This window comes from Triplophysa dalaica, chromosome 2 (assembly GCF_015846415.1).
Source record: "Triplophysa dalaica isolate WHDGS20190420 chromosome 2, ASM1584641v1, whole genome shotgun sequence".
Taxonomy (NCBI): Eukaryota; Metazoa; Chordata; class Actinopteri; order Cypriniformes; family Nemacheilidae; genus Triplophysa; species Triplophysa dalaica.
In genome coordinates this window covers 27,958,372-28,214,220 of record NC_079543.1, presented here as the reverse complement: position 1 = coordinate 28,214,220, position 255,849 = coordinate 27,958,372, and the positions used below count along the sequence as shown (strand labels likewise).

General features: G+C 38.3%; 28 protein-coding genes across 52 annotated transcripts; 8 read left to right on the top strand and 20 right to left on the bottom strand.

Annotated features, from left to right (window-relative positions):
* Positions 1–5,652: 5,652 nt before the first annotated feature.
* On the bottom strand, positions 5,653–9,030 carry LOC130409612 (cell surface A33 antigen-like). The gene is made up of 7 exons (XM_056733663.1): positions 8,910–9,030; positions 7,800–7,963; positions 7,392–7,617; positions 7,024–7,188; positions 6,824–6,940; positions 6,613–6,736; positions 5,653–6,254 (listed from the first exon to the last, which is right to left on the bottom strand). Exons 1-6 carry the CDS (start codon positions 8,956–8,958, stop codon positions 6,627–6,629), a joined length of 831 nt encoding a protein of 276 aa, XP_056589641.1. The 5' UTR covers positions 8,959–9,030; the 3' UTR covers positions 5,653–6,254; positions 6,613–6,626.
* A 3,543-nt stretch (positions 9,031–12,573) lies between these two features.
* Positions 12,574–14,341, top strand: LOC130409605 (2-oxoglutarate receptor 1-like). Its single transcript, XM_056733649.1, has 2 exons — positions 12,574–12,736; positions 12,822–14,341. Exon 2 carries the CDS (start codon positions 12,830–12,832, stop codon positions 13,817–13,819), a length of 990 nt encoding a protein of 329 aa, XP_056589627.1. The 5' UTR covers positions 12,574–12,736; positions 12,822–12,829; the 3' UTR covers positions 13,820–14,341.
* A 13,382-nt stretch (positions 14,342–27,723) lies between these two features.
* Positions 27,724–49,272, bottom strand: ptgfrnb (prostaglandin F2 receptor inhibitor b). The gene is made up of 9 exons (XM_056734294.1): positions 48,972–49,272; positions 47,244–47,609; positions 44,459–44,866; positions 42,550–42,915; positions 36,747–37,160; positions 35,285–35,692; positions 34,125–34,232; positions 30,331–30,636; positions 27,724–29,380 (listed from the first exon to the last, which is right to left on the bottom strand). The coding sequence occupies exons 1-9, from the start codon at positions 49,012–49,014 to the stop codon at positions 29,217–29,219; spliced, it is 2,583 nt and encodes an 860-aa protein (XP_056590272.1). The 5' UTR covers positions 49,015–49,272; the 3' UTR covers positions 27,724–29,216.
* An 8,541-nt stretch (positions 49,273–57,813) lies between these two features.
* Positions 57,814–62,139, bottom strand: si:ch211-132g1.1 (T-cell surface antigen CD2). 2 transcript variants are annotated; one of them, XM_056732596.1, is made up of 6 exons: positions 62,041–62,139; positions 60,704–60,851; positions 60,008–60,310; positions 59,658–59,903; positions 59,072–59,218; positions 57,814–58,515 (listed from the first exon to the last, which is right to left on the bottom strand). In XM_056732596.1, exons 2-6 carry the CDS (start codon positions 60,759–60,761, stop codon positions 58,238–58,240), a joined length of 1,032 nt encoding a protein of 343 aa, XP_056588574.1. In that variant the 5' UTR covers positions 60,762–60,851; positions 62,041–62,139; the 3' UTR covers positions 57,814–58,237. The 2 variants fall into 2 exon arrangements, with proteins under 2 accessions (XP_056588574.1, XP_056588585.1); XM_056732607.1 differs by lacking the exon at positions 62,041–62,139 and having other exon boundaries at positions 60,008–60,299; positions 60,704–60,790.
* Positions 62,140–63,550: 1,411 nt separating this feature from the next.
* LOC130407859 (uncharacterized) lies at positions 63,551–74,747 on the top strand. Of its 4 annotated transcripts, none has more exons than XM_056731173.1 (11): positions 63,551–63,719; positions 64,308–64,610; positions 66,027–66,293; positions 66,459–66,563; positions 68,631–68,672; positions 68,792–68,830; positions 68,911–68,949; positions 71,214–71,252; positions 71,373–71,408; positions 72,571–72,608; positions 72,710–74,747. In XM_056731173.1, exons 1-10 carry the CDS (start codon positions 63,653–63,655, stop codon positions 72,603–72,605), a joined length of 972 nt encoding a protein of 323 aa, XP_056587151.1. In that variant the 5' UTR covers positions 63,551–63,652; the 3' UTR covers positions 72,606–72,608; positions 72,710–74,747. The 4 variants fall into 4 exon arrangements, with proteins under 4 accessions (XP_056587151.1, XP_056587143.1, XP_056587169.1 ...); XM_056731165.1 differs by having other exon boundaries at positions 72,568–72,608; XM_056731191.1 differs by lacking the exon at positions 71,214–71,252.
* A 430-nt stretch (positions 74,748–75,177) lies between these two features.
* adprhl1 (ADP-ribosylhydrolase like 1) lies at positions 75,178–83,324 on the top strand. 2 transcript variants are annotated; one of them, XM_056764457.1, is made up of 8 exons: positions 75,178–75,614; positions 77,620–77,784; positions 77,850–77,975; positions 78,062–78,202; positions 78,281–78,405; positions 78,503–78,635; positions 79,616–79,769; positions 80,401–83,324. In XM_056764457.1, exons 1-8 carry the CDS (start codon positions 75,401–75,403, stop codon positions 81,746–81,748), a joined length of 2,406 nt encoding a protein of 801 aa, XP_056620435.1. In that variant the 5' UTR covers positions 75,178–75,400; the 3' UTR covers positions 81,749–83,324. The 2 variants fall into 2 exon arrangements, with proteins under 2 accessions (XP_056620435.1, XP_056620443.1); XM_056764465.1 differs by lacking the exon at positions 80,401–83,324 and having other exon boundaries at positions 75,251–75,614; positions 79,616–80,068.
* A 720-nt stretch (positions 83,325–84,044) lies between these two features.
* Positions 84,045–93,368, top strand: grtp1a (growth hormone regulated TBC protein 1a). Of its 2 annotated transcripts, none has more exons than XM_056762448.1 (8): positions 84,045–84,515; positions 89,641–89,792; positions 89,873–90,031; positions 90,102–90,226; positions 90,937–91,033; positions 92,452–92,624; positions 92,703–92,888; positions 92,978–93,368. In XM_056762448.1, exons 1-8 carry the CDS (start codon positions 84,430–84,432, stop codon positions 93,068–93,070), a joined length of 1,071 nt encoding a protein of 356 aa, XP_056618426.1. In that variant the 5' UTR covers positions 84,045–84,429; the 3' UTR covers positions 93,071–93,368. The 2 variants fall into 2 exon arrangements, with proteins under 2 accessions (XP_056618426.1, XP_056618418.1); XM_056762440.1 differs by lacking the exon at positions 84,045–84,515 and adding an exon at positions 89,099–89,538.
* Positions 93,369–94,147: 779 nt separating this feature from the next.
* lamp1a (lysosomal associated membrane protein 1a) lies at positions 94,148–100,965 on the bottom strand. The gene is made up of 9 exons (XM_056736975.1): positions 100,766–100,965; positions 96,993–97,108; positions 96,633–96,840; positions 96,391–96,555; positions 96,125–96,318; positions 95,923–96,045; positions 95,776–95,842; positions 95,456–95,623; positions 94,148–95,374 (listed from the first exon to the last, which is right to left on the bottom strand). The coding sequence occupies exons 1-9, from the start codon at positions 100,815–100,817 to the stop codon at positions 95,235–95,237; spliced, it is 1,233 nt and encodes a 410-aa protein (XP_056592953.1). The 5' UTR covers positions 100,818–100,965; the 3' UTR covers positions 94,148–95,234.
* Positions 100,966–102,437: 1,472 nt separating this feature from the next.
* cul4a (cullin 4A) lies at positions 102,438–108,601 on the bottom strand. Its single transcript, XM_056735644.1, is given in 21 exon segments — positions 102,438–102,950; positions 103,318–103,400; positions 103,403–103,469; positions 103,670–103,842; positions 104,016–104,121; positions 104,729–104,842; positions 104,914–105,021; positions 105,194–105,279; positions 105,466–105,576; positions 105,787–105,891; positions 105,979–106,171; positions 106,373–106,491; positions 106,566–106,633; positions 106,751–106,833; positions 106,917–107,006; positions 107,092–107,254; positions 107,323–107,396; positions 107,486–107,555; positions 107,677–107,780; positions 107,854–107,969; positions 108,300–108,601. Coding segments are annotated over 21 exon segments (2,358 nt in total). The 5' UTR covers positions 108,529–108,601; the 3' UTR covers positions 102,438–102,854.
* A 577-nt stretch (positions 108,602–109,178) lies between these two features.
* On the top strand, positions 109,179–112,390 carry pcid2 (PCI domain containing 2). The gene is made up of 15 exons (XM_056770550.1): positions 109,179–109,230; positions 109,585–109,641; positions 109,724–109,813; positions 109,978–110,051; positions 110,123–110,188; positions 110,323–110,364; positions 110,445–110,499; positions 110,581–110,684; positions 110,895–110,970; positions 111,072–111,213; positions 111,307–111,407; positions 111,498–111,571; positions 111,657–111,782; positions 111,919–112,042; positions 112,167–112,390. Exons 2-15 carry the CDS (start codon positions 109,606–109,608, stop codon positions 112,254–112,256), a joined length of 1,200 nt encoding a protein of 399 aa, XP_056626528.1. The 5' UTR covers positions 109,179–109,230; positions 109,585–109,605; the 3' UTR covers positions 112,257–112,390.
* Positions 112,391–112,468: 78 nt separating this feature from the next.
* On the bottom strand, positions 112,469–117,721 carry prozb (protein Z, vitamin K-dependent plasma glycoprotein b). Its single transcript, XM_056770535.1, has 8 exons — positions 117,378–117,721; positions 117,084–117,247; positions 116,087–116,111; positions 115,884–115,997; positions 114,379–114,510; positions 114,162–114,244; positions 113,942–114,059; positions 112,469–113,386 (listed from the first exon to the last, which is right to left on the bottom strand). The coding sequence occupies exons 1-8, from the start codon at positions 117,460–117,462 to the stop codon at positions 112,869–112,871; spliced, it is 1,239 nt and encodes a 412-aa protein (XP_056626513.1). The 5' UTR covers positions 117,463–117,721; the 3' UTR covers positions 112,469–112,868.
* A 151-nt stretch (positions 117,722–117,872) lies between these two features.
* On the bottom strand, positions 117,873–122,904 carry f10 (coagulation factor X). The gene is made up of 8 exons (XM_056770522.1): positions 122,746–122,904; positions 121,342–121,502; positions 120,832–120,856; positions 120,641–120,754; positions 120,412–120,543; positions 120,070–120,332; positions 119,881–119,998; positions 117,873–118,732 (listed from the first exon to the last, which is right to left on the bottom strand). Exons 1-8 carry the CDS (start codon positions 122,804–122,806, stop codon positions 118,110–118,112), a joined length of 1,497 nt encoding a protein of 498 aa, XP_056626500.1. The 5' UTR covers positions 122,807–122,904; the 3' UTR covers positions 117,873–118,109.
* Positions 122,905–125,476: 2,572 nt separating this feature from the next.
* LOC130408360 (coagulation factor VII-like) lies at positions 125,477–128,388 on the bottom strand. Its single transcript, XM_056731855.1, has 8 exons — positions 128,280–128,388; positions 128,037–128,200; positions 127,786–127,810; positions 127,575–127,691; positions 127,079–127,219; positions 126,665–126,789; positions 126,442–126,562; positions 125,477–126,234 (listed from the first exon to the last, which is right to left on the bottom strand). Exons 1-8 carry the CDS (start codon positions 128,338–128,340, stop codon positions 125,651–125,653), a joined length of 1,338 nt encoding a protein of 445 aa, XP_056587833.1. The 5' UTR covers positions 128,341–128,388; the 3' UTR covers positions 125,477–125,650.
* A 336-nt stretch (positions 128,389–128,724) lies between these two features.
* f7l (coagulation factor VII, like) lies at positions 128,725–135,436 on the bottom strand. The gene is made up of 8 exons (XM_056773092.1): positions 135,290–135,436; positions 135,045–135,208; positions 134,807–134,831; positions 134,429–134,542; positions 134,205–134,351; positions 129,927–130,018; positions 129,733–129,853; positions 128,725–129,345 (listed from the first exon to the last, which is right to left on the bottom strand). Exons 1-8 carry the CDS (start codon positions 135,420–135,422, stop codon positions 128,798–128,800), a joined length of 1,344 nt encoding a protein of 447 aa, XP_056629070.1. The 5' UTR covers positions 135,423–135,436; the 3' UTR covers positions 128,725–128,797.
* A 502-nt stretch (positions 135,437–135,938) lies between these two features.
* On the bottom strand, positions 135,939–141,829 carry LOC130440165 (uncharacterized). Of its 2 annotated transcripts, XM_056773103.1 has the most exons (10): positions 141,758–141,829; positions 141,405–141,563; positions 140,869–141,059; positions 140,416–140,535; positions 140,084–140,316; positions 139,877–140,008; positions 139,586–139,779; positions 139,149–139,228; positions 138,274–138,357; positions 135,939–136,550 (listed from the first exon to the last, which is right to left on the bottom strand). In XM_056773103.1, exons 3-10 carry the CDS (start codon positions 141,053–141,055, stop codon positions 136,405–136,407), a joined length of 1,176 nt encoding a protein of 391 aa, XP_056629081.1. In that variant the 5' UTR covers positions 141,056–141,059; positions 141,405–141,563; positions 141,758–141,829; the 3' UTR covers positions 135,939–136,404. The 2 variants fall into 2 exon arrangements, 1 of the variants encoding a protein (XP_056629081.1); XR_008909524.1 differs by having other exon boundaries at positions 136,497–136,550; positions 139,548–139,779; positions 141,405–141,767.
* setdb2 (SET domain bifurcated histone lysine methyltransferase 2) lies at positions 141,110–145,602 on the top strand. 6 transcript variants are annotated; one of them, XM_056773062.1, is made up of 12 exons: positions 141,110–141,215; positions 142,288–142,368; positions 142,455–142,568; positions 142,639–142,725; positions 142,828–142,963; positions 143,092–143,856; positions 143,944–144,113; positions 144,201–144,406; positions 144,484–144,517; positions 144,597–144,733; positions 144,863–144,951; positions 145,267–145,602. In XM_056773062.1, exons 2-12 carry the CDS (start codon positions 142,341–142,343, stop codon positions 145,382–145,384), a joined length of 1,884 nt encoding a protein of 627 aa, XP_056629040.1. In that variant the 5' UTR covers positions 141,110–141,215; positions 142,288–142,340; the 3' UTR covers positions 145,385–145,602. The 6 variants fall into 6 exon arrangements, with proteins under 6 accessions (XP_056629040.1, XP_056629031.1, XP_056629020.1 ...); XM_056773053.1 differs by having other exon boundaries at positions 141,119–141,221; XM_056773042.1 differs by lacking the exon at positions 141,110–141,215 and adding an exon at positions 142,046–142,126.
* A 1,052-nt stretch (positions 145,603–146,654) lies between these two features.
* On the bottom strand, positions 146,655–148,083 carry LOC130436557 (histone H2A, sperm). 3 transcript variants are annotated; one of them, XM_056767325.1, is made up of 2 exons: positions 147,468–147,857; positions 146,655–147,161 (listed from the first exon to the last, which is right to left on the bottom strand). In XM_056767325.1, the coding sequence occupies exon 2, from the start codon at positions 147,148–147,150 to the stop codon at positions 146,725–146,727; it is 426 nt and encodes a 141-aa protein (XP_056623303.1). In that variant the 5' UTR covers positions 147,151–147,161; positions 147,468–147,857; the 3' UTR covers positions 146,655–146,724. The 3 variants fall into 3 exon arrangements, with proteins under 3 accessions (XP_056623303.1, XP_056623310.1, XP_056623294.1); XM_056767332.1 differs by lacking the exon at positions 147,468–147,857 and adding an exon at positions 147,947–148,083 and having other exon boundaries at positions 146,656–147,161; XM_056767316.1 differs by having other exon boundaries at positions 146,657–147,161; positions 147,486–147,857.
* Positions 147,995–151,773, top strand: creg1 (cellular repressor of E1A-stimulated genes 1). The gene is made up of 4 exons (XM_056767301.1): positions 147,995–148,399; positions 149,574–149,693; positions 149,871–150,057; positions 150,411–151,773. Coding segments are annotated over exons 1-4 (573 nt in total). The 5' UTR covers positions 147,995–148,135; the 3' UTR covers positions 150,413–151,773.
* Positions 151,774–151,905: 132 nt separating this feature from the next.
* Positions 151,906–161,568, top strand: cd247 (CD247 molecule). Its single transcript, XM_056767344.1, has 8 exons — positions 151,906–152,250; positions 157,628–157,731; positions 158,056–158,097; positions 158,177–158,245; positions 158,871–158,900; positions 159,068–159,121; positions 159,208–159,237; positions 160,704–161,568. Exons 1-8 carry the CDS (start codon positions 152,199–152,201, stop codon positions 160,770–160,772), a joined length of 450 nt encoding a protein of 149 aa, XP_056623322.1. The 5' UTR covers positions 151,906–152,198; the 3' UTR covers positions 160,773–161,568.
* A 63-nt stretch (positions 161,569–161,631) lies between these two features.
* Positions 161,632–170,465, bottom strand: pou2f1a (POU class 2 homeobox 1a). Of its 3 annotated transcripts, none has more exons than XM_056767270.1 (14): positions 170,363–170,465; positions 167,000–167,047; positions 166,829–166,911; positions 166,412–166,555; positions 165,888–165,996; positions 165,705–165,787; positions 165,201–165,368; positions 164,985–165,126; positions 164,771–164,904; positions 164,499–164,678; positions 164,322–164,403; positions 164,000–164,234; positions 163,837–163,922; positions 161,632–163,761 (listed from the first exon to the last, which is right to left on the bottom strand). In XM_056767270.1, the coding sequence occupies exons 1-14, from the start codon at positions 170,406–170,408 to the stop codon at positions 163,496–163,498; spliced, it is 1,806 nt and encodes a 601-aa protein (XP_056623248.1). In that variant the 5' UTR covers positions 170,409–170,465; the 3' UTR covers positions 161,632–163,495. The 3 variants fall into 3 exon arrangements, with proteins under 3 accessions (XP_056623248.1, XP_056623257.1, XP_056623267.1); XM_056767279.1 differs by having other exon boundaries at positions 164,499–164,675; positions 170,363–170,449; XM_056767289.1 differs by having other exon boundaries at positions 167,000–167,044; positions 170,363–170,423.
* A 556-nt stretch (positions 170,466–171,021) lies between these two features.
* On the bottom strand, positions 171,022–177,288 carry dusp27 (dual specificity phosphatase 27). Its single transcript, XM_056763202.1, has 6 exons — positions 177,229–177,288; positions 175,868–175,977; positions 175,666–175,781; positions 175,344–175,578; positions 174,574–174,791; positions 171,022–173,974 (listed from the first exon to the last, which is right to left on the bottom strand). The coding sequence occupies exons 2-6, from the start codon at positions 175,975–175,977 to the stop codon at positions 171,414–171,416; spliced, it is 3,240 nt and encodes a 1,079-aa protein (XP_056619180.1). The 5' UTR covers positions 177,229–177,288; the 3' UTR covers positions 171,022–171,413.
* A 1,201-nt stretch (positions 177,289–178,489) lies between these two features.
* Positions 178,490–199,186, bottom strand: LOC130433355 (growth hormone receptor-like). 2 transcript variants are annotated; one of them, XM_056763180.1, is made up of 9 exons: positions 198,911–199,186; positions 187,497–187,598; positions 183,417–183,534; positions 183,135–183,304; positions 182,543–182,721; positions 182,318–182,471; positions 182,154–182,241; positions 181,986–182,055; positions 178,490–181,622 (listed from the first exon to the last, which is right to left on the bottom strand). In XM_056763180.1, exons 2-9 carry the CDS (start codon positions 187,582–187,584, stop codon positions 180,960–180,962), a joined length of 1,530 nt encoding a protein of 509 aa, XP_056619158.1. In that variant the 5' UTR covers positions 187,585–187,598; positions 198,911–199,186; the 3' UTR covers positions 178,490–180,959. The 2 variants fall into 2 exon arrangements, with proteins under 2 accessions (XP_056619158.1, XP_056619166.1); XM_056763188.1 differs by lacking the exon at positions 198,911–199,186 and adding an exon at positions 192,523–192,624.
* Positions 199,187–208,712: 9,526 nt separating this feature from the next.
* On the bottom strand, positions 208,713–212,606 carry LOC130433884 (uncharacterized). 3 transcript variants are annotated; one of them, XM_056763669.1, is made up of 7 exons: positions 211,857–212,606; positions 211,332–211,667; positions 210,299–210,388; positions 209,900–210,070; positions 209,716–209,811; positions 209,551–209,612; positions 208,713–209,277 (listed from the first exon to the last, which is right to left on the bottom strand). In XM_056763669.1, the coding sequence occupies exons 1-7, from the start codon at positions 211,912–211,914 to the stop codon at positions 209,059–209,061; spliced, it is 1,032 nt and encodes a 343-aa protein (XP_056619647.1). In that variant the 5' UTR covers positions 211,915–212,606; the 3' UTR covers positions 208,713–209,058. The 3 variants fall into 3 exon arrangements, with proteins under 3 accessions (XP_056619647.1, XP_056619654.1, XP_056619663.1); XM_056763676.1 differs by lacking the exons at positions 211,332–211,667; positions 211,857–212,606 and adding an exon at positions 210,596–211,293; XM_056763685.1 differs by lacking the exons at positions 211,332–211,667; positions 211,857–212,606 and adding an exon at positions 210,596–211,293 and having other exon boundaries at positions 210,299–210,385.
* Positions 212,607–213,495: 889 nt separating this feature from the next.
* Positions 213,496–215,106, bottom strand: LOC130433905 (uncharacterized). Its single transcript, XM_056763696.1, has 2 exons — positions 215,008–215,106; positions 213,496–214,443 (listed from the first exon to the last, which is right to left on the bottom strand). Exons 1-2 carry the CDS (start codon positions 215,051–215,053, stop codon positions 213,884–213,886), a joined length of 606 nt encoding a protein of 201 aa, XP_056619674.1. The 5' UTR covers positions 215,054–215,106; the 3' UTR covers positions 213,496–213,883.
* Positions 215,107–217,742: 2,636 nt separating this feature from the next.
* On the bottom strand, positions 217,743–219,136 carry LOC130411288 (uncharacterized). The gene is made up of 2 exons (XM_056735782.1): positions 219,039–219,136; positions 217,743–218,464 (listed from the first exon to the last, which is right to left on the bottom strand). Exons 1-2 carry the CDS (start codon positions 219,082–219,084, stop codon positions 217,905–217,907), a joined length of 606 nt encoding a protein of 201 aa, XP_056591760.1. The 5' UTR covers positions 219,085–219,136; the 3' UTR covers positions 217,743–217,904.
* An 8,054-nt stretch (positions 219,137–227,190) lies between these two features.
* LOC130433589 (polymeric immunoglobulin receptor) lies at positions 227,191–230,161 on the bottom strand. Of its 4 annotated transcripts, none has more exons than XM_056763528.1 (7): positions 229,861–230,161; positions 229,640–229,769; positions 229,238–229,558; positions 228,825–229,160; positions 228,364–228,465; positions 228,215–228,261; positions 227,191–227,996 (listed from the first exon to the last, which is right to left on the bottom strand). In XM_056763528.1, the coding sequence occupies exons 1-7, from the start codon at positions 229,963–229,965 to the stop codon at positions 227,823–227,825; spliced, it is 1,215 nt and encodes a 404-aa protein (XP_056619506.1). In that variant the 5' UTR covers positions 229,966–230,161; the 3' UTR covers positions 227,191–227,822. The 4 variants fall into 4 exon arrangements, with proteins under 4 accessions (XP_056619506.1, XP_056619515.1, XP_056619523.1 ...); XM_056763537.1 differs by having other exon boundaries at positions 229,640–229,758; positions 229,861–229,996; XM_056763545.1 differs by having other exon boundaries at positions 229,640–229,753; positions 229,861–229,995.
* A 2,686-nt stretch (positions 230,162–232,847) lies between these two features.
* On the bottom strand, positions 232,848–239,873 carry LOC130433581 (uncharacterized). Its single transcript, XM_056763516.1, has 12 exons — positions 239,771–239,873; positions 237,765–238,058; positions 237,345–237,674; positions 236,915–237,229; positions 236,528–236,833; positions 236,134–236,415; positions 235,751–236,053; positions 235,397–235,669; positions 235,042–235,317; positions 234,439–234,537; positions 233,978–234,021; positions 232,848–233,153 (listed from the first exon to the last, which is right to left on the bottom strand). The coding sequence occupies exons 1-12, from the start codon at positions 239,808–239,810 to the stop codon at positions 232,857–232,859; spliced, it is 2,859 nt and encodes a 952-aa protein (XP_056619494.1). The 5' UTR covers positions 239,811–239,873; the 3' UTR covers positions 232,848–232,856.
* Positions 239,874–244,048: 4,175 nt separating this feature from the next.
* Positions 244,049–253,920, bottom strand: LOC130433220 (polymeric immunoglobulin receptor-like). Of its 3 annotated transcripts, none has more exons than XM_056762975.1 (8): positions 250,860–253,920; positions 250,465–250,776; positions 250,071–250,352; positions 249,688–249,990; positions 249,325–249,606; positions 248,970–249,245; positions 244,594–244,704; positions 244,049–244,515 (listed from the first exon to the last, which is right to left on the bottom strand). In XM_056762975.1, exons 3-8 carry the CDS (start codon positions 250,219–250,221, stop codon positions 244,349–244,351), a joined length of 1,290 nt encoding a protein of 429 aa, XP_056618953.1. In that variant the 5' UTR covers positions 250,222–250,352; positions 250,465–250,776; positions 250,860–253,920; the 3' UTR covers positions 244,049–244,348. The 3 variants fall into 3 exon arrangements, with proteins under 3 accessions (XP_056618953.1, XP_056618963.1, XP_056618971.1); XM_056762985.1 differs by having other exon boundaries at positions 250,465–250,571; XM_056762993.1 differs by lacking the exons at positions 244,049–244,515; positions 244,594–244,704 and adding an exon at positions 248,356–248,457.
* Positions 253,921–255,849: the final 1,929 nt, after the last annotated feature.

Below are 255,849 nucleotides of genomic sequence, written 5' to 3'. Positions count from 1 at the left end.
TTATCAGAACAAAGACATTTATTCAGATTTGGAACAATTCGAAGGTGAGTAAATGATGACAGAATTTTTGAAATATCCCTTTAAATGTTGACAGTGTGACAAAAATGATGCTGTATTGAAGTAGAGGTAGCTGTCTTGCTTCTAGCCCAAACTATACTTTAGTATTTACATTCAGCTATTGCTAAATACCTTATCAAAGTGAAGGTTAAAGTATAGAGTTTTCTATAATAGTAAACTTAAAAGTATACTTATAGAGTTTACTGTAATAGTAAATGTTAAAGAGTTTACTATAATTCACAGTACAGGATATGCTTTTGAAAACATGGACATGTTAATGATAATTCAACTGTGTGATAATGTCAGTGTTAAAATCTGAGATGTTGATTGTTGTCTCAGCGGGTCTTGTAAAGCATTGTGTAAATGTGAAATATTCTGCTTTGGGAATAATTGCGTGAACTTTCAGATCTTGCTTACGGCATTGTAAACACGAAACATTTCTACAGCACTAAAAGCAGAGCTGGGGCTTAACCCACGCATGCTCGCGGTAAATATTCATCCTTCAGGTCATGTGTTTTGGAAAAAGACAGTTTTAATGAGTTGCATCATTTCCAAACGTGCACAACCTGCAGAGGAGAGGTGAAACTGACCGCTTTGTGCTCTTCTTCATTGACTCTAATTTAACTATCCTCTGACAAACCAATAAAAGTGATTTTTACAGTAATGATCCGCTTCCGTCCAACCTGAATATGGACGTGATATTATTATATGAAACACAATACAGGACAAGATCATGTGACGGTATTGATGTTCACATAGAGTGTCATTACACCTCTAGATCTTCAATGGGAAAACCATACAGAAAATTGATGTCAAGTATATTTTATTAGAATAATACTGTGAATATACATATTTTAAAGAATTATGTAATATGAATATGAACTTCTGTGTTAAATCCCTTCCCTTAAATGGCACTTTTAATAATTCACTTTATATTATTATTATTTGAAAAGCAGATTTGTAAATGTCTGTATTGTATAAAGTGGCATATAAACAAAAGTGACTTGAATCGTATGGGATGCTGTTAAATATATTAACATCATTTATTATAAATACAGGTAAATCAATTGATTCCATTAATAATCAGTCAACTTCAGAGTGTCTGTAAACATTTGTTACTCATCCATAAAGGCTATGATCAAATATTGATGTTGTACATGACGATGACATCGTGTTGACTATTGATGATTGAAGATGAACGTTCGTCTCCCAACAGAAACTAAAGACATGAAGGAATAAATGAGGATTAAAGGAAGAGATGAAGCTTTGAGAGAACCGTCGATTAGATTGATTGAAAATGCTCCACCTGCATATTTAAAAAGCGCTCCTCATTTACTGATGGATGGAGGGATTTCCCATCACAGAACCTGGGGATTAACACTTCACAGACAGTGCAATATTAGTGCAATGCAATATTGATGAGCAGATCATTAGAAACACGCCAGATTATTTCATGCAGTAACACACAAAACACTCACTGTAGCATCCGGAGGTCTGATGGGTTGCAGGTCAGTTCTGATCTTGGACAGTTGGATAATATCGATGCTAAAATGAATATTTATGCTTTAGTGCTGATGAAATGTGCGATGTACTGCAATATATAATGAATACCTATTATCTATTTTATATTCTCGTGAATAATTCCAACCACATCTATTATATATGTCACTATTTCTATGTTCTTGGTTAAACTCATACAGAATATAATTCAATAAGTCCCTATAAAATCACAGCTTTTGTCTTTTGAATGTGTTTGTATTAAAGGGATGTAAATGTCTTTGTTCTGATGAACACAGAGAAAGATATTTGGAAGAATGCGTATAACCGGACAAATTTTGCCCCCATTGACTCCCATAGTAGGAAATATTACCTTATAATTTATTTGTCCTGTAGAATACAAAAGAAGATATTTTGAAGAATGTAGGACAGCAAACAGTTCTGAGGCACTTTTGACTCATTGTATTTTTCCTGCTATGGGAGTCAAAATCTGTCTGGTTATAAGCATTCCTCCAAATAGCTTTCTCTGTGATCATCAGAACAACAACATTTATACAATATTATAATATTTATTGGATATTATTTACTAGAATGATCTTGCTTGTTCTTTAAACACCTTGCACAGTGCTGTGTTTTACATTTTCTGTGTTTTTCTCCTGTAAAGATGCTTTGGAACATCCACATTGTGAAAAATGCTACAAAAATAAAATTGAATTGAATACAGATTTGGAACCACTCCTAGGCAATTAAATGATGACAGAATTTTCATTTTTGGGTGAATTATCCCTTTAAACATATCTATAAATGACAACATTCACAGATAAAAACGTTCAAAATCTGCAGTCTCTCAGTTCAGCCAAAACACATAGACAACATTCTTCACTTCAGCTTCATCGAATTTCAAAAAAAGGGAGGAGTCACTCAGTATGTCCTGCTTTAACTTCCTGTTTCAGTGGAAATGACGTCAACGCCACAAACAAAAGTGTGCGTTTAAAGGTATTGCAGTGGGTCTTTGGTGTCACGAGAAGTGCGTTTTATCTATTGGACACAATGCAAAATCATAACGTGATGGTAAATAATTTCAGTCTGTTTATGTGCCCTGATTGTGACATCTTGATCTTGCTGTGTGTTTATTTGCACACACAGACACACACACACACGAGATCTGAGAATGTGAGTGTGTGACCTCAGTTCAGTGTTTTACAGCACACCATCTGTGTGAAATATTAATGCAGCTTTACTGCAGATCCACTGAAATGAGAGAAGACGACCTGCAGACGTGTGTCCAGTAAATCTGTGAAGATCCGCAGAAATGAAAATCACAACACACACACACAGTAACACACACACAAAAATCATTCCATGTAATGGCTTCATACAGTTGATGATGAATGTCTGTTCTGTTATTGAATCACTTTATCTTTAGTTCATGTTGAGTTGATGTACTAGACTGTTACTATGGGAACATAAATGACTTGGACATTAAACACAGAAGGACATACAGATTTACACATACAAACAAAACACAAACACGATCTAAAAATGATTTTATCATCATTCATTGGATGAACCATACCGTTGCTATGGTAATTGTTTCAAGTGATTAATATTTTAAAGATAAGTTTATTCATTTTCTGTTTGTTTCTTTTAAACACACACACACACCAAGTATATGTACAGTCCGTGTAGTTCTCCGTGTTAATATGTTTTATCCTCAAGAATTCAGCAGCATCATTACACACTTCAGGTGCAGATGTGAGCGCGTGGCTCCTACACATACATGTCGACACATCTGACCCGACACGCAAACATAAAAACTAAAAATGACAAAACACTCAAACACAGTTAAAGGTATAAGAGCAGAGATGGTTAACAGTAGAAAAGGTTTTTCTGTGGTTGGCAACAGCGAGGGCGTTAGAATGATAAAGAGAGAGAGAGACTTACTAAGATGGGGAGAAAAGCCAATGGCAAGCCAACCCACGCAACACCTACATCCCCCGCCAGGCGCACACACACACACAATGAGAGAGATAGTCATACATAAGTGAGCACTTACATTCTCCAAACACTAAAGAGTACAGATATAAGAACACAGACGCTGCAGTGAATTCTTGGTCAGATCATTGCAAATGTGCAAGCATGCAAACATAACATGTGGTGGAATAAACCGCAATATTTAAAGACAAGCCGTGTGTGTGAGGGGTGTTTGGGTACCTGGTAATCCCTACAGTATGGGGACAAATGTCCCCACAAAGATGGCAACATCAAACATCCGTGTCCTTTTGGGGACATTTTTTGGTCCCCAATGAGGAAACAAACTTATAAATCATACAGAATAAACTTTTTTGAAAATCTAAAAGAGCAGAATGTTTTGTGTGATTGTTAGGTTCATGGCTAGGGAATATGATTTACATTTTGCACAGTATAAATACCATTGTGTGTATGGAATGTCCCCATAAAACAATGTGTGTGTGCCTCAAATTAAACTCAATTCAAGCAGTAAACATGTGAAGGCCACAAACTAACTGAGTTCTGCATGACAGCTGTTCACTTGAACGACAAACTCGACTGCATGCACAAAACATCTTTAATACACTCTTTAATAAATAATATCTTTGAAAAATAGGAGGAGCTGGTCCTCTGATCCACTGCTGGTTCAATACGATACTTTGTAGATGATGTTGAGAACCAAAATATATAACAAGATCACGGCCGCATTTACCAGAAAACATTGCTCGTGATTCAGGGCACATAAAAGCCGTTTGGACAGCAGGTATTCACACGTTATTTGTGGGCGTAACTGCACAGCGAGATGATGAAATGATGCCGTGGCAACAGAAGAGCTGTTTACCGCCAGCTTCATCACTCCTTCTGTACACGTGTGAACAAAATCTAAAAATCCGATCCAGCATCAGATGTTACAATAGAGATTCTGATCATACTGATCTGGCCTGATGCGACGACTGTCCTTCAGTCTGACCTGCTTTTCAATCTGCTCTCATTTCACTCCTTTAAATGAGGCCATTGGATCCAATTTTAGTCAAAGCTCAGTCTACCAGACTCTGAGGATTTCTCTCTTATAGTGTCACTGATGAACACAGTTTATGCTGTTGTCTGTGTGTTAGACAGCCGTGAATTCATCAGTCAAAGTGAGCTTTCTAAATAGTTCAATACTCTGTCAGAATTTTTCCAAATGATTTAAATAAAAGTTTGAATGCAATTTAAGACCTGCAGGAGTTGTGTGACATTGTATAGTGTTAAATTGTATTCTATATTTTATGTATGCTATGTTAAAGGGATAATTCACCCAAAAATAACTCACCTTTGAGTTGTTCAAAATCTGTATAAATGTCTTTATTCTGATGAAAACAGAGAAAGATATTTGGAAGAATGCGTATAACAAAACAGATCTTGCCCCCCACTGACTCCCATAGTAGGAAAAAATATGATGGTGGTCAAAAGTGCCCCAGAATTGTTTGCTATCCTACATTCTTCAAAATATCTTCTTTCGCGTTCAACAGAACAAAACATTTTTAAAGTAATTTTTCCTACTATGGGAGTCAATTGGGGGCGAGATCTGTCTGGTTATACATATTTTTCCAAATATCTTTCTCTGTGCTCATCAGAACAAAGACATTTAAACAGATTTGGATCAACTGGAAGTTGAGTAAATGATTTGATGATGACGACATTTGTGGGTGAAGTATTACTTTAATTAGGGTGACACAGGTATATACTGTAGATAGGTACAGTGCTCTGTATCTGTTTGTTTTATTGAATATTACTCCCTCTAGTGGTTAAACAGGAGAACTTTAGCCAACAACACGCTCCAGAATACTTTACAGTTTTTGCATATATGTATAGACTTACATATTATGATACAGTACAATATTTAGTCATAATATTTAGAATGATTTCCTAAACATAATCTATTTAACTTATTGACTGATGTTATCATTCCAGCAGAAGTTGTAAAACTACACTGTACAAAGAAAATTCTGGTTTGTGTTTCTCCATATCTGGCGGTTTAAAAAACAACTCATTAGTTAATTGTGCATTACATAGAAATATTGTTTATTTTAAAATCAATGCATTAACTAATGTTAACAAATACAACCACATTGTAAAGTGTGCTTTTGTATGGGTGTGTGTGTGTGCATGCACTGTAAAATATTTCTGTAAAAATTACAGTATTGCTGCAGTTCGCCAGGAACTTACAGTAGATTTACATTTATGTAATTTACTGGCAAACGTTTGTTCAAAGTCCTCATCCTTACAAAAATAAACGATAAAAAAACAGCCTCATACAAAGCATTCTGGGAACCAAAATTTGGAAAAAAACAGAAAAAGGTTTGTGTGGTTTCTGGTTCCCATAATGCTTTATCGTTTTTCCTGTAAGATAAAGACTGCTTCATTTTGAATATTCATTTATTTCTGAACAAACTGTTAATAAATTTGATAAATATAAATCTACAGTAAGTTACAGCTAACTAGCTGCATAACTACAGCAGAAACGTTTACAGTGTGTGTCGTATGGTATGTTATGTGGTCCAAAATTTAATATTTAATAGTTAAGCAAAAAAACGTCTCTTTGTCCATTTTTCTCGTGAGCTTAATGTTTTTCTGCAATGATTCCGTCAGGTTCCAGCTGAACTAAATCCCTTTGGTGTCTGTCCGTGCTTTCACCACATTCAGGAGTTCTGATAAAGAAAGAAAATGTTAACAGAGAGGTTTACAGCCAGTCACACGCAGAACTTTCCCCCTGACAATAGAGTTTGGTTGGGTTATTTCTTAGGAATCACACGTTGATGTTGCAGGCACCATGGTTAAATTTTATTTTTCCAACCGTAAAATGATGTTCACAGAATGTTGCGGGTTTAGGTTCTTTTAAGATCACTTAAAAAACATATACAGAACATTCCCTAATGGTTATTATTGCAACCATTAAATGACATTGCAGGAAGCCAAATACTAACTATCATGACTAGCCAAAAACAAACTTTAGAAAATAATGTTTTGGGAACAAATGACCAGCTGGGATGCAGTATATCCACATACCCCATTTCGTATTCTTAAGGTTTGTTCTTTTTCCGACAGCAGCAGAAAAAGATGATGATTCCCAAGACAATGACGGCAGCCACCACACCTAGTATCCCAAACGTGGAGGCCATATTCATGGATGCTGTTAGAGACATGAAGAGGAATTGATTTAGTTAACCGTGAGCTGATATTGGTGACAGGAGGGAGATCTCGTGTGGGATTTTCTTACGTAGCATGACGGCCAGGGTGATGTTACACTTTGCTGATCTGATTTCATTGGTGGACGTGCAGATGAAGTAACCAGACGTGTCTTTAGAAATGTTGTAGAGTGATAAAATCCCGTTCTCTAATGACAGATCAAGATGCGCAATGATTGGATTGGTCACAGTAAGGAATATCTTTAACGTTCAAACACACAACAGAACGTACGTTCAGTGGTCTTGGGTGGGTTTGGTCGAGGGATGTTGTTGACATCATGGCTCTGCCATTTGTAGGTTGGTTTTGGCGTGCCCTCTTCAGAGAGACACGTGAGATTGATGTTCTGACCGTATTCTGCCACTCCAGCGATCTTGCAGTCGGGCGTCGATGGAGCCACTGTCACACAGTTGAGAAATCACACAATCAGGTTCATTTCAACTGGACGTTAATGTCAATTATTTCAATGATCTTTTCCACAAGCACACAGAGTGTACTGTACAGTAATCTGCAGCCTGACGTGAGGTTTCAATAACTGGTTTAACATCTTAAAAAAATAACCGGATATAATTGTATAATTCATAAAAGAGAAACATCTTTACCCAAAACCATAAGACTCGCCGTGTCAGACTGACTGCCGTCCTCATTGTCCGTATTCTGGACTTTGCACTCGTACATCCTCGTGTCAGTGCTGGTGACACCTCTGAGCTGTAGGTTTGCTAGTCCTTGTTGGATATCATATTGCGGAGTCGCCTTGCCTTTATATCCCTTGGTTACAGTTGGTAGTTTTAGAGTTCCTTTAGTGTATAAATATGTGGTGATGGTCATCTGTGAAAGGAGAGAAATGTAAATGTTGTAGAAGAATGTTGAGTTGTAGAAAATGTGTAGAACATATTTTTGAGCTTTAGAAGTCTCAGATCTGGGCAGAAAGTTATTAAAAGGACATTCATACCAGGTCTTTAAATAACAACAATGTACTTTGAGGAAGTTGAACTTGTCCGATTTGTTACCTCAGGCTGATCCGGCTGGTCTGAATCTGCAGACCATGTCACAACGATGTTCTCTTCGCCCACTGGAGGTGTGAATTTGCAGGGTATTGTTACATCATCACCCCGGGCGACCTTATATACTTTCTGTGGGATGTCTACAGTCATGGCAGAGCTTACATATTCTCCTGTTAAACACACACAAATATAAATACAAAAGTCTCTATCTTTATCTATTTAATTTTTAATTTCGTTTCGGTTTATAAGGAATACTTAACCCCAAATTTTTTTTTTTCATCATTTACTGACCTTCGAGTTGTTCCAAATCTGTATAAATGTCTTTGTTCTGATGAACATAGAGAAGATATTTGGAAGAATGCTAATGACCGGATAGATTTTGACTCCCATAATAGGAAAAAATACAATGGGAGTCAAAAGTGCCCCAGAATGGTTTCCTGTCTTAGATTCTTCAAAATGTCTTCTTTTGTGTTCAACAGTATTTAAAAAAAAAGTGAAAGTAAAAGTATTTTTCCTACTGTGCTAGTCAATGGTGGGAAAGATATATGTTATATTATGTTACACGCATTCTTCCAAATATCTTTCTCTGTGTACATCAGAACAAAGAAATGTATACATATTTGGAACAACTCGAAGGTGAGTAAATGATGACAGAATTTAAATTTTTGGGTGAAGTATCCCTTTAAGTGTGCTTTATTGGCCAGACAAAAAGTTGTACATTGTATTGGCAAAGCATTTCTCATTTAATTTCAGACCAGTATCTTGGCAAATATGAGCAGACTTTGAGACATTGTTTAGATTTCTGTTTTTTTTAAACATCTGTCTGAAAGGTTTCCAACGATCTTACAAATATTTTTATCTGAATGTGTATGTTTGAAAAAATGGGATCAAAAGGCAACTCAAGATGAGACCTCGAGAAGCTGATGGAGAATGTTTCTATAAGTCCTACACAAAGATAGAAAACGATTAAACACAAGAGTTTTCATCTATTTCGATCAATGAAAGAAATTCCTACATTGTAGTCACAATTGTGCTGTTTATTAAATATTCGCTTTAGGTGTGGCTCTGTTCAATAAAGAAAAACACTCATATATTAATATATTAAAACTCACTCACCACAGAGAAGCAGCAAACACATCCCAAATATTCCCTTTATAGGCGGCATCCCTCTGATCTGCAGTCAGTGTTTGAATGAAACACAAATAAACGTATCACAACTCAACTGCTGGGTTTTTTCTGAAACTAAAAGTTACACAGACTAATTTTATCACACATCAGCGAAAACATGGCGGGTACAGCCCTGCGTGACAAAACACGGCCGGGGGTCAGCCTGTCAGTTTTAGATCACACTGCATCATTGGTCTGCATGGCTGTCGTGTCAAAAAGAGGATGCACAAGAAAACCCACAAACACTTTGCTGAAGACAAGCAGACTGAGGACATTTATTTGAAAACACTTGAACTGTGTTTTGTGGTCTGATGAGACCAAGATTAACTTGTGAGACTTTTCACTTCCTGTTTGCTGAGAGTGCATGGTTTGAGCCAGTGTTCGGTCGAATTGTCATACCATCCATCCATTTTCTACCGCTTATCCGTACTACCTTGGGTCACGGGGAGCCTGTGCCTATCTCAGGAGTCATCGGGCATCAAGGCAGGATACACCCTGGATGGAGTGCCAACCCATCGCAGGGCACACACACTCACTCATTCACTCATTCACTCATTCACTCATTCACTCATTCACTCATTCACTCATTCACTCACGCACTCACACACTCACGCACTCACTCATTCACTCACGCACTCACACACTCACGCACTCACTCACGCACTCACACACTCACACACTCACTCACTCACGCACTCACACACTCACTCACACCCTACGGACAATTTTTCCAGAGATGCCAATCAACCTACCATGCATGTCTTTGGACCAGGGGAGGAAACCGGAGTACCCGGAGGAAACCCCCGAGGCACGGGGAGAACATGCAAACTCCACACACACAAGTCGGAAGCGGGAATCGAACCCCCAACCCTGGAGGTGTGAGGCGAACGTGCTAACCACTAAGCCACCGTGCCCCCCCCGAATTGTCATACCCTGTCAGATATTCCTTCTGCAGGGCAAAACTTAAAATAATCTAAACCACATCGACAAAATAAAATGGTATGATTTTACAATGCAAAATCCAGTTTAAAATAAACACATAAAGACAGCGTATGAGATAGTGTTGGGTAAATTACTCTGAAAAACTAATAATTACTAGTTACAGGTACGTTTAAGGGTTAGTTAGCTGATAACTGCAACTTTTGGTTCCAAAAACAGAGATGACTTTCAGGGTGTGTAACCATATCAACTCACTCTCTGAAGATAATCTGCTCCGGAGCAAGTTATGTTCAAGGGTTAGTTCATTTTAAAGAAATGTTTCTAAACTTTAGGGTTTTTTGTCTGCGCATTCGTGCATTTTTGAAGAGCGTCAAGTGGGCGTGAAAGCACAGATTATGTATCATAGATTATCATTTTACAGCAATATTACAATTACATTTCCAATCTCACCCATCGCAATTCAGCATTCTCAACTATTATTATTATTAACTTTATTAATTAACCTTTGAAAATGAAATAATCTTTAATTAAAATAATGTAAACTGTTATTGTTAAACGTTATGTATTTATAATGAATACTGTATATACTTTGAATTATGTTTATTAGAACATCTCCAAATATCACTGGATGAATTTACACACAATATTTTAACTTCTGAGCAATTGCAGATCATCACTCTTGTCCACTTATTAGGCAATATTTGATGCGTTGGGTCAAAGATAGTTGTGGCCTAATGCTTAGAGAGTTTAGAGAGCCAGATCTAAACTCATGAATCTACAGTTTATGTAACAAAGATAGCCATGATGAGTATATATTTTAAATAATATTGTATAAAAGTAGTGCATATATTTTAAATATTTTTATATTTAATAAAATAATTAATATATAGCGCTTATAGTTTTAAAAAACAGAACTTGAAGAATTACATTTTATGATTTTCAATACCGTACTTTATACACTGATGCAGATTTAAGTCTTCTGTGATGAAAAACTCTGATTTAAAGTTTTAAAGTCAAAAACGTTAAGCTTGCCGGCCGTTTCCATTATGAAATCTGTGATCCATTGACAATGTGTTCATTTTGTATCTGTGAGCGAGCGTTAACACTGGGTATCTTTCCTGAGGTTGATTTAACTTACTCTTCAGACGTGTTCTGGAACCGACATAACCTGAGTAAGTAAGATTTGGGTTTATCAAGACAGAGTTCAGCGTGTAGCTGACGGTAAGATAATACAGCTGTCTGGAATACACCCCGGTGAACTCCGTGCCCAAGAGGATCAAGACAGTGGAGGAGAATAATGGAGGCCACACAAAATATTGACACTTTAGGCCCAATTTTGACATTTGTACTCACTTTTGTTGTCAGCGGTTTGGACATTAATGGCTGTGTGTTGAGTAACTTTGAGGGGACAGCAAATTTACACTGTTATACAAACTGTAACCTCACTTATTAACATTGTATCAAAGTGTCATTTCCTCTGTGTTATCACATGAAAAGATATAATCAAACATTCACTACAATGTGAGGGGTTTATACTCACTTCTGTGAGATACTATATATAGATATATAAACTGTATAGTGTTTGGTCATTTTTCTTTTATCCATGTGAATTTGAATTATTTTGACGTTGTCTTTGCAAAACTTTAAAAAAAATTAGTTAAACACAAAATATATCTTATTTTTGTTTATTTTAAATATTATTTAATTTTAATTTTTTATTGTATAGGTGATTAAATGATTTTAATACATTTCATTGAAATACTGCTCAACTCTGATATTGTAACAATTACAGGCAGAGGGATGATGCCACACAGAAAACTGAAGTTGTTGGTGAAGGTAGTGATGTTACGTTCTGTGTCGAGGCTTCGGAGCGTGTGCATGTTATTTCTAAGCCTTAACTGGTGCAAAATACAGTGCATCAGAGACCACATAAGGCACATCTGTAATGTGTCTGCTTGGTTTACACACTTTGGCCGCCAGGTGGTATTGTGAGCAAATGAAGCTTTGCTAAATGAGTTCTCTGGTGAACCACTTGGCTGAAAAGGTTCAATGCTTCATGGGGCTTCATCTCGCCACCACTAGTGTAAGGTGAACAGATGACAAACTGCAAGACAAAATACAACTAGACTTGACAATGAATACGGCAAAACACATGGTATGAATAGAGTCCAGGGGATGAGGTTCAAGTGTGTGTGAAATCAAAGGATGATCTGGTCCAAGGGATTATGGGCAGTGTAGGTCAAAGTGTTAAATTTCCGGTGAAAGAGAGTGGGTGAAACTGTGAGAATACTGATGCTGGAAGTGTGTGGCTGACAGACGAGAAGGGATGTTTCATATAAAGCATTCATCGTTTTCTTCTCTCTGGTTCCTGGTTCACACGATTTGGGTAATCCTTCAGGTTTCATTGAGCTTTAACTGTTGCATGCTGAGCTCTAAATGATCGACTGAACAGATGTAAACCCAGATTACACCAAAAGCCTCTTTTATTATAAATGATTTCACAAAAATGTCTGTCTGTCTCACGAGTAATATGTCAGAAGTATTTTCATACATAATGAAATGACATCAATGGAATTCCCCGAAGGAGTCTGTGATTGACATCGGCTCATATATATCATGCGGGTGTGTGATTACGGTCAACATCACTCGCTCTTCTCTCTTCGTTTGTTACAGATGTCTGGTATTTAGATGGCATAAAAACAAGGAATGTAAACAATAAAAAAGCAATTTCCAGTAGAAGGAAGTCATTTATAATCGGGTGGGAGGGTTTTAAACTAGAATTAAACCACCAGAATATTTTGATCAGTTGAAGCAGAAGCTGGACGTTAAGCATCACCGTAAGTGCCTGTGTACACTTCTGATCTAAACTTAATGATGAAAACCACTCGATTCATTTCTTCTTCGTTTCTTGTGTTCCTGTAGAGAGAAAGATGTCAAATGTGAGTGTGAATGACAACTGTACGGATGTGGATCATGCCATGAAGCGCTACTATCTGCCCGTCATGTACAGCTTCATCTTTATCTTGGGTGCGCTGGGGAACGTCACGGCTCTGGTGGTCTACCTGCTTAAAGTTCGTCCCTGGACCAACAGCACCATCATCATGGTGAATCTTCTCATCACCGATCTCCTGCTGATGGTCAGTCTTCCCTTCCTAGTGTACTACTACACCCTAGACGACACCTGGACTCTCGGGATCCAAATGTGTCGCTTCATTCGCTTCATCTTTCACTTCAATCTGTACGGCAGCATCCTCTTCCTCACCTGTCTGTCAATCTTCCGTTACGTGGCGGTGGTGCATCCATTAAAGAGAGAGAACATTAAGAGGAAACGCTGGGGTGTTCTGGCCTGCGTGGTGGTCTGGACTCTCGCGGTCGCTTTGATATCGCCCATGTTCAACTTGTTTGAATTGAAAGTGCAAAATAACAAAACCGTCTGCCCGGATTACGCCAGCAGCGAGATAGATTTCGTCTGGAAGTACAGTTGGGTGATGACTGTGCTGGGATACGTAACGCCGCTGATCGTGGTGTGTCTATGTTACTGGCGTATCATGAAGGTGTTAGCCAAGGGTCCTCACACCGGAAGCGCCATACGCGTCAGAGCCAGAAGAGTCATCGTGTTGATATTAACCTGTTTTATTGTGTGTTTCTTACCTTTCCACGTCTTGCGAGCTTTGAGAATCTACACAAGAATCATGACGGACGTCACCTGCATGCTGGACAAGGGTGTGCACGCGGCGTATGTGGTCTCTAGACCCATCGCTGTCCTTAACATTGTTTTTAACATGATGTTGTATACGCTGTCGGGGGATTCCTTTAAACAGGCATTCGTGGAACTCTTCAGATGTAAAAAAATCGCAGAAAAGACTAAATACATCTTAAATGTAGCTGTCATCAGCAAACCCACAACCGATTCACATTAACAGCATTAAAATAAATATTTATTCTTCATGTCAAACACGCACAAGTGTAAACGCAGCCTAACCTCTTAATAATTTCTTTATGTGTAGCAACTGTGTGTTTTTATGCTTTACATACTAATTTAAAGTAATACTTTTGGACGGCAGGGTTGAGAGTTACATTATTACTGTTTAAGGAAATAATGGCATGCATGCACTTTTGGTTAGTATATAAAATTTGAGCTCTGTGATTTTGTTTTAATGTACAATAACATAATGATTTGTGTTATTGCATTCACAGAATATGATCTTACATAAGCTCTGAATGAAGAATGTCTGTCTTGATTGTTTCCTCCATTATTATCGTCATGTGTGGGTCTATTGTTTATTGAAGTTCAACGGTAAAAGCGGAGGAAGGAAAGACAAGATTTAGTTTCAGTTTATTTAATTCCTTGTTTCTATGATATTAGCTTTGTCTGACATCAACTAAAACTATGCCAACTATGCAAGTGAACAAATGAACACTGTTGGTGAACATTAGAGAACTGTTTTGCACTGAAATACATTTGAATAAAGTTTCCAAATGAAATCAGATGAATCAATTCATTTCATCAATCAATGATGTACAATTTTAAAAAAGAATCCACTTGCTCGACAAAAAAATTAAGGTTACAATTTGCAAGTTATTTTAAGTCATTTTTTATTAAATATTGTGAGACTTTTCTAGTTAGCTTAACTCAATTGGTTTAGCAAAACCAACATGATTTGAAATGTCCTCTGAAACTTTATTAAGTTGCCCCAACAAAGATAGTTTTTTTGCGGATTCAATTTTTGGACAAAACTAAACCCATCACACTTTTTTTGTTTAAATGCAAGTTCTGGTTTTGCCTCTCTAGCATTTCCAATGAAATGCCTTTTGATTAATGATAAAGCTGTAGTGTTGTCACCCTAAGGAAATGCTCTAATCTTCATGACATCATGGTAACCTGTTAAAGGAGAAGTTCACTTACAAAATAAATGTTCACGATCATTTACTATCCTCCATGTCATCCACAATGTTTATTTATTTGTTTCTTAAGTGGAAAATAAATAAAGGTTTTTGATGAGAACATTCCAGGATTTTTCTCCATATAATAGACTTCAATGGACTCCAAAAGGTTGAAGGTCAAAATGACAGTTTCAGTGCAGCTTCAAAGGGTTTAAACCATACCAGACCATGAATAAAGATCTTTATAGTGAAGTCCATTATATGGAGAAAAATCCTGGAATGTTTTCAACAGAAATCTTCATTTCTTTTCAACTAAAGAAAAAAATACATAAACATCTTGGAAAAGATGTATATGATCATGAACATTTAAATCCTCATGCAATATAAATCCTCATGCAATCATTCACACAGCCCCAACAATAATAGGTAGCCATTTAATCAAATATTTAAGTTACTATTTAAATATTGTTGTAAACACTTTAACACAGATAAGTAAGTGGAAATACACACAATTATAAGTTGATGTAATTTTAAGATTATTAAAGTAGTATTTCACTTAAAAATAAGCCCCCGTTGACTTTCCATATAGTGGGAATAGAAATTACTATGGAAAGTCAATGGAGGCTTATTTTAAAGTGAACTACTATACGTCAGAACTCATCAAATATTTTTACACCTAAAACGTAAATCAATAAATACCAACAACAATGCATTAAGTAAATATAGTGCCAACAGATACTATGAATTACTTTTTAAAGTCAATTCAAACATCATTTTCTGTTATTTATATTTATGTATTTGGCAACAGTGCGTTATATCTACAGAATGTTTTTGTGTTCAACGGGATGTCACTGATCTAAAGTGATGAGCTACTGAGCTACTGTTGTGTACTACTGAAAGTAAACACAAAGGAAGAAAATACTGTTCATCTGTTCATCTCTTGAATGCCAGAAAATCCCCTAAAGGTTTTGTGTCCTGGGTGACCGGAGGTAAACAACAACAACATCATTTGGTGGGAAGTTATTCTGCGTATGGGGAAATGCATCTGAATTAGTTTCAATATTCTAGCTTCATGTCATACGAATAAAGGTAATGCTGCTGATCCACACACTCATTCTGTCACAACTACAAGAAAACATAGAGATATAAAAACTTGTAGCAGTAATAATCAATATTTTAATTAGTGGAACTCATAGGTATACTGATAGTTTATTAGTTCAATACTTGTAGCACATGTTTATTTATGTACAGACTTAAGTATAAACTCAGTCAACTCGTTCAGATTAAAATACTATAAAAATATGTTTTCTCCAGGTGAACGTACTATCATACACACAATTTACTATTTATATGTTATTTGATATTGCCTTGGTATAGAGCAATTAGTCAGTATAGCTAAAGTATAGAGTTAAAGTAGAATTTAATAGTGGCGGATTAAAAAATGCAAAGCCGATATTGAGGAAATATTTCAAATTTAGAACAAACACACACTAGCGCTCAAAAGTTTACTGTCTTTATGCTTTAGAAATGTTTTCCCATCTTTATGCTAATAATAAATTCATTAAATCACAAATGCATGTGTGGAAATTGTGTTGTCATTAAAATAATCTATAAAATAATAGAAATCTATCAAATTGAAGGAGTTCACATTTACTCTGACCTCTCATTGACTGATTTTTCTTCATCATTCGGTCCAAGTCATCCATTTTAGGAACACATAATACAAATGGAGTTTTCTAATGGTAGAAATTAAGACGTGCAATTACATATTTGTTTTCACATGTCATTTCAGACATTTATGCACATCCCTTTGAATAAATATTCATTTAGGTGAAGTGACCCTAAACATGTCCGTAGAACGGAGAGGGATCACTCTTTGTCTTCCTGAAGTCAGTAACCATCTCTTTAGTTTTGTCAATGTCCAGAAACAGTCCGTAAGCCTGTGCACTTCCTCTCTGTATGGTGACTCTTCAGTCTTACTGATGAGTCCCACCACAGTCGTGTCATTGCAGACTTGATGTGTTTTCGAGCCATGCGTTGCTCAGCAGCGGGAACAGCAGAGGACTGAGCACATAGCCCTGTGGGGCTCCAGAACTCAGTGTGGTGGTGCTGGAGGTGTGGTTTCCGGACTGACTGATGCCTCTCGGTCAGGAGAGGCATCAGTCTGGATCCATCACAGAGGGATGTGTTCAGGCCCAACAAGTTCAACTTCCCAATAAGGTGCTGAGAAATCATGGTGTTGAATACTGAACTAAAATCTCGGACGGTGGGGTTTTTACAGTTAGAAGAGATTAATCTCCTTTTCCTGACACAGGTGTGTGTGTGTGGGGGGGGTTTACAGTAAGAAGAGTTCGATTTCCTTTTCCTGACAAAGGTGTGTGTGTGTGTTATATCACTACTGTATGCAAAAGGGAAGTGTTTCACTCACACACAATCAATGAAACTCTTGCACAATCAAACAATCAACATTTTCCTATTCATGCCACAGGAATCAAGCTTTCGCACACTGTGTTCATTTTACAAAAGAAATGAGGCGTTTGCATGTTTATGCATGCGTGTGTGTGTGTTTTCAACCCATTCTTGTGTAACAACAAACCTGCATAGATTCTTTCATAACCCAGTTCACAACCATGAGACCAACCATAACCAAGACCCAACCATGAGTTAAAAACACACCCATCTTTTTTGAGGTTACCTCAGAGCCTCATGAACATAGCACAATGTTCATAGAAGAATATTGTGAATAAAATACTAAAACTACACACTTAACAATAGCAACACACATTCTGAATACAAATACAGTTCAGTATGAGCTCATCCCTGTAGTCTTCATTCATCACAGATTAATTCATGTTGCTCCTCAGCTTTATGCCTATAATCATTATAAACTTCTCCTGTAAAGTACAAAGACTTTTGGGAAATATATGTGTAAAGGCATGTACAGTAAACAGATGTCTGACTTTTTGGCTTATGTTTGATTCTAAGAAAACTTCAACAGAACATAACCGATCCACCACCACAAGGAAATCAGACAGCGGTCCGGGAAACTCGACGGATTATAACAAACTACACAAAACCAAGAATTTACAAGAAATCGGAAGAGTCTGAAGAGTGTTACTGTAGCTCACTGTGATTAAATTGTGGGTTCAATTTTCAGTGAACAAAGATTTACTGATAAGAAGGAAATTAAATGCACTACAATTGACTTTAAAAGTATCTGTCAGATAAAGAAATGTATCAGAACAGGATGAACAGGTTTATTGAGTACAACTGTAAATGAAATGCAATTCTTCACTTTTCATCTCACACACTCAGATGAGATGATGTTTCCTCATTTAAAACATGCCAACAACTGTGAATCTGGATTGTAAATCTCTTTTTATTTTCATTATCTTTTACCTGACTGCCTGACCACACGTGTGTTGTTTTAAGAAGTTCTGGGAAGATAACGCCTTCTTTCCTCCTCCATCGAAAACAAAAAAATATTTATTCATATTATATCTGTTCCACGTTCACTTAACATACAAATAACTGTCAACTTTCTACAGTCTGAATGTGCTTTTATATAAAGCCCCTCCAATTTGAACACTTTATGCTCTCAGTCTCATATATTGGAAGGACACATGTAAATGTCATGTCAAATCTTATACTGTAAGGTTATTTTAGTTGACTAAAAATAAGACTTTGATGTTCCATTCATTGAAATCAAATGAAACATTGACCTCATTTTCTTTTAATAACTTAACTCAAGGATTTTTTTTAATGTTGGCTAAAAAATAAACTGAAGTGAGTTTAAAGCAGTAAAATTATAATAATAAAATAAAATAAAAATGAATAAATCTTTCAATAAACCATTAAACATAAATCAATAAATTATAAAATGACAAAAGCATTTACCAAAATTACTAGAAATTAAACATCTAAAAATAACTAATTTAAAATATTAATAAAACTAAAATCAAGACTATAATGAACTAAAGATGTTTTAAACTATCTTAAAAATAAAGATGCTTCCCAAAGTAGCATTAAATAGTTCAATAAAGACCCTTTAACATCCGAAAAATTCTTCAGATTATAAAAAGGGAAGAAAGAGATGGTTCTTTATGGAACCAGTAATGGTTATTATCGCTGTCAAGAACCTTTAAAGCACTTTTATTTTTAAAAGTGTCTATATGTGGAATAAGTCACGCTCATAACTAACAGATATCTGCAAACATTAACTTAATCTCTACATCCATTCAGACACGTGTCTGGGGCTGCAGTCACTCACGGGTTAATTTATAATTCAAATATATTTACAGTAAAGTGATTAATACAAAATCTCCGCCGGTATACATTTTCCTACATGATTCACGGGAACTCAGTCACCGAAGCAAAAAATAAACATCTAATTGTATTTATTTTTATAAAGACCCACATGTGTTACTCTATCATGACATCACATCCTATCATCCGATCAATGCTTCCTTCACCAGTTTATATATTTAGATCATTCATGTTTTCTATGGTGTTATTGCTCTGTGTTTTAAATTGTGAATATAAAGTAGATTCTGCACATGTATGTATTTGAAAGACACTTTTATCCAAAACAATTGACAGTTCCTTTAGTTGTGATCATCTTCAGTCTGTGTGTGTGTGCGTGTGTGTGTGTGTGTTTGTTAGTTTACTGCTAACACACATTCACATTTCTCAGAATCTCTTCTATAAACGGATGCCCAATGTAATCTTGAGATATCAAAACTTCAGTTGTGAGGTCAAAGATTGTTTCTGCTCCATTTGACTAGTGAGTGAACTTACTGAACCTTCACTGAGTGTTAATTTGACCTATTTTTAGATGCTTTCAGACTTTAGTCTCAGTGACTTCAGTTTCACGGGTCAAAACCACAGATGTATGAAGGTGATGTTCCACTAAAGGAAATCTACAAGTCTATAGAAAGTGTATCTATTTTACATCTCACACTTTTTTTATACTAAAAGTGAAAGTATCACATTCACCAAGGCATGATAACCCACTACTGGTATAAGTGCAATATGACCTCTGACACACACATAATTCAACAGGCACATTCTCACACAACATCACAGTGTCAGCTGCGGAGGATTTGTATAGACTCTGAGGCATCACAGCTCATTCACTGGTCAGAAAACATTAGAGTAAATAACATTACTGCAATAACAAAACAGTGTAATTCTATTTTTGTCTGCACAGCATACTGAATTTCTGAACAGTGTGAACGAGATGAGCAGTGGTACACTATTAAAAACCTGTAATTCTATGTTAAAAAAAATGCATTTTAACGTTTCTTGACAATTTTTTTATGTCGTTTTGAAATACGGTCAAAACTATACAATTACAGGAAAAAGACAACAAATTTACAAGAAAAACGGGGAAAACTATTTAATATATATGCTTTGGAGCGATTCACATTTCGCGTCTAAAATTGATTTTTATTTTACTGTGCATGTAAAACACTTTGACATTCAGACTGCATGCACAAACACCTTCCACACAACTCTAAAAATCTCTTTAGACCACTTGCTTTTAACAAGCAGAACAAAAAATATTTCTGGACAGGATCACCCACCCAACAAGAGAGCTGATTGAGACACACACTGAAAACCCAGAACACACAAAAGCAATGTTCTTTGTAAATAACTATGAAACATAAGCTCCCCTTCATCTCATGAGGAATAAAACATGTATGCATCTGACAGACGCTTTTATCCAAAGCTACTTAAATTGCATTATCCTATACATTTATACATAGGTATGAGCAATCCGCTGGGATCGAACCCACAACCTTCTTACCACTGAGCTACAGGAAAGGTTCAATTTGTATTTCATCACATTCTGAAGGTAATTTACAGTACTGGACCTGTCATTTACATTCAAGTAAAATAAAATATCATAAAAGAGAAACGACATACAATTAGAGATGAAACGATTCAAAGCGATTATAATGTAGAGACTTAGAATGAATCGCAATACATGTTTTGAACAGCAGGGGCCGCTGGAGAACCTGGATACGCTGATATTTCTTAATTTTAAAGAAAATCCAAGTTTGTTTATATTAAAGAGGCTTTTAAATTATTATTTTTTCTTTGATTTGGAATTTGTTTTAAAATTTCAGTTTAGTTTTGTTATTTTACATAAATATGTTTTTATTTTACAAAGAAATGTGCAGCATTTGAGAAATAATAAAAGGGTATTTGACGACAGCGCCGCCATATTGGAGCGGGCAGATCCCATATACACATAATACACATGATCGGCGGAGATGCGGTGTTCATGAATATAAAGAACAATCATCAACACATTCAACTTGAAGAACATCAACTAAAAACAACAAATATTTGAAGTGAATTATTGTGAATCTGCATCTGATTTGTGTTATTCTCTCGAATAATAATTGTACAACAGTCCCTATTGTAATATATCAAATAATTGTATATACACTTACTAATTGGCTACATTTGTCAATTTAAATTGACAAATGTAGCCTATTAGTTAGTGTATATACTATTATTTTATATATTACAATAGGGACTGTTGTACAGTTATTATTCGAGAGAATAACACAAATCAGATGCAGATTCACAATAATTCACTTTAAATATTTAACCTTCGAGACGAAATGTTGATGTACTTCAAGTTGAATGTGTTGAGGATTGTTCTTTATATTCATGAACACCGCATCTCCGCCGTTCATGTGTATTATGTGTATATGGGATCTGCCCGCTCCAATATGGCGGCGCTGTTGACACGTCACAGCAACAATGCGTTCAATGCGCTTCAACAACACCTGAGGGAACAAACACATGATTTAAAGAGCTCTGTGAGGTTGGGACGACTCATCCTCATTGTCCCTGTAAAATTCTTAAAGACACGTGACGCCAAAACTGGTTTTGAAGAGACAGAACTGCTGTAGATTTTATCATGAAGGATTTATCGTCGTGATGATGATCCTTCACACAGTTAACTGACAGGTTCAGTGTGTAAAAATATTGTTAATATCATCCATCCTCCTGTGTTTATTTTTTAACTTTTGGGTGTTTGTAGCTTGACTACACTAAATATTCATAATTGATTGATATATTTTACATAATTTAAATTCACCTCATTTATATTCGTGTCTGAGGTCATGGCTAGTTGACACAGAATCAGTGTGTACTATACATCATATTAGTGGACTATTGTAGTGAAACGTGTATTTGTGATCTGGAGAAACATCATTCTGTTTTGTCTGGTGATGAAAGTGATTCGTAATCCAAACAGATTATCCATTAAAATAAACTGTTACAGATGACGGTCAAAGAATTCTGTGATCCCTGTGTAAGAGATACAGCTCCAACAGTAGCGACAGAAAGGAAATGGAACCCAACAACAGCGGAAGAATGCAAAGCCCAGCAAACACAGAACGTTCCCCTAACGTTCCCTGCAAGTTAGTTTTTCTAACCAACAGCTAACGTTCCCAGAACGTTCCCTTCAGGTTATTTTTTTTGAGGGGTAACAATAAACCAAAAAATTATGTTCTGTACAGGTTCCCTTTAGGTTTTTTATTAGTAGCATTAAAATATACTTAATTAACATTAAGATTTACCGTGACCCTATATTAAAAATGTTAATTTTTAAAAGCACCATACAGTACAAACACAGATGAAAACGTGACGCTATTTAACTCTTTAACTATGCATAACGTTTTTTAAGTTTCTTACTATTTCCCGAAGTCTGCATTCAGGTCTTCAAGCAAATTACGAATCAAATCAGTGAGATTAGGGAAAGTTTAGAACTGGGACCCATTTACTTTCAAGGAGCAATTACAAGACACAACATCAATATAATATATGTCTAGCATGCCATTTTATTGCAGGAAACAATCCGTTATGCACTGTGATGTCAAAGATCCTTCTTTGATAACTTTTACATTTCGTGATGATGAAATCCTGTGTGTAACAGTTATCTGCTTCATCTTTATGTTGATTTGTGTGTGGAAAAACAGCGTGTTTGTTACAAAACAACACTAAACATCATTATGTGTGGAAAGTTGAGCAGACACTGTAGATAACACAGCACATCGCACAAACATATCGACGGTTTTTACGTCACTAACCCCTTCGCATGTCTGTGACGTCATCGGCACCACACAAACCTGTTGTCGCCCACTCGCGGTGACGTAAAAACCGTCGATATGTTTGTGCGATGTGCTGTGTTATCTACAGTGTCTGCTCAACTTTCCACACATAATGATGTTTAGTGTTGTTTTGTAAAAAACACGCTGTTTTTCCACACACAAATCAACATAAAGATGAAGCAGATAACTGTTACACACAGGATTTCATCATCACGAAATGTAAAAGTTATCAAAGAAGGATCTTTGACATCACAGTGCATAACGGATTGTTTCCTGCAATAAAATGGCATGCTAGACATATATTGTATTGACTGAAGATGCAATTAAAATCACTCCCATATCTGCTAAAATGATTTATTCACAATAATTATTGTGTTTCAATAACATGTGTAACCAAAAGCTTTCGGCTGATCTCCGGAAGCAAGGCTACTGGCAGACTACGCCACTCCAATTTGACAGGAAGGAGAACCTGAATAACCTAAGCACACAGGTTGTTCAATTCAATGAACCAAGAGTCACAGAACACCAACTTGAATCATTTAAATCTTCACAATTTATTATAAATAGAAAAAGGTCTAACATTTGAGAGGCAATAGACTCGACTGTAGTGCACTAGAGGTTACATCGACAGTCAACATGTATAAGGGACCAGAAGTAAAATAAATACATCCAATAACCACAGTACAGAAGAACTAATATAAACACAACAAAACCAAACAAACTTAAATGCACTCAAAATAAATAATCAACCAAATGAGAAACTCAACCACCTAAGAAAGAAAACTTCTGTACGTGGGAAAAGAAATATAAATCAATCAATACTTTGGATAATCCCCGCAATGTGACCAAACGTTGGTCAGTAATATTCTACCTCACAGGACTGATGAAGAAAATAAAGAAACTAACAAAACAAAAACAATAAAAATAAAGTGGGAAAGAAAACAGTGGCTCTCGGATACGACAATCTATCCAGAGTCTCTTGAGAATCTAATTGAATGAACTGTTAGAGCCAGTCACTTCATAGAGAGGAGAAACGTTGTAACAGCCAGAAGACGAGCTGCCTCGTGAAGGGGGGGGGAAGACCCTGTGTTGCTGGGCTATGAAAGCCAACCACCTCACTTAATTTATATAATTAATACCACTGGACTTGTAGAGGCCACGCCTTTAATAAAAGAGATGACCGTCGCACACGGCATCTCCTAGAGACCCCAAATCTCCTCAACGTACAAAGAGTCGTTCTCAAACAGAAGTCACCTACAGCTCTTCCAATCGCCAATCCAGGGGAGAACAACTGACGCGTGCGATCGCAGAAACGAGAACAAACGATAGCCTGTCTACTACCGCGAGACTAAATACACCGGATCATTTACTTCCCCCGCCCCCTTAAAGGAACCGTACGCTGTTCACTACTTCCCGTCACACATGTATAGAATTATAGTATATAATATAATAATATTCGAGTTCAAGCCTTCATGGTCATATGCACAGTTCCCTTAAAAATGCTTTTCACTGTGTGCACGCTGTTAAAAGAATATGAATCAAACACATCAATTACAAATATACAATAGAAGTGCAATAATACAACACAATGTTTAATATCTCGGCAATGTATGTTGTTGTTGTATAAAGTGTTGTGTGTGTTCACAACAGTTAGATTAAATGGATGTGTGTAAAGTACAGGATCAGTCAGAAGGTGGCAGTATCACACAATGAAATCACAGACTGATGGAGAGATAGATGAAGATCACAGCAGGTGTGATTATTATGGTATGTAGGTCAAGACAAAACAACAGTAAAATGTCTATAAATAAATGTCTATATCTACACAAGTTTGACTGTCTGATATCATCATCTGATCATCTGATCATCTCTCTCTCTCTCTCTCTCTCTCTCTCTCTCTCTGAGGTTTTGTGATTGTCAGAGCACATCAAGTGTACACTAGAGGGCAGAAGTTCTCTAATATTGAATATTTATAAATTGAAGTGAAGACCAAAGCAGCTGTCAGAGACTGCATGAAAACTTAAAGGGACAGTTCACCCAAAAATGTAAATTCTGTCATCATTTACTCGCCTTCAAGTTGTTCCAAATCTGTATAAATGTCTTTGTTCTGATGAAAACAGAGAAAGATATTTGGAAGAATGCTTATAACTAAACAGATTTTGACCCCCATTGACTCCTATAGTAGGAAAAAATACAATGATAGTCAAAAGTGCACCAGAACTGTTTGCTGTCCTTCATTCTTCAAAATGTCGTCTTTTGTGTTCAACGGAACAAACAAATTATAAGAGTATTTATTCCTACTATGTGAGTCAATGGGGGGCGAGATCTGTCTGATTATAATCATTCTTCCAAATATCTCTCTGTGTGTTCATCAAAATATTTATACAGATTTGGAACAACTCGTAGGCGAGTTAATGATGACAGAATTTTAATTCTTGGGTGAAGTACCCCTTTAACAATGGCACAAAATAAAGGTTTCGAGAAGGTTCTTTGATGGGGTGTTGGTCGTAACAAAAGAACTGTTTATCTGTAGTGAAAAGGGTGTTTAATTATTGGTTGTACAGTATTTCTACACTGTGAAAACAATGACAAAGCATGTAAAAATGCGCATAACTTCACACAGAGATTTTATCCATCAGACAGAAAGAGTTCTGCAGAGACATCAGAGCACAGCTTCGGGTTATTCGCCATTCAACACAGAAATAGAATGAAGAGAGAAATAGGTTAGTCAAACCTTCGGGTGCTCGTTCTCTATTCTTCTCTCTCTCTCTCTCTCTCTCTCTCTTCTCTCTCTCTCTCTCTCTCTCTCTCTACAGAAGCAGACGTTACACATGTGCAGATTCACAACAGTATCTTATGTTCTCTTATAGATGGCACAATAAGTTCAACAAAAAAAAGAGCAAAACATGTCATGTCATTGTTGCTTGATTAAATAAAATCATTCATTCATCTGTAACATCTGCTCCCACAGTGACTTTCACTCTTTATAGGTCAAGAACAAACACTGGAGCTTCATTTAGATGAAAACCACTGAGATATAAAGAACACGTGTGTGTACTAGAAGAAATGTGTTTATTAGCTGTTGCTGTTTTGAAGGCTCAAAGAATTTAAAGAGTTTATACCTAGAAACAGAGAAGATATTAAACACATCATCTCACACAAAACTCTGTTAATGACTGCAAATAAACTGATGGTTAATGTCCATAATCATGCAAAGACTTTATATACACAGATCGAGAGAATGGAGACACTTACTGTAGAAACTCTTGAATGATATTAGAGTTCAGACTGTTGCCGTAATGATCCGTGTGTGTGTGTGTGTGTGTGTGTAGAGCACTTTATATGAATATAAACTGTATATGTGTATCAGCCCAACACTTTCATTATCTTCTGGAAAGTTTATACAGAGAAAGTGTCCTCAGATAATGTCAACATATCTTAAACTCAACACTCCTTAATACTGACATCACTTGTGTTTAACAAAGTCACTGCAAAATAAATAAATACTTGATGTGTGTTTATTGCTGTAAAAGATGGTTTATAATGTCAAATTTTCCTTTTTTGAGATTCTAATTGTATAGATGCTGCATTTTATTATCCTGCACAAAAAATTTCAATCTTTGACATGCTGCGTATGCAAAGTATGCAAAAAGGCAAGAAATACCCGGATGGTCTACTACTTCTGCAGAGATTCATGAGTTTGGATCGTGAATACATTTTCAAATGCAGTACGTACCGTCACAGTATGTGATTTCGGATGCAGCAATGGTCTTATTTAAAGTCCCCTTTCGTCGATTTGATTGGATGTATAAAACCAGCTGTTTCATTTTGAAATGTTACTGTCAGCAGACTAACAGTTGAAGGGGAGGAGTCAACATATGCTCCGCCCAAGCCGTCAAACATACTTCATGTAAAATGGAAAGCCATTACAGGAAGGAAGTGCATTGAGATTTTAACTAAAGATTTGAGTGCACACGAATTTAAAAAAGATAATCACCCACATTGATCAACTATTTACAATAAATCCTGCAATATTTAAAAAAAAGTAGGCATTGTCATTTATTATTTTACTGGGACTTTAAAGATGTCAAGATTTTTCTTCCACAGAAGGTTTTCTACATGTAGAATGTAGTTTGATGTATAAAACAGTAAATGACACAAAATGGTATCTGGGTTTTCACATGTGTCATCACATACTTTATGTTCAGTCAACAATTCATATTTTCAGATGTGCACAGAATCAAATCTATTTTTAAAAGTGTTAAGTAAAAGGGAAGTTTAAATGTGTGCGTTGAGCATTTCTCATCCTCTCTACGCTTCCGCACGTTTATTTCTCACAGCAGCTGGTTTACATTGTTGCTATGACACGTGTGAGGCGTCGATGAGAAGCCGAAGAAATTAAAAGCCCTTTAACATTTACACTGACGAACACAAACATACCATAATATTCAGACGCTCAAACCCCTGGAGACTCAACAGATCTAATGGAAAAATACATTTCAACTTTAGAGTGGAGTTATCATTCAGTCCTTTGGTTTATAGTGAGTGACAAACTGAGACATTAAAGTGAAATGGAGAAGATGGTCAGACTTCAGCTAAAAAAGAAAGCTGACAAATAAAAGATGCTGTAATGTGTACAAATCACCTGTCACATGTGAGAAACACTTTTCCTATCCCAGACAGCCAATCAGCAGCAATTATACATGACGACATCAAAGATTTCCCATTTACTGTCATCTTGTATGTAGGACACGGAGAGATATAAACATCACATACAATCATACAGAAATGTCATGCGAGACCGACACTTATCTCAAGAAAGTATTTTATTAAAAAAAAGCTATAAAAGAACAATATTAATCTTCTAAAAAAAAAAAACGCACATGACAGAGCAGATCATCTCCGAGTGAACATGCCGCAACTCGATTCTCATCTCCCAAAGCACACTGCAGCGAAAGACAAGTGTTGAAGTTGCGGTCTCGACATCCGCGAGAGTGAAATGCTGCTTTAGAGATGAGTTACTGTCGTCATGACAACCACCAATCAAGACCAGTAATCAGTATTTAAACAGATGAGAGACGGAAGACTGTATTATTCAAAATATAATTGCTGGAGTGTGACATCACTTCCTGTTGCTCTCATTCATTTTGCTGATGCCAAATTATTTCAGTATGCGTGGAATCCAGCGTGACCGGCCCTTCGGCGTAACACCGAAACATCTGCTCATGCCGCTCTCTCCGGATCAAATCCAACGTGACGTTTATCGATAAAAGATCATCAGTGAACCTTGCCGAGCAGCATCTTCTGTGAGGGGGTTGTGGGAGATTCAGAGAGTATACGGAGAGGGGTCTTTTGTGTCCCGGCGCTGTTAGCAGTGAACACAAAGACCCTCAGAAACAGAAATCACAGAAAGTACGAACGCTTCCCTCAGGGCATCAGCAGCGGTCCAGAGAGAAAGAGAGAGAGAGATTGTTCTGACCTGAATTCAGCTTCACTTCATTTGTGATGAGACACAGAGACTCAGCCCAAAGGCACAGTTTCACCTGACCTCTGACCTCATGTCTCAAACACTCAATGAGCAAAAACCCTTCAACCCGAGCGATCACAGCGCACCACACCATCATACTTCTGTTAATTCACAAGTCCTCATTATTCATCATCAAATCATGATAAAGTTGATGCTTGTGCTATTCTCCTTGTAAGTTTGTTGCGCTCCTGGATGAGAAACACTCCTCTTTGTGTTACTCATATAGGATCGGCACGGTTGTCAGGCGGCATTCTTGGTGGTTGCTAGGCTAAATGAAGGAAGTTGTTAGTTAGTTAACTACATAGATAGTCTGTCATGAGTATTTCTCATGTGTTGTTTTTGGGTGACGTGTCCCTCTAAAATCCAGTGTCCTATCAATAAATCAGTTCATTTCGGCCAATCGGTTTCCAGCGAGCTCCGGACGGGCAGGAGAAGGTTACTGCATACAGTACATCACAAAATCACAGATAAAAACAACATTCACGTGTCTTATAAAAGTGAAGTAGCACCATACTGTGATGAAAACCCTGATCTGGATACAGCTGAGCTCTTGATGTGGTGTATTATAATCCTTCAGCTGCAGAATCTCTTCTTCAGACTATAAAACCGCTTCTAAAAGTTTTAAATCCAAGAAAATATTGTCCTGTAGATAAACTATGTTGGTCCTGGCAGTAGTTTTGCTCTGTGATCTCTTCACGGCAGATTCCAACAAGCTTCACGCGTGTGTCAGTCAAACCGACCTGGTGGTGTCCAGCAGTTGGGATTCAGTGTTTGTCAATCCATCTCCAGCTCAAGGAGTTTGGCGCGAGAGCGAGGAGTCGACGATGTGCTTCTGAGGCAACAGTGAACACAAACCAAACCCAGAACAAGAGAAAACACTCCAACAGTCACTGAAGCACACATTCCGTAGAGTAACGGCAACTTCATTGAATCCCACACTGAAAAACAACACAAACATGATAAGAAAAATAGGATATCACTTTTAAGAGGTGGGTTTTTTAATGAAGCTCTTGAAATGTACATTTTGCCCTAGTTAGAGCTACAGGTGACAAGCTGGATGGGAATCAAATGGCGCTGAAGATGACTGTAACAATACGCAAAAATGTGTAAAACACAAGATAAAACAATGAAGTACAGAAAATTTAAATTTTGATAAATGAAAACTAAAATTTAAAGTGACAAAAAAATTCTGATATTCCATGATTTCAAAAAAATATATATAAACGATATAAAATTACATGATTTTCAACGCCTGGAGTAGATCTTCTAAAATTCCATGATATTCCAGAAATTCCATGACCCGTGAGAAGCAAAACGAGCTTTGTTTTCTAAAATCATTTATTATCGAGTTTATGCTATAAAAAATTGCATGTGGTGTAAGAAAAATATTTAGTTTATATATGCAGTTTTTATATAATATAACAAATAGTTTATTGAATTACTTTTATCTTACCACACTGTCAGATATTTTTGTACCTTGTTTCAGCCAAAAATTTGGCGACTAAATATCATTTTGCTTCTCAAGTTAATGTACATTTATTTAAAAAAATCTGTTGCCTGTTAATATTGCTGTATCCTAAACAAAAATTAATGATCAAGTACAATCACTCTTTATATTTGGTTTAATTTATAATAGTGGTTTATAATTTGAGGATGTTTTTTGACCTTCTTGGACAATATATAACAGCATTACGTAAAAAATTCCTCAAGATGTATTCTATGAAGAAAGAAAATCAGTTTTGAAACACACGAGGATGAGAAAATGGTGCCAGAATGATCTTAATATGACACTTACAAGCATCAACATGCATTCACACAGTTTCCTGGGAATGAGAAAGAAAGTTGCGTCAGATGTGGTTTGTGTTTCTCGTTACAGGTGTGTACTCACATGCAAACTTGACATTGAGAAAGATTTTCTTTGAGGTGACTTCATGAAGTTGACTCCAGACGCTGGTGCCGGTGGATTGTATCCAGGGCGTTACGGTACAGTGATATTCCCCGCCGTCACTGTCCTGAGCGCTGTGAATGTTCAGGGTGAACTTTCTGGGTCCAAGTCGCTCCAGACTACAGTCACTGCTGTCATTACGAGGGGTTTTGTGCACGACGCCCCATCGGTCCACACCGGCTAACAGAGACACGCGACTGGAACCCTTCAGACGACTCAGAAACCATTTCAGCTCATACGCTACGTCATCTGATGTGAGACAAATCACAACATCATTCACAACTTTGAACTAAGGTTATTCAAGTTTACTCAAATTAACATTTTTAAAATGGTGCTGTTTCGTTCAACTTCATTAAATATCGACTTACAAATTATTGGAAAATTAACTAAATGATTAAACTAACAATGAATGAAATTAACTAACAGAAATAAATTGAAAGCACTAAAATTATAAAACGAATGAGCAAAAATCTAAAATAACAATAAAATAAACCTTAATTAATCTTATATAGCATCATCAAAAATAAACAAATTATTAATAAAATGACAAAAGCATACACCAAAACGTTTAACAAAAGTTAACATACAAATTAAGAATCTAAAAAAAAGGTAATTTTAAATATTAATTATAATAACTTTACAAATACAACACTGATGTTAACTTAAAACACACATCCATCACTGCATTCTGAAAAATAAACACACCATCTTTATATATATATATATATATATATATATACATACATACATATATATATATATATATATACACACAAATACATGCATGCATACATATACATACATACATATATATGTGTGCGTATATTTGCATAAATATAAATATATTAATATATATATATATATATATATATATATATATATATAATATTTATATGTATTATAAATATAATTTATATATGTGTATAAACAATATATATATGCATATATCAATATTTACTAGTAGGCTAAACTGTTAGTAATACAGTTCCAATATCATATTATATAGGATATAACGTGCACTTAAAGTATGATAGAGAAATGATCCCCTTAATGAAGACAGCAGACGTGACTCATCATTACTACACCCAACAACAGGGAGATAGCTTTATATTTGAGAAAATAAATATAAAAAAAACACATTTCCTTTGAGATGAAAGTACTGTCACCACAGTACTTTCATCTCAATCTCTTGGAACTCCAAATGATTCAGCTCCGTTTCTTTGTCTTTCTAACACACACACACACACACACACTTCTATTAGAGATGTGATATAAAAATAACACTACTGGCCATCAGAGACACACAGATGTGTAAGAGGCTATAAACATGCACTGATCTCAAACCAGCAATTAAACTGGCTGTGAACCAACCCACTGCTGTCAAACCCACGCACAACACAACAACACTACGAGACAACTGCTCAGAGATTGCTCATTTATATCTCACGAGCTCATGAGTTCTGTAACTCCGTCATTTCAAGCATCAACTTATCAAAAAGAAATGAGCCCTGAAAGGGATACTTCACCCAAAAATATTAATTCTGTCATCATTTACTCACATTTGAGTTGTTCAAAATCTTTATAAATGTCTTTGTTCTGATGAACACATAGAAAGATATTTGGAAGAATGTGTCTAACCAGATCGATTCTGACCCCCATTGACTCCCATAGTAGGACAAAATACAAAGGTCGTCAAAAGTGCCCCAGAACTGTTTGCTGTCCTTCATTCTTCAAAATATCTTCTGTTGTGTTCAACAGAACAAAAATAAGATAAAATATGTTTTCTTACTATGGGAGTCAATGGGGGGCAAAATCAGTCTGGTTATAAGCATTCTTTCAAATATCTTTCTCCGTGTTCATCACATTTATACAGATTTGGAACAAGTCGAAGGCGAGAAAACAATGACAGAATTTACATTTTTGGGTGAAGTATACCTGTAAATAAAAGGGGACAGCAGATTTCCGATCTGAGCTTTGACATTTCATTTGGAAATGTTTATCTGTTTTGACAGATCGCATCACATGTTGGATTTTTCTGTTTCATTTGTAATTACAGTTATCATGATGATAATAATTATAAACCACACATCTCATCAGGATACTATTGTGCTATGAATAAAAAAAATCTTGGAAAACAGATGACACTTCTGTATATAGATGTGAATGTGAAGACTAAAATTAGTTTTTAACTTTGCGTAAAACGCAATGTCAATGTCCATTTTTACACAGCCGTCCTATCACAGTGGAAAAGAGGCGGGACAAACACTACATTGACAAACCATCATACACAACAATGAAGCCAATATTAATGGTTAGTGCATTTTCATATCTAGTTATTTTCTTAAAAATAGGCTAAGGCTCGATTCACAATTTGCATTTTTTCCGCGCGGCAGGATTCACATTTCAGCGCACGCAAATAGGGTGCCGTATCGAGATGGAAATAGTTAAACTTTTCGGATCATATGAAGAGATAAAGTGGCGTGCGTCTTCCGCGCAGTTTTAGACGCAAAATATGAATCGTGCCTAACTGTTGCGGATTTTCCAAATCACATCAACCAACGCATCTCTGGAATAACTCGCAGTGCCTCCAAAGCCACCGAGCTGGTCGCCACCGGCTTGTCATTTTCATAAGAGCACCAGGTATTATTTTAGCTGGCTAAAAACGCTTTGGTGGACACTGTTTATTTATTATATTTATTGGTAAGCAAAAGTCTCTTATGCATTTATGCAATATAATGTAGCCGAACCAGAGAATGAAGTCCAGCGGATTCCAGCAATCCTAGATAAGTAATTTGCGTAGCTGTAATTCATAGGAGGGACTATGCGAATTATGAATGAGCATGCATGCGCGCGGTTTACGAATGATTGGAATTCATTAACACACACAAATAGTTATCAAATTTGACGTTTACGAAGTATTTCTGAATTCGGAGGAAATTCGTGAAGATCGGTTATACTCGTAAATTACTCGGTATTTACGCATATATTTATGAATGTTTCATGAATGATGCCCAATGTGTGCATTAAACACAAACTGCTCAGGAAATCTTCATCGCTCAAAGTGAAACCTTAGTGCATGATGAAAAACATTTAACAATGTGACCCAGTTTCTCACCACATCCCTTCTGAAAGTTTCACAAAGTCGTTTGACGAGATGAAATATTCATTTCCACCACTGAACTGCAGAGAAAAGGTGCGAACATGCACGTCTGAACTTGACTAACAGCCAGTTTTTCACTTCATCCATCACATCCATACACACTGAAACATATACCATGCAGAATAACCTCCAGAACACACAAGAGCAAACAAACACACACACACGAAAAGCTCTACACCCAAACATAATGAGCAAAGATTAAACTCACCATCAGAGGGAAATAAATAAACACACACACACACATCTGAGCACATCTGTTGTGTTATTATTGCAGGATTCACACTGTGTGTCGTGGTGTGAACTGGGGTAAAACACTTCAGGGTGATTGAGACTAAATTCATTTCGGTTACAGAAAATATTACTGCTCAGATGATAGACATTTAATATCAGTATTCACTTTGCCTCTCTAAAGTGCTTTAGGTTTTAAGAATATGTGATGAGACATTTGGTCATGTTTGGGATGATTGACAGCTCTATAATACAAACTTTCATTTTAATCAGCAGAGTACTTCACAATAAGTGTTTTAAGAGATCCTTTTGTGAGTTTGTGTGTGTGAGTGTGTGTGTGAGTACTGGCCTGTAGTTGGCGATGTGCCCGTCAACCTCACGTCACACTCCATCTTGACAGTTTCCCAGGGGAAAACACTCAGTGTGTCTGAACTGATGGACACATCGAATGAGGGACCTGATGAAAGACCACTAAAACACTTAAATACTTTTAAAGGAACATTCAGGGCTGTACATATATGTGCTACGAAAAAATCGGCCTGTGTCAAGAACAAATTTAATGGTGTAGCACGCATGCAATATAGTTTTTAATGAGCATTACACAGAGCCGCTCGTTTGTGTGAAGTGCGTTTGTCGTTGTGGTTGTTCATGTGTGACGTTAACTAACGGCGCACCACTTTGTTTTTGTTTATATTTGGTTTTTGCGATAAAAACTTGTTTTCCGGCTGGATTTTGTCCATTGATCTAGAGCCTTATGATCTGCACGATTAATGAAAACATGGAATTATTTAAATATGTCATCTGCTTGTTCTGAGTGTGTACGAGTGAATGAGTTACACACTTAAACATATTACAAAGCGTGACAGTCGCGGATTTGTCTGGATCTTACTATACGAGGACACATGAATTTTTATTTTACACATGTTTCACAGTTTGACTGAAGCTAACGTCAAACACACTGAACCTAAAGTGTCTTTGCGACGACCCGCCAAAATAAAAGTCTGCTTAATTTGATCCCCCAAAAAAATGTACTTGTAGTAAATGTATTAACTGAAGTAAACACTATAATATACTTTAATTTTTATTATTGTAATTATTGTAATTGTTAGACAATACTTTAGTCATTATACTATAGTTTTACTTCAATATAGTGAGATTTTGGGGTAATAAAGTATACTACAATTTTTTTATGGACAATTGTATTTACTATTGTATAGCAAAACATTGAAAAAGCAGAACTAGCAACTTGGGAAAAACAAAAAATGAAATGGTCCTAATTTATGTTACAAATTTTTTTTCTTTAGAACACAACAGAAGATATTTTGAAGAATGTTGATAAACCCCATTGACTTCCTTTGTATGACCATAAAACATAAATTTTTCATAATATCTTCAGACTTGCATGCAGATTTACAAACACACGAGGGAGAATAAATGACTTACGATATTTTTTGTTTTAAAGAGTGCTTGTAGAGTTTTGCTCTAAGAACGGATAAAACATTTCTTTACCTCTGTGCTCAAAAGTGATCTGAACTTTATTGGACACTCCTCTGGCCATCTCTATCCAGTCGTCTCCAGACGGTTTAGACCAAGCTTTCATTTCGCACGAGTAAAATCCTCGATCCGTCACCTGAACCCCTGACATGCGGAACTGAAACTCGGTCTTGCTAGTCTTGATCAGCATCAGACCGTCTCTTCGAGCAGACTCAGTCCAGTCCTCCAGCTTCAGGACCATCTCAGGCCCCAGAGAGGCCAGTTTACGACTGGACGAGCTGACCGATGCCTCTGATAGGACGACGACGGAGAGGGCGGTTCCCGGCGGGAGGTTCTGCGTGTTGGCACGGCAGCTCATCTCAAATGTGGAGCCGCTCGCTGTAGCTTCTCGAAGGCGCTGGGCTACCACACCGAGAACCGGACCTGTGAAAACAATCACACATGATGAGATCTCATCTCAGGTGATGAGCTGCCTAGACGGCAAGTGTGGAACGAATGAAACCTGCCTTTCTTTCTCTAAGGTGCTCAGCAATATCACAAAGCTTCAGACGAGTTCTCAAATACGAGTCTACAATCATCAGCTCAAACATTTCTCCTTCAATTCTACACCACTTGACTTTTATGTTTTACGTTTTCACTAATTATCAATGTGACTTTACAGCTCTATGCTCTTGATTTAGATTTCTCTTCAGACATCTGAGACTTAATGACTCCTTTAGGTCTCATGAGATATAAAAGAGTAGCATCAGGACAAACCGAAATCCTACGTTTTACGGCCAGATCGTTTTTTGACAAGTTGACCATGTTAAGCATGAGAACACCCACTTTAAAGTTTTCCTCTATTTTTATTCGATAACATTTATAAATTTGAATTTGCATCATGGGATGGAGAAGTGTCCGTCTAATGGCCACTCACAAATCACGGTTGAAGCAGTAGACAATCCGGGTATTTCTCGCATTCGGTTTTGTGCATACTGAGGTTTGGATTCGGACATACTACTTTTGACTCGCACTCATTTTCATCTATTATATAGTATGGAAGCGTGTGTTGATTTCATGCAGTGATATGAAGGATATGTTTCTCATGAGATGATGTTACAAGTCTCGTATCTCAAGAGGAAAATGGTGAAATTATGCCACATGCTTCTGAAAGTCATTAGAATTGTGATTGGTGCAGAGATGTGATGTGTCTGCCTGTGGAGAAACACATCAATGTGACCACACGCGTGCACACCAGCATCATCTAATGAAATAGAGGAGTTTAAAGACGAGAATTCATCAGAAAGATTTCTCCATCAGTGTCTCTATTGTCTTCAGCTCATGTCTCCACACATTCATACGCTCGTAATATTTTGTGTTTGACAGACACTCGAGTGGACCGAGTTTGAATGTAAGTCTCATCTAATATCATTAATATATGAGATTAGGAGTATGTAATTTTTTTTATTTATTATCAAGTGAATATCTGTGCACTTACTCTTGTTAGTAAAGCTGACTTTGAGCGCAGGACTCCGGATCTCATTCATCTTTTTCCATTTCTCATGCATAGACTGAACCCAGGCGGTGACGCCGCAGGAGTACTCGCCCACATCCTCATTCGTTGTGTGCAGGAGGCGGAGCTTAAACGTGTACGGTTCAACACGAGTGACTGTGATAAGTCCCGCCTCCACACGACTCGCGTATGACTTCCCCGGCACGAGGGTTCCGTTCTCGTCCAGTGACGCCACGGTGCCCCCGGTTAAAGGGTCATCTCCGTCTTTAAATAACCAGGACACCCCCAGACGCCCGCTGTGAAGATTAGACACGTTTAAAACTTTACACTCCAGATCTGTCGGGTCTCCTGAAAACTTTGCAGTTAAAGTTGAGCTCAGAACGACTGTGAAATCTGGATCTGCAAGAGAAAGAAGAAATATGTAACTAAAACTGACAGAATAAACTTCGGTTTAAGGATTAAAGTAATGAGGAACATATTAAATAATAGGAATACACACAGAAAATAAGTATAAATTCTACAGGAGTAATTGTAACATTTATGTAAATTCATACTTTTAAATTGTATTTTGTCAGCCATTTCTTATTTTTTGTACATTATAGACAACACACACATTTACTTTTTTCTGTATAATTGTGTCTTAATTTTTTATTTTTATAATATTGACACTATCAGGTTGTGATTGTTAGGCTGTATAAGGTGTTATGGGTAAAGTCAGACTTCTACTTCTGTGTAGGACCTACGCTGTAGCCTGACGAGCACCTCTCCAAAAATCTTATAGCGTCAATGTGACGCGGACTGCAAACGCTGTGATTGTGATTAATTAACTCTGCGATTGCATCAGGTTTACGCATTCAGAACAAATTATATAAATAAATTACATGTTTTTCACTATGCAACAAACTAAAGCAAAAGCGACCGTTTACTTGACCGTTTTTGAGTGTTAACGGACCAATATGACGGTATGCTAATGCAGCATTTAGTTATTTAAATCAACGTCATACATAGCGAACCGCTTCTTCGGCTCTTGTCTTTGTTACACAAGCAAAACGCATGTGGACACTGACGCCTAGTGGCCATTGCCTGTCGCCACGGACAACAACGCACAATTATAATCAAAAACCGGCGTATTGGCTACGGCGTCGGTCGGACGAAGAAGTAAAAACCCGGCTTAAGTGTTGACACAGTGATTGTCAGTTGTTGCCATGTTGTTCTGAGCACATTGTCACACATTGGCAGACGGTTGTTAGGGTGTTACGGGTGGATGGAGGATATCCATCATCTCTGTAGAAGAGAACAGTGTAACATAATGTGTGTCGAGCAAATGAAGGAATACTGAAGGATTCTGTGTGTGCGTGTGAGAGAGAAATGTGTTCTTACAGTCAGACACACACAAGCGCTCATTAAAGGCGTACGGAGAGTGACCCTGTTTCTAACTCAACAGTGTCAAGTGTTTCTGGGCTGTGTGCCCGGCAGGGATTTACTTTACGCAAACACCCCCTACATCTCTACTATACACACAGACACCTTCATGCCTCACTGAACATCACCACGACATACACACACAATTATACACCACAGTTTATTACACTACAACTCAGTGTGTTTCCATGAGAATACGGCAGTAATTGTGTAAAGTACTTCTACTAAACTAAACTATATAAACACAATACAACAGATTAAACACTAAAGTTCATTTCTGGGGGGGATTTTTGGCCCACATTTAAGATATCTGGGGCATCCTTCCCGCACAAATCAAATGAAAATTCTGACAAACCAACAAACCTGCTTATGACTAATATAATGAAGACACACACACACACAGTGATGGAGGCACATATGGGCTGGTGGGGTTGTGTTGAGCTTTTGGACGTCACAGTGACTGAATCACAGAGACCATCTGCACACTCTCCCTCCGATCCGCATCACTTCCTGTCATTCATTTAGCTCCTCCCACCTCTACGCTCAATATTAATAGACATAACGAGCCTTACCCCTACTATAAACAACTATAAAAAAGTAGAAATCTTTATTTAAATATTATTATATTTTGTGGTTATAAAATGTACTTTACACAACTGTAGTATGCAGTACTTACTAGGCACACTTGCACATAACTAAACTGCCCACATTAGTATATTATTTATATTTTTATCCTCATATTTATTGTATTTTATATTAATTTCTATTTCTCGTGTTATGCGTGTACAGTGCGTTTAACAGTAAGCCAAACAAATAAGTGAATAAAGCTTATTCTGATTCTTATATGGTTGTGAAAATGCATGTTCCCCTGCGTTTACTCTATAATGTAAAACCTCTGTTTGCAAACTAAAACAAACGTAACGTTATCATCTGTTAATACAGCTCGTGTGAATGAGGCTTTAGGTCCAGAGATGAAGAAAGATAAATGATGAGAGAATGAGTTTCTTTACACACACACACACGTCTGCATGTTTCTCTTCTGCCCGTTGCTATGGACAAGAGCCGAGTATCCTGAGAACGGAACAGAGGGGCGAGAGAGGGGAGAGAGAGTGACTGTCAATCAACTTTAACAACAAGAGCCTCTTCACTCAAGACATTCGGTCTACAACGTCAGACAGAAAACACTCTCTTGCTCTCTCTCTTATCCTGCCGGCTTTATTTCTGTCCTGTACACCTGTCCAAAAAAAACTCTTTAATATCTCCAGAGGTTAAATATGTAAATGTAAACATTCTGTCCTGTTTTATTCACTTAGAGAGAGAGAGAGAGAGAATGGATTCAGATATGTCAAAGGTGCGTCACTGGAGATCAGCATGAAATTAAAAACAAAACTAATCTGCTGAACGACACCCCATAATTTACAGGTTTTCCCCTTCGGTGGAGAAAAACAAACAACAAAACCAACGGAAACCAAAACCTCAGACTTTGACCTAAACAAAGACGAAACTAAAGGAAGCAGATCAAACAAACCCCAACACTAAACGCAACCAAAACTGACTCCAAATAAAACAAACACATGCACAAATGAATGAAAATATATGAGGTTGTGGTTGAATAGAGAACACAACAGAAATACTTCCTTACAAAAAGTGTAGATTTGTGGAGATGTTTGTAACGCTTTTGTCTTCCATGATATTTGACCAAAATCGCGTTTTCTGCTTGGTTTTAGACGCTCAATGTGAATCGCACCTTACTTTGCTAAACTTCTCTCCAATTGTTTGAATTTAAACTGCAATACCAAACTCAACCACTAGATGTAAATTCGGCTTATTTAAATGAGCCAGAACTACAGGACCCATTCAATTAATTGTTTATTTAATAAAATGAACCTTCAACAAATTGCTTATTTAATACAATTTATATACAGTTAAATAATAATACTAATCAATATTAACATAAATTAAATATAAATAGTTATATTGTTAGCCAAACACAAATCAGAAGTTAATTGGGGATCAGGCATGTGCACGTCCTATGAACCGATCTATCCTTTTCTTTGTTCTGTTAAAAACAAAGAAAGATATTTGGAAGAATGTCAGTAACAAAACAGTTTGATGATGACATGAGAATGAAAGAATGATGAGAGAATGTTGTAATGTAGGAATTTATCTCAATCCCAATGTGTCTCAACCCCCACTTTCTTCCCAAAAGACACCATTTGTCATGCTGAAGATCACAGGGGTCGAGATGTTTGTTTTGTGGCATTAGTACAGTGGGGGGTTGGTTAATGGTGGTCTCCTCTCCTGGTCAGTTTGATTGAATCATGTCAGGTTTAGTCACATGACCAAGGAAACAATAGACAGGAAATGAAGGATATTCTCTTGTCTTTCTTTTCTTCTTCTCAGGCTCTTCTCTTTGAGCTCTGCTCTTGGATCGTGTCCCGGCTTTAAGACATCATCTTCAATCTAGTTGTCAGTTTAATCTCATTCACTCAAACACTTCAATGCAATTTAAGTGTAAGAATATTTGTAGCAATGTTTTGCCTTTTTGTTTAAGCAATGAAAACATCACTTTACTTTAATCTTACACATGAAAGCTCTTTTGTTCAAATTTATTCCTCCACATTCTCAACTCAATGTCATTTCTTTAAACTGATAGTTCATCAATAAAAGTTCAATAAAAGTTCTTTCATACTTTACTCACACTCCTCTAGTTTCATACCTGTATAAATGTTTACTCATTGTTCCGATGAACAAAGAAATTTTAGTAATTTAGTAACACTTCAAAATCCCTCTCACCAGATCGGTGCTAACACACACGTGTACTTCCTTGAACGAATGACTGTTCAACAACACTGAGTTCAGTTGTTTTGCTTGTATTAGATCAGGTTATGAAAAGAACACTGGTGTGAAATCTGTGGGATGATGTGCTCAAAAAGTTCCCTCCGGTGACTCAAGATCAGTCTTCAGGCAGTTTTCCAAGACCTTACATGACACATACCTGACAGAAATTTGTGCTTTGAAAGTTTGTGACAAGCACATAAAATTATTATTTCATAATGTTTTGAGGCAGATTTATTAGTTTCAGTGTGTTGTGCTTGGAAAATTGTCAGCTCAACAAAATAAAAAATACAGGTGTAAGCATCGGTACTGGTATCAGGGAGGAACGGAAAAAATATCGGTACTCGTACTCTGAGCATCCCAAATCCTCAGTCATGTCAAACCTGTATGAGTTTCTTTCTTTCTTTAGAACACAAAAGAAGATATTTGGAAGAATGCTGATAATCAAACAACACTTAACACCATTGACTTTCATTGTATGGACATAAAACCACTGTGACATTTCTCAAAATATCTTCTTTCGTCTTCCACTGAAGAAAGACAACCACATGATAGTGAATAAAAGATGACAGAATTATTATTGTGGGTGAGCTATCACTTAGTTGCTCCCTGAACTCTCTGTAAGTCCCTTTGGATAAAAGCGTCCGCTAAACCACTAAATGTAAATCTTTTACTAGCAGTGTTGGGTATTAATAACTAGAACAGATCTTTTTCACACTGGGCTGACAAACATGATTCAATGAGAAAACGTTTCTAACACACCCTATGGGCAGCTGAGCTGACAAACAGGAAACTGTTGTGTAATTCACAAACAAACAAAACAACGTACTGTTAATGTCATTTAAACATCAAATCATCGACATGAATATTTTAAAGAGTGACAATTACAATGTCCTTAAAATGACATTTCATGCCATGTGTTATGTTGCATTGTGTGAATATAAATTGTAACGCAAAAAGTGAACAAATAAACTCGACTCTGAATCATGCGAATGAGTCTTCTGTCTTCGAATTTCAGTTCCGGGTCAGATTTGCGTCACTCTGTGTTATGCCCGCCTACGTTTAATTTGCGACAAGGCCACGCGGTAGACCAATCACAGCAGACTAGACCTTCTGACCAATCAGATCACAGTAAGATGATAGAAAGGAGGGGATTAGACAGATGAAACGCTAAATGAATCATTTGAGAGTCAGTCGAAGTAAGGTAATAATAGTAAGGTAATAATAACTGTCTATTATTAGAAAATGAAAGTGTTTTTACACCATGTAGTTACATAAACTTGTTGTTCGAGACTCCATAAACCAAAGAAGGACACAATATATTTACTCTTTAAGGATGCCTGTAGAAGTTCTGTGTAAGAACGCTTTAACATTTAACTAAAGAACTTCAGATGGCATTTCCACAAATGTCACACATATTTTGTGTGTAATGTTAAGACCTTCCAGGCAACTGCCACCACAACAAACATCAGACAAAACAAATATTGATGCTTCATTCAGCAGTGAGTTTATTAACGAAACTACTTACTGTGGTTGTTGACGCGAACTCGCACCGGAGCAGAAATCTTCTCAGCTGCCTCATACCAGCGTCCACTGCTGTGATGGATCCACACGATCGCTTTACAGGAATAAAATCCAGCATCTGTCGTGTCCACCCGAGGAACCTTAAACTGGAAATCCCATTTCCCCAACCGCCTGACCTCTACAGCATCAGAAGCACCGGACAACACGCCGTCACGACCCGAGCGGGCCAACACACGCGTGTCATTCAGAAGCCACGTCACCTCCAGATCAACTGACGTCAAACCATCGACAGTAACAGAACAGTTGAGTATCAGAGACTCTCCGGATGATAACGTGCTGTCTTTCCGAACCTCCACGCTCAGAGAGTTTGCTGTGGACACATGTAAAGGAATATAAGACACATCAGAAACCACCAATTCCACTATTGCACACACATTACACACAGTTTTTAGTTGAACTACATCAGAATTAACTAATTAAATTACAGAACAAATAAGAGTAATCCCTTACTTTACTTTTTAAAGGGAAAAGTAATTGAATTACAGTAACTAATTACTAAGTAACTAGATACACCCAACACCGCTGTGGACGAACATGATTGATGATATAAAGTATATGAAGTTTAACTTGAGCAAACTCAAACGGTCTCACACAAGCATACACATGAAACGTATCATAAACACTTGAACGTATTCACAAACGATTATTTCTGCAAACGCAGCTTGATCTAGAGCCTGCAGTCACTTTACTTAACCCTAACAAAAAAAAAGTGTTATTAAGAACCAAAACATTTAAAATGTTGTCTCTTTATTCTGAGGTTTAGGTCAAAGCTTTCTTCTGTTTTGTAGCCAATGAGGGATGTGTTCGTTGTGTTGTTATGAGGGCTTTCACAATTATAAAAAAGTCGTCTCATCGCAATTATTTTAGATAATCGCAATATTTGTAAATCCTAAGAAAACAAGGGTGATCTGCACCATTGTACATCCGCCGGCCTTGATCTGTTACGTTCAAATGAACGTTCAAATTTCTTCGTAAATTGAATTGTAACAGATTGTATTTTTTGTGTTTATGATTTTATCAAAGTGATTCCAAATTTGCTGCATCTTACACAGCAAGACGACATCATCCTCATTTCGCATTTTTTTTCGGTTAAGGTCACTCTATAGGGAATGTTACTAGTTATTTAAGGAATTTTCACATTTCTTAACGTATCTATATTTATTTATCACATAAATTAATTGTTATAATTTCGTTATAATTGTCGAAGCCTTTTAACAAGACAATTAATCGCCATAATCGGAATTATTAAATAGACAATTAATCATCAGCCAAATTTCATAATCGTGACATGCAACCTTTCGTACAAATGTTTTTTTGTGAATTCTGCAGTGTTACGACACAACATCATTGTTGAAGCCTTTAAACAGACAATCAATCGCCATAATCGCAATTATTAAATAGACAATTAATCGCCATAATCGCAATTATTAAACAGACAATTAATCGGCAGCCAAATTTCATAATCGTGAAGTGCAATTTTTTCTTACAAATGTTTTTTATGAATTCTGCAGTGTTACGACACAAAATCATTGTTGAAGCCTTTAAACAGACAACCAATCGCCATAATCGCAATTATTAAACAGACAATTAATCGTCAGCCAAATTTCATAATCGTGACATGCAAACTTCACTACAAATGTTTTTTTGAATTCTGCCATGTTACGTCAACATAGTCTTGACTTCTTCATGTGCTGGCTGAATCACATGACATCTTATTTGGATCTGTTTTCATGTTTCCTCGTGGCGGTTACATTAAAGGGCAGGGTCTCTTTATTGTTTTTTTTAATAATCGTATTCATCATTACAGAAAACAGCTCCGCATTGAAGTTGTGTGAAGTTTCTCGCACACTGACCTGCAGGATTAACAGTCACATCTCCCATCTCCACAGTCTTCTCCTGAATTCTCTTCCAGGTCCCCTGCTCTCGAGTCCACAGTCTGGCCGTACACTTGTACATCCCCTGATCGTCCGGCATCGCTCCGGAGAGCACGACACTGTGCGACGCTCCGTTTCCCAGTTCTAACCTCATCGCACCATCTGTGTAACGCTGCGTGACACCGTTTCCAACCGTCACACCTACATCAGGACCGACGGTGAGCAGATCCTGAGACAGAGACGGTCCCTTTATCACAGACCAGGTGAAGGAAAGATGAATTCCCTCCATGAAGTCATAAGAAACATTGCAGACGAGTCTGAAGGATCCACCCTCAGGAATAACACGGTTCAGGGCATCAGGAACCACAACCAGACTGTTAGGAACAACTGCAACAGAGATGAAAAATAACAAGATAAAGATAAGAGATAAACACAAACATCTAATGCATGATCACACATGAACACACACAAGCATGCGCACACACGAACACATTATCACACGAACACATTATCACACACACCTGCACACAGGCACGCACAGACACACACCTGAACAAACGCACACACACCTGAACACACGCACACACCCGCGCACATGGTAAAACACACGCGCGCACACACACACAGGTTATAGCTAAACCTGTACACACACCAAGATTTATGTCAGAAGTTTCCTGCAGTCAATAACAAGAGGACACAAAGAGGTAACACAACACAATATGGAAGAAATAAACAAAATGTTTTAAAATAATAATATGATATCCATAAACTGAAGACAATAAGTATTGTGTTTTCTGTGTTTGTCAAATGATAATGGAACATGTGATGTGAATAACAATGAGATAAAGAAGAATAAAACAGGGCATGTCGGGTAAAGTTGTGTTTACTTTAGCGCACCTCACTGTCAATGAATTACTGCGAGAAATACCCGAGTACGTTCTAAAGTGCCCAACTTTTAAATAAAATAAGAGATTTTTTTAAGTGCGTATTGTGCTCTCATGAACTCAAATTACCTGCGTGACAGAACCAGATCATCCAGTCTAACACGATCTGTTTGATCAGATATGTGATCGTGTAAAAACACAAAGCTCTTATAGAAGATCTTGACAAACACCAGAATCAAAACAAACCATCAACATCATTACCCTGAACAAGAGCTATATTAGAGATGTCAAATGAAAGAATGAGTCGGCTTCAGTGGCTTCTGAAAATCATCTCTCAGTTTCTATTGTGTTGTGCTTTAACTGTTTGTCTTATACTGTAAATGTCATTGTGTTTGTGATCGTGTCCATATAACCCAGATGGTTCTCTGACATACACTGCCGATGTTATCACACAAACAATTGAAAAGGCTTCAGTAACTCAAGGGTTTTTGATCTGAGAAAGTGTCTTGGGGGGGGGAACTGAGAAATATTTAGACTTTTGATGGCATTGTTTCTTGTAAACTCTAAGATGAGTTTGAGACACGTCTGTACGACTCTACAAGAGAAACATCTGACATACACACTTCATTTACTTTTTTATTTTAGGTTTTATGTTCCTTCAATTTTTGGTAATTGCTTTCGTCATATAATTTATGGTTGGTTAATATAAATTAATTTTTATTTTAGTTTTACTATATTTTTAGTGCTTTCAACTTATTTCAATTTATTTATTTACATTTTTCCTTAAGTAAAGGTTTTCTAATAATTTTTAGATCAATATTTAATTTGATTCCAATGAACAGAATGTTTCCAAAGTTTTAATTTTATAATTTTATGAAATAACCTTGTACACAACTGAACGTTCATTTATTATAAAATTCTCAAAATAAAAACCCCATGAACATTAAAGGGATAGTTTACAGAAAAATGAAAATTATTTTATCATTTACTCTGATGAACACAGAGAAAGATATTTGGAAGAATGCTTATAACCATAAAGATCTTGCCCCCTCCCATTGATTTTTTTCCTACTATGGCAGTCAATGGGGGGCAAAATCCGTCCGGTCATAAGCATTCTTCCAAATATCTTTCAGAACAAAGACATTTATACAGATTTAAAACAACTCAAAGGTGAGTAAATGATGACAGAATGTTCATTTTTGGATGAAGTATCACTTTAAACATTGAATGATTGATCTAATGAATGTTTTAACACTTCAGGATTAAAGAAGGATTTACAAGTGTACAGACAGGATCAATAAACGGATATTCAGCTCTCTATATGAATTAGGTCACTGACTTCCTTCTGTTAGAAACTTTCTGTCCAATCACATAACAGCACTGCTGTTCTCAACCACCAACAAGAATGAACACCATGCGATTACACTTAAACATCAATGAGACTCAATGAGAGAAAATGGAAACTTTTGATCAAGTTTCATCTGCGTCTCAGATATTTCTCCTGAGAAAAAGAGTCAGACATCTGACAAATGTGTCTGTCATAAGAGTTTGAGAAGAGATGTCAACAGTGGGACAAACTGAGCTCAGATTCATCCAGTCTCCAATCAAATGGCAATGTTATTCAAGATCTCAATATCAACTCAAACATTTATCATCACATTTACCCAAATCCAGATTATGTGACGTCAGTCTATGACACAATTACACTCTCACTTGATTCTCTCTTAACTTATTTTATGAGAAACATCTGAGAGCAAGTTGAGACTAAAATGAAACACAACTGAGAACTCAAATCACATCTTCTGAGCCGTGAGAGATCAATATCATTTATGTTTATCTAGTGATTCTTGACTTGACCCGAAACAAACACAGACACTTACCCTTCAGTTGAACATCTGCGTCGTAGTTCCCGCTGTAAACTGAATCTGTGCTAGTTGTACTGCATCTGTAAGTGGCGCTGTCTGCGATTCTGGCCTCTTTGATTCTCAGCTCCACTACGTTGTCGCCCAATCGTGACATGCTGATGTCTCCGCTGCTTACACGCTCTTTAATCGAGCGGTCTGAGAACTTGTCGTCAAATGTTGAAACTACATTCATGGATTCTGTTCCTCGGATCACCTTCCATTCAAATTCTTGCTCTCTGGGACCCTGGTAGTCCTCCACATCACAGCGAAGAGACAGCGGCTGACCCTCCACACGAAGCAACGGACCCCGAGGAACCGTCACCAGCCTGCAGCGACATAAACCTTCACAAAACACAACACAGCACGTTCAAGTCACTGTTTACACCCCTAAGAGGTGAGAGAAAAACACAAAAACGATTATTTTATTATAGAGAGTGGTGCTTCTAGATGAAGTGATGATGTAACGTTATGACTCGATGTGAATATGTGTCCTGATTTCTGACTGTAGGCTGATCTGATTCAGTTTCAGCACTTCACAATGACATTATGTGTTCAGCATTCCTTTCAAACCACACGAACACAAGTGAACCACCGCGATAACAACTCTTTAACTCTCACTGGAATTAATAAACAAACAACGTGAACCATTGAAAGTGATAATGATATGCTAAAAAAACATATCTTCCAACACAACGCAGACATCTACCGACAAGAAATGTGCTCTGTATTTATTATTCATTTTTTGCTCAGATCTGTAGATTAAAGGAATAGTTCATCCAATAATGAATATTCTGTCATCGTTTACTCGCCCTCGTGTAATTTCATACCTGTATAGATCGTTCCGATGAACACCAAGAAAGATATTTGGAAGAATGTCTGCAATTTTCAGTTCTGTAACATCTTTGACTACCATAGTAGTTTTTTTATTTTTTGTTCTGTTGAACACATTCTTACAAATATCTTTCTCTGTGTTCATCCACACAAAGTAATTTATACAGGTATGAAATTGAGTGAGAGTAAATGATAACAGATCTTTTTATTTTAGGGTGAACTATCCCTTTAAACCATTCAAGGATAACAGGAGGTCAATAAAGCAGAGAAAGTATTTCGGACATTGAAAACAACACTAATGAATGAAACCCAAACAAACACAGACAATAAAACAAAACCAAATACTTTTAACAAATGACGTGTGTGTTTTAAACATCTCTGTATTCTGTGTTTCTGTATAACGTTACATGTTTTCAAACGCAAATTCACAACTCAACGTAAAGTGATTTAACAAAGACGTGATTGGATTTAACAGACATCTCATTTTACATCTCAAAAGCAGATGTGATTTATGTAAAACAGGCGATTTATCTGTTAAATGACATTTTAGTAACATCCTCAGTCACATTACAGGACAGAACGCGGTCTAAAGGTCACAAGACGTGCAAGTTATCTGAGAGAAAAACACGTTTTACAGGAGAAGAACAAAATCATTTAACACGTTTTTTTAATCATTTCTTAAAAACACGAAACAGGGTTTTGGTACAATTTAACCTTCACTCGTGTGGTGAAACAAACGACAGTGTTACCACAGTTTACTCTAGTAAACGCATGTTTAGTGTTTCTACGGGATGTCATTTAACGTCACGGTTCATTCTCACGCTGCAGTTGATGATATTATTCGATGAATCGACACGTTTGTATGAAACTCACCGAGAGCTGCCCACAGGAGAATGAGCGCGCGAGTCTTTCCCATGTCCGCGTGGATCCGCTGCTGTGTGTTTCGGGACCGAGCCGACAGACACCGTCACCCACTGGGCTGCTGCAGGTTCTCCGACACGCCGGCGATCTCCGGAGACACTTTCGCGTTCGGCGGTGACGTCACGCGTTCGGTTCGAGATGACGGACGCCAGCTGTCGCTTTCACTCAGCCGTGATTCGCGCTCGTGCAGGTTTAATAAATGAAAAACGGAAGTGAAGCGGGATTCCCTCCGTGACCGGAGGAGTGGCGTGAACAGCTGTACAATAGACTACATCGGTCTATTCTTTTGGGGCTGTGATCACGTGTCTGCCTTTTAAGTTTTTTCTATTTAACTAGCTTTTTTACTTTTAGCTACTTATTTTAACTGATAAGAGTCCCGTGCTGTAAAAAAACAATATGTGTTCTAATGCAAATACCATCACGCAACATCAGATGCTTAAACCAGAAGAAGATTCCTTTATTTAGTGTCTTAATTCTTAGGATTTATTGGTTCAGATAACATCTTTAAAGAAGCCAATGCTTAACTTGAATGAAATAATATCCATGAGCCCAAATGCAAATAAGAGATGTAATGAAATGTTAAGTTCAGATACAAACAATAGCATACATTCATTCATAAGAGTTTTTTTAATATAATCTATAGCTATATTGTTTAATGGACAGGATCTGTTGCGTTAATCTGGTTAATGTACTATTTGTGTGGTATCACACAAATGTATTTAGCTAAGCAAACATTCTCTGTTCAGTGGAGTGTGGACGTATCTTGTGCCATCTGGTGTTAAGAAATAAAACTGCGTCAAATCAAAACTATCATTGACACTTTAAAAGTGAAATTAATTTATTAATTTTCAATAAACACAGAGGAACCCTAATGGAACAAATGTGACTTGCAATTTAGTACTAAAGATTATCAAAATATTTCATATCTTAATTTTGGAGATTTTCCTTGATTTTTTTACATTCACAAACATATTGTTGTTATACTGGTTCATGGATATGCAAAGTTGTGCACTTTATAGACTCACTTTAACCTCACTTTACAACATTTACTTACAGACGATACTTGATTATATGATACGAGGATTTGGTCAGTTTCTTTAATATTTGTTTGAGAGAAAAGACTGAGCCTGCACTTTAAAAATAAATACTGCAACTTTTATTTTGAAACTCTGTAATTGAGGCGTTTGGTGCGTGTCAATCATTTCTACGCAAATAAGGTCACGCTCTTCTATAGAAGAGGCTGCTTTTGTGAACTGGTTCGGAGGACTAACTAAAAAGAATACAAAATTGGCCGTTTAGTGCATTAAAAATGATGTATTTAAACTAGTTTTCGCCTGGTCCGCCTCGGTGTCTGAGCGGCGCTTATCTCAAAATGATTGAGGTACAATAATCAAACACAAGAAGGGCGGAGTTTATGAAAAGATCTAATCAACGAAGGTGATGTAGCTGGCCAATCATCTGAGAGAAAGCAAAGTTACTATCGAATCAAAGGAAAGGAGGGCGGGAGTTAGCGTCACATAACCACAGAACAAGAGTCTTGAAATGTTAAGACGGCGATGTGTCTGTTTTGTGCTCAATAAGTTGAAGGGATAGTTAACAAAAAATGATCATAAAACAGACGATAGTGTTTCACTCTTTTCTCAAATTCAGCGTGCGGCCCTGGCGTGCGGTTTTTGTCTCAGTGATGTATGTCAGACAGGTGTAAAGTACTGCCCTAAATAGAGCCATTTTGCTTATATAGTTTCCGTGGTTACCCCAATACCTCAGCCACAATGTTACCTGATTTTCTTCTTAAATAACACGCACTTAAGAATAGAACCTACACCAAGCATGCATAAAGTTGACTTGTGTCTTCTTTGCGTCTTCTCTTGATCGTTTTTTTTTAACCAGCTTCATTCTCAGAGAGATGAGTTTGATGTGTCTCGAAAATGCATGACCGCCATTTTTGCCACTTCCTGTGTGGACAGCCAACAACAGGAAGTGTATAGATGACCGATCTACATCTAACTAATAATAGAAGTACAGAAGTGTGAGATTCATTTACATTTTAGACAAACTTTACATGTGCATAATGTTACACAGACAAAAGTGTAATTTTTACGTTATTTCATTTATTCCCCCAAAAACACAGGTTAACGCATTTGTGCCATGTGTCTGCCTAAAGGGTTCGTATGCAAATGAGATGAAAGCATATGTTATTTTCCATCATGACACATGAATGACCCAAATCGAGAATAATCTGAATACATCAGCGCAGTGGAAAAAATATCTTATGATTAGCTGGAAACGGTGTGTATGACCAGACGCTTTAGCATAAACCATCTGTCAAACTAGATAAGATCACATTCAACACATTACTACAGACTGGAGTACAGACAGGATTTAATTCACTGGCGGTGGTTAATAAACTAATTTGTTTGTTAAATTTATGTATTATTCATAAATATCATTATATCATCTGTCAGAAACTCTTTAAAGGATGTTACGTTTTGAACTGGAGTTAACTTATTCAGTGATCTTTGGCATACTTAATGTTCACAGTATACTTCCACAAACATTAGTTCTCTAATACTAGTAAAGACACACAGTAGTGTGAACTCTCTACAAGTGTGAGTTTTTGTAAATGTTTCTATGTCTATAATTTACAATCTTGCAGTATCTTAGTGAATCTTCAAATGTCATTCTGGAAAGAAATATGTATAAAAGCGTGCAGATGTGGTTTTAAATGTGTCTATGTAGCATGTAAAGTGTTTTAAATCCAGCATCCACTTTTTCATTTTTTATGTATTGGATAACACAATATCATGAATGATGTTTGAAGTGATGTTTCAGCACTATGTCCCATTGTGTGATTTTTTTGTGGATGTCTAAAGTCATGATTTCTCTGTTAAATTCTATCTAAAAGCAATTGCTCACCCAGACCTGCCTGAAACACCTCGTGTAACCACACCCCCACAAATCTACGTCAGTTCGTGGTATGATTTGATTTCACAAGTAAGGTGGTGTACCTGTGAGTACAAATGCGTTGGAACCTGGTGTTCCAAATATGGTAAGAGGCGTTACATTTCCGTCACACGCTTGCAGTATTCCACCAATCAGTAAGCACTGGTTAACTGGCCAATCATAGCACACCTTGCCTTTCAGAGCGATCAGCTTTGTAAAAATTCTGCACGTTTCAGAGAGACGGGGCAAAGAGGAGTTACAAACATGCACAGTATGTAGAAAATACAGCATTTTGAACCTTAAATCGTGTATACACAATGCCTGTTAATGTGATGGAAACAGTTTGTCATAATGATGATGTTGTGAATATTTGTGCATGTAAACAAATAAAACACAGACCTCAACATTTGTATAAAATTCAGAAGTTTAACGTTTAACACCTGGGGGTGTAGGTGGAGGCTGTGGTGTATAACGTTATGCATAATCATTAATCAACTGTTCATCAGTTCTTCTGTGTCTCCTCGCAGCATTTGTCCAACAACATCTCTGTGAAGTGTCCATCATGATAAGCTCCCTTTAATATATAATGCAAAACATGCGACGCGAATAAATATACGTGGAATATTTAACAATTAAGACTAACAAAACGAAAGGGAGAAACCGTTGACAATATGCTGTTGAGTTTGTGAGGCGCTGCGCTCCACAGATGAGATGACAGATCGCATCCTGTATGTTTTCTTTATCTTGAAAAGCACAAGTTCTGTTTTAAGAGCAAGTGTGTTCACAACTAGCTAAAAGTAAGCTAGTTAACTTTGCAGTATTTAATGCTGTACTCAGAATAATGACCACAATATTCCAGCAACTTGACGGCCTGTTCATTATCAAAATTAAATAGTTGCCATTATAATTATTATATGTGCTTTTAATGAAATAAATGGACAACAGGTCAGCACGAACATTTTTTTTTATTACAAATAATAATAATACTAATAATTACTCTGTCACCCACTTTGTATTTTCCTTACAGAAAACATAAAAATGCTTTACGTTTAAAGTGTACAGATTTTAGAGATAAATCGAAAATAACAACCCCCTCACACACACACACATACTGATTGACAAATGAATGCATGATTTAGGTGTTTTAAAAAAATTAAGACAGACATTGGGATCCATAGACTGATTTATCCATGAAGATCACAATAAATGTGCTCTAATGACGATAATCTGAGGGTACAGGCAAATGAACCAGAAGTTGCAATCGTTTTTACTTCCGTATTTTGACGTATTGCAGAAGGAAAGGGAATTTTTAATGCGAAAAATTTTGTGTGTGGCTTTCATCTTTCGCTGCGATTTGATGTATAAAAACAGCAGTTACACTTTGAAATAGTACTGGCAGCAGACTGACAGTTGAAGGGGAGGGGTTAACGAATTGCTCCGCCCAAGTCGTCTAACATACATCATTTAAGATGGATAGTCATTAGAGGAAGGAAGAGAATTTTCAGATTTTACCTGGAGATAATGAGGGAATACGATTTTTAAAAAGATAATGACCCATATTGATATTTACAATGAACGCTGCAATATCTCATAAAAAAATTGTACTTTTCGATCGTGTACTTTTTTAATTCACATGGACTTTAACGATTATTTGTTAAAAGGGTTCATATGACAGCTATAACAAATATTATTGTTGTTTTAGATGTAATGCAATGTGTTTACACAAGGGATATTCAATTGACGGCCCATCAGGCACTCTAACGAGGAGGTTGAAGACGGCAGTATCTAGCGTCTGTCGCTACAGCGTCCTTGAGGTTGGGTGGTGAGGTTTACACACTGCACAGCACTTCACCGGCTGGCATCTTTTGACATATTTTGCAATAGTTGGTTTTCACACAAATACATCAAGAATCTGCATATTAAACTCAACATGGGTGAAAATCAGCTCAATGAAAACTTCACGCTGTTCACGCAATGCGTGCTGGGTAACACCATAGTTCAAAACTCATTCATGACTCACAGCATGCATTGCAGCATGAAGCTTCTCAGTTTATTCGTACTACTGTTAAGGTTCATGTACTGACTCTTGATATATTTGTGTCTTAATTATAAAGTGTTGTAATGTTTATGTTGTAATTAATTTGGAATATCTTTATAATATATGTTTGTCTCACAACAGCTGACTCTCACTCTCTAATAACACACATTTGGCAGCACAACACTGTTCTCATCAACATTTACCCACTATTGTATTATCACCAAAGACTCCTTTAGCACAACAAATGTCATTGAATTAAAAAACTGTCAAACACCCTTTGCAGCGACCCGTCAGAATAAAAGTCCGGTTTACCACACCATCACACCTTAGTAAACTTTAGTAAATAAAAATAACTTTTTTTACTTACATTTAAGTAGATTTAAAAAAAAGGTTTTTTACATATTACCCCTTTCAGTTTGCCCTACATCTCCAAATAAGTCTTGAGCTCTGCAGATACAATACAGTGTATGTGTTTATTTATAATAATATATATAAAGTTAAATGACATGAGCAGGTTGGCTGTTTTGAGGTCACTTGTACTCACTGACAACAGTTCAACAGATGACAGAAAAACATGTGAAAAAAACCCATAATAAAATAATTTGGTCATTGCAGGTCTTAACTTCACAACACCACATGATATTATCATTGTGAAGAAGCTGTCGTGTTTGAGAATCTACAGTAAAGTTCACCTCATGATATTTTATCACATTTTTAGCAGTAATGATTTGATGTAAAGATTTTCTGTCATGTATTTTGTCTCAGTCTGCATCAGTTCAGTGTGGTGTTTGTGGTCATTCATATGCTCAGCTCCACTGAGGTTCAGTCGGGTTGAAGTGCAGATTTGGACTCTTACGCCTGCGGCTGTAAAACAGACACAAATCCACCAGGGCTGACAGATGGGAGGAGGTGTTTGTGTTGTTTTTACTTTACAATGTAACCAAACATCTCCACATTGGTCTCGTTCGTCCTAATGCTACAGAAGTCTTGTGGTTCCTGTAGATATAACTTTGCGAACCTAAGCCGTGCAACATGTTATTTTTATAAAGAAGAGACATCCTCTAGGTATTTCTTCCAAGTCATGAACTTCAACTTGGCCTGTAGAGTTTTAAGCATTTTCTCTGACCTCGGAGTGCGTTTGCTGTCACGTCCAGTGCTTTGAAGATGTTCATCTGTTCAATGTTGTCTACTTGTGAAAATCTTCCACCTCACTGATAGACTACAACGAGCTTCTTTTGTCTAAAGTAAACTCAAATGTTGACAGATACACTTTTGTATTATGTCTCTGTTTGGATGAACAACCAAAATAATGATTGTGTTTCTGCAACCTTTTAAGATGGAAGGAGAGTAAACTCACCCGAGGTAGTTCGGATAAGCGGTAGAAAATGGAATGGAATGGAGAGTAAACTCATTGAGTCGAGAAAAGTCACGCAAACCATCACAAAAAATCATTTGAATTGAATGAGTTTATGGTTTTGCAGAAATGGCGTCAGGGTTGACCGAAGCTATTGCTATTTTTTTGTACCTGTATCGGATAGAATGAGTATAAAGCGAGAATTGAGATGACTAATCGTCACTAAAATTGTTCATTTTCTTCTTTAGGATAAAGAGGCACTGATGTGAACGTATGTGTGAAGAGTTTGGTGCAGATCTCCCACGCACAGGAAAACAGCAGAGACAATGCAGAAAGGGCTGAGTTGTTAAAGAGATGCACAAACCACATCCCTCAGAACCTTCACACATCGGATTCAAAAAACGCTTTGTATGCGTCTGCAGTCATGAACTGTGAACACAATGGTTCATAATTGTCTAAATATGTTTAGCATTTAACTTTGGTTCTCATTGATTCTTCTTTGATTCTATTACAACACAATCTCAATTATTTTATTAAGTGGCTCATTCATATGAAATTGTATAATGTCATTCATACATTTTAATGTTGTCATGAACTGGCCATTTTTGTTGTTTTTTACTGTTGTATGAGGTCTCCTTAGGACGTTAGGTTGGTTTTTAAATTAAAAAAAAACATCAAAATCAATATGTAATTTCTACCCGGGTTTAAATGGGCATTGAACACTTGGAAGTAAATGCCCACTGCCATGATTGGATAGCAGTTTGTGTAGTAAACTTCTGTGAATTTGGTTGGAGACGTAACGTTAGGTTACACATTCGCCCTATTCACGCGGGATTAGTATTATCTGCGGACCTCGTGTGATTTACAAATGACCTCCCCACATTTGTATTTCATGTGGGCCTCTCGCACTGGATAAATGAAGCTTGTGATTTTACTCAAATTTACTGATGTATTTCCCGGATGTGATAGCAAGGCTTTGCGAATAGTTTGTATAGCCAGTTGTCTGGTGTTTAATGATATATGACCGTACCTGTCAGCAGTTGAGAACCGTGATCACGAACCGGACAGAAGATCACTGCTCAGCTGTTACAAGAGTTTCCATGATTAATTATAATCAAACGGGAGACTCCCGACGAAAATGACAGTGTTGGCAGGTATGGATATGACCCAGCACCCGAAATAATAACAAAACACTTCAAAACAGCCAACATTACTTGCAAACGGTGGATAAAACCTTGAAAATTGATATTAGCCCGCCAAATCACAGAGATGCCGATTCGCACGGGACTTATATTATCACAGGACCTCTGTGTTCGTCAAAATATGGTAGGAAATTTGTGGGGGTATTTTTACACTACAAATTACAGACGTGGCCAATTCGCACTGGATTAAGATCATAGATAATCTCTGCAATTATTACAAATGACTAGAGGTCCCCAGGTAACACTTATCCCGTGCGAATAGTGCTCAGGGCACATCAAGCAATCTGGCTCAAAGCAATAGTAACGCATAGTACAAAAATGTTTTACCCACATCAGATTGCATCCTATCGGATCCAATATTGACGGCACAGCACTCCTTTTTAATTTTTGTCTCTACTGCAATCCAGTGTCGACCTGTGCCTTGTTTCACGAAGGAATCCTCAGTGAAATGAGGTGAAAAACGCTCAATGTTTTACCCACGTGAGCTGGAACGTCTTTAAAAATTAACTTCAACCCCGTATAACTAATGTTGGAATCCGAAGGAAGGTTATGCAGCGACTGCACCGTTCTTCCACAACCAGGCACAGCACAATATTTGTTTTTGCACAATAGCACAATAGTAGCATGCTTATTGCTTGTTGCTTTATCTGGTTCCATGCAACTTGTGTTACATCAGTACTGTCATGCATGAAGCAGTGTGCGGGTCTAGAGAAGTAGTTGTTGATATTCATCTGTGGAGGCGGTGTTCAACCTATCAATAGATAGATGGCGTTCGCTGGGCCTGGTGTCAATAACAGGCGGGCAGTTAAGAGGCTAGAATAACTACTGCACCTATCTTCTGCACATTTGTTTCGTTGATCATGCGTCTCCTTGCAACAAGGTGCCTGTTTGTTGTGTTTGGAAACTCTGCTAGTGTATGATACCAGTCGTGTAGTGTATTTTAGCCTTAACAGTTTACAAAGTCGGCAAGCATATGATGATTTTTTTTTATATTCAGATTTTTTTATTCTTGTAATGTATTCCAGCCATTACAGAAGTTCGCTTGAATACAATTCCCTCTTATGTAAAAAAAAGCTTGGGTTAAAATTTGGGTTAAAATTCATGACACCTTTAATGTTTAGTGATGTTACGGTTGGAGCTTCATTCTTGCTTTTTCATAACAAGCTTCATACAAAACTGTCACCTGGTAAAATACTCACGTGTTGCCCGTGAGATCAGCTGATCTGTTTACTACATATGCACAGATACAGACATTGGTACATAATATAACCTTTATTTTCAGTTTTTAAATAAAAGCCTATCATACGAATATATGCCAGAGTTAACTTTGTATCACACTCATTTACATTTACATTTAGTCATAAGGAACTTTGAACCCTTTTTTTATATTATTTTTTCATACAATATAAACAAGTTTTGAGCTACACACAATAACAAAAAATCCTTTATAAAATGAAATGAACTCACATGAGTTGATGCAGATTCATCTGAGAGCTGTTTGTTTTAGATTATGGTTTAAGTGCGATGGTAAAACTCAATACAAAAGGTCTTTAGCTGAATTGTTGAAAGCTTCACGTAGATGTCAATATGAAGTCCAGGGTGTGTTGTTGTATCAGAATGAGTGAATGTTAACATGTGTCCTTATAACATTACTCTTACCATCATCACATCAGTCACCCGATCATTCCATCGGTCGGTACGGTTCTTCAGCTCTCTTCTCACGTTTCTTTCTCGGCCGAGGTAACGGAGGAGGGTTTTCTTCATCTTCATCATTCGGGGGTGGTGGAGGTCGGGCACGGACCGGGCCTTTGGTTTGACTTTGTGTTTGAGGTGGGGTTTGTGTGGCTGGATCGTAATCTTCTTGCGGGATGGGTGGTGCCGGTTGACCTCGTGCAGTTACTTTGGCTCTTTGTTGATTAGTAGGTGTGTCAAAACTCCTCAGTCTGAGCTCCTCTTCATCTGAGGATTTCATGAAAGACAGTGTTTCCATAAACTAGATGTGTTTTACATTGTAAAAAACACACATTATCTCTGTTACCACACAAAGGGCTTGAGAGCACATTCAGAGAACATTGACAAAAACGGATTAAATAAACTTTATTATTCTATCATGGGGTCTGAATTAAAATCAAAAGGCAATCTTTATAAGGGAAGTTCTTAGATTTTGTGTACTTGCTTGCATGTATTTATCCGTTCTAGAATAACAGTAAATATAGATATTCATTATTGTCTGAAGCTCAAATGTAAACAGTTCTGAGTAGAAGTTTATGTAAATCATGCAGTTTTTATATTTACACTGAAAAGGGAAAAATTAGATATGATTCTCAACATTTGGCCGTTCATATAAAAGGATTTAATCTCTTGGTAAGATTTAAGTTCTACATTTAGTTTTGTGTTAAACGCACTGAGATTGTTTTTGTACCTGCTCGTATTCAAAAACAATGACAGAAAAATTGCGCAGTGTACAGATAATGTGCTCATGGCATCACTTTAGCGGTAGTTAACTTCTCTTTACCTTTCTCTTTCTCTCGTTGTTCACAACTACGAAATGCACAGATCACAAGAACACATATGAGCAGCAGAAGAAGAGCTCCTCCACCCGATAGAATGCCCACCATTATCCAGAAATCAAAACCAAAGAGTGTCCAGGGTTTGTCGGCACCTGTAACACAACAACCGACATCACTTTCATGTGAGCGATACAGAACATGTTCAGAATATTTATTTGCATTGTGTTTATGATTTTCTTTAATCTTATTCTAATATTTGTTGATGGATAAAAGTTTCCAGCTGAGAATCAGTTCTACACAAAGGACATCTAAATTTTCTCTTTTTTACTAATATTGTAAAAATAATAAGGTATTAGTGTCCAAGCAATGGACACGTCCTTGTTGTTATGTGAAAAATGTTACATTTTCCATTTGCAAAGACATTTAAAGAAAGCTTGCTAATATTATCAAAAAGTTTAATAAAGATCAGGAGACAATACAAGTAAACATAACATTTATAAAGTAGCAAAGCTGTAGATTATAGTGAGTAAAAATAGTAACATTGTTTAAACACTCAATAATCCAAAGCAATGTGAAAGGAAAGTTACTTACATGATACTTTTAAAACGTCACTTCGTGCATCGCTAGCAGGATTGCCTACACGGCATGAATACTCTGTGTTCTTCTGTAATTGTTGTGATGTCTGGAATAGAACAGCTTTATTTTCACCCTTTATGTCTCCTGGTCCATTATACCATGTTATGGTCAAATCTCTCTGATCGTTCTTCTTAGTGTCACAGGTTAGCGTGAAATTTCCATTCATGCATTTATGTGTCACATTGGGTTTAAGGGCCTTTTCTGAAACATACATGACACAATATAATGCTGGTTGTTTCTGAACTGTAGAATACATGTGATATATAATCTGTATACATGTGTGTTCTAGAGTTCTTGGTTCTTACCGTAAACTGCAATTTCCACGTTATGATTTGCAACCACTTTGTCTTCATTATCATAAGCTTCAAATTTATATGTGCCAGTGTTGCTTACTTTCACATTTTGAAGCTTTAATGACCCATCCGATTCAATTGTTGCATCAGGAAATGTTTTCCCATTTTTCCCTTTTTTCCGCTGAGCTACCAATGAGTTAAAGGTCCATTTTAACTCGCCTTCGTTAGGTTTAATTATTGCTTTAATGTTATCTGGAAATTTCATGATGCAGGAAACTCCCTTTAGAAGTTTCTTGTCACATGTCTGCACAGAAACTAGAAATGAATTCAAATGTTTTTAGTATTTCATAAAACACAACAGGGTGATGAGTGTTGCACTATTAAAAAACATCATTTTTAAATTAAAGTGTTAAGTATCAAGGGAACCAGCCCTGAGGATATTTGCTGAAAAATCACTGGGTTTGAAAGTCACATACAGCTTTAAAAACTACTATTCAGTTTGTATATGTAGTTTATTCATTCTTAAACATTACAGATATGAACGCAAACTGCATACAAATGTTCACATGACTTCTCATTCATCTTTAATCGCATCTCTTATTCACATTTTATACATATTTTAAGTCCCATTATAACATTTCAGTTTTATTACATTGAAAAAAAAAAACTAAAATCTTATAAAAGTTATTTCAATAAAACGCAACGTACCAGTGAGAAGAGCGAAGCCACAGAAGAATAAAACTGCAAGAATGTGTTTGGTGCTCATTGTTCTTCTGAAATAAATCAACTGTTCCAGATCTTTTTCACACACACACTGAGGCGGAGGAAACAAAAAAACAAGAGTTTCCTGTTCGAGCTGCAGACAAGCAGAGACAAGCTGAAAATGCATCACAGCTGTAAAGAAGTTTGTCACTGGAAAACGTTTTTCCATCTAACAGGATATATAACTTCAATCTCATGTTTTAATCATAATGTTTTTACATTGATTTTGTATAAAAGAAGTCATTTGAAAAATGATTTGATGTTACTGAGGTTCAACATTTGTTGTGAAAGAGAACATTCATGTTATCCTATACATCACACTGAATAAGGTTTCTGGGTCGCACAACTAAAATGAGTGGCAGGTCTGTTCTGAATGTGTCACATGGCAAAGAAAAAAAGAAATATTCACAATCCTGAAAAAATAAAACTAACAATTTAATAATATACTGTTATAGTTTACTTTTGTTGTTCAAATCAAAGACCATTCAACTTATCAAAACCATTTTTGTGCAAGTTCATAAAGAGTTCATTGTTATTAGTTTCTGCACCCTGTGCCGTGAAGACATGATGTTTAATATAACATCTGGACATTATAAAAACACTTATGCCTAAGAATAATGACATTAATATAAGCACTGCATAAACAATCGCGAATCGTGTAATATCTAAAACTTTGTGAGTTCAGTGGTTTCATCTGAGCATTATAAATGACATGCAATACTGACATCTTGTGGCCGACTCGTCATTTAAATGCTCTTACACATTATAAATGAATACAAATACTTTACATATATTTACCTAATTCCAATGTATGAGCTTTAATAGTTGTTATTTACGTCTGACAGAAAAATGTAGGCCTACCTGTTATATGGGTGAAAAACATTGTTCTTAATATAAAAGAAAAACACTTAATCGCATCGTTTTGTTTGTTTGTTTTGAAAAAATAGCCTAAACGAGCGGATGTGTTAAATTAATAAAATAAAGAAATGTTTGAGCTTACTACATCAATGATGATTATAACGTCTCGCTTTAGATATCTCTATCACGTGATAAAATAGAGAGACGTGTTTTATGTTACATCAATCACTGTATGCCAATTCTATTCTTTTAAAGTGACGGGTTATTTTAGCTGAACTTACAATATATTCATTTGAGTAAGTTGGCTAGCTGATATCTAACGTTTTAAATAATAATTACTTCATTAAATGTAGAACTTCACAAAATACTAACATTCGTTAAAGTTAGCTAATGCATTTAAATGTAAGTTCATTTTATTAACTTACCTGGTTAGAGTTGGTTTGGAAACACAGAAGTGAAAGTGCTTCAGGTATTAAAATATTAATTGAAACTTTTTTCACATTCTTTGCTATTGAAGTCCTTATGGGGGGCTTCGCACTCTTTCATCGCCACGTGACTGGATCAGTGAGGCTCGCGCTGAATGAATTCCCGCGTCTCGGCACAAGATGGCGCCGTCCGACACGCAGTGTTCGTTTCATTTACTCGTTTTTTAAGTGCACTGTATAGTACAGCGTTGTAATGACATATGACAGGCTATATTTGAAGAGCTCTTTTCCAAAACACTATAAAGTAATTTGAATAGTTTTCATGAAAATTACATATTTTTACCTTGACCCATACATTTTGTTAATATTCAATTTATCCTGGTAAAATGGTCTGTTGGCTCAGTCTGAACATGTTAAACAATGATTGTTAAATGAAACAACAATATTGTCGATAATACATTTTTTCAAAACGCTATAAATCCATCCTTTTTTCAAAAAAAAATTGGTTTATTTCTTTTTAAAAACAGACAAACAAGAGAACATGAAACATATGACATCAGGGACTCATACTATAAATTAATATAAATCAAATAAATGCAAATGCGTGAAATAAATAACAGCCAAATAAAATAAATAGTCACAAACTAAATAGTAAAATAAAATAAATATTTTCAATTTCTTGTTTCAATATTTTCCACCACATACAACCAATAACTTAGAAATAACACATAAAAATACCACTAACAAGCGAATTCTGATTGGTCGAGAGGACATGTCGCATTTAGGCTAAAAACAGGTTCGGGATTTATAGCGTTTTGGAAAGAAACTGGATCTTGCAGAACATTTTAAACAAGGAAATATAGCGATTTGGAATGAAACATTCATGGAGCATTGAATACACTGCAAAATGACATGACAAACTCATTTTTGTTTTATTTGGCGTTTAATGCGTTTTGGAAAAGAGCTCTTCATATATAAACCACAGATGCAGCAAAGCACAGGGAAGTATGACATTTTCGTGGTATTTGCGGGCTGGATAAAAATGACAAAACCTTTACAATCTGAAGTAGAACTCCGGCCCCCTCTGGAATTTACTCTCTTTGCATTTTCTATGTTTTTTTATTTTATTTTGCTAATTTCTTATGTAAAGGTTCAAATAATGTCAAATGCACACTACAGACACTGTAAACTTGTTTAAATATTTGTCCTTAATTGTATGTTCTTTGAGACATGCCATGCATGCATGATTGAATGAATTAATGCGTTCATGAATGGACTGTGAAAAGCACACGCTAAAGTGTATTAAAAATACACACTCATTGCTTGATGAATAAATATTATATCAATGACTGGGCGATCCACATTGACAAGAACTATAATTGAAATTGAAATGTAATAAATTAAATGTGATGAGTGAAGTGACTTGCTCCACTTGTCCACAAGATGCCGCTGCCTCGCAAGAACCTTCTACACGCATCGTGTTTAAGTTTTGCTTTCGTTTTGTCACTTCCTCTTTTGGATGAGGACATACACGGGTAGCTGTGTTTCGATCTCTAACAATTTCGATTTATATTCGATAGGTTATGTAAATATAAACTGAATGACAGTGTAAATGACAGTAGAGATGTTTCTGGGATGTCGCTGCGCGCTGTTCGTCGCGTTGATCTGCGCCGTTTCAGGTTCGCTATGATTCTTCTCTTGTAGCTTTGAAACAAGGCGAGGCTAGTTTGTAACCAACACTTAAGACTTTAACTCTACGTAATATTACTGTTAATGTTACCAATATCTTATTGAGCTAATGTGTTGGTACTTATTTCTGTCTTATGATGTCAATTATTATTTCATTTTTAGCGTGTTTAGAGTTGTTAGCTAAAGGCCCAACCCTTCCGCAAAACATAATCCGCCATTATGGCGGTAACGTTAACATTAGACACTGACGGTATCTGTGGTCTCGATATCGTTGACTGAAGGCAGCACCGGCCACCGTTGCGATACCGTGACAGAGATACTGTAATATCATGATACTTCTGACGTCTGTGGTATCGTGATGATGTCTACCGCGGTATTTTAATGCTACTTCAAAGTTATGGTATGAAGATGTCGTGTTCAGATACTATGATTCAGCGATGCTACCTAAACAAACATGATTGTATCGCGATATAGTGATAACTGTGATATGTTCATTGGGAACCATGTCCATGTGTTTTTTCTTTTACTGTTCGTGAGGTGTTTTTGTTCACGGCTTTATATATTCTTTATGTTTTCAGTTGTCGGTGCTGAGTTTGTGAAGGTTGGCGGTGAAGTTCGTTTTAAACCGAACCCTACACTGTCATCTGGCACCACCATTACCTGGAAGTACATGCGTACTGTTGAGAATGTGATTAGAGTTATTGAATTTGATCACGGTGAATCTTCATCTCCTCAGAATCCTCTCTTTAAAGACAATGCAAAAGCAGACACGAACACTGGAGAACTGACTTTGTTCAATTTAAGAAAGGACCACAATGGAATCTATTATTTTGAGCTCAACGGCAAAGAGCAAGAGCAGAAATTCACATTGAATGTTATGGGTAAGTGAATGAAAATATCATTGGGATTTAAACAAAAATCTCTTCTGAATTTTAACATCACAGAATAGTAGAGACTAACAAGTCTCCTTATCTTTCATTCCGCACGAGAACACAATAACACTTTAACAATTTTGTACCATCTAAATCCAGCCATAAGAACAAAGAATGCTGGGAACTCAATCTACTGTGTAGTTTCAGTTAGTCAACGTAAATGATTCATGTTGCCCCAACATGAAAGGACTAAATTATGTCAAAGAGTTGCCTATTTATGTCACTAATACACGTTGAAATTGTGCTTGAAACAGAAACCAATACAAATGTGTTATATCAAACTATTTTTAGTAAAACAAAATAATTTTTGTTGATTGCTCCTGAACAGAAACTCTAGATACGGCTCCGGAAGAAGTATTGTGGCACAAGTAGTGTGCGTCTCAATTTGCTCCCTTGTTCATTAGTCCGGGCACTGATCAGGGAGTCAGACATTTTAAGGGCTGTCTCTCATTGGCAAAATTCTTACAGTGCACTGATAACCTTCGTTCAGCTCCCCTTTTTTTGCCAAAAGTTTGATATCCTAAGGACAACATCGTGTTGACCCTGGGACAACATTTAAATCAACCGATCAGAATTCAGAAATAAGTTTACAGTTTATTTTAAGTTTAATATTTCAAACATGATTAGGTGCTTCCAAACCATTGTTTTTCACTTATCATTTCACACCTCGGGAGCAGATTGAGATGCACCCCATGGTTTAGATCGAGCAACAATGTGACAAAACAAACGCATTGTGCTTAATGGGTTTGTCGCTCGCATCTGCAGTAGACAGGGTGTAAGGGCCCATTCACAAAGCGCGTCTTTGAATCTAAACCACAGGAATAATTGTCAAAAGCCTAGTGTGGGCGTCGACAAAATAACATGTTCATGGTCGAAGCAATCATAACACACTACTTCGAAAAAAAGAACACGCCCCTTCCTGCATTGCGCTGCCCTCGAACGTGCTGTGCAATGCAGGCATGAAATGCTTAAATTTATCAAAGCTTAGACAACACGGACAATCATGCAAATGAATAAAATAAGTGAAGACGACACAAGGATATACCAGGAGCACACTGGTTCCAGATAAACAATGACCCTCAAAACTGCTCTGTTACACATCTAACATTACGACAACAACATACCTTTGTTCTGACGATCCGCAAAACCAGTGTCACTCAAATACTGATCCAAATCAAAGAAACCTAATCTGTGTGATTTTTCTTTTTTCACAATCTTTCTCCAACATCTCTACTGAAAAGCCTTCATATTGCGTGTCTCCATTACAATACAACAAAGTATTTTTAGGCTTCTGCACTTGTATTAACTTCATTATGATATTGTTTCTGGGGTGTTTTAAACTATTATAATTTTGTTTTTCCTCAGAGGAAGTCCCACAACCAGAGCTGAATAAAGCGGAAACAAGTAATCCAGACAATGCCATATACTTAGAATGCCAATATGACACAGATATCACCTGGCACTGTACTAATAAAGATACCGTAGAACCTATATCAGTAAATGGCCAGAAAATAGGAGAGTCCATATTATTTGAAAGAACTAAGAATCTAGACGTCTGCTGCACATGTACACTGGTGAACCAAGTGAGCAATAAAACCAGCAAACCAATTTGTGAGAGTGAAATCTTTTCTGGTAAGACACTCAATAACTTCAATACTTATTTATTATTTTGTTACCTTGTAAAATAAAGAATGAATGAATATCTCTCATACCTCAAACTTCAGTTCAGTGTTCTGAATGAGATGTTTACTGAAATAGACGTCATTTCTAACAGCTGATGTGTGCTTTCTTCAAAAGGATCAAACAAAGGACTTGTGCTGGGGCTTGTAATACCTGCTGTCGTCATCATCATCACTTTAGTTGTCTTAATTTTCCTATACATGTGCTCGGATTCCTGTCACGGTAGGATTACATCTGTTCTTCATAAAATAATTATTGATACCGGGTTGGGTAGAGTTTATTATACATTTACAGGCAATATTGTATATCTATATGGATTGTTTCCCCTGCCGTTATATTAGGGGTCGCCCCACCCCTTTGAAGTTCAAGTTTTTTTATTTATTTAGGTTACCTTTCCTGTACGATAGGTCTATGTGTTTTTTTATTAAACTAAATCGGCATGTTATTCATCTTATTTACACTACGGCTTGTTTCTGTCTCTACATGGTTGAGTGTTAACAGTCCTTCTTTTGGAGGACATGTTGGCATGTTTATTTATCGCACTATATTAATTATCAAGTAACAAGAATAAAGTATTTTTATTCATGGCCTTTTGACGTTTTGTATTATATCAATGTTTCCACTATGTTTGAGTCTTTTTGGAGGGGCTTGGTATGTGCGGTTTCTATATTTTCTTTGTGGCGGAGGTCCGGACAATACCTTTTCAAACAAATAATATTGAATCAATTGTGCCTAGTCGAACATGTATATAAAAATTGAAAATCTAATGTTTTATCAGGCCATTTATTTTATATTCTGATACCCACAGTTTTTAGGCTCTGGTGCTAAAGCGAAGTCCTAGTGAGCTATTTTAATATTTATTAAAACTACCGACAACAAAATGAAACGACCGAAACTAATTTATCATGAGCAGAAGTACTTACAAAGTACCTATCAAGGATCCTTTCCATGCCATTCATATTAGAACTGATTCTTAATAATCCTGGTCCTCGAGCCGACTTTCATCCGAGCATAATGCTTGCATTTCCTCAACAAGAACATGTAAAATAGTATTAACATCATAATCACATTCGGACTTGAGTGTTTATCTAATGTCGGTTCTATAAATTAGCTTATAGGGGCAGTAGGCTTTATTAGCGGCTATTTCATGTGCTCTGCGTGAGATCAAATGCATTCTGTAATTTTTGTCCATTGCTTTCTATTCGCTATTTTTGTTTACACTCATTGCTTTGCTTTATAAATATTATAAACATGAAATAAGGTAGGCTATCTTGTTTGTTTATAGGCCCTTATTATAATTTTTAGGCTACTTAAATTGCAACATAATTAAAAAGTAATGTTTTTTTCATTCAACATAATTTAAATAAACAAATAATGAAACATTTGTTTTTAAGCTTTTGATTAATTGTTGTTAAATATTTTAAGTTTCATGATTTCATTGTAATAGACACACGTTTCGTTTAATTTAATTTAATTTGATTACTTAAATTGAATTGAACTTTTACAGTCTGAAAACACAGACTTAAAGGAGAAATAAAATGTATTTTGTAAAGGCTACACGTTTTAGGCACAGATTAACTACTTTAAATATTGGATATGAACAGTTTAATTTATAGACTACATTCTTTAAGCCCTATTTAATTTATACTTCTACGTTGTTGTCCGTGTAAACGGGCAATAACCACTAGGGGTCACTGTCCACACACGTGTTGCTTGTGTAACCAAGACAAGAGGCGAAGAATAAGCAGCCCGTTTGAGAAGTAATAGCTGCAAGTAAAAAAGCAGATTTGAGATGTTAAATACAGAAGCACAAATATTTTACTTAGATAATTCAATCTGAAATGCGTTTGAGTGAACATGACTATATCGCAAAGGTTTTTGACCTGAGGGAGGGGTTCAAACAGACCAATCACAGCGCTTGCGGTCGGCGTTGTGTTGACGCATTGTTGTATTTTTGGAGAGGTGAGCGTCGGTCTACGGCGAAGGGTATGCGGCTCCTGTAGGCTACAGCGTAGGTCTGATGCTCAACTATAAATTGAACTTTGGTCTTTAAAATGTATTGCATAGGCCCAACGCAAAATTTTTGGACCCCCATCTGGGACATTCTTAGTTCAAGACTACTCGACTACACGGTTACAAAACTTAAGTTTAAAGAAGACTCAATTTAGTAGTAGTGCACATCCCTAGTTGCCATGTTAGTTTATTTTTAAGCATTTTTATTTTGTTTTTTATGTTGTAAAATCCTGGGGAAGTATTGTGTGTGTATTACATAAGGATTTTTTTGTCCAGATGCTGTTCGTAAGAAATTTGGAAAAACACCATGTCTGGGGGGTAAGTTTATGTTTGTTATAGACAGATATGAGGAATGCTTGTAAAATAGATCTGATACAGATAATTGAATGGACAGAAAGCGTTTTTAACATATTTCTTTAAACATATTGTCTTTTCAGCAATGTTGAATGTACTGGATAGTTGCAGAAATAAGATAAGTATGTCAATCATTTGTATTTAATACTTGGTCTAGACTTCTAGCTTCAGCTTATTTAAGTGTTTTATTTCTTTCTCACAGAACCTAAAGGGGAAAACAAACTACACAATGTGACAACTGGTAAGAATAACATGTTACAGTTTTTTAAATCTCCCGCTCAGGGAATGTGATCTGTTTACTATTTGAAGACAGAACACCTTTATTTGAGAATGATTTTAAAACAAAACACAAAACTGAAAGCTGTGTGTTATAAAGTGAAGGGTGTTATATTTTGTAAAAACACAAACACACTTCCTTTTATTTAATATAGACAGGGTCAAAGCATCAACATAAGCAAACGTTACTGGCATGCACTCTTTTGTGGCCCAAACTCAACTTCCTGTACACGTCCGAAAAAAGTGTCTGCAAAAAGAAGAAATGTAAATGTTGTGTAATGGTAAAGCTGCCTGAAAGTGCCCCATTGACATACTAGTGTGAAGAGAATGACCATTAAAGAGGGTTTGTTTTTCCTAATATGGTCAATTTCATAGGGATTTTGTATTGAACATCACTTTGCGTCCATGTTTCATTGAGATAAAGGGGTAGGCTTATTTTACTCTGGCAACCAAACGTTCTCCCAGAATCTTGCTAAAGCTATTAAACCACGCCCTAGCAACCATTTACAGCAACCTAGCAATATGTTCCACAGACTTTCATTCAAAGAGAAAACTTCAGGGTTAGTCATAGAAACATGAGGACAGGCTTGTTTGAGCAGCATATGAATTAGTTTATGTCATTGCACAGTAACCATGTGACAATTAGCAACCGCCTAACAACACCATTTCAACCACCCAAAACACCCTAGCAACCACCTACAACACCCTAGGCTAACCCTTATACCTTAGCAACTGCATAGCGACACCGAAGCAACCACCCAGAACACACTAGCATACGCCTTGAAACAGCTTTGCAATGACTCAGAATAGGTCTGAGACATTACGATTTGCTAATCGCAAGAAGCCGCAATGTGAATTTTTTTTGCGCGTCTCCATTAAACTCGTCCGGCTCCACACCTTATGTGTCCACAAGCGCATCTAGGAATATGTGAACCTGGATCCCAAAACATGTCTTAAGTAGAACAGGAACATTTTTTGTAAAAGGCAAAAATACATTGCTTGGGTCAAAATTATAGATTTTTCTTTATGCCAGAAATCATTTGGATATTAAGTAAAGATCATGTGTCTATGAAGATATTTTGTAAATTTCCTACCTTAAATGTATAAAAACTGCCATACCTCTGATGGACATCTTTAAAGGCAATTTTCTCAGGGTTTCGATTTTTGGCACCCTTAGAATCCAGAGCTCTAAACGTCTGTATTTCCGCTATATAATGTCCTATCCTTAACAACTCATACATCAATAGAAAGCTTAATTATTCAGCTTTCAGATGATTTAAAAATGAAAAATTGACCCATAAGTCTGGTTTTGTTGTCCAGGGTCACATATGTGGTTGAAACTTGACACACACACCCTGTGTCAACTCCTGGCTGGCTCTTCATTTCAAACAAATGTAAATTATATCTAACTGCTTTACTCATTTCACTTGGATGAAATGAAACATTCAGCAAATTTTCTACTTGTTTTTAAAATCCAAAATATGCAGACTTAAAAATGAACAAATCAAACTGTTACCTATTTATGATTTTAATAATTCACAAATACAATAGAACATTTGATGGATTTAAGGGTTATGATGGCCGTTGTATTTGTTTTAATGAACACTATAATAGTGTACACTGGTAGGCCTATTTGTATTCTATTGGTGTGGCGTAATCTGGCAGTTGTCAAGAACAACAGTAATTCCAATATCAATCATTCCTAAAACTGCAAAAAATATTTTTGAAATGGTTTTAAGGGTTAAATGGTTTTGATTTGTTTTTTTTTTCAAAAGGGTAACTATACCCATACTGTGCCGAACACCATTGACAATATTGAGTTGAAGCTTGATTTAAAAACATTACATCGCAATGTCTGTCAATAAATCCCCAAATCGCACAGCCGTAACTCTGAATATCCAGTTCACACTTTTGCCACAGCAAGCAGCACTCACATTTTCTTCAGTAACTGCAGTAGTATCTTGTTAATATTTGCAAATTCCAACTAAAGTTACTGCCACCGTAAGTTATATATGTCAGATGTGACACATGTGCTATATGTTTAAAGTATTTAAAGTTTAAAAACAGCAGCATAACTTACTGTTATAAACAGTGGCTTAACAACACACAAAAAGCCAGATTTTAAAAATGATTGTTTTCACATTTCATAGTGTGGCAAGTTAAATAAAGCATGACTAATTTGTTATGAAGTATGACTACACGCTGACTTTCTGCTTATTATTCTTGTAGTTTATGATAAAGTAAAAACAACTGAGAAAAACGAAGAAGGTAAAATCATTAAAAAAGTCTTGATTGTTAAAGCTACTAATATTGTCTTTACAAACACAGATATAAGTCATATCTCATATGTCTCATATTTTATGATTTTAAAATGTTGTTATTTTGTAGAGGGTGCTAGTAATGGGCCACACCACGATGATGAAGGTAAGGTGATTCATATACATCATTTATTGATATCGTCCCTTTAAATGTACTCTTGCTGTAAGAAAGTTGTAATTAACATTACTTAAAGGTTTATTTAATGTAAGAAAACTAAACTAAATGTCTCATCCAGCTGTGGATCTGATACTTAACTTGTTGACATCTGCTCATTGCTTAAATTTGAACAACAATAATAACAGTGACATGTTTTTATAATAATGAGACACAAAATATACAGGTCTTCAACCGCAAAGTGTCCTTGTTCTCTTGTAGAGTAAGCACTGCAGTAATAAAATTTGATCAGTTGTTTGTTATAGGTTATATAATTCTCAATAGTCATTATTAATTCTAATTTGCAAGCAGTTCAGTCAAGGAGCAGATTCAGCTGGTTTTTCTGGTTTGCTTCTGTGCAGATTTTACTGTTAGAAAAGCATGAAAAATCTCTTAATTGTTTTTCATTTGTTTCTGTTTGTCATTATAGCAATAAGCCCCATGAATGAGTGGGTTACAGGGCATTTTATAACAGCTAAGAGCGTTGTGGCACGACCCGAAGCAGAGTCATTAAAACCCCCTAACTGTTATAAATTGCACTGTAACACACTGCTTTGCGGTGCTTACTGCTTTTGTGAAATGGTTATTCCATATACGTAGCAAGGTTTCATAAAATAAAGTGATATTTAGGCTATGTAACGGAGTCAGCTGTTATAAATCAGGGTATTTTTTAACGGCTTAGAACTCTGCTCAGCTAATCAGAATCAAGGACCAGAACTGACCGATTTAAAATGCACCACATCAACCCGCTCCAAATAAGTAGATACATTATTATTATTATTATTATTATGAGGAAAAACTTGTAAGATATTGACAGCGTCATAAAACTGATGTGTTATGAATAGATGGACATTTTGAGTTTACAGTTGTTGTTTTCTTTAAAGTGATAGTTCACCCCCCCCCAAAAAAAACACAAGTCAAGGGGGTCCAGTGCTGTTCGGATGTTTTCTTTTGTGTTCTGCGGAAGAAATTCATACAGTTTAAATTGACAAGAGAGTGCTGTGAATGATGACAGAATTTTAATTTTGGGGTGAACTATCACTTTAAGTTGCTTTCATTGTGAAGTAGTCCGAACAGTTCTCATGTGTGTGTTTGTAATGTTGTGTTACAGTAGAAAAGCCTCTTAATGAAAAGGAGAGTCAACAGTAGAAGGTCAGTCCATTCATATTCCATTATATTGACTTTCTCTGTTGTATTTCACTGATTTATTCTTATTGCTGCTAAAATGACTCTGACCCTTTTTCACTTTGTAGAAAGAAGAGCTCTGCTTCTCAGAAGTGTTGTGATGCCATCAGTTTTTTTTTAATCAAAGACTATTTTCATCAGATTACAGACATCTTCCACATAGACAATCCTTTGTTGTTCCCCTCATTCATAGATTTTCAAAGTTATTTTTGTGTTTTAATATTTGCATTCATATCAGAGTTCAATGGCTGTGTTCACGCTGCACAGAATCCTTTCCTTAAATCAGACTGTTTTAAAGAATATTTAGCTCACAATATACTAGGGGTGTGAAGAGATCTCGAAGTGTGCGAGAACACAATTTCATTACGCAATTGGCATGATGGCGTTCTGGGCTCGAGCACAATGCAAAAGCATATAGAGAAAACAACCACAGGTCTTTACTAAAAGCTACGAATGTTAAGAAAACAAAGTATACATTTTGTGCAATTGGCTGTCAGTTTGTGACAAAACATTTTGCAGTTTTTACGTATTGTTTAGTACTGCATAATATAATTCATTTAAATAGAAGTTTAAATATGTTTCATAAGTGCAAGTTGATTTTATTAGCTTTGCATTTTGTGTTAAAAAAGACTTCCCTGTATATTTCATCATTGAGAATTTCTTGAAAAATTCTAAAAATCTCGTTCTCGATAGCCCAGTTTTGAGAGATAAGTATCTTGTCAGACCCCTATGATATACCAATATATATTTGCATTGCCCTATTGACTATCTTAATGTACTTGTTGATCTGGAGTTTTTTTTTCAGGGAGTGTGTGAGTCCATTGAATACATTGTGTTCTGTGTACAGTTATTTTCATGGTAATCTTATTTAAATCACACTCATGAAAAATAAGTTTCTCTGTGTCGTTCACGGCCTTGCCTTCTCTGTGCTGTCTGTGTGTAACTTCCTCTTTCAAACATTTCTTTAATTCACCCTGGAGTGTTTGGGTGGGGTTTTTATGACTCACTCATGGCTTTCCTTTTTTCTTTTGGTTTTGAAAGAGTCTGTTACACTTCTGTTAAGAAGAAACCCTATAACACTTCAGTTAAAGTTTGCATCTTTTAGGCATTTGGCAGACACTTTTATCCAAAGCATCTTTTAAATAAATATTTCATTGTGTATTCTCTCTCTTGATACCTTTGTGTCTCTTTCTTCAGTGAAACACAAAATAAGATATTTCGAGAAATGTCTCGGTCGCTTTGCGCTCATACAATAGAAGTCTGTGTTGTTCTTCGAAACATCTTCTTTTGTGTCTTGCATAAGAAAGAAACTCAAACAGGTTTGACATGACATGAGATGTTTATGTACATATTCTGGCATGGGAATGTTTCCCTCTATATTTCTGTCTGTGTTGTGACACTAACACCATAGGATAGTTTGAAAAGAGATGAAAGAAGTTTCTTGAGTTTTTCCTTGTGTGTAGTATGAGGCTCATAGCATTTATTAACTTAACTTCAAGTCACTTGACATCAAACTGTCATGCCAAAGACATTATAGAGTGTTGCGTTGTTTCTATCCGCCGATCAGAAACAGACAAGCAATCTTATTTATGTTTATGCATTTGGCAAACGCTTTTATTCAAAGGAAATGACAGTCACGTTTGATCAGTATGTCTGTTCTTGAGATCAAACCTATGACATGTGCTGGCAACACAATAATATGCTGTTTGAGCTGTAGAAGCTATAACTCTGATTTAGTGATTGATTTACTGAAGCTGTTATTAAAAAATATAATTGTAAAAGCAAACATGGAACAATGTTGTATTATGGGGACATCCCGAATTTTAACTTGTTTTAATACCTTTTCTAGATTAGAGGATTTCCCCTTTTTTTCCTAAGTGCAACCCTGTATGTGAAGACCAGACTTGAGTGTCAAATTCAAAATATGAGTTACTTCTGTATGACCTTCAGAAAGTGTACAAGGATGCATCCATGACTGGCTTTAATCTGTTATCAAATGTAACTGTTCGTTTGTATTTAATGTTTTTATATTTAGAGTAATTTTTTAGCTATCCACTATTAGTCATTGTTTATGTACCAATACTAATAACATGCTTTAAACCCTAACTTCGTGCTCTGTGTGATTCTTTTTAAACTAAAAGGGAAAAGAAATTTGATATATCAAAAGTTCTCCCACTGAAATCTAGAGTTATCCATCAAGATATTCAATTCTAGCAATCGCATGCAAATCAAGTTATTAGATTATGTATTATATCATAAACTGTTTTGATAAAATAATCATTATGAAAACATCAAATAAGTTGTCGGTATTATAATTTTCTTGTTTTTTCTTATGCTTCATGTTGTCAGATTCTTGATTCTATCTTATATGATTTGGTCATGCCCTGATGAATGAATGACATAAGATCAGGAGTGTGTGTTAAAGTAAATCAGATTCAGTTTGATGAATCGTATCAGTAGATGAGAAATGATTTTCTGTTTCTCTGTGATCGTAATATAAAACCACAGAGAGTCTTTCGCTGTATTCTGATGATTCTACGCCATATAGTGCTCTTCATGAGTAAAGCCCCCTCGTCCGTCCCCCCGCTACCATGAGCTTTGCCTTTTTAGGAGACACCTGATCACCGCTCAGTCTCGCCAACAAAGACTTTGTGCAGATAACGTCTGGAGTGAGTTTCGATGCAGAAGCCCAGAGAAATAAACTGAGAGACAGCTGACACCGCTCCACAGAACGCTTCAGTGAGTGATTGAGTGTCTACATGGAGAAGTTTCAGGCAGCGATGATTCTGGCAGGAGTGGGAGATGCTCTGGGATACGGAAAAGGTCGATGGCAGAACTGCATCTCAGGAACTCGGATTCAGAAAGAGCTCGCTGATCTCGGGGGTCTCGCCGCTTTAAAACTGGACACAGATAAATGGCCTCTGAGTGACGGAGCTCTAATGCTCATGACCACTGCTCAAGCGCTCGTCGCAGGTGAGAAATACATGACAAACGTGTCTGTGTGTGTATAAGAAATTTAAATCATCTCATGAAATAACAATTAACATTCACTCTCACGTGTTCTGTATGTGAATCTTTCTTCAGGGGAACACAAAATAAGATAATTTGAGAAATGTCTGAGTGGTTTTGTGTTCATACAATGAAGTCAATGGAGTTCAGTGTTGTTCGGTTATCGACATTCTTCTAAATATCTTCTTTTGTGTTCTGAAGAAGAAACTCATACAGGCTTGACACGACACAACAGAATTTTCTTGTTTTGTCTGACAGTCTCTTTAAATCCTCTATATGAGCAGCACACCTATCTCAAATCTTTAATTTTGTTGATTTGCTGGGATGTAGCAGAGGAATCTTCCCTTTCTCTTGTCAAGTCTCATTAACAGATTGTAAAAGTGTACAGATGATAATAAAGTGATCTTTCCTCACATAAACAACATGAATGTTCACCATCCACAAATGCGGATTTCACGTCCAACATTCCATGGTTGGTCTGAGAATAGAGGCGTGAGTCGTGTGTGTTTCTGTCATAAATAACACGGGCTGTGCTTTAACTGTAATCCTCTCGGATCATCTCGCATCTCAAACACAAACGCAGCTACCGCACTTCTCCAGCGGGACTCAAAATAGAGCCGCCTTCATCTCCAATGGCACACAATAGTAGGTGTTTGGCTTCTGGACAGTGTGGCTTTTCTCCGGATTGTGTTGACAGCTGCTCTTCTTATCCAAATACCAACACAACTGACAAACCATCAGAAAATAAACCAAATGCACGGACACAAACTCTGTCATAACTGGAGTGAACCACGGTAACACTTCCTATCATCTGATACTTCATCTAATCCATGTGGCCTTCGTCTGTTTTGGCATCAGACAGATGAGATGTTGGATGATGTGATTGTGGTCCCAGAGGACCATTAATGTCCACAAAATACCTTCCACGGACCTCACACGAACACTCTAATCAGAACAGACACGTGACCGAATGCCACACATGCCAATGAAACACACATACACGCGTTAGAGTCTGGAGAAAATTCAGCAGCACAAGCACATTTCCTTAGAAATTATTATTGTGTTTTATTTTGTTGAACATTAAAGTGACAGTTCGGACAACCTTTTATGAGTTTCTACCTTATTCAGAACACAAAAGAAGATATTCTCAAGAATGTTGATCATCAAACAACACTGAACCTCATTGACTTACATTGTATGAACAAAAAAACAATCATTTCTCAAAATAATATAGCATTATATCTAATATAGTATATATATAATGTTTTTGGCTGAACAGTCCCTTTAAGACCAGCTGAACTGTGTCGTGTTGTTGTGTTGATTTGTGTTGTGAGTATGATTTCATGTGTTGTGTTTTGATTTGTGTTGGGTATATGATTTCACGTGGTGTGAAGCTTGATGATTTGTCTTGTGTGTTTGATTTCATGTGTTATGTTGATATGTGTTGATTTGTATTGTGTGTCTTATTTCATGTGATGTGATCTGTGTTGAATTGTGTTGTGTGTCTGATTTCATGGGTTGTGTGTGTTGATCTATGTTGAATTGTTTTGTGTGTATGATTTCATGTGTTGTGTTGATCTGTGTCGATTTGTGTTGTGTGTCTGATTTCATGTTTTAGGATGTGTGTTGATCTATGTAGAATTGTGTTGTGTGTCTCATTTCATGTGTTGTATTGTGTGTCTGATTTCATGCATTGTGTGTTGATGTGTGATTTGTGTTGAGAATACGATTTCTTGTGTTGTGATATGTGTTGATGTCATGTGTTGTATTGTTATGTTGTGATGTCTGATTTCAAGTGTTGTGTTGTGATGTCTGATTTCAAGTGTTGTGTTGTGTGTCTGATTTCAAGTGTTGTGTTGTTGTGTTGTGTGTCTGATTTCAAGTGTTGTGTTGTTGTGTTGTGTGTCTGATTTCAAGTGTTGTGTTGTGTGTTTGATATCATGTGTGATGTGTTGTGTGTGTTGTTCAGATTACTGGTGTCTGGAGGATCTGTACAGAGATTTGGTTCGTCTCTATGTGGAGGCGATGATCTGTCTGCAGGGTCGAGCTCCTGATCCCAGTACAGTTGAAGGATGTGTCAACCTCAAACCAAACAACTTCCTGTTAGCCTGGCACACACCCTACAATGAGAAAGGTACAATTCAATTCAATTCAAGTTATTCATTATTTCCTGTGACATGAGTCTGTGTGTCTGTGTAGGTTCAGGTCATGGAGCCGCGTCTAAAGCCATGTGTGTGGGGATGAGATACTGGCAGCCCGAGCGGCTGGAGAATCTGGTGGAAGTGAGCATTGAAACCGGCCGAATGACCCACAATCACCCTATAGGTATAACATCATGACATCATCTGCTGTCAATCATCTCTGATGTCTATTCATGACACCTGTGTGTGTGTGTGTGTGTGTGTGTGTAGGGTTTCTGGGTTCTCTGTGTACGGCTCTCTTCGCCTCATACGCTGTTCAAGGTAAACCGCTGGTGAACTGGGCTCGAGATCTCATGACTGTCATACCTAAAGCAGAAGAACACTGCAGGAAAACCATCCGACACATGGCAGGTGAATACACACATCTGTCTGTCTGTCTGTCTGTCTGATGTTTAGAGATGAGGTAATGTTTGTTCTTCTGCTGTGTAGAATATCACGAGACGTGGTTTTATTTTGAGGCGAAGTGGCAGTTTTATCTGGAGGAGCGAGGTCTAGAAGATCCTCAGAGTAAACCTGTGTTTCCTGACCGCTATGATGCTGAGGAGACAGACAAGGTCAAACACGTCATCATCACCATCATGTGTTCATTCAGTGGTCAAACACGCCTGCTGTGTTGTCTGATTGTTGTGATACACACATTTTTGTGTTCAGATGTATAAGCGCTGGAGCTCAGAAGGCTGTCCGGGTCGCAGAGGTCACGACGCACCGATGATCGCGTACGACGCTTTACTGGCTGCAGGATCAGACTGGGAGGAGTTGTGTAAACGTGCCATGTTTCACGGAGGTCAGAAATCAATCATTTGCATTTATTTACTCTTTACATGACACAACCTCTCTTACATGTACTGTAGGCGTTTGTTCATTAAAATGTAAGCAAAAGTAAAATGTGGCAATTAATGCTTTTTTAAAACTAAGGAAAAAACTCATATTGTGAGAGCCAGTTTTGTGGATATTGAATATAGACAGTTTCCTCTTAACAACATAAACGTTACTGCGCATGCGCACTTTTGTGACCCCCAGCTTAACTCCCGGTACACGTTCACAAACAATAAAGTGCCTGTGGATTATTTCTGATAACGATAAAAAGAACCCGAGAAGAAGGTTTCTTGGCTAAACTCGTTTCTCCAATATTTTGAGTTTAGACTGCGATACCAAAATCAACCGCTAGATGTCAATGTAACATACGGTTTGTTTAAATGAGACCGAACTTGAGGAACGTTCAACAATTGTTTTTGTAATAAAATTAACATACAACAAAATTAATCAAATCGTTTATTCAACATAATTATCATACAGTAAAAAATCATATAAATTGATATTAACATGTATTAAATTAAATATAAATACACTAACCAAACACAAACCGGAAGTTATTTAACAGGGTCTGGTTGTGGCTAGAAGGGATACAGCTACCTCCACTGGGCATGCGCACTTCAATACCTCAAGCTCACAACAGTTAATTACTGTTTATTTACTATCGTAAGGTAAGGTTTAGGGTTATCGTTGGTGTTAGCTTATGTAATTTATAGTAATTTTTTGGCGATATTTTGCATCCCTTCCAGCCGTAGCGTTATCCATTCTAGCCACAACCGTATATACTGAAAAAGCATTCCCACCATATGATCTACAAAAGATCACAGCTACACATAGATATACAGTATATAGATGCCGCATCAGTTATACACATGTATGAATCATCTGTTGTGTGATGTTGTGTAGACACAAACATTATAACACAAAACTCTGATGTGATGACGTGTACAGGTGAGAGCAGTGCGACAGGTCTGATCGCCGGCTGTCTGTACGGTCTGATGTATGGACTCAGTCAAGTTTCTGCAGGACTCTATCAGAATCTGGACAAAAGAGACAAACTAGAAGATCTGGGAGCTCAGTTATACAGATCCTCATCTACAGAGAAGTAAAGCTGGAGAACACACACACGAGATCCTCCCATCTCTCTCTCTCTCTCTCTCTCTCTCTCTCTCTCTCTCTGTGTTAACACGACCTTATCACACAAAATGTGCTTTAAGAACATGAGATCAAATAATAAAACTGATTTTGTAAAGATCTCATGTGAGTTTTAACATTGACTCTAGATGGCGCTGTAAGTCAACTAGTGTTCAGTAGTCTGGATTTGAATTGTTCTGTATGTGCTTCACTTCAAGTGTGAATGTGGTCAAAGAGTGAAATAAAAACATTTCTCTTTTTATTAACGATAAGAAACGTTTCAAAGTCTTTCTGTTTAAACAAACTAAAGATACACTGGTGTGTTCTTCCCGTTTCATCTGTAAACTAAAGATGAAATAGCAAAATGGTATTCATAATTTTCACGTCTCTTAACTGATGACAGCTTCTGTAAACGTAAAAGACATTTAACTGACATTTATTTAGAAGTATTCTGCTTTCACCACTGATCTTAATCTCTCACGCTCAAATCCAAACCCTGACACACACCTGCTTTCCTCTGAACTAATAAAACACTGAGGATAATTTATAAAGGTGTTGATTATGTCATTGTAAGAACACAGAGAAAAACTTTCATTTCGCAGAGCACAGAGAGATGAACATCAGCATCGGCCCGACAACAGAGCATTAAAACATCTGATCCTGAATCGGTCGACGCATCCGGACATCCGGAGAGTTCTGGAGAACCTTCAGCTGTATCAAACCCACGAGAGACCTTCACGTCCGCCATCAGACCGCCGACCTTCACGTCTCACCACCTTCAATCTTCTCAGATCAAAGTTTGTGAAGGAACGTTCGACGGGCCTGTTCAGCATCAGACGAGAGGTGAGATCTCTGAACTTCCCGACACCACACACCAAAGACACAAAACGAGTAGAATCACGGCCAGCGACTTTCAGAAACACCGCCAGAGTTCAGGAGTTGGTGAAGAAATTTACTGAAGCGCAGAAGAAGAGAAACACTCCAGATGAGACGGGGACTCGGAAGCGGCGTGCACGCGAGCGACCCGTCATCTCTGAGATCATGAAGAAGTTTGAGAATCGGCTGAAGGGACAAAACAAAAATGAGATTCAAAAACAAAGCAGATCAGATCGTTCACACGCAGCAGAACAAACACATCTAACAAAGGCCGGAGTTTTTCGTTGTGATCCGAGAACAGATGAGAAATGTTCATGTCGTGTTGATGGAACCGTTGAGAATCAGACTCTCAATATGAGTCAAGGTGAAGTGAAGGTTGCTTCTTCTTGTGGGGTTGTGGAATGGTCACAAAATGAGATGAGGAATGGATGTGTCATGACAGAAGCACATCGTGATATCAACACAGTCACAATCGGTCCATCCGTCGTTTGTACTGGAGCATCTCATACAGATCCTCTCATACAGACTGCGTTTCAGCAACACATGAACACAAACGAAACCAAACGCAGCGAATCTGACATCACTGAAACTCGAGCCGGAGTGACCGGACTGAATGACATCCAAACAAGTGCACAAATATCACAGAAACAACTCCTTCAATCCTCAGCATCAGACAAACCTTCAGATGATCTTCATCACACGACTCTGACGGATTGTGTTCAGGATGATGTGATGAACGTGACTGAAACCTGTAGAACATCCGAGCCGCAGCTGAATCCAACAACACAACTGAACGGAGAACAAAACCTCCGCGATATTTCTGATCCGAAGAGACAGACGGATGAAGACCAAACCTTCAGTTCATCTGAACGCGCACGCCTTGAGATCAGCGTGAGCTCTGATGGAGATACGGGTGAGATTAAGGTTCTGGATGACATCTCGTGTGATCTAAGAACGCTGGAACATCAACCAATAGAACAGCTAAAATATAAAAGTCTGAGTTACTGTGATCCCTCTGTGAAAATCACACACGCATTCAAAACCATCAGATTCACTGACACGTTTAACTTCTGATCCTCTTCTCAAGCTTCACGGTTATAAACATCCAGGACCGTAAATAAACACTTCATTCAGTAGGTTAATAAAATGCCCGTCATTATTTTTATAATATTATGTTACATATTAAATCATATTTATGCACTTGTAGGGAAAACATCACACATGAGGTGTCTCATCACCAGGGCTTGACATTAAGGATTGTCATGTGGTTGTGCTTGTCTGAGTACAAAAATTACTTAAAAAATATATTTCAATTGTTTCGGATTTGATCGGTCAAATTTCTTCCAAGCATTTTGACTAGTGTCATCGGCTTTGGCCGCTTGATTTTGTTTAAGGCCCTAGTCTCCATGATTGCTATTGCACACACTGGTGCTATGGAGGTTTAAAGTTTGGTAGCACAGGCCAAGCAGTAAGAGCACAAGTATAAATCATCTGTTGTAAAAAACATTTGCAAGTGCAGTTCATCATGAAGAAGCAGGCAAATAACAAATTACATTAATGTTACAGACAGATGGATAAATTATTGCCAGATCATTTTTAGTTTACCTAAATTTGTTTACATTTTTTATGTTCTGTGTTTATTTTTTACTATACAATAGTGGTGTATTTGTCCACATAAATTACTGTAGTATACTATAGTATTTACTATAGTAAACTGCAGTAAAATTCTTAGATATGGTATACAGTGTTTATAAATTTACTACAAGGGCACTTCAATTTTCAATAGCAAATATGATAGCACACTACAGTATTTTATGTCCGATTTTATGTTCAATTTTACGGGACTTTTATTTTGACGGGTCTTCGGGAAGACGCTCGAGTTTTGAGTGTTTGTCTATAGCTTCACTTGAACAGTGAATCGCTCGTAAAAGAAACTCTCAGACAACTCTTGAGATGAAGTTCATGTGTTCATATACTCATACAGTGCAGACGCAGATAAGTCGTCGACCATCACTCGTGTTGTATGTTAAACTGTGAACATAATTCACTCAGAAACGCAGATGACAGCCAGATGACATTTTAATATCAGGATACGGCGTTCGCTGCTAGTTATCGTAACTTACATGGACTGTATGGTGCCCTGTTGTCACACAAACAAGCTCAACGACGATAAACGCACTTCACACAAACACGCAGCTCTGTCTTATGCACCTATCAGATTATTCGACATGTATGTCGCACTGTTGTTATCATTATGTTTGTCAGGTTGCTTGTCCGGTCGGGCAAGTATTATTCTCTATTACTTGCCCATACAAAACATTCCTTTGTCCCAGACAAGCGTTAATGTCGAGCCCTGCAATTAATTTCTTAATTATTTCTTCTAGGCTTCAATGACGTAGAACACGTCTCATACGAAATCTCACAAGTGTCTTTGAGTTACAGGAGAGATCTCAACCGTTTGTCAAAGTGAGCTCAGATTGAGATAAAGATTCTAAAGTCCTGAATGAGGCACATTTTACTTTAATTCTGTGTCGTATCAAATATTTTAATCATGTGAAACAGATACGACTCGTGTAAAGTTGTGAAGCATTAAACACATTCAAACTGTGACTGTGTGTGTAGGGCGTCAATGTGTCATGTGTGTTATAAACACAAGCGGTTGATCTATAAACACAGACAGACACACCTCAAACTACAAACACACACAAAGGGTGCACGTGACTCAGTGACACACACAAGACATTTCATCGTTGAAGATACAATGTTGTTTTATTGCTGTTTTTTCTTCTCTAAGTGTCTCATTAGTTTCCATCAGGTAAATTCTGCCTTATGTCACACACTTTTCGCTCTGAAAGAATAAACACAACATAGTGTGTACGCATAAAAAAATAATCAGTTCAACATGTTTATCTGAACAAAAACAGAAGTTTTTGCTCCGTTTGCTCCGTGGCTAAACCCCGCCCACCAGAGAGAAACGGGGCGGTGTCAGTAGATGATTGACAGAGTGAATGAGGTTAAAACACATCAGTCAGTCATCCCATGTGAATGTTTAAAGCAGCTGTATGTATGTGACGCCTCTCAAAACAACAATAATAATCTCACTCCATGAAGTAAACGTATACTGTATATAATCTTAAAATCTTTATTACACTACTAAACATTGCCATATAATATATTTACAAAGAACTGAATGTTATCTCACAAAACACACACTGTGTGAAAAACACGGTCAACTAAACAAATAATGTGGTATATTGTGTTAGTGTCATATGTTCTTGAGAGATCCATCTGTAAATGACACATTATAATGTTATTAAAGGCAAATTAAGAGGTGTGTTTACTGCTCACAAAGCCCCGCCCCTGTTTGAGAGACGAATAAAGCATCGCACGAGAGGCGTGACTAGCTCGCGTAGTCCCTCCCCTCCGTTTGATTGACGTGCGTCCTTGAGCCCCACGAGTCCTGAGTCGCTCTTGTTGTTTAAAGTGTCCGTCATGTGTGACGCGCGAGTCCGGAGGCGATTAAAACCCTTTAAGCTTTAAACGCAAGTCTGTTCCGCGTTTACCTGCGCGTGGATGTGAGTGTGCCGCGCGCTCGCGACAGGTGGATCGGGCCCGCGCTCTGTCCCGCGGGAGGAGGAGGCGCCAGAACTGCTGCCGGGACAAAAGTTTCTCGGGTCTGATCTTCTCTGGACCGGATTCGATCAGACCGAACTGATGAACTTCAGGAGCGTCTGACGTTCATCTGAACACTGAAGATGGATCAGCGGAACGGCACGCGCTCGGGTCATCAGCCGCAGCTGCGCATTAACGTGCCCAGCACCGCCAGAGAGAGAGTGCCCAGGTACACACACACACACACACACACACACACACACACACACACACACACACACACACACACACACACACACTAATGACACACAACACACTTTTAGTTTATCAGGTCTGTGTGTTGACGGTAATGTTCAGTTCAGTGATTGCGTTTAACAGATGCGTTGTGTGTTTATGACTAAGTATTGTGTTACACTGACGGTTTACAGGTGTTGGTCTTTCCCGGTTTCGTCATGGAAATGTTGTGTGTGCAGTTTGTTTTTGTCAGTTTCCACCTGTAAGCTTAATTCGGTGTGTACTCTAACAGCTATTTATTCAACACGCGCACGCGCACGCACGAACACACACCTGTAGTGTATCAGATCTGTGTGTTGACGCAAATGTTCAGTTCGGTATTTGTGTTTAAAAGATTTGCGTTGTTTGTTTATGACTGTTAGTGTTGTGTTATTACACTGATGGTTCACAGGTGTTGGTCTTCCCTGGTTTCGTCATGGAAATGTTGTGTGTGCAGTTTTGTGAAGTTTGTTTTTGTTAGTTTACATCTTGATTCGGGGTGCGATTTATTCAACACACACTTGATTGGGTGTGTTATTCTATACTCTAATAGCAATTCATTCAGCGCGCGCACGCAAACACACACACACACCTGATCTTATTACACAACAGGTGAGAGACGTCCAGCAGGTCACATCAGAGTTACCTGAGCAGCTACACAACAGAGTCTTTGTGTTATACATTATACAATTTTCTCTTTTGTGTCTTCTGCACACAGACTCTCATTCTATTCGTTCTGTCAGACGATAAATGTTTGACTAGTCATTGAATCCAATATAATAATAGAAAACATCCAATAATATTACACGCAAGCAATTTCATTCATCACGTGGAAAAGAAATGTATTTATTTTATTTTCTAATGTAAAGACAGTCAGACAGGAGTTTGACGTGAATAGATTTGGGTTGGGTGATGTCTAACAATTTGGCATCGGACCGATACCTACAGTGAAACATCGCGATGGACGATGACGTCGGGGGGGCGGGGCTCGGGTTTGGGTATCAGTTTGCTAGATGGCCATCTGCCAAAACATTCAAAACAATTATATCAGCGCTCAGGAGTTTACACGGACACACAACGAGAGCGCATTACGACGATTTACTGTATGAGTTCCTGTCTACGTGTGTCTCCGTTCCGTGCAGCTTCCAAATCAAACTCTGCTCTACACATTATGGAAAGCCAGAAGGGTCAAGCACGGCCGAATTTTAATACGTCGAGAACGCGCATGTAGTACGTGAAGCTGCTCCCCTGCCCAACCTTGTTGTCCTTGAAAATGGCAGGAAAAGCCATCACAGAGTCCATACCCTGGCCACAATCCTTTTGAACTGTTGCCAGTGCTTCAAATGGAGTACAAGAACTATTTAGGCTCAAAAGTATGGGACGCACAGTCATCCGAGAACGTGATACACGTAACATTTGTATTTTACGATTCACAAACAAATGCCTTATGATTTGATTCTGTGAAATTTACATTTGAATAAACATGAAGTGATTTGTACAAATAGAGGCAGATTTGTGATTGCAATGTTTTATTTTGTGTTCATGTATATTGATTTTGCGCATACCAATGAGAAGTTGTGCATTTGTGTATCCTGCAACGCGCGTCCATTTATCCTGTTCGGTTCATTCGGATTTTGAGACTTTCTTTACGCGGTTTTGCATTGGACAATCCACACACACGCAACTGCAGATCCATGCGCAACCGTGCAAAAAATAAGAACTACCACTAGATGGCAGGCTTACGGAAACCATAGGTGCTGGTCCTATCATTAGAATATCATCAAAAAGTTGATGCATTTCACTATTTCCATTCAAAAAGTGAAACTTGTAAATTATATTAATTCACTGTACGCAGACTAATATATTTCAAATATTTATTTATTTTAATTGTGATGATTATAACTGTCAACTAATGAAAATCCCAAATTGATAAGGCGTTTTAATTTAAAAGACAAAGCATTTTCTCATAAAGTTAGTAGATGCAGTTATTAAAGTTACAGTGCAGTAGATGAGTCAATGCAGTTATTAAAGTTACAGTGCAGTAGATGAGTGAATGCAGTTATTAAAGTTACAGTGCAGTAGATGAGTCAATGCAGTTATTAAAGTTATAGTGCTGTAGATGAGTCAATGCAGTTATTAAAGTTACAGTTCTGCAGATGAGTCAATGCAGTTATTAAAGTTACAGTGCAGTAGATGAGTCAATGCAGTTATTAAAGTTACAGTGCAGTAGATGAGTCAATGCAGTAATTAAAGTTACAGTGCAGTAGATGAGTGAATGCAGTTATTAAAGTTACAGTGCAGTAGATGAGTGAATGCAGTTATTAAAGTTACAGTGCAGTAGATGAGTGAATGCAGTTATTAAAGTTACAGTGCAGTAGATGAGTCAATGCAGTTATTAAAGTTATAGTGCTGTAGATGAGTCAATGCAGTTATTAAAGTTACAGTTCTGCAGATGAGTCAATGCAGTTATTAAAGTTACAGTGCAGTAGATGAGTCAATGCAGTTATTAAAGTTACAGTGCAGTAGATGAGTCAATGCAGTAATTAAAGTTACAGTGCAGTAGATGAGTGAATGCAGTTATTAAAGTTACAGTGCAGTAGATGAGTGAATGCAGTTATTAAAGTTACAGTGCAGTAGATGAGTGAATGCAGTTATTAAAGTTACAGTGCAGTAGATGAGTGAATGCAGTTATTAAAGTTACAGTGCAGTAGATGAGTCAATGCAGTTATTAAAGTTACAGTGCAGTAGATGAGTGAATGCAGTTATTAAAGTTACAGTGCAGTAGATGAGTGAATGCAGTTATTAAAGTTACAGTGCAGTAGATGAGTGAATGCAGTTATTAAAGTTACAGTGCAGTAGATGAGTGAATGCAGTTATTAAAGTTACAGTGCAGTAGATGAGTCCGTGCAGTTATTAAAGTTACAGTGCAGTAGATGAGTGAATGCAGTTATTAAAGTTACAGTGCAGTTGAAAAGGATGCGGGGCGTGTGTCCAGGTTGCATGTTGAGGACTTAAGTTGCGTTACTTTTTTCTCCAAAGTTTTCTGATCAATTGTCTGAAATTCAGATAATGTTGATAATTTCTTAGATTGTTGTAATAAAGTCAGACTGACCTGAGTGTCATGTAGGGCTTTGCTGACTGCCATTCTGAAATTATTTATCTTCTCAAGGAAAAAGTTGCAAACTTGTCATCAGAAAGCATTTAGAAGGGGACTTGATTTGAGGGTTTGTTAGTCTCTCTACAGTAGCAAACAGCCTATGAGTGTTGTTGAAGTCAGTTGAAATAAGTCTGTCTAGCTTTGCCTAATTCAATATTAAAGGCATGATGGTTGTCTTCATAGATTTTATAGTGAACTTCAAGTATTGTTTAGTAAACTTCAAGTTTGTTTTCGCCAAATATGTTCAGCATAAGTTTTTTTCAGTTTAGACAGTTATTTTATTTATTTTAGTCTATTCTAATTTCTTTCCGGAAAACCAACCCTAAAACTTTAACATCTTTGCCCTGATGTTGTGCAACAAGAAGTCGTGACTGGACAACATGATGTTTCTAGTCACCTTGGTGTGCTGAGACAATCGCCTCACTTCAAATTGTTTAAATTATTTAAAATGTTTAAATTTTGTAGTGAAATGTGAAATGGTGAAATGCATCAACTTTTTGATGATATTCTAATGATAGGACCAGCACCTATGGTTTCCGTAAGCCTGCCATCTAGTGGTAGTTCTTATTTTTTGCATGGTTGCGCATGGATCTGCAGTTGCGTGTGTGTGGATTGTCCAATGCAAAACCGCGTAAAGAAAGTCTCAAAATCCAAATGAACCGAACAGGATGTATGAACGCGCGTTGCAGGATACACAAATGCACAACTTCTCATTGGTATGCGCAAAATCAATATACATGAACACAAAATAAAACATTGCAATCACAAATCTGCCTCTATTTGTACAAATCGCTTCGTGTTTATTCAAATCTAAATTTCACAGAATCAAATCATAAGGCATTTGTTTGTGAATCGTAAAACACAAATGTAACGTGTATCACGTTCACGGATGACTGTGCGTGCAGTTCTTAATCATTTTGAGTCGGAATTCATCCCATACAAAAGTGTATGTTTTTTTCCCCACAGATAATCTCGTAACCTATTCCTATTTATTGTAGCCTATCTGTCAGCACATCTCACTCCTTGATGGACGTGACATTAAAACCTCAGAGAATGTATTCGTTACCATTTTACTGAACCCTGATAAATGATAAATAAGATTGTTAAATATCTTTTTTTAATAGCTTGTTGAGATGAGGACTTTCTCTGGGTGTCAAGCATAATAGATAAATGGATATATTTATAGATAGATAAATGGATATTTTGAATGTTACATGCATTGTTATGGCAAAGAGTAAGTAACGTAAGGCAACCACCCTAGGCCTATAGTAATGGCTTAACCCTTCGCTCGGCAGCCAATAGGAACTCATTTACATTTAGGCATTTGGCAGACGCTTCTATCCAAAGCAACTTGCATTGCATTATCCGATACATTTGTTTCGAAGTGTGTGCGATCCCCTGCGATCAATCCCACATTCTTGCGATGTTAACACAATGCTCTTACTACTGAGCTACAGGAAAACTCATCACGCTTACACGTTCAAACTGGGCAAGTGGCCAGATGGCTCAAAAAACAATACGCGTTAAATAGGCATCGATATTTCACACGTAAACTTCAGGTACTCTACACGCAAACAACGCGATAAAATGTGCACATTTTTGACCCCCCTGGCCTTCCATAACACATGCGCAGAATGTCATACCCTGGACTCGGCTGTCAACATTTGTCTGGGAATAAGCTGTACGCACACGCTGACAGGATGTGCGGACGACTGTGGACCCTCCTGATGACAAAGATTGGATCATGCAGGGGAATCACGGTGCCGGTCCAACATTGTGATGTCATCGTCTATCGCCCCAACCCTAGAATAGACAGATCTGTGTATGCTGGATTTAATATCTTTGTGTGTTCTGATTTTAAGTGAAGCAGCAGCATTTTACCACTGGATCCGATCTTCGTGTGTGTTTGTTTGTGGTTTTTCAGTGTGGACCCGTACGGCTTCGAGCACTCGGTTGATTTTGACTACGAGTCGTACGAGGAGCTGATGTCTGAGTACTTGGCAGTGCTCACTAGACGCTCAATCAAGTGGTCAAAACTACTGCAGGGAAAACCACGTGTCGATCGAAACCTGAAGGGTAAATGTCACGCAGTCACGCTTACCACGCTGCACTATAGTATATGTGTTGTTGTGTGTTAATGTGTGTTGTTTGTATAGTAAAGCGTTATGTACGTAAGGGAGTTCCTAATGAACATCGAGCTCTGGTGTGGATGATGGCGAGCGGCGCTCTCGAGCGGATGGAGAGACACTCTGGATATTATCATTCACTACTGGAGCTTCAACACGACCCCAAACTAACAGAAACCATCAGCACAGGTCACACGGCTCTCTCTCTCTCATCAAACACATGTGTGACATGTCCTTAACACGTCTCTCATGTTTACAGACCTGCACAGAACTTTTCCAGACAACATTCACTTCCGTCAGTCGTCTGATCCGTGTCTTCAGAGAGCTCTGTATCGTGTGCTGTTAGCATACGGACATCACAATCCAGCTGTGGGTTACTGTCAGGTAATAACAACACTCCTGACCAATTAAAATCATCTACACGTGAACGTTTCCCAACAAAAAAAGCAATCAAGCTTGTCCAGCACACACAGATCGTTTTCTCATTGAAGTCGCTCTATTGTGTTGTATTGTTGTCGATGTGTTTTGTGTAAAATTGGTGCTGATAAAAGCAAGTAAGAACAATACGGACTGGAAATGTTTGATTTACTGTAAGACAAGACCAGAGCCATTGAGAGGGAGAGTTACGTCAACTCCGTTGACTCCAATGCATCACTTTTTATATATCAATGGCGGTTGGTGGAGGCACACATTAGTTCCGGGAAGTTGCTAGTAACGCATGGAGCTGCGGCTTAACGGAGCGATTGTGATGAACTTTTAACCCGTTTAAAGATGCAAGTCATTAAACGAATAAAAAATGAAAAACGCAGCATTTCAAGAAAAAACATAACTTTCTGGAACTAACTGAAGGCTCCGTGAATTACGGGACACACAAACCTCTGTTGTCGCGACTCTCTCTCAACAGCTCTGGACAAGCCCAACCCGACATCATCATCATCATCATCTCCTAAACAAACTGAAAACATGATTCATATTCACCAACACGTGTCTGATTTACAATGCAAATCATTGACTGACGCTCTCGTATCTCATACATTATCACACACACACACATATCAATCATATCATTAATAAATATTAATGTGACTCTTCAGGGAATGAACTTTATCGCAGGATATCTGCTCATTATCACTAAAGATGAGGAGAGATCTTTCTGGCTGATGGACGTTTTGCTCGACAGAATTCTGCCAGGTATGTAAATATATTTCCATTTTCCTCATACAAATATTTGTTTAACTCTTATATCTCTGCTTGTGTGTGTTTGGACGTTATTCCAGTGTTTCAGGGTGGGGTTAATGTGGATTACAACGTGTGACATGTCAAGATCTATTCTGAGCTGAAGTGTCTATGAATAACCTCAAGCTCAGGACACACACCCACACACACATGTCTGGTTTATTATCTCCGTGGGGTCAGACCATAGGCATGATGATTTTTATTCTGTTAAAGCTGTGTATTTTATGCCCTACCCCTTGCACCACCCCTAAACCTAAACGTCATAGGAAACTTTTTGCATTTTTACATTTTCAAAAAAAAAAATTCTGTATGATTTGTGCCCGTGGAAAAAAAACGATCAAAAAGTTTATAAATCATACATAACATGAGTCCCCATGAGTTGGTGAGTATTCACCTTTGGTCCCCACCGGGATATAAAAACAAGGCCTCATACACACTCGGCTTCCTTTTTCTACAGTGAAAATCAAATCAACTAAACTGAAACGAAGAAAATAAAGACTAACTTACAGTATTATAATTATCACAAAAAGACAAAAGCAAATAACAAAATTGCTATTTTTTTATTAAATGTCATTGTAAAAGTAATCTAACAAAATACACATATCTATCTTGAAAACAAATACATAAAACTAACTAAATCTAAAGTCAGGTGATGGAGCTCACCACTTTTTGTTTAGCTGCTTTGATCCTTTATGATTCATTCAGATGACACAGTGAAGAACAGAAGGCGCAATATGTAAAATCTGCCGCTAGAGGGCGCACATTCAAAACGTTCAAAATATAATATAATATTTTATTTGTATATTGTTTATGGGAATGTCTGTCATATCTGTTGTGTCGGTGCACTTGACCTTTTTCACCGCCGGTGAATGAGAAAACGTCTTTTGTATCTCTGGTGCATGTGAAGAATTGACAATAAAGCTGACTTACATTTACATTTAGTCATTTAGCAGACGCTTTTATCCAAAGCGACTTACAGGTGGGGTAAGCAATGAAAGCAATGAACTTCAACTTGAAAACAACAACAACGGCGTAGCTTGATGGCACTGTGAAGGAGCGTGGAGTAATGGAAACTATCGTCTTCAACTCCACCGCTAATCAATATTTTTTTTAATAAAAAATCCTCCACCACTAATAATAAATGAGACGTGAATGAGAAATCCCTTTATAGATGATTTTAATACTACATGTCACTGGTTAAAATTAGAATTTTCTCACGATCTACAAATAGTAGAAAACATTTGAGATATTGTAAGTGCAAAAAGTAGCAAACTGCATCTGTAAACTAAAATAAAACAAAACATTTCGTCGTGTCATGTGTTCTTTAACAGTTTGTCAGCACAGTTGTTTATGTCAGAATGTGTGTTTGTCAGATTATTACACACTTTCGATGTTGGGTTTGAAGACGGATCAGGAGGTTCTTGGTGAGCTGGTGAAGATGAAGATTCCTGCCGTGTGGAAACTCCTTCAGGATCACGGAGTCATGTGGACACTGCTGGTGTCACGCTGGTTCATCTGTCTCTACATTGACGTTCTGCCTGTGGAGGTACAACACAACACACACACCTGACACGTGTAGAGGAGTGAAGATGCTCACATAGTCTTGTGCTTGTTCGTTCTTCAGACTGTTCTCAGGATCTGGGACTGTCTGTTCTACGAGGGTTCTAAGATTCTGTTCCGCGTGGCGCTTACTCTGATCCGACCGCATCAGGCTGATATCCTCCCCGCTCAGAATCTTCCAGACATCTGTGAACGCTTCAAACACATCACCAAAGCCCCAGATGTTCACGACTGTCACACGTTCATGCAGGTAGCTCACACGACGACACGTTCTTAAAAGACAAAAAACTATTTGTCAACATGTGACGTCATTTATTTGTTTTTCCGACTTTCTCCAAGAAAATCTTCCAGGAGCCTGGGAGTCTCTCCATGGCAACCGTTTCCAAGCTCAGAGGAAGCTGTCGAGCTCGGATTATAGCAGAAGAGTCTTGACTCTTTTTTTACTGTCAGATCATTCCAGACTCTTAGTTTGCACTCGATTCCTCACAGAGGCACACATTTTCAGACGTCTGTAGATGATGTCACGGCTCCGGGTTTACTGACAGAGACGCTCTGCAATCACGTTCTTGTTTATTTTCATACATTTCCAGGTGTGCAGATAGACAAATAATATTTTGTAGAATCACAGATGTCATGACGACTGTTCTTGTGATTGAGGAGTTCAATCGTTTCGTTCTCAATCACGTTTGACCAACAACACTGTGAAATAAACTCATGATTTACTCCTGAACATCTTCAGTCACTCATTCATTTAGAAACATGATTCACGAGGGAGTTTCAGTGTCGATCACTGACAAGATTTATGTTCCATATGAACATGTATAAATTAAACACAATACAGAATATTTATAGTACTTTAAACAAAATATTTATAGGATTTTTAACCAGATGAAATCTATTTCTGGAATCTTTAAGCAGAAATTTTACCAGTCAAAAAAAATGATAGGATTGTGTATTTTGGTGTTGTTGTTTTTTATCAATTATTATTAAATAAGCTTTTATTTTTTGCGTTAATTTTAATTAAGTTTTGGTTTTTTGGGTCAGTTTATTTAGTTTTATTAAGATTTTAATTTTATAATTAATTAGTTTTATTTTTAGATTTTTGTTCATTTTAGTTAAAGTTTGAGCAATTGTGATATATGCTTTTGTCATTTTAAAATGTATTAGTTTATTTTTAATGTTGCTATATAAGATCAATTCATTTTTATTTTAGTTTTTATTTATTGCTATAATTTTACTGCTTTAAACTACTTTAGTTCATTTTTGAGGCAGCATTTCAAATTTTCCTTGAAGTTTTTCCAATATTTTTTTTGATTTCAATAAACGGGAACGTTTTCAAAGTTCTGATTTTAGTAAACTAAAATAACCTTGATCCCAGTCTATTATTGACATTACTTTGATGATTTTTTAGTTGTATGATTCTTTTACTGATCGTCACTGTGGTCGATATAAAGTTAACATTCATTCCTCAAGCACATTGAGTCTGAAGAGATTTAAATGAGACAGAAATGAGAGCAGATCATTGTTTATTAACTTCACACCTGATGCATAAAAAAACAACGAAGCGTTCTCTAGAAAAAGAAAAGTTGAGATCACTGCAGCCGACACACTTCATGTTCTTCTATAGAACACAAGCTCGCACGCACAAAATTAAAAGAAGAAAATCCAAAAAACATTTGAGTCCTTCAGATAAATAACATTTGCCGCATTCACATCTCTGATGAATATCAGACACAAACACACGTCAGTCGAAGTTAAATTTTCATTTGTTATATACACACACACCTCACCTATCGCTGCAATGATGTTTACAAATAATAAAACATGACATCATTGTGTTGGCGTCTTATGAACTGCTGATAAAGAGTTTATAGCTACTAGGTCAGAAACACTTCAGTTATGTGGAAATAAAACCGTTTTATGACCAATAAAATTAAACTAAAACGGTGTTAAAACGGAAATCATTCATAAAGAATAACTGCAGCTTTCCCTTTTTCTTTACTGAAGGTGAACTCGAACATCACATGCACAAACACATCATTTCACACCAGCTGATGATAAATACATGCGTGTGAGGAATTATGGGTAAAGAAACAAAAACGTTCAATGAATTATTGACATTAAGTCTCTCACACACACACACACAAGTGAATATATCGACAAAGACAGACGAACTCAAAATTATTTATCAATCATTTGTGCATTCAATTCTTGAGACCTTTGAAACTAAGATTTAAAATAATATTTACACATATGTTATACAGTATTAAGTTCAGCGCTCCTGCTTCTGGGTTGATGGATCAGAATTTACAGCTCAACACAAACTGCCGAAAATCCCAGTCGTGGTGTCTAAAACTAAAACAATTATTTACACGCAAACAAAATCAAATCAACAAGTCCAGAAGCACAGATAAAGCAAGCAGCGCTCAGATCAGAGCGTTAAAACAAATGAAGCGAGTCAAAACAAAGATTTAGATTTAAACTAATATAAATGACCGTAACGCTGATAACAAATTCAACCCAGTAACACACACACACACAGAAACGTGTATGTGTGTCATGGGCAGCGGTCACTCGGTGAGCTGGGATCGATGCTTCAGATGGTTTGATATCCAGCACGAGTTCTCTTACGGCCGATGAGATACGCGATGAGAACGATGAGCACCAGACCCGCCAGAGCTGCTCCCACTATGATGGGAATGAGCATGTTCTCCTGATCCATACGACACTCTTCAGCTACACAAACACACACACACACACACACACATTAAAATCATGATGTCGTTTGTGTTGAGTGCGAACAGAGCCGATGTTTACCTGCTGAGAACTGGTTTCTTGTGACATTGAAGGGCTGAAGCTGAAGTCTGAACGTGTTGAGAGAGAAGTCTGACATCACAGCGAGCGTCTGCTCAGAATTGCACATGTATGATCGACCCACACTGCCCTGAAGATACTGCAGAGAACTGTTCTCCGCTGAGAACACAACTGCACAACACACACACCAGAATTCAGTGATTCAAGTCGAGAGCTACATCATATAGAGCGTTCTGTAACATGTAAACAACTTCCTGTTTCGGTTTAATAAAACAGAAATTCCTCCGGCTTGGTCACATGATCAGTGATGTGCAGAGTTTTACCCGTCATGTCAGGCCAGCGGGCGGAGACGCTCACAGCACTCAGATGAAACTTCTGAGAGGTTGAATTCTGCAGCGACACAAAACATCGCTTTAGAATAAAAACGACGCTATGCAACACACTCACTTATGCAAGACTTAAACACACACCAGTGTGAAGGTGAAGTTGAGATTCGTCGTGTCTTCGGTCAGGATGAGTGTGGCGACTGTGACCCCACATGACCCCGAGAACGACGTCTTATTGGGCTGCAGGTTTCTGACCTCACTGACGTTCTGTGTGAGCACAAAAACACATTAAGACATGACAACACAACACACATTTGAACACCTGCGAGATTGTGTGTGTCGTCACCTTGTTGCGAGTTGTGGAGAAGTAAGTGATGTTGAGCTGCAGTCCCACGACAGCCAGCAGACAGGCGGTTGTGTTGTCGCTGGTGATTGTGTAGTTGCCTCGCTCCGGCACACCCGTGGGTAATGGAGATGGGGCAGGGGTTGTTTTGGGTGGAGCCACAGTTGTAACGGTTTGATCGGCGCTGCAGACGCTCTCTGCACAAACACACACCATCAAACACAAGGCAAACAAATTCATTTATACAACTGATGTGAACACAATCACACCGTTTGTGCTGAGGTTTCCTGTTTGCATGTACGCCTCCAGATGCACATCAGAGAACGTGACGGTGACATCGGCGTTCAGAGAGACTGGGCTGGAGCTCAGACAGCGATACGTGCTGTTCATACTTGCAGATATTCTAGAAGAGTTCGTCTCCACGGTTACGACATCTGTAAGAGTAGAAAACAGGCATGAAGGGACGTGCAAGCGACACGTGGACACTTTACCTGTGTGTGCCATCTCTCACCTGTGCTGTTGGATTGTGGGAAGGTGCTGTTGTCACTCAGGTTGTAGCGTAAGCTCATTTGTGTTACCCCGTAGAGACTCCCGTTTCTTGAGAACACGAGAGTCAGTGCGTGACCGTCACCGAACGACGCCACCAGACGCTGAGAAGTGCCGTTGCATGTACTGTTGTCTGTGGACGCGGAGTCCGGCAGAGCAAACACAACCGAGTTCTGATACACAATACACAACATAAGCAATGGACAACAATACACAAAACACCAATCATGTCCTGTCTTAAAGAGTCGTAATGTCAAATGTTTATAGTTTTTAAAAAACATACGACAAGCTGTTTAAAATTGTGTGTGTGTGTGTGTTGTTGTACCGTGCCATTGGTGCTATTGTAGGTGATGCTGAAGTTCGCGTTGAGTACCGCTTTAATGCACGTTGAGTTTCCGTCCTTCACCTCCAGCGTGACCGCGTGCGTCACAGCCAAACAACCTAAAACATCACACACACAACTGCACTTAATAAAACAACACAACCTTACACACAGGCAAGTCACTGCACTGAAGAGCGAAAATCACAAGTTTAAATTTCTTGCGAGGTGACCGTTGGGGCGAGAGAAGAGTCCGCTGCAATGACGGGAGGCGAGTATCGCTGTTCATTTCTGTCAGCATAAAGTTAAAACTAATATATAAAATAATAATATTGTTTACATAATGAATACGTCTACAAATAGTTTGTGAGTACTTTCAGCTTGATTGCGGTTTAGAAAAGCCTCAATTTTATATTCGGTATTGTAAGCATTGTTTTATTTAGAAAAGTGACGTCATATGCCAATATGAAAATACTTGTCCCACCAAAACTGTAGGTTTCATAAAGCTTCTGTTGTGTTTGCTGTGCTGCTGCTTTACAAACAATATAATCAAGATAAAGAACAATAACACACCGTCATAACTCATCACCACAGTCATTCTTTATAGTCCAATAAAATCAAGTGAATAAATGTGAAAGAGTCGTAGTTCTATTCACCAGGTGGCGCTATAACACTGAATGACTTCAGTAGATCATGAAGCAGTAGAGGAACATACAGTAACATGTTCTTATGTAAACATAAAGTCCTTTCAGTATATATAACATGACTAGGCAGTATGGGTTAGATAAGAGTGGTTCTTCCACATGAAAGGCCTGTCTTCACCAAGATAAGGTAGTAAATGGCGAACTGAAGAAAATACACAAACATGTTTTAATCTGGATCTCTTCAGTGGTCTGTACCATGAATGTGGCTGAACAAACTCAGGGTTACAGGATTAGTTTTGGGTTGACAAAACCAAACCAAAGTGATCAAGCTTAGTTGGTGCCATGAAGCAGCTCATTGAGTTTTTTTGTCAACTCAAGCTTTGATCCTGAAGGTAAGATTAGTTAGCGCGTGCGTGCACATGAACGAGTGACATCACAAAACAAATTATGGACAAATATTAGTAACACAAAAATGTAGCTCAGCCACGGCACAGAGTATTACTGTTTCTGCTGTCTACACAAGAGAGAAGAGTGTCAGAAACACTGCTGGTTGTGTTAATGCGCAACCATATAATACACGCATTTACTCACTATAGTAAGGTAAATGCGTGTCCATGACTAAATGAGTTGCACAGTTTTACATGTTACAAGCGTGACACTCGTGGATTTGTCTGTATCTTGACATGAACACATGAACTTCATCCACAGAGTTGTCTTGTTTTACGGACATTTCACTGTTTGAGTGAAGCTACTGTCAAACAAACTAAAACTCAAACTTCTTCGGGACGATGCACCAAAATAAAAGTCTGCTAAATTTGAACCAGATGATAAAATTATTAACTTGTAGCAAATGTATAAATTTTATTAGTATACTTTATATTAAAACCTTACTATAGTAAATATTAAAGTAAAAACTTATCTTACTGTAGCTGTTTAATTGAAGCTTTCTTTAGCGGACAAAGACAGAAAATGTCCTTGCCAAAAGGCAACCTTACAATCTCTCCTGTGAAGCCAACACTGAAGTGATTCATTTAAAACTACAATTTTAAAAGCCCCATGTTAACATGCACTTTACTTTACAGCAGAAAAAACATGTTTACAGTCTGGTACAAAAATTATTTTGGTCTATATAGCTAATTTTACCCTTCATGAGAACTGTAAGGAGGATACATTTTTTATAACTCGTCTGTATAACTTATATTAAGCCTTAAAATTCAGCAAATTTGGTGCATGGGAACTTGAGTGAAAGGTGGTTTTAGCAACCATGAACCTCAGCTCCAACCACGTCCCGTTTCTTTGCCCATTTTCGATAATCCAGGAGTGACACGCTGCTAAGAACGAGACAGTCATCTCCGCCCACTTTAAGCTTCAAAACTGCTCATCAGAAACCTACAGGTGATGTCACCAACACTATGTCCATATTTTATACAGTCTATGGTCCTAACACAGTGAAACTAAAAGTGTAACTAGATATTCTGCATCATAATAATGTAAAAAATACAAAGCAGAGAAATACATATAGTGAGTAGTACAGTGAAATAATGCGAGTGTGTGGGGAAAACCAGCTACTGTTATTTCTAAAACAGATTTTACCCATAGTAACCATTATTTGATTTTAAATTCGTAATATATCAAAAGTAGCCATTGTAACAAACAATTTGAATTATATGTAAAATCTCTTATCTAGATCATAACCTGCCACGGAGCAGGTTAGCCGTGCGGCATAAGTTACCATGGCGATGAACATCGATTAAAGTTACTTTCATGGTATCTAAAACCCAAAGTTGGCGCAAACTAATTCTAAACTTACCGGGCTAGACACCTAAACCGGCTTCATGATACAGGACTCAGGTAGGGGACTTGTTTTAAATAAACTGATTTGGTTGTTGCTAATGATCTGAGAAATATCTTTGTACTCGATAAGCATATCTGCTTTGGTCTTTGACTGATTTATAGATAAGCAATAATACTTTAGTTTAAAATCAACCGGTAGCCTGTTGACCAAACAGCATATGCTGGGTTAGGTATGGTCCGATGCTGGTTTGACCAACTTAAACCAGCTATGGACCCTCACAGCTAAGGACCAGCTAAAACCAGCACATGACCAGTTTAAACCAGCATCAAATACCTAAACAACATATGCTGGTTTTCCAACAGGGAAAACCAGTTTAAGGGCCTGAAAACTGGAGTGACACGCTCAGATTAATTTGGTTTGATCAAAATCCAGTTTTGAGGTCTTTTTCTATATTTTGCTGTGAGCTGAACTGCATAGATACTTCTTTCAACTGTGATGACACATGTCTTGAGAAATCAACTACCCATCTAACCACACAAAACACAATGACACACTAACACACATACATACACTCACAAATGCTCTTGAGCGGGAAATAACTAACACCAACTGTGCAAAACATTTCGACTGGACGCCAATGAGACCTTTAAACCCGATAGAACAAAACCACACCAGTTCAACTACTGTTACTGCTCATAAGAAGAATTATAGTGTTAATATTGTGTTAATGTGTGTACAGATACACACTAAACTTCACTACTCATTTGAAAAATCAAGGAAACTCTCTCTCTCTCTCTCTCTTTTCCTTCTATAGACACAAAGCACGTAAACAGTATATATACAGTATGTGTATTCCTGGAGAGTTAAACAACCGACACACAACAGCTCTCTCATATTATCAACAACAAACACACACAATCTCTTGTGTTAAAGAGTATTAAAAGTTCAGGAGAAAGCTTCTGTGTCGTGTCTGTCATATGACTTCACCGACGCGTCACGTGATCACCACAAACGCATATAAGCAGCTTGAAAGAATGTCGACGAATCAACACAAAAACAGATTCGGTGGGAACGCGAAGAGACACGTCAGTGACGCCCAAAACAACACAACACATCAGATCCGTGATCGTACCATTAAAACAATACTGAGAAAAACAAACGCGACCAGTTAAACTCAACATACACCACGTGACGCCGATATTAAACGCAAAACTTCAAAGTGACGGAGAACATTTGTGCGGTTAAACCAGAGCCTTGCTCGTGACGTCACGCCGGCAGAGAGAGCCTCGCGCTTGATGCAGTTGAATGTTGTTGGCGTTAGTTGAGTTCTGCTAACTCACCCATCAGTGTTAAACAGACACCTGCTGTCACTGTCTGTCTGATGCTCATCATCTCAGCGAGCTGCCTGTCTGTCCGATAATATCCGACGAATACGAGAATGACTTTAAAGATGTGATCCGTCAGCCTCTCGCAGAGCGAATGTTCCAGTCATGTGAGGAAGCCAGTAGATCCACCCCGATAGTCACGTGAGAGGGGCAGTTCGTAACAACTACGCGTATTAATCATTTCGATCGTACAAACACTAATTTCGATCGGACTAATAATCATTTCGATCGGACTAAAACTAATCTGAATTCGATGCATTACGTTATACAGCGTATGTTTTTCAATAGCACGATGCTAATTCAGCAGCATTGTTTCGCTTAGAAATGCCGTCACTCGTTACATTATTCAGAGTAATAAAATGTTCATACAGATTATATGTGTTGTGTTAATGCAGTTGTTGTATCACGTAGCCTATGTGATGAATGTTAATGTGCATGACGGAAAGCTTTAATTAATGTGACGTGTGAATGACAGGAAGCAGCGGTCAGTTTAAGACCACGAGCTCTGATGAGGCTTTCACAAGAACACTCATATCTCATCTCACCATGAGTTAAAGTGATATTCACACAATTAAGGTTCTCATCTACACACTACAGTTCCTGCACATCTCTCAGTACACACACACATACATATGTATAGATATATATATATATAAATGTATATATATACCATAACGTTACGTTGCAATAAGGTGTTTAAAGGGGCAGTTCACCCAAAAGTGAAATTAACGTCATCATTTACTCACCTCCATGTTGTTCAAATTCTGTATAAATGTCTTTGTTCTGATGAACACAGAGAAAGATATTTGGAAGAATGCTTATGGCAGATCTCGCACACCATTGACTCCCATAGTAGGATAAATAATTTTTGTCCAGTTGAACCCCAAAAAAGATAGTTTGAAGAATGTAAGTTCTGGGGCACTTTTGACCACCATTGTATCTTGTCCTATGGTAGTCAATGGGGGGCAAAATCTGTCTGGTTATAAGCATTCTTCCAAATATCTTTCTCTGTGTTCATCAGAACAAATACATTTTTAAACATTCAGAACAACTCGAAGCGAGTAAATGATGACATTATTTTAATATTTGGGTGAAGTACCCCTTTAACAGTCTGAGTGGACTAACCCGAGAGGTGAGAGATCAGCTTCATGTGGAGATGATTTGAGTTCCGCTGAAGTATTTCACAGCAGTGTGAGGAGAAGAGTTCACACAAACACATGACTCGCTGTCTTTCTCAAACATTTGTTTCTTTAAGAAATCACTCCGTGAATGAGGCAGAAAATCACATTAGACTGAGTCACAGCACAACTGTTTTAAACACACAGACAACAAAGACATCTGCATACAAACAATAAACCAGTGTCTCTGAACGTCAAAGTAAATATATATCTTCAAAAAACCATGAAGTCTGACTGTCACTGTAAGGAAGTCTTAATGCATCACAATCACACAATTTGTTATCGGAGTAAAACATTATCAGCATGATCAGATATTGTTTTGCACATAGAATAGAGAGATCTATTTTATTTTTTATGGTATAAAGTTCTTCTTTCATGTTCTTGAGATATTTCATGAGATTCAGCTACAGGGGATCTAGTCAGAATTAGGGAAAGAATAACTTCACACATTTGATTTTAATTAAATAGGCTTTAATTTCTTTTTTTTTATCTTCGCTCGTTTACAAACAATAGAATATCTGCTCTATAAAACATTACTGTTGACAGATGTGAATCAAAATACAGGTGATGACTGACAGGTTACACACACACACAAACACACAATAATTTCTGTCTCATCCTCACGTCTTGTTTTATGTTGCTGTAAAGACTCTCACTCGCTCAGTGAGTGTGTGTTTAAATGTGTGTGTGTGAAATCCTGTTTGTGATTTCCGTTGCCTGAGCGTGTCACTGATAAACTCTGCAGCATCAGTGCGACTGATGTCACATCATCAGTAATAATGAGACACATCAGCAGAAACACGACTGAACACACAACAGTCATCAATGATAAAGTGCTTTCACGTGTATCACAGCGCCTGAAGTTCTTAAGCCACATAATGATACTGGTTGGGATTTTCTTTATCACGCTCCATATAATCCCGATCGATGAGAGATTCCACGCGCTTCTTCAGATCCGCCGGCTGTAATATGAACAGTGTGTTAACAGTCTGTCAATGCTGAATGGAATTATGGGAATGTTTCGCGCAGTCTGACCAACAAATATGTACAGTTTTGCAAACAGATGTTATTTAAATTGGTCGTTATCACGTTAGGCCATTTCTAGCAGATAAATATTAAAAGTAGAGAATTTGAATGACCTTCCAGTTAGAATATTTTTTATAATATATTATCCATTAATGATGTAAATTACTAGTCTGCCGCACACCATGTGAGTGCTCTGTCATGATTGTTGTTCATCAGACTGTACGACACCATTCCTGCAGGTCTTTCTCAACTCAATCACGTCTCAATAAACTATCACAGACATAATGATGTTGTGAGTTTCACCTTAACAGGGAACTTGAGCTGGTTATAAAGTTCGGACACCAGCAGATTGTGACTCAAAGTCTTTCTCATCTTCATGATCCGACAACGGCAGCGTCGATCTGATACTGACGGTCCTGAAACACTCGCTCGGTGGTGCTCACCTGCTCCTCCACCTGACGACACACAAAATCATCATCAGATTTCACACGTGTTAATAATACCTACATAAAACCGCAGAAGTCTGACATTTCATCACCACCTCGAGTTCATACAGAAAACAAAACAACGCAAAGTCGCGATGAGTTTCAGGTAGTGCCAGTGTGTTGCGGTTGTGTTTGATCGGGTCACACCGCGAGACGTTTGGAGAACTCACCGTCTCTTTCATCTGAATCTGGTTGATTTTGATGCGGAAGAGTTTGTGTCTGAAGTCGCTGTCGAAGTTGAAGCGATCGCCGTCCTCCACCTCTTTCCCTCGAGGAGTTTTATTGAGTACGCGAGCTTTACCGCAGGCCAGAGACTGAAGTGTGCGCTTGAGTTCAGCGTCCTCTGAGAAACACACGACACACGGCCTCAGATCATTACACAAGCACACTGTCATCACGTCTGAACCCACATGACTGTCTTTCCAAAGAACGAAAGGTCAGAGAAACTGATCACATGACTTCAGAAGGTTGGGACAGAGCACATGAGGTTGTGTGTGTGTGTGTGTGTGTGTGTACCGATGCCCGTGGCTGTGCGAATCTCCTCCACCGTAAGTTCATCTGTCTCATTAAACATCAGCAGCACAAGAGTCTGAAAGAGAGACACCTGAAGCTCCTTCTTACCCTGCACACACACAAACACCATCACATACTGTTAACATTACCAAGAGATTATTACTGAACAACATACAAATGTCAATATAACCCATTTTATTAATTGTTAGTCTTGTATGTCTTCTGTGGTTTATGGAGTGTCCAACGACAAGTTTACTTTCATACATGGTGTAAAAACACTTTCACTTTCTAATAATAGGCAGTTATTATTACAACACTTCTCAACTGACTCTCAGATGATTTGTTCGGCGATTCATTTGTCTAAACTTCTCTGATCTGATTGGTCAGATGGTGTAGTCTGCTGTGATTGGTCTGCCGCGTGCCGTGTCGCAAATGGAACGTAGGCGGGCATAACACGCAGTGACACAAATCGGACCAGGAATTAAAAATTGAACGTCAGACGACTCGTTCGTGTGATTGAAAGGAATCGACTCCTTTTTCCCCAAGCCAAGAACTTTGTTATTCGTTCACTTTCGGCTTTATAACTTGGCAGACTGCGTACATTCACACACAGCAACATTACACATGGCATGAAATGTCATTTGAATAGTTACTCTTCAATACAATGACACAAGGGTAATCTGTGCTTATATACAGTTTGTGTGTGTGTGTGTCACCTCTTTAAACTCAGTCTTCAGCACAGCGTGACCCAGTGTGGGTTGCCACTGGAGTTTACGCCCACTGTGTTTCGCCAGATAGAAGATCTTAAACACCTCCTGAAGCTTCAGCATCTGATCAACACACACACACAGTTAACACTGAGGTCTGCATCATCAGTGCAAACAAACACATGTACACACACCTCTGTGGGCAGATGGACGTCCATCGGCGTGTATGTGGGCCAGTAGCCCATGGTCAGAACGTTGACGGTCAGCTCGATGCTGCTGGATTCACTCTGGTTCTGAATATACTACACAAACACACACAGCTCTAGTGACCGCTGGCACAAATCCACTCAACACTGTCAAACCACGTGTGACAAGCTCAGAAGAAAAAAACATCAGAGTGCGAACACATTCAACACGACATCTCAACACAGCTCTACACTGTGTGTGTGTGTGTATATATGGTCTCCCACACACCTGTTTGAACTGGATCATGATGTCTTTGGAGAGCTCCATGTCTTTAAACATGCCCTCCAGTTTACTGGTGAACGCAGCTCCACACTCTATAACACACACAAACAACACAAACACACAAAGTTTCACTCAGCATATAACAGGGAAATCAGGGCAAAACTACACGTATCCTGTTCATATGATCATGTGACCCTCATGAGCTCGTTCCTCACTGTTTGATGACCAATCAGAGGTCAGTGTGTGTGTGTGTTTGACGGAGAGAGATCAGTACAAACCGTGTTTTAGTTTCGACAGCATGGACTTCTCAGCGTCCACAGAGGCACTCTTCCCCAGCAGCAGACGTTTGGCCAAATCTTTCTTATAGAACGCTTCAAACACATCTTTACCTGCACACACACACGTTTCTTTGAGTCTGTAACTATGACAAGTCAGTAAAACGTCACCTCTGCTGCTACACAATACTGTGATACACAATAGTACTCATGTTTTATACATCACAACATTATAGCATAACAACATCATTTATTTAACTCTACACAGTTTGTGTTTGATGAATGTGTGTTTATCTAGATGTATACCACACACACACACTTTACCGTGAATAAAGCGGAATATAATCATGATTTTGTCCAGGGTTCTCTCCATCTCTTCCTCTGTGGCCTCTTTGTTTCCAGTGCGAAGTTTAGAGTCTACAAACTTAGCTGAAGACACACAAACACACGAGTGTGTCACAACAACACAATAAAATACATGTAATATATGTGTGCACGAGTGTGTGTGTCGTGTACCGGTGAGTTCTGCTGGTTTGTTGGGTCTGTTGTTTATGAAGTTCTCGAAGGCTTCTTTCATTGTGTTGTTGAAGTTGTCGTTCTTCTGAAAGCAGCGTTGGATGACGTTGTCCATCTTATCCTTAAAGTCCAGCAGCTCTTGAATCATCTCTTTATCTTTCTCTGGAGAACTCACAATCTCTCCACCAAAGTCCTGCAGAGGAATACAACAAACACACACATTAATATCACAGGCCGTGCCCACAGAACACCAGGAGCTTTCTCAAAACATCAAGCTTTAATCTGATTGGCTAGCTTGAGTCAGTTTGCAAATGCTCTTATTAGGATCCAAATTCAGTTCAAACATCAACACATCCTCAAACAGCCATGTGTGTCTGTGTGTGTGTGTGTGTACCTTTATGTACTGTTTCCAGAACTGTAGCAGAATGATCAGACCGTCTTTAACTTTACTGAAGAGCTGATACAACAGAGTCAACTCTGTCACACGATTCTCATCCAACAGTGTTCTGAGCCCTGAAGATCACACACACAGTTAATGTGTGACTCACGGTAACAGGTCACAGTATCACAAACAGTCACACGTCTACCTTTCTGTAGGATTGTGTTCATGTGTTCACCCAACAGTTGCTTCTCGATAGTTGAGATTAGAGCTTTACTGTCACAGCAAACAAAAGAAAACACACAGCTTACACAACATTACATCACTACACATGAGACAGAGAGATCAGATAAACACATCAGAACACATGATGAGTGTGTGTTGTGTTGTTACTGTGTGCTCTGGTCTAAGTAACTGATGACACGATCATTCTCTTCCTCCAGACGTTGTGCGACGTGATGCAGATACTCAGGAACCTTCAGACACAACCAACACACATTCATGAACACACACACACAAGCGCATGAGCTTTATGAGATGAAATGTGATTGGTCCTCACCTCTCTCTCCTGCATGAGTGTTTGACCCTCCGCCGCGTACAGACGCTCCGTCTCTGAGAGGAAACGCTTCTCAAAACACTCTTTATACACCTGAATACACACATCACATCAAACTCTATTCTGCCTTATGTATGACATCATCAGCCTCTCTATGACATCATCAGCGGCCAATCACCTGCAGGTCAGAGAGCATGCTCAGTAAGCTCCGCAGCAGACTCCTGTCCGCCGTCTCTCCGGCACGCTCACGCTCGATCTGCTCCAGAATCCCATCCACCGTCCTCCTCTGAACGCCGCTGTCGCTCACGATGTGCGTCCGGAACAACTCCAGCCCCGTGTCCCTGATGACACATCTGCGTTACTATAGCGACACAAACTGAGGGCAGATCCCTCTGATGGGTCAACTCACCAGATGGAGGGCAGCAGAGCGTTCTGCAGGATGTACGTCCGATCCAGAAACAGAAAAATGCTGCGAATCATGATCTACAAGACGAAACACACGTTCATGCAATAACTGCATCTACTGCGCGTCACATAATAAAAACTCTCCCATCAGCCTCTCTGTCTCGTACCGTCTGTCTGCAGTGATCCTGCCAGCATCCGTTCATCTTCTTGAGGAACGTCAGGTTGTCCAGAGTCTCTGTGGAACACTGTTAAGAACTCAAACATGACACTAACACACTCATTGCATAATAAAACAAAGTTTACTGCAGCGTCCTCTGGTGATAAAAAACAGATCAAGCAGAATTATATTGAAGGATATTCTCTGAACTGGTGGATCTGAGCCTGCACGTGTTCTTCACAGACCTGACGCAATTGTTTGTATAACACGGGTGAGACCTTATATGAGCACAGATTCTCCACAGCCTGTTTGAATCAGAGAGAGAGACACAATTAAAGAGGTTCGAGAATTCTGGGTAGACAGATGAAACGTACTGACCTGGTAAAGCTCTTCTAGGTTATATTTGATGGAAGTGCTGTTCTGAATCGCACACACAGCATCTCGAAGCTTCAGCCATGTGTCCTCAGTGTAACTTTCTGTCAGCTTCGGCCTGTCTGTCATTGACACACAAAACGTAAGACAGTCATGAGTCAAAACACCCAAACAAATTCACTTTTATCTAAAGCATCTCACAAACGAAAAGGAATTTTGTCTGCGTGTGGAATACTCGTCGAGTTAAAGTTTATTGATCAAATACACGCGAGCATATCTGTAATCTGAATGTGTTTACGTTCTCTGAGCTGCTGAATGTTGTTATAATGTTTAACAAACAAGAAAATGTCAAATGTGTGCAAACTGTTAGATAACCTGTCTGGATAACACTTTGTATTAGACAACAGATACACACAGATTCATACTGAGAGTTATTATTAAGTGAAACTCACCTTTCAAGTTTTTAATGATCAGTTTCTTGGACGCTCCGCTTTTAGCTGTTTTACTGAGTCCGTTAATGTTCGATTTCTGAAGATCTTCTGCCATCGTTAAATCACACTCATAATAATCATAATAATAGTTTAATACGTGTGGAGGTTCTGTCAGTAACTTTAAAGTTGAACTCAAGTGTTTGCTTTTAGCTAAAGACCAGCTAAAGAAAAATATAGAAATATTTATCATATAATCATTGTAAAAACTGCATTACGCTGTACACATACTGTACATCCATACTGATCCGCAACGAGAATCATAACAGGAAGAAGATAAACAGCCAAACTGCCGCTTCCGGTTCGATAAGAGTCAGTCGACATACGTTAAAAACATTTCTGTGACACACATACAATGAAATATATTAAATGAAATAATTTATTAATACGTAACACATACAATAATACAAATATTTGTAAAAAAATAATATTTTAGAATATCTTTTAGAATATTACTAATAACAACTTTTATCATTATTTACGGTTACGATTCATATTATTACTTTGACTGAATTAATAATGAATGTAGTATAATAAATTTAATAGGTGTATTATTGTTTTTTTATTTCATTTCACAGGCAAAGAAATCTGTGCTATATTTAGATTGCTGTGATGTTACAAAAAATCTTGTAGTTTATTTTATGTTACTATCACTAATCGGGACGGATTTACAGAGGTTTTATGAAAAAACTAAATTCTAAAACGTTTCAAATAGTGTGTTTAGAGGTCCTGGGATGATGAAGCACGTAATATGTATTAGTTACTTAACTATTTTTATATTGTTTGTAGAAAGTGCAGTTCTGAATCAACAGCTGCTTGTTCACGGACGTAAACAGGAAGTGACTTCAGCAGCGGCAGTGAAACGCACGCTCGACAGTAATGCGATTGAATTAGGGTAAATATAAGATGAAATATCTTTTTGAATTAATGCACTTGTAATGTTTATAGAGTCTTGCGTGGTTAATTAAATGCGCGTGCTGAACATATGAATGAAAGAAATTAAAGAATGAAGTAGAACTCGAGCAGAAGCACACACATCATAATATATAGTGATCATATACGTCACTCATTTTGACAGTGTAGTTACTGTTTTATTATAGTCTGTTTTCTAAATTACTGGTGAACGTTATGTCGTGGTTGCAAAACGTTATTATTTAGTTCTTTAAGGGAACATTCTGTGTTTGCTCGTATGAACAGCTGTTGTGTCGACTGACCAGCTCAATGAATGTAAAATCGTTACATTTTTCAGAGTAATTCTTGGAGATACCCGATGGCTCATATCACACTCAATCAATACCTGCAACAGGTGAACCACGTGATCTTCAACATCTCTTTGGCTGCCAACATTATTTGTGTTGATTCTAATAAATGTTTTTTTTTTTCTGCAGGTTGTTGAGGCGATAGAGAACAGAGATGGATTGTTCTGTGCTGAGATGTTGTCATTCAAACATCCACACGTGGCTAACCCGCGACTGCAGGTGTCAACACAACTTTTACTCTTAACACAGTGCACACTAGATGGCTGTAGGGTTTTATTATGTGCTTTTCTCTGTTTGTCGGAGCTTGAATTGAACTTTGAACATGAAGTAGTGATGGTTCATCATCAGATGTGTGACTCGTGTTGTGATGTTTGTGTGTGCAGTTGTCCAGTCCAGAGGAGAAATGTCAGCAGCTGTTAGAGCCGCCGTATGATGAGATGATGGCAGCCCATCTCAGGTGAGCATCACCGATGACAGCTCTGGTGTGTGTGTGTGTTGTGTGTTCACCTGAGCTTCTCTTCTCTGCAGGTGTACCTTCGCTGTGGCCAATCATGACTTTGTGGAAGCGTATAAGTGCCAGACTGTTGTGGTTCAGTATCCTCTACTGTTGTGTGTCACACACACACTGCATATTGAATTATATACATAAATTCATGTAGATTCATAAAGATGTATAGAGAGACACAGTCACGTCAGATGTGTGTAAGTTTTTCTTAACCTCACTGAAGATCGTTTTTGAAAGCGTTTCAAGCTCATAAGGAGGAGAACTGGTGAGATGTCACTTTTGCTCCTATGTTGTCGTTGTCAGTCTAAGATATGAAGTCATTGTGTTTATACGTGTGTTTCTTAGGGCATTACCCATAATGTTCGCTGTGACCCTTGACCTCCGGATATTTGCCAATAATGTAAGTCGGATGCTGTCATCTGTGTGTCATCTTAAGACTGTGGCATGTCTCTTTATCTGTGCTTGTTTGTCGCGGTGTCAGGCGGAGCAGCAGCTGCAGGTGAAGGGTAAAGGGAAGGTTGGAGATATGTTGGAGAAAGCCGCTGAGCAGCTCATGAGTTGTTTCAGAGTGTGTGCCAGTGACAAGTGAGTGTAAAACACACACACACAAATGCACACAAGCATACATCGCATCTAGATTGTAGATGTACTCTACTCGGATCATTCTGGCTAAGACCTGCCCACTTTGTCAGGAAGATTGACATCTAAAGTGACCAATCACAGCACACAGAGAAATGTTCAGTCGTTCCATTGCTTTATATGTGTGTGTGTGTCTCGTGTGTGTTTATGTTTCAGTCGTGCTTGCATTGATGACTCGAAGAAGTGGGGAATGTTGTTCCTGATCAATCAGCTCTTCAAGATCTACTTCAAGGTGAGAGTCATGTGACCTCAAACCTAATGCGTCACGTGACACGATGTTATAGACACGAGTGAGTTTTATTGTGTGACACTGGTTTTGTGTTCGTGTATCAGATCAATAAGCTTCACCTGTGCAAACCTCTGATCCGCGCCATCGACAGCTCAAACTTGAAGGACGACTACAGCATCGCACAGAGAGTCACGTACAAGTATTATGTTGGCAGAAAAGCCATGTTTGACAGCGACTTTAAACCAGGTGACGCCACTGTCTGTTTGTGTGTGCGTGCACATGCTTTTGTGTGTTTTTGTGCGCGTCAGAGGTCAGGCTAACTGTTGTTGATGTTTTCAGCCGAAGAGTATCTGTCCTTCTCCTTCACACACTGTCATCGCTCCTGTCAGAGGAACAAGAGACTCATTCTCATCTACCTGCTGCCCGTCAAGATGCTGTTGGTAAAATATCTGCGTGTTTATGTGCACGTGTGTCATAATAATGATGGTAATCGGTATGTGATTTGACACGTGTGTTTGTGTTGTTGACAGGGTCACATGCCCAGCAATCAGCTGCTGAGGAAGTATGACCTCATGCAGTTCGCTGATGTCACTAAATCTGTGAGGTAAAGCACATAGGGTTCAGAAATGTGATGATGAGATGAATCGTTTGTGTGATGATAACGTAAATGTTGTGTCTGTGATGTTGAGCGAGGGAAACCTGCTGCTGCTGAATGAAGCTCTGGTCAAACACGAGACTTTCTTCATCCGCTGCGGCATCTTCCTCATCCTCGAGAAACTCAAGATCATCACCTACAGAAACCTCTTCAAGAAAGTGTGAGTTCATACATGCTTGCAGGCATGATCTGAATGTTTTTCATTGTTATTCTTTATTTTTTATAAACCATATATTTCTGTGGCTGTGAGCATGACTGTCATGGTGACGTTTGATATGTTTGGACTCTTTCTGCAGTTATCATCTGTTGAAGACCCATCAGCTTCCTCTGGATGCTTTCCTCGTGGCTCTAAAGATGATGAAGGTGGAGGATGTGGACATCGATGAGGTTCAGTGCATCCTCGCCAACCTCATTTACATGGTGAGAGATGTAAACGTTACTGTGATTTTCATTGTGTTTAATATGATAAGTCTGTGTCATGTGTCTTTTATTCACACTTGATGTCTGTCATGTTTTTATACTCTCTCTCTGTGTTTGTTTTTAGGGTCATATCAAAGGTTATATCTCACATCAGCATCAGAAACTGGTGGTCAGTAAACAGAATCCCTTTCCCCCGCTTTCTTCTGTATCATAGACATCAGTTCCCAGAATGCACCTGTTACTCTTATTATTACAATAACAAGGAGATGAGCTCTTAGTATTCCATTGTTCCATTCTTTGTATTTTCTTTTTACTGATCTTGTCAAATAAACGTTACGCTGTTTTCTACATGTTTGCGAGTTTTACTTAATTCTGCAGTGATGAAGGACAGTGAATCTCACAAAAACATCAAAATATCCATAAAAATACACTCAGACATTTTATTTTGTGTAAGGAAAATGAAGCCCAAAAGGTTTGTGTTGCATTGTGGGTACCTTTTACGAATATGAGATTATCAGGTTCATGATTGCAGTCAACATAATGAAGTCATGATAACAGATGGACACCATCAGCGCAGCTGCAGTCTATAAATGGATTCTCAAAACTAATTTGAAGTATGCATACTTGCCCACAGTAGTATGTCTGAATAAAAAGTATGTACGAGGTGAACCTACTATTACAAAATAAGGAATCAAGTGTACTTGCTGTAGCATAGTGATTGTAGATTTGATTTTTGATTTGGGTAAAACTGTGACATAACCCGTTCATGACGGCAGTTGGTTGATGATGTCACAGAGTTGTGTTTCAATCACGTGTCGCTGTGAGATCATGCTTGATTATTCTCGACAGCGTTCAGGAGCGGACGGATCCAGTGCAGGTATCTAGATAATTTAGTGAACACAAGTCCACGATGACAGTCTCCATCAGACAGAGAGATTCCGGTCAGGAACGCCGTCTTTCCCTCCACTGTAGCGACGGGACTGCCAGACTTCACCTCACACTTCACATCAGGTTTAGATCTCACTTTAGACTTCTGCTTCTCCATACAGAACATGGTGTTGGTCATTAAGAATGTGAGATTGAGAGAGTCTCGGCAGTCATCCAGGGGGAGATAAGAGTGTCCGGCCCCGCCCATGACCACGCCCTCTCGTCCGCTCCTCATTAGAATATTCTCACTGAAGTCTTTCTCCGGCAGACACAGCGGGACGCCTCGCAGCTCCTGTGGAATGGACTCTTTCAGCTCCAGAAAGGCCAGATTGTCCTCCAGCGGTCCGGACACGAACCTCTTATGAGGCGTCCAGCTGGACACGCGCAGATTCACCACAGAATCACCACCTGTTGCAACTAATCACACACACAAACATCTCTATCAGAGTTATGAGCTTAAGTTTGTGTCTGTTCTCTCTCACCTGCTACACAAATGAGAAAACAAAAATGAGATAAATGAGGAAGACGGCTCGACTTGACTATCAACTGTTTTCTGATGATGATTTTAAAGGGATACTTCACACAAAGACGAAAATTCTGTCATCATTTACTCACCTTCGAGTTGTTCCAAATCTGTATAAATGTCTTTGTTCTAATGAATACAGAGGAAGATATTTGGAAGAATGCTTCTAGCCAGACGGACAGATCTTGCCCCCCATTGACTCCCATAGTAGGACATTTTTTTCAAAAGTGCCCAAGAACTGAACATTCTTCAAAATCTCTTCTTTTGTGTTCAACAGAAGTCATTTTTCCTACTATGGGATGTCAATGGGGGGGAAGATCTGTCTGATATAAGCATTCTTCCAAATATCTTTCTATGTGTTCATCAGAACAAAAAAATTGATACAGATAAATGATGACAAGATTTTTTTGGGTGAAGTATCCCTTTAAATGAGTTTGTATTGCACCCACCGGCAGTAACGTTGATATCCTTCAGTGCGAGCGCACACACGGCTGATGTCAACACAGACTTCCGTCCTAGGATCACGCCGTGACAGATGACATCACCATCAGCCTTCACAAACTTCACCTAAACAAAACATTGAATATCTTCTGAATATAACCGATCCAGGATCTGCACGTGATCAGTAAAAGGATGGACTGATATGGTCAGATGATTGACATCCCTCACCTCCCACGAACAGCGTCCATCGGGACAGAATATGATGTCACTGGTTTGGTTGAAGCTCTCTAAGATCCCACAAGGGTTCTGAACTAAAAACATTGAGTTTATTAGTGTCGCCGCTGATGATATCATCGATGATATCACACACACACACACTGAACATCACAATGTAAGGAGTCATTGTTTAATCACATGTTTTTGAGGTTCTATCGAGTGTTTGTACCCTGAGGTAAACAGTTCCTCTTGTTGGGGTGAAGTGTGTATCCCCGCGCACAGAAACAGTGATATGAACCCTGTGATGGTCTGCAGAAATGCTCACAGACTGAAGGGCCTTCAGACGGACACTGAGAAACATCTGAAAAACATCACCATCATGTTTATTTTATCACAGCAGAGGATGTTTATACATCGTGCTCGAATTGAAGGGGGACTCCGGGACCCCCCATAAGGCATCAGGGACCCCCATAAGAGGTAAAAATAGGGTTATAATGACAAACGTGATTAAATTCATGCAATGGATATGGTATATTTTGTGAATTAATTATTTAAAATAATTTATGTTAAGTTTGTTTCTGGGCTAGTTGTCATGTCTCTTTCAATTTGAAACGTCATGCCCCACATCTAAAGACAGGTGAAAGAAGCCTGTTCTTTTCTGTAAGGCTGTTTTTAATAAATAATATATAGTTATGCATATCATGATTAAATATATTGTGTATTTTGAATAAATTGTATATTGCGAGACTAACCCCCTACCAAAAAAAGTCTTATGAGTGGGACCCAATTCAATTCGAGCACTGTGTTTACATACTATTATACAACAGTTGTTTCTGGTTCTTGAATTTGATTGGCTGAGAGCGATATTCCACCAGGCTCACCACGAGAACTGACTGTTGAACCGCTTCACTGACTGTTTGTATCACTCCGCCAATAAACTAACTGGGACTATGCTGTCATCGCAGCTACGTCATTCGTCAAGAAGTTAGCTAACAAGCAAACACACACACACGAGGCAGTTTATCCTTTCCAGAATATTTACTTCTGTTATGCTTTCTCATTTTTGGGGTAAAGTGGCATACAATAAACAAGACATGAAATCGCAAACTGCACACTAATTTGTTTGGAAAAGCCTAATTTACGTATAAACGAGTGCACTGCAATCTGTATTTAGGTGTACAAGTGATGCGATGGGACCTACTTTCATTATCATTATATCGATCACAGTTTAACTTCCAAGAATCCATTTATATTAACACAGAATATGAATGCTTTCAGATAGTTAATAGTTAATAAACGTACAGGCATATCTTTCTCCAAGCCAAAGATTGTTAGTGTGGTGAACCGATTGACTGAGATCTCAGTGGCCACTAGGTGGCGCCTATACACTGTGATAATTGGACACGCCCCTATTGAAACTAAACGTTGGCAGTGTCGCGAGATGCACTTTATTCGCAGCGCTCTAAACTCATGTTTTACAAAAAGTACAACGCGTAGATAAACGAAATGGGATTAACACATTCTCGGTGAGTTGCCTTTTAAAGTCTCTTTCAGCACAGCGCACCTTTTAAAGAAGTGACGGTTTGGAATTAGTAGCGGAGGTTTGATTGACTGTTGCGCTGGGCTAGAATTCGTGGCGGAAGAAAGTAGTTCCCCTGTGAGCACTATTATACACTCCAACTCAAATGATATTGCAATAGTAAAAGCACTATTAAGTGTAGCTAAATAATGTACCTGTGTCACAGTTCAAGCCGCTGTACATCTCAGTACATTTACATCTGTATCCTCCGATGAGATCCGTACACGTGCCTCCGTTTCTACATGGTTGTGATGTGCACTGATCTCCATCTACACAAATGTACTCTCAGGTTTAATATCGAGAGAAAATATCGACAAACCTCTCACTTCGTGATCAAACCTGCATAAAGCACACTCACCGTAATATTTGTTCCAAAACGCTTCCTTCAGAGATGTGAGGAGAGATTTATTGAGTTACTTCTCATCATGTCACAAAAAGATAAAGAACACACTACAGAACTGAAATCACGTGGATTGTACACCACGTGTGCAGGGCTGGGAAGGATAGTTTTAAAATGTATTTCCCTACAGATTACAAAGTACATGCTTTAAAAAGTAATTTTTAACTTATTTCGTTAGATTACATCGTATCTTAATAATTTGGAATACTAATAAGGTACATAAAACAAAGGGGCCACCAAACAGAGGACTTGGATTTCCTCTGCATATTAATTTAAATAACATACATTTTCCACAATATATCTCGTCTATGACAATCTTAGAAAAAAAGATTGGAAAAAATGCTGAAGAAACACTCACTTTTTGGGGAATGTGCTAATTTTCAAATTCCCCAAGACTTATAAATTGATTTTTAGCGATTTTAGTGTATTCTGCTGATCTTGGGGTCTAGCAATAGCACGTTTAGCATAGCTTAGCACAGATAATTGAATCCAATTAGACCAGTAGCATTAGCATAAAATTGACCAAAGATATTTTTCCTATTTAAAACTTGACTTCTGTAGTTACATCGTGTATTAAGACAGGAGGAAAATGAGAAGTAGCGATTTTCTAGGCCGATTTGATTAGGAACTATACTCCTGTTCCGGTGTAATAATAAAGGAAGTTTGCTGCCGTAACATGGCCGCAGCGGCGCAGTGTTATCCCGCAGCGCCTTGGATTAGTCCCAAGCTAGGTAACTTGTATATGTTGACTGAAGTCAACTCAATTTATTCACTCTTGGGGAGCTGGGAAATGAGCATATTTCCAAGTGTTCCTTTAAGAGCTAGGCTGTGTAAAATTGTACTTATTTTATCTTGTGGTAAACTAAATGAAAAAAATATCCTGTTTAAACATTTTCATGCATTGTGTTTCATGGAAACTTGTTTCGATCGTGTGTTATTGTAGAAGTTATCTCACAGTTTTCTGTTCATCCTCGAAACATTCTCGGGCTTCTTCTCGACTGCATTTCTCCTCGAAACACTCGCGCTCCAGATTGCCCTGAAGAATCTCCTCCACGAGAAACATGTTGGCCCGTCTGGATCTCAAGAGAACAGCGTTGGCCTGTCGGGGCGACTGAAATACTGAAATAAATGATGAACACATGAACAATACTGAAAAACACTTCCTGAGGAGTACCGTCTGCAGACGAATCCAAGATGAATAATCAATAACAGATGATGTGTAAAACACACGGGGATGATGATTTCTTACCTGTGCGTTCTTCCAACGACATCGCCTGATGATTGTTCAGTGTCCATAAGAGCAAACACAACACAAAGCGTTCCATCATTGACATTAATCTTCCCAGATGTCTGTCTGAAAGTGATCTAGAGAAACACCCAGCGGAGTTTTGACCTCCCACATTCACATTCACATCGCATTGAAACAGACGCTTTCGTCCAAACCGGCTCACAGGAGTGAGAGAGAGAAATGAAGATCTTCACCTCACATCACAGACACACAGGTCATCCAAAAGAGAATGTTAATAATGTTGAATCTTCGGTTACAAACGTACACATTTCATCTCTTTATGTGCAGAATGTGTGTTTGTATTTCATGTCAGCTGTTAAATATTAAAAACTCGATGTTTGGATTCAGTTTGTTTGACAGAAGCTGGACTCTGTACCTGTAAACATGACAAACCTCTGAACTCTTCGTCTGTGCGTGTGGTCAGTTTGTAAAGAAATACAATTGAACTTGCTCGAATAATAGTTGACAAGTGTTTAAAGTTTATTTTTTGTCAGGACATACATTTGACTTTAAGTGCACTGAAACAAGTAAATGTAACTATAGATGTTACGTAACATCTGTAACATGTTGATGTTCTAAACAATCAAAATGGCAGATGTTCACACATTCAAAAGAAACAGAATATTGAATTATAACAAGAAAAGAATGTGAATCGGCAGATGTTATGACATTTAATGGAAGACAAACTTCTGACTACACATAACTGGTGACACGCGTGTTTCTCGACAGCTCTCTCTTGGCTTTGGATTTGACTGAAGTTTCCGTCGGTTGCATGAATTTACTCATGACATTCTGGATCCATTTGATGTATTTGGACACTTGCGTGTAGATGCCATATTTGCCCTTCCTCGCGCATCCCTCGCCCCAGCTCACCACGCCCGTGATGAACCACGTGTCTTTGTAACGGGTGACGTGCGGCCCGCCGCTGTCGCCCTGACATGCGTCTTTGGCCTCCTGATCGTATCCGGCGCAGAACATCCGCGGGCTGATTTTAAACTTGCTGGACTCGATGCACTTGGCGCGGTCCACGTACGGCACGCTCAGCTTCTGCAGAATGGTGGACGGCAGGCCGCCTTCCCTCACGCGACCGAAGCCGCTGACCATGCCCTCATCCTGATGCATTAACACTCGCTCGGCAAATTGTTGCTGTGGCAGGCACGCGGGGATGACGTATTTGCTGAATTTGATTGGCTTGTTGAGTTTAATGAGTGCGATGTCGTTGTGGTACGTTAGGGGAACGTAGTTAGAGTGAACCAGGATTTGGTCTACTTCATGAATCACTTCGTGACCCTCATCCTCTAGAATGTCAAATTCACCTGAGACGACAAGAACACAAAGACATGAAGCTTGTTACGATCCACCTCCAGTACACAAATCATCGTCTCGCACTTCTCAGATGAGAAAAACACCCCGTGTCTCTGTCATTAGAGTTTGTGATGTCAACAATGACCACGTTTACATGGACAACAATAATCCGATATAAAAACGATTAAGACAATACTCTGATTAGAATGTACCTTGTAAACGGATCTTATTGATTAGCTTAATCCGTCTACTAACTCATAATCGTAGTGAACACAAATCGAAATTAAGACGGGTGTAGTACTCCTATTTTAGTCGAATTATCGAAGTGCGATAATAGACATGTACACACCTTAATCGCACTATTACGCATAGTAACTTTCGAGGCACTTACGACGGATTACACACACGCACGGCAGTGGACAGCCGTTTGGTTTTACAGCAAACAACATGTCTTCAAGCAAGAAAGCACATTTTTGCTCCGAAAAGGATAAAAGATGCCAACAATTCTAGAAAATAAATAAAACACCAAAAACTGTTTGTTGACACATGAAATTATGGAGGGAATGTCGAACGGTGTCACTTAGGGACGTAATGAAATATGCCATAAATCAAACTATGCAGTGTAACCTAGCGAGCTTCTTCTTCTTCAGCTCTTGTCTTGGTAACACAAGCAACACGTGCGTGGACACTGACACCTAGTGGTCATTGCCTGTCGACGAAACAACGATGTAGAAGTATAAATGAAAACCGACACGTAACCAACGGCGTAGAGGCTACAGCATAGGTCCTATGCACGACTATAATTTACGCTTAACATTCAAAATGGGAACCAGCTAGGTATATTCTTAAAGCAACTCAAATAAACACCTTTATCGTAATATTAGCTTACTCAGAATAAGGCAAATAATTTGATTACTGATGTCTTTGTTAACCTGGTCAATGTGTCAAACTGAGCTCGGACTTGTCGAGTCTGCAATCAAATTATTTCTCATCAAATCCAGATTATTTTACATCTATTTGACACCTCCATACTCTTCATGCGTTTCAACAATCACACTCTCATTTACGAAATAGTTTTAGGACAGACACCAGGTTGAAACTTAAACGAGAATCTTCTGAATTGAATGCGATGAATGAGAAGTGACACTGGTGCACACACCTACGACCACTTGCGTGGAGAGCGATTGATTCATACAGTGAGCGGCGGAGAGGATGAAGAACTCATTTAGGATCGTTCCGCCACAGTAGCCGATCTTATTCTCGTTGATGAGAAGAGCCTGAGAAATCAAACACACGTGAAGGCACTGTACCATCACAACATCGCAACTCATCATGAACATTGCTGTACCTGCCACGGACATTCTCCCGGCGGACAGTTCGCTCCGTTCACAATCCTTGTAAATCCGGATGATTCTGGCAAAATAGGCTCCTCCTCCACAGGGTACTCGATGATGTCATCTTCATTGAGACCGAAGAGATCCGTTTGATTGAAGTTGCCGGGTTTTAAATCTCCAGTCACGACTTGAGGATCTTCAGTGTCCGTGTTGTTGGGTGTGTATATGAAGATGCTTCTGGTCTTTGAGGAATGCACATAACCGCATTTGAACGGATCTGCCATGGAAAGATTGTTAGTGGAGGTGAAGGACCTCATCACTGTGGTCATTTACCGCGGTAAAGGTTGTCTTATTACCATCAGACTGACACGACTTCCCGTTAGATGTCAGTCTGTAGCCTTCAGCGCAAGAACATACAACTTTTTCATTCTTGACTGAACAGAAATGATCACAACCTCCGTTCTCAGACTCACACAGCATGGGAATCGCTGCAACAACAACACATTGTTTAATATACTTCAACACATCTGGATATATTTTGGACAACGTTAGAGTGTGACGATGGTGTGATGCGTTTCAGTTTACCAATCTCACAACTCTGTCCTTTAAACGTGGCGGCACAGTAACACGTGTACATACTGATCCCATCTTTACACACACCACCGTTATGACACGGCTGAGACAAACACGCATCTCCATCTGCGGAAGAACGTCAACGTTTTTGTACAACAAACTGCGATTCACTTTTAAAATAGACTAATTTCACAGACACTTACCAAAATAAACATTCCAGAACTCGTTCTGAAAGAGAAAATAAAAGAACATGCGTGTCAGTCAGTATGTTTGTGTGACCTAAGATGTTAGTGCTCACAGGTTTCTCAGTTCTCAGACGTGTTTCATTCAAATCTAAACTCTCAGGTGTTTTATCTAAAATTGCTCCTCCTGAGAGATTGTTAAAACGCACGAAGAGTATAGAGGTGTAAAACGAACGACAATCTGGGCTTGAGTGAATGCAATGAGAAATGTTTGAGTTCATATTTAGATCTTCAATAATATTGACGTTTGATTGCAGAAGAGACAAATCTCTCCTCGAACTCTAATGACAGACACATTTGTCAGATCTCTTGACCCTTTTTCTTAGGAGAAAATCTGAGACGCACATGAGACTCGGTCTAGAAGAAATTCTTGAGATAATAAAGAGATTTGTTTTTATGTACGGGTAATAAGACCAACACAGTTTAAACATCATCACTCATAAATCAGCTGAAGGGAAATATAACACCTACCGTCTTCTCAATGTTTTCAAAGATTTCTCTGGCCTCCTCATAATCGCATCTCTCCTCCACACACTCGCGCTCCATGTTCCCTTTCTTCAACTCCTCAAATATACTGTTGGCACGCCGGCGACGCATCAGAACCTGATTGGCATCATGACTGCGGAGAAACACTAAAGAAAGCCATGAAACATGTGCTTTAAAGATTTAAGCTGAACATTGACTACTCTTGTGGCATATAAACACTGTATTTACATTCACATTTACGCATTTGGCAGATGCTTTTATCCAAAGCGACATACATTGCTCTATCCTATACATTTATAAATAGATATTTACAATCCCCTGGGATCGAACCCACAACGCAATGCTCTTTATACTGAGCTACATGAAAGCTGTAGCATTTTGCACATATCGTGCATGTTTGTAACTCCTCTTTGCCCAGCCTCTCTAAAATGCGTGAATTTTTTACAAAGCTCATCGCTCTGAAAAGCGAGGTCTGTTATGATTGGCCAGTTAACCCATGTGTAGTGATTGGTGGAATACTGCAAGCGTATGACGGAAATGTAAAGCCTCTGACCATATTTGGAACATCAAGTTCCTCTTCAATTGTACTGACAGGTACACCACCTTACTTGCGTATATATTTGGGCGGTCTTAGTCAAATCAGACCACAAACTGACGTAGATTTGTGAGGGTGTGGTTACACGAGGAGTTTCAGGGAGGTCTGGGTGAGCATTCACTTTTAGATAGAATGCATCTTTTGATCCAACACATTCAGTAATTTTATGTGTCTTATACATGCATTGGCAACTTATAACACACCTAAGACACAGAAAAACATGTGTTCGCGGCATATGACCCACAAACAAAAGAAAACAGGTAGGACTATACTCATTGACCAATGGCCAGACGTTTTCAGCCCTCACCTACAGGTCCAACTTACAACAAACCAATCAAAACGGGAAAGGCAAAATAAAGCCCCGCCCTACATTTTTACTAATTTCAGAAGCAGTTTCACTTGGAGACGCGTCACGATACGGAAGAGAAGTCGATCTTTCATTTCATGGTGACTTTAAGAAACACCCTATCCTCCTTTTTTCCTTTGTAAGTAATCAGACTCTGTCTTATTTGATTTTACATTCATATATGTTTGATTATAATGTGAATGTTTCTCTTTGCATTCACTATATGGCATTAAAAAAAACTAAAGAAGGCCATGACATCATCAGCAGTGACATCATGTGACTTAAATCATAAGCACGTTCTCTAAATGAGAATCTCTCTCTTTATTATCATTCATTCGCGATGTAAATAATCTTCAGTTCATAGCCACACAAGTAATAAAACTTCAGCATAAAGCTTCGGTCAGACGTCTGATGTGTGATAAACATGAGATCTGAGTTGTGTACTCACCATCTGAAGACACACCGTGCATGAGAAACACGCACAGAAAGTTCCAGAAAACCCAAGACATGTTCGGCTCTCAGCGTACAGCTCTTTTGCATTACAGCAACGTTTAGAAACACAGAAGGTCAATGAACCCACTGACTGATGGGAGGGTGAGACGTAAGAGAGACGGTGGGAGGAGTGAAGAGGAGGACCTCAGACATAAAAACAACAAGAATGATTGAACGTGAAAAATAAAAGAAGAAAACACGAAAAACATTTACAGGAATAAAGTAATGATGTAAGATATTGAGCTGTACACTGTTTACCGCAGTATATTTACTCTGGGGGGGTACATGGGACCTCTGTACTGTGTGTTGAAAATCAACATTCGCAACCCATTTCACATCTATAATGTGATCTTTTTCTGTTATATTGTAAGTTTCGATGTGCTACATGAGTAACACTAATGTTTAAAGAAGGTTATGTTCATGTTCGTGACAATAATACAGAGAGGAAGCAGAAAGTCTTCAGGGTGTTTGAGATAAAGCGTCTGGCCTTAGATAAACACACGCAGCACAAGAACATTCACATCTTATCAGAAATAACACAGAAACACCGAACTCTGACTGCTTCTCTCACACAATCGTGTATAAAAATAATGCCTTTAGTGACTGCTTTCCTTAACCTCAGACATTTATATCACTCAGAATAAACACGTTTTGTCAAGTGTAGTTTAGTTTTTTCTTATTTTAGTAAACTTTTGTAAACCGGGAATTAAAAGACGTGTCCCTATCATAGAGATTGAGATAAAGTAAAGATCTGTAATGTATTTTTGTTAGGGTTGTATTGATTATGGTTTTGAATATTGACAGAGTATACTCTATTATAAAGTGTTGGGTATTTTTCAAACCATGGAGGAGGGATGTTCTACCAGGAATGTACGTTATCTGTCCTTGAACTGTTAGGGTGAATATTTCCTCCAATAAATGTCTAAACTGATTTCTGTGAGTTGTTCTGTTATGCAATACATCATTCATTAGGTTCTCAGATATATATTCTTTATTAAAAACACTTTCGAAACTCACAAATCTTGTACTGTCCTCAGCCAAATTGGAACTGTAGCTGTCATGGTTTTGTTATGATGAAAATGTTACTCCATCAATAGCAAGTTTAAGTTGTTATCATTCATGTTAACTGATCAAAAACATGAAATTATACATAATTTACACAAATAAATACTACTTTACAACTGTACCCATGTTTTTGGTCATACCTGTCATGTTTACATAAAACTCGACTTAAGATGTGTGTGACTCGGAGGAAATTACATCATTTGACTGAGGTGAAGCTGACACAGATCAACGGTAAGTTCTTTCATTGAATCGTTTGATTTTAAGCTTGTTTTTGTATGATTTTTTTATGAGGAGAACGAGCTAAAGTATCAGGCCCTGTTAGGGTACATGTATGTTTCCGGTAGAATGTCCCAGACAAATATTTTCAGCTGAAAGGGGTCATAGGGCGCGAAGACGTGTTTTTATGTGTTTGCGTTATAAGTCGCCCTTGCATATATTGGACACGTAAAATTGCAAAAAATACAGTGTCGGAACAGCAGATGCATTCTATTTAAAAGCAAAAGCTCAACCAGACCTGCCTGAAACGCCTTGTGTAACCACAACCACAAATCTACGTTATTTGGTGGTCTGATTTTGTCTATGTAAGGTGCAGTTAGCAGGGTCGAGTAGAGGTTGATTCAGATGCCCAAAATTTAAAAGAAGACATATTTGGTACAGCAATTTATATCTCTGAGAAGGACAAAACTAACAAAAAACAAACCATGCAGGTGCTTTGCCATAATGACAAAATAGGTCAAAAAGTGTCTTTATGTAAAACATAGATATAATTAACTAGATGTCTCATTCAAGTGCTAAAGTCATGTACACGCGTCGGCCATCTCGGAGCGGTCAACTGACGTCATTGACAACTTTGCACAGATACCCTTTCGTTGTTGTCCTGTATTAGTGAAGCAAATTTAATGTTTGAGTTTACACAAGAACAAATATGTTTTCATAATCATACATGGTCAGCTTTCTCTTGAGTGTTAACCAATCGGCTTGGCAGGGTTGCCAGATCTTCGAAACAAAATTCTTCATCACAAGCCTAACGTCTCTAGTCCACATAACAGAACTCAACATTCACAAATAAAATCATCTTAAGACTTGCAGCTATATAACTAAATCCTTCCACTCCGAACCTGTGGATAAAACAAACCAGAGCAACATGTACACAGTAACCCATGTCCACTGGAAAGCCATAGACTTGGCAACACAGACCAGCTCACACCGTTCCAATATATCGGATGGCCTTCTTATGGCGGACCATGGAAACACATGATAATGCGTAATCTAGTTATTTATATCTATGATGTTAAATACTATTGGCATCTCTGGAAAAAATTGTCCGTAGGGTGTGAGTGCGTGAGTGAATGAGTGAGTGTGTGTGCCCTGCGATGGGTTGGCACTCCATCCAGGGTGTATCCTGCCTTGATGCCCGATGACTCCTGAGATAGGCGCAGGCTCCCCGTGACCCGAGGTAGTTCGGATAAGCGGTAGAAAATGGAATGGAATGGAATGTTAAATACTTTAATTATTATGATTTTTAGCTGTGTACTTAAAAATTATATTATTTTTTAAATGCCAATATGTACAGTGTGTTAAAAGGTTTCCATGCAACCAACAAAGAAAAAAAGGCCAAACGCTTTAGGTCACTTCATTTATTTCTTTTGGTGTATGTCCTCTACAGTAAAGTTGCACAACATATACGTTTAACTTGAGATTTTTGGTTAGATAAAGATGCCAAGACTAGAGAAATCGCGCAGTAGACAAAATAATCACATGAGATATAAATAGGAAGATGTGAACGATGATGACGTTCATTTGTGTTGTTTTTCAAGCTCAATATATGCTGTTGTAGAGTTGTTTGATGTGTGTTCATGGATCCATTGAAGGTAGTTGGAGATTCGTGTGTAAATGCCGTAAGATCCCGGGCGAGCACATCCTTTACCCCAGCTCACTATACCCAATAGAAATGTGGTGTTTCTGTAGGGGGTCACCAGCGGACCACCGCTGTCCCCTTTACACGAGTCCTGCTTCCCCTCGATGTATCCAGCACAGAACATGTTATTAGTGAGCGACACGTTGCTTATCTCCTTACACTCCTGTGTGCGGATACGTGGAACCATCAAACGTCGCAGTAATCGTGAGGTTGGTCCGTTCTCGCTGCGTTTGCCCCAGCCACTGACCACGTGCATGCTGACGGCCCACAGCTCACGCTCGGCCATGTCTCGCAGCGGCAGACAAACGGGAACTGCGTATGCGCTGTAGACGATGGGGCTGCGCAAGCGTAGTAATGCGATATCGCTGTCTGCAGTCATTGAAACGTATTCGGGGTGCATGATGATCTCCTCCACCTGAATGACCTGCTCCGTTCCCTCTTCCACCTCAACGTCATGCTCTCCTGAGTCACAGAGAAAACACAATCGAGAAAACACACAAAGAGTATAGAGTGTGAAATTAGATTCCAGAGGTAAAACAAATGTGATGAGAGTTCATATTGAGATCTTCATAATATTGACTTTTGATAGACAAATCTGAGCTCGGTGTCACACGTCTGATCTCAGATCAGTCTGCTGTACACATTGAGATGCTGAAGATGTGCATGTACCTGCCACTATCTTGAGAAACTTGACTTTGAGTTTTTCCAGACAGTGAGAAGCCGTGAGAATCCACGAGGGCTTTACGATCACACCACCACAGAAACCCTTCTCACCGTACTTCAGCAACACCTGCCCATCAACACACACACACAAACATGCACACACACATGTGTTTGACTGTACGGTCCAATTTGAGACATACACATGTGAATTCTGATTGGCTGACGGTACCTGCCACGGACAGTGACCTTTAGGACATTCGGTTCCACCAACGATACGAGATCTTGTGTCTTGCTGAAGTTTTTTATCTCCGCTTCCACCCTGAAGAAGTGGAACCTTCCCGCATGGAAAAGCTTCTGTAACACATGTAATTTTTGTATTGTTTGAATGAGGGAATTCTGCATTATTTAAGTGTAAATAAACTCCTGGTTGTGTTTGTAAACCGCCACTGAATGTTTTTCAAATCACAATACTGAATAGGGCTGCTTATTGGGATACGATACATATCACGATAAAATGTATTGCAATGCCTTTCGATACGATACATATTGCAATATATTGCAACTTTTTAAATGAAAAATATGTATAAAAAAGAAAATAGAGCTGAAAATATAACTAATATATGATATCTGTGATGTTTCTCACCATGTGTCAGACAGCTGTATCCGTTTGATCCCGTGAAATATCCATCAGCACACGAGCAGTTTCTGTGACTGCTGGCGTCCGTACAGAAGTGTTCACATCCACCGTTATCATGTAGACATGAATTGGGAACATCTTTCATTACTGAAATAACATAAACAGCCGGTTCTGTGTGTGATTCATGATTGCATTTGGATGTGACTGTTAACACAGAGTCTTTCTAAAGACCCAAACATCTTTCACAACACTGTTTAGATAAAGACATGAATGCCCTTTCACATACACTTTACTCATAAATGCATTAATCCCAGAATCAGTTCTAAACTCTTCACAAATTGTGTTTACACAACGTGTCATATTCTGATAAAATTATATTCAAACAACTTTAGAGAAAATATGAATTGAAATATATTCTTTGTATTTTTTTTTACAAATATTAGTTTTTAGATCTAAACTTTTATAAATAGTGAAGAATAACTGTTTTGTGTAAAGTTCTTACCCTGTTCACAGTTTCGTCCACTGAAGCCCGGTGTGCACATACACATGTAGAATTCTGCATTCTGATTTACGCACATGCCGTTATTTTGACACGGGTTTGATAAACAGTGATCTTTCACTTTAACACAGACAAACACACAAAAATTTCATCATCGATATAATATGGAATGCATGAGGATTTCACTTTCTTTAAGGATTGTTTTCATTCTCACCACTGTTGGTTTTCCAGAACTCATTCTGTGTGGAGACAAAGAATAGATAGTAGTGTGGCATTGAGCTTATAAAATATACAAAAATATAAATACAATTATTTTATAGGAAAAATTGTCAATTTAATTTGACCTCACATTCAATACCCAGCATGCCGTTTTCCCCCCAGCGTAACAGTAAAAAGGAGTTTCAGCACATCGCACGAAGCCAACAGAATGAACATGTATTTCTGTCACTGTTGTGTAATACTGACCGTCGCCTCTGTGTGTTCAAAAACCTCCCGCGCCTCCTCGAAAGAGCATTTCTCCTCCAGACACTCCCTCTCCAGGTTCCCCATCTTCAGCTCCTCAAACCAGCCCGAGTTTTCTCTCTTGATCCGGTTCAAGACTCCGTGAGCTTCATCTCTCCGTTCAAACACTAGAGAACATATCACAGGAGGACATGATTCTCATCTCAAGAGCACTGCTGAATGTGTCTGTGTTCTGTGGAGTTTTACCTGAAGCTGAATGACAGCAGCGGAGACTCAAGATCACGAACGACAAAGACAGAAGACACATGTTGACCAGCGGTTTAATCTGAACCCGTCTCGACCTGTGTGCTGTGCGTTCAAAGGTCTTAAACACTCTCCACCCCTAAACCCTCCCATACCAAACTACAAATATGACACTGTATTCACAGCACAAAATTTTGTCTTTATCTTTATTTCATGTTCTCGTCTCATGTCGGTGTGTTTTTTGATGTGTAGTTGCTAGTGTTTTATGGTCCACCCAAAATGACCTGTCGCATTTTTACAAATAGGGTATCGTGTCACTTTTATTTAAGCATTTGATGTTAAGATTCCATCTTTGTTGTTGTGAAACCAGTTGGATGTTTTTTGGTTTTAACAGGTTATTATTTAACAACAGATAAACCTAGAAATAAAGCTACGTGTTACAAGATGACAATGTTTTTATTGTTTATTTTTTTACCTTTATACATTTTACATTTAATAAAAAAAAATGAAACTCATGTAACTCATGCAGTTTTCACAGTCTTCGTAATCCAATTCACAAAGACAGACACGCGTGTGTAGATGCCATAGACACCAGAGTGTGCACAGCCTTTACCCCAACTCACAATGCCCGTCAAAAACCAGGTGTTTTTATAACGAGTAACCAGAGGTCCTCCGCTGTCACCCTGACAAGAGTCTCGTCCTCCTTCTGTGAAACCAGCACAGAGCATGTTCCTTGTGATCTTCAGCCCCGACTCGGTCCTACACTCATCTGAAGAGACCTTTGGCACCTCCAGCCTTTGAAGAACCATGGATGAAGGTCCAGACTGAGCCAGGCGACCCCACCCACTGACCATGGCCATTCGAATGGCTCCTAATGTGCGAGCAAACGTGCCGTTAGCGGGCGGAAGGCATATAGGAAGAGCGTAAGGGCCGAACGTGACGGGGCTGAACAGATGCAGCAGAGCGATGTCAGAGTCAGTGATGGAGTGATTGTAGAATGGATGAATCAAAACTTTAGACACTTTCCTTATCTGCTCAGTTCCTTCTTCTTTCAAGCGGATGTGTTCACCTACGAGAAAGACAAAATTAGACTCAAAGGGAAGATTATAAAGGGAGTTATAGATTCACTCGAACCTTCATCTTAGAACTGAAAGTGTGGGAGGAAAACCACCAACAGGGAACCTGCAATACATTCAAAACATTGAAATGTTGCTGCCTTGTTCACGATTTCATCCATGGTCTTGTTAAACTGAAAAAAATAAGTCAATACTGAACTAGTTATAAAGAAATAGTTTATCCAAAAATGAACATTTCGTCGGCCCGTGCAACACAAATCATGTTGAGAAGAATGCTAGTGGTTTTCGCACAATGAGAGTGTATTCATGTTTGTGTGACCCTGTAAAGACAAAGACCTGTAATGAAGAATCGGCTCTATACCGTAGTCATCATTTCTTACCGACTGTCACTTGTAGATGGGATGTCTCCTTCCCCCAAACACAGTGAGCTGCCGTGGCAATCCACTGAGAATCTACAATGACACCTCCACATTTATATTCTCCTTTGTACTCCAGTAAAGCCTGTGAGAGAAAGAGTCTGAGAAACAAGCTTCTGTTTGATACTCCTGTGTGTCTTTATCTCACTAAACCTCACCTGCCATGGACACTGTCCTTTCGGACACACGTCACCCTTTATTATCCTCGGCCCTACAGTCACATCTTTCAACCTGCCACATGGGAACATGTCTGAAAACATAACAGAGTATGACATCACACCACAATAACAATGTTAGTTTGCACTTCTACTACGAAATTTGCAGAAAACAACGGTGTACTTGCCTGTGTTACTGTACACTCGACTCTCTTTTACTGTACACTCAAAGCTCTGTTACTGTACACTCGGCACTCTGTTACTGTACACTCCACGCTATGTTGCTGTACACTCAACACATGATGCTCTGTTACTGTACACAATCACTTCTTGTTATACACTCTACGCTGTGTTACTGTTCACTTGATCCTCTGTTACTGTTTATTCAACACTGTGTTACTATATATGCGTTGCTATGTTACTTTACACTTGACTCTCTGTTACTGTAAACTCAATGCTTTACTATACACTTGAAGCTGTGTTACTGTACACTCAACGGTCTGTTACTATACACATGACACTGTAACTGTACTCTCAGCGCTCTATTACTATACACTCTTAGCTGTTTTACTGTACACTCAACGCTCTTTTACTATACACACGACGCTGTTACTGTACACTCAACGTTCTGTTACTGTACACTCAACGCTCTGTTACTGTACACTAGACTCTCTGTTACTGTACACTCAACACATGATGCTCAGTTACTGTACACTCAACGCTCTGTTACTGTACACTCAAGGCTCTTTTACTATACACACAACGCTGTTACTGTACACCCAACACTCTATTACTGTACACTCAAAGCTCTGTTACTGTACACTCAACACATAATGCTCAGTTACTGTACACTCAACGCTCTGTTACTGTACACTCAACGTTCTGTTACTGTACACTCAATGCTCTGTTACTAGACACTCAACCCTCTGTTGCTGTACACTCAACGCTCTCTTACTGTACACACAACGCTGTTACTGTACACCCAACACTCTATTACTGTACACTCAAAGCTCTGTTACTGTACACTCAACACATGATGCTCAGTTACTGTACACTCAACGCTCTGTTACTGTACACTCAAGGCTCTTTTACTATACACACAACGCTGTTACTGTACACCCAACACTCTATTACTGTACACTCAAAGCTCTGTTACTGTACACTCAACACATGATGCTCAGTTACTGTACACTCAACGCTCTGTTACTGTACACTCAAGGCTCTTTTACTATACACACAATGCTGTTACTGTACACCCAACACTCTATTACTGTACACTCAAAGCTCTGTTACTGTACACTCAACACTCTATTACTGTACACTCAAAGCTCTGTTACTGTACACTCAACACATGATGCTCAGTTACTGTACACTCAACGCTCTGTTACTGTACACTCAAGGCTCTTTTACTATACAAACAACGCTGTTACTGTACACTCAACCCTCTGTTACTGTACACTCAACGCTCTGTTACTGTACACTCAACGCTCTGTTACTGTACACTCAGCGCTCTTTTACTGTACACTCAACGCTCTTTTACTATACAAACAACGCTGTTACTGAACACTCAACACTCTGTTACTGTACACTCAAAGCTCTGTTACTGGACACTAGACTCTCTGATACTTTACACTTAAAACTTTGTTATTATACACTCAACGCTGTGTTACTGTACACTTGACTCTATGTAACTGTAAACTCAACGATTTGCTATTCACCCAAGCTGTGTTACTGTACACTCAACGCTCCGTTTCATATACACACGAAGATGTTACGTACACTCAACGCTTTACTATACACTCAAAGCTGTATTACTGTGCACTCAATGCTCTGTTACTGTACACTCAACGTTCTGTTACTGTACACTCAACGCTCTGTTACTAGACACTCAACCCTCTGTTACTGTACACTCAACGCTCTCTTACTGTACACTCAACGCTCTGTTACTGTACACTCAACGTTCTGTTACTGTACACTCAAAACTCTATTACTGTACACTCAACGTTCTGTTACTGTACACTCAACGCTCTGTTACTAGACACTCAACCCTCTGTTACTGTACACTCAACGCTCTCTTACTGTACACTCAACCCTCTGTTACTGTACACTCAACGTTCTCTTACTGTACACTCAAAACTCTATTACTGTACACTCAACGTTCTGTTACTGTACACTCAATGCTCTGTTACTAGACACTCAACCCTCTGTTGCTGTACACTCAACGCTCTCTTACTGTACACTCAACGCTCTGTTACTGTACACTCAAGGCTCTTTTTCTATACACACAACGCTGTTACTGTACACCCAACACTCTATTACTGTACACTCAAAGCTCTGTTACTGTACACTCAACACATGATGCTCAGTTACTGTACACTCAACGCTCTGTTACTGTACACTCAAGGCTCTTTTACTATACACACAATGCTGTTACTGTACACCCAACACTCTATTACTGTACACTCAAAGCTCTGTTACTGTACACTCAACACTCTATTACTGTACACTCAAAGCTCTGGTACTGTACACTCAACACATGATGCTCAGTTACTGTACACTCAACGCTCTTTGACTATACACACAATGCTGTTACTGTACACCCAACACTCTATTACTGTACACTCAAAGCTCTGTTACTGTACACTCAACACATGATGCTCAGTTACTGTACACTCAAAGCTCTGTTACTGTACACTCAACACTCTATTACTGTACACTCAAAGCTCTGTTACTGTACACTCAACACATGATGCTCAGTTACTGTACACTCAACGCTCTGTTACTGTACACTCAAGGCTCTTTTACTATACAAACAATGCTGTTACTGTACACCCAACACTCTATTACTGTACACTCAAAGCTCTGTTACTGTACACTCAACACATGATGCTCAGTTACTGTACACTCAACACTCTGTTACTGTACACTCAACGCTCTTTTACTATACACACAATGCTGTTACTGTACACCCAACACTCTATTACTGTACACTCAAAGCTCTGTTACTGTACACTCAACACTCTATTACTGTACACTCAAAGCTCTGTTACTGTACACTCAACACTCTATTACTGTACACTCAAAGCTCTGTTACTGTACACTCAACACATGATGCTCAGTTACTGTACACTCAACGCTCTGTTACTGTACACTCAAGGCTCTTTTACTATACACACAATGCTGTTACTGTACACCCAACACTCTATTACTGTACACTCAAAGCTCTGTTACTGTACACCCAACACTCTATTACTGTACACTCAAAGCTCTGTTACTGTACACCCAACACTCTATTACTGTACACTCAAAGCTCTGTTACTGTACACTCAACACTCTATTACTGTACACTCAAAGCTCTGTTACTGTACACTCAACACATGATGCTCAGTTACTGTACACTCAACGCTCTGTTACTGTACACTCAAGGCTCTTTTACTATACACACAATGCTGTTACTGTACACCCAACACTCTATTACTGTACACTCAAAGCTCTGTTACTGTACACTCAACACATAATGCTCAGTTACTGTACACTCAACGCTCTGTTACTGTACACTCAACGTTCTGTTACTGTACACTCAAGGCTCTTTTTCTATACACACAATGCTGTTACTGTACACCCAACACTCTATTACTGTACACTCAAAGCTCTGTTACTGTACACTCAACACATGATGCTCAGTTACTGTACACTCAACACTCTGTTACTGTACACTCAAGGCTCTTTTACTATACACACAATGCTGTTACTGTACACCCAACACTCTATTACTGTACACTCAAAGCTCTGTTACTGTACACTCAACACATGATGCTCAGTTACTGTACACTCAACCCTCTGTTGCTGTACACTCAACGCTCTCTTACTGTACACTCAACGCTCTCTTACTGTACACTCAACGCTCTGTTACTGTACACTCAAGGCTCTTTTTCTATACACACAACGCTGTTACTGTACACCCAACACTCTATTACTGTACACTCAAAGCTCTGTTACTGTACACTCAACACATGATGCTCAGTTACTGTACACTCAACACTCTGTTACTGTACACTCAACGTTCTGTTACTGTACACTCAAAGCTCTGTTACTGTACACCCAACACTCTATTACTGTACACTCAAAGCTCTGTTACTGTACACTCAACACATGATGCTCAGTTACTGTACACTCAACACTCTGTTACTGTACACTCAACGTTCTTTTACTATACGCCCGACTCTCTGTTACTCTGTTACTCTTCAAAGATGTTTGTGTGTGTGTATGTTTGAGACAGACCTTCAGGCACACAGCTTGTGTTATCTGCCTGCAGTCTGTATCCTGGTGCACATTCACACTCACGCGTGGACTCACTGATCTCAGTACAGAAATGATCACAGCCGCCGTTCTTGTACAAACAGCGGTAGGAACTGTGTGGAAATATTTCTGTGGGAAGGACAGAATTAATGTAGTGTAGATGTTAAGTGTAACACTGCTACTGATGTTGTGCGTGTTAGCATTACCTTTGTTACAGTTCCGCCCCTCATAATTGACTGTACATATACAGATGTACGTGTTGACCTGATGAACGCACGTAGCTCCGTTCTGACAAGGGTTCGACTGACACGGATCTGGTTCTGAAGAGTCAAACAACACGTTTTTATATCTATACTATACAGTTGCTAACATGTTCCTTGTGTTCTTTTAACATGTTGCTTTGCAGTTGCTAGATGTGGTTGCTAAAGGTGGTTGCTCTGTGATTGTTTACTGGGCTGGCTCAAGTCAAAAGAGTCACTCTGATGATCATGTGATCTCTAGATATGACCATAACACATTTCATTCTATACCAGAAATCATTTTCTTAATGATCATGTCATGATTTCTGAAATGTCAGAGTGTACCTGTATATCTCCTCCAGAAGTCCTCCTGAAACGCAACATGAGCATTAGAACAAAAATTCACAATGAATAAGTAAGCCTTCATTTTATCTAAGGTATCAGAAATGAGTTTGAATTTATTGTCAGTCCATAACCATCAAAATGTTCAGAAGTTTTGATAGAATCTAACATCTGATCTGAATGGAAGAATAAAAACAGAGCTTTCATCTGTCATGATGAATGTTTTTTTTTATGATCTCACCAGTTGCTCGGGGACACTGAAGATCTCTCTGGCCTCCTCGTAGGAGCAGATCTCCTCCAGACACTCTCTTTCCAGATCTCCCAGCTTCAGCTCCTCCAGGAAGGAGTTTGCTCGCCGAACGCGATGTGTTATCACACGACTGGCATCAGACTTCTGCAGGAACACTGAGGAAGAGGAATCGGACACACGGTGAGGAAACATCACACAAACACAAAACACATCAGTCTTAAATTCTTTAGTCTCACCTGATGAAAGCGCAAAGCACGCTGGGATAGCGAGCAGAATGACAACGGTGTATAAGAGTCTGTTCAGGTTTGACTCCATGATGTTTTTTGTTTCAAGATCAAAGTCCAGCGTGTTCCTCAAATGTAAACTCATCTGATTTCACAACACATTTCCACTGAAGCTTTACATGAAGTCGACAGCAGATGGAGACATCATCTCTCTGTCCTCAAATTTAACACATTACACACCACTGCACCACAAACCATCAGATTATAAAAGTCTTTCCGCTTCACCCATCAAATGTTCCACGAATGAAAATGATGCGAATGAGAGATCTGTTTCTTTTCATATCACACTCGGCTTTATAGCTTTTCTGTCACTTTGCAAAAGACTTTTAATGTTCTGGTGCCTGGATTTTTCTTTCACACGCTACTGCTGTATGAAATATCTTTTGAAGTGTCACACATCTATGAGACGTGTGTGTGGTTAGATGAAACGCACAACAGAATTTAGCTCACTGTCGCACGTTCAAGACGCATCACATGAAGTTACAGTCAAATCTCAAATATTATCACAGCTAGAACACTTGTAAAAGAAAGAAGTAAGTTTATTGTTGCGCAAATATTATCACTAGCGTGCACAGTAAACAACACAAACTCATTTAACAAGCCTGTTTAATCACATTTATTTGCATAAATATATAGAAACATAAATAAAGATAAATAATTATAATGCAGAGAAACCTATATGCATATATATTTATAAATATTTGTATCCTTATTTTTAATATGCAAACTTCGTGTTGTTTGCGTAGACTTCATTTAAAATGCACACACGTCCATCTCAGCGCATCATCAGATCTTTTTCAGGGTAAAGCCAGTTTCTTAAAGCGCATTTATCAATAACTCAATCTTGGTTCTTTTAATGCATGAGTTATGCAAGTAGGTCGTGATGTGATATTGAATACGAGAGAAGCAGGCAGGCATGTATATGAGCTCTGAAGGTTTCAAACCACATCTGTGGGCAACACTTCCTGTGTGTGTGTGTGTAGGGGGTTACATCGCACTTAACACTTAAGAAGAGTTATGAGCAAAAGTATTTTAACAGATGAAAAGCATGATGTTATAGAGTATCTTCAGGGCAGATCGTTCAGGATGACAGAGATTGGTTTCTGGGCATTTTTCAATCCATCTTTCCATTTCTGAGGCACGTCTGAGCCAATAAACGCCCCTCTGGCACCCAGCAGAGCTCCTAACGCCGCCCCTCGGTTACAGTTCTCACCTGACAACACAAAACACATCTTGTTACATCCCTGTGAGAGTGTACACACAGTTATACTCCATTAATACAATAACAAAATGGTTTTACTCCTAGAGTATTTACTTCACATTACAGGAGTAAAAACAGCAGAACACAATTCTTCATTTACTCATCCTCGTGTCCTCACAAATTACTTCATTTCTTCAGTTGAACACAAATCATTTGCTATTAAAATGACATCGTAGTTTTCATAAAATGTTATTTTCTAATACAGCCACCAAAGAGCACAAACATCCATCAATAGATGAATCCAATTGTCTTCTGGAGTGAAACCATACGCTTGCGAAAGGAATACATTCATATTTTCAGCTGATTTAGCTAAATGTAAAGAAACAGACTCGAGCGCTGGATACAAATATGGTGACTTCAAATCTCATTGGATCTCACATTTCTTGTGATGAGACACATATGAGAACAACTGTAGTCACAAGACACGATAGAACCAATGAGATTTGAAGTTATCAACGTACCACCGATGGGAAGCTTCCTGTGCTGATCCGTATGTTGCCATGGATACGTGACGTGTGAATCTTTAAATAAGTTAAGAGAAAATATTTTTCTCACAAGTGTATGATTTCACTTCACCAGACTCTATAAGGTACCATTGAAATTAAAAATACAATGTCTATTTTTTCATGAAATATTGCAGCGTTTATTGTAAATAGTTTATCAATGTGGGTCATTCTCTTTAAAAAAAATGAATGTGCCCTCATAATCTTTAGTCAGATTCTGAAAAGGCACTTCCTTCCATCCATCTTAAAGGACAACTTACAACACAGAGTAAGTAAAATTAAATCGCTAGTTAATACCACTAACAAGGCTCAAAATAGCCTCACACTAACACGGTCGACTTGTCGAGACTGTTTTTTCAAGATGGCGGATGTCTGTTTACGCGTAATGTACTGTCTTTATAAGGTATCCACTTATTAAACTGTTTGTACACTTACAAAGTTCTCAATGCTTCGGTTTGCATGTAACGACCCTCATTATGCTACCGTGTTAGTGTGAGGCTATTTTGAGCCTTGTTAGTGGTATTAACTAGCGATTTAATCTTACTTATTCTGTGCCCCATATACTAGCGCTGTAAACTAATCTGTTTTTAGAGATTAAACTCTTTACATTCGATTTTCATGAAAACGCATCCCAGAGAACGATCTACTCGGTAATGATGTGTTAATTACCCCTAGGTTCATTTTTCACCGGAGTTGTCCTTTAAGTGACGTATGTTAGACGGCTTGGGCGGAGCATCCATTAACTCCTCCCCTTCAACTGTCAGTCTACTGCCAGATCCATTTCAAAATGCACCGGCTGTTTTTATACATCAAATCACTGAAAAAGAAAGCCACACCCACTATCTTTCTCATTCGAAATTCCATTTCACTCGGAAATGCTTCAAAATATGGAAGTAAAAACAATCGCAACTCTCGGTTCACGGGGACTTTAAATAAAAAACTGATGCACTAACAACTCTTACATTTAATGTGATCCCAAATTAGCTTTCTGTGTTAAAATACTCAGAGCTCAACACAGCTTGTGTGCACTGAATTAAGCTTTTGTGATGTCTGTGTGAAATACAGAAGCTGAACATCTGCTGTGCTTCGCAGAAAACTAAGTCAGATGACATGTTATCTGTATGAGTCAATGACAGTGAATAACACACACACACAGTCATTTAGAAAGTCACCTCCACAGTTAGTGTTGGTCAGGATTCCCTCCGTCACATCATTATGAAAACTGTAGGCAAGGTAAAAGAGACTGCTCACAGCTCCTGAACACACAGAAAGAAAAGAATCAGGGCCGGATTCACAAAACATACATTAAGAAGAATCCAAATTCTCGAAACAAAAGCTTTCGTAAATATCATCTCAAAATTAAGACAGCCTCACGGTTGTCTTAAATCTGAAAAGGTAAAATGTTTAATACGTGTATTTGGTTGTTTCACATGTGACGTGTATTGTTTTGAGCCAGAATCATAATTTTGACGTTTACTTCCCATTAAGGAATATTTATTTTGACATAATAATAAGGTCTATCCCACTTTAGCTTTCATTGTTATTATAGTACGTTTTACATTATTCTTGGATAAAGTGACTCGAAACAGAGAGTATCACAAGTCTTATGTCGTAATGGCATAGAAAAAGTTTAAAAATATTTTTTATATTACAATAAGAATATTTTTTAACGCTAGCTAACATTCAATCATAAATGGCGTTTAACACATCACGTGCTAATATATATATAGGCTTTATAAGAATGTGATGTGCTTGTTACACACATTAAGTTTATTGTACAGATAAACAAACACAGTTACCACACGAGCAAGCGAGTTAAATCATATTATTTTATTCTTAATACAAAAATTAAAATGTTCTTAAGAAAATACTTGAGTGTTTTAAGAGATGTTTGAGAATTGCACTAACGAACATTTTTACGAACTTCCTATATTTTATCTTACGAATGTTCTTATATTTTGTCTTAAGAACATTTTCGTGAATCCGGCCCCTGATGTCCAGTGAAAATCACACGTGTGCGTCCACCTGTTGAGTTGAGTTTTCTAACCTTGTATGTAGCAGGCGAGACCGAGAGACTCGACGGCACGCTGATGAACCTTGAGACGCTCCTCAGATGATCCAGAAAAACTGAAGAATAAACAGAGAAAATCATTCAGATTCAGAAGTGCAACTACAACAGACGCCATCAGATAATTCAGTGATTAACTCTGTCTTATAGTCAAATTTTCATTATTATTTCATCAAAATTTTGATTTAAACTACAAAATATAAAACATGAGATATTTTTATGACCCTAAAAGTTAACAGAATTTTCCTTTACATGATCACAGTGTTTGCTTTATTGAATTCAATTGATGTTTATTAAAATATTATTAATGATTTAAAACATCATTCTGTTGGTGTTGATGTTCTAACATTAGTCTTGACCTGAATTCTGCCTAATTACTATGTGTATAGATGAAATGAATCCTGGTGTTTTTGAACCTCTCAGCTCTCTGTATGAAGTGTTGACACGTGTGCCATGCGTTCAGCGCGGGTGATTTCAGGGCCGTCTCAGCCTGCTGTTTCACACACGCTCCGTTCAGTGTGGCGTACAGCGCACGGGCGTACAGAGACACAAACTTCTTCAGCTCTGGATGAGGATGAGTGAGATTCACAAACTCCACCGCAGCCGATACCTCAACACACACATTCGCATGAACACAACATCGCACGCAACATCTGAAGAAAATGATCACAGTTCACACACCACCCAATATGATTTATAGCACTCACTGCCTCCTCCTCATTGGCTGACAGGAGGACAAATGGAACGGCCATCGGGAGACAGCCAATGACATTCAACTGACTGTCGGGAACTGGCGCCTTTAACATGCGCTCGGATCGCCGCTCGGCGAACTCCAGAACCTGAAGAGAAATTGAAATCGGACATCATGGGACGTTTCAGCTGACCTTACGATTGACACAAAGAGACGATTTTACCTCTCTTGAAGACGTGGGTCTGAGTTCCTGCCAGTCACAGAAGAAGGATCTATGGAAGGATTCTGCATAAGTGTCATCGTGTGTTCCAGGAGTCGTCATGAACTTCACATAATCTGATAGGACGGCGGCCCGAGCGTCTGCTTCTGCCACGCTTCTGAACTGACCTGAGCTCAGAACCCGCGCCACTCTCAGAGCACAGAGGGTGTTCAGTGTGTTCTCACCAGCCTGGAGACCTACAACACGCATGAATCATGTTTAGCTTCATGACAATGACACGTACATCGTCCTTTAGGTCATTTGAATCTGAGGAGTCGGGCAGGTCACTGCTTTACCTTGATGGTAATGTACGGATCCGCTGGGATTCATCCAGAACTTGAGTTTATCATGCAGAATAACGTTTCCCACCACTGGAGCTCTTATACGGGATGGCCCGCCTATACGTCCACTGCCACCTGTATTAAATATAATTATCAAACATGTAGATGCGTAGGTAACATTTCAGCTGTCCTCACTCACAGTAAAAATATATGAGTTAACAAACATCTTTTTCCTGGTTGTGTTGTCATTTGTATTTGTAAATGTGTGTAATTATTGCAGACATGTTTTCGAGTTGGCTTTGACCGTTCCAATATGGCGGACGACAGCGGCCCATAGAAACTGTTGCTAATGAGGCGTGTATGTACATATTTGTTTTAAATATGTTGTAATCTCTGATATCTCCGGAGTGTATATGTGATAAGCGTTAATATCACATGGTGTGTTTGACAGAAGATGACGTTTATCACCTGTGTTAGAGAGCGTCAGGATGCTAGAAGGGTGTCGTTCACGCGGCGCGTTCAATCCGCGTATCCATCCACCGAAGTCTCGCGCGATGTCGCGCGTGTTATAGAACCAGTGAACGGGCATGGACATCGCGTCCGCTGCGCACATTCCCCAAAGCGCGTTCACGACGGATTCGCGCGCAGGACACATCTCACTGAACAAAACAATACATGAACGTATAATTTGAGCACAGTCACGTGTCATAAATAAGACAGCATTTCATTATTTTATTATAATCATTATATTCGTTGAATAACTTCACCCAAACAGGGTTACAAAACCACAAGACTGAAATGAAGTTAAAACGAAGGTGACTGTAAGTTTCAGCAGTTATCATTGTGGTTAATTTATTGACACGTAAGTGATTGTAACATTGTTGTAAATGATAACCGATGATATTTGTAACGTAAAGGAAAACATTTAAATAATTCACATTTCTCTATTACAATTGTACAAACTAAACAACTACACTATAAATGAATATCATAAATGTTCTTACTGTGAATGATTCAGACCTTCTGCGACCCGCTGTGTATAGATCGGCTGCTTACACAACTCCAGAATCAATGTTATAAAACCTCACGTGAGCGCTTTACTACTAACTTACACAATGACGTTACGTCACCGATAAACATTCTTCTCCTCCTCATGTTACTACCTATAAACATACGCAGCGTCATATACACTGACACATGTTCATAAACTTGTTTATTCGACAATAAAATACAAACAATTAGATGTGATATTACACAGACATATAACGTTAAAGAAACTTAATTACGAATTTATTCTTAGTTCATTAAACACATCACGTAAACATATAACCGCATAAACGATTGATTAAAAATATACCGAAATGAAAAATCCACGAAGAGCATCAACGATTACACTAGTCTGAGTAAACGGCCGTCGATTGGTTTGGACTTAAACCGAAAACAAAGCCTCGGAGAGTCGAATCGGGATTCAGTGAACCGCTCGCAATGAACTGGTTCCATCAAATACGCATGCGACATTCTGCGTGTCATATTTGTAAAAAGGTGAATAATTTATAAAAAGTTGGCTCTCATTATTGTAATAATAATTATGACTAGCGTTGTGCTATTTACGGCGTGGTGAAGAAGGGAATGGTTTGTGAATCGGTTCGAATGAATCACTTACGACTCTCCAAAATACGAGTGACTCTGCCGCGTTGATTCACACACCAATGAACTCATTCAAGAAGTAAGTTTTACATTTTCGTTCATTTTTCTTCACATTTCACCATCGGAACGATATTTCGCCGCTTAGAATCGACGCGTTTGTGAGCTGGATTATGGTTTACGGCGATGTTCTGTCGATGTGCAGAATTGACAATATGTTCGTCGTGTGTGTTGATCTGTAAGTTAGTTTATAATCGATCAGCTGAGCACATCTGAAGCGCTTCACACAAAGACACATGACAGCAGAGATGGAGTCTGACACCGGTAAGCATCACTGCTTGTCATCATGTGTGGAGTCATTTTTGATCACATGATCAGTGTTGTTTTATTATATTATTGTGTTGTTTCAGAGAGAGCGAGGATCTTCTGGCAGGAGATGGATGTTGATGGTGTGTTTGATCAGCTGCTGGATTTACTGCAAGATTTAAGAGAAGCCATCACTACACACACAGCATCAGACAGAGGTACACACACACATTCTGTCTACAATCTCTGCAGCTATCTGTATTGAATTGATTTTGTATGTTGTGTCAGATTATGTAAAGGCGATGAAGATTATTCTGGAGTCTGAAGTCAGCGTCTTGAAGAACGAAGGCATTGAGGAGGTGCTCATTGATGAAGGTTTGTGCTCCTCTACACGCACACACACACACACGTCATCTACATCATCATCATAATTGTGTATACATCACTGTGATAATAAACATGAGTGTTGTGTCTCAGATATACTAACGGTGACCGTCCAAGGGTCTCAATGTTCTCCTGATCACATGAAGAACAGCTGTGTGACTGATGATCTTCTTCAGGACGCCTCGCGGTGTGTATCAATACACGAGCATCCCATCAGACATGTAGACGAGTGAGCTTTAGATCTGTTTCGTGAGATTTTTTAAGAGCACAAATGTATCTATTGTTTTCAGTTTTGTGATGTCTTTAGGAAAAGCATGTGTGCAGTCAGTTTGTGTTGAACGTATTTCACGTTTGCAGACGTTCAAAGGACACAGAGACGAGCTCGGACTACAGTCAGATGTCATCAGCCAGTAGGAATGAAGCTCTGTGTTCACACGACCTGACGGCGCTGATGTCTCCTCTGAGCGTCTGTTCCGAGGACCCCGATTCCCCCGTCCCGCTCGACTTCCAACCTCACGACTGCAGCCCGGCGTGTGTCCCGCTGCTGCTCGCACACGCTGACCACTTCCTGGGACACAATCCGTTCCGGGTGCCCATGCTGTGCCAGTTTCAGCGCCACTGCGTCCGTATCCACCCGTCCACAGAGCTGGAGGAGGAGATGTTGGAGGTCCTCTACACAGCCCCTTGTGGGCGGAGCCTGCACTCCATGGAGGCGGTGCTCGATTTTCTGTTGCAGTCTGACAGTCTGGGTCGTCTTCAGCCGGACAATTTCACCTTCAACCCGCAGATCGTACCAGAACGCCAGACGCAGCGGCACGCTCCCGGCCCCCCGTCGGTTCTGTTTGAGCGTGACCTGAGCCGCGGGGTCGAGCCCGTTCCCGTTTCTCTCTGCAACGAGGTGGACCGGCTTCGGCCCAAAGAGTTTCGCTATCGTAAAGAACGCTGGCCTCACGGCTGCTTCCTCGGCGCTGCTCCCTTCTTCTCTGTCTGCTGCGACTGCACAGACGGCTGCGCAGATGTCCAGAAGTGTGCGTGTCTTCAGCTGTCTGTCAGAGGAGGAACAGATGAGCAGGAACATCAGTCTTACAAACACATGAGACTCGACACGCCTGTAAACGCCGGGTGAGTAGAGGCACGCTTCGGTTTGAAGTCTAATGCTTGTGATGGGATTGGTCAGGTCGTTCGTTACGTGATGTGTGATGTAATCAGGCTGTTCGAGTGCGGCCCGTGGTGTGGCTGTGAACGGGCTCGCTGTCAGAATCGTGTGGTTCAGAGAGGACTGCGTGTGCGTCTGCAGGTCTTTCGCACCCTGGACCGCGGCTGGGCCGTGCGTTGTCAGGACGACCTCGACATGGGAACTTTCATCTGCATTTACGCAGGTACACGCGTGTGAAACATCACACCATAGATACAGTGCTTTTATACATGACGTCGTTATATTGTGTATCGTGTGTGTCGAAGTGCAGGTGTGGTGCTGAGACGAGAGCAGAGCGTGGGGCCGGTTACTGTGAAGAGCGGAGAAGCCCAGGTGTCTGACGACGAGGTGGAGGTGGTGGATGAATGGACACTTCCTACAGAGAGCAGCGGGAAAGAACCTCCGGAGCGATCTCCTCCGCTCCATGTCCCCGTTATACAGAGACCTGCGGATCAGCCCGGACACACACAACACAAGGTCACTCGCTGTCTGTCGCTCATGACAGGTGTGATTTGTTGGTGTGCTCACAGTATTTCTGTGTTTTGTGTGAACAGCAGGTGATCTCGTCTCCAGACTGCAGCGAAGCAGGTGAAGCCACTCGACACGCATTCATACACGCATGCAGGAGTCGTCACGTATGAAACATGAAAAACTGTTGTGTTTGTAGAGAATGAAGATGTGTTGAGGAAGAAGATGAGATTAACAGAATCAAAGGGACACCGTGATGGAGGAGAGGTGACGTCTGATGGAGACGTGTATTATCTCAGCGCTTCCACTGAGGGAAACGTGGCCAGATTTATCAACGTAAACATCTTACTTTGATCACACTCACACTTACAGTACCTCTGTATAGACACATGACACCATCGACTCAAGATTCATTCACGTTTTTTTGGTGAAATGATTTTAATATGAATCCTCTTAAACCTGCAGCACAGCTGTGATCCCAACCTGTTTGTCCAGAACATCTTTGTTGATACGCACGATCCAAAATTCCCACTGGTGGCCTTCTTCACAAACAGGTGAGGCATGTCACTTACTGTCTGTGCGTGTCTGGCACAGGAAGTGATGGGACCGAAGTTTCAGTAAGCGCTGTGGGGAATTGAGAGCAGATCGCCGCAGAACTGGGTTAGAATCACACCTGAATAAACCGCACGTGTGCGCGCACACATAATGAGCACATCATCTGTTTAGTGCACAACAACAAACATCAACACCCTAGCTGTCAGGATCAATGCAGAAAAAAAAAAGTTGTATAACAGGTGTCTCCAGAATGCAAACAAATAAAGGAGGGTTTGACTTCTTGACCTCATCTTGACCTTTATGTCTTTTGTCAGGACGATCAAAGCTGGAACTGAGTTGACGTGGAATTATTCGTACACGGAAGGAAGTCGTCCGGATCACGAGGTGTCCTGTCGCTGCGGTAACGCCACCTGTCAAGAACTCATCATCTGACACATCATTTTAATTTTGTGAATACATTTCATAAGCCTTTTATTATTACTGGAAGTCTGTGAGAGTTTGTGGATTGTGGTTTTATAACTCACATTTTTGAAAAAGGAAACAAATAGAATAAGAACGACCGGTTACTGTAGATTATGACAATGTTTTTAAATAGCTTGTGATAAATTTCTTAACGGTTAGATGAAGATCAATAAAGTTTTTCTATTAGATTGCCATTGTGTTTTTAGTGCTGTAGAAACTGATTTGTGTGAGTTTAGTATGTTTGAAGAAAATCTAATTTACAAATAAAAAATTTTAAAGAAAAAGTTTTGGATATAAAGTTACTGTTAAATGATGTTAAAAGAAAAAAATAGTTTTGAGATTATCATTAAAATCCACAAATCCCAACTCATATCTGAACAGCTGGGGAAATGACAAAATACTCTATAGAGGGCTATACTGGAACCTTGTTGTTGCTCCATTATACTCACTACACGTTTGCTTTAAAAAAAAAGATTGTAATAGCCTGGTCTCTGTTTTTAACTTAAAATAATGCATAGAAACATTTGAAAAAATATTGTTTTCAGGGGGTAAAAACAGTATTAATATCGATGCAATTAGCTATAAAATTCTCTTAAAATGCAAAATAAAACCGTAAACATTTCATAGATTTTTCTGAAAAAAACTTGACTGGGAAGGACCCACATGTGACCGCTAAACGAAGAGACCCAGAGGATAAAACATGCTGGGGTGACTCCTGCACCTACATTGTAGCTTTAATGAAAATCTTCTGCATTTAGAAAGACTGAAGAAGTGGTTGAGAACTTATTTATTTGGCTCACTTCTAATGGGTTGGAGTAGAATAAAATAAAGAACCCAGGAACAAAGCCAACAATATAAGAATGTTTCATAAAATGCGGTTATGGAAATGTGGTTTCATTTGATGAAATTAGAATGTAAAAGTATATTTAAAAACAACTGCTGGTGATATTTTTTATTAAAAGCACTAACACGTTAAAGTACATGGTGCAAGTTTAATTACACTAAACATCACAGGACTCAGAGATTACACGACCCGACAAACATCGATTGATCATGTGCATTCGGGTGAAACAAACTCCGACCGAAATACACAGACGGGGGGGGGGGGGGAGAGGGGTCACACCGATCCAACAAACCACAGGCGTGTCTGTGCGGTGTGAATTGCCCTTTACACTGACATGTTTTTAAAACCAGCCGGTGGTTCTTAAACTTCCCCTAATAGGCCAGAAAAAAAGCACAACTACAACAGACATTAAAATAAAACTCTTTATTAATAGAAATGAACTTTTAAAAGAGTGCTTTAAAGCGCTTTAGAAGTCTTGAGACTGGACATCTTTGGTGTTGTTGGGGTCTCGGGGAGCTTTGGTTTTCTTGGGCAGCAATTGAGCTTGTATGTTGGGCAGAACGCCTCCCTCGCTGATCGTGACGCCTCCCAGGAGCGTGTTCAACTCCTCGTCGTTTCTCACCGCCAGCTGAATGTGACGCGGCGCGATGCGGAGCTTCTTGTTGTCTCTGCACGCGTTCCCCGCGAGCTCGAGCACCTCAGCGCACAGATACTCGATAACCGCCGCCAGATAAACCGACGCGCCCGAGCCGATACGCGCCGCGAAGTTTCCCTTCCGCAGGAGACGCGCGATGCGCCCCACCGGAAACTGAAGGCCCGCGCGCGTTGAACGCGTAACAGACGTTTTGGTCTTTCCTGCAGCGACGGCGAGTTTCTTTCCACGACCAGACATGATAAACAGACCTGTTAAAACAAACATTACGTCAACGGACTTAAAATGTAGAACGTCGTAAAGAAAAGCATTTCTTATTATAGTTAATGAAACCACACTGGTCTTTGACTAGTTTGCATTAATATAAATCTTAGACCAAGTGTATTGGTCACGAGGGTTTTACTTTAAACACCATAGTTGAGCAACAGTTACTGTAATTAAGTTACCATGAGTCAACACAACAGTAAAGCTGCAATAAAAGACAAAACACTAAAAACAAGCAAAATCTGAATTAAAGTAATTAATGATAAATCTTATGCATTAAGCCTAAAACTTACCAATTTACGATAACTCACCTTACAGCTCAACAGCACCAATAATAAAAACAGAGAAAGTTTGAATTCTATCAGAGCTGAGCAGCTTTTATACTCACTCTTCATTGACCTTCACCCGCATACAGGTGTCATGTGACCAATTAACTAATTAAGTAACCTATTACATCATTAACTCATTAGCAGTGTCGTGGTGATTAACAGTTCTTAAGATCATTCTTTATCACTTTATTTTATGATCTGTCAAGACCACAGATGACAGATCAGTTCTTTTCTTACATCTCAAAACACTTTATTTTAATTGAATTACTAATCATTATGTTTAAGACTAAAAACATCACATTTGACTTTCTAAGCATGTACTGTAATAATAAACATTTGTATTATTTATGTACATTACCACACTTAATTATATTCATACTGAAATATGTCATTACTACTAGACACACAAAACCAAAGTTAAAAGTAGCTTTTGTCCTCTTAACTGTTCTTTTAGTGATAACGTGTATTGCTGTTTTTTGTTTGAGGTTTGGATGCCTTGCGTAAGCACGTGTAGCGCTGAAGTCACATGACCGCTGTTGTGCTCACGTGATCCAGAGTCGACCACAACACGGGACGATCTTCTGTTCTGGTTCATTTGTGTTTAGTGTGTTTATGCGCGATCATATTCCGTCATGACTCTGGTGTTGGTCGCGTTGAGTTTAGCGTTGACGCGCGTCGCGTCGTCGGTGCCGCCTCACGAGGAAGTGGCTCGGATGGCTCGGTTCGTGGTCAATAAGTGTGACTGGGCTTCGATGGCGACCATCTCGACTCACGAGCCGGTAAAAGGACAGCCGTTCTCCAACGTCTTCTCCATCAGCGACGGGCCGCCGGGCAACGGAACCGGAACCCCGTACATGTACCTCACACACATGGAGATCTCCGTGCAGGACCTCCAGGTAGGTGACTTTCGTAACCGGCGCGTGACACCTCGCGAGGCGCTGCGTAGAGAGCGAAAGTATCGCGATAGCGATTCGAATCTTTCTTTCTTTAGGAAAACATTTCACAGACGAGGCTTAAAACTAGTCCTAGACTAAAATGCATGTGCGTGCGAAAATAACTTGCATTTGTTTTGTCTCAAGATGCAAAGTAATGTTTTTTTATTAAGGAATTTTTATAAAAGGGCCTTAAATATCCTAATTTAACAAAGGTCTAGTCATGTCTTGTATTTGAAACTGGACATTATTCTTCAGATTTTATTCTCTATACTCGTAGCACACATACAGACACTTACAATGCTTTTACTATAGTATCCCAAACTTTGTTGACTATTTGCCTAAAATGTATGCACTGTATATTGCTAATTGTTTATTTACTTCTTAGTGTTAACCATCCATTATAGTAAACGTGTTATAATCACACTGTTACATCACTAAAATCATCATCTTTGGCCGATCGGTTACCATCTTGATGATTTTCTGCATATGTCATGGTGAACCACAGTAATTGAAATCGCTGGAAACCAGTTTGTGTTTACCGTGAGGTTTTCTGTAAACACAGTTTCTTATCAGCTGGAACATTCTGGAGGTCCAGCGCTCTTGTGTGATAGAGAGAGAGAGAGAGACGCACCCTCCCCTGATAGCACACATACATCTGGCTTGCGTCTATTTGACGTCTGCATTTACATCTGCAAGACATCTACAATACATAGTTTGCTCATCTGCAATATGTCCCAGAGACGGCTGCTGTCAGACATCATATAGACATCTAGATGTCTGTAAGATGTTTAAAATGTAGACTGGATGTAAAGCTCCTCTCTCTAAGATCTTCAGCAGATGTTTTTACGCTGAAAATGTTTTCCAGATCTTTAGCAGATGTATTACAGACGTCTCCGAGACGTACTGCAGATGAGCAAACCAATATGTATTGTAGATGTCTTGCACATGTGAATGCAGATGTCAAATAGACGTAAGCCAGATGGATTGTACTATATGGGTCGACACCACATTTAAATAGTCCATAAATAAGAAGCAACGGAGCTGAACGATTGTGTGTCGTAATAAAGCAGTTTGTATTGGGTGTATAATATCAGGGATGATTGTGTGAAGCTGATGCCTGTGTCGTGTTCGACAGGTGAATCCACAAGCGTCTCTGGCTGTGTCTTTAGCTCAGAGCAGTTACTGTAAGAATCACGGCTTCGATCCACAGAGTCCACTGTGTGCTCACATCATTCTGTCTGGATCTGTCATTCAGGTAAATCACACACAAACACCTCTCTGTGATTAGACGGCCCTGGTTTCTGGTCACCCGTCATCGATTAGCTTTGGTGATGTCATCACCTGTTTGATGACATACAGTTGTGAAAGAGACGTCGTTCAATAAATAATAAATCAAATAAAAACTGTGATGTTGTGTTGTGTTCTGGTGCAGGTGAACGGATCGGAGGCGTCTGCGGCCAAAGAATCTCTCTTCAGCAGACATCCAGAGATGGCCGACTGGCCCACGGATCATAACTGGTTCTTTGCTAAAATGAACATCAGTCAGGTGTGGGTCCTGGATTATTTTGGTGGAGTGAAAAAAGTGACGGAGGAGGAATATTACAACGCCTCACAACGCTGTGAGTCACAACACAAAGCATCTTTACACACAAACACACACTTGACTGAGCCAAAATCACTTATTTAACATATGTGGCAGTGTTTTTTTACCCACAGCCGAGTCGACTATCTGCACATGTTCTATATATATCTTGTTAAAATAATTCTTGCATGTCATTATGCATATGTTAAATGTTAAAAATGCATGCCAAAAAGTGAATTGATATTCCGAACTTTATGAAGTTTTCTGTCTCTTTATAAAAGATTACTAACAGGTGAAAAACCACAGCGTAGCCAAAGCTACTTAAATGTCAGAGATCTCAATATCTGCTTAATGTGACCACACTCTCTCTCTCTGTGTGTGTTTGTACAGGAAATGACACGCATAATCTTGGTGAACGAGAGGAAACTCTGGCCAGATCACTGATGTCCTAAAAAATCCATCCTTTAAATGATAATTGTATCAGAGATTGTGTTGCTGTGTTTTGCTTTTGAAATCTTTCTTTAACAATGTTTTTTTTTTGGTGATTTTTGGGGGGGGGGGTGGGGCTCTACATGCTGTTTAGTTACAGAGTATAGTCGAGAGCTGACAGAAAAGCTTGAGGTGGAGATAGGGGAGCGGGACCGGCAGAGGACCGCTGAGACAGGAATCAAACTCGCTGACACTATATGTCGACACAGTAACCACGAGCCTAAAGGCACCGATTTGCTTTTGAAATCTTTCATAGTTTGTAACTGAACCCTGTGTGAAGCTCAGTTTGCGTATAATCTAATATAGACGAGTGTTAGGTAATGAATGACATTCAGATGTTTTAACAAAGTAGCATTTAAGAGATGATGTTTAAGAGTGATTTTTGCAGATGTGATTGTTATGAATGAAAGTGCAGTTGGCATTTGTTTTCTCATTCTGTCGAACATTTTGAAGACACTCACATGTACAATTACATACATGTCATGTTTATGTGAAGACTCGTGACCCCCAAGACTAACTCTACACTAAACAAAGTTTTTTTTCTTTTATTTAATACACTCTGATGTGTTTACTATCAATATTCAGTAGAGGTAAAATTTTGGAATACGCTGTTAAACACCGTGTCTACACCGGACGCGACTTGTTCTAACGGGATTTTCATGTCGCTCCGCATCCAGTGTGGACAAAATGTAAAATTATAATGGGTTCTTGCGCGTTTCATTGTCTTTCGTCGCGTCACATCCTGTGTAGAAAGGTGTAATGTCTCATGTACAGCTGCTTTGTAACAATGAAAATTGTAAAAAGCGCAATATAAATAAAGTTGAGTTGAGTTAATGCTCTGTTCACACCAGACACGAACAATCGCGCTCCACGCTCTTTATTACTCGAGGGAAAAGTTCATTATTTTCATGTGAGTGAAAGATGATGAACGCGCTTCAATCTCGCCGCCCGATCCGCGTCATTCGCATCGCCGTCTTTGAATTGACTTTGAATGTAATCGCAAATCGCTTAATTCGCCTTTGGTGTGAACCTGTTTTAACATGTGGTTAGGTGAAATATGGACAAACCCAACCATTAATTCATAGAAAAAAATTCATATTCAAGCCAATCATATATTAAAACAAAAAACATGTTTTTATAAAGTTGAATGAATGTGCAATGAATTCTAGAAAAGTTATCTTTCTTAAGACCTATATATTTTTGTAACATTTGCTGTGGAGTTTTTGATCCAGTGTGGACGTGAAATAAATTATTTATCCAAGTTTTTGCTGTTTGATTGTATATTCATTTATTTTCTCTGTTATCTGTCATTCTTTTCTTCGGTTTTGCTGTTTTCTGAGGTGATTTTTCAGTTCAGTTTGTTTGATATTGTTTGTTTAAAACTCTTTTTATATTTGACCTTCCACTTCAGAAAACAACTTCTAAAGCACAGCTCTCACAGGTTTTCTTTGGCATCTTCAGTTCACTGCGGGGTCTCAGAATGTAAAGTAGGCCGCGAGTGGAAGCCTCCCAGCGTGCGTGTGTGCGTGTTTGTAGGTGGTATGTGTGTAGAAACAGGTGGAGCTCAGAGGAGCCTCTTCCTGTCAGCAAACACAACTCCAGCATCAAACATCACACAGTGACACATGTGATCTGTGACCTTATGCCACGACATCCGTGAACATCAGCAGCTCTGAGTCCATCATCATCATGATAAAGAAGAGAACATTGACTGTCCTGCTGTCCATCACACCTCTCACAGGTAACATGTTCACGCATGATGAATGAATGAATGTTCACGTTTCTGCTGTGGAATGATGTTGTTCGTAAAGATGTTCAGCTCGTGATAAAGCCGACGTGAGCAGCCGCTGCAGGGTTGGGAAACTGAGGGAAACGGCCATCTTTGAAACTCTACTGACGTTAAAAAACTTGAACTTTACTGATGTCAAAACATTACAAAGACTCTTCACAGAATGTGCATTTTAATTTATGTGTAAATATTTGATTGGTTTGTTGCTTGAGTCGGAGAGAAAGAAACCTTCCGTGTATGTAAAATATTTCTTCTCGGCGTGTTTGAGGTTTTCTCTCTGAAGCTGCACATCTTCATCCCCTTTTTTTACGCGTACCAGACAAACTTTTCTAACCTTTTTAAACTTTATTTTGGACAAATGTTATCAAACTGCAATAATGAATTAAAAACAACTCAAATGTAAAAATAAAGTCTCAGGCTGTTGAACTTCAATCTATTTCTCTTTACAGTTCGCAGTATTATTTTCTATTGACCAAAAATGAATATGTCACCATTGAAAATAATAACGTAAGATTATTGACCTGGGTTCTTCTCTCAAGTGTATTTCATTAATTTGATCATAACTTTACACAATAAAAAAAGAACTTAACCTTGTAGTCTCGCTTAACATTTAAAAAAAAATTCACCTTACATAGATTTTCTTTCATCGTCTCTGATATGTTTTGTTTTATTGGCTGTTAAAATATGAAGTATTTTCATCTGCTTCATTAATTATGACACAGTGAACATAAAACAGACTGAAATGTATTTCTGTCAATTTGAAGAGCATTGAGTTGAGAAGTGAACATGTTTAGATTGCGTAAACTAATCTCGTTCTGTCAAAGACACATAAAGACACAAACAGCAACAATTTATACAGCAACGATTTATCAACAATGTGATTGACTGTGGATTGTGACCCCATCAGGAACACTTGAGTGTTTTTGTGTTTAACACAAGAGCAATGTGATCATCAAAGTTATTTGTAAATATTGTGTTAAACATTCACATCAACATCACAAACACACACACACACACACACACACACGAGTGCTGAGAAATCTCATTATTTTCTCCACTGAAGTTTCGTCAGTCTGAGCGGAAACACTCATGAAACTTTATGATGTTCAAGGAGGAAGTTTGTGTCATTTCACCGTTATTAACCTTTATCAGCACACAAACACCCTGTGTGTGTGTATCACTGTGTATGTGTGTTTCCAGCCACATTCACGAGCGTCTGATAGTAAGTTTGTGTGTGTTTTAACAGTCAAAGCAGCTGTTTGTCAAACGCTTTGTGAATGTTTTCCATGAGCTCAGACAGATATCAGATACACACACACATTTTCATTTTGAAAAAACATCAGATTGATGTTTTATTATGTTTGTTCCGTGCTTTGACAGACAACACAAACATTTAAAACCTCGCGCTGTAATCATTTTACATTTAACATGAATATCTGTGGATTATTAATGTCATAAATACATTTGTTACATTGCAGGTAATTGTGAAATGTAAAAAAGGCAACAAAAAAGTACACTTTTGACCCGTCAAAAAACGTCAACCGTTAATTCATGTAAATATTCACTTAAGATAATAATTGGAATCAAGAGTTAATAGACGCATCCATGTTGCATTTGTTGTGACTTAACAGATAAATTCAGAAATGATTATCAAATTCTTTTCAGTTTTTTATTCTTTAAAGGAGTAATTCGCTTCAAAGTTTGCTCCCATTCACTTTTTTGAAGTGAACCACTCCTTTAACCATCGTCTCTGTCTCTCTTATTACGGTTGAAATGTAATATTTAATTGAATGTAAATGTATTTCTGTAGCGCGTCTCATAAATGTTCATTGTTGCAAAGCAGCTTTACAGAAAATACTTGATAGAGAAGATGTGTAAGCGGTGTGGGGTATGAGCTGTATAAAAGCAGAATAAAGGGACAGAAAGTGCTTTACATATGCAGAAAAACTAAAAATACACCAGAGATGATGCAGATATGAAAAACATGGGGCATGCTTTTCATGCTGATGTTGTGGAAAATCAATTGACTTTAGAAGGCGACAAACCCGATTTACTGTCACACACGACGCTTCTGTGAATCAATGACATCAAACTAAATGGAAAATAGGCTTGAAACAAAAACATCTCATTTCAAAGTACATCACTGTGGTAAATTCAATACGCTACACCCATCAGTCATTTATTCAGTTTATTTCAGCTCGTGAATCCATCAGAAAGCATCGAACACGTCGAGTCCTTTAGATTATTTCAAGTCAAATGGATTTAGAGATGATCGGTGTTCAATCAAACACTATCATTATGTATCACTATCAATTACTATGTAAATTCACACAGATTTGTGATGTTTCAGCTTCATAATAGTTTATTGTCAGAAATTGTTCTGAAATTGTCACGAATATTCGCCAAAGAATCAACACAAAGAGCATGTTTTCCATCATCTTGCTAAAAATAATGACAAACAATGGATAAGATGACAGTTTTATAAAACAGGGAGTCTTGCAACGTTAACGTCAAGATATAAAAGCTAATAAAGTCAAACATCTCACGTGTTGTATTGAACAACACCCTTTACCGTGACAATATTCACGATAAACTTCTTCAGTGACATTATATACTGTATGAACAGCTATATATTTAATCTTTAGCAGTCTGTGGATGCTTTTGTGATTTATTTATAGGATCAGTTCAAAGCTACTGATCACAATAATAAGAGTCCAGAGAAGAAAAAAAGTTTCATGAAAAATTTGAGCTACAGGAATTTGACATTAATACCCGTATATATTCCTATAAAACATTTCTCCTGACTGCTAAAACACAAACCCAAACTCATCCCATACCGTCACAAATCATTTGCATTCAATATAACCAAAGCATCAACACAAACAGCAGTAATAGAGATTGTAGAGGGAAAGAAGTGTGATCTAAATATCAAAACAAATGAAAATGGACACAACAAATGGATGTAAATTGTGAGGTGTGTTTGCTAAAAGCTGTTTATAGATCATGTTGTGGAAAATTCAGTGTGTCCACCCCGTCGTGTCACTTCTGTTTAGTGATTTCATTGAGGTATTGTACTTGTGTTGTATTCAGTTATTTTCATGAATGTGTTTGGACATGAATATAAATATTCTTCTCGTAAAGGTGAAGCGGGTCAATGTTTAATTTGAGCCGTTTGCACATCCTCTGTCTGTCTTGTAACATGTTTACTGTTTGTGCAATGAAAACACAGTATATTTCATATGAACTCCTGTTAAAATGTGATTTTTCACAGATCTTACCGATGACTCTCTATGTCTTGGGTGAAAAAACTAACAAAATCTTTTTGTTTATTCTTGGGTCAAAAAACTAACAAAATCTTTTTGTTTATTCTCCAATTTGGTTGCTCCAGTTTTAATCCTCCTAGTAGCATGGCCTTGTAAACTATCCGTACCGTTAGCGTGTTGACAAAATGTATATATGAGACCCTGAATCACAAATCCAGTCTTAAGTAGCACGGGAACATTTTTAGTAAAAGACAAAAATACATTCTATGGGTCAAAATTATTGATTTTTCTTTTATGCCAAAGAACATAACGATTTTAAGAAAAATCATGTTCCATGAAGATTTTTCTAAATTTCCTACCTTAAATATATAAAAGCTTACTTTTTGTGAGTGGATTTCCGGTCACAGTGACCCTAAATAATAACTTCAAAGGCAATTTTTTCAATATTTAGATTTTTTTGCACATTCAGATTCAATGAGTTTTAAAGGGTTGTATCTCAGACAGATATTGTCCTATTCTAACAACTCATAAATCAATATAAATCATATTTGTTCAGCTTTCAGATTATGAAAAAATCTAAATTGCGAAAAATTGACCCATAAGATGGTCATAATGGTTTTGTTGTCCAGGGTCACATATGCTATCCTACTTGTAAATCGCTTTGGATAAAAGCATCTGCCAAATGAATAAATGTACAGTGTGTAGGTAATGAAAATCTATTATTTTGATGTTTATTTGGCAATGAAGGTTCAACACACACTGATCAAACACACACTGCTCTCTCTTTTGTTAGTGTTTGTTGCATGAGTGTGAATGAAACCTATTAGACACGCTACACAACACTGAGAAGATTACACAATTAAGTGTGTTAGCAATAGAATGACATTGCTTTCTTAAAAACCAGTGTGAGTGTGTGAGTGTGTGAGTGTGTGAGTGCGTGTGTGTGTGTGTTGAGACCTGTTGAACTGTGTGTGTGTCTTGTGTTTCACTCGTTCTCTCTCTCTTTCTTTTACACACACACATACACATACATATAGGTTGAGTGAGAGCGTGTCACTTGTATGTTTGATGTCTCTGCAGATGAAACCGCCTCTAACAGAAAACAGCTCGAGTCTCACAACCACAAAACACTTCACCTGATTCTACAGCACATGTGTGTCTTTAGGTGTGTGGGTGTATGTGTGTGTGTGTGTGTAGGTGTGTGTGTATGTATGTGTCTAAATATATGTTTGTGTGTGTCTTAATAGGTGTGTGTCTTAATATATGTGTGTCTAAATATGTGTGTGCGCGTGTGTCTTAATATGTATGTGTGCGTGCGTGTGTGTCTTAATGTGTGTGTGTGTCTAAATATGTGTGTGTGTGTCTTCATATGTGTGTGTCTCTAAATATGTGAGTGTGTGTCTTCATATGTGTGTGTCTCTAAATATGTGAGTGTGTGTCTTCATATGTGTGTGTCTCTAAATATGTGAGTGTGTGTCTTCATATGTGTGTGTCTCTAAATATGTGAGTGTGTGTGTGCATGTGTGTGTCTAAATATGCATGTGTCTTAATATGTGTATGCGTGTGTGCACGTGTTTGCAGCTGTTGATATGTGTGTGTATGATTGTCAGTCTTCACATGTCTATAAGTGTGTAAAAGGTTTCTATACAATGGTTTTGTTGAATTGTAATGATTTGTGATGGTATCTGATGAGGTTGTTGTGTTATTTTAGCGGTCAGGATAGAGAAGTCTTATAGGACTGTTTTAAGTTTCTGCTCAATTATTTTCATGTCAAGTGTGTAATGGTTTTCTCTACAACACAGAGCCCCAATGTCCCCATAGAAGAGTAAGCCATGACATCATCTACATTGTGTGTTCAGTACAGTATCTGTCTAACAAACCAAATGATGTTCGTAAAACTGCAGAAAGGATCATAAAATACAGTTTGAGTATAAAACTCACACAAACCTGCGTGTGTGATATTTGCTTTATTCTTGAAGTGAATCAATGTGTATGTTTGTGAAGGTTTGTGCTTTGAACATGTGTAAGAAAGATTTATGTGAATGTTGTTGTGTGTTGCTTCTCAGAGGCATCTTCGACGTTCTTATATGACCCCAGATACTGTTACATTCTCGATGGTCTTCTACTCATCTACGGCATCCTCATCACCGCTTTCTTTGTGCGCGAGCGGGTGAGTTGTGAAATCTTTAAGTTCACATTCACAATACACACACACATCAGCATGTCCTCATAATGTAGGGGGCGTGGCCAAACACATGACTACACACGCACACTGTGCGTCCTAATAATGTAGGTCAAACCAGTGCACACACACACACACACAATTCATTTATAATAACTCAATATGATGATTTCTTCTGCAGTAAACATTCTAAGAGGAAACCGTGTTCATCTGTACAATCTTCTAAAAACTGCTGTAATTTAACAAAAAAAATTGAAATGATCGAGAAAAATGAAATGAATGAAACACTGTTTGTATTGATTTTTCCTCCAGTTCAAGAAAAAGACAGTTAAACCAGAGGAATCGCCGTACCAGGTAACACACTCACACACAACCTGATGATCCATAAACTCACAACACGAGACAGACTTAAAAATCAACCAATGTTTTATAGACCATCAATAAGAGCGGCCGAGAAGTGTACGATGTCAGAAACCAAAGACAGGCTGAAGAAGCTCGTGGGGTGAGTCACATATATGAAACATGTTTTCACATGTTGAGTTGAAAAAAAGTAATTAATTACTAATTTCTAAATACATATTCAGATTACTGTATGAATTACTCTTTTTCAAAAAGTATTTTTATTGCTTATTACTACTTACTTTCTATATCCTACATCAACCTTGATTAGTTAAGTGATTCAAGGATACACATGAAACAACTTTTTTAATTCATTCAACTAAATAATATAAAACTACATAAATCATTCTTATTAAACAAATATACAAATGTGAGAAGGATACATTAAAGCAAACATTTTAAAGTAGACTTATAATTTTGATGTCATTTTCACTATTTAATATATAACAGTATTTAGATCAATAACATCATAAGTAACTGTAATTAAAAAATAAGAGTAATCCCTTACTTTACTTTTTCATGGGGAAAGTAATTAAATTACAGTAACTAACAAGTTACACCCAACACTGTTCACATGTTCGTGTCTGTTTGTTTGATATTAATGCCCTGTTCCAGGTTGATAAGCGACATGGTCCCATTCATTTCAATGTGAAAAATTATAAATCAATGGCTGTTTGTGCGTGTGTGTTTCATGTTTCTGATTATTTGTCGTCTCTGATGTTTTACAGGGTCGCAAGAGAGGAGAAGATGCATACATGGTAAGGAAACTTCAGCCAAACAAAAGATTTGAATAACACATAATAAAATCCCTTTATTTAATAAGGACTCATCATATGACTATACCTATAATTATAAGAAATGATTCTATTTTGTTGATCATTATTCTATTAATATGATGAGTGTTAACTGTTGATTTGACTTGAAGCCTCTGCAGAAGAAAACAGACGACACGTATCGTGAGATTGAAGTCAAACCTGATGTAAGTCACACATATACATGATTATTAACATCGGTGTGGTGGTCTTTATATTTATAAGCCTGTTTTTTTATTTTCTTTCTCTACAGCGACACCGGCGGGGTGATCAGGTGTATCAGGTCAGTAATGTTATCATATGTGACCCTGGACAAGAAAATCAGTCTTAAGGGTCAATTTTTTGAAAATTGAGATTTAAACATAATTTCTATTGACGTGTGAGTTGTTAGAATAGGACGATATCTGGCTGAGACACAACCGTTTAAAACTCAGGAATCTGAGAGTTAATAAAAGACAAATTATTGAGAAAATTGCCTTTGAAGTTGTTAATCAGAAGTACTGTGATAAAAGTTTATATATTTAAGGTGGGACATTTACAAAATATCTTCATGGAACATGATCTTTACTTATATCCTCATGATTTTAGGCATAAAAGAAAAATCGATAATTTTGATGCATACAACTTATTTTTGTCTTTTAGTAAAAATGTTTTTCAAGACTTTTTTGTGGTTTTGTGAACCAGTGTCACAGATACACATGAACAACAATGATGCCTAAAAGAAACACTTACTATTCATCTGTACGAGATTCATCAGGGGAATTTCTGTCTCTGTGTCTGTTTAAAGGGTTTTGACTGGGTTTTTAAAAGAAAAATCATTTAAGATTAATTTCTTCTACCAAATAGCAAAGAGAGTTGATTTGAACAGTATTTAATACATGATCAACAGGTTGTTATCGTCATTATTTCAACATATAATCAATTATATTCGCTGATAGATGATGGGATCAAAATGTGTTCAAATGTTCACCCGACTATACAATTAAAAGATGTATGTGATAGATTACACTTTCTTGTTAGAGAATTAGAGACGAGAGCTCACTTTCACGAGATCTCTCGTCATCCGGATATGACTAAGACTGTGCTTAAATTAATACCACAGATTAATCACCAGATAGATACAGAGATGACGAGAAAGAACAGAAGGCAGGAGATGTGACCTGATGATAGAAGAAAATAAGCAGAGTTTATTAAATAAATGTATGACAGGGCCCGTAGAATTCTTGATTCTGATTGGCCAGTTGTGACATTTGCAGGTTTGTTATTCCCAGATAACAACCTCTCAAAACTAATAACACACGGCAACCCGGATGCAACAAAACATTTTGACAGGGTTTTTTGACAAATTAAATATGTCTTTTAATAACATATGTGACATATTTACAAATGTTTTAAACCAATATTTTTCCTGGCGGAAGGTCTGCATTCGGTAAAAATGAGCTAGTAAAATATTTCAAATTCACATTTCATGCATTTTTCCTCATGTAAAAATAGTAAAGAATAATACAATTACCATAAGGATAAAAATAAGGAAGGCTTCATACATCACAAATGTAAGTCTGTACATTTCAGTCTGTACATACATTTCTCTTAAGAAATTCAGATCCTTTGATCTATTACTGGCCTGTCTGAACTTTAAAATAGATTGTGTGTGTGTGTATGTGAGAGTGAGTTTGTCTATGAAGTGTGATCATTAAACAACACGATTATAATATACTGTCTCTCTCTCTCTCTCTCTCTCTCTCTCAGGGTCTGAGCTCAGGGACGAGGGACACGTATGATGCTCTGCACATGCAGTCTCTTGCTGCAGCCCGTTAAACTCAGTTTTTCTACAATCCCTTTGTACAATCCATACAGTCCACTGTCTCTCACATCTTCAACTGTACATGTTGTTTTGTTTTCTAATAACTGATATTAAGTGTTATTTTCATTAGTCCTTGTTCTACAATGATGTATACATTTTCATAGTGAGCACACAAACACACACACAAACATATCAAAATATATTTATATACCACACACACAAGTAAACTAGGTTTTAGAAGAATTCAAAATGATAACTCAATAATGTAATACATCATTCCTACCCGTAATTAATTCTGTAAAACAACAAACGCTGTCTTAATTGCTTTCATTATAGTAAAAATAATTGCGTTTGTCATGAACTACATGACCAAAAATCTTCTGGATGTTTTTGATACATATAAATACGTAACACACACAGTTTCATAATCAGATTAATATATTATTTCAATTTATTATAGCCCAACAACAGTCAAGCCAAAGATGAGTTTATTTATCACAATTTCAGGATCCAAGTGTTTTTAAGTCAGATTTCAACACTGTGTTATTTCTTTATGAAACATTATTGGCACACACACACACATACGCGCGCTCTGTGTGCCAATAATGTTTCATAAAGAAAATACACAGTGTTGAAATCGTTCATTTATTTCAAAGCTGTCTGACAAAATGTTTCATAATTTTACTGTGTTTTCTGTAGCATAATTCTGCTTTAGTCTTTCAAACTGAGAATGTTTCAAATCTGTGGTGGTTAAATTGTTTGTTTGAGGTTTTAGAATGTTATACAAATAAAATAGATTTTCTTATGTCATTCATTTTGTTCACCAGTTTATATACTTTTACACAAGAGTTGAAAGAAACAGCAGACAAATAATCTGAGAAAACAAGCATTTAATGAAACGGGTTTATAACACAACAAACTTATGTAATAATTAAATACAGCAAACAAACATGAATCTGTGTAAGATCGAGTCAACAAATGCTTTTAAAAGCAAAAAAAACTGAAATAAGTCAGATAACGTTAGTGAACATACAGTACAGCCCTTCTGTTAGTTTCTATTAAAAAAAAACATTCTGTATTATTTCACATAATAAACGCAAATATTTGTGGCTTCATATTCCACCACATGCAGTAAGAACAATCACTAGATAGATCACAAAGTTGAACAATTATGATTGAAAACAAGAAAATTATTAAAGGCAGGCGTGAAGAACCTTTGGTTTGTGTCCATAATTTTTTCTAAATAAAATAGTTATTTTATATATTTACATATAGTCCCGGTATTGACATCAAAACCGTATGTGTTTGTGTAAATCATGCATCCGTCTCAGGGGTGCTGACTCCTGACGCTCATTTCTTTGGTTTATTTTTTCATTTTCATTGACAAACACACACATCAGAAATGATTTTAGATGAACAACACAAATATTCACTAAAGAGATTTGAAATGATTTGACGTGTCTGTTGTTTTGTGTCAAACTTAGATTTTCAACACACACATAACAAAACAAATGAATGATCTCGATTAAGATGATGAATATATTAATGATGAAAAACACAGTAACATTAACTCTGAGAAGACATCAGGAGGATTCAACTCAAAACTTTTATTCATTAAACATCGCTTGTGTCACACAAAGCAGCAACAAACATCAGTGCTGGAGACACACACACGCACGCACGCATCACACATACGTTTCAAACTCACTTTGGTTGAAGCTTTTTTGTTGATGTTGCCCGTCTGGACAACAGCTCTCAATCTGAAAAATCTTTGGAGCTCAAAGCGTGTGAACACGCCGCAAGTCTGGACGATATTTTTTTGGTCTGTCTGATCAATCTAAAAGAAAACTAAAGATGAAACTGCGAAGTTTAGATGAACAGTAACTTGTGAAAATAAAACCACAGGCGTCATCGACAAAACACGGCGATGATGAAAGTTGTTTGCAAAAACATTCCATTGTAATAAACAACAACGCAAAAAATGTCCACCACATCTGAAAAAATAAACAAGCTGAATTTACACAAAACGTGATCACATGACATTAAACGCTAGAATGATGTTAGCCAGTTGAGTTTCGTAAAAAAAGTGGACTCGTGTAGTGTTTGACAGTGTGTCCTAACGGCCATGCGCATCATGGAGTTGGCGGAGTCACAAACATCAACATGTCCTGTTGAGCAAGCACACGCTGATGAAATCTGTCAGACCAAATCATTTCTTTAAAAAGTGACTTAAGGAAAAATAAAAAGCAAATGTCATCCGGTACTTTGTATGATATACACAGATGATCGAGTGGTTTAATGTGTCTGAAAACATCTAACGGAATCAATGTTGAGACGAAGTTTGACAGACAACAAACGCTCGCTGTCATTAAACATCACTCGTTTTTAAAGCCGTCGAACCGCATTTATAAAGTGAAAGTATACGTTTAAAAAAACTCTGTGGGGAAAAACACGTCCGTCAAATGCAAATATCGCAAATATCAGAAAAATGCATTTGGTACTTTGAACTCAACCTTCGATAAAAGCAACAGACGACATGACAGGAAGTGCAATAATCTCAGATAAACTTCCTCTCATACATTTTTGGTTCATTTAGACATTAGTTAAGGAATTCAAGTTCATCCTTAAAGGTTTTGCACAGTGTGACGGAGCTCAACAGACGCGCTGGAAGAACGACATACGTCAGAGTGTTTTTGGTTATAGCAACAGGATTAAATCGAGTCTACGTCCGAAGCGCTTACAGGACCTTTGAGGCCACAGCGATGCTTTTAGCCAGCGATGTCGTCGTAGCAACAGAACTCTGCACGTCACTGGCCACCTGTAGGTTGAGAGCGCCGCCTCCTGACAGCAGATTGGTGGGCAGCAGCGAGAGGCCGGACGGGTTGAGGAAGAAGGGCGTGGTCATCAGGCTGGGCTGACCGTTACCTGCGCTGGTGTTGGCGAACAGCAGGCCGGTGTTTCCATCGAAGGAGGTGAAGGGAAACGCGCCTCCAGACGTGAGAGCTGAAACGCAACGAATGTCATGAAACGAATGTTCAATGTGAAGGAACAGATGGAGGGAAGATGGACGGCACGTACCCTGAATAGTGGCCAGTGTGTTATTGTTCATCAGCGCTGGATTCAGAGTGCTGCCGAAACCAGGAGCAAAACTAAACAGAGCTCCACTAAACACACAAACACACACGACCGGTTAACAACATGACACATGCTGGCCGAATGAGACACACGCTCTCTAACTCACCCTTGTGTCAGTTGGGAGGGGGTGATGAACGCCTGGTTTAAACCGCCAAGCCCCGTGCTCGTCATCACCAGCTGACCTGTCCCCGGCGTCATGGTCGTGGCTGTGGAAACCTGAGCGCCGGCCGTAGCGGACGGGGTCAGTGACGGTGATGTCACAGAGGAGGCGGTTGTTGCTACAGCAGGTGTCATGGAGATGACGGACGCAGTATTAGAGGTCATGTGACCCAGAGCAGCACCTGAAACACACCCATGACATCACAAGTAAAGAACGAGCGCTTACATCAGCTGCTTCTTCGCATTCACAGAAGATCTGAGAGACTGACCAGTGAATGTGAGGTTTGGGATGCTGCCGGTGTTCAGAGAAACCACCGGATTTACCGTCAGTGTGTTTGAAGCGCTGGACACCTGCAGACACAACAACACGAACGTCAAAGATAAGAAAGATTTCCCGTCGGGTGTGTTCTGAGAAACGCAGTTGTGTTGTTTTTGTTATCTGGTACCGCTGGTGTGGACGTGTTGTAGATGGGTTTGATGGGCGTGCAGGGTGAGCAGATGCTGGGCGGATTGATTCTCTTCTGTTTCTGTCTGCGGTTACAGAACCAAACGCGCACCACCTCCTTCTCCATGTTGAGCTGATCTGCGATCAGTGTGACCTCCTCTGATGACGGCTTCTGACTCTGCTGTAGACACACACACACACACACAGCGTCAGGTCTTTGTGTATATTGAGATGTTGTGCTGCCCTCTGGTGTCGTGAAGAAGCACTGCAAACCTCCAGAAAACTCCTCTCTAGCAGCAGACGGATGCTGGTCTCGATGCTGGTCCGTTTCTTTCTCCGTCGACTGTCGCACAGACCTGGAGACATCTCGCTCGGACTCGACACCGCGCAGTCGCTCGTCATGTTCTCTGCCGATGACAGAAAGTAAGAAAAAAGTTTGAGTATTGAGAGAGCGGGTTTTATATGGCAGAATGTATGATGAACACACCTGCGTCGTTCAGCCATTTCTCCAGCAGAGGTTTGAGTTTACACATGTTCTTAAAACTCAAGTTTAACGCCTCGAATCTGGAGATAGTGGTTTGACTGAAGTCATTCCCGTGGAGTTTCCCCATCGCCGAGCCCACGTCACCCTGACACACATCCACACTTCAATAAAACACTGCAGCTTATCACAGAACAGAATACGCCAGATTCAAAGTCTAACCTGAGTGAAACCCAGCTTTATACGTCTCTGTTTGAAATTCTTTGCGAACTGTTCGAGTTCCTCCAGATCACTGGCTTCTTCCGCATACGTGGCGTCACTGAGTGTGGCCGTGACCGCCTGCGGGACAGGCAAGGCTGCGATTTTTCTTGTCGGTGTAGGTGTCGCTGCCTGTGGGTTTAATGAGAATTCACTCATTGACGAACAGATCGACACGTGTCTGAAACTCCTCGCTGATGTCATTTAGACACAACACCTTCCCGTTTCACATCGAAAGAAAACTCTGGTTGAATGAATTAAACGCTGTGTCTCGTTTCATAAAAGCAGGTAAAAACTTCCTGTTTCCTGTTCTGCCAGATTGTCCTACAAAGGACGTCTTGTTTAATTCTAAGTTGAGAATCCGTCATGTACCGCATCCTTCAGAGGATGATACCTCCGGAGGACACAAGGACGCAGACTTACGAAACGAGACACAGATAAAAACAGGTGCAAGATGAGGTGTGTGACCTGTGTGATGATGCTCTGAGACGGCTGGAGGTTCACTTGACTTTGAGGTAGTGGAGTCAGAAGATTGTGAGTTTGCAGGAGACCTGAAGCAGGATAGACAGAGAGAGAGAGATAGAGAGACACTGGTGAAGAACACACGTGATTGAAACACAAGTGTGATGTTGGTTGGGGTTTGGTTCATACCACTCTGTCCCTGAGCTGATGATGAGATGATAAACTGCGGCTGAATCTGTGGTGTGAGGGAGTGACCGGGCTGAACAAACACGAACTGCTGCAGATTCAAACCCTGCGACTGCAATGCAAACACACACACACACACACACATCAAGAACGATCAGAATAAAGAGCATTTCAGCTTGATTAATTTAATAAAAACATTAGCACAGAAAGCACACCTCTGTTTTATAAACTCTACAATTTAACACTATTATAAACATTATTATATGAGCCAGTGGTTCTTGAACGGTTGCGCCACCTGCTGGACCACACGATTTGAAACTGAAAACAGGAAAAAACTGATACATTTTTACAAATTAATTTACATTTCTGTTCATTCAATATAACTTTCCGTGTTTTATGATGGTTAATAAACATCAGATTTCTGATATTTGTATGTGATAATTGTTTGATCATAACTCGTGTCACATAACAACAAAACAAACAGAGTAGGAAATAAAGTTGAGGAGATGTACATGTCTGTCACTCACAGGGGCGAACTGGATTGGTTGAGACAGTGTGATGGGCGTGGCTGCGGAGGCGGAGATATTTGCTCCAGTGGTGCTGCTCTGCTGACCTGCAGACTGCTGCATGGCTGCGGCGAGGAGCTGCAACTGCGCAGGATTCACACTCAACTGCACACAAACGCACAATAAACTGACCGTGAAATCTTCATCATAGCCTCGAATGAAACTACAGCACATTATAATAAATCAGATTTATAAATCGAAATAACAGAAGATGTGAGAAACGGCAGGTATGAGATACAAAATCAACACATTATCATCAGCCCTTAAAATGTTGTCTAGACAGGCAGCGCACTAATGAGTCTCCAACAAAACAACATGAGAGTGGATGAGATCTGATGTCATTATACAGCAAATATTCATCTCTTGTGTTCTTCTCACCTGTTGAAGTAATGCTTGAGCCTGGACATTACTGAGCGTTGCTTGAGCGTTTGATTTCTGAATGGTCACGACGTTTGCTTGATCTGACAGAGATGAAACAAACAACAATCATTTAAACAACAACAATAGTGAGATGAAATCACACACACACAAACAAAGTAGAGGATTTACCTTGAACTTCATGTGTGCCTTCCTCCATCGTGTTTCTACTTAATTCTACTGAGAGGGAGAAAAACAACAACAGTGTTTTAAAACTCACAACAGATCCAACAAAAACACAACTGTCCTACAACATCACATCACAACGCTCTGAAGTGACCCTGTGTCTCATCACTCATAAAGAGATTCTAGACCAAACGCTCTGGAGACCAGTTTCTCTCCTGTCGATGTAATAACATCCGTGTGTTAAAGGTGAGCGTGTGAGCTGATGTGCAGTTTCTTCAGCAGCGAGTCAAACACAATCACTAAACACACATCAGTATTCACATCAATATAACAACTCGCCTTTGAAGTTTCACACACACACACCTCTGAAAGCTTTCTGCATTATTCAACAGTGCCATGAATATTTATCAGCTCATTAGCATATTAATTGGATAGCTTTGAGGACGGAGGATACGGCGGTAAGACAAAAGGCCAATTATCAGGAGTGTGTGTCTGTTTTAATTACAACAACACAAAGTCTTGTTCATTCAGATTGTGTAGATGTTGAGAGAAATCTCACAGACATACACGGGGGGAAAGAGAGAGAGAGGGAGAGAGAGAGAGAGGGAAGGAAGGAAGGAGAGAGAGAGAGAGAGGGAGAGAGAGGGAGAGAGAGGGGGAGAGAGGGGGAGAGAGAGAGAGAGAGAGAGAGAGAGAGGGAAGGAGAGAGAGAGAGGGAGAGAGAGGGAGGGAGAGAGAGAGGGAGAGAGAGAGAGAGAGAGAGAGGGAAGGAGAGAGAGAGAGGGAGAGAGGGAGAGAGAGTCGTTTCAAACCTGAATGGCAGAACACAAAAGAAGATATTTTGAAAAATGTTGATAACCGAACAGCGGTAGCAGCAGCTGACTTCTATTGTATGGAACAAAACCAATGCAAGTGAACGGCTGCCATCGATGTTCGGTCAACAACATTTTAAAAAATATCTTATTTTGTGTTCTGGGGAAGAAAGAAAATTTTCGTTTTTTGAGAGAACTATCACTTTAATACAGTTTTCCTTTCATAATTTGTTTATATCACATATTTACATACAATATACACTTCTGTCATATTTTCTCTTTTCTCAAAATTGTACTGTCTTTCCATATTTATGTTACATGTCTTGTCACTTTCAGCTGCACTGGATTTGTCACAAAGACAAATTCCTTGTGTGTGTAAAGGAAACTTGCCAATAAAGCAATTTCTGATTCTAAATAGAAGTCAAGAATATCACAGATAGTCCTGGCAAGAGCCACCGAGAGTCGCGCCAACGGAACTTCAAAATTTCCACGTGTAACGTGATTCATGGAGTCTCACATAGTCCCACGAAGTTGTGTTTTCTCTTTAAATGCTATATTTCTCTCATCTTTTTATTCATTAAATGACTTTAAATGGGTTCAAAGTTTACCTCAGTTGGCCCGTTTAGCCATGCGTTACTAGTAACTTCCGGGATCTATTGAGAGCATCCATGAATCTCCATTGATGTGAAAAAAATGTTCCATTGGAGTCAACGGAGTTGACGCAACTCTTGGCCTTGCCAACCTATCAATTGCATAGCAACGCTCTAGCAACTGTCTAACAACAACCTGGCAACCACCTCTTAAAAACCTAATTGATGGAAAGACAGAAAAAAAATATAACGCTTCACAACACCACTGTGTTCTTTTAACCCATCAAAGACTGATCTGAGAACAGCTGAACAACATTACAATGAAAAAAACTGGCGTGCCTCAACTGTTGCCACGACAACAACTCTACTGAGAGAAGGAGAGACTCAAAAGAAAAGCAAACGCTGGAGAGACACAATTTACATACGGCTGCTGTTGTGAGACTTCACAAAGTCTGACACACAATACATTATGCACATATTTTAATTAATAGAATTTTAAATAAGCAGTTCATTAGCCTTTCAAACGACTGAACGCCACACTGAATAATTAAACACACGAGTGCCATAAAGAAATGAGAAGAGACTGAACTGTAGTCCAAACTTTTCTATTACACCGTGTCTACACCGGACGCGACATGCGTCTAAGACTTCATTAATATTCATAAACGCACAATCTTCCCTTGACACTTGTGTGTTAAACATTGCTGTAAAAATAACCACCACACAACATCATCCAGACGTGTGTGTCTATGGCGTTATACTGAATCCAGTCAGAACCAAACCGGTGAGCTACAGGAGGACAAAATTGTGTTTAATACACACATTTATCATCAACACATTCAAGAATGAGCGGTGGCATAAATCATGACTATCATCAATGAGAGACACAAATTTACTTCAAACTTTACAAAAAGACAGTAAGATCTAAACAATTGGAGTATATTTATCAGGTTAATTCAAAACAATAGATTTATTTCTGCATATCCAATGAACAAAAATCTGCACTTGAAAAGCGATGACTTATTAAACGATTAATACACATCTCTGTGAATACGTCACTTCACAAGCAAACACACATGAAATATTTGCGACAAACACAAGAGAAATGCATTTAAAAGTAAACCCTCCACTGCATTCAAGAACGTTAGCTTGATAAATGAATCATTCGTGACGGTGACGTTTTTCTTTATGAATATTCATGAGTTTCACTGTATATTTAAACCTCGTGATAAATATAAACTGTGACGCGCGTCATACTGACGATTAAGATTATGCCGTAGAGTAACATTTAGCATTTATGCAAAAGCTCATCTCATGCAAATCTACAATTCGCTGATTTAACACTGAAATATTACACGAGTTTCCGGAAGAAACACACTTTATATGTCGTACACATACGTGCGCATGCGCACACGCGTACAGCGGGAGAGAACCTGCTGGGGTATTTATGTTGCCCTGGGGGTCCACGAGTAAAAAGAGTCTCGACTTTTCATCCGTTATCAGTTTGCAACAGCACAAAATGAACTTATATCTTAATATTAGGTTACACGTGCGCGTGTCCGCTGGACAAACGTATGAATATGTAAATGAGAGGCCGTTGAGTTCTCTCGCGTTGCGTATCGACACAAAGCGCGTTGATAGCCGCGCTGCTAACTCACACTCACAACACGACACAAACATCACGGGCACCGCGGAAAGCCTATAGATCTAACTGGTTAATCCCGTTTATCACCGATTTGCCGTAAGATGAAATATAATCATATGTGAATATGCAACATGCGCGCCATTTCAAACGCTCAGAGTTTAGTACGTCCAGAACAAACACACAACTCTCATCTGACGGACTTCAAACACACAATTACAACAACAACAACACAATAATCTTCAAACGTTAACGCGGGGCACACGTGTGTATGTTTACTCGACTAGGATGTAAAGATTATGAATATGTAAAATGTAATAATTACCTGCAGTCGAGCGCTCATCTTGAGTCGTTGATCCACTGTCCGCCATTTTGAATATTTAGTGTGACAGTGAAGCTCCGCCCACTGAAACAAACACGCACTGCATTTGATCTCCTCTAACTGACCTAAACATTTTAACACTTATACAAAACCTAGAAATATGGAGGTTTTTATCCTCGGTATCATTCTAGATATTAACATTAAAAAATAGTAGTTATTTACTTCGGTAAAATATCGTTAGTTTTTGCACCATACGACAGTAAATATTTGAGTATTACTTACAGTTTATCCATTTACTTTAGTTAATGATACAGAACACTAGAGACTATAATATATCCTTTGTAGTGATTAATGAAAACAACAGTATACTGAAATATTTTCTATGTTGGTTTCCCGCTGAAAGAGTTTTCAGATAACTGCTAAATCTCTTTTCTCTAACATATTTTGACTCTTAAAGCGTTCGGAACAATCTCTTAGATGTCAATTCTAACATTTGTGAACTTGTTTACTGTCTATTTACTCGAATTTGTGCACGTGTGGTAGGATCATTCAGAGCTGTTTAGACCTCTAGTGGTCTCTGACGTCATCGCAAGTGGACCAAATAACGCAACAGGATCTCTCCCGTGCCTCTAAAGATCTATAAATAAAATCAACCACAAAGAGAAGAAAAATACAGCTGTTTATCACTTTTAAACAACCCAGACATCCCTTTTCATCACTCATGTATATTTAAATCTGTTTGTTATTCTGTTTATGATGAGACATGTAAAGTATTCATTGAATGTCTATAAGAAACTGTTAGTGCGAACACATCGTCATACACACGTCACAAGTGTTGTTGTAGAAATGCACACAAATAACTGTCACTCAGAATTCATTTATTTCTGTCTGATAGCAGAGTGAGAGAGATTACAGATGATGGTGATGTCACTCATATAATATTGTATTCAGGTTATGAATTATTTTGGATTCAAGTTTTAAGTCAAGTGTTTTACGTGGATTATTTCTGCTCACACAGTGATTTTTATCAACTAAAGTCTGTGTGTGTGCGCGTTTAGGTTTTGTCAGTGTGTGACTCTTGTTTTCTCCACGCGGCGAGCACTTCATCATTTTCTATTTCTTCAGCGACGCGTGCTCGAGCTCTCTCTTTAATCTGAGCAATGAAAGAAGAGATTTCCTCGTCCTCGTCATCATTCTGCACTCGCGAGGAGCGAGTAGATCTTTGGTCTTTGGCATAAGAGCTCTGGGTTCTATACGTCGCGGTTTCATCTTTACCATTACACGGCGTCTCGGTGGAAGGTGGACTGCTATCTCTACACAAATCCAGGCGATCGTCGGCCTGACGTCTGGACGCGAATCTGGATGTGAAGCTGTAGCTCTCCTCTTCGTCTTCATGGACTGTGATTGAGCTCCTGTGGCTGGTGAAGTCATACTCCGAGGGTTCTGCCAGATCTTCGTCATAGGATGGTCGAGACATGCGAGGTCCAGGATCAGCTTCATTAGAGTTTGTTTTACAGGGAGGTCTCACGTTCATCAGCCATTCGTCGATATTACTGCTGGTGTTACCCACTGATGCCGGGAGGTTGAGGATTCCAGAGCGACCAAAATCACGCTTGGGTTTCGGCTTCTCGCGTGGATGGGCTTCTACATCGTCCAGTCCGTTTAACTTACCGAGCTCGCCCTCCTGTTCTCCATCCTCGTCCTTATGCTTTTTCTTCTTGTATAACGTGCTGCGCTTGTTGTCCTCCGCAATCTTCTTCACCTCGTACGACACCATCTTGTCCCTCATGTCGGATTTGATTTCTTTCTCCATGCTGTCCAGTTTGTGAAGGTTCACCTGGTCCTGGAACAGACTGTACAGTGGCACACTGGTTGTGGTAATTTTGCTCTTACGAGTGCTGGAGAGCGAGGAGAGAGAGGTGAGGTTTGACGCTCCGCCAGAAGAGATCACAGACTCGGCTCTACCGCCGGCCGACGTGACGGAGCGGGCCGTCCCAGACCCCGGCAGTGCACATTGGGCTCTACAGCGGGACAGAACGCTGGAGGATGTGGCTCCGCTCAACACGGAGGCTTTGTCGTCATCAAATCCACGACTGAACACCGAAGATGCTCTGGATGGAGCGAGACTCGTCCCTGTCATCATCATCATCTCCGTTTGCTTCTGCATGAGCGTCTCGTTCACCACGGTAGTGATCCAGTTCTGTATGTTGGCGATGTTGACCATGGGCTCGCCGTTAGGGCCCGTGACCGGAGCAGGAGGCACCGGAAGATCTTTGGGCTGCGATCGAGTGCTGTGACCTGAAAGGACGGAAGATTTCCCGCTCAACACAGACATGTTATCGTCTCCTGCGACGCTGGTGGACGGAAAGGCTCCGGCGCAGAACGCCGACAGCGGGATGCTGGAGCTCAGAGCGCTCTCAGTTTCCCAGCCGCACACCGATTGGCTCTCCTCCAGTGTTTTCCTCGTGCGCTCCAGAAGCTCCAGCCTTCTCTGTCGTCTCTTGACGGTGGCGGCGTCCTCTCCTCGACTCATCTCCAGGATCTCGTCCTTGTTCTCCTCACCGCCATGTTTCTTCTGCTGCTTCAGTTTCCAGGTCTGATAGGCGGTTAAGTTGACATCCTCCAGCGAGGGCGCCGGCGCCTCCGTCACTCCCTCGCCGTCCTCCGCCGCCGCATCTTTTTTGTTCCATCCGAACTGGATCCGCTTAATCTTCCACCTCTCCAGAGGAGTTAAATCTTTGTTCTTTTCACAGAAGTTGTACATGGAGCTGGATTCAGACATGATGCTCTGTGCGTCGTCCTCGATTTTTTTCTGTCTTGCTTCGCCGTCAATATCAGCGTCGGCCTCTTTCTGTCTGTACCGCGCGGCGGCCTGCTCCTCGATCTCCTTCAGCCGTTGTTTCCACAGATCAGAGTAGCTACTGCAGCTCGCCGTGGATCCGGCATCGGAAACGGCTCGGCGCGGACGATGCCTGATCCGTTCTTTCAGCATTCTCACGTCTTCGCTGGTCACGCTCTCCAGGTCTTCGGGTCGCGGCGCCTCGTTGACGGAGGACTCACCGTCATCACACAAGAGCTGTGCCTCCCACCAGTCGTCGTTCTGGTATTTCTCGTTTCGTTTCTGCCACTCTCTGATCATACTGCCCACATCTCCGTCTTCATCATCTCTGATTTCTCCAGGTAGGACAGGGTCCTCTGAAGTCACGTTCAGGTCTGGTTGACTTGGCCTAAAGAGAATTCCTGCTTTCATGGCAGCGGCGGCGGCGGATGACGCCACACTGCTCATGATGCTGCCGCCGTCTTCCTCCTCCTCCACCATGATGGATTCAGCTTTTACTCCGAACACGCTCTGCTCTTCTTCATCCGGATGAGCGCGGATGTCGATGACAGAACATTGACTCAGGGTGTCGTCATCATCTTCATCACGTTCCTCCATTAAAGTCTCGTTGAGCTGACGCAGTTGCTTTAGAAAGCCTTCATTGGGGTTGATGGCACGTTTCTTTCGGATCTCCAGCAGCGCCTCCATGACACTCATGTTCTGAAAGATCATCAGATACGCAGCCACCAGAACAGCAGAGCGACTCACACCCATCATCGAGCTCACCAGAACTTTACCTGCAAAGAACGACAAGAGAAAAACGACTGTTCAGATGAAGATCCACACAACACGTGCAACTGAACATCATGACATCACACAGTGTCATGCAATACTCATGAAAGTTATTATATAATATTCTGAAAAATTAGACCAAAAGAAGCAAAACTTAAAGGGAGACGTGAAAGTTCTGTCATCATTATTTCATCTTCATGCCATGTGAAACCTGTACGAGATTCTTTCTTCTTCAGAACACAAATGAAGATATTTTGAAGAACAACACCGAACTCAATTGACATCCATTGTATGAACACAAATCACTGAGACGTTTCTCAAAATATCTTCTCATCGAAGAAAGACACATGCAGAATTCAGATTTTTTTGGTTGTACTGTCTCTTAAAATTATGACGCTTTCATGTTAATAGGGTACTGAAGAGGCGACGGTTTATCTGCTGTCAAGTCTAAAAATAAGAAAAGTCCTTCACTCTTCTACCTGAAATAGCTTGAGGGATCAGTGTGTCTCTGTGTCACAAAAAAATTCCAGAAACTTGTTTAATAAAGAAAAGAAATACATCAACAATTGTCACTTCAGAACATCATAAGAGAAAGTCTTCTCACCTCTGTGCGTCAGTAAAGCATCATCCAGAAACTCGGCACACGAGCGGAAGTGAGGTGACATGTCAGACTCTGAGAAATCATCGATCTCAATGCCCATATACGAGACGTTCATGTTCTGATAGAACGTCTGACCCGTGTAAACTCCCGTCCCGTGTGCTGCATTCACAACGTGAGTGATGCCGAGACGCTTCAGACGAGATTTATTTACTGCCACGGACCTGAGACAAACATGAGACACACGTGAGACACACTTCATTAAATGTCATAACACGGAGAGAAACTGCTGAGATCTCTCCTAGACGTGAAAGAGAATTAAAAGGAGACCAAGCGGAAACTTTCGTTTAAATCTCATCTGCGTCTTAGATGTTTCTCCTGAGAAATCTGAGAAATGTGTAGAGTTTGAGAAGAGATGTCGACAATTTGTCAAACGGTCCTCAGGTTCGTCAAGTCTGCGATCAGAAGTCAAAATTGGCGAAGATCTTAATATGAGCTCAAACATTTCATATCAAATGCAGATTATTTGTCCTCTACAATCTACGTTCATTTCCACCTCCAGACTCTTTGTGTGTTACACGATGACACTCTCGTTCGATTCTGTTTTCATTTCTACCAAGAGAAGCATCTTGAGACTTTAACGAGAACCTCCAGAGTTATGAAAGAGCAACATCTGAGCAGTAAGATCTCCTCTCAGGGTTGGTTTTCAGACAGCGGTTTCATGCTGGACAAGTCGAGGTTTGTGTGGAGTTTGTTTTGTAAATGATGCGACTCACTTCTCCGAGATGAAGACGTTTGGCCAGACTTCGTCTACGGGGTTGAATGGAGTCTCGAGTCTGTCGTGTAGCAGACTCCTCTGGATGTCCAGTACACAGGGTGTGTTATAGGGACTCCGGTCGTCCATCATGTCTTTGACTCTGTTATACAGATCCTCCACCATCATCTGCTCGGCTGTTTCTAACATCATTCTGTCAGACGTCTCATTGGATCTCACGTCTCTGCTCTTCAGCTCTGAGGACAGTACACACACGGTCAGTCCTCAACATGCTTTATTATAAAGAAAATCATAAAGAATGAATCCGGATCTTCTTTTCAGACCTTCGTTGATGATCTGTTTGGCAGCGATGGCAGATGACAGATGGATGGGCTCCATGAAGATGCTCTCAGCGTCTGAGCCAGAGATCATAGAGAAACGATCTGATACCGTAGAGAAGCTGTGTGTGAAATCAAACGAAGAGATTCAGTGTCAAAAACACTTGTGTAACACACTCCTGCATCACTGATCTGTTTGTGTGTTGACCTGGGGGACGGACAGCGCAGGTAATGCGACTGAACATCTCTGACCGACACTGCTTCATCTGGATCCTGCTGTTCCGTCCCAACGCTGCTCTCACCGGCCGACGCCATCATCTTAAAGAGAGAGAGATGTCATTAAGTGTACATTTGTGTCAATGTGACATCACTGTGGTTTGTTAGTAATTTGAGGGACAAATACACACTTTGCATTTGTTTAAAAAAGACATCGAGCATTTAAAACAAACAGACAGACAGACGGAGGTATACAGAAAATGTATATGTAAATAGGAAATACATGTTTGCATTACAAACTAAACAGAATTCTACTTGATCTCTCTGTGTTATATATTAACTAATTTATAAAGATATGATCTGTGAAAGAATAGATGAACATGCCATTTTCTGTTTGTTATATTAGTGACACAACAAAGCCACACGACTGAAGAGAACAGCTGAATGCATTTCATTGGAAATATGTAGATGGAGACTTCCGGTTTAAAGGGACAGTTCACCCAAAAATGAAAATCCTGTCATCCTTTACTCAACCCCGAGTTGTTTCAAATCTGTATGAATGTCTTTGTTCCGATGAACAGAGAAAGATATTTGGAAGAATGCGTATAACAGACAGATTTTGAAAAAATACAATGGCAGTCAAACATTCTCAAAATGTCTTCTTTTGTGTTCAACAGAACAAAAAAGTATGAAGTATTTTTCCTACTAGGGGAGTAAGTTGGTCTGGTTATAAGCATTCTTCCAAATTTCTTATATTGTGTTTATAAGAACGAAGAAATGCTCGAAGGTGAGTGAATGATGACAGACTTTTCATTTTTAGGTGAAGTATCCCTTTATCATTACTAAACAGTTTATTAAAAACATTTATAACAACATACCGTATCTGCTACCCTAACTTTGACAACTTAGTATTGGCATAAATATACTATGATATACAGTACATCATCAACAGGAATAGCGGTGACTGTGTGCAAAAAACATGTTTTTTTTGCACAGTCACCATATATTAATACATTTCTAATCACAGAACATCACAAATAAACAAGAAAAACTTAAAAAAAGTTATTAAGTCACTGATGAAACATTTAACATGAGTGCTTGCGTTATCTGTGTGTGTGTGTCTATATATAGAGTCTGACAGCTGCAGAGATACTTCAAGAGCTGAAAGAGGTCACTGACACACACACACACACAAACACACACACACACACAAAAACACGCACACAAACACACACAAAGAGAACATGAGGAATATAAGTAGTTAATAATCTCTACGAGTGTTGAGTATAAGAGCTCTTCATTCTTTATCATGTGAACCAGTTGAATCATGAATTGAATTGAGGTTTTTCTAACCTGAATGTGTTTGTCGGTGTGTCGGCTCGAGCGGTCCGTCTCAACAGGCCCTCAGAGAAGATACTGTGAGTGTGTTTAGACTCTAAACTTAGAGGCTCCTCACCCCCGGGGCCGCCCCTGAAACAGCTGTGACATCATCACAGGGGTACTTAAAGCACAATACAAATCATGTTTCACCTTCAGTTTGTTCAGCGACCAACAAAAGAAAGAAATGCATTGTCAACTCAATTTGGTTATTTTGTTGAATTGTGAAAATGAGTCCGAAAAGAATCCCCAGTTATAATATAATAAAGTTATAATCCCCATAATACCTGCATAATGTTTGTCTTTCTTGTTTATATTAATAAACAATTCAATGTGATTATAGTATAAGAACTAATACAAGCAGCAGTGTGATCTACACTCACCTAAATGATTATTAGGAACACCTGTTCAATTTCTTATTAATGCAATTATGGTGGTGGTGTAATGGTGTGGGGGATGTTATCTTGGCACACTTTAGGCCCCTTTGTGCAAATTGGGCATTATTTAAATGCCACGGCCTACCTGAGCATTGTTTCTGACCATGTCCATCCCTTTATGACCACCATCTACCCATCCTCTGATGGCTACTTCCAGCAGGATAATGCACCATGTCACAGGGCTCCAATCATTTCAAATTGGTTTCTTGAACATGACAATGAGTTCACTGTACTAAAATGGCCCCCACAGTCACCAGATCTCAACCAAATAGAGCATCTTTGGGATGTGGTGGAACGGGAGCTTCGTGAATCCCACAAATCTCCATCAACTGCAAGATGCTATCCTATCAATATGGGCCAACATTTCTAAAGAATGCTTTCAGCACCTTGATGAATCAATGCCACATAGAATTAAGGCAGTTCTGAAGGCCAAAGGGGGTCAAACACAGTATTACTATGGTGTTTCTAATAATCCTTTAGGTGAGTGTTACTATAAAATTGAAAGCAGAAATGTTCTATTAATTGGTTATGATGCTTCACAAGACGGATTTGGACGAGCATTACAAATAAAATGTACATTTTTCTACCGTGTACTTCTATAATTTTAGTACATTATTTTGGTGAGTAAATAATTTCAAATCTATAAGGTGACAAACGTAAAGGTATCATTTTAGTTAATATATTCTTTTTTTATTTTGTCATTGTTTTGCACTGATCTGCTGGTCAAACAGAAGAAAAGCATCACACACACACAGTTTCCACGAAAATCCCACCTATGTGTAAATCAGAATACAAACATCTTCAGCCCATCAGATTTCACCTTTATTGAGCACTCATGAATGCATTTTCCCCACAGATGACAAAGTTCATTCGACAATATTTAAAGAGATACTTCACTACCAAATCAAAATTTCCTCATGTTTTACTCGTCCTCAAGGCATTCTAACTTAATATGGTTTTCTACTCGAAAAACAATGCAGTCGGATTAATAATACCACGAATCATTTAACTTCCAAGCGGTAGAATGGGAGTGAATGGGTGTTGATTTTTTGAAGCTCCAAAAAGGAATGCGCGTGAACCAGAAGATAGACATCAACGTTATTAGCTAATATGGATATTTCTCTTAAACAAACTCACAAGTCGCTTCAGAAGACCTTTGTTAAGACCACGGAGGCGTGTCGAGTCGTTCTTTCATCCATGGATGCAGTTTTTGGAGCTTCAAAAGTCAACACCCATTCACTCACATTCTAATCCCGCACTATTCTTCAAAAAGAAAACCATATTCAGTCAGGATGCCTTGAGGGTGAGTAAAACGTGGAAATTTTGATTTGGTAATTTTGATAAAGTATCCCTTTAAGGTCAGAAAGTTCACAAAAATAATCTTATGTACAAAAATCAGTTTATACTCGCAATATATAGTGTAATTCTCATTTATCATTCATCCCGTCATCTTATTTATTACTGTTTAAATCTTTCATAAAATACAGAAGAGCTTTATATTTCATCTCTATCACCTGCAGTGAGTATTTAAAGGCACAACAAACACCAAACGAGAAAAAAAATCAAGAGAAAACTGAAAGAGAAGCAGTGTACAAATAACACAGTGTTGACGTCTCTAATACACACACGCACTTAACAAATAAACCACACATAAATGACAGTTTTACAAACGTAGACAAATAAAACGAGCACAAACTTCACCCGAGTGACTGTACAAACAGATAACTAATGAAGATCAAATGTTTTCTTTTATTCAAAGTCATTTATAATCGTTTATGTCTTTAATATCTTTTTTTATCTGTGTGACAATGCTAGTTTTCCTGCAGAATGACATCACTTCCTGAGTTAAAATCATCCACATATTTATGTATATATTAATGCCTTAGACATCACTTAAACAGATCATGTTGTGATGATGACATTTGTGTGCAAGTTAAATATATGGAGGTATCGCAAAAATGATTCTGATGTGTCAAAGTTTAGGGTGGTTAAAGAATAAGAATGTATAAAAACATTATCATGTAACATTTGACGTATCATCATATCTTCTCAATGATATCTATTGAACAGACTCTCAGAATTTTTTGACATTCATCTTATATTCACCATATTTACTCCATACATGACTTCAATCCTGCAGTAGTGCTGTGATGTTGAGTCTTTCAGCTGGTGATGAAGTGTGTTCAGAGGTGAATATAAAGAGGCTTTCAGCTGGTTATACTGTATACAGTCTTTGGTGTGCGCGCGTGTGTGTTGCATTAATGGCTTGAACTTGTAAATGTAGTGAATGAAAATCAAATAAAAATCAAGTTCAAGCTCAGAACTTAACAACAGAACAGCTTGTTAGTGTAATGGGCGAATGGCTACGGCAACAACATTCAAGAGATTTGTTCAGCTGTGATCAGATGTTGAGATCGGTTTGTTTATATTGAACACTGTTTTTTTACATTTACATTTATTCATGTTTAAAACACACAAGCATTCACATAGTGACTCATGTGTGGATGTTTGTGTTTGTGCTAAACCGCTCTACAAATGTGGGATTAAATCCAGCTTCCAATGCGGACTCTGACTTTGTCTACACAAACATGTAGAGAGAAGATTTTTGCTAGCTTTCTTCAGTTAATGTATATAGTCATGTTTGTATCGTGTGGGTAATGTAACAGATTGTGTTTTCTAAGGAACATCAGGTGCACAATGTTGAGTGTTCACCATAGACTGTATAAAACACGTGCGTAGTGTCCGTGATGTCACCCGTAGGTTTCTGAGTTGCTTTTTTGAAGCTTAAACCGCGGGAAGCCAGCCGTCGCCATCTTAGGAGCGTGTCACCGTGCGTCGCTCCCGGAAATGGGCAAAGAGTTACGTGGTTTGGGCTTAGTTGCCTGGTTGCTGATATCACTCAAGAGAGATCGAAAGGTTGCCGCTTGGAATTATTCACACATGTCTGAGGAATCTATTTCGTGTTTTTGGTTACGCGTAAGTTACAAACTACATGGCCGTCTGAAAATATAAACGGCGTCATTTCTGTCTGTAGGCACGTCTGACCGTTTGAAGATAGCGTCACAGTTTTTAAATTTCTGGTAAACGGAGCCGCTCTGCAGAACCTCATGACCTGGACATGCACATGTTCTTTAAACACCAAAACATTTCTTAAGCAGATGTTTACCAGTAAAAATATAAGAGTGAAAGAAAAGTATTTGAACCCTGTAAGTGATGTGTGATTGTACATCGCGTTCATGTGCGTGTTTGAACAGCTTGTGTTTGTGAGTCTCAGTGTTTGTCGTCTGAATGCGGCAGTAAAGGCACGTCACATTCCCTCTGATCTGTCGTCTCACCCGTATCATCGGCACCGATCATCTCCTCCATCTGTCTCTTCAGAAGAGCTGCTAACTGAATGCTCTTGTCCGGCTCCGCCGCTCCGTCTTTAAACTGCAGGTAGGAGGTGCTTTTCATTGGCTCAGGCAGACAGGACACCAGACGAACCGCCCCACCGGGCATCATCTCACCCACACAGGTGTAGAAATCCAGAGGACTGTGCTGCCTCACGGCGCTCTCAGCAGGGGCGGGGTTTACAATCATGCTGTAGTCCATTCCTGGGAAGGACACCAGCTCTGGATGGGCGTGGCTTGGGTCTGGCCCCGCCTCTGTAGTATTCTCAGGGGGTTTGTCTACCTCGGCGGGTGTGCGGCAGTAAGAGGAGGCTTGCTCAGCAGGCGTTCGGCAGTAAAGCGCAGGGCTCTGGTTGGTCTGAAGGAAGGGTTGATGCTGGGGGGCCGCTCTGTCCTCCTCTTTATAATAAGACATCAAACCGTTGAGCGCTGTGGCCGGACTCACGTCCAAGCTGACCTGATACCATGTCTCCATACAGTACTGCGGAGCCTTATAGCCATGAAAAGTGGAGAAATGCTGATTGATCTCATCGATTTTCCCCTTCTGGAGACAAAAAACATCAAATTAAATGATAAACAAAAGTCACCGTGTCGTTTTATTCATCTCAAAATCTTTTCAAGTACTATCAATGTGCGTCTTCATAGTGCGAAGTATGAATACTTAATCACAATAAGTGATGCTATCGTGCTAAAAAAGATCTGAAAATGACATTCTCATGATCTCAAACTTTCAGCCGGCCGCCACCTGCGCAGAATTACAGCAAGCGAGGCTCGAGCAGAATCATTTCAACACGAACGGTTATTTTATCTTAAATGTGAAATATTGTCACAAACTAATTTCAAGCAGTTTCAAGCCCTTTATCCCAAATCCAAGCATTTTCAAAACTGTAAAAACACTGATTTAAACCTTGATGAGCATGGGGTCCAGACCTCGGATGCGCGGTTTGGGAATGGGTGACAGGAGGTATGCTTTAATTCTGCAGAAACAACACAAACAGAACAGAAGATCTCAGACAATCACACACGTGTACACGTGACTCAACACAACTGTCAGAAGAGCTGTGATGTCACTGACCTCTTGCCCTGTGGAATGAGCCCAAAGCCAATGATGAGGAAGGTCATGACAGCGATGGCTGTTACCAACATGATCACCAACATGTGAACTGTAACACAAGCATCAGTCAGACGGAAGATAAATGTGTGTTTTTTACATCAGAGTGTGTTTGTGTTTGTGTTTACACGGCAGGCGTCCAGTAGTGACGGTGAAATGGATGGGATCGCTCCATCTGCTCCATAAAGGACTTTTATCTGATCGACAGCGCACCATCAGCTCATAACCGCCCATCGGAAGATCAAGCAACTCCAGATGAGTCTCACGCAAGCGTTCCTTTACCTACACAAACACTCACATCTGAGAACGCTGACTGAATCACACCCGTGAAGGAATATTTCAGCTGTTTTTACCTTCCATTCGTCAGGCTCTGACAGATGTCTGTATCTCAGCTCGTACTCCAGTGTGAGCCAGCCGGTTTTGACGTCAAGTCCGGTCGGATACAACCAGGACACAAGAAAGATGTGACCCGATTCATCGTCGGTTTTGTTCAGCTTGCTGTAAGATAAGTTAAAGGGCGGATCTGTCTCCACTGCACAAACACAGAGAGAGAGAGAGAGAGAGAGAGAGAGAGAGCGAGAAGTGTTACGAGCAACCAAGGGTATAACTTTGGTTTGAGAAGTGGGGGGACACAAAATAGGGGAAAATGTTTTTGATTTTGATTAAACCATGAAATCAAAAGTTGTTTTAATCGTGTATTAAAAGTTGATGTTCACGAAAATCCGAAAGAATCATTACAAACAAATTTGAAAGTGTGGGGGACACGAACGTGATTTTGAAAAGTGGGGGGGACGTGTCCACCCTGTCCCCCGTGGAAATTACGCCCCTGCGAGCAACACATATCAGCTATACTGAATAAACTTCAGAAACGCACACAAAAAATCTGACATTTGAATGCTCAGAAAAAGCTCTTGATGATGTTTTGGTGAGTGTGTAATGCATCACCTATTTCCACAACATCGAAACATTTTGTAGGTGATGTGATAGGACCTCTGCGGGTGTGTGCCGTGACGTTCAGACAGTAGGCCTGCCACATCTGAGTGTGTTTGGTATCAAAGTGGCAGCTGTTCGGACCAGCGGTCACGTAATCCGGACACTCCTTAAAGACATCCTTCCTACGACAGACAAGAGACATTATAACATCTGTTTAATATTCACAGAACAACTGACTGACACATCATCGCATCATTTGATATCATCCCTTTTGTGTGTGATTTGTTGTCTTACTCAAGAGTGTACAAGAACGTATAGGTGATGTTTTCTTCATGATCAAGTGGTTTCCAATGACAGGTGAAGACCTCCATGTTTGGTGAACGGCATTTATAAATAATGGGCAAGACCACATCTGGAAAACAATGTGAAAAGCAGCTTTAAATCTGACCTCAAGTAACTTTAGTTCAAATCAAAGGATTAACAGTGACTCTACATGTGACGACAAAGATTCACAAAACAAAAAGGTTAATATTACATTGTTTGATAGGATTAATATGTATATCCGTGATATAAAATGGACTAAAAGAGATTCATCTTCATCGTTAGTTTTTTTTCTGCGTTTTTGCTTTCAAACATATGTTGTGTATCGTAGACTGTTTGTTCCTGTTTCTGGTTGTTTTGTCAGGGTGTTGTAATGCTGTTACGTGCTTCAAACCTTTCAGATTATTACATGGAGGCTAAGGCTAACAACTATGCTAATCTGATTTAACGCAGTCAGAAAGAACAGCAGAAAAAATCCTGAAGAAAAGAACAGGTCAACAAAGTTCATTCATAATGATGAAGCGGCTGAAGTCAAAGCTGTTTATGCCACACGAACTTTTGTTTCATTTAATACAATTTCCTTTTAATTGAAGATAGAGTTTCTGAAGAAAGCGAGAGAGAGAGAGAGAGAGAGACAGAGAGAGAGAGAGCGAGAGAGAGAGAGAGGGTTTGTGAAGTGTTTTCACAAAACAAATTTAATTGAATGGAACGCAAACTTAGCAACAGAAACCTCCTGAGACAGATTACATAATCAAGTGTGACGTAAACAAACGGCTGACTCCAGGTCAGTGCCTGACGACACATTCTCACATCATCTGTCTGTCTGAAGATCAGCAATTCTGATTTCACATTCAAACTCAAATGTTTTGCATTTACAATCAATGTTATATTGTATAAAAATTACCATCAGCACAAATCCATCAACTACATTCACAATAAATGTACAGAAATATATTTTCAGATATATACATATGTTTATAACTCTGCTAAATATAGGTTTCATAGGTCTTCAGAAACGGAATTTCATTCTTTATTTCATTTTTTAAGTCATTTTAAAATAAGTTTGTACTTCTTGGGTGTCTTTTTGTTATATGTTCAATACTTTGGCAATATTGTAAGAGAACGCAATCATGACCATAAAGTACCTTGAAAAATACATATTTTAAATAGTGCTGTCAATCGATTTATAAAAAATAATCAGATTAATGACACATTACATTAATGTTTTTAAATATACTTTTACATTCTAATAATTTCACATTTAATCACCAAATTAATGTAGAAACAAAAGTTTTCTTTAACAACATTATTTTATGAAGGAAAGGCAACTTTCTGATATTAGAACTGCAACATTCAATTGATTGTTTTTTCTTTATTTGAACATTAATTATAGCCATTAAACATTGAATTACAGTATAATGAAGAGCTATCATGTCTAATATATAGAAATTGAATTAAGTTCTCAAATACTTTACAGTCTTAAATGCTAAATTCTAAACTAAAGACTAAAGCTACCAAAAACATTGAATTCCTCTTAATTGGTTTAAAGGCCTTTACAAGCATAAGAGCGTGACTATATAATGTTACGCTAGACAAAGGATGATAAAATAAACGGATGCTTCGTTAAATATTTTAACGCGTTAATCTGAAAAAAAATTAAAGCAAATGTTAACAGCCCTAATTTTAGCAATGTGTTTCCTATTAAATTAAACATGTATGATCGGGATGTGACATGTGTTTTTATAAACAGATGAATCGTTCACAATAAGAGTAATGCTCAATGGTTTGAACATTTAAACATAGTGTCAAAGACATAATGAAGAGAGGATTGCTGGTCTCCACTACCTTCAGTAGTGACATGACCACTGGTGTGGAACACTGTGATATAGAATCACTTCATCAGATGCCATTCTGAGAAGAGACGTGTTTGAGCCAAACGTGTGAGAAACGATTGAGAGTTTGTGTTCAGACATGTTGAGGTGTTCTGCTGAGAAAAGCCTGCGGTCTCGTCTCCGGCTCTCCTTCTTTAAGTTGAAAATAAAACTGAGGAATCACTCATCAAACTCGATTCCTTACCGAGGTGTGTTCAATTCTACAGCAGTGACCTTTCAATAGATATGTGTCAGTGTTGCCCCGGGCGACAGCAGCCGCCAACCACAGGAGCCGCTGATTAGAGAAAATGAAGTGAGCGGAGAACGAGTGGCGTCAGGAGATTTTAAATAAACATATTTGCAAAGTTTGCAAATAAACATATTTTAAAACGTTTTTAAAATATGCTAAATAAACATAAATATATATACAACTTTTTCTTCAACGTTTTCCGGGGCAGGACCCCTTGGATGAGAGATGCAAGGAGCAGGGACCCCCTTACTAAATGTGTTTACGGAGCTATTTAAATTTGAAACAACCCTATTGTCACAGCAATATTGTGTTAAGACATTACATTAGCAATACAGTATTGTTTATTGTTGCACATAGGCTTAATACTTTTGTGTATTATTTTTGTTTTAATGTAGATTGCTTGATTATTTTAAGGGATTTGCATCATCAGATGGACAATTAAAAATGTATTCGAACATTAGTTTTTATTAAGGCTTCAATGAGATGACTGACCCTGGTTAATGGCACAAAGACTTCTCTAGTGAAGGTTGGGGTTGTCTCTGGATGCGAAAGAAATTTGTGCAGATTTTATGCATTCTGTTGTAAAATCAGGCCGTTTTAAGTGTCATTCTTTTTTCCTTCTGCTTCTCTGTGTGTTGCAGAACCCAATGCTATATATTCCAGAGCTCCATCGTCTTCCTCGTGGATCAGCATTGTCGCAGCTATTACGCATCATTTTTTCTGCAGAGCATCGTATCAGGCGAACATGATGAGCAACATGATGCAACGGGTCCGCGTTATTTTCGGGGCAACTTGTTTGACGTGCACCATCAGTACTACACGGTGGACGTTTCATTGATTTTAAACACGTACGATAGTCCGAGTTTACGATGCAGAAGGGGTGTGGTGTCACTTGGCTGTCAAATTAGGGCTTTACTGCTTTTAACAATTTGAACCGGAGTTCAGAAACATGAGAATGTGGATCCTTTATTTGCACGCAGCTCCTTTCATCCTTTCATGCGTACTTATCGGAAGGGAGACAGAGTATGCACTGATTCTAACCCTACCGGTTTGTATGATGCAGATGTAACGTTTCTTCCATTGCTCGCTGAATGGGTGTTTTCGTCTGCAGGCACGCACGTTAAAATCTTCAATGAGTCCGCGTGGCCGTGCATGTGCACAGCTTAAAGAGAAAATGGGTCGTAATAATTCTTTACATTTTTAACAAAAAGTAGCCTGTGACTACTAATTAGCAGTAATTACAGTAATTAGCGGACCCCCGGTTGAAGACCCCTGGTCTACATAATGGCACGCAAATCCCCCATTCACTCCAAAGTCTAAACTCAAAGGGCTCTGCTCTTCGAAGGAGTGGGGCATAGGAATGATGACTATATTTGGAATGTTGCCCGTGACAGTTCGGTACGAATACACGTACTGCTACACCCCTGATGATGTTGTCTTAACTGTCTTTAAGACGGTAGTTTAAAGCTATGATTGAATGCATGTTCCTTGAACACATGCTTACTGAACGTATTCTTCTTTTGTGGAAGGCAGGCTGGCTCTTGTCAAGAGGACATACCACCACCTACTGTCCCTGTGTGTTTATATATCTGATCTCACGTTTGATGTCTCATATTTGACTGTTAAATGTGGAAAACGTGTGTGCTTCGCTGTTTGTTTTGCTTTGACATCATATTCATCACATCATTCTGAAGTTCACGTTTGTTTTTACAGTAAACTCATACATCATTCATGTAGCATGTAGCTTTTATCCCTTCATTGCGTTGACTTCGTATTAACATTTGTTTCGACAGCATTCCAAATATAGTTTTGTTTATAACCACTTAAATCTGTCCAATGCAACAGCACCGAAGTTTAATGGATCAAAGACTGATCTGAGAGCAGTAAGAGCAGTTCATTCAAACTCAATAATGCAGCGTGATCTTTACTCACCGTCCTGCCGTCCTGTGGTACGGCTCGACTCATGAAGAGATGTGACGAGCGTCGTCCAATGAAGCATCAGGAGCACAAACAGCATCATCGCACATCAGAGCACTGCAACACAACACAACACAACACACATGAATGATAAGAACACAACTCAAACCCCCTAATATCTGTGTGTGAGAGAGGAGGATCCTGAAGCTCATCTGACAGGATTCACAACACTCATCACACTGTGATTGACACTGACAAGAGTATTAATTCTTACATGGAACTGAATCCTGTTTCTCTTTAAAAACGCAAATTTTTTAAAATGGCTTTCAAATCGAAAGTGTGTGTGTTGTGTTTATAAAGTGAAATCACCAAATACTTGCCTGACATGAATAATACAACACTTTTAGATTTGTTTTTAGTACAACGTTCCTTAATGTTTATGCAACTTTGTCAGAGATTGATCTTTTTATCATCAAATCCAGAAGAGACGAGTGTTTGTAATTCCTCTGGATTCACTCGGATTAGATCAAATAAAGATGATGATCAAACTAACCACACATTTGACAATCTCTGGCCTTAGCAGGAAATGAGAACGAAAGAATCAATGAAACTGGTTAGACTGGTCTGTTCAGTTAATGATGAACTTAACCAGTTTAAAGCGGATCAATTTAATGAACTAACATGTTTTAATGAACTAGAATTGTTAAGGTCACGGGTTCCCCAAATTTTCAGCCTGCGACCCTCAAATTAACAGCGCTAGTAACTCGAGACTCCCACTATCCTCAAAGGTGGTTAAAGTATAAAACCGTTGCGTGCAAATGCACACATGCACCTACATGCACCACATGTGCTTTTTATTTGCCTGGTTTTGTTTTTAACGTAATTAATATTTTGATACACTTATTGATTACATATGCTATTTCTAAAAATAAAGAAAAATGATTTCTGTAAATCATCTTGTGACCCGCCCTCGCAGCCTTGCGATCCAGGGGTCCTTTGGGAACCCCTGGTTAAGGTATTTTTCTTAGTAGCGTTTTACTAGAATTCACCCCAGGCCAAATACACAGCAGTGAACCCCTCACATCTGTAATAAACACACATCAACAGAGACGACCATTGAAGAAATATTAAACAATCATACAGAGAGAGAGAAACAGAGAGTCATGAGACACATCATAGGATGAATCCGTCCATCGCCTGCAGATATATAAAAAAAAACACACGTATGTGATGGTATTCAATCACAAGTCTGCTGAAGTTTTGAGAGTTAATGACTCTTTCTCATCATGTGTGGTGTGTTGGAAATTCACATTAGACGGATCACATGTTATGATGGGATATTATAGGGCTGTCAAATTATGAATTGTGATTAATCGCAATATATTTAATATATTTAAAGGTTTTTTTAATATATGCAGTGTATGTGTTTATAAATGAAAAATTTATATGGATAATGCGCAGTAAACACACATTTATTATGTAAACACAGACTTTTATGCGGTTAATCGTTAATCACGATTAATCGTTTGACAGCTAGGGCTTGATTATTACATTTGTCTGAGGGTTAATTGTCTATTAAATAATTTCAATTATAGCGATTAACCGTCTGTTTTAAAGCTTTGAAAATATAACTATTAGTGACAATTAGTTTACTGAATGAAGAAAATACATATTTTAGAAATGTGAATTTTTTTTAAATAACTTATTTTTATTATTTAATGTAGATTGACCTTAACAGAGAATACTTAAACACTAAAATATGAGGGTCTTGCTGTGTAGAAGTCTGGAAACAAAAATCAACAAAGAAAATACAAAAATAACACAACTCGAATGATGTATAAATGTCATTTGAATGTAACAGTGAGTGCAGATCAAGGACGGTGGATGTAAAACGTAGCAGATACTGCAGATCAACCTTGTTTTATATAATAATTGCGGTTATCTGAAATGATTGTGAAGATGACGTTAAATAATGAATAAAATCCCTATGGGATACAATGGTAGAGAATAAAGACATGGTCGGTGCTTGAAAGTCAATGATGTGGATGTAAAGCGCTCACACACGAGCTCAGACCAAAGCGTTCTAGAGGAGATTAACATCTTAAAAAGAACAGCAACAACGACACAAATGTGGATTGGATTAAATCATGTCAACAGATAATCTTTCCTCTGTCTTCTGAACATCAGGTTGAGCATCACATCGTCCCGTTTGAAGAGCGAAAGATTAGAGCTGATTTTTTCGCTGTTGTTGATGTGACGGGCGCTGAACTCTAGTGACCCGACACAACTGAAGTCCATCAGCTCTTGACCAAAGCTTCTTATGTTTGCTAAAGAAAACAACGTGAACACGACACGCAAACCTTCACACTTCTGCATCATTCCTGCAGACAGCTGATGAGAAATGCTGAGATAAACTCAACACGGCATGAAAATCAGCATTCAAATATCAAATATTCACATCCATGTGTCTCTTGAAGTCAAAGCAGAAAGTACCACATCTTCACGAGTAAACACTGACTCCAGAATCTCATTCTAACACGACGGAAAGGTGTGTAAAATTGACCAGAATACACAAACACGAGCTTCTGACTACAGCTAAAATATATATGTGATTTTTCATGTATATCACACACACATTCATTCATTCATGTGTCTGCATCCACATTCACTACACGTAACACACATGTCATTGCACTATTGGAATAACCGATAAACCAGATCTAGATTAACGTAAAAACTAGATGTCTGTCACATCTAGAGGTGTTAAACAGAAACATCTGTATTGTCAGGTCTTGTTCTTGGAATTTTCCGCTTCATATCGTCTTCATTCGTTTCTTCATCATCACTTAAGTGTAAATAATGTAAAGCAGCCCTATCCACAGATAATCATACATGTGTATATTCTACACCGCATACTGTCTACATGCACACACACACACACACACACACACACACACACACACACACACAAGAGATTCAAAGGTTAGAAAGGCCACAGATATGTTTTGTGGACTTTAACCACACAAATGAGTTAAAGTTGATATGTGATGTTATCAGTGTATTTATTATCAAGAGCTTTGAATGTAAGCATGTGGACTGTAGTAACACTAGAGATGTAAAGCATGTGACAATAAATCTAATTTACATTTAATTGTCTTAAAGTGTTGTGTTACTAGAGTTACAGCTGACATGGGAAATCTGCAGCACTTCTGTTACATCAATCCTCCTGTGACCATCACACAAACACAATCTGTCCACACACGCATCAATACAAACAAAAACCCACCCACAAACACACACACAGACAAAAACATGCAAAAACACACACACACACACACACACACGCACACACAAACAAACACACACCGAAACAAAAGCACATCCATGAACAAAAACACGCACATACACACACACCAATAAAACACATCTACACACACACACACACACACACACACACAAACAAGAACACACCCACAAACACATCCACACCAATAAAACACAAACAAACACACACAAACAAAAACACACAAATAAAAACACACCAAAAACACACACACCCACCGTAAAACAAAAACACATCCACGCACAAACACATTTACACACCAACACCAACAAAAACACATCCACAAACACACACACACACCCCCCAATAATACACAAACACACACCCAAACAAAAACACATCCATACACACACAAAAACACACACACACAAACCCCACCCGCATAAACACACGCACACAACCAAAAGCACACAGACACAAACAAAAACACACCCACGCACACAAACAAACACACAAACAAAAACACACACACAAACAAAAACACACACACAAGCAAAAACACACCCACACCCACCCAAACAAAAACACATCCACTCACTCGCATATACACACACATACACAAACAAAACACACTGCGAGCACAAACTCTGCACACCGAAACGAAAAACACGTTTGAAAATTATTTAATCTGCCTCTGGCAACAAGAGTGGCGTAACGAAGAGAAGACTGAACAAGACCCAGATTGTGTGTGTTTACATGTCTCGATGAAGTTCAGATTAGAAATGAGTTCAGTGATGTTTGTGAACAAAAGCTCGTTGTTGGTTTGAACAGCTCAACTCTTTATCTGCTATTAAAAAAACTGTAACGTTACATGCGTGACTGTGGACACACGTGAGTTCTGTGTCTGTCGTCTCTTAATTTACATCAGATGCGTGTGTGTGTTTAAAGGATGTAATCCTCAGTGAGACGTTTGGACAGAGGTCAGAGATCTTCTCCTCAGCTACGTCATATCAGACTCATTTTTCATATCTGTCATCATTTCTCCACTCTGTCATTGTAAAGCTCAAGTATCCGGATGTCTTACCACTGCAGGTAAACTGACAAAGCTCCGCCCACAGAGGGGCGGGGTTATCACAACATTTCACGGGTGGACTCTGCTCTGTCCACAGAAGAACCATGTTGCTTTGAGAAGTCATATTCATACCCACCTCACTGAAGTCTAACTTAATGCCATGTAAAGTCAACCGGGGTCGTCTCGGTACCAAAATTCAAGTAGTCTGTACTGATAAAACCAAAAGTACACGGTACTTGATACCCAAGTCGATACCGCGGCAAAAGAGAACAACAATTCTTTTAATGTAACAAACACAAAATTTGTGGACTGAAATGTATATTTTGAAATAAATAAAATAGCACGAAAATAACTGACTGGCTCCAACTATTAAAGAACTATTACTATAAGAAAAGCATTTTAAAATGTTGGAATAAACCTGGTACCGAAGTATGGGTTCTCAAGTCAAACAGAGAGCAAGCAAAAGACGTCTGAAAAGAGAAAGCAAAACTCCAGAAGATAAAAGCAGATCTGATATGATGTGAGACACAAAGCCATCACACCTGTGTTTCAAATATGCGGTTTGGTTTCACACCGGCATTCTGCGCTTCTTTACAGTAAATGTCTACTGGTTCATCCCGACACAATAACAACACGAAAAACACAAACATTTCATATTGGACAGGCTTAGCTGTTCATCTACTTACTTTTGTTAGTTTTTCGGGTTTTGTAAGACGCCCGTGAAGGTAAGACAATGAATAACCTGGATCCTTACACCATATCATGTGACCAAAGTGACAAGAACCCGCTAAACCAGATACACCTGCGCATGTCATGGCACAATGAACGTGCAAACTAATTCAAGATTCAGTGTTCATGTGTTACACACCTTCAGTTCTTTAAAATCAAGAGAGACACGGGAACAATATATGTTGACGTTTTGACAGTTCAACAGACATCACATCAAAAGTGAAGCGTCAATATTATGGCTTCAGACGTACAGCTGCAGAGATTCATTTATCAGACAAATTACATTAATGACAACTACTTTTCCAAAAAATCTCAAAATGTTGTTGTTGTTAAACATCACTAATTCTAGCATCTGAACGTCAAAGTTCATTTGAATCTCAACTATTTGTTTTAGAAGCTTTCATTATTGGTAATATTGTTCAAATAACGTGTTTGTGCTAGAACTAGAACAAATAGCTTGTTGTGTCTAGTTATGAGAAAACTGATGGAATCTGCAAATGTTTCCGTACTGATTTAAAGGGATATTTCACATGCACAACAACATTTCCCCATGTTTTATTCACCCTCAAGGCATCCTGACTGAATATGACTTTCTTCTTAAAAGAATAATGCAATTGGAATGATAATACCACGTAACATTTTACTTTCAAGCGGTTGAATGGGAGCGAATGGGTGTTGACTTTTTGAAGCACCAAAAAGTGCATCCATCGATCGAAGAATGTTTAGACACGATTCTGTGGTCTTAACAAGGGTCTTCTGAAGCGAATCGATGCGTTTAAGAGAATATCCATATTGACATCGCTATTAACATTGATTTTTCGTAAGTTCCGGTGACGAATGCTGCATTTTTCGTTTTGTTCCAATAGGATGTCTTCTCTGCGCGGGAGCTTTTGTCACCATCATTTGGCAGAATAACAAGCCTCTGGTTCACGCGTAGAAGAGGGATAACGGATGCTGTCAATATGGATATTTCTCTTAAACAAACTTTGTTAAGACCACAGAAACGTGTTGAGCCGTTCTTTGATCGATGGATGCCCTTTTTGGAGCTTCAAAAAGTCGACGCCCATTTACTCCCATTCATGGGATGATCAGGATGCCTCGAGGGTGAGTAAACATGGGAAAGTTTAGTTCTTCCTGTGAAATAGGCTGTCCTTTTAAACAGAGCAATAAACAAATACAGCAGAAACATCAATAAATGAACACATCAAGGCCATTAGTTAATAAAGCACACTGTTTTGTAGGTTTTCACGGAACAAAACACACCAAATATCAATCAATCAATAATGCTTTTGCATTGAGCATATTTATATGCTCAATGTATATTTATACATTGAGCATATCTCACCCGCCTGCTCAAAGCTGAATTCACTGAAGAAAAAATCTATAAAGCTGCACTTCCCTGCCCGTCATTAAACCATGATGATGATCTACACACAGACATTAGTGAACTTTTCAATCTGGGTCACTGACATGCACTCTACCATACACACACACACACGTGTAGAGACAGAAGTGCATCAGACATCACGTGAGTGAATGGTATGACATATCACATTAACACAATAACATTTATCATTCAACACATTGTTCATTTTATTTTTTTACTTTACTTCAAAAATGACTTTCTTACTTAATATTATTGTCCTTCTTTTCCAGTACAAATGTCAAAAAAATTCATGAATCAAGTTGCATTTTCTTCCTTTGCAAAATTACCTAAGAAAATAACTCTTGTTTTTGGACAAATATATGATATTTCAATGAATTTAAGACAAGCACAACAATCTGCCAATGGGATAAGAAAAATATTATTTCTTTTTTCTTACACCATTGGCAGATTTTTTGCTTATTTTAAGCACAGATTCACTAACATTTCATCTTGAAAATTTGACAATTGTACTGGAAAACAAGACAAACATACTAAGTAAGAAAGCCATTTTTTGCAGTGTATTCAATGCAATAGCTGCACAGAAAACATGACATGTCTTAATCCATTTGCATATAGTTTATTTGTTAATTTTAGGTGGATGTGCTTTTATGTCTAAACAAAATCTTTGTATTTTGTATTTGTGATGCATATGATCAGATCTTTAATCGTTCACGACATACAGCAGTAGGCTGTTTGAGATCAGAACGAACAAACAAATAAACCATCTGACCGACCTTCTGATCTCACACAAACAAGACATTTCTAAACATTTATCATAAAAATCAATGAACACATTCGCATGCTTAAGAGCTACAATATACCCATTATAGTCCAGCATCAATAAGAAAGGTCTCAGTTACCAAGGCAACCACAATTGCAGCAAGACACGGACAAAAACTCCCACAAGGCACTACCAAGAAAAGAGTTGAGCGGGTTTTCCGAGACTCTTTAAATTATATAATTGCATAGATTTAAATAATTCCCAATAAACTTCTTCATTTGAATCATGTTTATGGAAATAAAAGTAGTTTTAAAAAGCATGAAGCACTCTGAATATCTCATGATCGCATGGTCATCATTCTTTTACTGTTGTAATAAATAAATCTGGTGCTGTGTTGAGTCGCCAATGTAAAATCTACATGCACCACAGGCTGTACAGTGTGACATGTATGTATAGATTTAGCAGTGTAGCACGTGTGCTATACAGTTTTGCACGTGTTTTAGACAGAGCCGCTTGTTTGTGTGAGGTGTCTTTGTCACGGTGCTTGTTTGTGTGGGATGTAAATCAAGCTATGCCATTTTAGTTGTTTTTGTGTTTAAAACTTGTTTTCCTGCTGCATTGAGTCCATATTTAGAGCACTCTGATTTCTGCGATGTGGAATCAGGGAAGGAAAAGTGGAGGTGCAATCCGGCTCTTTAAATGTCATGTGCTTGTTTTGCGTGAATGTGAATGAGCTGCACAGTGTAACAAATTACTTCAAGCATGTGACGCTCGTGCATTTGTCCGTGGGTCTGTATGAGTACATGAACAAACAAACTCCATCTGCAGAGCTGATCTGAGAGTTTATTCATAAACATTTCACAGTTAGATAAAAGATATTATCAACCACACACTCTTTGGGATGAGACGTCAAAATAAAAGCCTGCTAAACTTGAACATCCAGATTAAAAACACTGTATTGTTTTATAATATTTACTATAGTAAATTGTAATATTCTAGCAGTAAATTGATGAACTATAAACACTAGAGTATATTTCTTTTACTCAACTAATATTTAATATATATATATATAATATAATAAAATATCAGAAACACCATTGTATCTGCAAAAAGAGGCATTTTACCGCAGTTTACAATTCTAAATAATACAGTAATATACAAAAGTATGCGGACAAATATACAATGATTGTATAGAAAAAGAATGAAAAAGACACAACTCAGAAAAAATAAAACGGCTGAAAGGAATATGGTAAAAACTAAAGGCCCTAATTTACCCAACTGTTACATTAATGTCCTTCGTCTGTTACCTGCCTATGTATGTGATAAACTACACATAAATATTTTTATGTGTATATTTTTCTAACAAAACAGATGTTTTGTGCTACAACTGTAGGGCCTGTGCTACAAACTTTGAACCTCCGTAGCACATGTGCTACTTGCAAAAAAGTTAACGTAGAATACATTTCATACTACATCCTAACCGTGCCAACATCAATATACATACTGAAATCTGTACTCTATACTGAACATATACGTTATACATTCTAAACATACTGCAAACACACTGCACACTTTACTAGACGGTTTCATCCGACACGCCTGGCCTGAAGATAATTCCGCACTGTGTTTGGTAAGAAAATAATACAACAATTTCTTAAATATTTAATTAACATTCTATTTAATTAATATGAACATTCTATTGTAATAAATAAAATGAAAACTACTCAACAGTTATAGATTCTCTGCGGATGGTCCGCCAAAATTTAAGTTTGGGCCACATGACGTTTACTCATGTTGTTGCCACTTAAACATCTATGCAGCATATTCTGATGCAGAGCCTGAATTAGTTTTTTTTACATGGGGGAATTTGATTAGAATGACATAATTTGAGACATTCTACAGAAACAGCTTATAATGACTTCAAAGAGATAATATTTTGTGATTTTTTTAAGGTGCTACTTTGGTTTCTGGAGTTTCCAACAACAAGTTTACGTACATACAGGGTGAAAAACACTGTCATTTTCTAATAATATCCAGTTATTAATACCATATTATTAGAACGACAGATGACTCGTTCGTATGATTCAGAGTCGACTCCTTTTTTCCCAAACCAAATGACTTTGTTATTCGTTAACTTTCGCCGTTACAACTGGGCAGACTTCTTACATTCACACACAGCAACGTTACACATGGCATGAAATGTCATTTTAAGGAAACGCAACGCGTGTCCAACTCAATGTGTGTCCAACTCAACGCGTGTCCAACTCAACGCGTGTCCAACTCGCAGGTATCACCGGATGACACGTACGTGCTTCAGTTTTACTTCATTATGGGCCAGTTTTAACTTCACTGATATATTATGTTATTTATGAATAAATATGTGAGTGGTGACAGGATTTTGAGCCGATCAACTGAGCTCACTAAAACAGAGTATTTTTGACAATCAAGACTGCCTTTTGTTTGCGTCTTTAGGTTTATTTCATTATTTGATCTGAGTTTAAATAAATACACTGGCATGGGAATTTCTCGCATTATTTGAGTATGACTTGAGGAAATTGTTTCGATCATGCAAACATCTCTTACAGCACTCCTGGAACATACTGAAAAACCAGTTTAACAACATGTATCGATTTAAGAAGCCGACAGCGTGATTTATTGCTGTAATTAAATTGTGCAGCCTTTTCATGAAGATGTGGATGATTTCTTATACGTTATTACTATTAGTGGCAAGACAAACGAGATGTTCATCATTCCGTTTATTGCGGAAAGCTCATAAACGGCTAAAGCAAACACATGATTCCGATTTCTCGCTGTGTTTCTCTCAGTTTTGTTTGCGTGCGCATGTCTGACAGCGCAATAGTAAAAGTTTCAAACGGAAGTAAAATTAAACTAACGCATAAAAGTCCGCTCTCGAATCATGCAGTCATGATTTGGAGGTACTGCGGACATTAGAAGAGACAGCTTTAGACAAATTTCCCGCTGCATTTTAATTCCTTGAGGGACTATCGATTGTGACGTCACTAAACACGAGAAACATGGCAAGTCTCAAATTTCCATCTAAACGTTTTCTAGGTAGCCGGTTTATTTATAAGCATGTAAACACGTGAAAACAGGTTTCTTTTAAAAGCGGTTTTTTGACAACTATTCGTTTATTTTGTGCATGTAAACGCACTCAATGACACGGCAGTTTAAAGTGTCTCCAGTCGATCGGCAGCATTGAGCACCTTTGACATAAGTTGAACTAGTAAGTCAAGATTTTATACTTTCATAACACTGAGCCCTCTGATGCTCAACCACCACATACGTGCATTTTCATGTATGTCATATAAACAAACTGAAACATTATGGAGAAATAATCGTGAAGGCAGTGCATAAAACGAAGAGTTGTGAAAATGACGAACTACTACACGATCTGTTATGATTAACTTCAGAAAGACACTCGATCTGAGACTGCATCTACAGAGCGCGCGCGCGTACACACGTTACGCATGATGGATTAAATCATGCGCTGCTGGACATATTCTCTGAACAACAGTTTCTTTTTTCCTTGAAACATTGGTTCACTATTCGATTCCTTCACCGATATTTAACGAATCAATAAGTCACATCTATTAATAAAACTATATAAGTGTTCCTTTGACAAGAGCAGTGGCTATAATGCGCTGTATTTAACATACAAACAAAACTCGCACGCACACAGGTTTGTTTTGGTAGGCCTATATAATGAGCTAATGTTATCTTCTGTCCTTCATCCCTGAAACAAACCTTTCTGCAGTTTTACTTTTTTAATAAACATCATTGAACGTAGATGAACTCGACTTCTCCCGACAAATCTCTGTGAATGTGATGCGCGTGAACACGCTCGTATGCTTTTGAGGAATTACCCCATTACGTGCCTAAATCAAATTCCACAACATATTGACGTGGGATTCATTTGATAAGAATGACTAATGCTCTTTATTTTACTCGCGTTTGTTACTTTATGTGCTGAAGTGTCACTCAATATTGACATTCGCGTCACGAGAACGGACAGACTTTCCGTGAAAACGCGTTTATTCGCATCCGACACGTGATTAAATAAACGCGTGATCGTCTGAAAGTCACAACAGAAGTGTAAGAAAATATACGCGCACCTCCGCTTTAACATCTCGAGACCAACAGGAAGTTAATTTCACGTTTAAAAATCACAGCGTCTTACCTGTCACGAGAGGTTTAAAGATCCGTGGAAACGTGCTTTATCAGAAGCCAGTAGAGACGCGGTCGCGATCATCCCGCGATAAGAGCGACTGTACCAGCGGCGGGTCGGATTCGGATAACCTCTTGCGTTCTGCTCGTGGACGCGCGGCAGCGGATCAGCGTCGCTCCACCTAAATGCGCGTCATCTCGCGTCTCGCGCAGCTCTAAAACAACAACTTCACAGTCGGAAGGTTTTTTCCTTGACTCTTCTTTTCAACACGCGATCACACACAAATGCCACCAACTCTGTACAAACATCACATTTTCTTATTCAAACGGATTTAAACATTTCATGCGAGTACTGATGACAAGACAAACGAATTCTGCTCTGTTCTGTTCTGTCTGTTCTGTTCTCTTCATGCGGACGTTCACTCAGTGTTTTGTTCATAAATCATCATCCATCCATATGGGCTACATGACCCAAGCGGGTCTAAACAACTTCGGTTTCTTTAAAGCCTACAATCTCTTATAAACAGGAGGATTGTAAGGAGATGCTAAACACATGCTGCTGCCCTGCAGCAATACACAGAAAGTTATCTTACTGAGAGAAAACACAATTATTTTACATTACTATGACATCTGAGCAAATACTGTGAGCTGCAGCCATGACAACCATCTCTGTTAAAGCCATTTACAAGAAAGGAAAGCAATGCAATGATTGCACATAAGGAGAACAGCTCATGTACAGATGCCAAATGTCTTCAAGTTTTAATTGTATGATAGAATATTCAAATAAAATAAAAAATGAAACTGGAAGTGCTGCTGGCTGGACCAGTGTTTACATCTTTCAAAGTCTTGTTTTTCACTGAAACATAACAACTGATGTGAAATATGGCATGTATCTCTATACAGTGTTTCATGATTTACATTTCACAGTGAAACTGAGATTGTGGAAAAACAATTAACACTATATTAGGTTTCGTTTCTCACATTGTTCAAAATCTCTTCTTCAGAAAAAAGAAATGCACAGGTTTGATGTAACTTGAGGGTGAGTGAATGATAAAATAATTTTCTCTTTGTGAAAGCATATTTGTATTTTTAGTGAAGTGACAGATATCAATATACTCCTGCGTATCAATAAATATCATTGTGCAATACCAACGCAATCTCTTCAATAATTTCTTCAATAAAAGTCGGCTGAGTGTGAGGTTTAAAACTGGCGTCTGTAGTTTTAAATGAAGCAGCAGTGTGGTAGTAAATAACACATCATAGATGATATTGTCAAACATTAGAAAGCTCTCACACACCTTTGTGATGAATACAACTCATTCTTCTAAACATGACGAAGCTCTTTCATGACAGATGGCAAAAAGATATCTAGCAATAGAGAACATCCACATCGCATCAGTGAAAATCATTTTGCATATGATAATATATTTTTAAACTGCTTTTCAAATGCATGCAAATCGGCTTCCATTCCCACAAACTCTCTTTCTAACAAGCTGGAGTTAAATCAAACCTCTGAGATTTTCAACTGCTCAGATCCGCCGTCTCCTGTCTTGCACGCTTTATTAAACATTGACACACAAAGCCGAGCACATTTACTAAATGATTCACACTAGGCATCTTTCAGCGCATTTGCTAATGCGAGGTGAAACGCATACTTAAAAATCCGTCATAAGGCATAAAACATCACATGACAAATTTATACCCCGTGAACTTAAAATCAGACCCACATCTCGAATGAATCGTTCTCTCATCATTTATTCAGCTTCATGTCATATCAAACCTGTATGAGTTTTTCTTCTTCAGAACCCAACAGAAGATATTTTGAAGAACGTTGATAGTCAAACAACACCGAACCTCATTGAATTAAATTGTATGAATACAAACCACTGAGACATTTCTCAAAATATCTTCTTTTGTGTTCCACTGATGAACGACTCACAGGTTTACAACCACACGAGAGACACTAAGAGATGAAAACATATTGACTCTAAACAAATAATTACTTAGGAAAAGGAGTTTTTAATGTGAAAGTGTGCAGATGCTACAGGTTTTGACACACAAGGGGGCTTGTGACAGGATTTGATTAAGGTCACATTTTTCACAATAAGTGCAGGAAAGCCGAGAGGGTTTATTTTTTGTGAAGCGTGTGCGGATATCTCGCAGAAAATCTCAAAGGGACAAACTCATTAAGTGAAGTGCTGCAGATCTGTCATAGGAAACACAATGACAGACAGCGATGAAGCCGTAAAGCAGGTTTAACCGCAGGCACGTTCGGCACAGCAGCAGCGGGACATTCTGTGTTTGAACACACCTTTGCGGTCTCACGTGTTTCATGTAGTTTCTTCCACCTGCCACTGCCTCAACATGGACATCTTAAGACATATCGTCTTTTTCACAGACAGCTCTCTCGTCTTAAAGCATGATGTGTTTTAGAAATGCTCTAAGAGGCCGTTCACACAGAACCTATGCAGTCAGTGGATTTTAAAGCGAAAACTTTATTGAATTATGAATACTGCAGATTCTCGGTTTTAGTTACTGGAACGTTCATATCTCAAGATTCTTAAATTTTCCATGATAACTCATTTAATTATATATTTCTCCTCTTGACAGCACAAAGCCTTTACACTAGAAAACTTCATATCCTTGGGACAACAATGTCCTTTAAAGTGATAGTTCACCCAAAAACAAACATTTTGTCATCATTGACTCCGCGGAACACAAAAGATGGTAGTATAAGGAAAGTTGGTGACCGAACAGCACTGGCCCTCATTCACTACTACTGTGTGGACACAATCCAATGCAAGCGAATGGGGGCCGATTAACAACATTCTTCAAAATATCTTCTTTTATGTTAAGAAGAAAGAAAGGAAGCGGAAGAAAAAAAGTCATACAAGGACAAGAGGGCGAGTAAATGGGGAGCAAATTTGTATTTTTGCGTGAACTATCCCATTAAATGTTCATTGTTCCTTAAATGCTCTTACTATACACTGTCCATCACATTGCACACTTGTACACTTGATCTGGAAACGTACATTGTAGGAAACAATAGCTTAAACCTGCAAATAAGACATCTGCACACAAATTTCCATCCATCCATCCATTTTCTACCGCTTATCCGAACTACCTCGGGTCACGGGGAGCCTGCGCCTATCTCAGGAGTCATCGGGCATCAAGGCAGGATACACCCTGGAAGGAGTGCCAACCCATCGCAGGGCACACACACTCACTCATTCACTCACGCACTCACACCCTACGGACAATTTTTTCCATAGATGCCAATCAACCTACCATGCATGTCTTTGGACCAGGGGAGGAAACCGGAGTACCCGGAGGAAACCCCCGAGGCACGGGGAGAACATGCAAACTCCACACACACAGGTCGGAAGCGGGAGTCGAACCCCCAACCCTGGAGGTGTGAGGCGAACGTGCTAACCACTAAGCCACCGTGCCATCCCGCACACAAATTTAAACAATCATATTTTTATACTTTTTGATTATAGTGCATTGTTGTTATTATTTAATTTTATGTTTGCACCATATGTACACTTTCTTGTACAAGCTCCTGTCGACAAGTCAAATTACTTGTGTGTGTTAACATACTTGGTAATAAAGCTTGTTCTGATGCTGTAAAGTGAAGGACGTCAAGATTCGAGAACAGACACGTGTCTGACCCAAACCCCAAATGTTCACCACGCTTTTTACTCTCTGCATTTCATGAATCGGGTGATGAATCATTTAATGACAAAAAAATTAATAAAATTGAATGATGTGCTAACATGAGCACGCACTCTCTCCTGTTACACGTGAGGAAGTTAAAGGGATAGTTCACCCAAAAATGTAAATTCTGTAATCATTTAGTTCAAACCAATATACATTTCTTTGTTCTGTTAAACACAAAGAAAGATATTTGTAAGAATGTTAACAATTTTCAGTTCTGTGACATCATCCACTGCCATACTAGGATAAAAATATTGTGCATTTTTTTGTTCTGTTGAACACGAAGTGAGATATTTTGAAGAATTGAGCAACACAAACCGTTCTGGGGCACCTTTGACACCCATTTCATTTGACTACTATGGCAGTCAATGATGTCAAAGAATTGAACATCGCTCAGATTCTTCCAAATATCTTTCTGTGTTCATCAGTTTATTAAATGGCATTAGGGTGAGCAAATTAAGACAGAATTAAAATGTTTTGGATGAACGATCACTTTAACCAATCTGCTCATTTACTTAACAGCGTCTTATATAGCAATCACCAAGAGCCCATTTAATTCTGAGATTCACAAGAGAAACAGAGAGAGAACGTGTTGTAAATTGGAGCGGGGTGTTTTTCACATTTTCAGAAAGAGAGAGAAAATTAACTGAGAGATAAAGGATTCTGGGAATTCATAAGCGATGAGCTCTTCTCATCATCACTGTGATTGATACGAGTACATCCAGACCACACACCCTGATGATGACATCACTGCTTACGGTACAAGCCATCTGTTATATGATGACTCCTGAGTACATGCTGGTTAGTGAAGGCTAATTTATCCTTCTGATGATCGTTCTGCGCTGTTGACTGATGCACACATGTACAAATACAATAACTGTGCAGCATCACACAACACAGGCAAATTACATTTGTGCATTTCAGTAAATGTGTGTGTGGAGGAGAGCGAGATGAACTTGTGTGTGTGTTTGTGTGTATCCGTCACAGCAGTGAAACACAAGTTTGTAAGCGATATAAATGCTTGTCTAGAGAATACCGGACTAACAATCTTCTAACATTTTCTCTTTTGAGCAGTTCTGATCGGTTCTGTTTAACTATTCTGACGGGAGGGACACCTACTGTGGGAAATTATATTGTTTGTTATCGAAAAAATAAAGACACTTCCATGTTAACCTGCAAGGCGGATAACAACTGAATGGTTTGATTATGTGATATACAGTAGCCTACATAGATCTATAAATGATATCAGAAGCTTTCATTTTCAACATACCGATGGAATCGACGCCGGCCTGTCCTGCTGATGTAACAGGGGTCACCTGGGGCCCTGATTTTTGCCGCAACAGAGGTTACACATTGATCTCGTTATTTAACATCTAAATCACCGAAAAATAACACACAAGCACTTCATATTAAATAAACATTTAAATCACCCACATATGATACATTTTTGACAATAACAAGACAAATACAGTATAAGAAAAATGAGCAGTAGCACTGAGGGTTAATCTGTACATTCATGATGTGATATATTATAATCACATCCTGTGTTCAATCAAAAATCTCATTAAATTTGCAAAAGGAGATGATTTGAAAGGAGATTTCTCCATATACTCATCTCTGTGGCAATGGTAAATTGGTTTCCATTAAAAAAGATCAACGTTACAACAAACAATTTGCTTAATCATAAATAATTGACAAAAAAATGAGAAAATGATAGAGAGAATCTAGTTATGATGTAGTAGATCCAAACATCTGAAAAAGCTTGAGCAAGAGCAATCTGGGTGTCACGGTTTTCCATTAAAACATCTGGTATTGGTAAAACGTATGCAGTAATTGACGCGTAAAATCTAAAAAAAGAGTCCATGCAAACAGTCTCTTTCTTTATTGTGTTCCAATAAACACAGCTTAAATTAGCTTCCCGTGGTGTTGTTTTGTTCAGTTCACAACACAGTCCACACAAAGTCCATACTTTGTAGATACTTGTTCAAAAGAATCCAATAAACCTGGTTTTAATATGATGAAGCATAACCCAAAACAGTCAAAAACTATATTATTCCCCAAAATTGTTGTCTCATAATGCCCACTGCCCTGATACAACATGGCAATTCTGAACTAGAACTAGGCCACCCAGTGGACACATACATAATAGAAGTCAAAAAAAGGCTTCTATACTGGGTAAATTCTTCTTAAAGTGAATTAAATTCTACCACTTGGAAGAAAATGATAAATGGGATTATAACTCCGACTGCATTATTCTTCAAGAAGGAAGTCATATTCAGTCAGGATGTCTTGAAGGTGAGTAGAACATGGGGACATTTTTTTGCCTGTGAAATACAACAAACTTTATTTTATACTGGATTATTAGCACTTTCATACAGTCACTAGTGTCCCAAAACTCTACGAGTCGGTCCTAAGCAACAGCTAGTTTGGGTGGTCAATTCAAACGATTTCTAAAGTTCTGGATTAGCACCAGTGACACCACTCAGAAAAAAAAGGTCTCTGTGTTTGTATTTCATCTGACACACCACTGGACCACTTTCATTAAACCCTGATCTCAACACATAAACTGCATTATAACAACAACACGCTACATATGAGCCTCAATGATTGGCTAAACTGTTGATGAGCCAACCAGATAAGCGAGTCAACTAGATTTCTGAGAAGCCTTGACCGCTAAATTATTTAATGAGTTATCTCTATTTATTCATTTTCTGTGTCTGACACTTTATAACATGCACAACACTATGGCCACAGAATGTTCCTGAGTTTGATAACATCTGCTTCAGTGAAACCAGCTCGAAGAGCAAAGACAACGAGAGCAATGAAGGATGTAATATCTTGTTCACACAAAACAGTCAATGAAATACACACATATACAGCATGAATGATGATAATATTGAGAGACAAAAATAAATAACTTACAACTGTTTAAATTGATTTATAATAGTAAACACGTGGATGTTTTGATAAAAAATGAGCTATGTTTTGACTGAAAACCACAACATTACTTTCAAACACAAATCAAGTTTAGAAAGAAATATATATACATCATCTTTATCACATAGTCTACTGTACTGCCCTTACGAAAATGTACCATGGTTTTAGGACAGTTAAAAAACATGGTAACTATAGTAAAACAATGGTTATCACAAAATAACCATTTTTTTTTTGAAACCCCAAGTACTCAATGCACCAAAAACCATGTTTTCTACACTTGTACCACAGAAACGTTGTTACTTTTCGTAAGGGTGTAGTGCTATCTGTAGCATGCTTGACCTGGTGCCTGTATAATTTATTTGTTTTATTTAGAAATGTATAATTTATTTTATTATATTTTTACCTAATATTAACTATCATTTGTTTCCCAACAATTCTGTGAAAAATAACTTCAAAGAACAATATAACACGAGGTGCATTCAGGAGCTGCAACTACTGCTTTTGTTTTTTACGCCAGTTTATTTGTTTATTGTATGACGTACCATCGAAAAAAATACGTAACGTAACCATCACACTGCGCGCGCTTCCGAGCCAATCAATCAACCACTTCCGGTTCCTGTTTAATGTTTTGATTTATCGTTTTTTCATACAATATTGTAATGAGTATTTTACTTAAAATGTCGCCAACGTATATACACATACATACGAATAGTAATTTGTTTTTCTTAGAGAAAAACTTTATTTCACGAGTTCATCGACAATCGACGCTTGTGGGGACGCGGCGTCGAAGTGACGTCACTGCAGTTGCGCGCGCAATATGGATAACGCAACTACACACAACGCAAACGGCGAATTCCTATTTGTGGTACAGTTTATGTATTTGAGGAAGGTAACATGCAAACATTGACCAAAAGAGCCGTAAAGTCAGTATCACATCACCTTGTCAGTGGTTAACTACATTATTTTCAGTCATCAATGTTTACAAACGCCAACATGTTTTATAGAAAATTGTGAGAGAAAAATTGCAGTGTTTGATAGACCCATTAAAATATAGCGCCAATACGCTCACACTTTGAATCATGTTTACCTCTTCACTCCATTCAAAGACATAAAAAGCAGTTAAAATATAACTTAAATATGCATTAATCATCAAGGCCACAAAGATGAAAAACAGTCAGAATAATACAAGAATTGACATTCCAAAGCTTCGGCACATTCCTCAGAGTTATTACTGACATAAGTATCTTTAATAAACATCAATTACTGCTGCAGAAATGAGTCACTTTAACTGCTGCTTCAGCATTCACCGGACGCACGCGCTCCGCTCGAGGACACGCTCATTACTGACTGATTTATCACCAATCAAACCAATCAAAAACCTCCATCTGACAATTGAAACCTATCATCAACCAATCAGCAGTGCGTGCCCGACACACACGCTGTGACATTTACGGGGGTTATGAAATATATCAATCCGGTCAGCTGCATTCATTTACAGATTTACACTTTGCATTTTTACATTTTATCTCAAGTTACTTGCAGTCATGCAGTACGCGTTATCGTTTTCTATTAGTATGTTTCAGCGTTTGAACAGGCACACGGTTTCAAAAACATATGTTTTTTCTGTGAATACATAACAGCAACATGCTAATTGCTCTTCTTTTGCATAAAGCACCGAATCTCATAATGCATCACAGTATCAAAATCTGTGACCGCTCTCTGTTTGACTGAAACTCACTCCAATGATACACAAACTCACTCTAATCTCATCTACTTCATATAATTATATTCATTTGGACCTTAACACCAACTCAAATAAAAGCACGGTCACCAAATCTCATGAAACACCATAGCAGGTTGTCAAAATCTGTGACCGCTCTCTTTTTGACTGAAACTCACTCCAATGATACCAAAATTCACTCCGGTGATGTCTGATCTCATCTAATCCCAAATCTAGAAAAATGAAAAGACCAAATTGAAGGAAAACAGATATGTATGTTTGCATGTAGTTTTAATGAAACCAACAATCAATAATATTACATTATGGTGAGTGCAGTACGTCAGTTTTTAGTTTCAGATTGATCCTATGAGGTTCAACATGAAGAGATTTGAAGAACAAAGAAGTCATAAATGATCCACACTTATTTGTATAAAGATGATAATGTACCAACAGTTCAGTGTGTGCTGTTTTTACCATTTCAGATCATTTTTCCAAAACAACAGAGAGGAATTCTGCTGAATCCTTTCAAAGCAAATCCCCGGAAACTAAGAAGATGCCTCAGTCCACAGGGTACTGTTGGTGTGAGTATTACAGTTTTAACTTTTTTTTTATTTGCTTTAGCACAATTCCTATACAATTCTACTTGTGAGCGAACCAGTTGTCATTACCAGGTTAAACAATGGGTAGAATGGGTGAAAAATAATTAATGTTACTAATATTAGCTGTATATGGTAAATATCTGTACGTACTGTTCTTTACACAATTTACAGATTTTCTCAATCGTTTTGGCTAATTTCCTAAATGACACTTTAACCTTAACTTGTTTATATTTTTGGTGAAAATAAAACACTTCCTAAATAAATAAAAAGATACAATTAATCAATATTTATAGAATATCCAGATTTTAACACACTATTTAGGGCTTTATCCAGTTGAACTTAATTACATTATTTGAGATACAGTTGGGTTTAATGAATGAATGATTAAGGCTATTTAATTAACAAAATATGATCATATTTAGATAAACTATTAAATTGTTATTCTTAAGACTGCATTAATATATGTGACAATTGACTCAATACAAGCCTACTTGTCGAGTTTCTGTCAGTTTAAACTAGCAACATAACTTTAGACGTAAATAGTAAAAGAAATCTCTGAAAAGCAACAGTTTTTAGTTTATTAAAAGTTACTCCCCGTATCATATCTTATTAGTGTCTAAAGAAACAAAAAAGTGAGCTATTTTTTTAAAACAAATGTGACCTGTGCTGAGGATGATGATTATGATGAAAATTGCATTCTGATCTTCGACCTGAGGGGGGCACTAATATGATAATCTATCAAACCTAGAGTCAAACCTAATACTTCCAAAAGTTTTGAATGAAGTATTTTGAATAAACAAACCTTTCAAGAACAACTTCACATTTGTTCTTTACAATTTTAATTAACAAACAAAGCAGGAGTTGTGGAGGAAAGTTTTAAAGCTTAATTGTGACAACAGAAGAAATGTCTTTAATACATCAGCTGGTATAAAGTGGAACTGTAGCTTGACATGGTGTAAGATGTTTGGAAGAAAGAATTTGAAGCATCTCTGAGAATCAACAGCTTCTTGTGGTTTCTGCGTAAACTCTGTTCTATCTTCTCCCAATTTTTATTACTTCATACATCCAGTGACGTAATACTTTGGACGATGGAAGATCAATGGTAACTAGAAATGTAAATAATGCTCTTGTTCAAAACATCCAGAGTTATAAAGACTGGATGTAGAGTTGATAATCTTCCTGCTTCCATCACAGAACAACAGTTGCATAATCACACGATGTCTGTCCATCAGAAGTTCTGTGTGAAAGCTCTGTAAATTTGATGGTGGAATAATGGAGATTATTAGAGGAGACGTTCTGTGCTAAAGCATAAACAGAAGCGTCATGTTCACCGGATGAAGGAAGAACCAGACTGTAGTCAGGATGAACATTTGGGAGGTGAATCTCTTCGTAATCACAGTCAGAGACCTGAAGGAAAAAAAAAGTAAACAGGTCTTTGAACACCTTTTAAATGCTATTTTATTCCATTCATTTATTTAAAAGAATACTGAGCTTTTTTGCGCCTTTTTAGGATGTAAAATGACTGAATTCACCTGTAAGGACTATTTTGTTTTAAAAACAGACAGATCAGTATAAAATGACATCACCATTGCAGTATATTAGTTATTAGTCAACAAACATGTCACACATCAACAAGTTATCTGTTACCTACAGATCTGACATATGTTCAGTAAAACGCACCATAGTTTGTCTTACTGCTCCATTTTTCAGATTCCCAGCTGAGTCACCACTGAGCTGCAGTTCTGTTTTGTGATACCAGAGGGCGAGAGAGTCACGTGAAGGTTTGAAGACAAAGTGATAAAAGAGAAATGATCAAATTTAAAAACAGAAATGATATGTGGTTACGTTCGTTCTTTTTCCTCCGTGTGAAGTAAAAAAACAACACGAATCCAAACAAGATCAGCATCCCCGTAACTGACAGTGTGATGAACCCAAATAAACCTTAGAAACGCAAATCAAAACGTCATTTTATTGATGTCAATTAAAACCTCTACATTTCATATTTGACTATTTTGCGTCAGAAATCAACCTAAACTAGTCTCTGTGTTTGATGACAATGAATGAGAAGATGATGAGGAGGTGGAGGAGGTCGGTGATGGTGGTGATGATGTTGCAGGTCTGGATGAAGAATCAGTTGATACAGGTGGGGTGGTGTGAAATGAAGCGGTGGTTGGTTTATGTGACGTGCTCTCTGATGTGACTGAAACAGAAATGATCATTGACCTTAATAATGCAATATCACTCGAGTAGGAATCTATTTAAGGTGGACCACTAGCAACTTGTTTACTTCTGTGTTCTTTATGTATTAAAATATATACATCTCAACATGTTGTCTTGTTGTGCAGTTCAGGTCATGCATTTGATTATTTTAACCAGTGTTTAAAGAACTATTTCTCTTTTCAGGAAAATAAAAAGAAGGTTTTCGTACTTTCCCCCGACACAGCTGTCAGTAACGCTTCACTGATGTGAGGGGTGGGGCCGAAATACAGCGGCACCTGTGAACCGAAAAACGAGCCTGCTGTAAACAGAGAAAATAAACATTATTTAGTTGAACTGGCAAATAATTTAATTGTAGAGTAAAATTCTCTCATCATTTACAAAGTGCTTGTGTGTTCCACCAATAACCGTTATTCACTTCCATTGCAGTTTTTTTCTCACACAATGTAACATGAAAACAAAATCTTTGTTTGGGAGTACTGTTTCTTAAACGTTGCTCATATCTCACGTTTAGAAATCTTGAGAATGACTTCCGAAATAAACTTTCGTGTCCTTGTTGAGATCCTCTCAGTGTTGCGTTTCCACACCAGTATATCCCAGAATTCTCTTCTGTCAGATTTGTGATGGTAAGAACTAGTAAAAACTCTTACAGATGTATCGTCGATCAATGAGAAACTGCCGTTTGTGATTTTCTCTTTTGATACGTGGACACCAGATGTCTCACACAATGACAAATTGTCGTCTTTGCAAAATAATTTATCGTTGTTGATGTCATCAGGATCGTAAAGACATTGGACGGACAGGTCATCTCCTTTTACGCCAAACATGTTGGACACTAAATCAGAGCGCAAATAATAGATTTATGATTGTTGTGTCCACGCTTGTGTGATTATCTGTAATAAAAATAAAGATGTTTCCAATCACAAGACCTCGCTGTAGACATCTTTTCAGACCAACGTCTCCTCACGGCACGAGTACAGTCCTCCATCCTTTCATCTCAGATCCATTATAGTGAACGTTGTGGCTGTTTTGTCATCATTTAAAGAGAATCTCGTATCATCTGTCAGTAGATTGTCGTCATGTTGTGGTTTTCAGACAGAGGGTCTTTTTAGCTCAAGTTGATGCTGTTATACACCACATCTGCATGCTCATACGCAAGCACAAACCTTTGTTTCCACTTCATGTGATATATTCGAACACATCCTCTGTGTGCTGAATAGTTTTTATGTTTTACTTTGACCTACCTTGTGTAATTTTCAGATGAACCTCTTTATATTTATCCTTGAGGCCAATGACAGTCTTTATTCCACACCAGTACATGCCTTCATCAGATGATCTCAGATCAGTGATGGTGACGGTGAAGATGTGAGCAGCTGAGTTATCAGTCAGACTGAATCGACCATCGTCGGGTTTGGATTCAGATTTAACAGGTATGTCTTTTGAGAAAAGTATTGAACATTTCCCTCTGCACAGATACTTCTCATATGTTTCATATCCAGACTCATATGGACAGTGTATCTCAACCTTTCCTCCTTCATGTGCTGTGAAAGTCAGGATCTCATTTGTCCCACATTTAACCACTTTTGTGTAGAAGAGAAAGAAAGAGAAAGAGAGAAAAAGAGAGAGAGCTCATTGCAAACTTAGTCTTGACATTGATCAGAGCAATAGCAATGTATTATACTACAATAGTATTTTGAATAACACAAAACTTGCATGAATCTACTCACATTTAACTATCAATGTAACATATATTGATATTAAATGCTTACCTGAAATGATGGTCAGTATGTTCAAAAGAAGAACTTTATCAGCACAAAACTGCATCATTCATAATCTGTGTGGTAATATTCCTGGACACCAATGATTATCTCTCTCTCTCATTCTTACCTGCCCGCTCAGCCTCTTTCTCTCTCTCTCTCTCTCTCTCTCTCTCTCTCTCTCTCTCTCTCTCTCTCTCTCTCTAGAAGATACGAGTTATAACTCATGTAAACACCCTTTTCACACGTTCAATCAATTCAAAATGGATAAAAAGGTACAAAAGTGATATTCAATACAATTACGATGGACAAATCGCTGATTGCTGGGTGTCTGGCTGAATAATGCATTCCCATCATTCAAACTTCAAAGTTTATTTCAATCAGTCTCACTCAATTCATTTATTTCAATGTGAAAAATTTCCAAATTTGAACTAACATTAACTTTGTACTGAGGTCCCCTGGACATCAAGACATCACAAAACGACGGTGTGAAATCTTTCACTTTTGGGCCCCTCATGGGACGTCTTCCCACATCAACAAAGACATAGAAAAGACGTCTTTGGACGTCTCTTTGCTCGGGATGACACGAATAAAACATATTGTTTTGCAATGTATGCAAACTATAAAAACACACTTGCCTGTATTACTGCTACACGTACCGTAACAGCAGCCGGATTTTAGATGTTATTGGAGGTCAGAAGTTTCGATCCCTTGAAAGTTCATCCTCTGAAAAAAAGCCTCAAAGTCTTTTGAGTTTCTCAGGCGCACCCTTCACAAGAAGGTTTTAAGAAAGAAAGAACTGAAAGCGAGCGACTGCCTGTGAGATGACTGGTATAGATAACTGTATTTTCTTACTTCCCTATTTTTTGCAAAACAGATAGCAGCTTTACAAAGAATAGTACCTCACTTAACTTTCAGGTATGTTCTCACTTCAATTGGATTAAATACGGGCTGAAAATGCACCAAAGATGTCAAGATATTATTTCGATAAGGAGAAGTTTGTATATCTCCTATATGCTTCGTTATGTGCATTATTTAAAAAAGTGTAACAAAGAACTCAAATATGAATAAAAATGATGTGCATGAAATTGAAATCAGGAGTATGTTAGATGAGCTGAGTTTATAAAGAAAAACACAACGCACTACAGAGCTCTCTGTACATCTGCAATGCCATATTCAATTTTTTGAACTTCTCCAGCCAACAGAACAATGGACTGCTGAAAAACATTTTTTTTTTTAAACTTATAAACATATGAAGAATCAACGTACAGATCTAAAAAATGGTGACATGCACCGTGCCGCAGTGCATTCTGGGTGCATCATAAAAGTCATATCTGTAGTTTTCAGTCACGTGACCCTCCAGGGGGGTCGCAGGTCAATAAAGCAGCTCATTGCATTAAGGCGATTCAAGCATTATGTGACATATTTGTATTTACTAAGCTCTCATAGGACACATGTTGGTTCCAATGGTTTGACCCTGCAGTTTAAATGCAGCCGTTATCTGGATCAAATCTGGCTTGTGTCCGTGAGCCTTCTAAAAGCACCTTGATGGAACTTCCTTTTTTTGATGTACTTCACGAAATGAAAGCTTTCCAATCTGTTATGACTACACTGTATAATATCCGTAACAATAAGACACAATGTACTGTAATGATGTGAAGGAATATTACATATTTATTTGATAGTTGATATACATGTATTTAAAATGTTGCACAGCATTAAATTACATTTTAGCGTTAGTGGAAAGGCGCATAAAATAGATGAATAAAGTCAGAATGTCCGAAAATTAATAAACATTATGTTTACAGTGTGTTGTGAATGATTACATAAGCAGTTGAATCGATGACAATTTCAGTGACAATTTTTTTGATATCAGGCCGTTTTAATTGTTTCCACGCTAAGCACATGGTTTTATTAATATGCTGCCATAAAGCACACCACAAACACACGTATTACATGTACAACTTTTCATCATCTTATAGGAAAGGAAAAGAACAAGACAGAAAAGCAATCCATACATAATCAAATACTGTCTGTTACTACATTACAGAACATGAGACTTCTGATCCCAGAACGGAAACACCCGTTTTTGGACCGATTGAGAATCCAGTTCCCAGAAATTTAGCCTCCACTCCATCGAGGCCAACGGATGCACCCGTATCAAATCCAAGACCCGCCTTCACTGTAACTGGACCGGCTTTGGCAGATGCGCTAGCAACTTCAGCTCGAGCCAACGCTCCGACTTTACCCAAACCTGCTTCAGCACCAATGGAAGCATTTGGGCCTTTGGCTTCAGCCTCAAAGACGCTGTATTCAGCACGAGCTCGACCGTATCCTGCTTCTGCACGGAATCCAGCTTTTGGGATTCTTTTTCCTGGTTTGTTTTCAAAACCTACTGCATAGTTTTCACAATTCGCAAAAGAACCTTCTGCCCTGGCACCTCCTTCTCTGTCAAATGTGTCAATCATGTCTAGTATTCCAGAACCTAAAGCTCGGTTTGATGCTATACATGCTTCTTCCCTAACTAATTCCTCATTGAGATCACTTGACTCATCTGTCGGGTGTTTTCCTCGTTTTGCGCGAACGTCGGCTTCTTCATCTGCGGATAATAGAAATGAGCTTTAATGCAGAGCAGAAAGACATTCAAAATAGCTCGCTTTATATGACCACTTAGTTACAAGTCTGTTTCTTCAAACAATAGGTAGCTTAAAATGAAAGTCAGTGTGTAGATATTGTACACATTCAGCCATCAAAGAAAATGAACATCCAGTGAACTCACTGAAGGACACTTGAATGGTGCTTGGAATGCATCCTCCATTATGTGTCCTTCGTTCAGCCTCTTCTGAATGACGCATGAAGTGTATCCTTCAATTTATCCCCTTTTCATAACCATGTATTCTTTAGCTATGGCTCAGTTATTTATGTATTTGAGAAAATATTTGTGACACATGACAATTAACTATTGTGTCATATTTTAAAAGATGTCTTACATGTTATGTACAAGTATTTGACATATATTTTTATATCTGTGAAAACTGTATGTGTCATATTTCTGTATGGGTATATTTTATAAGGCATATTTGCAAATAAAATATAAAAATGAAAACCATAAAGCTAATAAGCAACTTTTCGCGATGTATATCAAGTATAAAAATACACTTACCACTGTCTTCATGTTCACGGTAGATCAACTGACGGTTTCCAGACATTGTTGGTGGTCTCAGCAGGGTGTTTGTTGGAGCGGTGTCTGAAAGTTTAGCTATTGTCAAGCTTTTTGTCTGTATTTAAAGTTTTTGGAGTTCCTCTTTCATCTCAAGACCCTGTGACAATCATTTTGGGAAGTGGGAGGGGGCGTCTTATGCGAGAAGAAACACTGGGAAGCGAGCGACTCCTTGGGAAACATTTGTGATATTTAAAATGGCCGTTTTTGTAATATTTGAAAAGAAATATATACATATACAATTATTTGACATCATTTGATATCTGTGGAAACCATGAACACGTATATTAGATATTTTTCATATATTTTTAATATAAATTTTTCTCTCTCGGGTGTGAACAGTTTTCTCATCAGTTGTTTATGTGAATGGAGATTTCCCTTCTTAGATAACTGGCATGGGTTTGGTGGTAGGTTTGTGAAACCTTGTGGAAAGACGTATATGGGAACTATACTTCCCTTATTTGTGTTTCTTTATGATTGCTGCTTACAAAAAAGTGCCTCATCTACCCTATATGCTCACCAGAAATTGCACTGAATATATCAAGAAATTAAATCAGAGAATCTAAGTTTCTATTTATATTTAAGGTTACATGAAACATGTGCATTATTTTATTAACAGTGTAACTAATTGAGAGTAAAACCAAGAACAAGTTATGATTTATTACAATCAACTCAAAAAGTAATGTTTGCTCTCACAAAACAGTTCTCATGTGACGCATGAGCAGCCTTGTGCCATTGTTTCTCGTAAAGAGTGTCACAAACCAAACAAAATGGCCGCATCTTTAAGAGCCCCGACTGTAACACTTTACACCAGAGATGGGCATTTCTGATCCTAAAGAGTCCAGCTCCAACTAACTCCATCACACCTGTCTTGGCATTTTGTAGTTGTCCTGAAATTCATGTCCCGGTTTGTCAATGTTAATTGCATTGAATCAATATCACTTTTGCACCTGCTTTTAATGTTCTAAAAAAATGCAAAAAATATAACAAACTACAATAAATGTGATACAAATATCACATTTAGTGTTATAACACTATTGTAAAAAAATTGTCCAGTCAAGTTCACTTTAAAATGTATAGTTGGAATAGTCATTATAAAATCAAGCTAACCTAATGAAAATCTAAAAAAAAAATTTTTGTTTGCAAAAAACAAAATAAGTAATGTAGTTTCGTATCTTAAATAAACAATTTAGAAATTACTTTACAATAATTCTGATTTTTTACAATCTCAAATAGACTATAAATATCAACTTAATGCTTAAACTATTTGTGCTGGGAGACTGAAAATTTGCGCCGTTATGTCATGCATTTACACCTCAACATTGAGCACATAAATCTCAATCACAACCATAGTCATATTCAAAACCATCATTCATTACAAAAACTCTAAACACAACAGACAACTAACAGTAACATATTATATTATTAAATTAAATTAAGCCAGCAAGAACTAAAACACTAATCCTTCAAATAAAAACAAATAAGAAATACAGAATTTTCCACAGAATATCTGTGGAAACCATGAACACGTATATTAGATGTTTTTCATATATTTTTTATATTAATTTTTCTCTCTCGGGTGTGAACAGTTTTCTCATCAGTTGTTTATGTGAATGGAGGGATTTCCCTCTTAGATAACTGCCATGGGGGATTTATTTACGTTTGGGAAACCTCGAGGAAAGACTTCTGTGGAAGCTCCTTCCCTCATTTGTGTTTTTGCAAACATGAAAATCTGAAAACCTGAAATTGACTGCTAAAGTACAACAGACAAAAATAAAACAACTATACAAACACAAAAATGTTTATTTGAGTGCAGTAAGACTTCTGGTTTATAGAAAAAAGTATTATATAATGATGAGATTTGTTTTGGTTGAATTGATCAGCTGAAGCACAATGACTTTTGTACATAATACCGAAACTAGTCTGATGGAGTGAGTTACAAGAAGAGCCGCCGCGGTTTACTAAAAAAGACACAAAACAACAGGATACTTTGTTTGACTCCGATTTCTGTAATTTTAAAGTGAGATAAGAGGAAAAGTTCCTTCATCTCAGCCAACATTGCCATGTTCTGTAGGTCCCTTATTTATCTTCGCTACATTACGTACATTATTTTAGAACAGTATAATAAAGATGATTGATTTTACTCACACACATATCAAGAATCAGCGTATAAATCTCAACAATGGTCACAAGCACTGTGCCGCAGTGCATTCTGGGTGCATTATAAAAGTCACATCTGTAGTTTTCAGTCACGTGACCTTCCAGAGGGGTCTCAGGTCAAGAGAGCAGCTCATCACATTAGAGCAAATCCAGTGTTATGTCACATTTTAATATTTTACAAAGATCTCGTTGGACACATGAGGGGCGAATTTTGGTTCAAAAGTTATCATTATCTGAACCAAAGCAGACTCGTGACCGTGTGCCCATAAATGCACCATGAAGGAGCTGACTTGGGTTCTTTACGATGTATTTCATGAAATGATTATGCTGTAAAAAATCCTTAAAAATGATGCACAATGCATTGTCATGATATGAAGGAATATAACGTATTTATTTTTTCAACATTAAGCAAAATATTTTATTAACATGCTGCCATAAAACACACCACAAACACACGTACAACATCTATGTCCAACTTTTCATTATCCAACAGAAATAAAAGGACGAAACAGATAAAGTAAAATACAAATATTTATTTTTGGATACATGCAAACTCTAACAATCTCAAACATAAAATTTCTTCAAATTGTTAAAGTATATTTTGTTTCATGCGAATTCTGCATCAGAAGAACTGGATAATGTTTTATCTTTAAAAAACATATTTGTGCACATCTGCACGTCTATAGGAATGAAAATGAGATTTCTGAACCAAATAAAGAAATGCCGATTTTCGAACCAAATGAGAATCCAGTTCCCAGAAATTTGGCCTCCACTCCATGGAGGCTTATAGATGCACCCGTATCTAATCCAAGACCCGCCTTCACTGTAACTGGACCGGCTTTGGCAGATGCGCTAGCAAGTTCAGCTCGAGCCATTGCTCTTAATTTAGTCAAACGTAATTCAGCACCAATGGAAGCATTTGGGCCTCTGGCTTCAGCCTCAAAGAATCTGTATTCAGCACGAGCTCGACCGTATCCTGCTTCTGCAAGGATTCCAGCTTTTGGGATTCTTTTTCCTGGTTTGTTTTCCAAACCTACTGCATAGTTTTCCAAATTCGCAAAAGAACCTTCTGCCTTGGCACCTGGTTCTCTATCATATGTGTCAATCATGTGTAGTAATCCAGAAACTGGAGCACGTTTTGTAGCTACGCATGCTTCTTCCTCAACTAATTCCTCATTGAGATCACTTGACTCCTCCGTCGGGTGTTTTCCTCGTTTGGCGTGAACGTCGGTTTCTTCATCTGCGGATAATAGAAATGAGCTTTAATGCAGAGCAGAAAGACATCGAAAATAACACTCTTTACATGATCACTTTGTTACAAGTCTGTTTCTTCAAACAATAGGTAGCTTAAAGTGAAAGTTTTTTTCAACCAGTGTGTAGATATTTTACACATTCAGCCATCAAAGAAAATGAATATCCAGTGAACTCACCGAAGGACACTTGAAGGGTGCTTGGAATGCATCCTCCATTATGTGTCCTTCGTTCAGCCTCTTCTGAATGACGCATGAAGTGTAACCTTCAATTTATCCCCTTTTCATGACCATGTATTCTTTAGCTATGGCTCAATTATTTATGTATTTGAGAAAATATTAGTGACACGTGACAATTGACATTTGTGTCATATTTGAAAAGATGTCTTACATGTTATGTATAAGTATTTGACTTATATTTTTATATCTGCGAAAACCATATGTGTCATATTTCTGTATGGGTATATTTTGTAAGGCATATTTGCAAATAAAATATTAAAATGAAAAACATAAAGCTAAAATGTAACGTTTCGCAATGTATATCAAGTATAAAATTATACATACCACTGTCTTCATGTTCACGGTAGATCAACTGACGGTTTCCAGACATTGTTGGTGGTCTCAGCAGGGTGTTTGTTGGAGCGGTGTCTGAAAGTTTAGCTATTGTCAAGCACTTTGTCTGTATTTAAAGTTTATGGAGTTCCTCTTTCACCTCAGGACCCTGTGACAATCATTTTGGGAAGTGAGAGGGGGCAGTGTATGCGAAAAGAAAGAGTGGGAAGCGAGCAACTCCTCGGGAAATATTTGTGATATTTAAAATGGCCATTTTTGTAATATTTGAAAAGAAATATATACATATATATACAATTATTTGACATAATTTTATATCTGTGGAAACCATGAACACGTATATTCAATGTTTTTTTATATAATTCTTTATATTAATTGTCTGTCTGGGGTGTGAATAGTGTTCTTATCAGTTGTTTCTGAGAATGGAGATTTCCCTCTTAGATATTTGGCATGGGTTTGGAACTACACTTCCTTTATTTGTATTTCTTTATGATCGCAGCTTTACAAAAAACTGCCTCATCTACTCTCCAGCTATATGCTCACTACAGTTGGATTAAATATGCACAGAAAATGCACTGAATATGTCAAGAAATTATATCAGAGAATCTAAGTTTCTATTTATATTTAAGGTTACATGACACATGTGCATTATTTTATTAACAGTGAGTATAACGAATAGAGAGTTAAACCAAGAACAAGTTATGATTTATTACAATAAACTGAAACCATAATGTTTAATCTCACAAAACAGTTCTCATGTGACGCATGAGCAGTCTTGTGCCATTGTTTCTCGTGAAGAGTGTCACAAACCAAACAAAATGGCCGGATCTTTAAGAGCCACGACTGTAACACTTTACACCAGAGATGGGCATTTCTGATCCTAAAGAGTCCAGCTCCAACTAACTCCATCACACCTGTCTTGGCATTTTGTAGTTGTCCTGAAATTCATGTCCCGGTTTGTCAATGTTAAATGCATTGAATCAATATCACTTTTGCACCTGCTTTTAATGTTAAAAAAATTGCAAAGAATATAACAAACTACTATGATTGTGATCAGTTTTGCATCAGTTGGTCACCAGACTCTTGACATTATTTAAATCAACTGACAATACTTTCAATTCAATTTTATTAAAGACTCTTGAACAATAATTATGATGCTTTAAGTTTGAGTACATGATATGGTTCAGAAACGCTAGAGCACTGTGACAGTTATGTAAGAACATTTCTTACTGACGAACTTAAATATCAACATTTCTGCTTTCAAAGCTGAACAATTGTGACATCCAGTAAACGAATTCAGTTAAACCAGTCAACTGGTGAGGGCCATGAATGAGTTTTGTAATATGATGTTACCCAGCATGCATTGCAGCATGAAGTTTTCTTTTGTTGATCGTCACCATTGTTAAGTGTAATACACCCTGATTCTTCATGTCTAATTGATTCAACAGTTTAATGGATAGCAGTTTCCCATATTTTGTTAGATTCATAACAATATCAGCTTAAAATATTAACAACATATCTCACAAGCACATTTTGAGTTAACTCAACAGAGACTTAAGTTCAACCAACTTTAAAATGTAAGGTTGGAGCAGTTGTCACTACATAATCAAGCTTACCTAATGAACAAAATAACAAAATATTTTTTGGTGCCTGAACACAAATAGAAAATGTAAATAGCTTTTTTAAATATACTAAATTGATCTTAATAAATTTCAGAAATAAACTATTTCTGCTGAGAGATAAAATATTTGTCGCGCCATTATGTCATGCATTTACACCTCAACATTGAACTCATAAATCTTAACCATGGTCACATTCAAACCCATCATTCTTTAATAAAACTCTAAACAAAACAGAGAGCTAACAGTAACATATTATATTATTAACATCCATCCATCCATTTTCAACCGCTTTATCCGAACTACCTCGGGTCACGGGGAGCCTGCGCCTATCTCAGGAGTCATCGAGCATCAAGGCAGGATACACCCTGGATGGAGTGCCAACTCATCGCAGGGCACACACACTCACTCATTCACTCACTCATTCACTCATTCACTCATTCACTCATTCACTCATTCACTCACGCACTCACACCCTACGGACAATTTTTCCAGAGATGCCAATCAACCTACCATGCATGTCTTTGGACCAGGGGAGGAAACCGGACGGGGAGAACATGCAAACTCCACACACACAAGTCGGAAGCGGGAATCGAACCCCCAACCCTGGAGGTGTGAGGCGAACGTGCTAACCACTAAGCCACCGTGCCCCCTATTATTAACATAATATTGTTAAATTAAATTAAGCCAGCAGGAACTAAAACACTAATCTTTAAAATGAAAACAAATAAGAAATAGCGAATTGAACATGCTGCTTTGCATCTAGGGAATTTTCAAACTCCAGTTTGACAAATACTTTGACAAGTATTGTTTGTTCAGAATACACTGTACAAAACAACTTACAAGTTAGGTAAAATGTCTAAAGCTTTATGGCCAAAATAAATTTGCAGTCAGTTAATGCAAAACAACAATTTGAGTCCTTTAACAACATTTTTTCTTCAAGTTACTTATGTATCTTTGTAGGTAGAACATTTTCCAAGTTGGATTTTTTACAGTGCTGTTCACACATAAAAAACACCCAAACGTTGTTGTAGTAGAGTAGGCGGGGCGAGACCGTGGTTCGAGTCCGGTGAGTAATTGTGAATGAGCGCCAGCTGTGCGCACACCGGGCTCGAATCACGTAGGAGATTGGGAGCATATAAAAGGAACGAGCGACCGGACCGGGCCCGAACATGTTTTACGTTTGTATTTATATTTATATTTGTTTTATGTTATTTCGCCGGTGGTCATCCTTCAGGGGCCGCCGGCTGTTATTATTTATATTAAATCTTTGTTAAATGTCTGCCGGTTCCTGCCTCCTTCCTTCCTTTTAATGAACCTTTCTACAGTTGTTTAGCTTGAAAGTGATCAAATCCCAATTTAGAAATCAATATCTAATATAATTTATCTACTGAGCTTAGTTCTCTTTTACACAACACATGTATTCTAAAACAATCACTGATCACAATAGTGGTTGTTTGTTGAAAGTTCAACATTTTTCTACATTGATTGTAGGTGCAAAAGTGATATTGATTCAATACCATTAACATTCACAAATTGACAGTTTTCTAAAAGGGATTCAATGGTTCATTTTTGGATGTGAACATTGTTCTCATCAGTTGTTTCTGAGAATGGAGGGTTTTCCCTCTTAGATAACTGGCACGGGGGATTTATTTACTTTTGGGAAACCTTGTGGAAAAATACGTCTATGGGAGCTACTTCCCTTATTTGTGTTTTTCTAAACGTGTTCTTTCAGAGCAGCTTTACAAACACAGTGCCTCTTTCACCCTCAAGCTGCTCACCACAGTGGGATAAAATATGGGCAGTAAATGTACTGAAGATATCAAGAAATGAAATCAGAGAATCTTGTTTCTATTTATCTTGTACATGTTACATCACGCGTGACCACTATTTTAAACACAGAATGTAAAACAAATCGTTTTTAGAACCCAAAACAATATAGACCCAAATAAAAAAACTGTTCCAACTTAACAGTTGTATAGTTATTATTTTAATGACGAGATGATTGACTCATTAGTAATAAAACCTGCTGTTAACACACAAAATTCCTAAGGAAAAGACGAACAACAACAGAGAAAATGACAATCCATGAAACACAACAACCTGAAATCAACTGCTAAATTACAACAGATAAAAAAACAACTACAAGATGTTTATTTGAGTGCAGTAAGACTTCTGGTTTATAGAAAAAAGCATTATATAATGATAAATTAGTTTTGGTTGAATTGACCTGAAGCACAACAACTTTTGTACATGAAACTGAAACCAGTCTGATGGAGTGAGTTACAAGAAGAGCCGAGCTTTACTAGAAAAGACACAAAACAACAGGATACTCTGTTTGATGTGATTTACAGTGAGATAAGAGAAAAAAGCTCCTTCATCCCAGCCAACAGAGCCATGTTCTGGAGATCCCACATGGGTTGGCTCACATGAAGTGAAAATGATCTATATGTCAGTTATGTACTCCTATCATGTATCCAACAGGATAGGAGTATCCTGTTGTTTTGTGTCTTTTTTAGTGAAGCATTTCTTGTAACTCACTCCATCAGACTGGTTTCAGTGTTATGTACAAAAGTCATAGTGCTTCAGCTGGTCAATTCAGCCAAAACAAATCTCATCATTAAATAATGCTTTTTTCTATACACCAGAAGTCTGCACTCAAATAAACATTTTTGTGTTTGTATAGGTGTTTTATTTTGTCTGTTGTACTTTAGCAATTTCAGGTTTTCAGATTTTCATGTTCGTAAAAACTTAAATTAGGGAAGGAGCTTCCATAGAAGTCTTTCCTCGAGGTTTCCCAAAAGTAAATAAATCCCCCATGCCAGTTATCTAAGAGGGAAATCCCTCCATTCTCAGAAACAACTGATGAGAACAATGTTCACATCTCATACAGAAAAAATGAACCATTGAATCACTTTTAGAAAACTGTCAATTTGAGAATGTTAATGGTATTGAATCAATATCACTTTTGCACCTACAATCAATGTAGAAAAATGTTGAACTTACAAAAAACAATGTTCATCTTTAGAGTAAAATTGATCAAATAACAGCCTCATGCAAAGCATTCTGGGAACCAAAATTAGAAAAAAAAACCAGAAAAGGGTTTTACTTTGGTGTTTGGCGTTACCCTAATAAAAGGGTGCCACCAAAGTAAAAAACTAATTCATGAATCCCAGAACGCATTGCAGTTGATCTGTTTATCTAAAATAATTGAATAGTTGTCGACATTGTTGAGGTTTGTATGAAGACTGTTGATTTTTAAGTGTCAGCTATATGTTTTTCACGTTATCGTCACAGTATTTCAACATATGTGAACCAGATCATGTACTAACATATAAAGCGACTTTATTGATGTTAAAACATCTTCAACGAAAAGTCATTGTAAGTATTGACAGTAGACTAAACACAACAATGGTGAATTGTTAAAAAGAAAATATTGTGTGTTCTTAACCTTAATAGCAGGTTAAGTAGTGATGATGATTCAAATGCTCTCTTACTATCTGGGCATGAATTTCGGGACAGCAAGAAAACATCAAGATCAGTGTTCTGGAGTTAGTTGGAGCTGGATCCTATGGATCAGAAATGCCCATCTCTGGTGTGAAGTGTTACAGTCGTGGCTCTTAAAGATCCGGCCATTTTGTTTGGTTTGTGACACTCTTTATGAGAAACAGCGGCACAAGACTGCTCACAGTACTTGGTCATGTGTCTCATCAGAACTGTTTTGGAAGACGAAACATTACCTACAGATTCAGTTTCAACTGGTTCTTGTCTTTACTCTCAATTCCTTATCCATACTGTATTTAAAATAATACTTAATAATATTAACGTAACCTTAAATATAAATAGAAACTTAGATTCTATGATTAATTATTTAATTTATTTAATGATTGTTATCTGTACTTCATTTTCTGCACATATTTATTCCAACTGTGGTAAAGGTAAAAGAAACACAAATAAGGGAAGTATTGTTCCCATATACGTCTTTCCACAAGGTTTCACAAACGTACCACCAAACCCATGCCAGTTATCTAAGAGGGAAATCTCCATTCTCAGAAACAACTGATGAGAAAACTGTTCACACCCCAGACAGAAAATTTATATAAAAAAATATATGAAAAACATTGAATATACGTGTTCATGGTTTCCACAGATATCAAATTATGTCAAATACTTGTACACTTATAGATTTATACAAATATATATTTAGGTTTCAAAACCTTTAAAAAAATTGCCCTTTTTTTAATGTCACAAATATTTTCACAAGGAGTCGCTCGCTTCCCACGCGTTCTTCTCGCAACAGACGCCCCCTCCCACTTCCCAAAACGATTGTGCTGGGAGACTTGAGCTGAAAGAGAAACTAAAATAGATATAAAAGTGCTTCACAGAAGCTAAACTTTCAGACACCGCTGCAACAAACACCCTGCTGAGACCACCAACAATGTCTGGAAACCGTCAGTTGACCCATGAACATGACAACAGTGGTAAGTATATTTTTATACTTGATATACATTGCTTAACGATACGTTTTAGCTTTATGTTTTTCCTTTCTATATTTTATTTGCAAATATGCCTTATAAAATATACCCATACAGAAATATGACACATGTGATTTACACAGATATAAAAATATATGTCAAATACTAACATGTAACACATCTTTTCAAATATGACACAAATGTCAATTGTCACGTGTCACTAATATTTTCTCAAATACATAAATAATTGAGTCATAGCAAAAGAATACATGGTCATGAAAAGGGGATAAATTGAAGGATACACTTCATGTGTCATTCAGAAAAGGCTGAATGAAGGACACACAATGGAGGCTGCATTCTAAGCACCCTTCAAGTGTCCTTCAGTGACACTTGATGACATGACAGGCGAGATGTACAGCAAAGGAGTGCAGTTTTGGGAGCAGACTTCCATGACATTCAGTGTGTTTTGCTCAGAGTTTGTTATCCATTTTCTGTGCTTTAGCGCAACCATGTGACCTGTTTGAGTTCACTGGATGGCCGTTTTCTTTGACGGCTGACTGTGTAAAATATCTACAAACTGTTTGAAAAAACTTTCATTTTAAGCTACCTATTGTTAAAAGAAACGGACTTGTAAAAAAATTGGTCATGTAAAGTCATTCTGCTCTGCATTAAAGCTCATCTCTATTATCCTCAGATGAAGAAGCCGACGAAACATTCAAACTTGGAACAAGAATCGCCAAATCTGGAATCCTTTCAGAAGAAGGACACAGTGGAACTCGTTTTGAAATCAACAACATTGAAATTGAAGCCATAGGCCCAAATGTTTCCATTGAGTCTGAAGCAAGTATAGATAAAGTCACAGCGATGGCTCGTGTTGAAGTTGGTAGTGTATCTGCCAAAGTGCCATATCTACCAGTTACAGTGAAGGCGGGTGTTGGATTTGATACGGGTGCATCCGCTGGCCGCGATGGAGTGGAGGCCAAATTCCTGGGAACTGGATTCTCAATTGGTCGAAAAATGGGCATTTCTTTATTTGGTCTAGATCTCTCATATTCAATCCGTTAAACTTGCAGATGTGCACAAATTAATTCTATTTAAAAAAAAGTACATTAACAATTTGAAGAAAATTAAAGTTTGAGATTTTCACTGTATAATAAAGACACCAATAAAGCATAATATAAGTCCTTGAGGAAAATTTTATTTACTGGACAACAAGGATCAAGAGCCCAACTGAAGGAAACACTAAACACTATCAGGGTGACCGCTTATTGTTGATGTTTCTTCATTGATTGTGTTTGTTAACAGCAGGTGTTCATCAGTAATGATCAATCATCACTTGTAATGTGAACTCAATTGATTAATTAACTGCATGAATAAATTGACATTTCACACCACAAAGACTCTGCTTCACTGTACATTTGTACACCTGTAGGTGGGTCTCATATTTACACCAGCGGGTGTATATTTAATACCAGGGCTTTGCTGTGTATTGACATAAAATAAACATGGGGCTTGCCTAGAAAACTGCAGGTTTTAATTTTGTGTTTGAGACTGAACAAAAGGAGGAGAGAAACACAAACAGTCCATGTCAAGTACATACAGTAAGGCCATAAATGAGGCTGGTGATGACAGGTTGCGACTGGCTAAGAGTCCTTCACTGGGTTAAATGGGCATTAAATAAAAAAGAACACATAAGATGTCTCGCAGACCTACAAGGGCCTAAAATAAAAAATAAAAAACTTTTGATAAAGGTTTCTGGTGTTTACAGAAGCTTTCCATGTTGTTTGATATTTTGCAACTGTATAGCATCTTGAAACCTATAACCGTCGAATACTGCGTCCACTTCATAAGAAGATATGGTTTTGCAAAGAAACGTTTTTAAAATGTGAATTCATTTTGCAGTCACATGCACAGAACCAACAGTCAAAAGCACTTTGCAGACTTGATTTGCAAAAAATAACTTGTACACAAGATGTTCAAAAACAATGTTTTTATTGTGCATTCAAATTAATATCAATGAAGCTGCAGTTGGGTTATTTTGATTAAGTAACAATATAAATACAGCTAATTAACAATATAAAAACATGATTAAACTGAGTTATCTGTTTTTCCAAATAAACTTTTCACATATATTGATTTGTTTTTTAAACGTATTTAGTAGTTGTTTTAAATGTTTAATAAAGGTTTTGTAATAGCAATTCTACCGAACCTTTGACATTGACAAGAATTCAGATTTAGATATTTGAATGTAAATTTTAAGAACCTCTAGAGGAAAAACTTAATCGTATCTCTTAACGGTCTATTCAAAATGAGCAATAAAAACCAACGTAATGTTCTCTTTATTATGGAGTGACGTTTTGTGTGGTGTCCCTTCCCGAAGGCCCTTCAGAGAGTGCTAACTTTATACACTTTTGCCCTGTAACTTAACTCAATGCGAGATACATTACATAAATTTGCTGTGATATTAGTTTAGGGTTAAATACAGTTTTTAATTGTGAAAAACCACAGTGAAATTGTGCGATATCCTGGCAGTTTTTTACAGTGAAACACCAAGCAAGATGACCGCTTCAAAGGAATTTACTGTACAGAATAGAATACTTCATTGTAAAAACCTACAATAAAATTTGTGAAAACCTGGCAATGTTCACAGTGTGATGTTTGTGTGGCAGTGATGTTGTCTCTCTTTAAGGGTCTGCTGGTCTTTCTGGCGATTCAGCCATTGTGTAGAAATCTCTGTCAGAGGGGATTGTGGGTAATTCTGCCGTGGTATACACTGTGCATACATTGACAGTCGGGTTTACTGTTGCGGATCCAGTTTTTGACTCATCAATTGTTTCGTAATAAACAACAGTTGATTGCTGAAAGGGAACGAGATCTATTTCAAACACACTTGTGATATTTTTGATTGTTATGCTTTTTGATTAACTCAAATATTGCTTTACAGAACATTTTCGGCAAAACAATACTGTAATGACTGTTTGCACGCCTTACAATTTTTTTTTTATCTTGAGGCAGAGCAAAATTTGCATTCAACAAAAGATGACTCGGAAGCTTCTATCAAAAGCACACACTTTACCTCCTGACAGTCTATTGAGGTCCTCTGATTTGATGATGATTTTGAACCTGTTGATCATCATCATATCAAAATGTGATATAAGAAAACTGATAAGAAAATGAAGACGAGACAACAGAAGGTGAAGAACAATGTGTGTGTTTGTACAGTACCTGCGTTCTTCTTACATCCCAGCTTATACCACAACAGAATCAGTCCTCCAGCTGCCATCAGAATCAAACACACACACACTATAATAATAATCACATAGGAATCTGAGAAAAAGAAAAACACACAACTATTTTTCTTGGTGACGACTTCTGCTGATTTTATAGTATTATTTCTACCTTAACGGAAATCGTTTTGCATGAAAAATATATATAATTGATTAAAAAGTGTACTTCAGATCACAAGATTTAGCCGGACAGAAGTTTGATTTCATATTGTCAATCTGAGCATTTCTGTTTCTCATGCTCTGGATAATCTTTCATATTTTTTAAAGGTTATTATTACAGAAACTGGCTCATGTTATATCAGACATTTATGATTATAAGTCTAAAGCATTATTAGTTGTTTTGCTTGCACTTGGACAAATCATGTACTTTGCTGTGCCGTTCATGAGAACGTTTCTCACCTGAAGAGGTTTGATTTTGATTTGAAACGTTGAGATAAATCACATTTAAAAGGTGAATGTATTTCCCTTCTTTCGTTGATCCACAGAAATAGATGCCTTCATCGTGTCTATCGACTTTATTAATAGTCACATTAAAGACTTTTGCTGCGGGGTTGTCGACAATAGTGTGTCTCCCGTTGGTGTGTTTGTATCCGTGAATGACAGACCCTAGAGATGCATTATTCACTCTGAACAAATGCTTTTCATAATTCTTATATTTCCCTGGATATTTACAGCTGACAGTAACACTTCCTCCTACATAACCAGTTTGATTTTGTGATTCCCCACAGCAGGCGTCTGTAACCAGAGATCTAGATTATGCTGTTGTCAAATGAATTATGTAAAATGTGTTTGAAGCAGAACATCATTCTTACCGTGTTCTACAGGTTCTTCTAATTTGAGCTTTAGATCCGATTTATTCTCCACTTTACATTCGTAAGTTCCCTGGTCGTTATTGGTCAGGTTTTTAATGAACACGCTCAACAAACCCACAGATGTATTATCATGCATAGAGAATCTCCCTCCATCGGTCCATAAATTGCTTTGTTCTCCTCTCAGGGTGGCACATTTGTTGGTATTCTTTTTGCAAAAGCTTCTTTCTCTGTCTTTCTCTGTCTTTTTATTATATGGACAGTTGATGACGAGACTTTCTCCAACGATGCCGCTCACGGTTTCAGCAGCCCTGTCTACTTGACCTGTCAATCAAAACACTTGCAGACATGAGAAGACACATACAATGACAATAAGAGCAAATAGCATGTCACAGATTATCTGACCCAGGAGGTAGATGGAGATAAAGAGAAGGGTCTTCATCATCAATGATGTTGTTAGTTTCTGGTGGATCTGAATTGTGGATCTCTGAAGGGCTGTTTTTCTTTCCTCGCTCAGGGCTGCTCTGATGAAATACTGTCATATTGTCAGGTTTTTGCTTACATGCTTTACCAGCCTCTTGTAAAATACTTTGTCAAATGAATTAATAATTATAATAATTCCTTACCTTTCTTTTTTTCAGAAAGATTGGAGACACCGTCCAATGTCTACTTAAAGTTTTCGAGTCTTGAGATAACTTAAAACATCTGAACCAGCTGATCAAAATCTTCATGAAGCCTTGAAAAGGATGAGCTTGTGTTTTATGATGGTTGAAGAGACTGAAGCTGGTGTAAACTGGCCTTTAACTCAGTTTCAGTGGATCACCGAGGAACGGCTGCAGGGTGTTTTGCCACATGATTTCAATTGATCCATTTGCATCTGTTCCTTTATCTATACATTTTCAGGAAGTGTTGTGTTCTTTATTTTTAGCTCTTCCTTTTTATAGAAATATTTGCATGACTGCGTTCAGGGTCATGATACTGAAGGTAGAGTTTAAACAGAAACACAAGTTTGAACGTTTGCATTTCGATAGCTGGATCTGGTGGAGATCTCAAGACACGTTGTAGGAAATCTCTTTACCAGAACAGTGTTTTCTTCCGTTTAACTACGAAGGCACATAACTCGGACACCCATGCTTCTATTTATTTGAATGTAAAATAAAAAATCCAACATAAATAATGTATAAAGATAAAAACAATACAAATACTGAATAAATATTTACAGCCATCACCTACATATTTTTTATTGTGTTTTACATGATTTACTCAAACTCAACTTGTTCCAAACCTGTTCACATTTCTTTGTTCTGCACAAAAGAAGATACTTGTAGTTCTGTGGCACCATTGACTACCGTAGTTTTTATTTTTAGTCTAAAAATAAAAGCTGTTTTTTTACTGTTTGGTATCAAACATTTTTCAAATTATCTTCTTTTGTGTTTAGCAGACATTTCTTGTGTTGTGGAAGGTTGCCAGAGTGTTGCTAAAGGGTTTGCTTACTCACCCAAGACACCAACTATCACTTTCTGATTGTTTCTTCTGTTTTATTATCTGCTAGTCAGATGTCCCTAAACATTTTAATGGCATGTTTCAACCTGACCAGCAGGGGGAGACAAACACAAACAGAACATGTACAGCAAATACAGTAAGGCCAGTAAAGCAAGAGGCTGCGATGATGGTTACAAGTCTGCAGTGGCGGTTTTAGGCAAATTTTCACTACACGTGGGGGGCGGCACAAGCACTTGAAAAAGAAAAATAATCCGCGCCGCAAAGCAGGTTTCTATTATGTATAATATAACTGTCTGTGTGGGGAATTGGCAAATCGCCGCCCCTGCTTGCTGAGAAGCGCAGAAGCTGTGTGAAAACTGTAAAGGGGAGGGGCTGATCCCCTGATGGACAGTTCACCTCTCCCAAATGGAGCGGACAAGGAGGGGGGCCCATTTAGTGGGCTAAAATCAGTCACACCTTGACTTTCTTCTAAATAACGCACATTTCATTCATAATTTTAAAGCACAGGCCTATTTTTCCACGTTTTTTTTCTGCATTGTGTGTGAAATGGCTAATAAAAAAAGTTAACCCAAAACAATTATGTGGAGGTGAAGTGGTTTAGTCTTGATTGTCGAGTGCCAGATAAACATGAAAGCGATGGAGAGAAAAAGGTTTAAGCCGTCAGGTGCCCAATATAAGAAAAAATCAAAGTAGAAGCGGAGAAAGGAGCAAAAGATAAAGGTATGTAACTACGTTCTCTCTGTATGATTACGGTGACGTTATCCATCATCAATGAAGGGCTCATGTTAATGGGTGGTAACGTTAACTCTTACGTTTGTTAGCCTTCTTGCTATGATGCTTATACAACAATAATTCGGTCTTAACTCAACAAACACGAGATCTAATTTCACCATAAGATTGTGCTTTGCAATAAAACTGTTACAAGTAAAGTTATTATTTATTTCCATCATTGGGGTTAATGTTGGGCCCTGTAATTAGCCAACGAAATTAACATATGTCTGGATGTGTTCAAAGGCAAACATTTGCTATAACTCTGTTGCGTGACAAAGAATATAATTTGAGGCAGTAACCAAGGAGCTAATTGTTCCTCCCTTAGATTAGATTAATAAAGCGTCTAATGAGTCATGACAGACATTTGGCATGTAAGGGCATGTTTATTTAAATTTGCAATTCATAAGAGTTATACTGTAGCCTACTGTCTTTTGATGTCAATTTCAATTGCAAATTCATGGGCACTTCTAAAGTATTTTGGAGAATCCTCTGTCACTGGTCAGCCATCAAAAACCATCAGCCTCCTTGAATTTTATCACTTTTATGCATAATAAGGATCTATCAGAGATCTACCCCAACTTTTGGACTGCTCTCAGGATTACACTTACTCTGCCAGTCACTGTGGCTCAAGCAGAGAGGAGCTTTTCAAAAGTTGATCAAGTCATACCTGAGGTCAACCATGTCTCAAGAACAGCTCACTGGCCTTCCTATCATCAGTATCAATAACTCAATAGGGGGCAGATTTCGTATGATGACATTATTGATGATTTTGCATTAAGGAAGGCCAGAAAGGTCAGGTTTTAGTTTGTGTTTTCTGTTCTTAGTGCAATAGTGTAATAATTAGATTTGCTTTTGTGTGATGAAGGATTTGTGCTATTTAGAATATTTTTTCTATATTTTATTTGTATATTATTCTTAATATTTTAATGTTGTTGTTCTCTGGTCGTGTTACATCATGATACATATGTACATCATGTACATATGTTGCAACATTTATGTACATAGAGTATATTTAAGTTCTGATAACTTATACTGATTTGTGCAGAATTGTGTTTTTAAAATGTTCTGTTGAAGGATTTGTGCAATTGAGAAATATAAGGTTCGTCTTACACTTATATAGTTATGGTAAAACATGGCTTTTTTTCTCTCGGATGGGTGGGAGTAGATGGGGGGGCACCCAGAGCGGATCTCGCCCGGGGAGTGATTCAATGTAGAACCGCCACTGCAAGTCTGGATCGGCATAAAGTTCTTCACTGGGTTAAATGTGCCTAATGTGATATTGTATAATATTAAACACAAACCAAAATCACTACGAGGTATATAAATGACAAATAAATACAAAAAGCTTTCATTTGAGTCTTGTTTTGCGATTGACAGTGGCGTACTCGGTTGAAATCTCGTCCTTACTGAAGGTGACCGTAGCATCACTGAGAGAATCTTCTTGCTTGTGGAAACTGACAGCAGCGTACAGCACATCATCAGATGGGATTGTGGGTAATTGTACAGCAGAATATGTCGTGTGTGGATGAGGAGAATTTGCGGTGATCCCAACAGTAGAATATATCACAGCTTCTGTATAGTGTGAGGCTAACCGCTCCGGTCTGAGGTCTTGAACATTCTCGTAGTCACAGGCAGCATTAGACTCCTGAAAATATTTCATCATATTTTTGAGGACGTTTTTATCTCATCATCGCCTGTACTCACAAAAATTAACTGTTGCTGCTGTTAGTTTTACTTAACCCATCCTTGTTCACAGTACATAAATAATCCAAGTAACTGAATTAAAGTAAATTACGTCAGCTTAACTACACAAGCATTTGACTGGTCAATTTAACATCGTTGAGTAAAACGCAAACCCTAAAATATTGGACCTTCCATCCATCCATTTTCTACCGCTTATCCGAACTACCCCGGGTCACGGGGAGCCTGCGCCTATCTCAGGAGTCATCGGGCATCAAGGCAGGATACACCCTGGATGGAGTGCCAACCCATCGCAGGGCACACACACACTCACTCATTCACTCACACACTCACTCACTCACACACTCACACCCTACGGACAATTTTTCCAGAGATGCCAATCAACCTACCATGCATGTCTTTGGACCAGGGGAGGAAACCGGAGTACCCGGAGGAAACCCCCGAGGCACGGGGAGAACATGCAAACTCCACACACACAAGTCGGAAGCGGGAATCGAACCCCCAACCCTGGAGGTGTGAGGCGAACGTGCTAACCACTAAGCCACCGTGCCCCCCAATATTGGACCTATTGTTGAGTTTACTTAATATTAACAAGTTAATTCAACATGACTGGTTTAAAAGCTTGGCAATATTACTTAAATTTATTGTGTTCATACAATTAAAGTTTTATTTGTTCGAATTATGTTGCATGGAACCACTTGACGCAGCTTTTTAAAGTAAATTCAACAAATATTTTTTTTGAGCCAGACGTCTACACACACAACTCACTTCTTCTTTCGTCCTCTGCTTTTTCTCTGTCTGTCCATTTGTGCCTGGAACACAATAAAATACAAAAAAGAAAACATATATTGTTATACCTTATACCTCACACGTGACACAATTTAATTTTACTTATTTCGTTTTTAATTTTGAGTGATTTTAACCTCATATTTTCAATATTAAACTAGATATACTGTAAGTTGCTGTAATTGGTTAAATTATTGAGTTGAGTGAATGTAACATAAAACATGATGAAAAGTCATCACAGTTACAACAGTTCCAATTTGTACTTTTTAGTTTGCTATATTTTATTTTTCATTTACGTCAATTCAGCGTCTCATCAAATTTACATGAAATGGCTTAAACATCTTGTGATTTAAAAATAGAAGGGGAAGCTGAAACTGTACCAGGTCACACAAGACCAGCAGACCGTTAAAAAGTGTGTTTGTGTGTGTGTGTTTGTGCATCACCTCGAGTCTTGAGATATATACATTTATATAAAATCAGGATCAAGGCTCCGATCAACAATGGAGTCACACAGATACCAGCGAGGATCTTTTCAAAAACACCTGAAGAACATACAAACACGCAAGTTCCACAAATTTGGAGATTATCAGATCAAATTTGGAATATGGGAACAAGTTAAAACACAAAGCAGTTAAATGTCATTACTGCCTTTAAATCTCAAATACTCAAAACAACGCATCCCATGCGCTTTAATAAAAGATGTGACACAAACAGCATGAATCTATAATGTCAATCCCAAATCTACAAAAACTTCAAACATCTTCAAGGTCTGATGGTTTATGATCATTTGCAACTGTGAATTTCACACATATCTATTTCAGGCTGTAGATTTTTCTCACTTCTGTTTTCTAAGTAGATGACAACCTGATGCTGATAACCTTCATGCTGGTTATAGTTCATGTGTGGGTGGATGCCCATTTCCCTTAACAGTTTCATGGTTACAGAAAGAAGAAAGTGTAGTTTTATTACCCAAAGTCACAGTCAACATATGGACCCAGATTCTCTCTGTATCGCAATATATCTGGCTCTGAGATTGTAGCACTTACTTCTATTTACTTCTAGATGAACTTTAGTGATGATGTTAGATCCACACCAGTATATCCCAGAATGCTCTTCTCTCAGATGACTGATGTTTACAGTAAAGACTCCAGTAGATGTTTCATCACTTAAAGAGAATCCATCATCTCTGATTGACTGTAATGAAACTCCATCATTGACACACATTGAGACTTCATGTGCTTTACAGAAGACTTTCTGATATTCAGCGTGATGTTTGCACTCCATTGACATGTTGTCTCCTTCACTCTTATTCAAGAGATGTTCTTTAAAGAAGAAATCATAAAGATTCACATTCAAACAAAGTCAGTTTTTATATTCATCATGAGTGAAAATGTCTCTCACCCTCTTTGATGATAATAATGAGATGAGTGTAAAGATAAATCACGTCTGTTTGTAATGTCACTGCACAGCAGTATTTCCCAGCATCCTCTGCTGTCAGTCCAGTGATGTTCACACTAAACACACTTGCTGTCGTGTCATCATTCACACTCCATCTGTTCATCTCCATGAGAGTATTTTCATCTGTAGAACTCTTCAACAGTTTTATTGTCTTTGATTTATAGATGGGATCATAAGGACACACGATCTGAGCAGATCCTCCTTCATCTCCAAACACTTCACACACAGAAATTAGATTTGTGAATATTTATAGTGATGACAAGACAATTACAAAAACTAAAAAGATAATGTACTGACTGATGAGTTTCAGTTGAACTTTAGTGGTGAGAGAGATGAAAGTGAAATCTGTGTGACTGGTTTCTGCTCCACACCAGTAAACTCCAGCATCTCTCTCTGTCACATCACTGATGATCACAGTAAAAAGACTTTTATCAGAGAAATCATTTAGTTTCACTTTAGATCTGCTGACGGTTTGACAGATGTGATTTTCATCCTCTTTACAGAAGAACTTTGGACTGAATTTATGTTCCTCTGGGATCCGACAGGTAATATTGACTTCATCACCAACAACCACAGATTTATTCACTCTCTCTGTAAAAGCTGTCAACCAGACGAATCAAACATGAGAAAATTGAACATTTGAAATAGACCTGAAGTTATTTCTTTGTGAGGTTTCTCACCCGCTTGAACCTTCAGTTGGACTTCCATGTAGTGAGATGTATTCACTCCACACCTGTATGTTCCAGCATGTCCAGCGTTCAGCTCTCTAAAATACACCATCAAGACTCCTGCACTGGTGTCATCATACAGACAAACATCTCCACTGTCCATCCATTTATCTTGTAGCAATCCATCAGATTCTTTAATGATATATTTGGGATGGCTTTTGTGTTGATGGTGATAACATTTGAAGTTGATTTGACCTCCTAAGTAGCCGGTCACTTTGACCACACCCACTTTACCTGTCAATCAAAAGTTATGTCTGTTCATTTGACACTTCATTCCCTCAACATCTCTATCTTTGTACAGATGTTTGATGGCTTAATCAAATAGAGTGCATCTGAATGTACTCACTGATGAGTTTGAGTTGAACTTTAGTGGTGAGAGAGATGAAAGTGAAATCTGTGTGACTGGTTTCTGCTCCACACCAGTAAACTCCAGCATCTCTCTCTGTCACATCACTGATGATCACAGTAAAAAGACTTTTATCAGAGAAATCATTTAGTTTCACTTTAGATCTGCTGACGGTTTGACAGATGTGATTTTCATCCTCTTTACAGAAGAACTTTGGACTGAATTTATGTTCCTCTGGGATCCGACAGGTAATATTGACTTCATCACCAACAGAAACAGATTTATTCACCCACCAATGAGACAAAACTAAATCACAATAACACATGTTAAGATCTGTGATATATTTTAAATGATGTGAAACAAATAAAAACATCTCAAGCTTCTCACCGTCTTTAATATCTAGCTGGACTTGAGTGAATGTGTCAGTATATTGAGATGGATTCACTCCACACCAGTATGTTCCAGCATGTCCAGCGTTCAGATCTCTAAAATACACCATCAAGACTCCTGCTCTGGTGTCGTCATATAGACAAACATCTCCACTGTCCATCCATTGATCCTGAACTGATGGATACTTCCTCTCACAACATCCATCTGATTCTTTAATCACATATGTTGTGTTGCTTTTGTATTGATGGTGATGACACTTGAAGATGATTCCACCTGCTGAGTATCCACTCGCTCTGACCACACCCACTTCACCTGTCAATCATCAACATCACGTGAGAATGAATCAGTGTCTTCATCATATATTACAGCAGCAAACACAGACTGTGTGAATTTACAGAAGATGTTATTGAGAGTTTCTTCTACTCACTCATAATGTGAAGATGAACAGCAGTAAGAATGGAGTAACTGTAGGAGTAACTGTAGTCTGAGTCTGTTACTCCACATAAATAAACTCCTGCATCTTCTGATCTCACATTAGTTATTCTCACACTGAACAGATTTTTATCTTTGTTATCAGATTTAGTCAATTGTTCTTTTTTCCCCCATGTGTAAGGGTAGATCACCTCATCAATTGAGTCTTTTCTTTCTTTAAATATGATCTTGTAATTGGTTTTATAATCTTGTGAATATTGACAGGTGAAGTTTGCAGTTTGTCCAGTATTCACCATCAGTCTTTGTGACGCCCCACAACATGTATCTGTCAATCACATATCAAGACATTTATTTCACATCATCAGTATCTTTGACATGATCAGTAGATACTTCACTCATGTTTATAATAACTCACCTTCTTTCACAGTCAGAGTGATATCAATAGACCATTTACCAACACCAATCCGGTATGTTCCAGAATCCTGTGTGTTCATATCTCTGATGTAGATCATGAGATTGTTATATTTGTTGCAAAACAGAGTGAATCTTCCTTCATTAATCCACTGTTTATGTTTCTTGTAGTTTATAATGTTGGTGTGTGGATTCAGTTTGGTCATGAATTTCGAACAGTCTTTACACCAAGGTTTCCGCAAAGAAACAAGAACACTTCCTCCAGAATATCCAATCACATCAAAGCATCTCACACCACCTGTCAATCAGATTCTTACTGTTATCAACACATGTTTTATCCACACATATATAATCATATAATTCTATGTCCAGAGTAAGAGAAAGACAGAGCACTAAGAGCAGCGTAAATAAAGCTAAAGAGCGGACGTGATCAGTACAGACATCAGAGTTAAAACTGAAAGGAACAATGAGAGAACTGCACATAGTTGTACTCAGAAAACAATAAAGTCAAATATAGTGATGCTGTCTGTTATAAGTGACAAACTCTGATGTGTGTGAAAATAATTCTGAGCAGGTTGAAGAAAATAAAACATTTGTGGCTTCACAAGAGTCACAAAACAATCAAAGCAAAATCTTTTTTCACCTCCGTCTGTCCACAGCTCTCTAATGTCAGACAGCGGTCATCAGTTACATTTACAAACGTTTATTTACAAACAGCATATAAATGAATATGATAAGCTGATCATGACTTTTGTATAATGATAATACAATGATAGAGTTGTGTGTTTTTGTTGCCAAATCATTGGCTTACAGGTCAAATATGTTCAGTGGAAATGATCAGAATAATTTGATAAATTTGTCTTTAACATCTATGATACATCTTTAGACAAGTAATAATGGAGGGATATAAAGCTGACAGACACACTTATGTTTCACATCACAATGACATAGAACAGTGGTTCTCAACGCAGTCCTGGAGGGACCTCGAGTTCTCCCTCATCTGACACACCTCACACACAAAACACACAATTCTGTATAGTTTTATAAATAACTAATAACATCCAAAAATAACATTTTGTTTCAATAAAGATTTCTTGTAGTGTTCCTTAGAAAGTTGAGAACCAAATGATTCTTTATGAACCTCTTTTACTGAACGAGTTTTGGGGGATACCTGTCTCTTCTATTACTTCTCTATGAAACACTATTTGTAGAAGCTTATTTAAGAGTGCAGTTTGTCAGGCTCAGTATTTTACCTCACGATGAGAATCTATAACAGATCTTGTGTATTACAGTAAGATTAACAATATTCCCTATATTTTATTTGCTTCTATTTCTGCTCTCCTTTTGAAATCTTGTAAATCCATTTTTAACTATTTATATTTTTTGCCTTAATATTAGTCACCCTTCATGCTGGATATTTGCAAATAAAGAGTTTGTTGCCAAAATGATTTAACTCAGTTTTTTGTTCATTCAAATTAATAAATCAAACTGCAGTTGGTTTGTTGTGGTTCAAGCCATAATAACAAAAAAAAAAAACACAGATACACAATAAAAACACAATAAACACATGATAACAAAATCATTTATTTTTTAAATGAGTTATCTCATTTTGGAACCAAACTCTTCAAATTTCTAAGCAATAAAAAATATTTAAAAAACTGCTTCAAAACTTTGAAAATTCTTTTAAAATGTACAGTGTTTTCTAATTTCCTGAGAAACTGAGAATTTTGGAAGGATCGTTACAATTTGTGTTTAATTGCAGTATTCTGAGTTGTCCCCCTGTCACTTTAATCTGGGGTTAACTGAGTTAAACTAAGTCAAAGGTTGTGTTTTAAGAGAGAGAGAGACAGAAAAAAGTGTTACAAAACGACGCATAGTTGTTGTGTTGGGGCTCCGCACAAGGAATTGTTTAGTGCCCTCAATCTAATACACATACACACAACAATATGATGAGATTGGAGCACAGATTAAATTGTCAATGCTGCAGTAGAGAAAGAGAAAAGTTGTGACCTGAGATGATGAAGAAAGTGAAGATGAGGAGGATGTTCATTGTGACTTGAGTTCAGCTTCACAGCAGCTCTGTTGATCTTCTTGATGCTGAATGTTGTCTGTGTGTCTCTACATGTGACTGCTTGACTTTCTTCCTCTTTTTTCATCTCTTATCATTGATCATCAGCTTTACTGACCCCGCCCACTATCATCAGTGACTCAACACACTCAAACAGCGTCCTCTAGTGGACATCACTCTTCACTCATGAACTCAACTCATTAAAGTTTATTAGTTTCTTGTTTTTCTGATCATGTCTTTACATATGTTGTAAATATCGGAAAGTTTTAGAGATAAAACATAATCCCACAATCCACTGCTTCACATTACAAATTAAGATGATGTGTGGACTTTAAACGATTGATCTCAATATCATATAATCTCAATATATATTATTTGTATTCTATGTCAAACGTCAGTCACTATAGATTTCCAGCAGTTGAACACAGCTCATTGTGTTCATGAGATCATAGTGAAATGATCACGTGACACATGTAATGATTTGTGTAATGACAAAGAATAGCCAACAGGGGGAGTGAAACACCACATTATGATGATTTGAGTTGAAGTTTTACATGTTTGAAGTCATATACAGATGAATTATATAAGTGATCACACTGACCAGTAAACACATACAACTATATTTCTGATATGCTCTCAATAATGTTTATCTGCTGTATGTACAAATCTAAAGTGATGTAAGATACACATGTGAAGTGTTTTATTCACACAGATCAGAGAGGATTGTGTATTAAAGTACAGGTGCTGTTGTAGATCAGAGGCGGCTGTCAGATCGTATCTCTGACCCGGAAGACTCAACACAACATGTGACGAATAAGCAACATTATTCTTCTTTATTACCTCAAATGTCATTAAACGATGTCACTCTTCATCAGTGTGATGCTTCAGTTTTTTTTGTGATGAGTCCTAAATTCACCACACTGAAAAAATAATTCTTGAGTGTTAGTAAATATTACACGTGCAAATCAGTTAAATTTTACTCACATCTATTAGGTAGCAAAGTAAACTACATGTAAACTTCCTGAATCTACTCACAATAAGATTGAGTAGATTTTATTCTATGTTTGTAAGTAAAGAGTACCTACATTGATCAGATATGTGTCATAACACACTAAAAGAAATTAGATAAAGTCTACCTAATATTTCTCAATATGAAATTCTTTTAAAAATGGAGTAATATTAGTTTATATAACCGACAACAGTTCATCTGCTTATTATGAATGATACATATTGAATAAATAAACACTAAATATGACTTATTCAGAGAAGCTTTAATTTACCTAAAAATGGTCAGGAACAGGAGATCGCATCAATTGCATTTATTGATCAAATAACAAACGTGTACAAAACCTCTTCTTGACAATGAACACAAGATATATTCACAATAATGTTGACATCAAATGAATCTTGTTTTTAATATAGCTAACAAAAACTGAGTAAAATTACTTGAAATGTTCAAGACGTTCTTTTGAGCATGCTCGAACAATGTTTAACTACAATTAACAATGTCTAGTAAAATCAACATTTTTGCCAATTTAAGTAAACATACTAACTCTGTTCAAGTAAGGTATACTATTTGATTTTACAGTGCTGTCAAAAATAATGTGCTGACTTTACTTAAAATAAATGTGCACCATTTTTGCATCATGGTTTTAACTTAAAGAGATTTTAAGTAAAAATATCAAGATAATCTTTGTTGCGTTTACACAAATATATCAGTTCACTTGACCATCTTTTACTTAAAAAAATGATGTAGCATGATCAACTTATAGTGCTCATGTAGGCTGTACTTAAATATCTCATTCATTTACTTTAATGTCCATATAGAATAGTGAAGTATAGAATTATAACAAACAGTTTTGAAATAATTGATGTCTGATTTGATGTCAGTCGTTGAATGATTCTCCACAGAAGCTCACAACATAATGCATTTCTGATGTGTGTCTTCCGCATTGTGGTTAGCAACATGATGGGTTGAACAGGGTCTATACTTACCAAAGCAAACACAAATCCCCTGAGTGGTAACTTCACAGAAAAACAAATTTTCACTACAATACAACATCAATATTACTAAATACATCTTAAATTTCGTTACACATCTTATTAACATCTATATAAATGCCCCAAAAGTGCTTTTTGTTTAAAAGAGAATGAATGATCAAACTTATGGGTATAACTCATAGCATTTGTACTGATAATATTAAGTTCATTGCACTGGAAATGTTAGTTAGGTTTACTTAATTTTAACTGTAGTTTGCACAACTCAAATTTTTCCATTCACTTTATGCATACGTTTGAGCTTTTCTTGTAAATTATATTGTTGTGTTGCATGAACAAAGGATTTTAAGTTCCATCCTTCCATCCATCTTCTTCCGCTTCATCCTTGGCCAGGTCGCGGGGGCAGCAGTCTAAGCAGGGATGCCCAGACTTCCCTCTCCCTAGACACTTCCTCCAGCTCGTCCAGGGGGACACCGAGGCGTTCCCAGGCCAGCCGGGAGACATAGTCCCTCCAGCGTGTCCTAGGTCTTCCCCGGGGTATCCTCCCGGTGGAACATGCCCGGAACACCTTCCCGGGAAGGCGTCCAGGGGGCATCCGGAAAAGATGCCTGAGCCACCTCAGCTGGCCCCTCTCGATGTGGAGGAGCAGCGGATCTACTCTGAGCTCCTCCTGAGTGACCGAGCTTCTCACCCCATCTCTAAGGGATCGCCCACCCACCCTGCAGAGAAAGCTCATTTCAGCCGCCTGTATCTGGGATCTTGTCCTTTCGGTCATGACCCACAGCTCATGATCCATTTTAAGTTAAACTATAAATGTTATAAATTTGTTTATTTTTAAGTAGAAGCTGCTTATCACTATACAATAAGGCTATTGAGACACAAAAACACTTTTTACAGTGTGTGGAAGCAGAAAGGAGATGATGAGTTTGAGGGAGGTGAGACTTGATAAACTATTGTACATCCCCAGGCTGTCAGGTCTCAGACATCGGATGAAAATGTCTCAGAAAAACCTTTTCAAGTCTGTAAAATTGCATTGTTGCTAAGAAAAACATTTATATTTAATTAGCTCTAGTTTATGACATAGGTGATCACTATAGTTGAGATAACTTTTGTACTAGGCAGTACCGGTTAATGCAGTACGGTTAAAAAATGCAACTTTATTTGGACTGTGAATCAAGAAAATGTTGTGTTGGTTAAGATAAAATGAATCTTTATATTAGTTAGAGCCTTAAATTAATTACTGTCAATCAGATTGATAGTGTCAGAAAGTAGCTAAATCAGTGTGTATCATCATCACGCACATCCTTCATAAAAAAACATTGATGAAGAAACATCTTTAGAGTGACATTGTTTAAACCTTCCACTATATGGTCTATGTAGATAGATGCCTGTCTACATTTGTGACTGGAGATCAACCTTTGAAATTTAAATCTTTTTTTTCAATATGTATTTTTATATTGACTGAATGTTAAAAGTTAAATACTTATGTATTCCAATACAGTGAAAATGTACATATTTTCGTCATTCAGCTGGGATGTGCTATCAGAACATTGACATTGCTTTTTGAGGACAAAATTAGACTGGCATGTTTAAAATATGTTCATATAGAAATATATCCATGTTGATAAAGATTTGGTCACCAATGAGTTTTGAAAGTTGATGTGCTCCAAGAAAATAAAAGTTTTCATTTGTGATATGATCAGTTTTTGTGTTTAAGAATCACTTTAACAGTCATCTGTGAGTTCAGAACCACAGACAGCACCAGTCAGTCAGAACTCTTACTAATATTCACCTCTAGATTGAGCCACAACATTCATTTACACATCATCACATCTGTGTGTGTTTAGTGTGTCTGCTGCCGTAAAGATTGTTGAACACATAATATTATCAACACAAATCATAAAAGGAAAATCACACATTTGTACTCTATATAAAAATACACTTGCCAAACTCAAGCAAATGTAAAAACAAATTCAGTGACCAGAAACCAGCTTTTGCAGAGAGAGAAGAGGCTTGTGGAAACTTTTGAAACCTTAAACCGTTTCCTGTTATTAATCACACCATCTGACATTTGACACACAAGTTTATTTGTCACAAGAAAACACAACTGTGACATCTGCCTTATATGATCACAAGAATAAGAACAGCAAGCAAAAGAAAAGCATAAGAGTTCATCTTTCTTTTTAAATATTCATCACCAACAGGGTTTAGATTTGGAAAGTTTCTTTTTAGGTGATTTTAATTAAAACAGTATGAGATATGATGTAATATAATGAGATTTGAACAGAAAAAATGCATTTGTAAATGTAAAGGCATGAAAATAAACGTATTAACAACTGAAGTTGTATTTCAAACAGCTCCTGGTTTTCAGGAGCAAAAAAGTTATTCATATCTTAGAAAAACAAAAGAGTTGTAACAGTTCTGTGCCAATGTAATGATATTTAAAAGAATATATAAAAGACAATGTGACTTGTTTATATTTTCAGTGGGAAAGGTGAAAATAATTTTGAATAATGTTTGTGTTATTCAAGTCTCATGTTGTATATGACAGTGGTGTATTCTGTTAAAATCTCGTCCTTACTGAAGGTGACTGTAGCATCACTGACAGAATCTTCATACTTGTGGAAACTGACTGCAGTGTACAGCATATCATCATCAGAAGAGGGGATTGTGGGTAACGATTTAGGATCTGAAGAGAATGAAAAACGAAATTATTGTATATTTTATGTTATGTTATATTTTATGTGTATCTGTGTGTTATACTCACCTGGTGTTTTGTTGCATTTAATTTTAAAATCTATCAAAGTGATTCCTCCAATCAGCAGCAGAATCACACAAACACACACAATGAAGACGATCTTCTTCATCACTGAGGATTCTGAAAGTAAAAAGAAGAATAACCATATATAGACACATGAAGACATTTACATAAATACATATTAACATTATTCATATTTACACATTTATAATGATTAGTATTCATATCCAGTTTACACATTTCATAACTGATATATTTGTTTGAGAATTGCACTGGCAGCACAAGAGTTGTGAAAACATAATAATGATTAAAAACATGCACATTAAATACACTGTTAATCTCTTTAAAAAAATTTTTTACAATGAATGTACAATACAAACTTAATGTTTAATAGTATTTCACAAACAGTATTTGTTGTTCTGTTCATCATGATATTTGTGGATGTTTTAAGTCTCTTTGTATAACACAAAGTGGTTTTGTGGTGGCACACCTCGACACTGAATGATAAGCTATAAATTAGGTTTTATGTAACAATAGTTTGTCATGTGGAGACTGCACACAACCTCTGCTGATCTATGTGTATTTATTTCTGCTCATGTTGTCTCACTGTTGGTTTCCTGAATGTGTGTGTTGAAGCTTCACAGTTTATGATACATTTACACCCTGAACCTTCAACTATTTTCTGTGGTCGAAAAAAACACGTCAGTTCATCAAGCAAACAGCGTTTCACAGACACTCTGTTACCAAAATTAACATTTTAAAGAAAGTTATCATGATTATTTTTTAGATATATTGATTTGCAACAATCTGATTATTTGTCATAAACTATTATCTGAATATATTATAAGAGTGCAGAGGATTAAAAGGAAAAAACACAAAACTGGTCATTACACAAACAAAATTGTAGAATATGAACCAGTAAATACTCATATACTGTACAAGTTCACTCTAAACAATAAACAGTGTTTAACGGATCAAGCATCATTTTAAATCATTCTTCATCATATATTTTATCAACATGTGCTTTCTGGATATTAAACCCACAATTTTTTATACTGATAATGGAATGATCTACCACCTGAGCTACAGGAACACGACAAATCACAATGAGCACAAAACTCAATGTCACGCTTGGCAATTGGGCGATTGGGACCTGGGAGTGGCATTATCTTGCCCTCTGGAAGATATTGTGGAGTCATGGATATGGTGCAGACCCAGCAACCCTTGACGAAACGGGAGATATCCTGAGACATTCTAGGCCTGCAGTACCGGGTTGAGAGGAGCGAGAGGGTGAGCTGACTGCCTGGGTGTCCTGATCCCAGAACAGAGTGAGCGGAGTCCACAAGGGTGTCATGGAGCTCGGGGGGAATGAAGATCTTACCCTCGGGCACCCCGGTGGTGATATGACCAAATGTAAGCGTCAAGTGTCCATTGAATAGGACTAACGAACACTCCTGTAGGGAGTATGGGTTTGGGCTCTGATATGTTGACATCAGAGTGATACTGGGTACCAGGTCAGTAAGTGACAGAGAACAGGAATCGTGCGAGGAATAACGCCCATCGAGCTTGCCTGGAATTGAGTCTTGCCGCTCTTAAGGTATTTCAGGTTGCAGTGATCTGTGATTACCGAAAATGGATGTTTGGCCCCTTTCAGCCAGTGTCTCCACTCCTTGTTGCCTATGTCATAGTTCCCTTCTGCTGGGTACATCTTGCATGAGAAAAACGCACATGGATGTAGACGAGGAGGGTTCCCCTGACGCTGTGAGCACTGCGACAACTCCGGATGCGGATGCGTCCACTTCTACTATGAAAGGTAAATCTGGGTCGGGTAGACAGAGAGTAGGCGCAGCGCAAAAGGCTTCCTTGAGGGTTCGGAATGCGTGTAGGGCTTCTGAATTCCAGAACAGGAGTCTGGGTCCTTTAGGGGTGCCGTGAGGGGTGCAGCGATGGTACTAAAACCCGCGATGAACCGTCTGTAAAAGTTGGCAAACCCCAAGAAGCGTTGTATCTCCTTTAAAGTTTTGGGTTGGGGCCAGGTGTGTACGGCATTCACCTTCCTCTGATCCTTCAGGGTCCGGAAATAGATGAAAATGTCCCCCAGGTAGAGGATCGTGAATTTTCCCAGAAGGTCCCGGAATATCTTATTCATAAAGCTTTAGTAGATCGGTGGAGCATTTACCAATCCAAGAGCATGACATGGTATTCATAGTGCCCACTGGGTGTGATGAAGGCGATCTTCCACTCGTCTCCAGAACGAATCCGGACCAGGTTGTACGCACTCCTGAGGTCTAGTTTGGAAGATACGGTGGCGTGACGGAGTTGTTCGAGGGAAGCAGGGATCAGAGGAAGAGGGTAGGCAAAGCGCTTGGTGTGGAGGCCGCATCGACATACTCCTTCATGGCTTTCTGTTCCGGGATCAACAGTGAGTAGATTCTCCCTTTAGGTGTTATGGCCCCAGACAGCAGCTCAATGGTACAGTCCCATGGCCGGTGAGGAGGACGTTTTCGTAGCCTGCTGCTTAGAGAAAACGTCCTGGAATGACCCATATTCTACAGGGATGTGGGTTTGGATTACCTCTTCTGGGTTTTTAAAGGAGTTGACCTAAAAGGGGAGATTTGCAGAATTCAATCAGGCGGAATATTCATGGGCAGACAGGATCCTTTGCAATTCTCTTCCCACTGGAGAATTATTCCAGTTTGCCAGTCCACGATGGGTTGATGGAGAAGAAGCCAGGGTCGTCCCAGGATGAGATCTTAGGTGGAACCCTCCAGAACCCAGAACATGATCGACTCTGAATGGTGGGACCCGATCTTTAGTGTGACCCGAGGTGAATGGAAACAGATACGGCCTCGTCCCAACGGTTTCCCAAGAATGTCTTGTATGAACATGGTGCTTTGGTTATTGTCCTGAGCCCAATTGAGTTGAGTAAAGACAGAGAAATACAATTTCCTGCAGCTCCAGAGTCAATCAAAGCTTTAGCTGAAAGAGATGAGAATTAAGGGCATCCCTACATCGGTATGAGCCAGAGAGGGAACAGATGCGGGTGTATGAATAGTACTCACCACGGGTTGCATGGGACGGATCGCGCAGCTGGCTATACGGTGACCAGGTGCTCCACAATACAAACAAAGGCTAAGATTGCGTCTGCGAGTTAGTTCTTCAGCAAAGAGATGGAAACGACCCAGTTGCATGGGTTCGGGTTGTGAAGAGCAGCTGACAGCAGGTGTAGGAGGGGATGAAGGAGATACAGTGGGTCGGTGTTTGGTACAGGCATACAGGCGTTGAGCTTCCCGAGACGAGCGTTGAATCAGTGCTTTCTAAACCAATGGTGTCATCAAACATGGTCATCTGTGAATGAATTCCAGGTTCCAAGCCCTGTCGATTTACTGAAATCAGAGCTGCTTAGATCCATCCACTGCCGGCAGCCAAGGATCAAAACTGTTTGGCATAATCAGCCACTGAAGAGCGACGCTGCCACGGCCCTGCCGAAGACTTCCAGGAGATGTTGCAGAAACAGAATGAGTGTGGAAATCAACGGTCCTCCAGCCTGCCAGATGCCTTTGGCCCAGTTCAGAGCATTTCCACCTAGTAGAGAGATGATGAAAGCGATCTTAGCTTTGCTGGTAGGGAACAGCTCAGGTGCATCTGGAAATATTACTCGCACTGCAAGCAGAACCCACTGCACTCCTCCACTGATCCTGAGAATCGGTTAGGTATGGCCATGGGACTGACGCTGGACTGAGGTGGGGTGAGTTGAGTGCGCAGGAGTTGGAGAAGTTCAGTGAAGGGATCTGGGATATCTGGTGCAGAAGGTGAGGTGCTGGTACTCTGAGAAGTCATTTTGGTAGGTCGAGTGTTTGTCACGCCTTTGGTCTGGGCAGAAGAGCAAACTCAGAGTACCAGTGAAAAGCGGTTCAATGAACAATCCAAAAAAGCCAAAATAGATGACCAATGAACAAAAAGGCAAAACTCCAAAAAACACAAATTCACATAATTTGAGTAATCCAAAACGGGAATCGGTTATCAAGAGCAGAACTATTAACTCACAACAGGAATCAGGTTCCGACTAACAACAACAACACTCTTGTTGAAAACAATATAAACTGTCTTTAACTAAACACATCTTTAAACAGAAAAGTTTTACTAAAAAACACCTTTTTGACATTCTGACACTATAAGGTCACAACAATAGTTATTTTTTTAAACACAAATGTTTTATAGTAACATGAAGTTACTGATGTTTTTTATTTAAAATGATCTACTAATAAAAACTGTAAAATTTGTAACTGAATGCAGATTCATTTGTTAAAATAAAAGCTGCATTTTCAATCATAAATGCAAAAAGTTATGTCTGATGATGAATGTAATGAAACAAATTCTCTCACCTCTCATGACGTTCAAATGCACTTTAGTGATGATGTGAGATCCACACCAGTATATCCCAGAATGCTCTTCTCTCAGATGACTGATGTTTACAGTAAAGACTCCAGTAGATGTTTCATCACTTAAAGAGAATCCATCATCTCTGATTGACTGTAATGAAACTCCATCATTGACACACATTGAGACTTCATGTGCTTTACAGAAGACTTTCTGATATTCAGCGTGATGTTTGCACTCCATTGACATGTTGTCTCCTTCACTCTTATTCAAGAGAAGTTCTTTAAAGAAGAAATAATAAAGATTCACATTCAAACAAAGTCAGTTTTTATATTCATTATTAGTGAAAATGTCTCTCACCCTGTTTGATGATAATAATGAGATGAGTGTAAAGATAGATCACGTCTGTTTCTAATGTCACTGCACAGCAGTATTTCCCAGCATCCTCTGCTGTCAGTCCAGTGATGTTCACACTAAACACACTTGCTGTCGTGTCATCATTCACACTCCATCTGTTCATCTCCATGAGAGTATTTTCATCTGTACAACTCTTCATCAGTTTTTTTTTCTTTGAATTAAAGATGGGATCATAAGGACACACGATCTGAGCAGATCCTCCTTCATCTCCAAGCACGGGAGGCACTTCACACACAAGAATGAGATTTGCGAATATTTATAGGGATGAAAATACAATTACGAAAAATAAAAAGATAAAGTACTGACTGATGAGTTTGAGTTGAACTTTAGTGGTGAGAGAGATGAAAGTGAAATCTGTGTGACTGGTTTCTGCTCCACACCAGTAAACTCCAGCATCTCTCTCTGTCACATCACTGATGATCACAGTAAAAAGACTTTTATCAGAGAAATCATTTAGTTTCACTTTAGATCTGCTGACGGTTTGACAGATGTGATTTTCATCCTCTTTACAGAAGAACTTTGGACTGGATTTATGTTCCTCTGGGATCCGACAGGTAATATTGACTTCATCACCAACAACCACAGATTTATTCACTCTCTCTGTAAAAGCTGTCAACCAGACAAATCAAACATGAGAAAATTGACCATTTGAAATTGACCTGAAGTTATTTCTTTGTGAGGTTTCTCACCTGCTTGAACCTTCAGTTGGACTTCCATGTAGTGAGATGTATTCACTCCACACCTGTATGTTCCAGCATGTCCAGCGTTTAGCTCTCTAAAATACACCATCAAGACTCCTGCACTGGTGTCATCATACAGACAAACATCTCCACTGTCCATCCATTTATCTTGTAGCAATCCATCAGATTCTTTAATGATATATTTGGGATGGCTTTTGTGTTGATGGTGATAACATTTGAAGTTGATTTGACCTCCTAAGTAGCCGGTCACTTTGACCACACCCACTTTACCTGTCAATCAAAAGTTATGTCTGTTCATTTGACACTTCATTCCCTCAACATCTCTATCTTTGTACAGATGTTTGATGGCTTAATCAAATAGAGTGCATCTGAATGTACTCACTGATGAGTTTGAGTTAAACTTTAGTGGTGAGAGAGATGAAAGTGAAATCTGTGTGACTGGTTTCTGCTCCACACCAGTAAACTCCAGCATCTCTCTCTGTCACATCACTGATGATCACAGTAAAAACACTTTTATCAGAGAAATCATTTAGTTTCACTTTAGATCTGTTGACGGTTTGACAGATGTGTTTTTCATCCTCTTTACAGAAGAACTTTGGACTGGATTTATGTTCCTCTGGGATCAGACAGGTAATATTGACTTCATCACCAACAGAAACAGATTTATTCACCCACCAATGAGACAGAACTAAATCTATAAATCACAATAACACATGTTAAGATCTGTGATATATTTTAAATGATGTGAAACAAATTAAAACATCTCAAACTTCTCACCGTCTTTAATATCTAGCTGGACTTGAGTGAATGTGTCAGTATATTGAGATGTTTTCACTCCACACCAGTATGTTCCAGCATGTCCAGCGTTCAGATCTCTAAAATGAGTGAGCTCTGTTTTCTCACGTTGTCGGCACGGTTTCCGGTTCCTGATTGCATCGCTGCCGGCGGCTAGTTTGTATCCTCTGACACTTGCTTCACCTCACATTTGTTCTTGGTCTTATTATTAGTGTATTTTACTATCGTTACATATCACTGTCGTTGCCGAATTATTTATAACTTTATATTTTAAACCTATATTCATTGAAACGTAACGCCGCTAGCATATTAGCGTGTTAGCTTGCCTTCTGTTTACATTGTGGAATATCATCTCCCCCTATTTGTCTTGTGTGCTAACTGTTTCTCTTTTTAAGCGTATATACTAAGACTCATCAAGCAACCTTGGTAAGTTAGGATTGCACTTCATACCCGGTGAGTTATGGCTTCTATTCCTATTGTTGTTACTTGCACCTCATGTCATATGTTTAGTTTAGCCTTCTCTGTCAGCGGCGAGGGTTTTACATGTGATAAATGCAGGGAAGTAGTTAGGCTGACGGAGAAGATTTTAGAATTAGAGTCTCGCATCCAATCTTTATTTGAGGATAGTAAGAGTGTAAGAACCGTAGAAAACACTTCGGATGCGAGCAATGTTAGCGCACACAGCTCGGTTCCGGTTGAAAATCCCCTGCAGCTGGGAAACTTTGTGACGGTGAGACGGCATAGTCGCAGGACAAAACATCACTCAACCGTTCCGATTAAAGTCTCGAACAGGTTTGCCCCGCTCAGTGACGCACCGACTGAGAAACCTGCTGAAAGTGCCCTAGTGATCGGTGATTCTATTGTCCGGAACGTTAACATAGAGACACCAGCCACAATAGTCAAATGTTTACCGGGAGCCAGAGCGCCTGACATCAAGTCAAACTTAAATGTGCTGGCTAAGGCTAATCGTAAATACAGTAAGATTGTTATTCATGTCGGCACAAATGATGTTAGACTCCGTCAATCGGAGATCACTAAAGATAATATTAAAGAGGTGTGTGAGCTCGCAAAAACGATGTCAGACACTGTAATATTCTCTGGCCCCCTTACTGCTTACCGTGGTGATGAGATTTATAGCAGATTATCATCACTAAATGGCTGGTTGTCTGAGTGGTGCCTGCAGAATAATATAGATTTTATAAATAACTGGAAGAGTTTTGAGGGCAGACCTGACCTGTTGAAACGAGATGGTCTCCATCCCTCCTGGGATGGGGTTTCCCTCCTCTCTAGAAATTTGGCACACAGTCTTAATAATGCTAAAGTCTGACTACCTAGGGCCCAGGTCAGGAAGGAGACAGAATGGCTTAACCAACTGTCTGCTTGCCGTCTCGCGTTACAGAATACACAAAATATACAACATGTAATAATCCCTTCTTACAAACAACATAAAATAGAGACTGTGTCTGTCCCCCGGATTAGCAAACATAAGATATTGCGTAAACCTCTTGAAAGTAATTTAATAAACGTTAAACAAATCAAACATGAACAAAATACAGATAATCAGCTGTTACGACTCGGATTGCTTAATATTAGATCTCTCTCAAATAAAGCACTTTTTGTTAACGATTTGATAACCGATCATAAAATAGACATGCTTTGTTTGACAGAAACATGGCTAAAGCCAGATGATTTTATTACTCTAAATGAATCCGTTCCCCATGATTATTACTATAAACACGAGCCTCGTCTAAAATGTAGAGGGGGAGGTGTCGCTGCACTTTACAAGAATTCTTTTATTACCTCTCAGAAGTCTAATTTTAAGTACAGTTCTTTCGAAGTCATGGTACTTCACGTATCGACACCTAATACTAAGGACAAAACATTTTTAAAATTTATTCTAGCTATTGTATATAGGCCTCCAGGGCACCACACAGATTTTATTAAAGATTTTGGTGGGTTCTTATCAGAACTAGTACTGGCCGCAGATAGAGTCCTTGTCGTCGGTGACTTTAATATCCATGTAGACAATGATACAGATGCCTTGGGACTGGCTTTCAAAGACACTCTTAACTCCATGGGCGTTAGTCAACATGTGTCAGGACCCACTCACCTTCGTAATCATACTTTAGATTTAATACTTTCTTATGGTATAAATGTGGACGATGTTAAAATCGTTCAGCAGAGTGAAGATATTTCGGATCATTATCTGATATTATGTTTGCTTCAATGGCCTACGGCTGCAAATCAAACTCCTTGTTACAAATATGGTAGAACGATTACTTCAACTACCAAAGATGCGTTTCTCGATAATCTGCCTGAATTGTCTAAAATATCCAGCATGAGTAATAACGTTGACGATTTTGACACTACTATTGAAAATTTTAACTCTACTTTCTCGGAAATATTAGACACAGTTGCTCCTCTGCGTTTAAAGAAAATTAAAAATAGCAGCCCAACACCGTGGTATAATGAACACACTCAGACTCTAAAAAAAGCATCCCGTAAAATGGAGCGCAACTTTAAGAAAACGAATTTAGAGGTATTTCGTATAGCATGGAAGGATAGTACTCGAAATTACAGGAATGCAATAAAAACGTCTAGATCCGCCTACTTTTCAACACTAATAGAGGAAAACCATCACAACCCTAGGTTCTTATTTAACACCGTGGCTAAATTAACAAAAAATAAGTCGTCATCGACGTCAGATTCTGATTATCAGCATAACAGTGATGAATTTATGAACTACTTCACAAGTAAAATCCAAGATATAAGAGAAAAAATTATAACAATGCAACCTGTAGTGAAATCCGCTGAACAAACTAACTACAGCACCCCTAAGGAGAAATTGCAATTATTTTCTACAGTAGATCACGATGAACTGTCTAAAATCATTAAATCATCTAAATCATCAACATGCATGCTAGACCCTATACCTACAAAACTACTGAAAGAAATGCTCCCCGAAATTATAGATCCTCTTCTTAGTATTATTAACTCATCTCTGACATTAGGACATGTGCCTAAAGCATTTAAGGTGGCTGTTATAAGGCCTCTTTTAAAAAAAACCAAACTCGACCCCAAAGAACTAGGGAATTACAGGCCTATATCGAATTTACCTTTTATATCTAAAGTTCTGGAAAAAGTAGTTTCAACTCAATTATGCTCCTTCCTCCAAAGGAATGACATTAATGATGAATTCCAGTCTGGATTTCGAGCATGTCACAGTACAGAGACTGCTTTGATCAGAGTTACAAATGATCTGCTTTTAGCGTCTGACCGTGGCTGTATTTCGTTATTGGTGCTGCTAGACCTCAGTGCTGCATTTGACACCATTGACCACAGCATACTTCTACATAGACTCGAAAATTACGTCGGCATTAACGGAATAGCATTGAAATGGTTTAAGTCTTATTTATCCGACCGTTTTCAATTTGTAGCAATAAACAATGAGGTGTCCCGCAAATCACAAGTCCAGTACGGTGTACCACAGGGCTCAGTCTTGGGACCCCTGCTCTTCGCATTATACATGCTACCTCTAGGAGATATAATAAAGCGACACGGAATTAGCTTTCACTGTTATGCTGATGATACTCAACTTTATATTTCCTCGATGCCTCATGAAACCCAGCAGTTTCATCGAATAAAGGATTGCATAGTTGACTTAAAAATGTGGATGAGTAACAATTTTTTACTACTAAACTCGGACAAAACAGAAGTGTTACTTACTGGACCGAAAACTGCTATGCGTAACAACCAAGAATACTGCTTAACGATTGACGGATGCTCCATAAAATCCTCGTCATCAGCTAAGAATCTTGGCGTTGTATTTGACAGTACTCTCTCATTTGAAAGCCATGTCGCAAACACCTGTAAAATTGCATTTTTCCATCTTAAGAATATATCTAAATTACGTCATATGCTGTCACTGTCAGATGCAGAGAAATTAATTCATGCATTCATGACATCAAGACTAGATTACTGTAATGCACTTCTAGGTGGTTGCCCTGCGGGCCTATTACAAAAACTGCAACTGGTTCAAAACGCGGCAGCTCGAGTTCTTACACGTACAAAAAAGTATGAGCATATAACCCCGGTTCTGTCAACCTTGCACTGGTTACCTATAAAGCATCGCATTAACTTTAAGATCTTGCTTATTACCTATAAAGCCCTACATGGTCTAGCGCCGCAGTATTTGAATGAACTTCTATTGTATTACAGACCACCACGTACATTACGTTCTAAGGGGTCCTGTCAGTTGGTAATACCTAGAATTTCAAAATCAAGTGCAGGTGGTAGATCCTTTTCTTATCTAGCGCCTAAACTTTGGAATATTCTTCCCTGCACGGTCCGGGAGGCAGACACACTCTGTCAGTTTAAATCTAGACTAAAGACTCATCTTTTTAATCTTGCATACACTACACCTCCATAATATTAATCCTCAGAGGATTTAGGCTGCATTATTTAGATCAACCGGAACCAGGAACACATCCAACAACAAATGATGTACTTGTTGCATCAAAGAGTGCAGAACACTACTCTACTCTCAGCCAGTCTTGTCTCTTTGTTCCAAGGTTACCGCAGGATGCAGTTCATGCCCAGACCTGATGGCAGAGCTGAGAATGGGAAGCGGTGACCTGACAAGTGCTAAGAGGATAGAGCTGGATAAAGGACGCGACAACTTTGTTTTTTTCTACAACATTTCAAATGCTATTAGATTGTTAATGATAATCTTTAATTTTTATATTTTTATTAAGCCTTGTTGTGCAAGCACTGATGAGCTTGTGCAGAGGCAGCAGCTTTTGCCAGAGGGGAACTGGAATCCCCTGGTTGGGCCTGGGTTCCCCTGAGGTTTTTTTTCTCGATGGGAGTTTTGGGTTCCTCACCACCGTTTGCATATTGTTTTGCACTATCTGCCTGGCCGGGGGGGCTGCTTTAGAATTCATACTTGTATTAAATGTGTCTCATGTACAGC

What these genes read in the sequence shown, in the direction of transcription:
- LOC130409612 (XM_056733663.1), bottom strand. Translation starts at nt 8,958, where the DNA reads ATGCCGCCTATAAAGGGAATATTTGGGATGTGTTTGCTGCTTCTCTGT. An exon ending in GTGTTTGCTGCTTCTCTGTG is followed by an intron (nt 7,964 to 8,909) that starts GTGAGTGAGTTT and finishes TGTGTTTAACAG; the next exon opens with GAGAATATGTAAGCTCTGCC. An exon ending in ACCAGCCGGATCAGCCTGAG is followed by an intron (nt 7,618 to 7,799) that starts GTAACAAATCGG and finishes CTCCTTTCACAG; the next exon opens with ATGACCATCACCACATATTT.
- LOC130411288 (XM_056735782.1), bottom strand. Translation starts at nt 219,084, where the DNA reads ATGTCTGGAAACCGTCAGTTGATCTACCGTGAACATGAAGACAGTG. An exon ending in CCGTGAACATGAAGACAGTG is followed by an intron (nt 218,465 to 219,038) that starts GTATGTATAATT and finishes TATTATCCGCAG; the next exon opens with ATGAAGAAACCGACGTTCAC.
- adprhl1 (XM_056764457.1), top strand. Translation starts at nt 75,401, where the DNA reads ATGGAGAAGTTTCAGGCAGCGATGATTCTGGCAGGAGTGGGAGATGCT. An exon ending in TGCTCAAGCGCTCGTCGCAG is followed by an intron (nt 75,615 to 77,619) that starts GTGAGAAATACA and finishes TGTGTTGTTCAG; the next exon opens with ATTACTGGTGTCTGGAGGAT. An exon ending in AGATCCTCATCTACAGAGAA is followed by an intron (nt 79,770 to 80,400) that starts GTAAAGCTGGAG and finishes TTCATTTCGCAG; the next exon opens with AGCACAGAGAGATGAACATC.
- LOC130436557 (XM_056767332.1), bottom strand. Translation starts at nt 147,150, where the DNA reads ATGTCTGGTCGTGGAAAGAAACTCGCCGTCGCTGCAGGAAAGACCAAA.
- LOC130433884 (XM_056763669.1), bottom strand. Translation starts at nt 211,914, where the DNA reads ATGATGCAGTTTTGTGCTGATAAAGTTCTTCTTTTGAACATACTGACC. An exon ending in GACAGCTGTGTCGGGGGAAA is followed by an intron (nt 210,071 to 210,298) that starts GTACGAAAACCT and finishes TTTCTGTTTCAG; the next exon opens with TCACATCAGAGAGCACGTCA. An exon ending in GAGCAGTAAGACAAACTATG is followed by an intron (nt 209,278 to 209,550) that starts GTGCGTTTTACT and finishes TTTTTCCTTCAG; the next exon opens with GTCTCTGACTGTGATTACGA.
- LOC130407859 (XM_056731165.1), top strand. Translation starts at nt 63,653, where the DNA reads ATGACAGTAGAGATGTTTCTGGGATGTCGCTGCGCGCTGTTCGTCGCG. An exon ending in GTGCTCGGATTCCTGTCACG is followed by an intron (nt 66,564 to 68,630) that starts GTAGGATTACAT and finishes TTTTTTGTCCAG; the next exon opens with ATGCTGTTCGTAAGAAATTT. An exon ending in GCCACACCACGATGATGAAG is followed by an intron (nt 71,409 to 72,567) that starts GTAAGGTGATTC and finishes GTTGTGTTACAG; the next exon opens with TAGAAAAGCCTCTTAATGAA.
- setdb2 (XM_056773062.1), top strand. Translation starts at nt 142,341, where the DNA reads ATGACAGCAGAGATGGAGTCTGACACCG. An exon ending in AGAGATGGAGTCTGACACCG is followed by an intron (nt 142,369 to 142,454) that starts GTAAGCATCACT and finishes GTGTTGTTTCAG; the next exon opens with AGAGAGCGAGGATCTTCTGG. An exon ending in GGAGGTGCTCATTGATGAAG is followed by an intron (nt 142,726 to 142,827) that starts GTTTGTGCTCCT and finishes GTTGTGTCTCAG; the next exon opens with ATATACTAACGGTGACCGTC.
- LOC130409605 (XM_056733649.1), top strand. Translation starts at nt 12,830, where the DNA reads ATGTCAAATGTGAGTGTGAATGACAACTGTACGGATGTGGATCATGCC.
- f7l (XM_056773092.1), bottom strand. Translation starts at nt 135,422, where the DNA reads ATGAGTTTACATTTGAGGAACACGCTGGACTTTGATCTTGAAACAAAA. An exon ending in CTTCTGGAGGAGATATACAG is followed by an intron (nt 134,543 to 134,806) that starts GTACACTCTGAC and finishes TTGACTCTTCAG; the next exon opens with AACCAGATCCGTGTCAGTCG. An exon ending in AAGGACAGTGTCCATGGCAG is followed by an intron (nt 129,854 to 129,926) that starts GTGAGGTTTAGT and finishes TTTCTCTCACAG; the next exon opens with GCTTTACTGGAGTACAAAGG.
- LOC130433355 (XM_056763180.1), bottom strand. Translation starts at nt 187,584, where the DNA reads ATGATGCTGTTTGTGCTCCTGATGCTTCATTGGACGACGCTCGTCACA. An exon ending in ACGTTCTTGTACACTCTTGA is followed by an intron (nt 183,305 to 183,416) that starts GTAAGACAACAA and finishes TGTCTGTCGTAG; the next exon opens with GAAGGATGTCTTTAAGGAGT. An exon ending in TGGACCCCATGCTCATCAAG is followed by an intron (nt 181,623 to 181,985) that starts GTTTAAATCAGT and finishes TTTTGTCTCCAG; the next exon opens with AAGGGGAAAATCGATGAGAT.
- lamp1a (XM_056736975.1), bottom strand. Translation starts at nt 100,817, where the DNA reads ATGATGAGCATCAGACAGACAGTGACAGCAGGTGTCTGTTTAACACTG. An exon ending in AGGAAACCTCAGCACAAACG is followed by an intron (nt 96,319 to 96,390) that starts GTGTGATTGTGT and finishes GTGTTTGTGCAG; the next exon opens with AGAGCGTCTGCAGCGCCGAT. An exon ending in AAGAAACCAGTTCTCAGCAG is followed by an intron (nt 95,375 to 95,455) that starts GTAAACATCGGC and finishes GTGTTTGTGTAG; the next exon opens with CTGAAGAGTGTCGTATGGAT.
- cd247 (XM_056767344.1), top strand. Translation starts at nt 152,199, where the DNA reads ATGATAAAGAAGAGAACATTGACTGTCCTGCTGTCCATCACACCTCTC. An exon ending in GTCCATCACACCTCTCACAG is followed by an intron (nt 152,251 to 157,627) that starts GTAACATGTTCA and finishes GTTGCTTCTCAG; the next exon opens with AGGCATCTTCGACGTTCTTA. An exon ending in GAGGAGAAGATGCATACATG is followed by an intron (nt 158,901 to 159,067) that starts GTAAGGAAACTT and finishes TTTGACTTGAAG; the next exon opens with CCTCTGCAGAAGAAAACAGA.
- LOC130433581 (XM_056763516.1), bottom strand. Translation starts at nt 239,810, where the DNA reads ATGAACATCCTCCTCATCTTCACTTTCTTCATCATCTCAG. An exon ending in CACTCTGACTGTGAAAGAAG is followed by an intron (nt 237,675 to 237,764) that starts GTGAGTTATTAT and finishes TGTGATTGACAG; the next exon opens with ATACATGTTGTGGGGCGTCA. An exon ending in CATTATTATCATCAAAGAGG is followed by an intron (nt 235,318 to 235,396) that starts GTGAGAGACATT and finishes TCTTCTTTAAAG; the next exon opens with AACATCTCTTGAATAAGAGT.
- dusp27 (XM_056763202.1), bottom strand. Translation starts at nt 175,977, where the DNA reads ATGATGGCGTCGGCCGGTGAGAGCAGCGTTGGGACGGAACAGCAGGAT. An exon ending in CAAACAGATCATCAACGAAG is followed by an intron (nt 175,579 to 175,665) that starts GTCTGAAAAGAA and finishes TACTGTCCTCAG; the next exon opens with AGCTGAAGAGCAGAGACGTG. An exon ending in AACGTCTTCATCTCGGAGAA is followed by an intron (nt 174,792 to 175,343) that starts GTGAGTCGCATC and finishes TGTTTGTCTCAG; the next exon opens with GTCCGTGGCAGTAAATAAAT.
- creg1 (XM_056767301.1), top strand. Translation starts at nt 148,136, where the DNA reads ATGACTCTGGTGTTGGTCGCGTTGAGTTTAGCGTTGACGCGCGTCGCG. An exon ending in TCTCCGTGCAGGACCTCCAG is followed by an intron (nt 148,400 to 149,573) that starts GTAGGTGACTTT and finishes CGTGTTCGACAG; the next exon opens with GTGAATCCACAAGCGTCTCT. An exon ending in TGTCTGGATCTGTCATTCAG is followed by an intron (nt 149,694 to 149,870) that starts GTAAATCACACA and finishes GTTCTGGTGCAG; the next exon opens with GTGAACGGATCGGAGGCGTC.
- f10 (XM_056770522.1), bottom strand. Translation starts at nt 122,806, where the DNA reads ATGTCTTGGGTTTTCTGGAACTTTCTGTGCGTGTTTCTCATGCACGGT. An exon ending in GTTCTGGAATGTTTATTTTG is followed by an intron (nt 120,755 to 120,831) that starts GTAAGTGTCTGT and finishes GTTCTTCCGCAG; the next exon opens with ATGGAGATGCGTGTTTGTCT. An exon ending in AGGACAGAGTTGTGAGATTG is followed by an intron (nt 120,544 to 120,640) that starts GTAAACTGAAAC and finishes TTGTTGTTGCAG; the next exon opens with CGATTCCCATGCTGTGTGAG.
- LOC130433905 (XM_056763696.1), bottom strand. Translation starts at nt 215,053, where the DNA reads ATGTCTGGAAACCGTCAGTTGATCTACCGTGAACATGAAGACAGTG. An exon ending in CCGTGAACATGAAGACAGTG is followed by an intron (nt 214,444 to 215,007) that starts GTAAGTGTATTT and finishes TATTATCCGCAG; the next exon opens with ATGAAGAAGCCGACGTTCGC.
- si:ch211-132g1.1 (XM_056732596.1), bottom strand. Translation starts at nt 60,761, where the DNA reads ATGAGCACCAAACACATTCTTGCAGTTTTATTCTTCTGTGGCTTCGCT. An exon ending in TGGCTTCGCTCTTCTCACTG is followed by an intron (nt 60,311 to 60,703) that starts GTACGTTGCGTT and finishes ATTCATTTCTAG; the next exon opens with TTTCTGTGCAGACATGTGAC. An exon ending in CGTGGAAATTGCAGTTTACG is followed by an intron (nt 59,904 to 60,007) that starts GTAAGAACCAAG and finishes TGTATGTTTCAG; the next exon opens with AAAAGGCCCTTAAACCCAAT.
- LOC130433589 (XM_056763528.1), bottom strand. Translation starts at nt 229,965, where the DNA reads ATGAAGATTTTGATCAGCTGGTTCAGATGTTTTAAGTTATCTCAAGAC. An exon ending in TCAAAATCAAACCTCTTCAG is followed by an intron (nt 228,466 to 228,824) that starts GTGAGAAACGTT and finishes TCTTTTTCTCAG; the next exon opens with ATTCCTATGTGATTATTATT. An exon ending in CCTCAATAGACTGTCAGGAG is followed by an intron (nt 227,997 to 228,214) that starts GTAAAGTGTGTG and finishes GTTCCCTTTCAG; the next exon opens with CAATCAACTGTTGTTTATTA.
- prozb (XM_056770535.1), bottom strand. Translation starts at nt 117,462, where the DNA reads ATGTCAATGATGGAACGCTTTGTGTTGTGTTTGCTCTTATGGACACTG. An exon ending in GTCGTTGGAAGAACGCACAG is followed by an intron (nt 117,248 to 117,377) that starts GTAAGAAATCAT and finishes CATTTATTTCAG; the next exon opens with TATTTCAGTCGCCCCGACAG. An exon ending in GAGGAACTGTTTACCTCAGG is followed by an intron (nt 114,245 to 114,378) that starts GTACAAACACTC and finishes CAATGTTTTTAG; the next exon opens with TTCAGAACCCTTGTGGGATC.
- LOC130440165 (XM_056773103.1), bottom strand. Translation starts at nt 141,055, where the DNA reads ATGTGTCCTGCGCGCGAATCCGTCGTGAACGCGCTTTGGGGAATGTGC. An exon ending in CAGCCAATGAGGAGGAGGCA is followed by an intron (nt 139,780 to 139,876) that starts GTGAGTGCTATA and finishes GTGTGTGTTGAG; the next exon opens with GTATCGGCTGCGGTGGAGTT. An exon ending in TCTCGCCTGCTACATACAAG is followed by an intron (nt 138,358 to 139,148) that starts GTTAGAAAACTC and finishes CTGTGTGTTCAG; the next exon opens with GAGCTGTGAGCAGTCTCTTT.
- pcid2 (XM_056770550.1), top strand. Translation starts at nt 109,606, where the DNA reads ATGGCTCATATCACACTCAATCAATACCTGCAACAG. An exon ending in TCAATCAATACCTGCAACAG is followed by an intron (nt 109,642 to 109,723) that starts GTGAACCACGTG and finishes TTTTTTCTGCAG; the next exon opens with GTTGTTGAGGCGATAGAGAA. An exon ending in TCTTCAAGATCTACTTCAAG is followed by an intron (nt 110,971 to 111,071) that starts GTGAGAGTCATG and finishes TTCGTGTATCAG; the next exon opens with ATCAATAAGCTTCACCTGTG.
- LOC130433220 (XM_056762975.1), bottom strand. Translation starts at nt 250,221, where the DNA reads ATGGACAGTGGAGATGTTTGTCTGTATGATGACACCAGTGCAGGAGTC. An exon ending in CATTATTATCATCAAACAGG is followed by an intron (nt 249,246 to 249,324) that starts GTGAGAGACATT and finishes TCTTCTTTAAAG; the next exon opens with AACTTCTCTTGAATAAGAGT. An exon ending in TAAATGCAACAAAACACCAG is followed by an intron (nt 244,516 to 244,593) that starts GTGAGTATAACA and finishes CATTCTCTTCAG; the next exon opens with ATCCTAAATCGTTACCCACA.
- ptgfrnb (XM_056734294.1), bottom strand. Translation starts at nt 49,014, where the DNA reads ATGGGAAAGACTCGCGCGCTCATTCTCCTGTGGGCAGCTCTCG. An exon ending in TGTGACTGTTAATCCTGCAG is followed by an intron (nt 42,916 to 44,458) that starts GTCAGTGTGCGA and finishes ATGTGTCCACAG; the next exon opens with CAAACTCTCTGAGCGTGGAG. An exon ending in AGTTCGCGTCAACAACCACA is followed by an intron (nt 37,161 to 42,549) that starts GTAAGTAGTTTC and finishes TTTCTCTTGCAG; the next exon opens with ATCCAGATTTCACAGTCGTT.
- grtp1a (XM_056762440.1), top strand. Translation starts at nt 89,342, where the DNA reads ATGCGCAGAATGTCATACCCTGGACTCGGCTGTCAACATTTGTCTGGG. An exon ending in CCTAGAATAGACAGATCTGT is followed by an intron (nt 89,539 to 89,640) that starts GTATGCTGGATT and finishes GTGGTTTTTCAG; the next exon opens with TGTGGACCCGTACGGCTTCG. An exon ending in TGTCGATCGAAACCTGAAGG is followed by an intron (nt 89,793 to 89,872) that starts GTAAATGTCACG and finishes TTGTTTGTATAG; the next exon opens with TAAAGCGTTATGTACGTAAG.
- pou2f1a (XM_056767270.1), bottom strand. Translation starts at nt 170,408, where the DNA reads ATGGCGGACAGTGGATCAACGACTCAAGATGAGCGCTCGACTGCAG. An exon ending in TAGAGAGGAGTTTTCTGGAG is followed by an intron (nt 164,679 to 164,770) that starts GTTTGCAGTGCT and finishes GTGTGTCTACAG; the next exon opens with CAGAGTCAGAAGCCGTCATC. An exon ending in CCCTCCCAACTGACACAAGG is followed by an intron (nt 163,923 to 163,999) that starts GTGAGTTAGAGA and finishes TTGTGTGTTTAG; the next exon opens with TGGAGCTCTGTTTAGTTTTG.
- LOC130408360 (XM_056731855.1), bottom strand. Translation starts at nt 128,340, where the DNA reads ATGTGTCTTCTGTCTTTGTCGTTCGTGATCTTGAGTCTCCGCTGCTGT. An exon ending in CTGCTGTCATTCAGCTTCAG is followed by an intron (nt 128,201 to 128,279) that starts GTAAAACTCCAC and finishes TATGTTCTCTAG; the next exon opens with TGTTTGAACGGAGAGATGAA. An exon ending in GTTTCTCAAGATAGTGGCAG is followed by an intron (nt 126,235 to 126,441) that starts GTACATGCACAT and finishes TCTGTGACTCAG; the next exon opens with GAGAGCATGACGTTGAGGTG.